Genomic DNA, 288,358 nt, shown 5'->3' on the forward strand with positions numbered 1-288,358 from the left:
CTCGATCATGATGTATTTCCTCTTTACATACTCTTGTATTATATTTGCTAAAATTGTTAAGAATGTTTGCATCTATGTTTGAGAGCAATTAATCTGAAACTTTCTTTTCTTGTTATGTCTTCGTCTGGTTTTCATATCTGAGTAATGCTGCCCACATAGAGTAAGTTGTAAAGAATTCCCAACTTCAATTTTCTGGAAAAGGCTATATAGAATTAGTAATCTTTAATCCTTAAATATTTGGTAAAATTTTTTTTTTAAAGATTTTATTTATTTGACAGAGAGAGACACAGTGAGAGAGGGAACACAAGCAGGGGAAGTGAGAGAGGCAGAAGCAGGCTTCCCGCGGAGCAGGGAGCCCGATGCGGGGCTCGATCCCAGGACCCCAGGATCACGACCTGAGCCGAAGGCAGACGCTTAACGACTGAGCCACCCAGGTGCCCCAATATTTGGTAAAATTTACAGTGCAGCCATTTGGGCCTGGAATTTTCTTTGTGGGAAAGTTATTATGTACAAATTAGTTTCTTTAATTGATATATGGGATAATAGTATACAATACAGTAATCAGGTTATCTGTTTATTATTGAATGAGCTTAAGTTTTTGTATTTCAAGAAAATTTATTTCCGTCTAAGTTGTAAAATTCATTGGCATGAAGTTATTTATAACATTCCCTTATTATCCATTTAATATCTGTAGAATATGTAGTGATGTCATCACTCTCATTCCTAACATTGATTATTTGTGTGTTCTCTTTCTATCCTTTGCTGATCAGTCTAGCTGTTACCAATTTACTGGTCTTCTCAAAAAACCAGTGTTTTGTTTTATTCATTTTCTCTATTGCATTTCTGTTCTCTATTTCTGCTCTGGTCTTTACTATTTCCTTTTTCTTATTTATTTTATTTGCCCTTCTTTCTCTGGTTCCTTAAGGTGAAAACTGGGGTCACTTATTTGTGATCTTTCTTTTCTGATATAGGCATTTGGTGCTATAAATTTCCCTCTATGTACTGTTTTAGCTGAATCCCACAAATATTGTTGTGTTTTCTTTTCATTTAGTTAAAAGTACTTTGATTCCTTTATTTTTTTTTTCTTTGACCCATGGATTATTTAGATATGTATTATATAACTTTGCAATTTTTGGAGATTTCCCAGATATCTGTTATTGATCTCTAATTTAATTCCATTGTGGTCAGAGGACATCATGATCTGAATCATCTTAAAAGTACTGAGACGGGCGCCTGGGTGGCTCAGTTGGTTAAGCGACTGCCTTCGGCTCAGGTCATGATCCCGGAGTCCGGGGATCGAGTCCCACATCAGGCTCCCTGTTCGGCGGGGAATCTGCTTCTCCCTCTAACCCTACCCCCTCTTGCGCTCTCTCTCTCTAATAAATAAATTTTTAAAAAAAGTACTGAGACTTGTTTTGTGACCTAGAATATGGTCAGTCTTAGTAAATGTTACCTGTGCATTTAAAAAAAAAAAGAATGGGTATTCGATTATCGGGTTGAGTGTCCTATAAATGTCAATTACACAAAGTTGGTTAATAGTTGTTCAAGTCTTCTAGAGCCTCACTGACTTTGGGCCTACATAACACTTTGGTCAAGGGAGGCCCCTGGGTCATTAACTCTGACCCAAGCCTGCAACATCTGAGAAGTATCTGGGGCATGAAGCAAGAGCTATCAATGTAAGTCCAAGGATTCTATCAGCTTCTAAGTATATCTATCCCAATTATGTATATTTAGTTACTTCACAAATAAAGAGTGGGGCCACACCCATTATACCCACTGGGATGGACTTTGGTCCATTTATCACTGGGCTTGCATAAAACCAGAGGACCACAATTGTGTTTTGGGTCCTTTGGGATCCATATTAGCTCAGACCTTATATCCAGAAGTCCTTGGTTGCAAAATCTGAGTATTCTTCTTTCTCCACTGCATAGTTACCCTGGTAAATGGCTGCTCCTTTGGAGAAGGATCAAGGTGATGTTTATCATATACACTTGAGGACCCTTCCTCAAGGGATTCTGAGCTTTCCCTTCCATCAGTGCCTGAGATCTGAAAACTAGTTGCTAGGAGTTATACAAGTGGATATACAAGTCAAGTAGCATCCTAATCAGCTGTCCTTCTGTCTTGCCCTTTGGAACATCATGATCTTAAACTCCTTCACAGATCCATGCCTTGGTACCCATTAATTATGTTCACTGGGCATCTCACAGTTAGGTTCCACAACGTGGCCTTCCACCTTTCTGCATCCCATCATCTACACTGATATCAAAGAGCCCAGGATCATGGCAGCATCTGCTACCATCAATTCGAGCCTGTAGAGGTCAGCCACAGGCACGCTTCTCAAAGTTGCCAGTTCACTCTTCACCATTACATTGTTTATTGCCTTACTTATGTCATCTGAGCCTTCCCAGGAAAAACACTCAAGTGGTAGCTTCTCAGGTTTCAAACAACAAATCCACTCTAACACTGCAACTTCCCTGAGCTTTATGACCCCTTCTTCAATACCATGCCAAATAAATTCTAGCATTTCCACCATATCTTCTAGATGCCATCCTAGTAGTATGTTAGGACCAAATCCAGATATCTAAGGTATTAAAACCCAAGTCAGGAGTTTAAGTGCTACCATATTACTCTCTCCTATCAGGCCTTATATTCCATCCCCCTCCAACACCCTTGAGACCTACTCCCATGCATGTTTCCTGGGTTCCTGCCAATACATTTTGACCAGAACCTGCAGTTCATTCAGACTGTAACTTATCCTCCTATAGAAAGGACTGTATTTCCCCACTTAGGGTATGCTGAGACCGGATCCCAGTCTTCGGTATGGAGTTAAGGAGAGGTAGCAGGGGTGAGTCTTGAGGAGGACAAGTATCATCTTACAATGCAAGTGCCCCAGATAAATTCTTTGCAGGGTCTCCAAGCAAGTGAAGGCTGCTCTCCATCAGTGAAGTGAAGGAGGGGAGACCATTTCTGTGGCTCAGAGCATCAAGGAAACATGAGGGTTCAAGATTCTGAGGCTCACCGACACAAATGTTCCCATCCTATGATTCAACATTACAGTCTTTTCCTGTCAGCACGCTGACTGTTGGAAGAGATAATCGAGGCTGCGTCTTCAATTTCCTTTGCACCCTTGCCACCTTTACTATTTGGACTGGACTGTCAGCACATATTGCCAGCATTGACGAGGCAATTTTCCTTAAAAGGTGCTATAGAGGCAGTCTGGCTTTCACAGCATGGCTGGACCTAAACAGCTAACAGGAACCTATGTCATTTTCTTTTTTCAAGGTTGTTAAAGCAGTTAACAATAACTAACCAACACTTTCATCTTTATAATTTCCATTAGTCCCATTCCACCGTAATGCCACAGCTACTATATAATCTAATACTTCACCTTCCGCCCGCACTCTACCCAAATCCAGTACAGTAACCGTGACCCATCCACATGACAGGAGTTATCACTATGCCATTTACCACTAGCTGTGGTCTTTATTGTCATCTGTCCAGTGAATGATCCAGTCACAGAATCGCATCCAGAGGGTTTGCTTCCTAAGGCCATTCCTGGTACCCATCTTGGCCTGGGTTTACCCACCACCCAAAAGCAAAGCCTAAGACAAATACTCACATACAGGTATTTATTTGAGAAGTAATCTGAGAGAACCTGAGGGATCAGAAAGGGAGAAATTAGTGAAAGCTAACGTGGTAAGAATGTATTACAAAGTTGGCCACTGCTATGGGTGACTGGTACTCAATCCCAGGGGATTTTCTGAGGAAACTTATGAAAGGCATCTCAGAATTCTCCTCCTAGCAGATGGGAGAGAGAGCATTTACCCATAAGTCAAGGGTGGTCCCAAGGTCATTAACTCCCCCATATCTTTCATACATCTGTGATGCAGAAAGGCTGCAGTAGGCATCCCAAGCCACACCGTCAGAGGATCCCTGGAGAAAAAAAAGCAAGGGAATCATGAAATGTTCTCAAGATGAAATGCCATCAAATGGCTTCCATGAGAAGCTGTCAGAAGCCTGCCTGGGGCTTTCCCTCTCCCACAATACCTCGCACTCTTCCTTTCCAACCAGGGCCCGGCAGAATGGCTCCCGCAAAGAAGGGTGGCGATAAGAAGGGCCGTTCTGCCATCAACGAGGTAGTGACCAGAGAATACACCATCAACACTCACAAGCGCATCCATGGAGTGGGTTTCAAGAAGCGTGCCCCTCGGGCACTCGAAGAGATCCGGAAATTTGCCATGAAGGAGATGGGAACTCCAGATGTGCACTTTGACACCAGGCTCAACAAAGCTGTCTGGGCCAAAGGAATAAGGAATGTTCCATACCGTATCTGTGTGCGGTTGTCCAGAAAACGTAACGAGGATCAAGATTCACCACTGGTTACCTACGTACCTGTCACCACTTTCTACACACTGGTTACCTACGTACCTGTCACCACTTTCAAAAATCTAGACAGTTAATGTGGATGAGAACTAATCACTGATTGTCAAATAAAGGTATAAAACTGAAAAAAAAAAGAAGCCTGCCTGGAAGTGTTTCACAGCAGTCCTGGAGTAAGAGGTGGGCCAAGAGGTGGCACACAAGAAGTTCAATACAGTTACATACAATGCATAATCAACAAAACAACTTAAAAATCAGTAGACACCACTAGAAAATGATTATATAATTTTTAAATACAGTTTTTTATTTAAAAACATAAATCAAGATTACAACATTTAAAAAATAAAAAATAGGGATTTTAACTTACTATTTTTAAACAACGCTCCTTATATATTTGTTCAAAACCCAAAATAACATACTTAATTTTTTAAATACCCTCAAAAAGTTAAATTATGACAGACTAAAAACAGTTACTGTATTTTCAGGTTTTGACTAATATGAAAATAACCTCATTTGTTAGGAGAGATAAAAAGTATATACAAAATATTAAATCATGAACTTTGATAAAAGTAACCAAGTATTTTCACTTGTTTAAATAAATTAAGGAAAAAACCAAAATGACATTTTTACATAGTAAAAGAAGGAAATAATTTGAGAGAAAGTAAACTGCATTATATTTAAATAAACACAAACAAGACCTATTTGGATTATGGTTTTAATTTTCCCAATAGTCTTCATGAAGGTTTTGTACTTGATGGCAATGATGCTTTTCCTTTCTGCTTAGCGACCTTTTCCATTTTTATCTGTAAAATTAAAATATTTGTTGATAAAATAATTTGTAAAACATTCTAAAGAAAAAAAGGTTGTACACACCTTATTTGATTCATGTCTCATTCATCACAGCCATTTCATACACTTATTTAACAGTGATTAAGCTTCCAAAATCTAAAGCAAAATCTAATAGTCGAAGGGACCAAATTGCATTTTTAAAATATGGTATGATTTCAACTTTACAGAAACATTTTAATAAAAATAACATATAGGGAATATTGTTTTGGAGAAAATTAATAAGTTAACTTAAATGCCACTAAAAAAATTGTTTTATGAAAGCCTAAATATGTAACCTTAATCCAGTCTATGCACATTCCCTAAAGAACACACCTAATGCAGCTGGATAATCTCTGGAACATGGACTGCTTTAAGGATAGTTTCCTATAATTCTGGTTTTTACATTTCCACAGTTACTTCCCTGAAGGTTGCCCTCCAGTGTAACTGAAGCAAAGAAGCAGCTTACATACCCTAAGTAGCGGCCTTCTGACCTTTAGAAACATTGAAATCCTTTCTATGGGAAAAAAGACCGCAGAGAACACAAAGCCCACTTGCCTCTTACAATTCCCAGAGGCAGCACCCACTGCCTTATCCCTGTAAGAGAAAGGGACAGAAAGTATGGGGCATGGTAGGTGGAGGGCCTCCTACCTTCTAAGGTGATAGGAATAATATCAAGAAACCAGAGGGGACCTAGTAAAACCAGTCTATCCAATCTCCTCAAATTGTAAATAATAACTTCCCAATAATAAAATGTATATATCTCACCTCCCTCTCATCCCCATTTTTCCCCCTCTCTCTCCTCTCTGAGTTGGTTGGGACCCTCATTCAAAAACCCTACATTCATATCACTCTTTTATACTATATTAGTCAAAAGGTCATCTGAAGGACCCCCAAAGGAATACCCTATATACTAAGGCAAAGATTATAGGCTTTGGACTCACCAACAGTTTTCTCATTTGGAAAAAAAAAAAAAAAAGGCCACAGTAATAGGTACTTCTCAGGATTGTTCTAAAAGTATAAATGAGGGGCGCCTGGGTGGCTCAGTCGTTAAGCGTCTGCCTTCGGCTCAGGTCATGATCCCAGGGTCCTGGGATCGAGCCCCGCATCAGGGTCCCTGCTCAGTGGGAAGCCTGCTTCTCCCTCTCACACTCCCCAGTGCTTGTGTTCCCTCTCTCTGTCAAATAAATAAATAAAATCTAAAAAAGAGAGAGAGACAAGATGCTAAACAACCAAACAAAGCTAAAGCAGGGCTTCCTCACTTGAAATAGTACTTAGCAATACATGCATCTAATCTAGTGTCTGAAGAGCAAAGATACCTCCTCCTGCTCCTTTGTTTCTTTTTCAATTTCCTGGCACTAACAGCAATAGCACCTTGCACCTACTTCACATTTGATAATTGTTTCCTTAATAAAATCGTCCTTTCTTAGAGATAAGAGAACAAGGGTCATTCACAATGGAAGAAAATAACTTGACCTAATATATAAAAGAAGCAATGAAGCAACTCTTCAGTAATACCTAAAAGTAATTAGTAAACTATGTTACCACAAAGGCTTCAATCATCAAAGCCAACTCACACTTATAGTAGATTTTCCCCACACTAAATGTTACCATTCTACCAGGATGCAAGCAAAACGAGATACAGACATCGCACTGCTTTCTAAAGGGGCCGTGTCCCATCATCAGATTCAGGTTCCTAATTATCCCTTTTCCCTCAACGGTGCATATCTTGTTTTTTCTGGAGTAAAATTCAAGTACTAACAACACATATAGTACATGTCTGCTTAGAGGAAGTTGTTTAGGTTTGAGCTTCTTTGTTTTTTTTTTTTTTAAGATTTTATTTATTTATTTGAGAGAGAGAGAATGAGAGAGAGCACATGAGAGGGGGGAGGGTCAGAGGGAGAAGCAGACTCCCTGCCGAGCAGGGAGCCCGATGAGGGACTCGATCCCGGGACTCCAGGATCATGACCTGAGCCGAAGGCAGTCGCTTAACCAACTGAGCCACCCAGGCGCCCGAGCTTCTTAGTTTTTGTATGCCATTAATCACACAGGCTGGAAAGTTTTTAAGCTGTGTCTCATAAATCCATAAATCACACAGGCTGGAGAGTTATAAACGACATCTTGTAAACCCATAAATTCTAGGTCTATTTAAAATAAGCAGTCTGGATTGGCCAGGTATATCCTCTAAAACAATCCCTCCCCCCATTATCTTCCCACAAGCAAATACCACTGGCATGTTTTCAAGACAGTCAGCACGACCCAGGCTTCTGGAGGAGGGAAGGAAGGAGTTCTAGTACACTGTCCCTCATAAGCCTAAGAAGGAGAAACTAATTCAGCTGTGAACTCGTGTATTCCAAGAATGGAGACTGATGTGATTAAAAGTCTAGCCTTAATGATGCTATAAAAAGAGCATTCTCTTTCCTCACCCTGGCCATTTCATCTCCCTCCCTGAGATCCTACTATCTCCTCTTTCTCTTAGATGAGAGCTCTCCAGTACGGTAGCCACCAGCCACATGTGGCCTACTGAGCACCTGAAATGTGGCTGGTGTGACTGAGGAAAATAATTTTAAGTTTTAATTTATTTAAATTTAGACTTATCCAGCCACACATGATGAATATCTGCAACACAGGTATAGAACATTTTCATCACTGCAAAAAGTTCTATTTCTAGCTCTGCCTTAAATCATATCCAGGACTCTCCCCCTCTACTTCAAAATTCCTCATCAGGGAAACCAAACTGATCTCTCTGTCCCCTACTCCCTTCTCTTCCTCTTGGAAGGTGAATTTATTTAATGGTCTCCTTTCTCCACACCTTCGGCTACTCAACAAGCTACAACAAAAAGTGACAAGAGTGTCTTTACTTTCATGGCACTGATTACCCAGTTGGAGAGATAATAAACACCCACAGAGCAACTATAAAATAATCCTAAGGAAAGCACTTTGAGGAACGTACCATATGGCTGGATACCATCCCCCATACCTCATCAAACCAACATACTTTCATCTGGCAACAAACAAAAACAAAACTCTCAAATATGAACACTGCCATGAAACACATCAAATGTCTAACCATATGACATGTATGAAAGTGAGTATCAATTAATACGTGTTTCCTTTTTCAATTCTCCATGAATATTTATTGAAAACTTATTACGTACAAGGCACTGTAGTTGTTCTGGGGAAAATATAAAGAAGAATAAAATACTGTTTATCCCTAAGGAGTTTATAGTGTGGTAGAGAATGATGCAAATTATCACTACTGAAAGCTGGGAACACATCAATACTACAGTTGTTGAACCCTGGGAATTGCTTAAATACATTTATATTTAGTGTTCAGTTTCTTAAAGGCTAATGGGTAATTTAACTTGAGTCTAGATATACCTTGAATGCACTGAGAAGAAGAAATATTACATATTAAGAATTCAAGATACAGGGCGCCTGGGTGGCTCAGTTGGTTAAGCCACTGCCTTCGGCTCAGGTCATGATCCTGGAGTCCCGGGATCGAGTCCCGCATCGGGCTCCCTGCTCAGCGGGGAGTCTGCTTCTCCCTCTGGCCCTCCCCTCTCTCATGCTCTCTCTCTCTCAAATAAATAAATAAAATCTTAAAAAAAAAAAAAAGAATTCAAGATACAGGGGCACCTGGGTGGCTCAGTCAATTGAGTGTCCAACAAGAGTTGATTTCAGCTGTGGTCATGATCTCAAGGTCTGAGATCTAGCCCCACGTCAGACCCCTCACTCAGCGGGGCCTCTGATTCTCTCCCTGTCCCTCTGTCCCTCCCCCCACTTGTGCATGCATGCTCTCTCTCTAAAATAAATAAATAAATCTTAAAAAAAAAAGAATTCAACGTACATATAATTACAAATCTGCTGATAGCTGGTGTTTATTGTTGATAATTTTATCTATATATTTAGTCAATCCTTATGATCTTCATAAATTAACTAGTATATTATATATCATATTATTCATTCATCCTATTTCTCTCTGAATCATTGTAAGTCTCAAGGCCTAACACCAGCTACAAGTAAAGACTCTATAAATTATTTTTTTTTAAGATTTTATTTATTTATTTGACAGAGAGCGAGACAGCGAGAGAGGGAACACAAGCACGGGGAGTGGGAGAGGGAGAAGCAGGCTTCCCACGCAGCAAGGAACCCCTATGCAGGGCTCGATCCCAGGACCCTGGGATCATGACCTGAGCCGAAGGCAGATGCTTAACGACTGAGGCACCCTTATAAATTATTATTAATGATGATCCACAATCAATATGTAATTCTACTGTGTCTTTGTCACAAGTTAAATGCTTAATATAAGCAGATTTCACCATAGACTTACCCTTTCTTGGTATCGTCTTTCAAAGAAAGCCATATCATCCTCTTCAGGTCTCTTTAAGGAAGAAACTTGACTGCTTGTACCTACTAATAAGGAAAAAAAAAAATTCTAAGTAATATATTTATGGAATTACAAATTCTGCTGAAATTGAAAAAAAAAAAAAAACAGAAAGATAACTTTCCTCTTACCAGTGATTTATTTTTCAAACCAGAATGGTCTAAATGGTAATTGATCCTACTACCTAATTCCCTTGGGGGGAGGGGAAAAGGGACAGGGAGAGAGAGAATCTCAAGCAGACTCTCCTCTGAGCCCGGAGCCTGACATGGGCCTTGATCCCAAGACCCTGAGATCATGACCTGAGCCAAAATCAAGAGTCGGACACTTAACCAGCTGAGCCACCCAGGCGCCCCTACCTAATTCTTTAGAAAGCAGAGCATTGCAAGACAAAGTAACTTTTATTGGCAAACATTCTCCTAATGTGCAACTGGTGCATATTAAATAACAACATATAGCTATTTCACACAAGAGCCCACTTAGCTTTGTTCAACTATATTTTAAATTTTATAACAAAACTAGAAATTCACATAACACCATAACAGATAATGCACAAAAGTAATTACAGAAGACTTGTGCCATGGTCTGAATGTGTTCCCCTCAAATTCATATGTTGAAATCCCAATGCCCAATGTGATGGTGTTAGGAGGTGAGGTCTTGGGAGGTGCTTAAGTTATAAGGGTGGAGTCCTCATGAATGGGACTAGTGCTCTTATAAAAGCGACGCCACAGAGATCCCTCAGCTCTTCCACTATATGAGGACATAATGAGAAGGGGCCAGCTGTGGATCAGGAAGAGGGCCTTCACCAGAATACAACCATGGTGGCACTCTGATCTCGGACTTCCAGCCTCCGGAACTGTGAGAAATAAATTTCAGTTGTGTATACGCTACTCAGTCTATGGTATTTTCTTAGAGCACCTGACTGGACTATGGCAGTTTGTATAAGCAACCAAGATACTACCTGCTTTGAAATTTTTCAAAACTAACTTTAGTCATTTTCCATGGTATTCACTTTTTAAAAACTAAAACAAGCACTAGTTTAAGTTGTGAAAGGAATTTAAAATTGCTTCAGGAAAGAAAATCAAGTTTTCTTTGTAGGTGCACTAAGAGCCCAGTTCCATGGAAAAGTTCACCTTCATTTCAGGTGAATGTGTTGGTTGGGTCCCTTCATATCCAAAACAGAGTATCAACTTGAACACACGTTCTGGTTTTTAAAGTATATAAATTCACCCTCAACCAGCAACACAAAAATCATATCACTCCAGACAATCACCACAGAGTATAACCACACTCTGTCAACTATCTAACAAAAGCCTTGTTGAGAAAAATACGAAAAAATGCTTAGAATATGTGCTATCTATTCATCTCAAAACTCTGGGTCTTTTCCCTGAATCATGTTGGATCATTTGAGCTAAGCTGCTTATAGAATCACCTTCGTTGAGTTGCATTTTAATGGTATATTACCATTTATCTGGTAAAGTGGTATTTTACCATTTTTATCAAAGTGACTATCAGAAATAAGCAACCACGGGCGCCTGGGTGGCTCAGTTGGTTAAGCGACTGCCTTCGGCTCAGGTCATGATCCTGGAGTCCCTGGATCGAGTCCCGCATCAGGCTCCCTGCTCGGCAGGGAGTCTGCTTCTCCCTCTGACCCTCCTCCTTCTCATGCTCTCTGTCTCTCATTCTCTCTGTCTCAAATAAATAAATAAAATCTTTAAAAAAAAATTTAAAAAAAATAAAAAGAAATAAAAAGAAATAAGCAACCACATGCTGCATTTGCTGAAAAAAAGGTTTTTTTAAAATAGAGAAGATTTTACATAGAAAATCACAGCATTTATTCAAGTTAATTCATTTCATTCAATAATCTGCCATATTGTTACAGTCACTGTTAATATTACTGTCATTGCTATTTCTCTTCGAGAGGACCATGCTTTTAAAAAATTTGGGTTGGATTTCCATGATGTTTAACTCTATGACTAAAAACCTTTCCCCTTGGGTGCCTGGGTGACTCAGTTGGTTAAGCAACTGCCTTCGGCTCAGGTCATGATCCTGGAGTCCCGGGATCGAGTCCCACGTCGGGCTCCCTGCTCAGCAGGGAGTCTGCCTCTCTCTCTGACCCTCCCCCCTCTCATGCTCTCTATCTCATTCTCTCTCTCAAATAAATAAATAAAATCTTTAAAAAAAAAAATCTTTTCCCTTACTAAAAGGCAACCCCTTCATCACAAGAGAAACAGGAAAAACTGAGATTTAGTTGTAGAAAGTGATCTCCACCAGAAAGAATTCATAGTCCATAATGTTTCAGGGTTGTACTTTTACTTAGGGCCTCTTTCTGGGGGGAGGAGTTATCGCTCATAGATGTTTGCTTAAAACAGAGAACATGCCCTACTGCATCAAAGAAGGAAAATAAGGTCTAGTTCCTAGAGAACAGGCACATGATCTTCCAAAGGAACCCTAATGGTTCCTAGGTGAGAGAGTCATTCTGCCAAGGTCAGGGGACAGAGTCAGTGACCCTCCTGCCCTGATCAGTCAGCAGTAAAAAGGTCTAACCAGGTGAATGGGACAGGTAGTAAGTAGCTTCCAGTTAGAATCTCTAGCTCAGGAATGTCTGTGTTTGAGTAAGCTGGAGCTGGAGGGAGAGAATACAGAGTCTGGAGAAAGTGACTAAGAATTGGCAAGTGTCAAAAAGATACAGGTTTCCTCCAGGGGACCCACAGAAAGGGGGCACCACCAGTCAAGGGTGGCCCTGTGCTTTTCTTTGAGAAGAGAATACACTGAGTGGGTTCTGCAGTTTTCATAGAACAAGTGGAATGATACTGAACAGTGGAAAGTTAATTCAGAGTTTCTGTCCATGGTTCAGAAAACACTGATAGAACACCTGTGTACAAGGCAAAGGGACAGTGCTGAAAAAAAATCAAGCTGTCTAAGATGTGATCTTGACCAGAAGGAGCCATCTAGCAGTGGCCATCAGACCCCTGCACACCATGGAGTGCTGTGTCCTCGGGGCCACTTGGGAGGGAAGGATGGCTTTCTGGCTGGCACGATCAGGGAAGGCATTCTTGATCCTCTCCTCTTGGTACTCAGCATGTCCTCTGTGCCTCTAGGTTACTGCTTAGCCTGGCCCAGTCCAGGCACTTGCTTATCTTCCTTATCTTTCTTGGTGTGTGAAAATGGAAGTCTGAGAGGATAAGATCCTGCCTCACAGGTGCCTAATGTGTGTGGAATTGATGTGTCCTGGGAGTGTCATTCCGTCTTGGTTCAGAAAGGTGGAAAAAATTGGGGGAAAGGAGAGCTAAGATGGGGTGGTAAGGGTATGGTGTTTTAGTCAGAAGGTGGGAGCAAAGTTACACCAACAAGCAGTTTTAGTACACGGTTTAATCCAGATGATAGAAAGAGCACCAACACTACCTCAAGAAGGTAGGTGGAAGGGGTGCCTGGTAGCTCAGTCATTAAGCGTCTGCCTTTGGCTCAGGTCATGATCACTGGGTCCTGGGATCGAGCCCCGCATCGGGCTCCCTGCTCCACGGGAAGCCTGCTTCTCCCTCTCCCACTCCCCCTGCTTGTGTTCCCTCTCTCGCTGTGTCTCTGTCAAATAAATAAATAAAATCCTAAAAAGAAAAAGGAAGGTAGCTGGAAGCCCTCGGCCAAACAGGTGAGTCTGCAGAATTGGGAAGCTTAAGTCTTTCCCTATTATCTAGTCAAGCTCAACCAGGGCGTATGAAAAAATAATGAATAACTAGAGGGTCTTCACTTTCTGAAATTAGAAAGATCAAGTAAACTCAGCAGCCCCCAGCAGCCCCCTCCCCCACCCCCAAACAGTGAAGTTGAATGTCAAAAACATACAGAAAGCTTTTGGATATCTTCTTTAAGTGTGTCTTTGGCGTTTTGGTCTATAAGCAATCAAGATGGAGAGAGATACTATCCCAAAGAAAAAAGCTTGTAGGAACCACAGTAGTTGAGCCTGACCATCCACGATGCCTTTAGACTTACACAAAACCATGGTTACAAGGATTCTCCCACGTGAATCAGCCAGGCAAGCCAGTGGCCACTGTGTAGGAGGGTGTGATATGGTCCACCAAGTCCTGAGTGAAGAGGCCCAGGGGCCCCAGGCTCTGATAAGGGATACTCTGAGGCCAGAAGACAACCCACAAGAAATAGCCCAGCGCCAGGACAGTGACTAGAGAGAGCAAACGTCTGGCCGGACAGAAATAGGCGGAAGAAGCCTCGGACTTCATCTTCACCATCTTGAAAGATCTACACACTGAGCCTTGGGATGGGGAACCGTCTCTATCCCGCCCCCGCCCCACACCAAGAAGGCCTGGGTAACCGGTTTCTCAGGACCGCAGGGCAGACAAGTGTGCCTGTCTTCTTCTGAAAAAAAGTTCTGACGGACCATGTCTGCCTCAGACCTCATCAGCAGCAATTACATCAACCTTGAAAGTTGACACAACTGTGTCCTTTTTCTTGGTTTTGCTTTCTCCTATCTATATTTTAACATTACTTTGTTGGGTGTTTGTGTAAGCAGCCCTAAAGTCCCTTGTGGATAAAATCAGGGTACATGAAAAGGTTGCACGAAAATACTAATAAAAAGAAAATCCTCATTTAAAAGTATTTGTAAATATTAAATACCTAATGCACCATAAAAACTACTTCTTCAATGTTTTTTTCTTATTTTAATAAAGGAAATGGAATACTAGTGCTTAAAAATGAATAAAATTCAGATATATGTGTAATGCATATGTACAATTTACATGTATATGTATAATTTATAAATGACAAAACCTTTCTAACCTAAACTTATCACCGGATTACATCCTGCTTTTGGGAGAGTCACTAGAGGACTCTCTTATTCAGACATCAAAGTAATAACGTGTAAGGTTTTAAAACTTCAAATTATTGTATTATTAGAACCTCATAATTCTCAGATTTAGCAATTTTCAAAAAAAAAGCTTCTTGCTTTTTCTCAGCCCAAGGCCAATATAAAAATAAAATGATAACCAAACTGTGGTAATACTGAGGAAAAAAAGATCTAGAAAATGAACAATCTACATTCTTATTTACTACATCCAAAAATATTTGTCAGTTTAATTTCATTACCATCTGTCAGTGTTTCTGGAGAAGAACTAGATGATGCTTGAAATGCTTTTAGAAATGGGTGGTCCATGGCTGTAACTGGAGAGTCTAAAAATTCAATTGAAGGTGCACCTAAGAACAAAATATATGAAGAATGAAAATTAAATCTCCATTTGTTGGGATACAAAAAAAAGTTATTTCAATGCAAAATAAATTAGAACCTCAGAAGAATAATTAGAAAAACCTTTCTATAAAAAAGAAATTTTTATTTAGATTTTATCTGCCATATAAAGTAAAGGGAATTAGGTAAAAGTATGTTTGTATTTCTCAGAGAGATTTTTCACAGAAAAAAAAGTTATGCATGAATGTAACTATGGCAAAGAGGTACAAAACCTTAATATAGTCACAAAAATATTATCAAAAGCAAGACATTCATGACAAAGAACCTATAGTTGAAGAGGGCAGAGTAACTGTATTTTTTACTCTGTTCCTCACTGGGAAATCATCTCAAAACAAAGTCTGAAAAATAAAGAAATACTCAGTGAAATGAGGAAATATCCACAACCCCACACCACAAAATTACAAAGACCAATTGCTAAATACACTGACTTTTAGACCAAAAGGAAGGAAGCTATGGAGAAAATTTATAAGTGCTCTATCTTCTTCACAAACCACCACCTCCCCTACATCCCTCTCCCATAGAGCGGATAGAGGGAAGGAAATAAACTTTTAAATCCTATTTGGTTTTTAAAATGAGTCCTTCCTTATAACCTAAACAGTGTGGGACAATTGCTCATTCTTTCAGTTTCCTGCCCCCTCCTTCCCCAGCTCCTCTCTGGTGTGGCTGGACGGAATATAAGAGAAGGCGCTCGGGGCCACCGAGGTCCTTGTGCTATCCTCTGGTTGCTGCATGCACTGCTGATCTCAAACGCTCAAGGCTGCTAAGTGGTGATTTAGTCTCGCAGCTTGGTAGGGCCTCACACTTGTTCTCACTGCAAGTACGGACCCCTTAATACCTGCCACTTCCTCTACGAATCCCCCAGAGCTCAGAGGACCCACCTCTAGCTCTGCTCGGGATCCCCTTGCTATGACAAAAGTCATGGCAGGTCCACTGCCTAACAGCTCAGCTGCCTTCCAACCACCCACCCACTAGGAGCTGAGCATTATGGACTCCTTCTGCATCATAAAGGAACCAAATCAGCAAGTTGTCACCTCTGTCCAGGACTCTACATGGCTGACAGAACAGATGTCCCTCTGCCCCAGGCTCCCCTACAGCAGAAATCAAGACAAAGACATCTTGTTTCCTCTCCTCACTCTCACCTTCCCTCACCCCACCTTCCTTCAGGGGCCAAAAGCGGGAGGTTTTCTCTCTTTGTTATAAAGATGCCTAAGTGATAAAATACTAGAAGGCACAAAAAGGCAAAGACGTGAGCTATCCCCACTATTACTTAGCACTGTTCTGCAAGTACGAGCCCTGGTAATTAGTCAAGCATAAGAGCCAGAAATACTGGAAAAGGCAAAAATATCGTGATTTACAACATCAACCAAACATTTATTTTAAACTCTAAGATTAAGAAATAAAGGACTAGTAACAAAAACAGCATAAAACATTGGGTTTTTTTATAAACAAATAATAATCAGCTAGAAAATATAAAGGAAGGAAAAACCCTACGTATCATAGCTATAAAAAAATGAAATACCCACAAATAAAATTAAGAAAATTAAGAAATAGACTGAGGACTTCCATGAAGATAACTTCAGAATTCCACTCAGCTACACAGAAGACAAATGCAGAGACTCAACATTTTAAAATATCAATTCTTCCTACATTAATCTATACATTCAACATGATATCAACTAAATAATAGAATGTTCTTGTAAAAATAGAATGTTTTGTAATAATAAAATGTTGTCAAAAAATAATGCCAAAGTTCTGAAAAAATTAGTAAGAATAAGGAAAATTCTTTTTTTTTTTTTAAAGATTTTATTTATTTATTTGAGAGAGAGAATGAGATAGAGCATGAGAGGGGGGAGGGTCAGAGGGAGAAGCAGACTCCCTGCCGAGCAGGGAGCCCGATGCGGGACTCGATCCCGGGACTCCAGGATCACGACCTGAGCCGAAGGCAGTCGCTTAACCAACTGAGCCACCCAGGCGCCCAAATAAGGAAAATTCTTAAGTAATGCAATGAACTTATAAATATTAATTTATTATAAAGTTTAGTATTGAAAACAGCATGGTAGGTGCACAGAAATAGACAACAATGAGGCAGACCAATTAGCCCAGAACAATTTCTGGTTTGAACCCAACCCTACCATTTACTAGCTGAATAACAAAGAACAAAATGTTGTACTTCTCTGTGCTGAGTTTCCTTATCTGTAAAATAGGAGTAATAATAGCACCTAACTCAGTTATTGTGAGGACTAAATGAGTTAATAGATGTAAAGAGGCTGGAAAGACTTGCGGAAGTCAAAGTTGCAATTGTCATCAACAACATCATTATTATCATTATTTTTTGCCATTGGGAACTGGATTTTCTGTAACTGTTCCATGAGCTTAATACAATCATGCACCCATGAAAATTGAAAAATGATTTATTTACGAAATTTAACAAGCTAGTCGTAAAATTACCTAGAAGAGGAAATACACAGATACACCAAGGGAATCTTGGGGGGGAAAAAAAAAAACACAAACAGGAGGCATTTACCTGTGTTTATCAAAACACACTATGAAAAATAATAATTAAAAATAAGTAATATTGGCATAAGACAGACAAATAGGCCAATGCCACAAAATAGTGAGTATGACAGAATATGAGAAAGGTAAAGTTTCAAATTATTTGGGGAAGAATGGTGTTTGGATAATTAGCTATCAATTTGGGCAAAAACTGAAGTTATATATACCCCACACTTTGACAAAAATGTATTCCAAATTCATGAAAAAGCTAAACATAAAAACAAAAAAATTAAGTGTTAAAGTGAAATGAATGTGAACATAATTATAAAATTGCCTCCAAAATTTAAAAACTGTATAAAAAATAAAAAACAAGGACAGACTGGAAGAAAATATCTGCAAAAGAAATGACAAAAGAGGGGCGCCTGGGTGGCTCAGTCGGTTGAGCGTCTGCCTTCGGCTCAGGTCATGATCCCAGGATCCTGGGATCAAGCCCCGCATCAGGCTCCCTGCTCAGCAGAGAACCTGCTTCTCCCTCTCTCTCTGCCTGCCGCTCTGCCTACTTGTGCTCTCTATCTCTGTTAAATAAATAAATAAAATATTTAAAAAAAAAGAAATGACAAGATTAGTATACAGAATATATAAGACCGTCTATAAATAAATGAGAAAAGATAAAAACATAAAAGTGAGCAAAGTATATAACAGACAAGTCACAGAAAGTAAAACGGCCAATAAATACCAGAAGACTCTCATCTCACTAATAACCAGGGAAATCAAAATCAGATTGAAACAGTAACATTTTCACATATCAGACTGACAAAAAATTGGGTTTGACAGTATCAAAGATCAGCATAAATGTGAGAAATAGGGAAGCTAAAAAATCTAGAGGAAGTATAAACAAGTACAGCATTTTTGGAAGGCAATTTGACAGATGTATTAACAAAATTTCACACACTTCAACCCAACAATTCTACTTCTCTGTATCTACCTTAGGGTCAGATTTATGTAGCATACAAGGAAGCAAGTTCAAGGACGTTTTTGGCAGGACTAGTTGTAAAGGCAAAAAAGAAAAAAATGGAAACAATCTAAATGCCATGAACAAGGTTTAGAAAAACTGACAGTGTAGCTTAGAAAACCTGATAAATTGACAGTGTGGAATATTATGCAGGGGTTTAAAAGAATTAAATAGATTTGCATGTTCTGATATGACAGGCCTTCAAATCTTTTCCAAGTTAACAACTATAAAAATACAGGCTAAAAAGGAAAATAAATGATTAATTGATGACAGCAAATTACCCTCCGGGAAAGAATCTGGGGTAAAGAGAAATGTGTTCAAGGGGGCCTTACAATACTTCATTTCTATTGTTTGACTCTTTTACAAGAAAATATTCATTTATATTTATGTAATTTTTGTACTGAAAAAAATTGAATACAAAAAAGTGCATACACACAGACGTATTTAAAGTAGATAGGAACAGGGCGCCTGGGTGGCTCAGTTGGTTAAGCCACTGCCTTCGGCTCAGGTCATGATCCTGGAGTCCCGGGATCGAGTCCCGCATCGGGCTCCCTGCTCGGCGGGGCGTCTGCTTCTCCCTCTGACCCTCACGCCTCTCATGTGCTTTCTCTCTCTCATTCTCTCTCTCTCAAATAAATAAAATCTTTAAAAAAAAAAAAAAAGTAGATAGGAACCGTATTCTTCTCCCCAATCCTATTCAACTTCAGAAGAATCCAAAAAAAAAAAAAAAAAAAAGACTCCAGCTACCTTCAATAGTTCAAGATATATCCAACTGAACTTTTCCCTATATTACTTAAAACTTTCATGTGTACAAGCAGTGCGTGCATACATTCTTATAAACGTGATAATATGTAGACACACGCACAGGCATATGCACACACAGACATAAGCCTGTTTCCAAAATGAGATGGCTATCAGAGCAAAAAATTACATACAGTAGGCAAACAGGTAAAGTGCAACATATCAAATAAAAGAAATATTCAGCTATCACAAACAACAGGGTTGTGGGTTGGGATTTGGGTACAAGTATTGCGGTAGGAGTGATCTTTTTTCTTGTTTTCTACAAGGACCATGTATTGTATCATGGCAATAAAACCTTTATTAAAAAAGTAAAAATCCAATGAGAGAATGTTTTCTGGAAAAAAAACTGAAGAATATAAAGTGTGAAACAAATATAGGGCTTCGCTATTGTCAGCACACATAAAACACCACGACAAGCTCACGTTTCATCGGTCGTCACTTACCAATCCCACTGTCATCTAACCGCATGTAGCCTTCCGCCAGTGAGCTGAAACCTGTTAAGCCTCCCATTGCCGCATAAGGAACATCCTGTCCCACTGGCTTGCCCTGAGCCAGTCTTTCTTGCTTAGTTTCCACCACTGTGTCATGAGCATACGCAGGCTGACCACAAGCACAAGTGAAGCAACTATGGAATCCTGAACACCTGGAACCTGAATCAAGATGTAAAGGGAGTTAAAGGTCTTTAAATATAGGTACTACAGTGTCTGCCCTAAAAATGCTCAGCTTGGCCACAATCACCTGGATCTGGATCCCTTATAGGCTGGCCTCTGGCCTCTAAAACTCTAGCCTCCAGCCCCCAAACTCCCTCCCAGCCACCGCTCTTCTGTAAGATGCTGAAGTGAGTAAGGTAAGATAAGGTATGTAGCGCGGGGAAAAAGCATCGGAAAAACCAACCAGGGCTAAAAGAAATTGCGCCAACACGGGAAAGCCAGGAAATGTAGGCCCTCTCCTCAAATACGGAGTTAAAAGCAGGTGTGGACAGCCCAGTGGTAGGACCGGGTGAAGAGATCATGTGGAGGCCTCCCTGTGGATTAAGGCCCCATAAAAGCCTTATAGGAAAGCCAACCCAGGACAGAGAAAGGACACAATGGAATAAATACTGTTTAACAATAAAGAGCAAAGAAGTACCAATACATGTTACAACACAAATGACTCATACAGACTTTATGCAAGTGAAAGCAGCCAGTTACAAAAGGCTACGTATTCTGTGATTCCATTTATATGAAATGTCTAGAATAGGCAAGTCCATATAGACAGGAAGTAATTATTGGTTGCCTAGGGCTGGGGAGAGGAAGGAATCAGGAATGACTACTAATAAATACGGAGTTTCTTTTGGGGGTGATGAAAATGTTCTAAAATTGACTGTGTGATGGTTGCATAATTCTATGAGTATATTAGAAAACCACTAAATTGTACCCCTGAAATGGATGAGTTATTTGGTATGGGAATTACATCTTAATAAAAGTGTTATATATTTGGGTGCCTGGGTGGCTCAGTTGGTTGGGCGACTGCCTTCAGCTCAGGTCATGATCCTGGAGTCCCAGGATCGAGTCCCGCATCGGGTTCCCTGCTCAGTGGGGAGTCTGCTTCTCCCTCTCCCGTTCCCCCTTCTCGTGCTCACTCTCTCTCTCTCTCTCAAATAAATAAATAAAATCTTTAAAAATATATATATATTGAAGTGGAGGCCAGAATACACCATTAACAAAATTTTACATACTCACACTTCTTAAAAAATGTGTATGGGAACAAAGGCACATAATAAGTTTTATCCAACTACTTCCATACTTAGCCAGTGAAATGCATTTATTCCTGCCACTGTCATTAAAAATGTTTTATAACATATTTCAATTCCTTTTGCTTTTCCCATCAGCCTATGTTTTAGGCAATAACATTATAATCTGCCAGCAAATTATAAAAACTTTTTTCAACTTATCAGATCAAAGAATTTAGTTGCTAAAATTCCCATTCAAAAATTTAAATCTGGGTCACCTGGCTGGCTCACTTAGTAGAGCATACAACTGTAAATCTCAAGGTTGTGAGTTCAAGCCCCCTGATGGGCATGGAGCCTATTTAAAAATAAATAAACTAAAATTTAAATCGAATCACGTCTAGGTATTCTTTAAAATCTATTAGTATCATTTAACCTATTTGAGTCACATGAGATTAGGGCTTATGAGTGCAAAACATACAAATAACTCAAGAGTTTTTCCGCGAAAATAACATTTTAGAGTGGTTGTCCCTTTCTGAGTTGTTTAATATTGACTACGCAGCTGAATAAAACTGGCACAAAGACGCATTAAATATCCAATACAGAAAGACAAACATTCTGTCGGTGTGTTTATAACAATGTAACTCACAGGCATTGCATAGAAAGCCGGGGGCAGCGCTGTGCTGATCCGCAAAGTGCTTGCACCTGCAGCGAATGGGCTGGGTGCCGTTCAGAGGGACGTAAAGGTACGCCCTGCACCCGCAGCCGCTCACTCGGCAAGGGAGACTAAGGGGGCGTTGCTGAGGAATCGTTTCAAAGTCAGTTTTATGTTGTTTATACCTAAAAAATAAATAAGATAAAAGAAACAAAAACAATGCAGGGATTGCTGGAAATTACAATCTCTATTCTGTTAAACGCAGAGTATTCTTCTTTATTTTTATTTTGCTGTTCTTGTTAGTAAGGCGAAAATAAACTCCCTTACACTCTTTCTGTCGCTCCGTCACAAATTGCTTTGGTCGGAAAAAACCTTCACTCTTTTAGATTTTTTAGTTATTTAAGAAGAATTTTCACAGCAATATACACAGAAATATAATTCCCTTTAAATACTTACCACTAAAGATTCTTTAATATGGAAGCACAACCTAAGAGTGTGGAAAAATTTCTTTAAAAAAATTATTTTTATCAAAGTACATTACTGAAATTTATTTTCATAGGTTTGCTATTTAAAACTGAAATGAGTTCAATAAACATACATGAATGTAATTTACTTCAATATAATTTAATTTTTAACTTTTAACTTCAAAATAAATTGTCAACATTTTTAAAAGCCAAAGCTCTCTGTTAAAACACTGTAATTTTCGGGGTGCCTGGGTGGCTCAGTTGGTTAAGCAACTGCCTTCGGCTCAGGTCACGATCCTGGAGTCCCGGGATTGAGTCCCGCATCGGGCTCCCTGCTCAGCGGGGAGTCTGCTTCTCCCTCTGACCCTCCTCCCTCTCATGCTCTCTGTCTCTCATTCTCTCTCAAATAAATAAATAAAATCTTTAAAAAAAATGGGTTATAATTAAAAAAAAAACACTGTAATTTTCTTAAATAGACCACTCACTTCCTGCTCTTACGGTGATACTCAATAAAATAATATTAAATTTACTATTCTTAATATTAATCTAGGTAGTACAAGTTAAAATAGCAATGAGATAGCATTTTTCACTTAGCAAAGAGAACCAACATTTTTTTTAAACTATACATAATTCACAATGCTGTCAAGAGTGTTATAGAAGGGGGCGCCTGGGTGGCTCAGTCGTTAAGCGTCTGCCTTCAGCTCAGGTCATGATCCCAGGGTCCTGGGATCGAGCCCCACATCGGGCTCCCTGCTCCGCGGGAAGCCTGCTTCTCCCTCTCCCACTCCCCCTGCTTGTGTTCCCTCTCTCGCTGTGTCTCTCTCTGTCAAATAAATAAATAAAATCTTAAAAAAAAAAAAAGAGTGTTATAGAAGGACCTTTCTCATTTAATGTTTCAAGAAACTTAAAAAGATCCATCCATACCTTCCATGGTTTATATAATTTCACATATAGCATTTCCTAATTTATATAATTGTCAAATCACTGTTACACACCTTAAACTAACATTATATATCAACTATACTTCAATAAAGATAAAAATAAAATCATCAAATTTAATAGTAATAAAAAAAATCCTTTAACCCAGAGTTCATTTTTCAAAAATATACCTCAAGAAAATAATTCTGTGTATAAAGAGTTGTGTGCATAAAGACAGTATCAGCAACAGTACTTACAATAGCAATACACACATACACAACATATTAATAAGGGAATGAATCAGTAAATCAATAGACAAGTTTTTAAAATTTCTAGCAGTGAAATCCCTCCTGCAAATAAAATCTCTTACAGAACTATAATATATAAAACAGTAAAAGCAGAATTGGTTAAAGCAAGGCAAAGAGCCAGAATTAGAGTCTGTCCTTCCTTGAACCTGCCCTTCCGTGGGGTACCACTGAGACTCCCTCACAGCTCTGGGGAACACACAATGAACACCACTGGACTAGCGAGAATATTGAGCAGGTATTAAAAATCTTATTTGTGGGGGCGCCTGGGTGGCTCAGTCAGCTGAGTGTCTGCCTTTGGCTCAGGTCATGATCCCAGGGTCCTAGGATGAGCCCTGCGTTGTCAGGCTCCCTACTGGGAGCCTGCTTCTCCCTCTCCTCCCAGCTTGTGCTCTCTCTCGCTATTTCTGTCTCTGTCTCTCTCTCTCTCTCTCAAATAAATAAATAAATAAAATCCTAAAAAAAAATCTTATTTGTGATTACCACATAACAATGTGGAAACATATTTCTGTGACTCCATCATTAAAAACTTGTTCAATATTTATACACACACATCATTTACAACCAAATGAACTATGTAAAGAAAAAATACATGAATATAGTAAAATGTATTGATAGTAGCTAGTTTTGGGTGGTGAGTTTTCTATTTTTCTATATATTCTTCATTTACCTTAATAATAATTATAATATTTATAATAGGGAAAAAATAATAGTTTAGACAGAGACCTCACTGAGTGACCAGTACTGAAGAACTTTTCCATGGAAGTTGGGTTGGGTTCATTTTGAAAATTAATTTCATGCTACATAACTATACATATATGAGACTGGCACTAAATTTGTACAAGAATAAATGATAAAACCAACACAAATTTACCAAACTCCTTTTGAACTCTGAAAGATCTCAACATAACCCTCATCCTCCATTCCTCCAAAGTGTTTTTAGTTGGGGTTGCTAAATAAGTTTCAAGTCAATCTATATACAACATTACTTATCCTAGCAACTGCTTAACAACCTTTGGCAGATGGCAAGTCTGTATGTAAATAGCAACCATACAAAGAGACTCTCATGAGAGAGCCCCAGAAACTATGAGAACAGGGCGGTTCTCCTTGCATGCTTTGTTTGGAACAGAAAGTTAAAAAGTTGTTACCTGAAAACACATAATAGATTCAGTGATTTTTCCAAGAAGCAGCTTTGTCCTTTTGAGCTTTACAACTGTGACCTGTGACAGCAGTAAAATGTAAAGTAGAACACAACAAACACAGCCAAATGCAAACCTCAGGTACAGGCAATATACATCAGTGACTGGAGCCTCCTGCATCTTCTTCCCTCCACATGCCTTACTTGGAAAAGGACCATTTGTAATAAGCTGTGTGCTTGTATTTTTGTTTGTTTAAAGAAAGGTATCAACACAACACGTTTCTTTTTTTTTTTTTTTAAGATTTTATTTATTTATTTGAGAGAGAGAATGAGATAGAACATGAGAGGGGGGAAGGTCAAAGGGAGAAGCAGACTCCCCGCTGAGCAGGGAGCCCGATGCGGGACCCGATCCCTGGACTCCAGGACCATGACCCAAGCTGAAGGCAGTCGCCTAACCAACTGAGCCACCCAGGTGTCCAACACAACACGTTTCTTAAAGTACAAAGGGAGATTAGTAAATTTAAGGAGAAATGCTTCTATTCGTAGACTGTTAACCTGTTCAGTGTGGGTCAACTCAAGCAACTCTTAAAGCAATTTTGCATTCTGGTGACCCACCCTTTACTAACTTATCCAGCCATGGGAGAAGTCGACCCCTGGCAAAGCTGCAGGGGCAGGCACCAAATGCAAAAGAAGAGATGCTTAGGGTGATGGACTCCATAAAGAGTTGTCATAGGATAGAAGAGAAATTTTTAATTATAGCAAAAAAATAAAACCACTTTAGACAATTTCTAGGGTATTATATAAAAGTCTACTTTTAAATATTTCACAATTATCACAAGTAATGTTATTTATAGAAGGAAGATACACTCTGATACAGTTTTATATTTTCTAATCACCAGAAAACTTAGCAATATCTTACCTATGTGTACAAAAACACAGTGTCTCTGGACCCACAAGCTTACAATCCATTCCAGTTGGTGATCGCCAGCTCACAAATAATCTGTTCTGTAAGCGCATAGGTAATACTTTTTTTTTGTATTCTTCATACTCTTCAGGAGTAAAAAGTTTCCCTCCATCGTCCTCACCGACAATTCTACAACAAAAACTTCTCTTAAGCCTTGAATATTTATTTTCCAGGTCAAAAATACTACACTCTAAAATTAAACTATACTTGTATAGTCAAAAGAAATGTTTCTTCAGATTTGATTTTTTACTTTAGGCTTATGTTAATAGCAAAATTACACACAATAGGAATAAAGCTTTTCTTTCCCAAGTAAAAGAGGATTCTAAATTAAATAAAAGTCAATGAACTCATGACATCTGACTTTATTGATCCAGGTTTACCACTGGACAATTACCACAAATTCAATCTCAGTTTCTCCTTTGATTCTGAAGCAAACATGCTCATTCTTTTCATTAAAAGCTAGAATCTAAACTGCTAAAAATTCTAATATTTTCCTCCTTTAAAAACAGTACTCCCCCCAAAAAACAACAGTGCAAAAAACATCAGTGCAGAAGACATGGGTAATGCGAACCCAAACCCTGGCCAGGAGCTTAAACCCACAAATACCCTTGGATCTGCACAAGCTCAAACCCATATCTATATTGAGTAATCATCCTTTAATTCCAAAACTTTGACTTCAAAGTTTTATGGGAAAAATTAAGCCACCAATATTGCTTAATTTCTGGAGAAATTAAGAATTGGCATCCCTGGAGAAAAGGAAGCACAAGTAAAAGAATTTGTTCAAAACTGAAGAAATTTCTCCTTGAAAATATCGCCCCTTAAAAGCCATGAAAAGATGTTGTTTGTAGACTGCTACTTAATTTTTTGTGCAATCCATACCTTTTTCCATACTTTCAAGCCTTTAGCTGAGATAGATAAATAAAACCAATTCAGAAGCTATGAAACCATCACAACCTTCTTCCTTAATTAAATAATTTAGATACACAATAGTTAAAAAAGGGGGGGGGGCATTTTATTCTGAGAAAAGTTTTGGATCATTTCACATTATAATAGCTACCATGTAGCGTATCAATAGGTACTGGAAAAAAAAAGATCAATGCAGGTCTTTAAAGATAGAGATCATTTATATTTGACTGCTAAACCAGCACAGCTCAAACTTTACAGTAGTTACAAATCCCCAAGGGATCTAGTTCAGATGCAGATTTAGGTTAATAGGTCTGGAGTGGGCCTGAGAGTGTGCATTTCTAACAAGCTCCCAGGTGTTGCCTACACAGCTGGTCCATGATTGCTACACTCTGAATAGCAAGGCTCTAACTTTTATAGTGAACTATTCCAGGTTATTTATATTTGCAAAAATAATTTTCCACCAGTCTTAACATTTCTGGACCAGGCAAGAGACCATAGCTGGAGGCCCACAATCCACATATCTAAATATCTAAAGATCTAAGTTATCAATCAACACCAAGGCCCAGCAACTTGCTCCCAGGGAAAAGCCCTGGAGCCCTGGAGCCTAAAGAAGCCGGCCCAGCCCTGGTGAGCACTGGGTGGAAACTGTTCTGGGCACGGGACTCATGGCCTTACCTGGACCAACCGGACCCGGGGATGAGGCCTGACCCATGAAGCTCCTCATTCTTACTTGTCTGGCTCAGAATTACCAACCATTTCTAGGTGCTCCCCAAAACTACACCACCGAGACAGTCAGAAGGAGTGACGGTCAGCTAAGGAAAACCGTTTGCCCTAACAACCCTGGGTGTTTTGGGGCGACCACCTTTAAGCCGAGCAACCCGTCTCGCTCAGGTTTTCAAGGCCGCTGGGATTTCCCAAGCAGCAGTGATTTACCTTACTTTCCGTGTATGTACACATATTATCCCCTCCCCCACCCCACCCCCGGCCAAACCGGCCCCCCCACCTCCTCCCGGACCCCGCCACCCCTGGCGCCCTCAACCCCACATCCTCCTGCTACAACCTCTTCAGGAATTCCTATTACCCAATCTCCCAACTGCCAAAAACCTTTCTTGGGAGACCGGAAAAAAAAAAAACCAAACACGTTTCCGCAGGTGCATCAGCCTTTGTCAGGGCCCAGGGCAGCGAGTCTCGTCCTCAATCCAAAGGGGCAGCTACGTTTCCATTTCCGTGAGAGGAGTTTCTCCGGAACCACCGAAACTACCCCAGTCTGTCTTTCTCCTAAAACCAGCACCTCGGGGTTGGGAGCATGTTTGGAAGTTCACGACATACCCTACTACTAAACTAACATGCAAATGACGTCCGCTATTTCTTCTAAGGCCCGAGTACTCACGATGTAACTCTCCAATGGCCATTTAGAAAAAACAGTTGGACCTCCACATAAATTTGAGAGTTAATAATCCGTCTTGGAAGGGGTCGAAGCGGGAGACCTCTTAAACAGCCTCGGAAGAGACTTATTAGAACTCCATGTCATTACAATATTTAATTACAAAAAGACGAAACTTAAATCAAGATAAGTAAGCCTCCCCCAGCCGCCCCCAGCCGCCTGGGGACAGATTCCGGGAGCCCCAGCCGGGCCCCTGTCCGCGCCCCCCGCCCCCCAGCCCCCGCACTCCTCCGGCAAGGGGGACGCGGCCCGCCGCAGCCTCACCTCCGATACTCCAGGTACTCGCCCACGGCCGCGGCGCCGCCGGAAGGCAAGGTCAGCCGCTCCATAGCCGCGGGAAACCAGAGGTGCCCGCCCCGCGCGCTGGCGAGCCGACCTCGGAGCAGCGAGACCCGCCCCGCCCCGCCCCGCCCCGCCCCGGCCGGTCGCGCCCCCTCCCGCCCGCCTCCCGATTGGCCGGCCCGGGGACGGCGGCGGACGCGCAGGGCGCGCGCTTCCACCTGGCAGCCGGCTCTGCGCCGGCGAAACCTTGCGTCTCCTAGTGCAGCGCACGCCGCTCGGATTGCTGTTTTCCGCAGGCGCAGACCTGGTGCCGCTTGCCTTTCCCGGGCTTCGCAGGTCTCCTTGAGAGGTAACAAGTGACAAGGGAGTGCAGTGCCTTGCATATCATGGACGCACAGAACATGGCTTATTTCTTTGTGCAGAGCTTTTCGCTGACTTTGTGGCCCGACTCGCCAGATTCCCCAGAAGTGTTTTCAATACTGGCGTTTAGAAGACTGCGTGTAGGGGCGCCTGGGTGGCTCAGTCGGTAAGCGTCTGCCTTCGGCTCAGGTCATGATCCCAGGGTCCTGGGATCGAGCCCCGCATCGGGCTCCCTGCTCAGTGGAAAGCCTGCTTCTCCCCCTCCCACTCCCCCTGCTTGTGTTCCCTCTCTCGCTGTGTCTCTCTCTGTCAAATAAATAAATAAAATCTTTAAAAAAAAAAAAAAAAAGACTGCGTGTAAAATCAGTAGCCCTGAGTGCCTCCAGTTTGGGTGGCACTAAAGCACCATGTTCTTCCAAGGAAGTGAATAGCGGGTTTAAGGGGAAACAAATAGAAACAATTTAGTTAAGATTTTTTACACCTTTGAAAATATTCTCCACAAAAATCTTTTTTAAAGATTTATTTATTTTAGAGAGAGAATACGGGGGAGGGGCAGAGGGAGGGAGAGAGAGAGAGTCTCAAGCAGAGTCCACACTGAAGCGTGGAACCCCATCCCGGTGGATCTCAGGACCCTGAGATCAGGACTTGAGCCAAAACCAAGAATGGAGGCTTAACCGACTGTACCACCCAGGTGCCCCAACATAAAATCTTTTTTAAAGCTGAATTACTATGGGATTGGCTTACCAACCCGGAAAAGGAGTAGGAAATCCATCACTACTCAAGGAGTCCCTAAACTCTGAGGCTCCCTACAGATCACCTTGAGGGCTCTCTACAAACTGTGAGAAATAATGGGCAAACAGTAAGAAAAATAATTCATTGAACTACAATACTTAATTTCAAAGTACTTTCCTGAACACTGTGTTTCAGGTCCCAAAGACAAGATATTATGTAGGCAAATTGTTTACATGCCCCCCCACACACACACTCCTTCCTTTTTAGTGCTCTTTTTTTTTTCCTTTCTAAAGTCGGTCCTCCTACTCAGGGAGGTCCCAGTCCCACTTTCACATCCTCACTAATTTTTGTTAATTACTCTCCACCAGAATGTTATCTCATAACTCAGCTTAACCAATAAAATTTGAAGTCTCCCAAACACTTTAGCATTTTATAGAGACAAAGAGCTTTCAACAGCCAGATAAAGGAGTGATCCTAAAATGGGGTTATTTTAGGAGAAGGAGCCCTACTCTCCCATCACACCTTGTGGGCTGCTGCTGCCAGTTTTATCTCTTTATGAGCACCCACCTCTGCTTTTTTTTTTTTTTTTCAAGTTTTACTTACTTAAGTAATCTTTCTACCCCACGTGGGGCTCGAACTCACAACCTGGAAATCAAGAGTCACATGCTCTTCCAAATGAGCCAGCCAGGCACCTCAACTGCCCCTGCTTTTAAGCAGCAGCTAAGCTAACAAATATAAATAGCAGAAAGTGCCAGGCTATGTAAGCATATAGAAAAGTGGCAGGGGAGTGTCTATGTAGACAAGTACGAGTTAATGAGTCTAGAGGGAAATAGTTAAAATAGACTCTGCAATTGTGGACTCTTCCAGGAAGATGCTGGGGCAGTAAACTCTGACCAAAGAAGTCAATGAAAATATGGAACATGACAAATAAGACTATGGAACAAAATAGAAAATGTTATTCTAAGCTTTTATGAAATTGGCACCTTTGCTAATTAAGATACTATATATGGTTTTGACCTCTGCTTTTAAAAAAAAAAATCATGGAACTATAATTACCTCCCAAAAGTTGCCTTAATTGATCTAGGAAATAAGATGGACAGAGGGACATGAAATAGGGACACTTGCCTTGGTAAGTATTAGATACTTTACAGATACAGTCCTCATAAAATAAGATAGGAATTATCAGCATTTTGCAGTGATGTCTAAGTTAAGGATGTTTTTTCTGCAAATAATAAAATAAACCAACTAACAGTGCTTAATTAAACATAGGGGTTTTTGTCATTGTTGTTAATCTAAAGAAATAAGTAGGCGGTTGCAGGCATTGGTTCAGGGCGTTTTCCCCGTCGTTGCAAGAGATTCTGAAATCATATCCAAATTCAAGAAAGAAAACAGGGGCAACCAACATCAGCTATTCCTTTTTATCAGGTAAGAAAGAGTTTTCTTAGAAGCCCCTCCAAAGCCTTTTCACGTGTGTGTCATTGTCCAGAACTATGTCACATGGCCACTCCTAGTTATATAAAGGAGGCTGGGAAAATGAGTACAGTACTTCGATTTCCCAGGCTTTATGAGAGAGGAGGTCGAGAGGGTTAAAAACATGTATTGGTTAGTTAGACCATAAGATGTCATAACTCACCCCTTGAATTGCTTAATACCCAAGCACACCTTTCTTCCCATGCAGGTATTTTGCACTGAATGCATTCATCAGACCCTGAAGGAAAGCAACCCAAAGTTTCAGCCACCTATTGCATTCACCTTGAAGTTTGGAGTCTCTGCAGTCTGCTCTGCCATTCACTCTTAAATGGTTTGTCCGTTGATAGCTGGAAGACAAGACAGCTGTTTGCTCTGCTCACCTTCCCCAAAATACCCAATATTACAGTAATAACGGTAGAATAGAATAATTACAATAAAAACTCTCATTCAGAAAAGGGGAGAATGGGGGGCGCCTGGGTGGCTCAGATGGTTAAGCGTCTGCCTTCTGCTCAGGTCATGATCCCAGGGTCCTGGGATCGAGTCCCACATCGGGCTCCTGACTCAGCGGGGAGTCTGCTTCCTCTCCCTCTGCCTCTCCCACTGCTCATGCTCTCTCTCTCTCTCTGTATCTCTGTGTCTCAAATGAATAAATAAAATCTTAAAAAAAAAAAAAAAAGAAAGAAAGAAAAGGGGAGAATGGGAAATACACAGAAAACACTAGTCCATCGCAAATACCAAATCCTGCCAGGCAGAATAGTAATGACTCCAAGTTCCAGCAGTGAAGAAAGTTCCTTGCATGACCCATCAGATTGGGCAGACTCTGATTCTGCTCTCTGGAAGGATTTCCCTTATCAATCCCCTGCCCCTCTACCTGCTGTGTTCTCTCTCTCTCTCTCAAATAAATAAATAAAATAAATAAAATCTTTTAAAAAAGGGCTAATACCAGTAAATTTTTGCTAATATTTCCTTTATTTCTTATAGAAAATTTGTTCCTAAATCTCATGTTTAATCTTACATGCTTTTTAACTTTATAGGATTTGTTCTTTTGAAAATTGTTGTTCAGCTTCATGGATGTTGATGTTTGTATTAGATATCCCGTTCATTTCTGAATGGTAATCAAGCAATTATGTAAAATTTACTTATCTATTCTACTGTAATGGACATTAGGTTGTTTCCAGTTTTTTGTTATTATAAACATTGCTATTATGAATGTTCAATGTACATCTCTCTTGGTGCAAGTGTTTTTTTAGGGCATGCTTAAAACAATTTTATGATGTGTAATTATACATCAATAAAGCTGTAAAAAAATATATGTGACCTTAAACAAGTTTCTCTAGGACACTTGTTCTTGAAATTTAATGTATGTTAAAGTCACCTAGAAAGCTTGTAAAACAGATTGTTGGCCCCATCCTCAGAGCTTCTGATTTAGAAGGTCTGGGGTGCTACAGAGAATTTATATTTCTTCTTCTGGTGGGCTGGAAACTCTTCTATGGTATGGATAGATGTGTAGAATTGCTCAGTCATATGATATGTGAGTGTTCTCCTTTCTATATGTCAAATTATTTTCCAAAGTGTGCTCCCAGCAGCAGTATAAAACATATTGTTACCAACATTTCAAATTTTCCACTTCTCATGCTTGCCAACATTGTTGTTTTATTTTTAAGATTTTATTTATTTATTTATTTTAAAGATTTTATTTGTCGGGGAGAGAGAGAGCACAAGTAGGGGAAGTGGCAGGCAGAGGGACACACATGCTTCCTGTTGAGCAGGGAGCCCGATGCGGGACTCAATCCCAGGACCCCGGGGTCATGACCTGAGCTGAAGGCAGACGCCTAACCGACTGAGCCACCCAGGCGTCCCTATTTTTAAGATTTTATTTATTTGAGAGAGTAAGCAAGAGAGAGAGAGAGGGAGAGAGAGCACAAGTCAGGGGAGGCAGAGGGAGAAGCAGACTTCTGCTGAGCAGAGAGCCAAATGTGGGGCTCGATCCCAGGACCCTGGGATTATGACTCGAGCCAAAGGCAGACATCCAACCGACTGAGCCACCCAGGCACCCCAACATTGTTGTTTTAATTGTATCTCCCTAACAATTAATGACACTGAACACTTCTTCATTTTTATTAAGCATCTCTATTCCCTCTCCTGCAAAATGTCTGATCACAAATTTCTCCCATTTTGAGTGCTTCTTTCATTGACCTATAGTTCTTTACATGTTTTGTATAACAGTTTTTCGTTGGTTGTATATGCTATAAATATCTTCTCCAGATGGCAGCATAAATTAACAAAAATTATTTAATGTCAAATGTATCCATCTTTTTGTTTATGGTTTGTGCATTTTGTGTCTTCTTTCAGAAATCATTTCCTACCAACAGTCATAAATATATATACCATATATTTTGTTTTCTGCAATTTATTTCTGTAATCTGTATCTATATTATTTTCTGAAAGGTTTACGTTCAGAATGTTAATCTAGTAGAATTGACTTTTGGATATGGTATAAAGTTAGGGACCTAATGTATGTGTTTTCAATTTTAATATCCAACTGTCCTAGCACCATTGATTGAAAGCTTTCCTTTTTCTACTGATATATCAAGTGTCCAAATATGTATGGATATCATTATAGACTCCTTATCATGTACCATGGTCTATTTGTCTACAATTTACCAAAATCCCCCTATATTATTGCAGCTTCAAAATAAGTACTAATATATGGTAGTCTAAGTACCACAAAGCTTTGAATTTGATATCACATAATATTAGGAATTACTATTAATTGTCTGAGGTCTCATAATGGTACCGTGGTTATATAGAAGAATGTTCTAATTCTCGGGAGATGCATACTGAAGTGTATTTAGGGTCAGGTGTCATAATGTCAAGCAATTTACTTTCAAATTGGCTCAACTGCCATTGAATCTAACTTGTGAGTATACAGGTATTCATCATACTTTACAGTTTCTGTGTGTTTGAAATTTTTCACAATATGATGCAGGAAAATAATGTTAGGAAGGTAATACCCCACAACCTGGTAATGGTTTAATGCTTGTAAGAAGACCGTTTCATTTGTTAAAAACATTTTAGCCAACACTTTGTTGTTTTCAGTAGGAAGACTGGCCCAAATAGCCTAAATAACATGCCATGTTACCAGAAATGGAACTTCTCTTTTATTGTCTTTGGGATTTTCTGTTGTTCTCTTACCTCTTATATTGAATATTTAGCTCAATAGTTTTCAGCATTGATTCTTGTCCAATATATACACTAAAGGCTACAAGTTTCCATCTAATTATTGTTTCATCTGGGGGTGCCTGAGTGCCACAGTCGGTTAAGTGTCCAACTCTTGGTTTCCGTTCAGGGTTGTGATCTCAGTGTTATATGAGACCAAGCCCCACATTGGGCTCCGCGCTCAATGCAGAGTCGGCTTAAGACTCTCTTCCTCTCCCCCTGCCCCTCCCCGCTAAAATAAATCTTAGAAGACAAATGGATTCTCACATCTGCTTCTGTTTAAAAAATAATTATTATTATTGTTTCATCTGTCTCTCACAGTTTTGTTATCTATTACTTCCATTTTCATATATTTCTGACTTGTAATTTCCATTATGATGTTTTGATGTATGACTTATGTAGATGTTTTGAAATTTTCCAAATATATATATTTTTAAACTTACCTTTTGTTACTGACTTAATTGAACTGTGGTCAGAGAATGTGGTCTGAATGATTCCTACCGTTTGAAATGTGTTGAGATATGCGTGATAGCTTAGTACGTGGTCAGTTTTTGGATATGTTCAATATGTGCTTGAAAAGAATACATGTTCTTCAGTTGTTTGGGAAGTATTTTTATATGTCCATTAAAATAAGCTTTTTATTTGTTCAGATCTTCTGTGTTACTGATTGTCTGATTCAGCAGTTGTTGAAAGAGGAATGTTAAAAGCTTTCATTCCGATGATTTTGGCAATTTCTCCTTGTAGTTATATCCATTTTTTCCCATTAATATTTAATATTTGTGTTTTTTAATAATACTTCAGTATGTAGTACCTCTAAAAAATATACTTTTTTTAAATACCACTATACCATTATAATATCTTTAAAAAATAATAATGCTTAATGCCCTCAAATATCCAGTGTTAAATTTCCCCAATTGTCTCAAATACATTGATTCATAATTGGTTGAAGTCAGAATCCACACAAGGTCCACACATCACACTTGGATACCTCTTGTGTACCATTTCAGATCTTGTTATTTTAGACACTGCTGCCCCAGCCATTTGTGTGGGGCCTTCAGCCTGCTCCTCGCGAGTACAACCTGACAGCCCTCAGCCCGCGCTTCATGCCTGTCTCTGCCTGTCCCTGGGGTTCTCTGTTCACAGTGCAGGAAACTGCTTGCTCTTCATACACGCGCAAAAACCCAGAAGTGCTTGTAAATGCTCCGGGGGCAAACTTTGACCAGTGGGGAATGTGAGCCAATAACTGTAACTCCCTTTCTCCCCTACGGATGTTTCTGAGATGCATTTCACATGGCTCCTCAGAGGATCCCACAGGAGCGAGCAGTTTCCTGATCCATAATCTGTCCTTACACGGACTCTTTCCTTCGCTGTTTTACTTCCTGTATCTCTGGATTCACACGCTCACATAAAATATTTGCACTTTCAGGGGAACCCAGGCTAGGACAGTGTCCTCCATCTATTTTAATCTATAGGTTTATCCTTCCCCCCAACCCCCCACTTTAAATAAGGACACTAGGCCCGTTTTCCTATAGAGGTTTCCACTTTCTTAAGTTTCACTGAAGGGCGCCTGGGTGGCTCAGTGGGGTAAGCAGCTGCCTTTGGCTCAGATCATGATCCCAGGATCCCCAGATCGAGTCCCCCGCGGGGCTCTCCGCTCAGCGGGAAGCCTGCTTCTCTCTCTCCTGCTTCCCCCTGCTCGTGTTCTCTGGTGCTCTCTGTCAAATAAGTAAAACCTTTTTTAAAAGTTTCACTGATTATAATCCTTTGGTTATGCTTTGTCTGTTCCTCTGTACTCTATATTTCCTATGAGCTATCTAGAGCCTTGATCAGATTGAGGTACAAATTTTTGGCAAGAATACCTCCTGGGTGTTGTTGATATTCCATCTCGAATATACATATGAGGCTTGCTTGTTTCTTTTCATAAAGCTAAGATTGATCACTGGCTTCAGTTGTTGGCAGCCTGATCTGTAATGTGCCCCTTCCCCTTTCATCAAATCACTTCCTTCACTTTTTGTTTTATACATTTTGAATACTAAACCTGTATTAGGCAATATAAGTTTAGAATTGGAATTGTTATAACCGTTACATATTCTTGGTGCTTTGAACTACATATCAATGTGAAGCAAAGCCATTTCTAGTGTTGTTTTTGGTTTAAAGTCTATTTTACTTGATATTAATAAAACTATACCAACTTTATGTTGATGGTGTATCTTTTCAATCCTTTTATTTTCAACAGTAACAAGCAGCCAACACACATCAAAAACCTGAGATTTGTCCAAACATTTCTCTCCTTGTTATAGTTACATATTCTTGGTCCCGAGACATAGCTGATAATAATTGGACGAACCTCCCACTGTTATCACCAGCCTAGGTCCTCACTGCCTGCCGTCCTAACCCCTCTACTCAGCCAAGTCCATATTTTAGAGTCTCTTACTTTAAGCACCCCATTTATGGAATTGAATTCTCTGGAGACAGGAATGCATTTTACTAAAAATAATAGAAAACTTAAGTGGCTTAAGATTTAGCTGGTTCAGGGGCACCTGGGTGGCTCAGATGGTTAAGCGTCTGCCTTTGGCTCAGGTCATGATCCCAGGGTCCTGGGATCGAGTCCCGCATCAGGCTCCCTGCTAGGGGGGGAGCCTGCTTCTCCCTCTGCCTCTGCCTCTCTCTCTCTCCCTCTGACTCTCATGAATAAATAAATAAAACATTAAAAAAAACAAAGATCTAGCTGGTTCAGCAGCTAAATGACGTCATGGCTGACATCTCTGCAGCATCCGTGGCCTTCATTATCACAAAATGGCTTACACAGCATCAGCCCTCCTCCAGGACATTTCTAGTCATCAAACTCCTGTCCCCAAAACTCAGCTCCAATTTCTCCAGCTCTGGAAAGGAGGGAACTCTGTTTCCCAGCCATGCAGTATTAGACCCTTTAAAAACATTGAAATAGCTAATACTATGAAGACTTTTCATGAATATTCAGATAATTTCAGATTTCTGGGTCTTATTGCTTATGACGGCAATATTTCTGGAACACCCACCAATATCCTCCCTTGTCTGCTATGCAGCATCTAGTCTTCTATGAGATTTTCTTTGATTTCCCCACTCCCAAAGACTGTCCTTTCCCTGAACTTTCTATTATAGAACTTAGCACTTAAACAGTATGACTTGTCTCTTCCCTCTAGATGACAGATAAAGTCCTTCAAAATCTCACAGGTAGCCCCAGTGTTCTTCATGAGAACAAAAGAAGGTGAGCTTTGTATCTATGGCCACAGTAAAAGTCTCAGACTGGTCCACCCATGAGTTACTGGATCTCACTGACCTCTGATCTGAGCCAGCTCCCTGGAGGAAGGAGTCTTTACTAATTAAGAACTGCAGGGGCGCTTGGGTGGCTCAGTTGGCTGAGCGTCTGACTCTTGGTTTCGGCTCAGGTCATGATCTCAGGGTTGTGGAATCAAGCCCGCTATTGGGCTCTGCGCTTGGCGTGGAACCTGCTTGAGATTCTTTGTCTGCTCCTCCCTGCCACTCACGGACATTCTCTTTCTCTCTCAAATAAATAAAATCTTAAAAAAACAAAAAAACAAAAACTCGAGGGGGTGCCTGGGTGGCTTAGTTGGTTAAGTGTCCAACTCTTGATCTCAGCTCAGGTCTTGATATCAGGGTTGTGAGTTCAAGCCCCACATTGGACTCCACACTGGGTGTGGAGCCTACTCAAAAAAAAAAAAAAACAAAAAAATAGCTCCAGGGTGCCTGGAGGCAAGTGGAAAACAGCCTCCAGACAAGCTTCAATCAATATGAACATATTGGAATGTTATTTGGGTTGTAGAGTACCTTTACTTTAAGCATTTTATGGCCTGCAATTTGGAGAACTTCATACTGACATGGTTATTGGGTACCTGAACACTACACTCTTTTTTTTTTTTTTTAAGATTTTATTTATTTATTTGACAGAAAGAGAGACAGCGAGAGAGGGAACACAAGCAGGGGGAGTGGGAGAGGGAGAAGCAGGCTTCCCACGGAGCAGGGAGCCCAATGCAGGGCTCGATCCCAGGACCCTGGGATCGTGACCTGAGCCAAAGGGAAACGCTTAACGACTGAGCCACCCAGGCGCCCAACACTACACTCTTTTTAACCTGACATGTCATGAGTCTCTGATGGCCCATGGCAGCATCACTTCCAAACCAAATGTGGAGAAACAAGTCTTTGAGAGCTCCAAGTAAAGTTCCTGAGCCACTTCTACTCAGCTGAGGGTTCTAAGTTCTATAGTAAAGCCTTCCCTGTCTCCAGTCCATCAGGGACATATCATTTCCTATAATTCCTTGACTACTACGAAGTCCTTCCAAGTTAGGGAAACCCCAGCCATGTTCCACCCAGAGGAGAGGGTAGAATAGAGAGGATTGCCTCAAAGAGGTCACTGAGGGTATCTTAACAAAAAGATCCTGGCTTGGGGCACCTGGCGGGCTCAGTCAGTAAAGCGTGCAACTCTTTATCTTAAGGTTGTGAGTTCGAGCCCCACATTGGGTGTAGAGATTACTTTTAAAAAATCAAAAAGATCCCACTTAACATCTAGCACTTCTGGGATTCCATCTGAGTTCTATTTCCATTCCACTCTGAACCCACTAGCTGTATCTGGCTGGCAGACAGAAATGCTGGAGGAAGATAATGATTCAGGGAGACAGGAGAAATCCAATGAATAGAGAATTTTTCTTTGTTATGGTGTGGGGATATCTCACAGGCTTTTACCAGTGCCTAGGATAAACACTCCATGCCAGTTCCCACCAAACACCTTTCTGATTCAAAATTTAGCTTCTCAAGTATCTTAACACTGAAAAGGTAGGAACTAGGAAACTCTAGCGTCATTAGATAGGAACAAAGTTTATTCTAAATGAACAAAGTAGCATTTCTGTATAAATACCTGTCTCAGGTAATACCAGTATAATACTTACATAGAGCTTTCTATGTGCCAGGCACTGTTCTCAGACCTTTATATGTATTAACTCCTTTTATCTTTATGACAATCCTATGATGAAGTAGGTTTTATTGTTGTTGTTCTCATCTTCTGAATGAAGATACCAAGGCATTCAAATGTTAGATAACTTGGGCGCCTGGGTGGCTCAGTCAGTTAAGCAACTGCCTCAGCTCAGGTCATGATCCCAGGGTCCTGGGATCGAGCCCCACATTGGGCTCCTGCTCAGTGTGGAGCCTGCTTCTCCCTCTGCCTCTGCCGCTCCCCCACTTGTGCTCTCTCTCTCTCTGTCAAATAAATAAATAAAATATTTAAAAATATATTTCTTAAAAAAAAAAAACATTGACTAACTTATCCACGGTCCTATCTGTTGGTAAGAAGTGGCAGAGCTGAGATTTAAACCCAGGCAGTCTGGTACAGAGTTTGTTCTCTTAGGCACTCTGCTATTCAGTGTGGAACCTGTCCCCAAGAGACCTGCAAAGGGAAAGCTCAAGCCCAGGCCATGGGGTTCTCACCAATATGCTGATCCTAACCAACCCTGCCAACACTCCCAGACCTTCATAACAACTCAGATGATCCCTCCTTGTCCCAGCCAGATCTTGGTTTAAATAAGGAAATACAGGATGTGTGGTACATGAGGAATAAATCAAAGGCTTATTAGAAAAGTTTTCACTCATGCTCAGATCATTTCTGATTTCAGTGTCTTTCAATACACTAGCAGTATTTTCCACTCTTGTTCACCATGCGTGCTCCTCCCTGCTTCTCAAATTCAGAACAAGCTTCCTGTTCCATGGAAGGCCTTCCTCATTGCCACCCAACCCCCCAAAGGCAATCCTCCTGTACTGCCTCTGGCAGCAGCTAGCCCTTCATAATATATCCACTATTATTCTCATCTCTCTATAGACGGTGAACTCTTTGAAAGCCTCTGTTTCCCCATTTGTATATTGAGAGTAATAAAATTCACCACCACCCCCTCCATGAGAATTAACTAAAATAATCTCACCAAAGCACTTACTTGACATTCAGTTTTCAGTGGAGGATAGGCAGCTATGAAAATGTCGTTTTGTAACCTTGGGTAGTTGGTACAGTGTTGACACACAATATACACTTAGTAGATGTTTGCTCAATGAGGACACAATAATCCCCCAAATCACTAAGGATATACTTTTAAAGTCTTAGTTAAAGGTCTTTAGTAGAGCGCTAGCCCTGATTTGCCAGTTCTGCCTGTGAAAATGTCACAATCCAAATTGTCATATACCTTGTTGGTGTCAGTTCATTTTTGCAGTTATAGTTGAAAGGATGCTGTGACCAAGACTGTTTGAAATTAAAATAGAGAAGCAAATATATTCAGATAAGGAAAAGGTCTCCTTGCTTTTAAATTATTTCACTACTACACTTAGTCATCTTACATTTTAAGATAAAGACAATAGGCTAAAAATAGTCCTTTTGCATTTTTCCTTTTTTGGGTCCTTTCCCTGCTATGTAGTTTTAGCTTTAAATAAAGAACAATGACTGCCTTCAAGTTATCTTATAAACAGATCAAGTTTTGTTATAATTACCAGTACAACAAAATTTCAATGTACCCAAAAAAATGCCTAAGCTCCTTGGCATGACCTACTTTACCAGATTACCATTAATACAGAAAAAATTCCAGACTAAAAAAAGAATTTGGAAAATGCCTTAGAGAAATGGGATATCTATTGGATAAAAACCATTTCTGACACTCAGTAAGTTTTGGTCTGTATTTTACTTACTTCATTGAATTCATTGTAGGTGTTTCTAAAATCTCTATGTTACTAATCACACAAATATAGAGAAATTGATTAATATTAGCTCCAAGAACAAACTGGTGATTGACAGAGGGGAGAGGGTCGGGGGGGGGGGGGGTTGGGCAAAATAGGTAAAGGGGATTAAGAGGTACAAACTTACAGTTATAAAATAAATAAGTCAGGGCACCTGGATGGCTCAGTCAGTTAAGCATCTGACTTGATTTCGGCTCAGGTCATGATCCCAAGGTTGTGAGATTGAGTCTCAAGTGAGGCTTCATGCAGGGCATGGAGACTGCTTAAAATTCCTTCTCTCGCCCTCCCTCTGCCCCTCCTCCTCTCTAAAAAAATATAAAAATAAAATAAAATAAAAAGTCATGGGGCTGAAAAGTACAGCATAGGGAGTATAGTCAATACATTGTAATAATGTTGTATGGTGACAGATAGTAACTACACTTATAGTAGTAAGCATTTAGTAATATATATAATTATCCAATCACTATGTTGTACACCTGAAACTAATATATTTTATGTCCACATTTTAAAAAATTAATTCGTATAAGGTTATTTATTTTACCTTAATTCTTTTGAAAGGAATAAAACAGCCATCTTATATCATTTTATAAAGCATCTGTTTTCTTATGCAGGGAATATCTTGTAGTTAAAATTACAGTTTAATAATTTTTGTTCTTCATACATTTAGGAAACCTGAACCTTATCTTTGCAGAATTGCGGAAAACAGGGCGCCTGGGTGGCTCAGTTGGTTAGGCGACTGCCTTCGGCTCAGGTCATGATCCTGGAGTCCCGGGATCGAGTCCCACATTGGGCTCCCTGCTCAGCGGAGGGTCTGCTTCTCCCTCTGACCCTCCCCCCTCTCATGCTCTCTGTCTCTCATTCTCTCTCTCTCAAATAAATAAAATCTTCAACAAAAAAAAAAGAATTGCAGAAAACAGTATTGAACTTGACACAATTATTTGCACAATCTATAGACATTCCTTCCAGAAAATGCTACCAAATACCTATGCTGTATAAGCATCATGCTGGATGTTCAGGATACAGGAAGACAAATGAACAAAATCGAAAAAGTAAGTAATGATAAGTATTATAAAGAAAAAGAAAGCAGATTAAAAGGAATGGAGTGAAGGGGATAAGGTGTTATATAGATCAAATAAATATCTTTGAAAACTTAGGTGACTTGAGCAGAATCCTGAAAGAAACAAGTGAGTGAGCCACAGAGACACTGAGAAAGAGTGCTCCAGGCAGGTAGACTAGCAAGTGCAAAGGTCCTGAGGCAGAATGTATTTTGCTTGTTCTTAGCAAAGAGATCAATATGGGTGGAGTGGTGTGAGCAAGGAAGAGGAAAAAAAAGCAGGAGATGAGATCAAAGAGAAAATAGGACCCAGATCATAGAGGGCTTTATGGATCCAATGGAAAGATGACATGAGCCGCAAATGTAATTTTAAATTTCCTTGCAGCCATATTTTAAGAGGTAAAAGAAACAAGTAAAATTAATTTTAGTAATATATTTTATTTGACTCACTATATCTAAAATATTATCATCTCAACATGTAATTAATGTAAGAAAATACTCATGAGTTACTTTACATTTTTTCCTTTCTTCCTAAGTCTTTAAAATCCAGTGTGTATTTTATACTCACAGCACATCTAAATTCAGACTAGCACATTTCAAGTGCTCAAGAGCCACATGGGGCTAGTGGCTACCATATTTTATCTATCAAATATATACAGAAATAAAGAGAAGAGTATAATGAATTTAATGTCGTTATCACCCACTTTCAATAATTAGCAATACATGGCCAGACTTGTTTCACTTATGTCCATCCACTTTCCCCAAACCCAGATATTTGGGGCAGGGAGGGTAGATACCAAATTACTTTATTTGAAGGAATGGCACAAATGAAACAAGTTAAGTAGATATTTTGGTACCCAGATCCAGATATTTTTGAAGGAATATACTGGAGAGTTTTGAACACAGGAATGACTTTTAACAGCTCACTCTGCCAAGTTAAGAATAGTTCATGAAGGAGAAGCATGGGTGGAGACAGGAATACCCGATGAGAGTATTATAATAATCATGGTGAACTGATAGCACCTTAGTCTCGGGGGTGGTGGTGGCAGGGGAGATGGTGAGGCATGGAGGATTGACTGGATCCTCACTATATTTCAAGGGTAAAAGCTGACAGGATAGACTGATGGAACAGTTATGGAATCTGAGAGAGAAGAGTCAGGATGACTCCTAGGTATTTGGCCTAAGGAACATGACAGGGTTGTCATTTACTGAAATAGGGGAGGCTGCAAGAGGCACACCTGGATGGGTATCAAGAGTTCATTTTTGGATATGTGAAATTTAAACTACCTGTTAGATATCCAAGTACAGACAGTGAATGAAAAGTTGGAGATCTAGATCTGCCATTCAGAGAAGAAGTCTAGGCAGGAGATATAAATTTAAGAGTGCTCAGAAAACAAATGATGTTAAAAACCATGGGACAAGATGTGTTCAGTAGGCAGTGAATATATGTAGAGGAGAGGTCCTAGTGCACACCAAGGTTTAAAGCAGGAAGAGGAGGAGAAACCAGGAAAGAAGACTGAATAGAAGCCCCAGATGAGCCAGAAAAATAAATAAATAAAACCCAAGAAAAAGTATTGTCCCAGAAGACAAGTAAAAGAAGTATTTCATGGAGAAGGTAGAAAGCAAAACACAAAACTAAATTGAAAAAGAAAATAAAAACCAATACCAAGAATTTGAAAACAAACTGAAGCAAATGAACCTACTGGTGTACACATTTGGTGACAAAATCACACAAAGAAAAGAATTATTCCATCTGACCTTTGAACAAAATATTTTGACTATAGAGTTCTGAGTGGGACATAATCTTTGGGGCAAAAAAATTAAAAAGGCAAACAATCTTAAATTATCTAGTTTCGGGACACCTGGGTGGCTCAGTCGGTTAAGCGTCTGCCTTCGGCTCAGGTCATGATCCAAGGGTCCTGGGATCGAGTCCCACATCGGGCTCCCTGCTCCGCAGGGAGCCTGCTTCTCCCTCTGCCTCTGTCTCTCTCTCTGTCTCTCATGAATAAATAAATAAAATCTTAAAAAAAAAAATTATCTAGTTTCATTTAGTAGTTTTATTGTTAATAGCAACAATCGTATTATTGTTTGGAAACCAACATATGCATATTTTAATATACTACTACTAAGAAACTTATGTTAAAGCTGTTCAACATTGAAAGACCAGTTAAAAAAAAAAAAAAACCGTTGTGGGGTGCCTGGGCGGCTCAGTCAGTTGAGTGGCCAGCTCTTGATTTTGGCTCAGGTCATGATCTCAGGGTCGTGGGATCAAGCCCCGCATTGGGCGGTGCGCTCAGTGTGGAGTCTGCTTCACATTCCCTCTCCCTCCCACTCACTCGCTCTCTCAAATAACTAAATAAAATCTTTTTTTAAAAAAACCTTGTAATTTTATTTATTTTTTTTTTTAAGATTTTATTTATGTATTCATGAGAGACAGAGAGAGAAAGGCAGAGGGAGAAGCAGGCTCCCAAGGAGCAGGGAGCCCGATGCGGAACTCGATCCCAGGACCCTGGGATCATGACCTGAGCCGAAGGCAGACGCTTAACCATCTGAGCCACCCAGGTGCCCAAAACCTTGTAATTTTAAATTACAGTTATAAATATCAGTATAAACGTGTACTTTTAAATTTTTTCTATAGTTACTTATTTTCTAGGTCTGTCCACTGAAAAGGCCAAGAAGCAAAATAATTAGGTAGCAACAAGAATCCCATATTGTGGGCCGCCTGGGTGGCTCAGTCGTTAAGTGTCTGCCTTTGGCTCAGGTCGTGATCCCAGAGTCCTGGGATCGAGCTCCCTGCTCGGCGGGAAGCGTGCTTCTCCCTCTCCCACTCCCCCTGCTTGTGTTCCCTCTCGCTGTGTCTCTCTCAGTCAAATAAATAAATAAAATCTTTAAAAAAAAAAAAAAAGAATCCCATATTGTCGTCTCAAAATACCATTTCACACTAAAAGGACTCGGGATTTTCCAGACAGTCAATTCCAAGAAATACACCAGCTGAGCTTGGGATGTCTTATTGTACCAGAAAAAGAAGAGGCTATCAAAAGCTAATATTGTCATAGCAAACACATGCAGAAGCTTCAAAAGTTTCCCATTCGTACCCAAAATAGAACAATTTGAGTGTCAACACCTGCAGCTGGCAAAAACACAGCGAATGTGTAAAGCCATGGGTTCAGACTGCTATTCAAAAAGGGAAAAAGAGAAAGACGCTAAGGACATCGTGGAGGTTGCTAGGTAACCAACACATCACTGTAAAATTGGATAATTAAAAGGAAATAACCAAAGATCTGTCCTGCCTTTCTGGTATGAATAGTATTTCAGGATAACCAAATAACCCTCGTGGGTATAAGAAAGCTCTTCTTCTTCTTTTTTTTTTTTTTTTAAGATTTTATTTATTTATTTGACAGAGAGAGACACAGTGAGAGAGAGAGCACAAGCAGGGGGAGTGGGAGAGGGAGAAGCAGGCTTCCCGCCGAGCAGGGAGCCCGATGCGGGGCTCGATCCCAGGACCCTGGGATTATGACCTGAGCCAAAGGCAGACGCTTAAGGACTGAGCCACCCAGCTGCCCCAAGAAAGCTCTTCTATACAGAAGAATTCTAGCTAATAAATGAAGAAGGAATAATTGAACTAGAAAATCACCATCTTTCGACCCCTGTTTATTTTTATTTTTTTTGTCTTAGACTATTTTTTTTATCTTATTATGTTATGTTAATCACCATACATTACATCATTAGTTTTTGATGTAGTGTTCCACGATTCATTGTTTGCGTAAAACACCCAGTGCTCCATTCAATACGTGCCCTCTTTAATACCCATCACGGGGCTACTCCATCCACCCGCCCCCCTCCCCTCTAGATCGACCCCTGTTTATTTTTAAATGAATCAGACAGAGCTAAGCAATAGGTACCAAAATCATTAAGTGAAAGATTGTTGGAAAACTTTACAGTGAAGGAATCAGACTGTCCCCACATAAACAACTTGAGCATTACTAAAAGTGAAGCCATCTGACCCTATGTGGCTCTTGAGGTGATGAAATAATACGGAGTCTGTAACACCACCTATAGCATGTTCTTGTCAAGAATCTAAAATACAATTTAAGCAAGTCTTTAGATCTAACTTCTAGTCTGCAGGAAATACAGATGATGAAAAAGCAAATTAAACACCACAAAGTGGTGTATAACTGAAACATTCTACAGGACTACTGACGCAGTTTCTTCAAGAAGCATATCAAATAAGGGAGGGGGGAATGGAGCACTTCTGCAAATGAAAGTGTAAGAACCATATGTGGACCTTGTTTGGATTCTGGCTTGAAAAAATAATAATTGTAAGAAGACATTCTTTGAGATGATAGGCAAATCTGAATAGTTTGTACTATAACTTAAGAAATGCGTATTTCGATAGATGTAAAACTGGCCTTGTGGTTCTATAAGAAAATTTTTTTTTTTTTTTGTCTTTTAAAGCCTCATAAAGTGGTCAGGATAAAGTATCATGCCTTTTAAAATTTGGTTTTAAATACTCCAGCCAAGGGGCGCCTGCATGGCTCAGTTGGTTAAGCATCTGCCTTCGGCTCAGGTCATGATCCCGGGATCCTGGGGTTGCCTGCTCAGCGGGAAGCCTGCTTCTCCCTGTCCCACTCCCCCTGCTTGTGTTCCCTCTCTCGCTGTGTCTCTCTGTCAAATAACTAAATAAAATCTTTAAGAATAAATAAATACTCCAGCCAAGAAATATAAATAAATTCATTAAATAAATTTACAGTAGAAACAGCTCCAGCTTATCAAGCTACCCCCTTACACCAGCATAGATAAGAGCTACTTGCTCCTCAGTAGCCCCAGGAGCATACTGTCCTTGCTTCAGACACTCAGATGCACATCACGACTCAAGAGTTGGTTGAGTGGCGGCACGGAGGTCAGAAGTGAATCGGGCAAAAGCAGCAACTTCATGATTAAGAGCCAATTCCAGCTTCGTGGCACCTGCCACCTGCTTCATGGCCCTGGTTTGGGCAGCAGATCTGACAAGGGACACAGATGAACCAACACTAATGGTAAGGCAGATAATTTTGTAGAACATTTCTGTTTCCAAGAAGATCTGTCGGTCAGGGATGGAAATGATATTCATTGGATCATAAGTGGACACATCACCTGCTGTGTTTCTATGAGTGGTAAAGCAGTCAAGGAGCCACTACCAAAAGAATCCTTCATTTTGGCTGCTCTCTCCCAACAGATGGGAGTGCAGGTAGAACACATCACCAGGATAGTCTTCACAAGCAGCAGAGATGTGACAATAAGCAACAGACTGTTTGGATAACTCATCATAGGTGAGTGAAGCATGTTTGCCATTATCCTTAAAATATTCTATTGAACAGCCAGAATAAGGAGTCAGGTACTGATGTGGGGCAGAATCAGTAGCAGCAGCTGAAACCACAACGGTGTACTTCATGGCATCTGTAAGTCTCTTCACCACCTGGGCAACAGTGGATCAACAGATATAGTACGGCTTCTTCTTTTCACCAGATCCATCACTGAAACATTTCTGGTTAATGATTATGTCAATCTTTCATGTTTTGCCAGTCCATTGGACACCAATAATCAGCTCAGGTTGACCAGGACGGACCAATTAGCACCAAGCTATCCACAGCCTTAGTGCCAGTCTGCACTGGTTTCTGCACAGAGATTGGAGGAATGATCCCAAGTTGGCGCTTTCAGGCCAACTTGCCTGTGGTTCTGAGAACCAACTACCAATGGCACTTACCACATGACCCAACAGCTTCTCACCAACTAAAACATCCACAATGGCTCCTGTCTTTTTCACAATATCTCCTTCCTTAATTAGTTTTCATTTCCAAATACACCACCACCAACATTATCAGGTTCCAAGTTCAGATACATATGCTTCAAGCTTGGAAGAAAACTCTACCATTTCTTCTGCTTGAACATTCCTCAGCACATGTACTTGAGCAATACCATCACCAATACTTAAAACACATCCAGTCTCTTCAAGGTCAGCAGAGGTATTAGCTCCAAGAATACACTCCTCAGACCCAGAGGACACCCCAGCAGCACCAGTCTTCTGAGGACAGGTGTTAGAGGCATGGAGGTTCCTTGTGACAACTAAGGATGATTGCCAAGCATTTTTGGAGACCAGACCAGCCTTCTGAGAGAGGATGAAAGCCACAGCTCAAGCCCAAGGCCATGTGCACAGACATTTTTTTTTTCTTAAAGTTTATTTAGTTTTTTTTAGTGGGGCTCAAACTCTCAACCAAGATCAAGAGTCACATGCTCTTCCAACTGAGCCAGCCAGGCACCCCCAGATAGCATCTCTAGAGCTCTCCTTAGGTGGTTCCTCTCCAGTTGCAGTCTCTGAACTGACTCCCAAACAAATATTAACCTAAAGAAATTATACTAGTATTCTGAGATAGTATATTAGTATTGAGATAATTACATTAGTATCAGACAAAATACACTTTTAAGAAAAAATTCTTATTATGGATAAGGAAAGTCACAACAATAATTCATTAGAAAGATAAGACAATTTTAGGGGCACCTGGGTGGCTTAGTCATTAGGCGGCTGCCTTTGGCTCAGGTCATGATCCCAGAGTCCTGGGATTGAGCCCCACATTGGGCTCCCCGCTCCAAGGGAGGCCTGCTTCTCCCTCTCCCACTCCCCTTGCTTGTATTCCCTCTCTCGCTGAGTCTCTCCCTGTCAAATAAATAAATAAAATCTTTAAAAAAAAAAGAAAGAAAGATAAGACAATTTTATATATATTTTTTAAAGATTTATTTTATTTGACAGAGAGAGTGCATGTGGGCACATGCATGAGTAGGGAGAGGGGCAGAGGGAGAGAATCTTCAAGCAGACTCCCTGACAAATGCAGAGCCGGATGCAGGGCTTGATCTCATGATCCATGAGACATTGACTTGAGCCAAAATCAAGAGTTGGATGCTCAACCAACTGAGCCACCCAGGTGCCCCTATAATTTTAAATTTTTAACTTTTTTTTTTAAGATTTTATTTATTTATTTATTTGACAGAGAGAGAGAGACACAGCGAGAGAGGGAACACAAGCAGGGGGAGTGGGAGAGGGAGAAGCAGTCTTCCTGTGGAGCAGGGAGCCCGATGCGGGGCTCGATCCCAGGACCCCAGGATCATGACCTGAGCCGAAGGCAGATGCTTAACGACTGAGCCACCCAGGCCCCCCTAAATTTTTAACTTTTTATTATGAAATTTTGAAACATATACAAAGGTAGAAAAAAATGGTACAATGAACACCTCTAAATCCACTACTTAGATTCAACCATCATTAACATTTACATTTTGTCACATTAACTTTATTACTTTATCTATCTATATTTTTTATTAGTATGGTTGAGCTGTTTCAAAGTGTCACACCCTATGACATGTCATGCCAAAATACTTTACATATCTAAAAAAAATGACATTCTCCTATCTAGATACAAGGGTATAATCACAACAACATAAAAATAAATCCTTAATTTCATCTCATATTACCATGTCCTCAAAATGTTACATATAGCTCATTTTTTCATAGCAGGATTCAATCAAAATCATCTATTGTATTTGATTGTTATATTTCTTAAATTTCTTTTAAACTATACTATTACCTTTCCTTCATTTTTAGAAAATCCCATTTCTTTTTTTTTTTAAGATTTTATTTATTTATTTGATAGAGAGAGACACAACAAGAGAGGGAACACAAGCAGGGGGAGTAGAAGAGGGAGAAGCAGGTTTCCTGCAGAGCAGGGAGCCTGATGTGGGGCTCGATCCCAGGATCCTGGGATCATGACCTGAGCCGAAGGCAGACGCTTAACGATTGAGCCACCCAGGCGCCCCGGAAAACCCATTTCTAAGAATCTACCCCAAAGATAACACCAGCAAAATTTTTTTAATTTATTTATTTTTATTGAGGTATAACTGATATACAACATTATACTAGTTTCAGGTATACAACATAATGAATGATTCCACATTTGTATATATTGTGAAATCATCACCACAATAAATCTAGTTAACATCCATCACCATGGGGCGCCTGGGTGGCTCAGTCGTTAAGCGTCTGCCTTCAGCTCAGGTCATGATCCCAGGGTCCTGGGATCGAGCCCCACATCGGGCTCCCTGCTCCACGGGAAGCCTGCTTCTCCCTCTCCCACTCCCCCTGCTTGTGTTCCCTCTCTCGCTGTCTCTCTCTGTCAAATAAATAAATAAAATCTTAAAAAAAAAAAATCCATCACCATTCATAGTTACAGAATTTTTTTCTTGTGAAGTGATTTACTCTCTTAGCAACTTTCATATATGCAATATAGTATTATTAACTGTAGTCACCATGCTGTAAATTACATTGCCATGACTTACTGATCCTATTACTGGAAGTTTGTACTTTTTGATTCCCTTTACCCATTTTGCCCACCCCCTAAACCCTGCCTATGGCAACCACTAGTGTGTTCTCTATATTTATGAATGTGGTTTTGTGTTTTTCTTTGTTTGTTTTGCTTTTTAAATTCCACATGTGAATGAGATCATAACCAACAACAAAAAAATTTTTAAGCACATATGTACAAAGTTATTCCCTTCAGCACTATTTGTTACAGCAAAAAGACTGGAAACAAACCAAACATCCATCTACAGAGGACTAGTTGCATGAACAGCTATATTATGAAGTCCTATGCAGCAGTAAAAAAAAAAAAAAAGAAAGAAAAGAAAGGAAGGAAGGAAGAAAGAAATTAGGAAAATCTCTTGAATGCTGCTATGAAATCATCTCCAGAATATATTGTTAAAATGCATAAATCACGTCACAGACAATGTGTATAGAATCCTACCTTTTAACTAAGAAATAATCAAAGAACAAAACATAAAAAAAGAGCAAAGTAAAAACAAATAAAAATAAAATCATTACAAATCATACTGTATATATTAAAAAAATAATAAGATATTAACAACTTTATGCCAATAAATTTGAAAATTTAAATGAACAAGAAAAATTTAGGGAAAGACCAACTTATTAAAACGAACACAAAAATAAAATCTAAATAGGGCACCTGGCTGGCTCAGTTGGTAGAGCATGTGGGTTGTAAGTTCAAGCCCCACGCTGGGCATAGAGATTACTCAAAAATAAAATCTTTTAAAAAGGGGGCACCTGGGTGGCTCAGTCGTTAAGCGTCTGCCTTCATTTCAGGTCATGATCCCGGGGTCCTGGAATCGAGTCCCGCATCGGGCTCCCTGCTCGGCGGGAGGCCTGCTTCTCCCTCTCCCACTCCCCCTGCTTGTGTTCCCTCTCTCGCTGTGTCTCTCTCTGTCAAATAAATAAATAAATAAATAAATAAATAAAATCTTAAAAAAAAAATCTTTTAAAAAGTAAGTAAATAAGGGGCGCCTGGGTGGCTCAGTTGGTTAAGCGACTGCCTTCGGCTCAGGTCATGATCCTGGAGTCCCGGGATCGAGCCCCGCATCGGGCTCCCTGCTCGGCGGGGAGTCTGCTTCTCCCTCTGACCCTCCCCCTCTCATGCTCTCTGTCTCCCATTCTCTCTCTCAGATAAATAAATAAAACCTTTAAAAAAAAAAAGTAAGTAAATAAAATAAAATAAATAAAATGTAAATAGCTCTATACCTATTAAAGAAAATGAACCCATATTTAAAGACCCTCCCCAAAAGAAATCTCAAGGCCACACCCTTCACTAGCAACTTCTTCAAAGTTAACAAAGAAATAACATCAATCTTATACTCTTACATAGAATACTTCTCAGTTTGTTTTATGACACCAGAATAAACTCAATACCAAAACTAAAGGAGGACTTATAAGGAAGGAAAACTACAGACCAATTTTTCTCATAAATCTCATAAATCTATTGTTTTAAAAATCCCTAAATCAAAATAGTAGCAAATTGAATCTAATAACACATAAAAAGAATAATACAACTTTGAAAGCAAAATTGGTTCATATTTGAAAATCAGTCCGTGTAATTCACCACATTAACAGAATAAAAGAAAACCAGACAAACTGACAGGAATATGAAGTAGAAATTAAAAACTAATTCTTACCAGGTACCTTAGAGTTGTATAATAAACCTATAATACAAGCCAAAAAATACACAATTATTCCCAGGGAACCAGTTAGCAGCTTGGTTTAGAATATTGCCAGGGAACAACTCTCTCCTCTGGGCTAGTAGGCCTTACTTTCTTTAGAAGTAGCGATGAGACGACTTTGGGGACATCAAAAGACAGAGACTGGTCAAGGATCATTCTATGAGTCTCTTTATTCTCTTTCTCAAAGATAATGCTTTTTCATCCCTCCGCTGGTGGGATAATCTTTTTTCCAGTGTATGCATGAGCAGTTCGGGACTCACATTATTTTACAAGTTTGCTCACAATCTACAGTTAAGTTCTCCCAGGAGCACAATGGGGGGGCACAATGGGATGAATGTTTCAAAGGAATGAGGTCCTAGGACCCTTCTATTAGCTATTACCTACCCTGAGCATAAGGCAATGTGGAGACATCCAATCAAAACTCTATCACCAATGAGAATGTAAAATGGCACAACCACTTTAGGAAAAAAAAAGTGTATCTTAATACATATGACCCAGTAATTTTACTCCTAGGTATATATCCAAAAGAAATGAAAACCTATGTTCACAAAAAGACTTCTATTAAGGAAGTTCCAAAAAAAAAAAAAAATTCATAGCAGCTTTATTTATAATAGCTAGAAACAGCCCAGATGTTCATCAATAGGAGAGAGAATATACAAACTGTGTTACATTCATACAATGAAATACTACTCAACAATAAACAAATTACTGACACATGCAACAGCATAACTGAAAATCAAAAACAAGATGATGAGGGAAGGCAGCTAGACACAAGAGTACATACCATATGATTCCATTTATATGAAATTCTCGAATAGGTGAAATTAATCTATGGTGGAAAAATTTGCCTTGGGGGCGGAGTGATGGGGAAAGATTTGATGAAGGAAAGGTATGAGGGGCCTTTGGTGTGATGGTAATGTTCTATATAATAGAGGAGTTTGTGGGGGGCGCCTGGGTGGCTCAGTCGGTTAAGCATCTGCCTTCAGCTCAGGTCATGATCTCAGAGTCCTGCGATTGAGCCCTGAGTCAGGCTCCCCACTCAACAGGGAGTCTGCTTCTCCTTCTCCCTCTCCTCCTCCCCCCAATCCTGCTCACGCTCTCTCTCTCTCCCTCTCTCTCTTAAGTAAATAAATAAATAAAATCTTAAAAAAAATAGGAGTTTGGGTAGCAGGTTAATCCATTTGTTGAAACTCAGCTAATGTACACTTAACATTTGTGCATTTTATTATATATAAATTTTACACCCAATGAAAAAACTTTAAATACTGAACTCTAGCTAATGATATGCATGCTAAAGTACCTCAGGGGAAGTGTGCTGATAACTGTAATTTGTTTCAAAAAGCATAAACAAATAACATGGATTCATAGATAGATGTGGTAAAGTATGACAAAAAATTATAAAATCTAGATGCTGGACATATTATTTCAGCCTTGCTGCAGGTTTGAAATGTTCATAATAAAATGTTAAAAACCAAGTTAAAATTCTGTTGCCTTTTTTGAAGCAGATACAGTGAGGAAGCTTTCTCTAAGTACATATATTAAGAAGCAAGCAAGTGTAATTTGTGGAAAGAAAGGGACTTGTCACAGGAAATTGAAAAACATAAATTTTCATTCCTTATAAGCAATATGTATATTAGTATTCAGGATACAGTTCTTAGTGTGGCTTAAAAATATTAGTTGAGGGGCACCTGGGTGGCTCAGTCTTTAAGTGTCTGTCCAGCTCAGGTCAAGATCCCAGGGTCCTGGGATCGAGCCCCGCATCGGGCTCCCTGCTCCGCGGGAAGCCTGCTTCTCCCTCTCCCTCTCCCCCTGCTTGTGTCTCTCTGTCAAATAAATAAATACAATCTTATTTTTTTAAAAATCAAATTTTCTCAACTTCCACTTTAAAAATCTGAAGTATTTTAAAACAATCAACTTCAAAATAATATTTATTTTCTTTATTAAAATATATAGTGACTTTTTTACATAGAAATAACTAGGATAAAAGGTGTGATAACATCCTACTTAAATTATACCCATCTATCACAATATATTCAATATTTACTACATGCCAGATACTGTCCACTCAACACTTTTGGACTGAATCTCCCAGTTCAGATTTGAAGAAAAGAGCAAAAGGGGATGTTTTCCCCCTTTGCAAATGCATGAAGATGAAAACGTTATCATTCTAGAAATCAAGGGCAGAGCAGCCAGGTGCTGGGGACCGGGCAGTCTCTGAATATACAGAAAAGGCTCCTACTTTAGAAGGGGTGGTGAGGGAAGGCTTCTGTGGAGGTGGTGTTTCAGCTGAGACTTGAAGAATGAGAGGAAGCCACTCATGCAAAGAGCTGAGAGAAGAGCGTTCCAGACAGAGGCAAGAGCATGAATGACTGACTGCTGACACAGAGCCCACAAGCGATATGAGATCCCAGAGAAGAAAGAGCAAGCCTTTGAGGTTGGGAACCAGAAACTTGGAATCCTAAGTAGGGAAAACAAGAGAGCACGTCAGAGAAAAAGACCAGGTATTCCAGGCAAGGAAATGGAAAGGAATACTAGTTATTTTGGTTTTGCAGAAGCAAAGGAAAATACTTTCCTTCTGGCCTGAGTTGTGAAGAAACCAATGCTCCCCACTTTGGCACTGATGTACATGAAGCGAAGACCCCCCGAAGGAGACAGGGATGCAGGTGCAGCTTAAGTCTTCTTGAGGGTAAAAGAAGGATCCAAGGCCATCATTTCCCTGGTGAAGGTACCTGAGTCCTAATCAACAATAAGAACAATTGCCTCCTTTTAGAGTTGTGGCCTGGGCTTCCTTTTTAGCCTCAGGAAAACTTTATCATTCTAGAAACACAGGGCAGAGCGGAAGTGACTTCTGTGGTCTCTCAGCCCCTGAGCTGAGGATCTGTTATCAGAAAAGTCACTTGTTTTAATCAGAGAAAGAGCTACCTTTCTTCTGCTCTTCACCATGGTTACTTAGTACTGTATTAAAACCCAATATTGTTTTTAATACATGATATTTAGGAAAGAATAAAAAGAATTAAGTCATCATGCAGAGAGACAGAAAGTGATTTTTATCTTAAAATTCTCAAGAGTCATACCATTTTCCCTGGGAGACTTTAATTCCAAGCGCCACTTAGTTATTTTCCAGAGCAGAAAATGACAGCAGCCTGAGGAGAAAGAGAACAAACTACACTAATTTATCAAAACCACCCTCCCCCCAACTTCTACCTACCTTCCTCCTACAAGTGATTCTTTGCCTGGAAGCTAAGGGGAGAAGGATATTTGTAGCTAAAAGGCATTCTCAGAGTTAGCAATAAGTAGTCTTTACATTCTTTAAAAAAAGATTTTAGGGCGCCTGGGTGGCTCAGTTGGTTAAGCGACTGCCTTCGGCTCAGGTCATGATCCTGGAGTCCCGGGATTGAGTCCCGCATCAGGCTCCCTGCTTGGCAGGGAGTCTGCTTCTCCCTCTGACCCTCCTCCCTCTCGTGCTCTCTGTCTCTCATTCTCTCTCTCTCAAATAAATAAATAAAATCTTTAAAAAAAAAAAAGATTTTATTCATTTATTTGACAGAGAGAGAGACAGCGACAGAGGGAACCCAAGCAGGGGCATTCTTACATTTTTAAAGACATCCGGTTCAGGGGAAGACCAAACAGCTGCCCTTTTATTACATGGGGCAAGTAACAATGGACAATGCTAAAAACAAGGAGGACTTCCATGTCACTTTTTACCTCACTCTTCTACAGAGATGTCAATTCCAGTCTGACGACCAGTGTGTGGACCAGAAAGAAAAGAGGTGGATCCAGAGCTTCTGCAATTTAAAATGCTATCAAATCTTGGGGTGACTGGGTGGTGCAATAGATTTGAGGGTCCAATTCCTGGTTTCGGCTCAGGTCATGAGCTCAGGGTCTTGAGATGGAGCCTCGCGTCAGGCTCCGCACTCAGCACAGAGTTTGCTTGAGGTTCTCTCTCCCTCTTCCTCTGCCCCTCCCCCCTCAAATAAACAAATAAATATTTTAAAAATAAAATAAAATGCTCTCAAATCAACAGGCAAGCTTTGGAGAAATGGCTAGATGTTTTTAAGGCTTTGTTAATATTTTAGAAAACTCAGGAGATACTATGTGAAACTCTTAAATCAGACACTATCAAGTCATTGAGACCATCTCAGGCTTCTTCCAGAGTCATCAAGTCCATCTGTAAAACCTAAGGAGATTACAAGGAGGAAAATGGACCAAGAGTGGAGTTGACTCCCACTCTGTCTAGCCTCTAGGAACTGGAAAATGATAGAAATATTTTGGCCCCAGAAAAGTCCCTACCCTAAGCCTTGCAAATAAAATCTTAGTACTAGATTTTACCGTGACAGAGAACTGCTGTAGGTGAGTTGATGGTGCCCTGAATCCCACGGTGGGCACAAGAAATGGCCCTGAGGGTAGACTGAGAAGATTCTGTTTGCCCTGGAAGAATCTGCACTAAACCAATCCCTCCCTTCACTTTATTCCAAGATTGGACGTAAGAGACACTACTGTGGCAGGCTCGTTTATAAACTCCCAAATACAATAGCCTGGTGCTCCCAACCAGTTCCCCAGGAATGGGTTCACCTCCTATGATCCCTAAACCCTGGACATCCTGGGCACCAGGATCCTGGGTGGGGGGCTACCATCAATGCCTGGGCACCAAATGCATATTGTGTGATTCCCTGCAGACTGTGCTCGCTGCTGACCCAGGTCTTCAAGAACAAAGTAAGGAGTGGAGAAGCAGATCTCTCTTTTGAATCAAAGGAGAGGAATTCCTATGTCCTAGAAACAAGATGGAGTGTACTGAAGCCAAGATTAGAAGAACAGAGGGTAAGACATGGTGGTCAAGAGCACAAACTCTGGAGACAGACCCTTTTGGGTTTGAATCTCTGCTGTATGGTCTGTAAGATCTGTGACCAGAGCCCCCATATCCAGTTTCTCTGCACCACAGTCCCTTATCTAGAAAACGGGGGTAAGAGAACCTCACAAAGTTGTTTTGAAGATCAAACATAATACTGTACCATGAAGAGCAGAGTATAGGGCACAGTCCTTGGTAGATGCTCAATAATCATTCTGAATGGGGGGCATTATTAAAAACAAATCCTGGGGTACCTGGGTGGCTCAGTCAGTTAAGCGGCTGCCTTCAGCTCAGGTCATGATCCCAGGGTCCTGGGATTGAGCCCCACATTGGGCTCCTTGCTCAGTGGGGAGCCTGCTTCTCCCTCTGCCTGCCGCTCCCCCTGCTTGTGCTCTTTCTCTCTGTAAATAAATAAAATCTTTAAAAATAAATAAAAATTAAAAAACAAATAAAAAATAAAAACAAATCCTCCAAATCCTTCCCTGCTGTAAAGCTTTCCTCCCAGAGCACATTCCAGTTTTGAATAGTTTTAATACAGGAGGTGTAGAGCTTCCCCCAGGAGGCAGGCCAATCACCCTTACCTGGCAGAGGTCCCCTTTCTGTGCCCTCCTGCTTCACTCATCCACTCAAGGCTTTTGGACTGAAACTCCCAGTTCAGATTCAAAGAAAAGAGTAAAAGGGAATTTTTTCTCTCCTTTTCAAACTCATGAAGATGAGAAACAAACAAGCAAACAAAAAAAAACCATTTATCTCGAAACTGAACATAACCTAACGTTATGTGTACATTTCCAAACACCAGTGGCTCAAAATGTTTTGTTCCCTCAAGCCTTGATACCATGTCTACCATGATACCCTCCCACCTAAAAAGACTCCTCAGAACCACAGTTTAATTCTTTGCCTGAAAAATTGGTAAATATTAAAGGGTGGGAAGGTGGATGAATTAAGCACCTGAGGGATAGTTAAATGAAAAATGATTTACTCAAATGAACGATGCTGCTAATCTACAATTAGAAGCAATGTGAAGTTATATTTGATCTAAGGATCTAAGGACTCAAAGGAGGTCCTAAAGTCATTCTGGAAATATGTTTGAAAGATACAGACATTGGTAAAACCTGGAAAGCATTAATTTTTAGAAAAATCTTCATAGCCTAACTTCCTTACTTAAATACAGACTAATATTACTGAGCCAAAAGGTGCAAAATGACAAACTTGATCTGATTAAGCACAAGTCGGACTACTAACCAATCGCCTCCCAGCTCTCTAACCAAATTATGGATTAGCCACTCTACACTGTATTCCCAGTCTTTTCCCTACTCTGCAAAATGCTTCTAGTCTGCTGTTTATGATATAAAACAAGGTCTGAGGATGATCAACCATTTTGGATTTTCCGTCCTTGTAGTTCTATACAAATGGAGATATTTCACCACTTTGTCTCCCCCAAATGGCTATTAATCACATTTTACTGGATCACCCACTACCACCTAAAATAATGACAGCGTGGGATAATGGAAAGAGAACAACCTTTAGACTTGTCCCATACCTAGGTTTCAATCTTTTGTTTGCAAACAAAATATCTGATAATTGAGTGAAAGATGTATCAGCTGTAATATAGCCACGCAATAGAAAAGCCATGAAAGTTACATACTTACTGACCTGGAAAGAAGTTCATACGTTATAAAGAATGTTTGGTATAATTTTTTAAAATATAAATAAAGGTATAGATGCACAAAGCAAAAGGTGTAGAATGGCTTAGTAACTACTTTTTTTTTTTTTTTAAGATTTTATTTATTTATTTGAGAGAGAGAGAGCACGAGAGGGAAGAGGGTCAGAGGGAGAAGCAGACCCCCGCTGAGCAGGGAGCCCGATGCGGGACTCGATCCCGGGACTCCAGGATCATGACCTGAGCCAAAGGCAGTCGCTTAACCAACTGAGCCACCCAGGCGCCCCAGTAACTACTTTTTAACAAGTATTTATCAGGCACCTATTATGGGCCAGACACAGTTGCTTATGCCCAGATTCTATCAGTGAACAAAATGAAGTCCCTGTCTTCATGGAAGAGGCATCAGAAAAAACACAATACATTAATATACAATGCAATGTTAGGTATATCACAACTATGAAGAAAAGTAAAACAGTAAAAAGAGTGCTAGAGGCTGCTAATTTAGGGAGATCGTCAGAGACAACTTTCCTTAAAAAGTAACACCTGAATGTTGGGGGGTGGGGCATGAAGGTATCTGGGAATGAGAGTTGCAAGTAGAGGAATATTGTTTCAAGTTGCTGAGGCAAAAGCATGCATGTATGTCCCAGCAAGAGAAAGTCAATACGGCTGGAGAGGAATTAAGAAGGAGGAGGGTAGTCAGAGATGAAGTTAGGAGGCAGACAGGAGCAAATTAGGGTTTTTCAGGCCACAGTGAGAATGCTGGATTTTAAGTAGAAATGGCAAGACAATAGAGAGTGTGGGCAGGAGAGATGAGATTCACATTTATATACTAGTGTCAATAGCAGTTATCTGTAGGCAGAAAAATTTCAGATTTGTCCCCCCATTTTGGTTTTCTGTATTTATTCTCATTTTCATATTCATTTCTTTCTCTCCCCTCAAGTTCTTTAACTCTCTCAAAAGATGAACTCTATCATTCCCCCAACCAAAAGTTAAGAATCATTCAAGGCTTTCAATTATTTAAAAAATAGTTTCCACTAACTCATTCATTCATTCATTCATTCATGTCTCTTTCATTACATCATGTCCCCTTTTCAAGTAAAGGGGACTTCTCTTAAAAAAAGGAAAATAATATAACTACATCCATAGCTAGTCAGCTGAAAGTGTTTGGTCAAAAACAGAACGCTGTTTGCAATGAAACCAAACATACAAGTCAGAGGTTCCTATGTAAGCTATTAAGCCTTCTGAGACAGAATTAAGTAAGATGAGGCAGATTCTATAAATTCAAAAGAAGGAAGAACATGGTGTCACTAGAAAGGCTGACCTGAGGTGTGCCTAGGTGGCACAGTCCATTGGCTTAGGCTCAGGTCATTATCTCAGGGTGGTGAGATTGATACCCACATTGGGCTCGTGCTTAGGGTGGAGCCTGCTTGGGACGCTCTCTCCCTCTCTGTCAGCACCTCCCTCTCCCCACGTGCGCATGCTTCTCTCTCAAATAAATAAATCTTTAAAAAAAAGAAAAAAAAGAAAAAGGCAGACATGAGCCTCTGTAGTCTACCTAACTCCACAGTCAAGGTCCTAAGTATTTCTTGAAGACAAATGAGACCCAAGTTACCATTAACTATGTGAAATAATGTTTAAATTACTTCTTTTGCCAGTATACTGCTTAAATTTATTCTGAAATAACCCAAAGGAACTCTGAAATAAATTCGAAAGTTTTTAGTATGTTTAGTGATGCCCTCTATGCTGATGTCCTGATTAAGATTACCTGAAAATAGAAATACTATGGAATGACTTTTAAAAGCTCAACAGTAGGGGCACCTGGGTGGCTTAGTAGGTTAAGTATCCGACCCTTGTTCTGAGATCATGCCCCACATCAGCCTCCACGCCCAGTGGGGTGTCGGCTTGAGGGTTCACTCTCTCCCCCTCCCTCTGCACCTTCCCTCCTCAAATACATAAATAAATCTTTTTTTAAAAAAAATGCAAAATTGCCTTGTTCATGATAGGAGAGTCTGAGTTCAGGAATTGATGGGACCAAGTCTGGGGATTATGGTCAGAGGTGGTTCCTAGGTTTGTACCCTCAAGTTGAAGTTTACTGTTGAGTTTTTATTTTTTAAAGATTTACTTATTTATTTTAGAGAGAAAGAGAGCACAAGTGGGAGGGGCCCAATCTCACGACCCTGAAGATCCCAGGACCCCGAGATCATGACCCAAGCCAAAACCAAGAGTCGGCCGCCTAACTGACTGAGCCACCCAGGTGCCCCTTCATTGTGTTCTTTCGAAAAAGTTATCTGCAGTTGATAGAACAAAACCCAAAATTATCTAAGATTCCTTTCAATCATTTACCACTTACAAAATGTACAACCACCATTAAAGAAAAAAACTCATAACACTTGGTAAGTACAAATAATATATTTTATTGCATCCCTGAAAACAAAAATGAAAAACAAAAATGTCCACATCTAATAAGACTGAACAATTATCCCAAACTTCACCTGGCAATGGTATAGAATTAATTTCTTCACATAAAGATAGAGTATACAGAAAAGAGTTTAGAAAGCTACCTTTCATGAAATAATATTTTCTCATACTTATTTTAATAAAGCATTATAATTATTGCTACTATGTGTGGTAGCATATTATAATTACAAACAATACAATATCCAAAACTAAATTCAATATAGCCTAAATCGAAAAGCTACCTGCACTTAAGCAGTTATTATAGAGAATAAATACTATGAAATATAGGGCACCATACGGCAATTAAATTTGCTACAAAGGAAATTTAAATAAAGGTGTACTTTGCTCTATCCTAGAATTATCCAAGATTAGGATCTCTTGTGCTATATACAATAGCTGTTTTCCTGAAAAGAGAATCAATCTTCATAACTTAAATTATATTTTAAATGCTCTTAATTGTTTTTAAGTGGTCATTATATAAAATGAATACCTAATGTATCTGTTACACAAATCCATAATTTCATAAAGCCAGGCACTCTTATATAATGCCAACATTTCCAAGCACTTTAATGCAGCACAAATACCTTTATTATATACACCTGGCTAAAGACCTTAAGCATCCCAGTCTCACAAATATTTCAGTCTCCCCTCCACTGCCAACATAACAAAAGCAAAAATTACCCAAATAAGGAAATAATGTGCTTTCCACAGAACAAAGACACTCAAAGGATTAAACTTTTAAAATTAATATTCACGTATGTGAAAAATCATGAATTAATACTTTACTTATTTTTAATCTCATCATAAAAATATCTTCTATTCTTCAGGATATATGTAAGAAAATGTTATGTATGAGATTAGAGATTACTCTTTTTATGTTACTTAATTGTCTCAATGTTTAGAATAGGTTACGGACAGCGGCCATTAACCATTTCAAGATTATACCCTTACAAATGTAATTTTTCAAAATATACAATAATTAACCTCCAGTTATTCTGAAGGATAGTGCAAATGAAGACATTCTTTGGGTCATGATTTCAAAACCTTATTTCAACATTATACTTCCTTTCTCTGCTATAATCTGAGTAACAAAATATAGTACTGGCAGCACATTTTCTAATACTGTTAGTGTAACAGTTAAGCCTACTGAGAACAAATGACAAAATGATTCAATGACAATATTCTCCACTTGTCTAAAAAACATGTGATATATTTAAATAAATATTTTATAGAAATGAACCCATGTCTTTCAGTGTTTTTGTTTCACCTTGATCTCAAACACAAAAGATTTATACAAAGATCACCTACCGGCTTACTACACCAACCATGTTACCAAATTCCCTTTAAGGATATAGTACAGCATTGAGGAGACTTATCTGAAAGCAAACTAATAACTTTTAAAATTTATGTACAGAATTAAAAGTTCTGTGAATCCAGCATATTCCTCAGAAATGCGTGGGGCTTTTATTGTACAGTATTATTCTATCCTAGCCAGCAACTGAAAAGCTTTCTGCCATAGGATATAATCCACGGTGGGGATGTAGCAGCGCAGCTGATCTTCGACTGCTATCTAATGCTGCCTGATGCATTTATCCTCTTATTTGTGGTGACTGGCACCAAGTTCCCACTAGTGCCGTTGGTAGTGTTGGTTGCCGAGCCGTTCACAACAATATAGTCGACCTTGTTCTCCAGCTTTACCAAACGTTGTAAAATGTCATCTAAAAGGACAGCAATTGTTCTTTTTAGATCCGCTAGGGAAGAAATCAGAATACACTGTATTAAACACTGATAGAACACTTCATATTTGTATTTTCCTAGTTTGGGGGGGAACTGAAACATTACTAAGGCATCCGAGAGAAAATATACTAGAGACAAGGCACTCACACTACGCATTGGAAAAACCTAATTATTTTAATCAATAGCATCACATACAGAGCTTCCTAAAGGAATTTCAGAGTTATAAATGTGAAACTCGCTTTTCTAGTGCAATAAAACACATTTAAAGTCTGGTTCAAAACTGTATTCCCTCTGTAAGGAACCCCATTTACCTTGAGTTTCTTAAGCAGTTTGTAAAGATGACTGTGGGCAAGGCAGGTAAGGTAAAAAACCAGGTGAGCTAAGTAAGAAATTCAATGAAATGCTGAAACAAGAAACCTGGATCCTCCAGAAGCTGAAGTGTGTGTGTGTGAGTGGCGGAGCCTAGGATTCAGGGCAGATGCCAGGAAACTGATCAGTGCAACAGAGATATTAGCCGTGATACTGGCTTAAATTTCTTCCAGAATGACGGGGAAGTTTATACCTCTTTGAGAGGTTAAGGGGTTTCAATAGGATTTACCTGGAAAGAATGAAATTATGACTCTTCCTTAGAATTATTTTTCCAAGCTTCCCCAAGGTACCTATATATATGAGGTGCTCAGTAAATGGCAACTAATACTGTGATTTTTTGCTGATCCCGAACCAAAAAAGCAACTCTAGCTCTAACAAACATCTAACGACAATTGATAAGTTTGCTGATGGTTCCGTTACAAAGAGATAAGAAAAAGCACAAGCAAAATAAAAAACATAAATTGGATTTCATCAAAATTTAAAACTTTTGGGCATCTAAGAACATTATCCAGAAAGTGAAAATAACAAGCAGAATGGAAGACACTATTTGCAAATCATGTATCTGACAAGGGTTTAATCTCAAAAACATCTAAAAAACCCTTGAACAACAAAAGGACCCAAGTTTTTTTTTTTTTTTTTAAGATTTTATTTATTTATTTGAGAGAGAGAGAATGAGAGAGAGAGAACACCTGAGAGGGGATAGAGTCAGAGGACGAAGCAGACTCCCCGCCGAGCAGGAAGCCCAATGCGGGACTCGATCCCGGGACTCCAGGATCATGACCTGAGCCGAAGGCAGTCACTTAACCAACTGAGCCACCCAGGCGCCCTGGACCCAAGTTTTTAAATGAGCAAAGGACTTGAATAGACATTTCCCCAAATAAGATATGCAAATCAATAGTAAGCGCAAGAAAAGATGCCCGACATCACAATGAGATACCACTTCAACCTACCAGGATGGCTATAATCAAAGAAAGGGAAAAACAGTACAGTACTGGAACAAAAATAGAAACACAGCTCAGTGGAAAAGATAGACTCCAGAAATAAACCTGTATTTATATGGTCAATTAATCCACGACAAAGTAGGCAAGAATACACAATAGGAAAAAGACAGTGTCTTCAACAAATGCTGCTGGGAAAACTGGACAGCTTCATGCAAAGGAATGAAATTGAACCATTTTCTAACATCATTCACAAAAATAAACTCAACGTGGATTAAAACCTAAATGTGAGACCTAAATTCCTACAAGAAAACATAAGCAGTACTTTTTTGACATTGGCCATAGAAACATTTTTCTAGATAGGTCTTCTCTGGCAAGGGAAACAAAAGCAAAATTAAAGTATTGGGACTACACCAAAATAAAAAGCTTTTGCACAGGCAAGGAATCCATCAACAAAACAAAAAAGGCAACCTACTGAATGGGAGAAGATATGTGCAAATTATGTATCTGAAAAGGGGTGAATATCCAAAATATATAAAGAACTTGTACAACTCAACACCAAAAAAATAATAATATGATTAAAAATGGGCAGAGGACCATTATAGACATTTTTCCAAAGAACACATACAGATGGCCAACAGATACATGAAAAGATGCTCAACATCACTTATCATCAGGAAATGAATGCAAATCAAAACCACAATGAGGGGCGCCTGGGTGGCTCAGTCGGTTAAGCATCTGCCTTCAGCTCAGGTCATGATCCAGGGGTCCTGGGATGGAGACCCGCGTCGGGATCCCTGCTCAGCGGGGAACCTGCTTCTCCCTCTCCCCACTGCTCATGCTATCTCTCTCTCTCATTCCCTCAAATAAATAAAATCTTTAAAAATTTTTAAATTTAAATAAAAAAAAAAACCCACAATGAGATATCACCTTACACCGTCAGAACAGCTAAAATCAAAGCAAGAAATAACAAGTGTTAGCGAGGAAGTGGAGAAAAAGGAATCCTCATACACTATTAGTGGGAATGCAAATTGGTGCAGCCACTGTGGAAAATAGTATGGAGGTTCCTCAAACCATTAAAAATAGAATTACCATATAATTCAGTTAATTCCACTACTGGGTATTTATCCAAGAAAACAAAAACATTAATTTGAAAAGATACAAGCACCCCTATGTTTACTGCAGCGTTATTTACAATAGCCAAGATACGGAAGCAACCCAAGTGTCCATCCATAGATGAATGGGTAAAGAAGATGTATTATATATACAATGGAATATTACTCAGCCATAAGAAGAATGAAATCTTGCCATCTGCAACGACGTGGATGGAGATAGAGAATATAATGCTAAGTGAAATAAGTCAGACAGAAAAACACAAATACCATCTGATTTCATTCATACGTAGAATTTAAGAAACAAAACAAATGAACAAAGAAAAAAAGAGACCAAAAAAACAGATTCGCAAATACAGAGAACTGGTGGTTGCCAGAGGGGTGGTGTGTAGGGGAGATGGGTAAAATAGATAAAAGAGGATTAAGAGTACACTTATCTTGATACACCTGAAACTAATATAATAACACTGTTAATTATGCTTCAACAACAACAAAAAATTTTTAGAAGAAAATAAGCATTGGTAAGATATGGAGAAACTGGAACTCTCATACACTGCTGGTGTGAATATACAATGGTGCAACCACTGTAGAAAACAGTTTGGCAGTTCCTCAAAAAGCTAAACATAAAACTACCACATGACCCTGGAATTCCACTCCTAGGTTTGTATACATTCCCCCAAATTGAAAAGAGACTCAGAGATACTGGTACACCAATATTCACAATAGCCCAAAGGTGGAAACAACCCAAGTGTCCACCAATAGATGAAGAGATTGACAAAATGTGGTATATGCATGCAATGGAACATTATTTAGTGGAAGATGTTCTCTCTTTTTTAGATGGGGGGAGGGGAAGAGGGAGAGAGAATCTTAGGCAGGCTCCACACCCAGCTTAGAGCCCCATGCAGGGCTCCATTTCACGACCCTGAGATCATGACCTAAGCCAAAATCAAGAGTCAGACGCTTAACTGACTGAGCCACTCAAGTGCTCCAAAAGGGATGATGTTCTGCGACATGCTACAACACGGATGGATTTAAATACATTACACAAAGTGAAATAAGCCACACCAAAAAAGGGACAAATATATGGTTCCACTTATGTGAACTACCTAGAACAGACCAATTCATAAAGACAGAAAGTAGATTAGAGGTTACCAAAGGCCAGGGAAATGGTGAAATGGCAAGTTCTTGCTTAATGGTTAGTTTCATGTTTAGAGTGATGCAAGTTTTTTAAGTTAACAGTAATGGTTGTACAACACTGAGACTATAATTAACACCACTGAACTATATACTTTAAAAATGATTAAAATGTCAAATTTAATGTTATATTTATCATAATGTTTAAAGAGTGAAAAAATATCCAAAAGGAGTAGTGAGAGTAGCGGTGGTGGGTGGTGGTAGAGGGTGATAAGAAAATGCTTATTACAAAATAAAACAAAAAATTAGAAAATACTTATTAAAAACAAAACAAGAAATCAATGTAATATAAAGCGACGTGAAAACTCTATTTGGAGGAAGTCTAAAGCATGGAAGAATGAGACTTTCCAAGAAGTGTATCTTCTGGCATCATTCATCATATTCTAATTTGGTGGAAATGTATAAGAAAAAAAAAGTATAAGAAAAATCCTGTGACAAGAAGCATTTAGGGATGAAATGTCAAACTGTACCCCAAAGAGCATATACATTTGTATAGAGAAGGAAAGATAAAAACAAATGCAGAAAAGTTTTTAGCAAATGGTGAGTATAGATGAAAGATATAGGATGTTTATTATACAATTTGCCCTAATTTTCTGTAAATTGAAAATTTTCAAAATAAAAGATCAGGAAGAAGAGACATTTCTTTATTAAGATCTTCCAATCAAGAGTTACAATAGTATTAGGTAAATAGGAGAGAATTAAATATTTTTTTAAAAATCTTTCAGCAACAAGACTAAAGGATCTGTTTTCCCTGGGGGTTACCTCCTGTATATTTGAAGAGGTAGCAACATAGGCCAGAAAGGTCTAGATAGAATAGACTGGGGTGGGGGTGGGGATTGTCTATCAGCCTGTTAATATAAAATGAAGCTAAAGCCCCAGGATGTTTGACACCAAGCTGAGGTGTGACCTGAATTACAAAGGTACAGCCTAATCATTGATTAGCATTAAGGCTTAATAACAAAGCTAAAGGTAGAACGAATGCAAAACAACTATTTGGTAATTTTACTTCAATAATGTCCTAAATTGTTAAATGAACCCTTCCAAATATTCTAAAATCAACTGGGGCCGTTTTTTGAGAGAGAGAAGGAGAGAGAGTGCACAGGTGCGTGCAGGTGAAGTGGGGAGGGTCAAAGGGAAAGAGAATCTCAAGCAGGCTCCACACCCAGCACAGAGCCCAACACAGGGCTCAATCTCACAACCCTGAGATCATAGCCTGAGCTGAAATCAAGAGTCAGAGGCTTAACCGGCTGAGCCACCGAGGCACCCCTAAAATCAACTGTTTTAATAAAACATTACAAAAAACTAGATTTCAACCATTTTGCTCCATGATATAAAATCAGTTAGTTGACAAAAATAAAACTACTGTTTCCTGAACCTGGGATTCTTTTGAATATACCAAAATTCCCTTTCCTAAATTCACAATATAATTTTATGTTTACATCTGATGGGATTACATATTTACGGGAATTACATGTTTATATTCTATGGGAGTCCACAGTACTTATCCATAAAGCCCTATCATTGAAGGTGCTGGCTTATTAATAACTCCTTTCCTGCCCCTTTTCAGGACCCCTAAAAGCTACCTGAAAGCAGTATCATAGCCATCCTTTTACTCTCAGGTCACGATTTTGATACTTATCACACAGTGGACACTCAACAAATGTTTGAAATAAACATTTGCTGAATGTCTGACTCATGTGTTTGGTAGGTGATATCATTGTTGAGATTGATGTAAAGGACCAGATTTAGGAAATAAAACCCTTTTTTAAAAAAATACTTTATTTATTAGAGAGAGAGAGAGCACAGGCAGGGGAGGGGCAGAGGGCAATGGAGATGCAGACTCCCCACTGAGCATGAAGCCCTATGTGGGACTCGATCCCAGGACCCCAAGATTATGACCTGGAAGTCAGATGCTTAACCAAATGAGCCACCCAGGTGCCCTGGAAATAAAGCCCTTTAAGACTGTTCTATATCTGCTTTAAGCTTCCCTATTCTGGAAGAAGAAATCAAATAGTTTGGGGGAGGGGGGGAGGAAAGAAAGAAAAAAATGAGCTATAACAAAGACATAGATACCATCAAAATTTCACCTAGCCCAATTATTTCACTGTACACAAAAACCAAAAGGAGAATATAATGCTATTAAATATACTAAAAATACTGCATATAAAAAGATTTTAACTACACTAAACATAATCAGGAACTGTGAGGCACAGCAGGAAGCCACTATCATACCAAGGCCTATGGAACACAGGGAGAAAGCAGCCAGGAAACCAGAGCCCAAGCCCCAGGCCACCCAGTGGAAAACAAAGCCAAGGCAGGCAGTCTAGGAGAAGCTGGAGCTAGTAAAGAGAGGGAGGCAGTAAGGGAGGCAGACAGGGAGCGAGAAAAATACCCTAGCCTTTCCCTTCCTCCTACTTTCCAAACTCCTGCCAATGCCCTCCATTGGCTGAATCCAGGCAGAAGCTCGCTGATTTGGGAACCTGGGAAACACTACCTACTCAAATCACCTCCCTTGAGATACAAAAGAGAGAAAACGTAAGTAACAAATCTGAAGACAACCAGGCACAGGACCAGCACAAACAGCAAGTATACATGCCTTCACGAACCCCATACTTATGTCTCTCTGCTTTGATTTATCTCTTATTTATATCTCAGTAGGTTTTGCTGTTGGTATTCTTACGAGCTGCCTCAAATCTGTTATATAGAAGAGAGGCAGATATAAATAAAGATAACCATGTGTGTACACAAAAAAAGGAATAAAATGTAGTAAAATTCAAAATGACTAATGAAAATGAAAGTATTTAATATATCCTATAAGTCAAAAACTTTGCCTTTATTAATATTTTTCAAATTCAGGGGCGCCTGGGTGGCTCAGAAGGTTAAGCGTCTGCCTTCAGCTCAGGTCATGATCCCGGGGTCCTGGGATCGAGCCCCACATCGGGCTCCCTGCTCAGCGGGGAGTCTGCTTCTCCCTCTCCCACTCCCCCTGCTTGTGTTCCTGCTCTCGCTATCTCTCTCTATCAAATAAATAAATAAAATCTTTAAAAATATATATATTTTTTTCCAATTCAAATTGATCTTTTACCACCAGTAACATCAGCTTAATGGTACAAGAAAGCAAGCTTAGAAGTCACTTGTTAATTATCAAAGTGAATTACCTACTATAAAGTTTATTATGAAGCTACTAGCAAAAAAAAAGACTGCTTCCTAAGAAACATGAACTAATTGAAATTGAACAAAGACAGCACTGTTAGGTAAAAGTGGTTTCAAAAACCTCATAAACTCTACAATTAAATGTACATTGTTTAATCTTTTACTTTTCTAATACAGCCACCTTCTCCTGAATAAATTGTGTCATTCAATGAAAATTTTATTACTTCTTTACTTCAGAGTGCAAGACACACTGTTTAGACCTCATGAATGGATCCAGATATGTTCCTGTCAAATTTTAAATACAAATTAAGGGGCACCTGGGTGGCTCAGCAGTTAAACGTCTGCCTTCGGCTCAGGTCATGATCCCGGGGTCCTGGGATCGAGTCCCACATCGGGCTCCCTGCTCGGCGGGAGGCCTGCTTCTCCCTCTCCCTCTCCCCCAGCTTGTGTTCCTGCTTTCGCTATCTCTCTCTGTCAAATAAATAAATAAAATCTTTTAAAATAAATAAATACAAATTAAATGCCAAGGGACATAAAATAAGCCTAATTTTTCTTAAATGAGAAAAGAAAAGCTGGAAAATGAACTTAACTAAATGACATATACCATAAATAAGCTACATTTTAAATAGCCACATCAAAATCACTTCTAACAGGAATTCTGAAATTAACTTTCCTTTAACATATTTAGGATATAAAAACTACTCATTTTATAGGTTTGGTTTGCCTTTTTAATGGCACATAACTTTTTTACTTTGAGATAATTGTAGATTTACATATAGTTGTAAGAAGTAATACAGAAATTCCTGCACTTTTACCCAGTTTCCCCCAATAGTAACATCTTTTTTTTTTTTTTTAACATTTTATTTATTTTTTAGAGAGCGAGCGAGAGAGAAACAGCATGAGAGGGGAGAGGGTCAGAGGGAGAAGCAGGCTCCCCGCTGAGCCGGGAGCCCGATGCGGGGCTCAATCCTAGGATCCTGGGATCATGACCTGAGCCGAAGGCAGACGCTTAACCATCTGAGCCACTCAGGCGCCCCCAATAGTAACATCTTTTAAAACTATATACAACATTACAATCAGAATACTGACATCAATACAGTCAAAATGCAGAATATTTCCATCACCACAAAAATCCCTGTTACCCTTTCATAGTAATACCTACTTGACTGTGTGGAATTGATATTCCTATTTAAACCTCTGTTAGAATTACCTAGCGAAGCCATCTGGGCCTAGAGATTTCTTTTGGGGGAGTTCTTAAGCTATAAATTAAATGTCCCTAATAGTTACAGAGCTCCCACAATTTTTTTTAAAGATTTTATTTATTTATTTGACAGAGAGACAGTGAGAGCAGGAACACAAGCAGGGGGAGTGGGAGAGGGAGAAGCAGGCCTCCCGCTGAGCAGGGAGTCTAATGCAGGGCTCAATCCCAGGACCCTGGGACCATGACCCGAGCCTAAGGCAGACGCTCAACAACCGAGCCACCCAGGCGCCCCAGAGCTCCCACAATTTTTATATTGTATTTTCATTTTCATTTAGTTCAAACTATTTTTTAAATTTCCCTTCAGACTTCTTCTTTGATCCACAGATTTAGAAATGTGTTTAGTTTCCAATTACTTGGAGATTTTCCCTGTTACTGATTTCTAGTTTGAGTTCATTGTGGTCAGAGAACACACTCTGTATAATTTTAATTATTGTAAATGGATTGAGGTTTGTTTTATGGCCCATATGATCTATTTTGGTAACTACTCGATGGACTCAAAAAACAAGTATATTCTGCTGCTGTTGACGGAGCTTCTATATGTATAAGACCCCATTGGTTAGATTGTATTCTTCAGCTCTTCTGTATCTTTGCAGATTTTCTAAGTAGTTCTATCAGTTCCTGAGAGCGGGGTGTTTAAGGTCTCAATTATAATTGTGGATTTACCTATTTCTCCTTTTAATTCTACCACTTTGTAGATACAAATTAGGATTGTTATTTCTTCTGGGTGGTTTGACCCTTTTATGATTATACAATGTCCTTCTCTGACTTTGCTAGTTTTCTTTGCTCTAAGTCTGCTTTATCTGATATTAATGGAACCCCTCCTACTTCCCTTTGATTGTTTGCATGATATATCTTTTTCCATCCTTTTACTTTCAGCCAGCCAATATTATTAAATTTGAAATGAGTTTCTTGCAGAGAGCACATACTTGGGCCACATTTCCTAATCCAGTGTGCCAATGTCTTTTAACTGGTATATTTAGAATATTTATATTTAGGGGTGCCTGGGTGGCTCAGTTGGTTAAGCATCTGCCTTCAGCTCAGGTCATGATCTCAGGGTCCTGGGATCGAGCCCCTCATCAGGCTCCCTGCTCAGTGGTGAGGCTGCTTTTCCCTCTCCCTCTATGATCTCTCTTGCTGTCATGCTCTCTCAAATAAATAAATATCTTTAAAAAAAAAAAAAAAGAACATTTATATTTAGTGTAACTGTTATATATTAGGACTTAAGTCTGCCATTTAATTTTTTGTTTTATTTGTTCTGTTTTTAACTTCCCTGTTTTCTTTTTCCTGCTTTCTTGTAGATTATTTGGAATATTTTTTAGAATTCTTTTTTTGGTTTATCAGTAGTGTTTCTGAATGTATCTTTTTGTAAAGTTTTAGTGGTTGCTCTAGATATTACATCATATACATAATTTATCACAATGATTTTACTTGAGTGAAATACATAAGCTTCACCTCTCTTTACCATCAATGATTCATTTTATGTCAGCTTGGCTAGGCTACAGTGCATAGACAATACACCAATCTACATGTTATTGTGAAGTCATTTTTAAGATGTGATTCACATCACATCTCAATATAATATGAGTGGACCTCATTCAACCAGCTGATGACCTTAAGAAAGAAGACAGAGTTTCCTGGAATAGGAAGGAATTCTAACCTCCAGACTGACTGCCTTCAAACTCAGGACTGTAATGTCAACTCCAGCCAGAATTTTCAGCCTATCAGCCTATCCTGCAGACTTTGACTTTCCAGCCCTCACAGTTGTATAAGCCAATTTCTTAAAGTCCATCAATCTCTCTCTCTGCTCTGGAAAACCCTAATATACCATCCTTTTACCCTATTCCATTTATATTGCCTTAAATATTTCCTTTATATACATTTAGAATCACATCCATGTTATAATTTTGGCTTCAGTCATCATAGTTTAGAAAACTCAAGAAGAAACCTACTGAATTACCCTTATTTTTTTTTTTTAAGATTTTATTTATTTAATAAAAGAGACACAGCGAGAGAGGGAACACAAGCAGGGGGGAGTGGGAGAGGGAAAAGCAGGCTCCCCGCTGAGCAGGGAGCCCGATGTGAGACTCGATCCCAGGACCCCGGGATCATGACCTGAGCTGAAAGCAGACACTTAATGACTGAACCACCCAGGCACCCCTACCCTTATTTTTATTTGCTGTGTTCTGTCTTCCTTCCTGACAGTTCCAAGGTTCCTCCTTTTATTTTTTGTTTAGAGTACTTCCTTTAGCCATCTCTTAGAGTAGGTCTGCTAATCTTTTCCTTCATCTGAGAAGGTCTTTGATATCCCTTTCATTCCTAAAGGATATTTTCACTGGGTATCGAATTCTGTATTTTTTTAAATATTTATTTAAGTAATCTCTACACTCAACCTGGGGCTCGAATTCACCACCCTAAGATTAAGAGTCTCATGCTTTTCTGACTGAGCCAGCCCGGAGTCCCTAGAATTCTATATGGCTAGTTCTTTCCTTTCAGCACCTTAAGAATATTTTGTCACTTCCTTCAGGCCTCAGTGGTTTCTGATGAGAAATGCATTGTTATTTGAATTATTTTTCCACTAGAAGGTGTCATTTTTTTTCCCTCCAATTGCATTTAAGATTTTTTTTTTTTCTAGTTGCTCTGTAAGTTTTCAGAAGCTTAATTATGATATACCTTGACATGGATTTTAGGGGGCTTACCCTACTTAGGGTTCACTCAGCTTCTTAAATCTAAGGTCTATGTCTCAGCAAATTTAGGAAGTTTGCAACCATTATTTTTTTGAGTACTTTTCCAGCTCTGCCCTTATTCTCCCCTCCTTCCAAAACTCCAATGACACAAATGTTACATCTTTTGTTATAGTCCCACAGGTTTCTAAATCTCGGGATTTTTTCCAAGTCTATTTTTTCTCGTGTTCAGATTGGGTAATTATATTGTTCTATATGCCAGTTCACTGATTCTTTCATTTCCATTCTGTTAAGTCAATCTGCTGAGCTTTTTATTTCAATTACTGTACTTTTCAGTTCAAAAACTTCCATTTGGTTTTTCTTTATACGTTCTATTTATATCCTGAGACTTTCTATTCCTTTGTTGAGGCTATTTTTTCATTTGCTCTATGTTCATTAATTCCTCATTGAAGCATTTTTAATGACTGCTTTAAAATCTTTTTCAGATAATTCTAACACCTGCCAATGATTGTCTTCTTTCATTCAGTTAAGAGATTTAACCAATTCTTGGTATGACAAGTAATTTTTATTTGAAACCTGGACACTTACATATTAGTTTATGAGATCCTGGATCTTATTTAAATCTCCTGTATTAGATGGTTTTCTGATACTACTGTGGCAGGGCAGAGGGGTGCCCCCTTACTACTGCCTGGTGGAAGGAGAAGTCTAAGTTCCCCATTTAGCCTCCATTGTCACCCTGAGGGTGGTGAGCTCCTCATCACTGCTGAATGGAGGTAGGAGTTCCAGGTCCCCAAGTACTCTTCATTGATACTGTGGCAGGGATGGCCTCCTTACCTCTGGGCAATAGTGAAAGTCCTGACTCTCCATTAAGACTCCTCTGACATCACCCCAGAGAGTGTGGGATGGGCACCTCACTACTGCCAGGTGGGCATGGAAGTCCTGGCTCCCCATGTGGTCTCCAGTGGTACCATGAGGGAGGGGGATGTTGGATGCCTCATTATAGTATCACCAGGGTAGAAATGTAAGCTCCCCATTTGACCTTTGATCATGCAGGTAGTGGTGCAGCCACAATATTTTCCTGGGATGTCTGGCTGGAGAATTGTTATTGTCTAAAAGTTTTCTGTCTTGTCAGGCTGCCCCTTTCTTGGCTACAAGAACAGGTTTCTATTGGGGAGGTTACTGGCTTCTTCAGCTCTAAGTCTGGAATATATGAGGTTAAAACAAAACAAAACAGGGGGTTCTGGGTGGTTCAGTTGATTAAATGTCTGCCTTTGGCTCAGGTCATGATCCCAGGGTCCTGGGATCAAGCCCCGCATTGGGCTCTCTGCTCAGGGGGGAGCCTGCTTTCCCCCCCCCCCCACTCTTGCACTCTCTCTCGCTCTAATAAATAAATAAAATCTTAAAAAAAAAAAATTGGGATCATACCACTGTATCCTGAGGTCCCTAGCCAGTCTGACTTTTTCTCTTCTAGATCCTTATGCTTGTTTTATATAGAATGTCCAGAGTTGGGGCACCTGGGTGGCTCAGTCGTTAAGCGTCTGCCTTCGGCTCAGGTCATGATCCCAGGATCCTGGGATTGAGCCCCGCATCGGGCTTCCTCCTCCGCGGGAAGCCTGCTTCTCCCTCTCCCACTCCCCCTGCTTGTGTTCCCTCTGTCACTATATCTCTCTGTCAGATAAATAAATAAAATTAAAAAAAAAAATGTCCAGAGTTTTCAGTTGTACTTAAATGGGAATAGGGAAAGATGGATAGCATAGGAACAGGGAAAGGAGGGATCCCCATCTTCTCAAAGTCCCTAATTTAGGGAATTTTTTAAAATTGGTTTTCTTCAACCTTAAAAGATATTCTCTAGGGGTGCCTGGTGGCTCAGTCGCTGGGCGTCTGCCTTCGGCTCAGGTCATGATCCTGGGGTCCGGGATCAAGCCCCCACATCAGGCTCCCTGCTCGGCGGGAAGCCTGCTTCTCCCTCCTCCACTCCCCCTGCTTGTGTTCCCTCTCTCGCTGTCTCTCTCTCTGTCAAGTAAATAAATAAAATTAAAAAAAAAAAAAAAGATATTCTCTAGGGGTGCCTTGGTGGCTCAGTCAGTTAAGCGTCTACCTTCAGCTCAGGTCATCATCTCTGGGTCCTGGGATCCAGCCCTGCATCAGGCTCCATACTCAGTGGAGAGTCTGCTTCTTCTTCTCCCTCTCCCACTACCACCATTTGTATGCTTTCTTGCTCTCTCAAATAAAATCTTTAAAAAAAGGATTCTGTAGCAGCTTGTTTTCTGAAAATGTTTATAGCACTGTTTCCATTCATTACTTATATAATAGCTTACATATTCGAAAAATTGATTCAATTAAGAAAATTTAACCTCCATTTCTTTCTTTTTTTTTAAGATTTTATTTGGGATCATGACCTGAGCTGAAGGCAGACACTTAACCGACTGAGCCACCCAGGCGCCCCTTAACCTCCATTTCTAAAGGGAATTTTTTATAGACTTATATGGAAGAACTATTTGTTAACTTATTTGCAGAAAAGCATTTAAATATCAGTATGAAATTGTTCTCTAATTCTCCCAAAATATTTTTCAAGTCCATCTTTTAAAAATGTTTAGCCACACAGGCAGACAGGAAAACCAAAACTCTTAAAAGAAAATAGGGTCAGTCTCTGGAGGGAAAAAGCCTGTACTGATAAAACATTAGTATTGCTACAGATTCAGGAACAGTATAGGAAACCATACATCAACTGCAAAGTGTCCTCTTAACAGTCACTGTGAAGCTCAGAGCAAGTATCCCCAATTCATTGTTCTAGGCAAAACCCAGAATCCAAAAGAGATGTTACATGGGAAGAAACAAAATTACATCAGAGAAGATTAAGAACATTGAGAAAAAGACATAAAGCAGTTAGAAATGAGTTTATGTTACAGATAAAGCACAAGTTACTGCTCAAAATTTACAGACAGTGATCTATAAAGCTGAACTGATCTGCCTATGACCTTTGCAACAGTAACAATCCACTGAAGACTAGCATTTAAAAAATTACGTTAGGGGTGCCTGGGTGGCTCAGTCGGTTAAGCATCTGCCTAGGGCTCAGGTCATGATCCTGGGGTCCTGGGATCAGGCCCCGAGTCCAGCTCCCTGCTCAGCAGAGACTCTGCATCTCCCTCTCCTTCTCCCTCTGCCCCTCCCCCAACTCGTGCTCACTCGCACTCTCTCTCTCAAATCAATAAAATCTTTTAAAAAAAAGCTTATGCTTATTTTCCCAACCTGGAAAAACAGGTTAAATAGCTCAAGGGCAGACCATTCAATAAATGTTTTTAATTGACTAGCTTTTTTGTATAGCAATGAGAAGCAAATGGTTTCTACAGATGGCTAAAGGTTCAAGTACTCCAGAACTTGTAAAAATCTCATTTTATTGTAACTTACATTGCCATGTCAAATTAATGGAGCAAAAGATGGAATTCAAATAATCAATCTAGACTAACTGGCTACCTAATTTGGAAAAAGGAACCTGCATCTCTTACTGCTTGCATCAGAAATTTCAACTACATTACAGACATAAATGTAAGAACAAAAACAGAAACAAAAAAGCCCCACCATATTAGAGTGTAAGCTTTGGAGGAAAAATTTTAAGCATAAAACTAAACAATAAAAATGATAGACTACAGGGCGCCTGGCTGGCTCAGTCGTTAAGCATCTGCCTTCAGCTCAGGTCATGATCCCAGGGTCCTGGGATCGCCCCGCATTGGGCCTCCTGCTGAGCAGGAAGCCTGCTTCTCCCTCTCCCACTCCCCCTGCTTGTATCCCCTCTCTCACTTCTCTCTCTGTCAAATAAATAAAATCTTAAAAAAAAAAAAAATGATAGACTACATGAATTTTTAAAACAATATACCAAGTTATTAGGCAACTAAAACCAGAGGAAAACATTTGCAACATATAACAGCATTAATGTCTTTATAAAGAATCAGTCAATTAAGAAATTTCCCAGCAGAAAAATTGGCAAAGGATACAAACAATTCATTCACACAAACAAAAAATACAAATAGCCAACAAACAAAATCTTTTAACCACTCCTATAAACAAAGAAATGCAAAAGCAAACAATTAGAGGTCATTTAAAAATTAAATAAAATTGGTATAGTGTGGAGAAACTGGCATTTTCACACTGGTGGGAAAGTGGTCGTAGGAATGTATACTGGTGGGGCCATTCTGAAGGACAATCTCACAAATGTCTATTAAATTTAACATGCATATCCTTGACCAAAAAACTCCACTTCTAGGAAATCGACCCTCCGGAAACATTCACACAAACATGAAATACCCACACACTTATACTCACACATACATTTCACACCATACGTACATACATTGCAGCATTGAATTAAACACAAAAAAGGTTAGCAACAAATTATCCATCATTACAAAATAAGTGGGCAGGGGTGGGGGTGGGAGGGGAAGGTTAAGGAATATTTATAAAATAAAACAATATTAAGTCATTGTAAAGGATATTTAGACCTATATGTAATAACATGGAAAGATATTCACAGTAATTAAGTGAAAACAGATAAGCTGCAAACTAGTATCCACAGTACAATTCCATTTTTGTTCAAAATCAAACAATGTGCTAGGTCATGCGTAGGCAAACTACAGCTGGTTGGCTGTCTTGGTAAATAAAAGTTGCGCTGGAACACAGCCACGCTCATTTATTGCAATGGAGACCATATGACCCACAAATCTGAAAATATTTACTATTTAGCCCTTAAAGGAAAAGCCCCCAGTATGGGCCAAATGAACTGACATTCTCTCTGCCCTACTTTTACTTATCTATGTTGTATATTTCTGCAATATTAGAATGCTTATAATAAACATATATTTATAATCAGAACGAAGTAAAGCAGTATTTCTGGGAATTGGTTAAATACCATGTGGGCATTAAATGATGTAGGTATATATTCACTGACATAGAAATATTTCCACCATATATTAAATTTTAAAATACAGTTTATCAAATACCATATGTAGATACCTCTGATGGTTGCTTTCAAAACCAAGTCGTTATGCGCAGCTGGGCAGCAGAGCACAGATGGCTGCTACCTTTTAAAATATCACAGTTATTTTGCTCAAGTAGAAGGAATTTATTTTCAAGCATTTCTCTTGTTCTAAAAGATTTGCTTCTTCGTTCTTTTTTTTTTTTTTTTTTAAGATTTTATTTATTAATTTGACAGAGACACAGACAGAGGGAACACAAGCAGGAGGAGTGGGAGAGGGAGAAGCAGGCTTCCTGCTGAGCAGGGGGCCCGATGATGGGCTCAATCCCAGGACCCTGGGATCATGACCTGAGCCGAAGGCAGACGCTTAAGGACTGAGCCACCCAGGCGCCCCTGCTTCGTTATTTCTATCAGTGTCCTTAGACTAAGCAGAATGTAAAACAATGTAATTTCTGCATCTCTGTCTGCCACAAGTACCTCCATCTCGTGTATAGCAGCTCCTTCATCTCTAAGTCATCTAAATTTGATCCTCAAGAGCAAATGCAGGCTAACCCTCATCAATTCATAAGAACCGTCATAAAGGGGAGAAGAAAAATAGAAAGTGTCCAGGGTACTCCCAGATAAAGATGGTAAACTGAAAAAAGGCATTTAACCTCTGCTGACTCTGGATGAAAGAGGACTTCAACCACCTCCATTTTGACCTCAGTCTGTACTTTCTAACTGATTAAGTTCTTCTTTCCAGATTATCTCTTAACTCTGGCAAAAGATCTTGTGGACAAAGCATCCCATGATGGGAACCCAAACTACCCCCTCAAGTATAAGGACTGCCCTGAGCCAGCAAGACCCTGCATGATTGACCCCAAGACAATGATCAATTGAACCTTCACTGCCTACCTGCACATACCCACCAATCTTTGTCCCACATTTTCTTTACATAAATCTGGAAGCATTTTCGGCACTTTGGAGACAAGCTTAGGGACACTAGTCCACTGTCTCCCAGTGGTGGCCTCACTGAAATAAATTCCTTTCTTGTTTCACTACCACTCATTGTCTCTGCCTCTGCATTTTGTCAGGGCAAGTGGCAGAACGTGGTCTGTTTCAGCCTCCCAGAGCCAGATGCTCTCACACCCCTGCATCTTGGCTACATGGATACTCCACCAAAACAGTTAAGGGTGCTTTTAGCTCTCTTTTTCTTTCTTTTTTTAAGCATAAAACCACGAAGCCAAGGGGCTCCTGGGTGGCTCAGTTGTTAAGCGTCTGCCTTCAGCTCAGGTCATGATCCCAGGGTCCTGGGATCGAGCCCCGCATCGGGCTCCCTGCTCTGCGGGAAGCCTGCTTCTCCCTCTCCCACTCCCCCTGCTTGTGCTCGCTCTCTCGCTGTGTCTCTGTCAAATAAATAAATAAAATCTTTAAAAAAAAAACTACGAAGCCAAAGATAACAGAAGACAAGACAATAGCAACACAACTCCAGAAACTGGAAAGCAGAGAATGAGTGTTAGCTGACTTAACAGACCTGAAAATGTTGGATCTTAAAAGAGAAGAAAAACCAAGAAGGAATTCGATTACCTCCACAGAACTGTGGGGTTCTTAAAAGGCCCAGGGATTGTTATACTGGGTACCAATGAAAATAGGGGGTGGAGCACCTGGGTGGTGGAGCACCTGGGTGGTGGAGCACCTGGGTGGCTCAGTTGGTTAAGCATCTGACTCTTGATCTCACCTCAGGTCTCAATCTCAGGGTCATGAGTTCAAGCCCCTCGTTGGGCTCCACACTGGGCATGGAGCCTACTTTAAAAAAGAAAAGAAAATAGGGGAAAAGAAAAGACTAAAATAGAAGAATTGGGTGAAAATTTATGTATGATGACATTTGATTCCTAAATTATCTAGAACACTCCCACACTGGGCAATAGTCCCTCACCCACCACAGAAAATATGAGATGCATTTTCTGAAGCCAGTAAAACAGTTGAGGGCCTGGGTACAACACTGAAAACTCAAGGAGTAAATGAAAATTTATATTTACATTTCACTCACTCAGTGAAGCTGAGACTACCCCTCCCCCCGCCCCAGCCTTTTCCTATCATTCAGATCCTAGAACACTTGGAGGCCTACACTCTCCAGCAAGAGACTGGAAGTCCTTCTCTAGGGAATCTGATCAGCTCAAGAGGAAAGGCCTAAATACACTGTTATTTGGGATACCACAAAGAAATAGACACTGATATTATGTAAGAGAGTTCGGCAGGCCTTTGTCCCTAGTTCCTGGAAGGTAGCCTCTAAATGTTTAGAATTTCTTGAGTGATAAGAGTGTCTGTTGTTCACGGTGGGCCTGTGGGGCCCCACCTGATAGTTTATATTAACAAGGTGACTGAGACTAGAACCTTAGATAGTATGTGCTAATGACATGACTCAGGATGGGGGCTGGGCATGCCAGAAAGACCAAACTATATGATTAGAGAGTCAGGACTTTTCAGTAATGTCAGATGAGAGAGAAGGGCTGGAAATCGAATTCAACCATCTGGCCAATAATCTAATCACACCTCTCTCCTCGCTCTGCACGCTCTCTCGCTCTCTCTCTCCAATAAATCAATCTTTATTTTTTAAAATTTATTGGAGAGAGAGCACAAGTCAGGGAGAGGGGTAGGGGGAGAAGGAGAAGCAGACTCCTAGCTGAGCAGGGAGCCTGATGTGGGACTCAATCCCAGGACCCTGGGATCATGACCTGAGCCAAAGGCAGATGCTAACCAACTGAGCCACTCAGGCGTCCCTAAATGAAATCCTTTTAAAAAAAAAAAAAAAAAAAAAATTCACACTTACACAATAAAACCCCAATAAAAATTCTGAACACGAAGTCCAGGTAAGCTTCCCTAATTAACAATACTCTTAATATGGTCACACCCTGGAGTAATGCAAACTGATTCCATGGAGAGAAAACAACAGAAACTTTGCATTTGGAATGCTCTCAGACCCTGCCCTGTGTGTCTCCCTATGGCTGGTTCTGATTTTTCTTTTTGCTATAATAAAACTATAATAGTAAGTACAGTGCTTTCAGAGAGTTCTCTGAGGTGATCTAGTTCATTAGTGAACCTCAGGGGGTAGTGTGAACACTCAAATTTGTAGTCAACTGGTCAGATCTAAGAGTGGTCTTGGGACATCCTAATTTGTGGCTAATGTGTAAAGTGAGGGCAGTATTGTGGAGGATTATGCCCTTAACCTGTGAAATCTGGCCTAACTCCAGGTAGTTGGTATCAGAAGTCATTACAAATATTAAGGATACTACCAAGGCAATGTCCCAGCCAAAACATCCTATAGTGAATACCACCCAACAACTCAACACTTTGTTTTTTGGGGTTTTTTTTTAAGATTTTATTTATTTATTTGACAGAGAGAGACACAGTGAGAGAGGGAACACAAGCAGGAGTGGGAGAGGGAGAAGCAGGCTTCCTGCTGAGCAGGGAGCCCAATGCGGGGCCCGATCCCAGCACCCTGGGATCATGACCTGAGCCGAAGGCAGACGCTTAACGACTGAGCCACCCAGGTGCCCCAACTCAACACTTCCTATCAAACTTTTAGTATGTCGGTCTTCAAAGAAGTTTAAGGGGTACCTGGCTTGCTCAGTAGGTAGAGTGTGGGACTCTTTTTTTTTTTCTTCTTAAGATTTTATTTACTTGACACGGAGAGAGAGAGAGAGAACACAAAGCAGGAGAGAGGGGCAGAGGGAGAAGAGCAAGAAGCAGACTCCCCAGTGAGCAGGAAGTCTGATGCAGAGCTCGATCCCAGGAACCTGGGATCACAACAAGAGCCGAAGGCAGACACTTAACCGACTGAGCCACCCAGGCACCCTAAATGTAGGACTCTTGATCTCAGGGTTGCGAGTTTGAGCCCTGAGTTAGGTGTAGAGATTACTTAAAAAACACAAAATCTTGGGGCGCCTAGAGGGCTCAGTTAGGCATCGAACTCTTGATTTCAGCTCAGGTCATGATCTCAGCATTGTGGGATGAGCCCTGCGAAGGGCTCTGCGCTCAGCACAGAGTCTGCTTGTCCCTCTCCCTCCCACCCTCCCCTTCTTCCCCACTCTCCGCAAGAGCTTGCGCCCACACTCACTTGAACTCTGTAAAATAAGTAAATTATTTAATTAAAAATAAAAAAGTTTCAAAAGACTAAGGATCACCAGATATATTTGGATGAAACATAGAAACACTTCAGAAAACCTATCACTGATAACCTTTGAGACATAAAAAAGCTCTTAGAAATTTAACATATTAGAGAAAATGAAAAACTCCATAGAGTTGAAAATAAGTCGAGTAAATACCTCAAAAAATAAAGCAAAAAGACAAAGAGATAAAAACTAGGAGAGTCAATAAAGGAACTTGAGGACCAGTTCAGAGGCCCAAATACTGAAAAACAGAATTTCAATAAGAAAGGTTAAAGACAATGGTGAGGAAAAAAAATCAAATAATTTAGGATAAATATCCCAAAATCAAAGGACTTAAGTCTCAGGATTTAAAGTACCCACTGAAGCTACTCTCTGCCCATCTCTAAAATCATGGCAGGCAGAACCCGGGACATTCCAAAGATTTTCATCTTCACTACTACCTAGAATAACTGGGGCTGGTGTCGGAACCCTGGGACCAGCCACTGATACACAGCTGTATTAAAATCAACAACTTTTTGGGGGCGCCTGGGTGGCTCAGACCTGCCTTCAGCTCAGGTCATGATCTCAGGGTCCTGGGATTGAGTCCCGCATCGGGTTTCCTGCTCAGTGCAGAGCCTGCTTCTCCCTCTCCCTCTGCCACTCCCTCTGCTTATGCTCTTCTGTCTATCTCTCTGTCAAATAAATAATTAAAATCTTTAAAAAATAATAATAATAATAAAATAAAATCAACAACTTTTTGGATGACAGGAACCAAATGTTCCCTAGGGTGCAGCAATACAACACTGGAATATCCTTTTCCAGCACAACTGATTTTGCTGACACAAAAGATAAAGCGCTGTGTTTTTCAAGCTGTGATCTGAAATAATTACCAATCAGGATCTACATAACAACATTCTTGTTTTATCTATGTTAGAATCACCTATAAATTCCCTTTAACAAGCAAGTAGTAGGCAAGTATTTGTACCAATGTCATTAAAGGATCAGGAATGCAGCACAAATTTTGATCCCAAACTTCAGAATCTTTTGAGTGATCTAGAAAGCAGGGTTGGGAATAGTTCTTGAAAATCAGACACTAACTTATCAAAGTGAAACTTAAGAAGGTAACACATTAGGGGTGCCTGGGTGGCTCAGTCGGTTAAGCGTGTGCCTTCGGCTCAGGTCATGATCCCAGGGTTCAGGGCTCGAGCCCCACATCCAGCTCCCTGCTCAGCACCAAGAGTCTGCTTCTCCCTCTCAAAAAAAGAGAACAAGAGGCAGTACTGACTGCCAGGGACCTAATCAGTATGGATATAAGTAAGATGTCAGAACTAGAGTTCAGAATAACGATTATAAAGACACTAGCTGGGCTTGAAAAAAAGCATAGACAACACTAGAGAGTCCCTTTCTGGAGAAATAAAAGAACTAAAATCCAATAAAGTCAAAATCAAAAAGGCTATTAATGAGATGTGATAAAAAATGGAGGCTCTAACTGCTAGAATAAATGAGGCAGAAGAGAGAATTAGTGATATAGAAGACAAAATGATGGAGAATAAAGACACTGAGAAAGAGATAACTACTGGATCATGAGGGAAGAATTCAAGAGATAAACAATACCATAAAGCAAAACAATATTAGAATAATTGGGATCCCAGAAGAAGAAGGGGGAGGGCAGAACGTATACTGGAGCAAATTATAGTGGAGAATATCCCTAATCTGGGGAAGGAATCAGGCATTCAATTCCAGAAGGCACAGAGGAACCCCTCCTTCAAAATCAATAAAAATAGGTCAACACCTCAACATCTAATAGTGAAGCTTGCAAATCTCAGAGACAAGAGAAAATCCTAAAAGCATCTCGGGACAAGAGGTCCGTAACCTATAAGGACAGAAACGTTAGACTGGCAGCAGACCTATCCACAGAGACCTGGCAGGCCAGAAAGGACTGGCATGATATATTCGGGGTACTAAACAAGAAAAATATGCAGCCAAGAATACTTTACACAGAATGGCTGTCATTCAAAATAGGAGGAGAGAGAAAAAACTTCCAGGACAAACAGACACTAAAAGAATTTTGTGATCAATAAACCAGCCATGCAAGAAATATTAAAGGGGATATTAAAGGGGATCCTTTAAGTTGTTCAAAAGTAAGAGTGCAAAAGTAACACAGACCAGAAAGAACAGAGGCAATATAAAGTAACAGTCACTTTACAGGCAATACAATGGCACTAAATTCAGATCTTTCAATAGTTACTCTGGGGTGCCTGGGTGGCTCAGTTGGTTAGGCCACTGCCTTCAGCTCAGGTCATGATCCTGGAGTCCTGGGATTGAGTCCCACATCGGGCTCCCTGCTCAGCAGGGAGTCTGCTTCTCCCTCTGACCCTCCCCCCTCTCACGCTCTCTCTATCTCATTCTCTCTCTCAAATAAATAAATAATCTTTAAAAAAAAAAATAGTTACTCTGAATATAAATGGGTTAAATACCCCAATCAAAAGACACAAGGTATCAGATTGGACAAAAAAGCAAGACCCATTGATATGCTGTCTGCAAGAGACTCATTTTAGACCCAAAGACACCTCCAGATTGAAAGCAAGGAGGCTGAATACCATTTCTCATGCTAATGGACATCAAAAGAAAGCTTGGGTGGTAATCCTTATATCAGACAAATTAGACTTTAAACCAAAGACTGTAATAAAAGATGAGGAAGGACACTATATCAAACTTAAAGGGTCTATCCAAAAAGAAGATCTAAGAATTGGGGTGCCCGGGTGGCTCAGATGGTTAAGCATCTGCCTTCGGCTAGGGTCATGATCCTAGGGTCCTGGGATCGAGCCCAACATAGGGCTCCTGGCTCAGTGGGGAGTCTGCTTCTCCCTCTCCCTCTGCCTCTCCCCCTGCTCATGCTCTCTCTATCTCTGTGTCTCAAATGAATAAATAAAATCTTTTTAAAAAATTTTAAAAAATAAAATTTAAAGAAAAGAAGACATAAGAATTATAATTATTTACGTCCCTAACATGGGATGAGCCATTATATAAGCCAATTAATAACAAAATTAAAGAAACACATTGATAATAATACAATAATAGTAGGGGACTTTAACACCCCACTCACTACAATGGACAGATCATCTAAGCTGAAGATCAACAAGGAAACAAGGGGTTTGAATGACACACTTGACCAGATGGACTTCACAGATATATACAAAGCATTACATCCTAAAGCAAAAAAATACACATTCTTCTCGAGGGCGCACATGGAACATTCTCCAGAATAGATCACATCCTGGGTCACAAATCCGGTCTCAATAGGTACCAAAAGATTGGGATCATTCATTCCCTGCATATTTTCAGACCATAATGCTTTGAAACTTGAACTCAATCACATGAAGAAATCTGAAAAGAACTCAAATACCTGGAGGTTAAAGAGCATCCTACTAAAGAATAAATGGGTCAACCAGAAAATTAAGGAAGAATTTAAAAAATCCATGGAAACAAGTGAAAATGAAAACACAACTGTTCAGAACCTTTGGGATGTAGCAAAGGTAGTCCAAAGAGGGAAGTATATAGCAATACAAGCCTTTCTCAAGAAACAAGAAATACAACCTAACCTTACACCTAAAGGAGCTGTTGAAAGAACAGCAAATAAAGCCTAAACCCAGTAGGAGAAGAGAAATAATAAAGATCAGAGTAGAAATCAATGAAACAGAAACCAAAAGAAGAGTAGAAGAGGGGCGCCTGGGTGGCTCAGACGGTTAAGTATCTGCCTTCAGCTCAGGTCATGATCCCAGGGTCCTGGGATTGAGCCCCGTATCGGGCTCCCTGCTCAGCGAGGAGCCTGCTTCTCCCTCTCCCTCTGCTGCTTCCCCTGCTTGTACACTCTCTCTCTGTCAAAAATAAATAAAATCTTAAAAAAAAAAAAAAAAAAGAAGAGTAGAACAGATCAATGAAATATGAACTGCTTCTTTGAAAGAATTAATCAGATCAATAAACCCCTGGCCAGGATTATAAAAAGAAAAGAGAAAGGACCCAAATAAATAAAATCATGAATGAAAGAGAACAACCAACACCGGAAGAAATACAAACAATTATTTTTTTTTTTAAAGATTTTATTTATTTATTTGAGAGAGAGAGAATGAGAGACAGAGAGCACGAGAGGGAAGAGGGCAGAGGGAGAAGTAGACCCCCTGCCGAGCAGGGAGCCCAAAGCGGGACTCGATCCCGGGACTCCAGGATCATGACCTGAGCCGAAGGCAGTCGCTTAACCAACTGAGCCACCCAAGTGCCCCGAAATACAAACAATTGTAAGAACATATTATAAGCAACTATATGCCAACAAATTAGGCAATCTGGAAAAAATGGATGCATTCCTAGAGACACATAAACTACCAAAACTGGAACAGTAAGAAACAGAAAACCTAAATAGACCCATAACCAGCAAAGAAATTAAAGCAGTAGTCAAAAATATCCGACAAACAAGAGTCCAGGGCCAGATGGCTTCCCAGGGGGATTCTACCAAACATTTAAAGAAGAATGAATACCTATTCTTCTGAAGCTGTTTCAAAAAATAGAAATGGAAGGAAAACTTCCAAACTCATTTTATGAGGCCAGCATTACCTTGATCCTAAAACCACACAAAGACCCCATCAAAAAGGAGAATTACAGACCAATATCCCTGATGAACATGGATACAAAAATTCTCACCAAGATACTAGCCAACAGGATCCAACAGTACATTAAAAGGATTATTCACCACGACTGAGTGGAATTTATTTCTGGGCTGCAAGGTTGGTTCAACATCTGGAAATCAATGAATGTAATACACAACATAAATAAAAGAAAGGACAAGAACCATATGATCCTCTCAATAGATGCACAAAAAGCATCTGACAAAGTACAGCATCCTTTCTTGATTAAAATTTTTCACAGTGTAGGGATAGAGGGAACATACATCAATATCATAAAAGCCATGTACAAAAAGCCCACAGCAAATATCATTTTCAATGGCGAAAAACTGAGAGCTTTTCCCCTAAGGTCAGGAACATGGTAGCAATGTTCACCATCATCACTGCCCTTCAACAAAGTACTAGAAGTCCTAGCCGCAGCAGACAACAAAAAGAAATAAAAGGCATCTGAATCTGCACAGAAGAAGTCAAACTCTCACTCTTTGCAGATGACATGATACTCTATGTGGAAAACCCAAAAGACCACCCCAAAATTGCTAGAACTCATACAGAAATTCAGCAAAGTGGCAGGATATATAATCAATGGACAAAAATCAGTTGCATTTTTATACACTAACAGTGAGACACAAGGAGGAGAAATTAAGGAGTCAATCCCATTTACAATTGTCCCCAAAAACTATAAGATACCTAGGAATAAGAGGCAAAGGATCTGTACTCAGAAAACTATAGAACACTCATGAAATTGAGGAAGACACAAAGAAATGGGAAAACGTTCCATCCTCATAAATTGGAAGAACAAATATTGTTAAAATGTCTATGCTACCGGGGCACCTGGATGGCTCAGTCGTTAAGCATCTGCCTTTGGCTCAGGTCATAATCCCAGGGTCCTGGGATCGAGCCCCACATCGGGCTCCCTGCTCTGCGGGAAGCCTGCTTCTCCCTCTCCCACTCCCCCTGCTTGTGTTCCCTCTCTCGCTGTGTCTCTCTCTGTCAAATAAATAAATAAAAATAAAATAAAATAAAAATGTCTATGCTACCTAGAGCAATCTATACATTCAATGCAATCCCTATCAAAATACCATTAACTTTTTTCAAACAAATGGAACAAATAATCCTAAAATTTGTATGGAACCAGAAAAGACCCCGAATAGCCAAAGGAATGTTGAAAAAGAAAACCAAAGCTGGTGGCATCACAAACCTGGACTTCAAGCTATATTACAAAGCTGTAATCAGGGGCGCCTATATGGCTCAGTCAGTTAAGCATCTGCCTTTGGCTCAGGTCATGATCCCAGAGTCCTGGGATCAAGCCCAGCATGGGGGGGCTGGAGTCCCCGTTCAGCGGGGAGTCTGCTTCTCCCTCTTCCTTTGCCCCTCCCCACAACTTGTGCGTGCGCTCACTTGCTCTCTCTCTCTCCCCTCTCCCTCAATAAAATAAATAAAATCTTAAAAAAAAAAGCTGTAATCATCAATACAGTATGATACTGGCACAAAAACAGACACATAGACCAATGGAACAGAACAGAGAACCCAGAAATGGACCCTCAACTCTATGGTCAAATAACCTTCAGCAAAGCAGGAAAGAATATCCAATGGAAAAAAAGACAGTCTCTTCAACAAATGGTGTTGGGAAAACTGGACAGCCACATGCAGAATGAAACTGGACCATTTTCTTACACCACACACAAAAATAGACTCAAAAAGGATGAAAGACCTAAATGTGAGACAGGAATCCATCAAAATCCTAGAGAACACAGGCAGCAACCTCTGTGACCTCGGCATCAGCAACTTCTTGTTGCTTTAAAGATACATCTTCAAAGGCAAACGCAAGGGAAACAAAAGCAAAAATCAACTATTGGGACTTTCTCAAGATAAAAAGCGTTTGGACAGCAAAGGAAACAGTCGACAAAACCAAGACAACCAACAGAATGAGAGAAGATATTTGCAAATATCTTATCAGAAAAAAGGCTAGTAGCCAAAATCTATAAAGAACTTATCAAACTCAGCACCCAAAGAACAAATAATCCAATCAAGAAATGGGCTGAAGACAATGAACAGACATTTCTCCAAAGACATACAAATGGTAACTGGGTGATGGGCATTAAGGAGGGCACATCAGAGCATGATCATTATCCTGAGTCATGAATGTTACACCTCTTAGATATCAGGTACTAGTAAAGAAACAGTTTTAAAATTGGGGGGGAAATAAAGTGCCCACTGAGGTCCCAGCATATGTATGAACGAAATCTATACCCAGGAACATCATTTTGAAAAACTTCAGAACAGTACTATGGGACAAAGATCTCACAAACTTCCAAAAAATAAGTCACACATAAAGAATAAAGAATCACAACAGCATTAGATTCTCAAAAAGAACACTGGAAGCCAAGGAGGGAAAAAAAAGAAAAAAAGACTTTAAAAATCTAATGAAAACTATTTACAAACTAGGATTCTATACTCAGTCAAATTATCAATTTAGCATGAGGGTAGGGGGAATAAAAAGATCTTTTCAGATATGCCAGGAGTCAAAACTTTGACCTCTCTTATACCTCTCTGAGGAAACGACAAGGATCTGTTCCCCTAAAATGTGGGAGTCACCAATAAAGAGGAAGCTACAGGATTCTAGGGGATGGGAGATCCAAAAGAAGAGAGGTAAAGGGAGTTCCAGGATGACTGTGGAGTAAGATCCCAAATAATTCATCACCACAAGCCTAGAGAAGAAATAGTCCAAACTAGAGCAGATCAGAAGGCTCTAGGAAAGATTTCAAGATAAAGAATGTGATGAAATAGCTAATATGTCTGAATATACTGGGAGGAGACTTAAACAACTGTGGGAAGTCAGGGTAGAAAACTAGGCAAAGAAACAAAAATCAGTATTTACTAATTCTAGAGGGAAAAATAAAGTTGTACATGAAAGGAAAAGTAATAGTGTACAATAAAGCTCAGTAATGAATACCATTAACACAGTCATAAAAACGCAAACACTGCATATTGTTCTAACAAAATTATATTGGGAAAATGGCAGGACTAAAAGGACATGTATGTGAAATCAGCCTGGGGTGGGTGGGATGCAATTTTGGGTAAAAAAGAAAGCTGAACCCTCACCTTGCACAGTGGGAAGTTAAGAGATAACTCCTATAATTGGAAAAATCAAGAAGAAGCTCATAGAGCATATTATTTAGAGATATGGAGGTAATCACCAAGTAAATCAGATTAAATAATTTTAAATGGCTGGCTTTAAGGAATGGGAAATTTAAGGACTGTTGGAGGTGGGAAGAACTGCCCTTTTTTATTATCAGACTCATAACACATTTTGATTCTTTAAATACATGTATAACTTAAAAAAAAACCAAAATGCTGAAATAGAGAAAATGCCCACACACTCATATACGAAGTGTTCTACCTCTCCTTTCTCTCTTTTTTCTAAGTGTTGAAGGCAAGAGAGAACATGGCATGCATACAAAACTTAAAACAAGCAGGAAGGGGCGCCTGGGTGGCTCAGTTGGTTAAGCATCTGCCTTCGGCTCAGGGTCCTGGGATCAAGTCCTGTGTCAGGGTCCCTGCTCAGCGGGGAGTCTGCTTCTCCCTCTCCCTTTGCCCCTCCCCCCAACCCCACCCCCACTCATGCATGCTCTCTCTCTCTCAAATAAACAAAATCTAAAAAAGTAAAAAACAAAAACAAACAAAACCACAGTAGGAACCCATGATGTGAAAGGGAGAATAGCAATAAACAATATTGGAGATAAAGGCAAATGCTGCTTCTTAGGAATTGATAGATGTTATATAATTGATGGTATACATTGGCACAGATAAATGTAAATATGAACTAGGTATTATTATAATGCAATTATAATTATGTATAAAAACGTCATTTGTTTAGAGATACGTATGGAAATATCTAGCAGTGAAATGTCATAATTTCTACAATTTAACTGGTCTTCAAAAATTAGACAAATTTTTTAACAATTTTTAACAATTGTTAAATCTAGGCAACAGATATATGGGTATTTATCACATTGTTTCTGTTTTTCAGTACATTTGAAATTTTTCACAATAAAAAGTCAAGAAAAATTTGCTTTGGAAAGACCTACACATGAAGTAACGAGTTGGATTTCCTTCCATAACTATCTTGAAATGGGGACAGGTTGAAGAGGAGAAAACCAGGACAAGTCTATGATTATCTTACCATATCCTGCCATAGAAGCGCCATTCTCAACATCCGAGTTCTTATTTTCCTCTGCTAGAGCTTTAACATATCTTTTGCTTAAGTCTAGTATTTGTTCACGTAACTTGACACTGCTTTGATGTCTTGGTTGTTGAAAAGTATAGTGCAGTAACATCAATCCCCAAATGAGTCCAAATACAAGCAACAGTAAACTCAATTTCTGGGACATGGTTTTTCTTGAGATTGTAAAAATCATTTCTGATGAAGTAAATACACTCCACTGAAGGGTGGTGACTAGATGTAAGCCACCAAGCAACCAAGACTTTTGAAAGAAAAAAGAAAAAAAATCTCCTCTAATACTGTATATTCTTCATCTTCAGCAAGGTTGCCTCCCACTCTCAATTAACTCTGTAAAATTGAGAAGAGAAAAGGGGATTAGTCTTAAGCTATACCATTAACAGACTAGACAACGACAAACTTAAGAGATTCTATAAATCGCTGTGATTTGAAACTGTATCATCTTCTTTGACAACTTTCTCTCCACCATGACTAAAGCTTCCAGGTTTCATTTACATTGCTCTTCAAAAATTTAAACCGGGAAAAAAAAAAAAAAATTTAAACCGGACATAAATGTCAATTAACTGAAATGCCACCATGGTCACAAAATTCTCCGAATGACTTCTTGTCATTAGTAACTAAAACTATGGACATATAGTAAGATTTATAGGAGACTATTCAAATATAGTTTTCCAAACTAAATGTCTAAAACCTATTCCTCCTCTTCCTTTAAAAAAAAAAAAAGGCAGATGCCAAAGTGAAAGTGAGAAAATGAGGAAAGGTGAAACAGACTAGAAAGTCATTAAATGCCTGACCAGAAAAAAAAAAAAATCCCACAATTAAATAAGTGTGACAGTACTTGAAAAAGTGACTAGAAAATACTGCTAATGGCAACAAGATCGTCTTAAGCATCCAACGTAAGATGAAAAATAAGTTACAAACTTTTAAGTTTATACTTCTAAATTTATGCCAGACATAATGAGAAGTGCTAAAACAGTTTAGAAAATTTTGCTGTATTTCCAAATCTGCAATTCCAAATTTTAAATGATACAGGAATGTACTTTTATAATTTAAGGGAAAATTATATAAGGAAAAAAAGATTATACTTCAATTAAAAAAAAGATAAAGGTGATGACAATCATGGAATCTAGAAAGACCTGGAAAATAATAATGTATATGAATCACCAAAGTGTCCAGTGAAGAAAACTCTTCAATTATACCTAGTGGAGTAAAATTCTTTACATGGAAATACATCTAGAGTCAAGAAGTATATTTCACAGCTTAATGAAAATAATCCTTAAGAACTTTTTAACTTCCTGCAGTATGGGCAAATAAAACATACCGATTTTAATCCGCTTAATAGGGTATAATCACATAGCCAAACTAATAAAGTTTGAGAATAAGACTAAAAATGAATACAGTAAAGGCTAACTCTGCAGAGCATTTAATCACTTTCCCTAGTGCTAGACACTAGGGAAATTATGGTTCTGCCCTAAAAGTTTGCTTTCTAAAAGCACAGATGCTTTTAAATCTTTTTTTAAATAATAAAAAATAAAGAATATCTGTTATAATCTTATGTAAAAACAATCAAAATACAAAACTTTGTATTCAAAACTTCTCTAGATGTGTGTATGTTGAGATATGTGTAAGCAGGGGATCTTCTACCCTGGCAATTCACCTGTCCAGTTCAGAAAATTCCCACTCTTTCTTCCTCCTACCCGGCCCCCCAGTCCCTGATACACTGCTAATAAATTCTGGGCCTCCAAGGTTTGAAGAACACCCATCTTCTCTTGTTGAAGTGTACCCATCCTGCGAAACCTCACTATAAGCATGATTACCCCACTAACTGGGCATATTAATTAGTATAGCAAAATAATAACTGCATTAAAAATTAAGAATTAACTCCTTTTCAAACTTTCTTCCACTTCTCCTTATTTAGTTACCATACTAAAAAATAAATCTCTTCAGATCTTATTGAAACTCTACTATTGGGCGCCTGGGTGGCTCAGTCGGTTAAGCGACTGCCTTCGGCTCAGGTCATGATCCTGGAGTCCCGGGATCGAGTCCCGCATCGGGCTCCCTGCTAGGCGGGGAGTCTGCTTCTCCCTCTGACCCTCCTCCCTCTCGTGCTCTCTGTCTCTCATTCTCTCTCTCGCAAATAAATAAATAAAATCTTTAAAAAAAAAAAAAAAAAGAAACTCTACTATTAATATCAATACTGGATTACTAAACTTTACTTAACAAAGTCAAGTAAATGAACCTAATATTTTTTCTACAGATTTTACATTTGAGTTCAGAAAGTGCAAGTTCTGGGGCGCCTGGGTGGCTCAGTCGTTAAGCGTCTGCCTTCGGCTCAGGTCATGATCCCAGGGTCCTGGGATCGAGTCCCGCATCGGGCTCCCTGCTCCGCGGGAAGCCTGCTTCTCCCTCTCCCACTCTCCCTGCTTGTGTTCCTTCTCGCGCTGTGTCTCTGTCAAATAAATAAAATCTTAAAAAAAAAAAAAAAAAAAGTGCAAGTTTTGGATGCCCAAGATAATTTTAAAGTAATTTCTTTGGGGTTCCTGGGTGGCTCAGTCGGTTAAGCGTCTGCCTTCAGCTCATAGGTCATGATCCTAGGGTCCTGGGATTGAGCCCCGCGTCGGGCCCCCTGCTCAGTGGGGAGCCTGCTTCTCCCCTCTCCCACTCCCCCTGTTTGTGTTCCCTCTCTCGCTCTCTGTTAAATAAATACCATCTTTAAAAAATAACAAAATAAAATAAAAGAATTTCTTTACACACATATATTAAATATATTCTTCTTTAGAGATCTTTCTTTACTGGCTCCTATGTCTTTTCAAGTCTGACCTGTAGGTGTGTCAACACCCAGTAGAAGGACCAACTGGGTATCTGCTCTGAAGCAGTCACAGCAGGCTTCTAAAGCTGGCATGACAACAAAACCAGAAAAGTGACATCACTGGAGAATTAAGAACATAGACTCCTAGGTGTTTTGGCAAATAAAGGTTAAAATGACAGGTTTTAGGTCGCTATACATATCCAAAGCCAAAACCAGAGGCAAAGAGGGTACTTCAGTTAAATAACAGCCTTACTACAATTACTTACTTCATACCAAATTCTGCTCTAAGCTCCTTATATGATTTAATTCATTATATCTTCACAACTCCCACATTAATAATGTTCTCACTTAACAGGTGAAAAAAACTGAGGCAAAGAGAAGTTAAATAATTTGTCCAAGGTCATACAAATGGATAGTGGTAGAGAGAGGATTCAAAGCTCAGGCCCTGAACCCACGCCACTCTTTTGCAGCAACGGCAATAAAATAGCAACAGCAGAAACTGCAGCCATGAGCAACCACTGAGTTCCTATGGTGGAAGGAAACACTCCACAACAGCTATTTCATTCTTTTTTTGCAATAACCTCAAAAGAAAGATGTTGTTATTCTCACGTTAAAGATGACCACATTAAAAAAAAAAAAAAAAAGACCACATGAAAGCTTAGAGAGGTGGTTAACCTGCCTAAGAGTTTTACCTCGGCCACAGACCTCACTTGCCTGAACTTGGCAAAAGCTACAAGCCTACAAGTTCAGAATCTCTATTTCCATTCAGGGTCTGTCCTTTCTTTTACAAAAGGTCCTTAAACCCAGCCCTACTAGAACTGATAGGTTTTAGAGAACTCCACCAAAGTGACAAATCCCAAGACTATAACGGCATTAGACAGGGAACAGGAGATCCAGGGAGAGAGGTGGGGTTGAGAGTCAAACACAGGGAGTGTAATCTCTAACAGGTAAAGTCCTTCCAACTAGGTACAAGCTGTACAAGTCCCTCCAACTAGGTACAAACTTTTTTTTTTTTTCCAGTTCAGGATTTTATTATTTTGGGTTTAATGGAACTTCATGGTAATGTTGTCTGGGACCAAAGTGCCAGGATCATGTCCAGTGTAAGAAGCAGGTGTGACCACTGCTTCACCTCTCTGAGCTCCTCACCTTCCAGAAAGTGGTCGCTTTTCTGTTCAGAGAGTTGTTGCTATTCTTTTCTTCGATCTCCTGTTGAGTTTGTAGGTGTTCAGAATGGTTTGATCCCTATCCAGCATCCAGCTTTATTCCTGGGACCAGACAAAATCCAGGTCTCCTACTCCTCCGCCATCTTGCTCCTCCTCCGGTACAAACTTAACCATGAACTTTGCTTAAAGAGTGAGCGGCAGTATGAACACCAGACACTGAGAGAAAACACCCTGATAGTGGACAGGGCAGAAACTTAGCTAAGGAGGATATGCCCCCAAAGTAATAAATCCCAAGGAACAAGAAAGCCTAGTTTAAACCTAGTGTTTCTCAGGGTGGGGGCCCAAAGATAAAAAGCCTCTTATTGCTCTATACTGACTGTATACTGGCTAACTATTAAATTCAGAAAACGGGCCTATATGAAGGTCTTCATACAGGCGCCTGGGTGGCTGAGTCGGTTTAGCCTCTGCCTTCCGCTCAGGTCATGATACCAGAGTCCTGGGATCAAGCCCTCCATTGGCTCCCTGATCAGCTTTGAGCGTGCTTCTCCCTCTCCCTCTGCCACGCCCCCTGCTTGTGCTCTCTCCCTCTCTCTCAAATAAGTAAAATCTTTAAAAAAAAAAAAAAAAGGAAAAAAAAAAGAAAAGAAAGGTCTTCATAGCCTTGACTCTCCATGGAATGTGTCTGGCTCACCACTGCCCTCAACTAAAGCAGCCCATCTCAGAGAGAAGTCAGGAAGCTTTATAGGGACTACTATAGTAAAATACTCGTATGCTTTGTAACTTGCTTGTGTTTGTTACACATTTTTCTATAGTAATAAGTCAAAAATTTTTTTAAGATTTGAGTGTACACACACACGCACGCGCGCGCGCACACACACACACAGTGGGAAGGGGCAGGGGAAAGGAATCCTCAAGCAGACTCCCCACTGAGCATGGAGCCTGACCTGGGGCTCCATCTCAAGACCCTGGATTGTGACCTGAGCCGAAATCAAGTTTAACGAACTGAGCCTCCCAGGTGCCCAAAGAAGTTAAACATTTTACATGAAAAGGGTGTCTTTAAGAATAGCAAAGAGGTGAGAAGTTGGGAGCCATTATCCCACTCTACACTAGGAAACTACAAAATGACACCAAGGAATAAAGTGAGTGTGAGAGCTATTAAGGAGAAAAGGCACCCTGGAGCCTTCTCCAAGTTAAAAAGATGGCCTGTGAGAAGTTGGGAGCCATTATCCCACTCTACACTAGGAAACTACAAAATGACACCAAGGAATAAAGTGAGTGTGAGAGCTATTAAGGAGAAAAGGCACCCTGGAGCCTTCTCCAAGTTAAAAAGATGGCCTGGAGCCAGCTAATACCTGACACAGGGCTGAGCAGTTCAAAAGCCCATGAGGGTTCTCTGAAGCAACCCAAGAAGGCCTGAAAACTATTCTAAGGGTTCATTTCTTTTTTCCTTTTTTTTTTAACATGCAAATACTAGATGTTTATAGATGGATAGTCCTTACAAAGTTGAGATCACATATTTGCCACGTATTAACACAGGAAATCTCCCATTAATTGAATGCGTGTATGAGCCATTGACATCAAAGATTCCCTCAAATAATTACTAGGCAGTAGAAATGAAGGTTAATCAACCATTTATAAATGCTGTTTGTTGGTGATGTGCCCCCTCAAGCTGCCTGTGTGTGGGGAGAGGACATTAACAGCCACAATTGGGCTATGGCAGAGGAGGGCTTTCCTTGAGTCTTTTGTTCTACTTGGCAGCAGTGATGGCCGGATCCATCTCCAAACTCTCGGACATTTTGTTGCAGATGATATCCACAAGACGCTCAAATGTCTGCTTGACATTAATGTTATCCTTGGCACTTGTTTCAAAAAATTCAAACCCAAGCTGTTCTCCTAAATGTTGGCTTCTCTCTGTTGAGATGACCCGCTCGTCTTCCATGTCACATTTGTTCCCAACCAGGATAACCTGGGCATTAACCCAAGAGTATGTTTTGATTTGAGTTGACCTTCCAGAAAGTGGTTGCTTTTCTGTTCAGAGTTGCTGCTATTCTTTTCTTCGATCTCCTGTTGAGTTCGTAGGTGTTCAAAATGGTTTGATCCCTATCTAGCTGAATTCCTGGGACGATGAAATTTAGGTCTCCTACCCCTCTGCCATCTTGCTCGCTCCTCCCTCTCTAAGGGTTCATTTCCACAAGTAATTCCAAGCAAGCCCAGTAGAGGTGACTAAGATTCCCAAAAGGATACATTTATGCCTTTGGGTCTCTTCTCATAATGTTTTACATTAAAATCACCTGGACAGTTTTCTACAAATCCCCATGCCAGGTCACACCCCATACCAATTAAATTAAATGTCGATGGGATGGGATGGGTTTGGGTTGGGTTGGATTGGGTTGGGTTGGGTTGGGTTGGGTTGGGGTTGGGTTGGGTTGGGTTGGGTTGGGTTGGGTTTGGGTTGGGTTGGGTTGGGTTGGGTTTTTAAGAGCCCTAGGTTAGGAGCACCTGGGTGGCTCAGTTGGTTAAGCAACAGCCTTCTGCTCAGGTCATGATCCCAGAGTCCTGGGATCACCCTGCTCAGCAGGAAGCCTGTTTCTCCCTCTCCCCCTGCCACTCTCTTAGACTCTCTTGTGCTCTTTCTCTCTCTCAATAAATAAGTAAATATCTTAAAAAAAAAAAAAAAAAGAACCCTAGGTTATTTCAATGTGCAGCAAAGAATGGGAACCACTCTCCAAATCTCAAATTTCTTCATAAAGCAGCAATGAGAGCTCCAAGTAGGACCACTAAATTCAATGTTACAAGTCAGTGCATCAGGTGTGACAGAGGCTTCTTACTTGCACCTACCTATAACGACCCTGAACAGGAAGGGGTAATGGGGAGGAAAAAAACAGGCTACAATTGAGCACAGTATTTATCAGAGTCCTTTCTCAACCAAAATAGTGTACAATCTGAAAACTTTTTTTTTTTAAAGAGGTTATTTATTTATTTGACAGAGAGAGACACAGTGAGAGGGAACACAGACAGTGGAGTGGGAGAGGGAGAAGCAAGCTTCCTGTGGAGCAGGGAGCCTGATGTGGGGCTCAATCCCAGGACCCCGGGATCATGACCTGAGCCGAAGGCAGACACTTAACGACTGAGCCACCCAGGCGCCCTGAAAACTTTTTCATCCCAACTTCTAGGCCACCATATTAACTGTCTACTAATGTCTAAAAAGTCAAACTTCATATTTGGCCCAAGTAGTTTTTAACGGCAAAAACAAGGGGCGCTCTCTCTCTCACTTGCTCTCTCTCAAATAAATAAAATCTCTTAAATAAAGGCAAAAACAAAATTATCATCATTATTTTGACCTAAGATAGACTCATAAATATTTTTAGGATCCCCAGGGGAAAGTTCTTAGGCAACTGCAGAGATTACAAAAGGAATTAAGAGTGTATATGGCCCAAAAGCAGAAGAATGAAGGAGAGGAGACACATTTAAAATGAAGTTGTCTGGGGCGCCTGGGTGGCTCAGTTGGTTGAGTGACTGCCTTCGGCTCAGGTCGTGATCCTGGAGTCCTGGGATCGAGTCCCGCATCGGGCTCCCTGCTCGGCGGGGAGTCTGCTTCTCCCTCTGACCCTCCCCCCTCTCATGTGCTTTCTCTCATTCTCTCTCTCTCAAATAAATAAATAAAATCTTTAAAAAAAAAAAAAATGAAGTTGTCTGTAGAGCACTAGATCTGAAGAGGCAAAGGAGTGTGGTCCAAGTATCATCATCTCCAATTGGATTCCTGCCACTGTTTCTCAAGTAGTTTCCCAGATTCCTCTCCAACCCCACTTCAAGCCACTGTCCTCAGAGCAGCCAAGATGTTCTTTTAAAAACAGGTCACAATCTGAATAGTCACAATTCCAATGGTTCTCAAAGGAGATATGCAAATGAATAATAAGCACATGAAAAGATGCTCAAATTACTAATCATTAGGGAAATGCAAATTAAAACCACCATGAGATACCACTTCATACCCATTTTTAGGATAGGAAGGGCATCCTAAAGTATGCCACTGTGGTATAAAGATTATTTGGAAGTGAAGATGACTAAGAAACATCAGATGCAGGAAGTGTTCCCTGCTTTGCTCTCCAAGAATTTCAAAGCAGAAAGGTGACAACATTCTCATCATGGGAGACAGGGAACTGATGTTGAGACAAATCTGTACAAATAGGGCGCCTGGGTGGCTCAGTCAGTTAAGCGACTGCCTTCGGCTAAGGTCATGATCCCAGGGTCCTGGGATCGAGTCCCACATCGGGCTCCCTGCTCTGCGGGGAGCCTGCTTCTCCCTCTCCCACTCCCCTTGCTTGTGTTCCCTCTCTCACTGTGTCTCTCCGTCAAATAAATAAATAAAATCTTTAAAAAAAAAAAAAATCTGTGCAAATACATCTTAAACAACCCGTACATTCCATTAGTTTCCCCCACATATTACCTTCTCACAATTTACTGCCTCTGGAAGCTAAAACTCCTTTTCCTTTGTCTTGTCAGGTCTTCACGATTTATGGCTCTTTGTCTAAATGATATATAAGCTCTCAGGCCTACCTGCTTCTTCGGGTTTTCGTTTCATGTCTGTAATGACCCTCATTTACATATGAAATAAGCCTTTTCCTCCTGTTAATCTGGCTTTTGTCAGTTTAATTACTGAACCTAAGAAGGTAGAGAAAAAAGATTTTTCTTCCCCTGTAACATTTATAAAAAACAAAACAAAACACAAAAACAAGTGTTAGTAGATGTGGAGACATTGAAACTCTTTACACTGCTGATAGGAATGAGAAATGATGCAGCCACTGTGGAAAACAGTACGTCAGTTCCTCAAAAAATTAAACACAAAATTACCGTTATGATCCAACAATTCCACTTCTGGGTATAATCACTAAAGAATTGAAAGCAGGAACTCAGAGGGGCGCCTAGGTGGCTCAGTTGGTTAAGCGACTGCCTTCGGCTCAGGTCATGATCCTGGCTGGAGTCCCGGGATCGAGTCCCACATCGGGCTCCCTGCTCAGCAGGGGGTCTGCTTCTCCCTCTGCCCTCTTCCCTCTCATGCTCTCTGTCTCTCATTCTCTCTCTCTCTCAAATAAATAAAATCTTTAAAAAAAAAAAAAAAAGAAAGCAGGGACTCAGAGATACCTGTGCACCTATGTTCACTGCAGCATTAGTCAACAATAGCCAAAAGGTGGAAATAACCCAAGTGTCCAAAAAATGAACAGATAAACAAAATGTGGTATATATACACAATGAAACATTATTCAGGCTTAAATGGGAAAAAAATTCTGATGCAAGCTACAACACAGATGCACCTTAAAGACATCATACTAAGGGGCACCTGGCTAGCCAGTCGGTAGAGCACACAACTCTTAATCTCAGGGTCATGAGTTCAAGCCCCATGTCGGGCATGGAACCTACTTTACAAAAAAATATATATATATCATACTAAGTTAATAAATTATACACAAAAAGACAAATATTGTATGATTCCACTTCATACAGGTACTTAGAACAGTGAGATACATCAAGACAGAAAGTAGAATGGTAGTTACCAAGGGGCTGGGGCTGGGGAGACAAGAATGGAGAGCTATGGTTTAAAGTTCAGAGTACAGGGGCATCTGGGTGGCTCAGTCGTTAAGCGTCTGCCTTCAGCTCAGGTCACGATCTCGGGGTCCTGGGATCGAGCCCCGCATCGGGCTCCCTGCTCCGCGGGAGGCCTGTTTCTCCCTCTCCCACTCCCCCTGCTTCTGTTCCTGCTCTCGCGCTCTCTCTCTCTGTTAAATAAATAAAATCTTAAGAAAAAAAAAAAAACCATTAAAGTTTAGGGTACAGAGTTTTACTCTGGGATGATGAAAAAGTTCTGGAGATGTATAATGGTGATGCCTGCACAATCTCATGAACGTACTTAGTGTCACTGAACTGTACGCTTAAATATGGTTCAAATGGTACATTTTATGTGATGTATTTTTTACCACACACAAAGTCATATCACATCACTCCCCTGCTTAAAAACCCTTCAACAGTTTCCCACTGCACTTAAAAAAAATTAGAACTCTTTACCTCAGGCCACAAGGCCCTGCAAAATCTGACTTCTAAACCCTAATCTCTCTTGTCCTAATCTCACACCACTTCTACTAGCTCACTGTGCTACAGCCACACCAGGCAAGACAAACCAAATTCTTTCTGACCTCAGGGTCTGTATACAACTGCTCTTCACCTCCCTGGAATGCTCTCCCCGCAGCTAGTTCCTTTTCATTTTTTAATATCGTTATCTCAAATGTGGCCTCTTCAAAAAGGAGCACTCCCACTCCTGCCCCACCTCCAGCCTCAAGGTACTCCATATGAAATTATATATTCTATCTTTAAAACCTTGAGCAAGTTACTTTATCTCCCTAGACCCCGATGTCCTCATTTATATAATGGGGACAACAGGAGTTACCTAATACTGGTAAAGAGAAGTGACACCTCATACTACTCAATATACACTAACTTTTACTATTAGTGTCAGGTACTAATACAGCAATGACAGTAATTCTTCTTTTTTCTTTTTTAAGACTTTATTTATTGGACAGAGAGAGACACAGCGAGAGAGGGAACACAAGCAGGGGGAGTGGGAGAGGGAGAAGCAGGCTTCCCTCTGAGCAGGGAGCCCGATGCGGGGCTCGATCCCAGGACCCTGGGATCATGACCTAAGCCAAGGCAGACGCTTAACGACTGAGCCACCCAGGCATCCCAATGACAGTAATTCTTGATAATCTGAGTTATCTGAGCTAATACAGGAGATGTTTTACTAGACCTAAATAAAACTCCTCTGATTAGCTCTCACGGCCCTCCGTAATCCAGTCCCCAAAGGCAAATTTATTCCCCATTAGTCACAAAAATATCTCCCCCAATCAAGCCAGTCTTCTCACTGTCTCATGCAATAGTAATGATAACACCTTATGTTTACATGTGTTTTTATTTATGAAGCATGTTTCCTTACATCCTCTCATTCAGTTAGCTAACAGCTATCAGAGAGGCTGCAGGCTTGAACAAGTTTCTACTCAAAATTTGTGGACAGCATGAAATATTTCATTGGTACTAGTTACTGAAGAATTACGCAGTCCTAAAAAATGATATAATGGCATACTGTTGAGAAGACTTCATCTTCCAAATAGCCTAAAATGAGACTAGAGTATCTCTTTAAACGCTACCTTCACCAGAAGGATTTCAAAACCTCATCACATTACCCCAGTCCTTGCTGATCTGCTCTCACAGCACATTACTTTATATCAGCTGATTTCACACATCCCACCTTCTCATCCAGTCATGAGCCTTGTCCCCACAATCCCATGTTCCTGAGGGCAACAGTAACCTGCCCTACGCCGCTGCCACAACACCCACAGAGCCCAGTGAACAATCAGTAGAGATACTTAGAGTTTACTTTAAGCACATCCCTGAGTCTAACCGCACCTTCTTCCAAGCAGCAATGACTTCCCTGCAATGTTGGAAGTTTCGAGATACAATTAAAGTACCTTCAATTATCCATTTTGGGGCTAGATGAACCTGAGAAATCTAATACAATCCCCTGACATTTCAGATGAAATAAAACCTAGGATATCTTGCCTAATGAGACAGTTAATGGCAGAAACTATATTGATCTAGAAGACAGATCCTGACTCACTATTTAGGTTTTTCTCTATACCATACTACTTTCTTTGCCTCCACTAGAAAGGCTAGGTTTGTAAATACTGAATGAACTGTACTGTTTTGCTTTAAAAGAACATAACCAGAGGGTGCCTGGGTGGTTCAGTTAAGCGTTTGTCTGCCTACAGCTTAGGTCGTGATCTCGAGGGTCCTGGTCCCCCCCCCAACGGGTTCAGCAAGGAGTCTGCTTCCCCCCCTCCTTCTGCCCCTCCCCCCAGTCTGTGCTCTCTTCTCTCTCAAATAAATGAATAAAATCTTTAAAAAAAAAGAGAGAACATAACCAGAAAACAGTAATGGCAGTTTAGAGCAATGATCCTAAAATTCCGAAAATATATGCTTGGACTATTCATTAAATTATCAAGTGGGCACATTAAAGTTTCAAATACACTTTATTCCCATAAATCAAACTATTACGAAGTTGCTGCAAGAAGGATTTAAGAAATCTTAGAGCTTAGCTTTTTTTTACATAAGCAAAAAACAACAGAAAAAATATGAAGTAAAGCACAGATAAATACAAGACCTTCTGGATGGAAACACCTTCACAATGACCAGCAGACACTGATAAGAAAAAACACAGTTCCAGAAAAAAGATTTTGGGGGTGGGGAGGGCTGCATAAAGGCCTAGGCTCAACAATCTTTACGAAGTTTCATTTAAAGCATGAACAACTTGGTTTACTCACTCATTTGCTCGCTTATTCATTCACAATATTTACTGCAGTACCTACTATGTACCAGAAACTGGAGATGTGAAAGGTGAAACAAGACAGGATTCCTCTTCTTGTGGAGATTATGTTTCAATTGGAGACAATAAACAAGCAAACACAGAAACAAGTTAATTTCAGCTTGTCATAAACTGCTATGGAGAAAATAAACAAACAGGGTGATGTGAGGATATATGAAGAGTCTACGTGAAGTATCAGGTCAAGTAAGGCCCTCTAGGGAGGTCTGATCTAAAAAAGAAGAGGAAAGGGGCGCCTGGGTGGCTCAGTCGTTAAGCATCTGCCTTTAGCTCAGGTCATGATCCCAGGGTCCTGGGATCCAGCCCCGCATCGGGTTCCCTGCTCAGTGGGAAGCCTGCTTCTCCCTCTCCCACTCCCCCTGCTTTCCCTCTCTTGCTGTCTCTTTCTCTCAAATAAGTAAATAAAATCTTGAAAAAAAATAAAAAAGAAGAGGAAGTAAAGTCTGTTTCCAATTTCCTTCTAACTAAAACCTTTAGAATTCTTTTCTGACCAGAATCTTGGGAGCAGGCAGTAAATTCCTTATTCCTAGTCTCCTCGGTACAAACAAATGAGAATGGGAGGGATTCCCAATCCCCAGCATGGAATGGCCTGGTTTGGAGAAATCGTCCGAAGTGAACAGAAAGAAACTCACAAGCAAATAAAGTTTTGTGTTCCCCTTGCTTAGAAGAATGGCAGTTCCACTGTTCGGTAATATATAGGTATAGTAATAATCTGATATAGTGATTTTGCACAGAAAAATATATAAATATATTCCTATTACCTTTTTCTAATATGAAGGGGGCAGTGCGGTAAGATGGGATATGGAATAAAATCTAGGTAGCAATCTGCCAGCGTGTTAACTTAAAATGGTTATAAAGCAATTTTTTTTAAGTAGACTCCACGCCCAGCATGTACCCCAATGCTTGAACTCACGACCTTGGGATCAAGACCTCAGCTGATATCAAGGGTCATATGCTTAATGGACTGAGCCACCCAGACACCTGGTTACTAAGCATTTTAAATAGAAATTTTCAAACTCTAAAAGATTCCTTGTCAAAGGACAAAAAGGTAGAAAAGGAAAAAAAGGGGGAAACTTTTTTCTTGGTTTTCACATTTATTAAAGGCCTTAACGTCTCCATCCCAATAATCTCCGAAGATCTGTTCAAAGTTCTTTTTTGCCACTTACCAAATAGCAAACAGGCAAACAAACAACTAGGTATTTAAGCAAGATGTTTAGTGGTTTCTCCCTAGCCAGGGACCTAAAGACAAATATATATTAGTTCAACATTATTACTACAGTCAAGACAGAGGATCACCCTCATCTTAAAGAAAAGGAAAATGAAGCACAGAGGATTAATGACTACCCATCGGCAAACAAATGGGGGGAAATTAGGCATCCAAACTCTCAGCACAGGATTCTCGTGGTTTTTTTTCTTTTTTTTTTTTTAAGATTTTATTTATTTATTTGAGAGAGAGAGAGAAACAGCATGAGAGGGGAGAGGGTCAGAGGGAGAAGCAGGCTCCCCGCTGAGCCAGGAGACCGATGTGGGACTCGATCCCAGGACTCCGGGATCATGACCTGAGCCGAAGGCAGTCACTTAACCAACTGAGCCACCCGGGCGCCCAGGATCCTCGTGTTTTTCAAAAGCAAGGAACAAAAATCAACTTAACGGTTTGCAAATAGCACTTTTTAAAAAAACAAGATAAAATAGAAACTATCCAAGTAGACTGTACACACTACAGATTTTATGTCAGTTTTCTTTCAGTTATATACGTATATTTTTTTTCTTACACAGACACATGCATGCACACACACACTTGTGTATCTATGGAGTCTTGACATAAAAAGATCTCTTGCTATGGGTTGCAGTCAAAAATTTTAAAAACACTTCATTTCACACTGCCTGTCTTGAAATACTTGCTTGTATTTTTTATGGAAACATTGCAATAGCAACATTAAAAACATTAATAGATGATAATCCTACCTAAAAAAATCTCCCCTTCAAATCCCATTTTTGCATTTATTTAATGCTCTGCTTTTTGCGCTTGTTTATGACTACAGCTAAAATAACTATCAACTAACTAATTAACAGCAATAACAGCAACTAGCAAGGAGAGAAGCTCTCGCTCAGCCAAAAGTGCTACAAGAATCAGTGCCTACTAGTCTCCCAAGTACTTTACAGTTAGAGAAGCAGATATACTTTACAAAAAGACACAGTATGTTCACCAGAGAACAAAGGTTCAGACAGTTCTCTCCAAAAAAAGACTCAGAAGTAAGTCCTCCACAGACTTGACCTCGGAATGTAATTTCAGGGGGAAACGCCCATTCTTAAAATACTTTTTCTACACAATATTGCCCAAGGCTAATATCTAGGGAAAAAAATTAACAGAAAATACAACCATCTACTCCTAATTAGGTCTAAAATTCTAAATGTGAACTGCTTTGAGAGAAGCTACACTAAAATTCCAGCTAAGATACAGAAACATGTCTCAAGATATCAGATCATTTTTAGATAGCATATTTGGGAGAAAAGAGAGAAGATAATAGCTCTGAAGAGTACAAAGATAAAAGAAAATGGGTAAAGTAATTCAGGGTTAAGAAGAGGACAAAAGGGAAACTACTCAATCACTATGCCACAGTAAAAGTTTAATCCAAAACATATTAGGCTGGGGCACCTGGGTGGCTCAGTCAGTTAAGCATCTGCCTTGGGCTCTGGTCATGATCCCGGAGTCCTGGGATCGAGCCCCTCTCTCTCTGCTGCTCCCCGTGCTCATGCTCACGAGCGTGCACGCGCACACGCGCTCTCTCTCTCTCTCTCTCTCTCTGTCAAATAAATAAGTAAATAAATCTTTTAAAAAATAAATAAAATAAAATATATTAGGCTGTACCAGATATTTCAGTCACCTGCCCGCAGCCTCAACCAATCATGTTTTGTGACACATGAACCCACCTCCCCCTCCACAGCTAACTAGACTAGCAGTGGGCACCTTTGCCTGAGGCCTTGGAAAAAAAGAGCCATCACCAGGATGTTGGGAATAGGAGCAAAAAGGGAAAGAATTCACAAAAAGAAACAATGAAGTTTGGATTAGGGGACTGACAAAGTAGATTCAAAACAGGTAAACAGAGGTTATAAGTAAAATAAGAGATACACAGTAGAGAGAAAGAGAACTAAGCACGTCAAAATGTAGAAAATGTCAAAAATGTAGAAAAAACATGTGCAGTTCATGAAGGAGGAATGCTTGTTTGTGGCAGCTTTCTAGTTCCTACATGTGCATCCCCTTCCTCGAGGTGGGGAATAAAAAACCCCTAAAACACAAATATATGACTAAAAGGGCTTATTTGAATTTGTACCATGTTAAAAAAGAACATCTAAAAACCTTTATCATTGAAAGTCTGAACTAGAAGAGTCCTTGGAACCAGACCAATTCACTATGTTAGGCATGAGGAAAATGAGGACCACAAAGGAACATAAGGTTATACAGATAGGGACAGAGCTAGGACAAAAACCAAGGTCTCCTATTTCCATAGTCCATTACTCTCTGTCCTGTATTGCACTAACACCAACATAGAAACTTTTTTTTTTTTCAAAATGAGTATTTTTGCCACATATTTTTAAGAGAATCAGATTTTAAGAAATCTTTATATGCATAGGTCATCTCCCACAGTTTAAGTAAGTTTTCCCCTTACTTAGTTCCTTGCTCTCTATTATCCTTATGAAATACATTCATCAGATTTCTCCTTTTCTTCTTAAATTTTTTTTAAATGCATCAGTCACTGAAGACATGACATAGAAAATTCATCAGGGCCCTACTGGCTTTTCTTCCACTATAACTGTACACTCAAAAACAGCGTTACTCAGGACTTGTTACTTCACATATTACACAACTGTGTTTGAACCCAAAGTAGTACATAACAGAATTTCCTTTTTTTTTTATTTAAAGATTTTTATTGGGGCGCCTGGGTGGCTCAGATGGTTAAGCGTCTGCCTTCGGCTCAGGTCATGATCCCAGGGTCCTGGGATCGAGTCCCGCATCAGGCTCCCTGCTCCTTGGGAGCCTGCTTCTCCCTGTTTCTCTCTCTCTCTCTCTCTCTCTCTGTCTATCATGAATAAATAAATAAAATCTTAAAAAAAAAAAAGATTTTTATTTATTTCTTTGAGAGAGAGAGAGAGAGAGAACAGAGGGAGGGTGAGAGGGAGAAGCAGACTCCCCGCGGAGCAGAAAGCCTGATGCAGGGCTCGATCACAGGACTCTGAGATCATGACCTGAGCCAAAGGCAGACGCTTAAACGACTTAGCCACCCAGGCACCCCCATAACAAACATTTTCAATGAAAAAAAATCAATGAAGGACCATAAGGATTTCCTTAAAGAAAAACTCATCACCAATGTCAGTAAATATCAGGAGAGAACAGTGCAAGAACCAAAACTATAGAGGAACTAATGTGAAATGTTTCAAATCACTCCTTATAAATTTTATTGCATTCATTCAATTTGTTCTGGGAAAACTACCACTGGCAAACAAAAATCCCAAAGGGGTAAAATTATTAACCAGTGAGAAATTGTACAGAGCGGTGGAAAAAAGTTGACATAAGGTAAAGATAGTGAAGCCCCACGTCAGGATTGCAGAACACCTAGATGCTTACTCTGCCAAAACAAACACTTAAGCTCCTCTAAAGATTCTCCCAAAGGACACAGCTTGGGGGGAGGGGGCAGTGAGAATAAGTCCTTGTATCTCCAGAGCTGATCCACAGAAAAGCAGAGTCATCAATTTCCTAAGAACATTCTCAGCCATCTTAAAACCGTAGAAATTAAGAAGACAGCATACTTTAAAGGAATTCCTTCCTTAGATTTAAAGTGAACAAGGTATTAAGTGAAGAACACACAAACTAGGGTGCTAGTCATTAAACAAAGAAAAGCACAAAACTCATAAATCCAGAGGCCGCTTCAGTATAACTAATAAAAGTATGATATTCAAGGGATTTTTTCATCAAAGGAATTAATGTCACTGTAAGCACATTATTTTTTATTCCAACAACTTAAAGGCGTGTACTGTTATCTCCACTTGATTGATGAGGAAACTCAGGCTTAGAACCTTTAATTAACCAAGGTCATAAAGCCAGGCAGTGCCTCGATTAGGATGGGAACCCAGGCTGCCGGAGCCCCTCTTAGTACCGATTTCAAGTGTGTAAGTCACAGTCGACACAGCAGTTTAAGTTCATCCTTACCAGTCACCCAGGAGCTGAGTTTGAAGAGGGGGTAAAAAAGGGGCCAACTGACTTTCTCCCTCAAAGTAGAACAGAGCTGAGCTGTCAAAAGCAGAAAAAGAAGTGAGCGCGGCTGCCGCGCGGGCGCTCCTCCATCCCTGCACCGGGTCGGTCGCTCCCCGGCGCCAGGGGCCATGGGACCGAGCCCGCCCCGCTCGGATCAAGCAGTCCAAGTCTCGCTCGGTTCTCCGCCCGGGGCCCACCGGGCCACGGCGGTCAGACCCGGAGGGGCAGGGACAAAGAGCCTCCTCGGCCGCGGGCTACTGGCAGATCCCGAGCCGGTTCTCTGAGGACACCTGGGGGCAGCGGCCCGGGTGGGGCGGGCGGCACGAGCGGGACACGGCGGAGGAAGGGCGGCCGCCGGGCCTGAGGGGGATACCGGAGAGGCGCGGGGCGGGCGGGCGGAGTCGCCTCCACCCCCGCTTCGCTCTCGCCCCCTCCCCATTACCTTGCCTGTGGGCTTCTTGTCACTGTCGCCGCCGCCAACGGGCTCCCGAGCCGGGGCGCGCAGCGAAAGTCGATTAGCAGGCGTCAGTTGCGTCCTGCGCTCGCGAAGCAGCCTCCAGGTCGGGATGGAGAAACGCCAAGACTGAGAATCACGGACGAGGTGGTTCCCAGCTCGTGGATATTCTACTCTTCTCGTCCCTCGCAGTCCGCTTCCGCTCCGCCTCCCGGCCCGTCCTGGCCCTTCCCCCACTTCGGAGACCAGCCGATCGCGGCGCGCGGCATTATGGGGGATGTAGTCCGGGAATGAGGAAGAGGCGGCACGTGCTTCTAGCCGGGCTGATCCTACTCCTGGGGCAGGACGACGCCGTTGCGTGGCAACCAGAGGAAGCTGCCGGCTTCTCCTGGATTGGAAAATGAGTTTACGGGAGGCAGACGCTCTGTCTTAACTCCCTGCAGTAGCTAAAGGAGAGTGTGGGCGTCTTACTCCTGACCCTCCAGCAGGCGACTAATAATTCCAAGGCTGTGAGCTGGAGGCAAAAGGACTTAGTGATTAAAAGTGTGCTGCATGCAAGAATGTACGTTATTGCCCCTGAATGCCCTTAGTCAGTGGAGTAAGGCAAGAAAAATAAAAGGACTAACGATTAAATAAGGAGAAACAAATTGTTATTTTTCACTGATGATGTCATTATTATGTATGTGGCAAATCCAAAAGTATCTACAGATAGATTGTTACAATTAATAAAAGTTAAACAGGTTAATTTAAAAGTCGCATTTAAAAAAAACTATGTATTTCTACATTCCAGGGATAAAGAGAATTAATATTAAGATACCACTTACAATAGCTTCAAATTAAATATTGAGTACCTAGGAATAAATCAAAGAAGGGCAAGACCTACATGAAGAAAATATTTTTTAAAAAACACTGAAGAGGGGTCACTGGATGGCTCCCGCTGTTGAGCATCCAACTCTTGATTTCAGCTCGGGTGGTGATCTCTGGGTCTTGGAATTGAGCCCCATGGGGCATGGATCCGCTTGAGATTCTCTCTCTCCCTCACCCTCTTCCCTGGCCCCAAAAGTCCTTGAAGAAGTGCCTGTCTGGCTCAGCTGCTAGAGCATGCAACGCTTGATCTCAGGGTCATGAGTTCAAGCCCCATGCTGGTCATAGAACTTACTTAAAAAAGAAATAAAAAAACAAACACTGAAGAACACTTAAACAAGAGATAATATGTTTGGAGCACCTGGGTGGCTCAGTCAGTTAAGTGTTGCCTTCAGCTCGGGTCATGATCTCAGGATCCTGGGATTGAGCCCCTCATCGGGCTCCCTGCTCAGCAAGGAGCTTGCTTCTCTCTCTCCCTCTGTTTGCTGCTCCCCTTACTTGTGCTTTCTCTCTGTGTCAAATAAATAAATAAAATCTTTTTTAAAAATAAAAAGATAATATGTTCATAGAAATTTCAATACTGAATGATGTCAAGTCTCCCCAAATTTATCTGTAGATACAATGCAATTCCAGATAAAATCTCAATAGTGTGTGTGTGTGTGTGTGTGTGTGTGTGAAACTTAAGCCAATTAGACATGTTATGGAAGAGCAAAGACAAGCATTCATGAGGAAGAGAAGAAAGTAAAAGGAAGAGGAGGAAGAGGAAGACTGTGCTACCAGATAGCAAGTTTTATTACAAAGCCATAGTAATTAAGGCAGTGTGGTATTGGATCAAGAATAGACAAATATACCAATGGAACAGAATAAAGAGCCCAGAAAGTCTCACCCATACATGGGAATTTATATTGTCATGGTGGTGATGCACAGCAATGACTAAGAAATGGTTTTCCATAGGGGCGCCTGGGTGGCTCAGTTGGTTAAGCGACTGCCTTCGGCTCAGGTCATGATCCTGGAGTCCCGGGATCGAGTCCCGCATCAGGCTCCCTGCTCGGTGGGGAACCTGCTTCTCCCTCTGACCCTCCCCCATCTCGTGCTCTCTCTCTCTGTCTCATTCTCTCTCTCAAATAAATAAATAAATAAAATCTTTAAAAAAAAAAAAAAGAAATGGTTTTCCATAATTGGTGCTAAGACAAATAGATTCCCATTTGGAAGAAAAAAAATTAAATTGGCCCTTCACACACAAAAATCAATTCCAGGTGAATAATACACATAAATTTGAATGGCAAAACAATAAAGCTTTTAGAAGATAAAATAAAAGCATATATCCATGATCTCGAGAATAGGGGACAGACTTGGACTGCCTGGCTGGCTCAGTCAGTAGAGCGTGAGACTCTTGATTTTGGGCTTGTGAGTTTGAGCCCCACATTGGGGGTAGAATTTGCTTTAAAAAAGAGAAAGAGAGGGGCGCCTGGGTGGCTCAGTCATTAAGTGTCTGCCTTCGGCTCAGGGCATGATCCCAGGGTCCTGGGATTGAGCCCCGCATCAGGCTCCCTGCTCAGCGGGAAGCCTGCTTCTCCCTCTCCCACTCCCCCTCTGTTTGTGTTCCCTCTCTTGCTGTCTCTCACTCTGTCAAATAAATAAATAAAATCTTTAAAAAAAAGAGAGAGAGAAAGAGTAAGGGACAGACTTTTTAAACTAATCCAAAAAATACTAACTATAATAGAAAAACTGATCGATTTGACTACATTAATATTTAAGATTCAGTTTCATCAAATGACACCATTAAAGTTAAAGAGTAAGCCTCAGAGTCTAATAAACTTACAGCATTATACATCTTAAATTTATACAGAGCTCAATGTCAATTATAGCTCAATAGAACTGAAAAAAAAAAATGTACAGCACGTATAACCAAGAAAAGTGTTGTATCCGGAATATATAAAGAACTACAATCATAAGAAAAAGATTTGAACAGGCACATCACTAAATAAATCCAAATAATCAGTGAAAAAGTGTCAACTTTTTTCATGAAAACAGGGAAATTGAAACCACATTAAGACAATACTACACCACCCACGAGAATGGCTAAAATGAAAAAGACTGAAAATGACAACTGTTGACTAGGAGTGGAGCAATGGGAATTTTCACTTCACTATAGGGAGAGTAAATTAATAGGCCAGTTTGGAAAAATCATCTGGCCCTATCTACTAAAGTTGAATACAGGCCCATATGTGACCCAGCATGCCATTTCCAGGTATATACTCTTAAGAAAGGTATGCTCATGGGCACTGGGATGCATGTCAAAGAACGTTAATAGCAGTACTATTATTATTATTTTTTAAGAGAGGTTTTATTTTTTTATTTTTTTTATTCTTATGTTAATCCCCAATAGCAGTACTATTATTATAGCTAAAAATGATAAATGATCTAATGTCCTTTATCAATAATGGATAATGGATAAATTATGGATAAATTGTGGCATAGTTGTATTAATGAAATATAATATAACAGAAAAATGAACAAACTATATGCAATGATATTTATGAACCTTAAAAATATAATGTTAAGGGATGCCTGGCTGGCTTAGTTGGTAGAGCATGTGACTCTTGATCTCAGGGTTGTGAGTTCCAGCCCCAAATTGGATGTAGAGATCACTTAAAAATAAACCCTTCAAAAATAAATATATATATACATAATGTTAAGAAAAAGAAACCACTGGGGCGCCTGGGTGGCTCAGTTGTTAAGCGTCTGCCTTCGGCTCAGGTCATGATCCCAGGGTCCTGGGATGGAGCCCTGTCTCGGGCTCCCTGCTCAGTGGGGAGCCTGCTTCTCCCTCTCCCACTCCCCCTGCTTGTGTTCCTTCTCTCGCTGTGTTTCTCTCTGTCAAATAAATAAATAAAATCTTCAAAAAAAAAAAAGAAAAGAAAAAGAAACCACTCACAATAGAATATACACTTTATTATTCCATTTTTATAAAGTTCAAAAATATGAATAAAGAATGCATACTTAAGGGGCACCTGAGTGGCTCAGTAGTTGAACACCCGACTCTTGGTTTCCGCTGGGCTCATGATCTCAGGTTCCTTTTGGGCTCTACACTCAGCGGGGAGTCTGCATCTCTCCCTCTGCCCCCCCCCCCACTTGGGCAAGCCCGTAGGTGCGAGCGCGCGCGCTCTCTCGCTCTCTCTCTCTCTCAAATGAATAAATAAATCTTAAAAAAAAAAAAAAAGAATGCATACTAGGTGTTAAAACTGTAAAGAAGAGCAAGGAAATAGGTTAATGGCTACCTCTAAGACAGAAGGAACTTTATGGAGAGGGATTGAGACTGGGAAGAAGCAATGGGTTGGAATTCTACAAAATCTTCTGTTTCTTTTATTATTATTTTTTTTTTATTTTAGAGATGGAGGGTGGTGGGGCACAGGGAGAGGGAGGGAGAGACTCTTAAGCAGGATGCACACCTAGGGCAGAGGTGATATTTAATATCTTAAATATTAGGGCTCGATTTCACAACCCTGAGATCATGACCTGAGCCAAAATCAGCAGTTGGGCACAACCAACTGGGCATCCCCAAATCTTCTGTTTCTTGATATGGGTAGTGGTTACACTGTTGTGGGCTTTATAATAATTAGTTAGACTATATATTTATTTTTATTATTTATCCATTTTTCCACATATGTATTATGTTTCCCAATTTAAAAATAAAAGAGCGGAAGTCTGGAGTCAGATTGCATTCCTTCAATTCTAGGCCCTACAGCTGTCTGATCCTGAGCAGCCTCCATAACCTTTCTAAGCTTAGGTTTCCCCATCTGCAAAATGGCAGTAGTAAAGGTACCTCACAAGGATGTTATGAGAATTAACATGAGAAAATGAGTTAATGTGTATAACGCAGATCACATAGTGCTTAGCACATGGCAAGCCCTCGGGGGAAATGTTGTTTGTTATCACTGTGATCACATTGAAGTATTAAAGACACTGAGGCGAGTAAAATCATGAGATGGTCCCTTATGGTTGGAGGTAGGGAGGAGGAGATAAATATACAAGCAGCCACAACAGAATGTATCTGCTATATGGAGACTTTTCTCCATTTCACTGCTATTTAAGTGGGAAAAATCTGCATGGTAGCCAGGCATAAAGGAAAAGAGACAATACAGATCATATGCATAAAACAGGATAATCTGGGTAGAGATTACCTCAGCTGTCCCATACAGTAAGCAAATGTGGCTTTTCAGAACTTGCAACGTAGCTAGCCTGAATTGAAATGAGCTATAAGTATAATTTACATGCTAAATTCTGAAGATTTAGTACAAAAAAATGTAAAATATCTCTAATAGTTTTTAAATATTGGTTATATGTTAGCATGATAATATTTTCGATACATGCAGTTAAATAAAATACATTATTCAAACTAATTCACTTGTTACCTTTCACTTTTCAAATAAGACTATAAGAAGAAATAAAATTGCATATGTGGCTTGCATTATATTTCTATTGGACAATACTGCTAAGGAGACATATGGAGAAAGAAAAGAAAAAGGTAGGACGGAGCAAGAATTTAGAGGGCCTTAAATGCCAAACTGAAGAACTTTTACTTACTCTGTAAAGTTTTAAGGTGAGGAGATGGTTATGTATTTGTCTATGAGACTCTTTCTTGTTATGTAGTAGTTATATATGCTAAATCAATCTCCTAGATTAGAATGATATTAATAAATAAAAACAGATCATTATCCACTGTTGCCAGACACCGGTAGTAGGCACTCAGTAAATATATGGTGAATGAATGAATCTTCCTGCTGACCTCATACACAAATCTCTATTTATATTTAATCAATGCTGTTTGAGAATGGCTAAAATTAACAAGTCAGGAAATGACAGATGTTGGCAGGGATGCAGAGAAAGGGGAACCCTCCTACACTGTTGGTGGGAATGCAAGCTGGTGCAGCCACTCTGGAAAACAGTATGGAGTTTCCTCAAAAAGTTGAAAATAGAGCTACCATATGATCCAGCAATTGCACTACTGGGTATTTACCCCAAAGATACAAAAGTAGGGATCCGAAGGGGTACGTGCACCCCGATGTTTATAGCAGCAATGTCCACAATAGCCAAACTGTGGAAAGAGCCAAGATGTCCATCGACAGATGAATGGATAAAGAAGAGGTGGTATATATATACAATGGAATATTATGCAGCCATCAAAAGGAATGAGATCTTGCCATTTGCAACGACGTGGATGGAACTGGAGGATATTATGTTGAGTGAAATAAGTCAAAAAGAGAAAGACGTGTATCATATGATCTCACTGATATGAGGAATTCTTAATCGCAGGAAACAAACTGAGGGTTGTTGGAGTGGGGGGTGTGGTGGGAGGGATGGGGTGACTGGGTGATAGACACTGGGGAGGGTATGTGCTCTGGTAAGCGCTGTGAATTGTACAAGACTGTTGAATCTCAGATCTGTACCTCTGAAACGAATAATGCAATCTATGTTAAGAAAAAAGAAAAAGAGAAGAAGAAGGTAGCAGGAGGGGAAGTATGAAGCAGGGGAAATCGGAGGGGTAGACGAACCATGAGAGACGATGGACTCTGAAAAACAAACAGGGTTCTAGAGGGGAGGGGGGTGGGAGGATGGGTTAGGCTGGTGGTGGGTATTGAGGAGGGCACATTCTGCATGGAGCACTGGGTGTTGTGCACAAACAATGAATCATGGAACACTTCATCTAAAACTAATGATGTAATGTATGGGGATTAACATAAGAATAAAAATAAATAAATAAAAAATAAATGCTGTTTGACTCTGTTAGAGAATTCCTTGACCAAAAGATTCATTCAATGCTATTTTCAAGATTTCTTATCACCTCTATTCTATCTCATATCTTGGTGGACAAAGAGGAAATTAATTCGGAAGGTTTGAGAGATTATAATAATAATCATTATCTTTTATAGCACTTTACAACTTAGAAACCATTTCCTTAGATGGAGTGAGATGTATTGCCAAACTCCTCACATTCACCTATCAAGGCGAGACCTCCAAACAAGATTGTAATCAGCTGCTCAAATAAATTTAATCAGAGTTGAAGTCTCAGGGGAAGTGCCTTGTTAGCAACATAGTAGTAAAAAAGGTAGTCTATTACTAAAAGACAAGGCCAGTAATATTATGCTAATAAGAAAAATAGCCTTTCCAGAGGTTAATCATGTTGTCTCACAAAAGAAGAGTTAGAAACTGAACTGAGAGAAAGAATTGGAATTGGAATTGGAAGACCTATTTCTACTCTTACTGATGAGACAGAGCAGTACACAGCTCAGGCTTGAAATATTGTTCAGATTTGCTGAGGCCATAAGAACTCTGGACTAAACCTGTAGGGAGATGTGGCTCTTTCCTGAGAGTTTGAAATGGGGACAATAGGAGGAGGGAGAGAAAGATGAGACATGAACAGAGCCTCTCTGAAAGACGCCACTGTTGATAAGGCCTAAAACTAGAAGGACCTTCCACTGGGTTTTGAGGGGCACATTCAAGTTAATGGAATCTTTGTACCTCCTACATTATGATGTTTCTGTGATTTGCCTGACCCTTCATGGACAGTTCTATTTTTCCACATAGTGTTCCAAAGGGTTTTAACTGGGGGAGTCTCCATGCCAGGAGAGAGAGAACCCTGATCTGTTTTTCTTCTTTGGGGTTTGAGAGAAGCCTGCTAACCACAGGAAAAGCTCCTAATCAAAAGTATAAGAAAGAAGACATACAGATAGCCAATAGACACATGAAAAGATGCTCAACATCACTCACCAGCAGGGAAATGCAAATCAAAACCACAATGAGATATCACTTACACCTGTCAGAAGGCTGAAATCAACAACACAAAACAACAGGTATTGGCGAGGATGTGGAGAAAAAGGAACCCTCTTGCACTGTTGGTGGGAATGCACACTGGTACAGCCACTCTAGAAAACAGTATGGAGGTTCCTCAAAAAGGTAAAAATAGAACTATGCCATGATCCAGTAATCATAATACTATTTACCAAAGAATTAAAAAAAAAACCCACTGATTTGAAAGGATATATGCACCCCCCTATGTTTATTGCAGCATTATTTACAATAGCCAAATTATGGAAGCAGCCCAAGTGTTCACTGATGGATGAATGGATAAAGGAAATATGGTGTACACACACACACACACACACTGGAATATTATTCAGCCGTAATAAAAAAAAAACAATGAAATCTTGCCGTTTGCAATAACAATGGATAGTGCTAGAGAGTATAATGCTAAGCAAAATAACTCAGAGAAGGACAAATACCATATGTTTTCATTCACATGTGAAATTTAAGAAACAAAACAAATGAACAAAGGAAAAAAAAGAGAGAGAGACAAACCAAGAAACAGTCTCCTAACTACAGAGAACAAACTGATGGTTACCAGAGGGGAGGTGGGTGGGGGGATGGGTGAAATAGGTGATGGGGATTAAAGAGCACACTTATCATGATGAGCACTGAGTAATGTATAGACTTGTTGAATCACTATATTGTACACCTGAAGCTAATATAATACTGTATGTTAAATATACTGGAATTAAAACTTAAAAAAACAAACAAACAAAAAGAGTGTAAGAAAGAGTTTAGGCCAAGATAAGTATGTCCCTTATCCTGTCCCTTATGCTTGGAACTCATTATCAAGATCATAATGACCACTATATTTCCTAGCCATCTCAAGGTCATGCTCACATATACTCAGTGGGTTAGATTTTAACCAAACAGAAGATGCAAATATGTATCTTTTTTTGCTAACTTGCCTAACCACAAAATTACGTACATTTTGTTCATTATATTAAAATTCAGAATTATTACCCATGTAAAGTAAACGAGATGATGAATGCTATTGCATTCAAAACTCATTATTATACATTTTTTCCACATTCTAGGGTTAGAAGTTAAATCCTCCAAATATTCTAAATTATACAAAAAGGATTCAATTTTTAATAACTGTGTTGGATAATCCCAAAAATTAAGCTACTTTCCTTGACTATGTCTTAGTTTACCCATTCATTAAAAAATGTATAGTATCAGGTGGGGGGATGGGTGAAATAAGTGATGGGGATTAAGGAGTGTACTTGTTGTGATGAGCACAGGGTGTTGTATGGTATTGCTGAATATTACACTGTATGTTAACTAACTGGAATTAAAATTAAAACTTAAAATATTAAAAAATTTTTAAATTTTTAATGTATAGGTATTTCTACTTCTCAAACAGATTATGAGATTTAGTCAATCAAGATGTATGACACTGTGCATTTAGAAAAAAGATGTTACATAGTGCAGAGTTGTATTAATATTTTGGTCTAAGCATTATCCAGCTTCATTGTATTTAATTTGTATAACCCCAAGAGCTTTGTCTGTCATACATTCCACTTTAACATGTTCTATAAAATTCACACATTCCAATACATTCCCCATTGCACACTACTCAGATCAATCCTTTAGCAGAACAGATAGATGCAGCCCTGAAACTTTTAGTCCCTGTCAGATCCATCTATTCCCACCCACATCCTGTCAGCCATCTCAGATTCCACAAAAAATGAGAGGGAGGGAATGAAGAGAAAAACTGGCAGGTATTAACTATACTCTCTCCTCACTTCCTGCCTCTCTGTTCTTATGGTTGACGATAACAAGCAGGACACATATTCACAGTTATCACACAAATAACTATCAACCCAATTGCTCTATCAACAAGTATTTATGGAGCACCAACTACCCAACTTTATGCCTAGTGCCTTGGAGAACATGTGGCAAGCACAAAACAGGTCCACGCTTATTGATTTTATGAGGAGGTTGGAGAAACAAGCCCAACAAGTAAAGTAATTAAAGAGCAATATAGATATTGCCACATCGTATGATTCCAGTGATAAGTGTTATAGAAATACAAGAAAATAGGGGCGCCTGAGTGGCTCAGTTGGTTGAGCGGCTGCCTTCGGCTCAGGTCATGATCCTGGAGTCCCGGGATCGAGTCCCACGTGGGGCTCCCTGCTCGACAGGGAGTCTGCTTCTCCCTCTGACCCTCCCCCCTCTCGTGCTCTCTCTGTCTCATTCTCTCTCTAAGTAAATAAAAATCTTTAAAAAAAAAAGAAATACAAGAAAATATAATGTTTATGATGCGCTTAACTCAGACCAACTAGTAGATAAGTTCAATCATCAAAGGACGTTGTTAACTTTGAAACCCTATTCTTCTGTTACCAGAACTGTTGGGAACTCAACCAAAATGTTCTTTACAATCTATAGAGACGAGAGCATCTGTGGGGAAAACATAGCGGCTGACATTTGCATAATTTTCAAGGCATTGTTGTGTTAGCTCATCTAATTGTTAAAACACTTTGAGAAGTACACAAAGGAGAAATCATCTCAGTTTTTTTGTTGAGGAAGCTAAGGCTCAGAGGAGGGACATGACTTGCCCAAGAAGACAAGGACAGTTGGTGGCAGAGGCAAGATTAGAAATTAGATCTTTTGAGCCATCAAAAGGAATGAGATCTTGCCATTTGCAACAACGTGGATGGAACTGGAGGGTATTATGTTGAGTGAAATAAGTCAAACAGAGAAAGACATGTATCATATGATCTCACTGATACGAGGAATTCTTAATTGCAGGAAACAAACTGAGGGTTGCTGGAGTGGGGGGTGGGATGGGAGGGATGGGGTGACTGGGTGATAGACACTGGGGAGGGTATGTGCTCTGGTAAGCACTGTGAATTGTGCAAGACTGTTGAATCTCAGATCTGTACCTCTGAAACAAATAATGAAATATATGTTAAGGAAAAAAAAAGAAGAAGAAGAAGGTAGCGGGAGGGGAAGAATGAAGCAGGGGAAATCGGAGGGGTAGATGAACCATGAGAGACGATGGACTCTGAAAAACAAACTGAGGGTTCTAGAGGGGAGGGGGGTGGGAGAATGGGTTAACCTGGTGGTGGGTATTGAGGAGGGCACATTCTGCATGGAGCACTGGGTGTTATGCACGAACAATGAATCATGGAACACTTCATCTAAAACTAATGATGTAATGTATGGGGATTAACATAAGAATAAAAAAAATTAAAAAAAAAAGAAATTAGATCTTTTGACATGCCATCTAGGACTCTACTCTTTCAATAATAGTAGTAGTCCACTTTCTGAATACTTGTGTGATAGGATAAAATTTAAAAGCATTTCCCTCCCTTTTCCTATATATGGGATCAATCATAAGAATGTTGGAGACTGGGGCACCTGGGTGGCTCGGTCGTTAAGCATCTGCCTTCCGCTCAGGTCATGATCCCAGGGTCCTGGGATTGAGCCCCGCATTGGGCTCCCTGCTCAGTGGGGAGCCTGCTTCTCCCTCTCCCACTCCTCCTGCTTGTGCTCCCTCCCTGGCTGTGTCTCTCTCTGTCAAATAAATAAATAAAATCTTCCAAAAAAAAAAAAAAATGTTGGAGACTTTAGTTTTCTTTCCTACAGTTTCCTAACCCCTACACCAGTACCTGTCTCATATTAGGTGTTCTCAATAAACATTTGTTAAAATCAACCCTATATAATATTTTGGGGAAAGACTGATTTGCTTAGGGCAGAGGTTCTCAGAGACCAAACTATAATTCAGTACCTGGATTGCTAAATATGGATTTTAAAACTATTCCAGGGGTGTCTGGATGTGAGCTCAGTCTGCCTTTGGCTCAGGTCATGATCTCAGGGTCCTTGCTCAGCGGGGAGCCTGCTTCTCCTTCTCCCTCTGCAGCTCCCCCTGCTCATGCTCTCTCTCCCTCTCTCTCTCATGAATAAATAAAATCTTTATTTTTTATTTTTAAGATTTTATTTAGGGGCACCTGGGTGGCTCAGTTGGTTAAGCGACTGCCTTCGGCTCAGATCATGATCCTGGAGTCTCTGGATCGAGTCCCGCATCAGGCTCCCTGCTCAGCAGGGAGTCTGCTTCTCCCTCTGACCCTCTTCCCTCTCATGCTCTCTCTCATTCTCTCTCTCAAATAAATAAATAAAATCTTTAAAAAAAAAAGATTTTATTTATTTATTTGACAGAAAGAGAGACAGCATGAGAGGGATCACAAGCAGGGGGAGTGGGAGAGGGAGAAGCAGGTTTCCCGCTGAGCAGGGAGACCGATGCAGGGCTCAGTCCCAGGACCCTGGGATTATGACTCAAGCCAAAGGCAGACACTTAACGACTGAGCCACCCAGGTGCCCAAAATCTTTAAAAAATAGTATATTCCAAAAAAAAATCTATTCCAGAGCCCCATTCATGGAAATTTTTATTCAGGAGCTCTTGAGTGAGGCCCAGGAATCAATGTTTTTAAACTGATCCTGCAATGATTCTAATGAGCGGTATACCAGGATTGGAAACCTCTGGTTTAAAGCATCTTGTTTCTCTTTATTCCTCCCTTCCCTCAGGTTAGTCTGTAAAGAGAAGCAAAAAAGTAGATGGGAAGAGGGGTGCCTGGCTGGCTCAATCGGTAGAGCATGCCACATGTAACTTTTGATCTTGGGGTCATGAGTTCAAGCCCAACGTTGGGTATAGAGTTTACTTTAAAAAAAAAAAAAGGCAAATGGGGAGAGAAAGGTAGAGATAAACACCTGGGCCTAAAGATTAATCCTTAGGAGAGAACCTTGCCCCAGGCCTAGTTGGTTTCCTGTTTTCTTTCTTTCTTTTTTTAAAGATTTTATTTATTTATTTGACAGAGAGAGACACAGCGAGAGAAGGAACACAAGCACGGGGAGTGGGAGAGGGAGAAGCAGGCTTTCTGCTGAGCAGGGAGCTCAATGTGGGGCTCAATCCCAGGACCCTGAGATCATGACCTGAGCCGAAGGCAGACGCTTAACGACTGAGCCATCCAGGCGCCCCTGGTTTCCTGTTTTCAATTCCAGTCCCTTATAAACCTCAATTCTGTGTCCACCTTTGGACTCATTTATTTAAGCATTCCTTCAGCAGTCAGCCACATGCTGGGGAAATACCAGTCCCTGCTTTCCTTCAAGCAATACACAAAGGGATGCTAAGTCAGAAGATGATAAATCCTAGAAGGAACAGTGAATCAAGCTAAGATGGAGAATGGCAAGGGGCATGGTGGCTACTTTATGCAGGGAGGCCTATCTGAAATGAGTTCCATGAGATACCTCTGTATTCCTATAATAAATATGCCCTTGTTGGGCGCCTGGGTGGCTCAGTTGGTTGGGCGACTGCCTTCGGCTCAGGTCATGATCCTGGAGTCCTGGGATCGAGTCCCACATCGGGCTCCCTGCTCGGCGGGGAGTCTGCTTCTCCCTCTCCCACTCCCCGTTTGTGTTCCCTCTCTCGCTGTGTCTTTCTCTGTTAAATAAATAAATAAGTAAGTAAGTAAATAAATAAATAAATAAGCAAGCCCTTGTCTGAAGCCATCTTGACTGAAGGGATCAGTAGGATTTCCTGATTACAGGCAACAGAAACTGATTCTAATTATCTTTTTTTTTTTTTTTTTCAGATTTTATTTATTTATTTGACAGACAGAGAGAGAGAGAGAGCACAACAGGGGGAGCTGCAGGCAGAGGAAGAGGGAGAAGCAGACTTCCTGGGATCATGAACTGAGCTGAAGGCAGACGCTCAACCAACTGAGCCACCCAGGTGCCTCTGATTCTAATTATCTTAAGAAAAAAAAGGAAGTATGTCAGGGGTTCAGTGACTCAATAAGACACAGTAGAACCAAAGTGAGGAGATGGATGGGAATTGAGGCCTCACTGGAGAGTCCAGGGGTCCAATGACTGTCTTTTAACAAGGATAACCTGGTCAGAACACGGCTACCATTGTTATCTGACACGGCCAGCTTCACAGGTACACTTAATGAATCTTAACAGTCCCTTCACCTATGCTCTGTTTGCTCCAGACGTAAAGCCCCAGGTGGGAGAGAATGAAGGGTCAGGCCTAAGGCCACCTGCCAGTGTTCCAGCTGCAAAGAGCGGGAGAGAAAGGAACTCCCCTCTGGGGCAACCAAGGAGGGGAGCACAGCACAGTCTCCCCAAGAGCTTCTATCTTAAGATATTCCCCATACAGGAAGGCCTGGGATACTGGACTACCAAAAAAGGCAAAAATTCTACTATAGTTCCTGTTTCTTGCAACTAAATTAGCCCTGACATAGCCCCCAGAGAAAGGCTATAACCTAAGACCAAGTCAGAACACAGAATGTAAAATTCTGTTCTGTCTCAGGACATTTAATAAGCTTTAACTGGGCACAATGCCAGGGTGTTGAAGACCCAAACGTGAGGCCAAAAAAAAAATTTCTTGGCTTAATGATCCTTATGGTCTAGGTGGGGAGACAAAAAATATAAAAAAGAATTTTCAAAATAAGATAGCATATGCCAGGGGCCAAAAAGTGCTCATGGGAGGGCTCCTGGGTGGCTCAGTCATTAAGCGTCTGCCTTCGGCTCAGGTCATGATCCCTGGTCAGGATCCTGGGATTGAGCCCCGCATCGGGCTCCCTGCTCCGTGGGAAGCCTGCTTCTCCCTCTCCCACTCCCCCTGCTTGTGTTCCCTCTCTCGCTGTGTGTCTCTCTCTCAAATAAATAAAATCTTAAAAAAAAAAAAAGTGCTCATGGGAAACAGATCAATATAGTGCTTAAAACTTTTGCTCTAGAACTAGACTGCCTAAATTTGAATCTTGCCTCCATCCCTTGCTAGGGGCAAAACCCTAGAAACATTAGTTTCTCTGGGCCTCAATTTCCTCATTTGTAAAAATGTGGGTAGTAAACATACCTACGTTGTAGAGTTCCAGTGAAGACTAAACTAAGGTACTCCATGTAAAACCCTTCCTACTATGCCTGGCCAACACATAGTAAGCACTAACACTGGTAGGCTAAGTTAATAGCTACTGTATTTTATCAGTATCAATTGATGCCACCAGTTGTAAAACACGTCATTATTTTATGAATTATAATGAAAGAAAATCACTTCTAATCAAACTCTGATACAATGCTTTTCTCTAAATTAGACTTTTTCTACACAATCTCATCCTCCACTCCATCAGGAATGTTGGTGATACAGCATTGCTTAAAAGAATGGTCCCTGGAGTGCCTGGTTGGCTCAGTCAGGAGAGCATGCCACTCTTGATCTTGGGGTTGTGAGGTCAAGCCCAATGTTGGGTGTAGAGATTCCCTAAAAAAAATAAAATACTTTGGGGTGCCTGGGTGGTGTAGTTGGTTAAGCATCTGACTCTCAGTTTCAGCTCAGGTAGTGATATCAGGGTCGTGAGATCCAGCCCCACATTGGACCCACCAGGAGTCTGCTAGAGACTCTCTGTCTCCCTCTCCTGCCCCTCCCACACCGTGTCCCCAAAATAAATAAATAAGTCTTTTAAAAAATCAAATAAAATATTAAAAAAAAAAAGAGCGCTACCAATTATCTCTGGGATTATCTACCAAATTACTGGCATCCATTTTGTAAATCATTCTAAACATTAATTACACTCAACATATGTGGTACCAATAATGCATTTAACTCAGCTGAACAGCTATGGCCATATTTACAGTTACCCAGATAATTACATCTCTGTCATAACTGCCACCTGACTGATGGTGATTGCAGATACATCCTGATTTTACAGATGTCAACATGTGAAAAAACGTGTCTTATAATTCATAAAATTATTAGGATTTATAAAAATTTTAAGAGATTCCAAAAACTATAAGAGCTCAAACTCCGCAGTTTTATAAAATGAAAGGACAAAAAGGAATAGCTTTGACAGATGTTTGCAATGAATCATCTTTGTTACTGTAAACTTGTAGAAAACTGTTAAAATTGTTACTATAGTGAATACTAAAAGGAAAGTATTTTCAGAACTGCCAGGCCAAACCGATGTGCAAAGTTTTCTCAGAATCCAAGAACTGTAAGAGGGGAAGGGAATCACACAAGACTTGAGTCCATCCCATCTACATCATCCCTGACATCGAAAGGTCACCCAGCTCGTTTTTTTTTAATTCCTGCAGTAATAGTAAACTCACAACTTTCAAAGGAAGTTTATCTCTGGGAAATTCTGCTTAAATTTCTTGCATATATTTAAAAACAACAACAACCACCACCAAAACATACTTCCTGTGCCATCCACTTCTTGGCCTAAGTCCTACCCTTTAGGACTATACTCTCAAACATAATCACTCTTCGTTCCACCTGTGGCCTGCCCCACCCACAGCCCCCACACTGTGCCTTCTCTTTTCCAAGGTCCATCAATTTTGAGGGTCAACAATTTGAGCTGAGCTCAGCTGTATGGCTCTTCTACTGGTCTTACCTGGAATCATTATGCATCATTTGGCAGCTTGACTGTTGCTGGGTGGTCTAAAATGGCCCCACTCACATGTCTAGTGTTTGTCCTGGCTGTCAGCTCCATGTCTCTCCACATGCTCTCTTGTCCCCAAGGAGTCTAGACTACTTTACCACTAGTGTCAGGACAACAAGAGAGTGAGAGCAGATGCTACACGGCCTCTTAAGATCCAGCCTAAGAATTCCCACAATTTTGTTTCGCCACATTCCATTGGCCAAAACGAAAAACAGGCCAGCTCAGATTAGAACTAGATACATAGACTCCACTTCTTGTTGGGAGCCACAATACAAAGTCACAAATACAAAGGGGTGTGCATGCCAGGAGGTGCTTAGCATTTGACTTGCATTATCTCACCTGCTTTCCTCAACAACCTATTGAGTAGGCACTATTATTATGTCGTATGAGATAGGAGTATGGCTGATAGACTGAACAGGTGGGATTCACAAGTTATAATTGGGAAGAAAAAAAAAAACTGTCTTTCTTTTCTCCCCTTTCCTTTCAAACCAGTTCTTCAGGGATGAAATCTTAGGCAAGTCCTGTGACTTTTCTGGTCACTCAGATAATAAAAAGTCTAGGCTTCTAAAACAGTCTTAGTTCAATAATTAAAATGTCCAGTCCCATGTAATAGGTTGACTTCAACTTCCCATTCTACAATTGTCATAGCACTATTGATTCAAGCAAAAATCATCAATGGTTGCTAAACATAATTGGTGGAAGTTTGATGAGGAAAAAGGAAATTTATATTGTCTCAATATATCTTCCTTCAAAACAGTTATTCATTGGGCACCTGGGTGGCTCAGTTGGTTAAGCGACTGCCTTCGGCTCAGGTCATGATCCCAGAGTCCTGGGATCGAGTCCCACATCAGGCTCCCGACTCAGCGGGGAGCCTGCTTCTCCCTCTGACCCTCTCCTCTCTCATGCTATTTCTCTCTCGCTCGCTCTCTAATAAATAAATAAATAAAATCTTAAAAAAAAAATAGTTATTCATTACAAATGGGAAAATTAGGGGCGCCTGGGTGGCTCAGTCGGTTAAGGGTCTGCCTTCAACTCTGGTCATGGTCCTGGGGTCCTGGGATCAAGCCCCGCATCAGGCTTCCTGCTCGGCAGGGAGTCTGCTTCTCCCTCTGCTCCTCCCCCTGCTTGTGCTCTCTCTCATTCTCTCATTCGCATGCTCTCTTTCTCTCTCTCAAATAAATAAAATCTTTTTTTAAAAAAATGGGAAAATTATAACTTTATGGTAGAGAAATCTGGCAGACACCATAATATCCAGGCAATCAAAGCTAACATGAGAGGCTGCTGGCTGACTGAGTTGGTGGAGCATTCAACTCCTGATCTCAGCGTCGTGAGTTCAAGCCCCACATCTGGCCTGAAGCATATTTAAAAAGAAGGAAAAAAAAAGTTAACATGAATAATGGAGCAAACTGACACCATGTAACCTCTTGATGTAAAGCGTTAAGGAGTACACATAGTCAATCATGAAATATTCCCACTAAAAATGCAAAATTTCAATCCAGTCATAGGAAACATCTAATAAACTCATATTAAGAGATGTTCTACAAAATAAATGGCCTATAATCTTAAAAATACCAAAGTCGTAAAGGACAAAAATGGCTGAAGAACTGTCCAGATTAAAGGAGAATAAAGACACATGACACTAAATGTAATCCATGAGGGGGACCCCACTTCAGGGTCAGGACCTCACAGGATACCTAGAGTGACAGTTCTTTCCAAGTATGCTATTCTAATTCCCAGCCTTCCTCTCAGGATAGGGGTGTGGTCAGCTAAGAGTTGGGAAACCAATGTTCAACCACCTCCTCTTCAACTTCTAATTTGATGATCTTACCCATCACTTTGGAATTCGGAATAGTTTATAATCATTTTGGGGGGACTCATTCACAGTGGCAACAAGAAGAGTCCTATTTTAACATTTTATTCCATGAGGAAACTAAGGCTTTAAAAGTTTAAATAACTTGTCCTAGGTCATAGATAATAAAAAGGAGAGTTGAAATTCCAAAATTAGTGTCTTAAATGTATGCGTACAAATTTCACATTGGTAGATTTAACCCGTTGCTCTGGGCAGTTGTGTCTTCTTAGATCCTGATTAGGTTACTTAAGGAATTTGCTCTACTTCTTGTTTATCAAGCACTGACTGTTGATGCGCCTTACATACATTGCCTCAGTTTACTTTTTATAACTATCATTTAACAGATGAGAAAATTAAGGTTCAGAGAAGTTAAATGTCATGCCCAAGATCTGACAGCTAGTAAGGTATAAAGCCCAGATTGAAAGCCACCTGTATCTTAACTCCAAGCCCATGCCCGTAGCCATGATGCTTTCACCTCCCATACTCACTGTATAAATTTTTTTTTTTAAAGATTTTATTTATTTATTTGAGAGAGAGCACATGAGAGGGGGGAGGGTCAGAGGGAGAAGCAGACTCCCTGCTGAGCAGGGAGCCCGATGCGGGACTCGATCCAGGGACTCCAGGATCATGACCTGAGCCGAAGGCAGTCGCTCAACCAACTGAGCCACCCAGGCACCCTCACTGTATAAATTTATTTCCAGCTTTTACCTTGCCTCTTTGACAAAGGATTTGAAACAATATTTAGTTAAATGCAAGGATGCATATCAGCCACAAAGTGCAAAGGAATGAAACACTCAACCCAGAAGTGGGAGGGGCAGTAGCTAATTGAGATGATGATGGAGGTTAAGGAGAGGATGATTACACCAAAACAAAACAAAACTTAATAAAGGGAAGAAACTCAAAATGAGTACAAAAGGTTCTGAGTTTCCTGGAAGTGAAGGCAGGAAGGAAAATCACCATGAATCACACAGTTTTCACGATAAGGAAAAGAAGAAATGGCAACATTCTCACCAGATCATAAGGAAGTATGCCTCTTACTGCATAACAAACTGCCCTAAAACTTAGTGGTTTTAAACAACAACCAGCTAATTATGGCCCACTTATGATCCCATGGGTCAACTGGGCTCATCAGCTAGATGGTTTTGTGTTCCGCATCTGGGAGCTCAAACTGCCTGGAGAGGTTCTAGAGGACACTCACAATTGTGGCACACTGGTAGAGAGTTGGGAGAATTGCTCAGCTGGAATAGGAGGGCTGGGCCTCTCTATCCATGCGGTTTCTGGGCCTCTGTCTCTTCCTCTCCACGTAGCCTTCTCCACTTGGTCTCTTCATATTGCTTCTTCAGCAGGGTAGCTGGACTTCTGACATGAGCTTTGAGCTCCCAAAAGTGAGCATTCCAAGAAAGCAGAAGTGGAAGCTACCAGTCTTTTTAAACAGTAGGCCTAGAATTGACACAATGTCACTTTTGCCACATTTTATTTTTAAAAACAAGTCACAGGCCTGCCAGATTCCTTGTAGGAGGGACTACTACACAAGGGTCTGAATATCAGGAAGCATGATTTATTGGAGTCTTCTTTGGAGAACAGCTACCACAAAAAGAGATCAACTTTTTTCCTAGCACTTTACTATGAAATTATTACATGTATTTTTATAAAAGTGTTATAGAAAATACAAAGGTATGCTACGTTTGACCATGACTTTTTTTTTTTAAGATTTTTTTTTTTATTTATTTGACAGAGAGAGACATAGTGAGAGAGAGAACACAAGCAGGGGGAGTGGGAGAGGGAGAAGCAGGCTTCCCACGGAGCAGGGAGCCCGATGTGGGGCTCGATCCTGGGACCCTGGGATCATGACCTGAGCCGAAGGCAGACGCTTAACGACTGAGCCACCCAGGCGCCCCTTTTTTTTTTTGTAATGTGACAAAGTCAAAATATAATGTAAAATGAGAGAAAAGGTATTTCTGAGGAAACCCAGGGTAATACATTGCAAACATATTGCTTAATGATAACTTGAATTGAAATAGGGGTAAAAAAGAATTTATAGAAATAGAAATAAATAGAAATTTAGAGAAATAAACATTTCTCTTGGGTTATCCCACTTGAATACCTATTGCTTTAGCAGGGAATATTTTTTGCAGGCACAATATATCTAATAACTCAAAACCTAGGATGACTATACCAATGTTCTCCAGCCAAAAGATCATTAGAAACATACCCAATGCTGAACAATATTAAATGAAATCAGGAAACAGAGACAATTACATGATTTGTTATCTTAATAAGCCTTACCTAGATGTAGGAAAGAGGCTAAAGCTAAAATGAGGCTAAAGCTGGAATGCTAAAGAAGCAACTCATATTTTTCCAGGACAGGGAGACGTTTGGTCATTTTCATGATTCTGGACAATGTACTGTATGTGTTTTGTCTGTGTTCAAACAGGTGTCCATCATAATCACAGAGCAGCCTTGTCTGATATGGGGGTTCTGTGAAGTTATTTATGTTAACAGGAGAGCATCAAGGTGTGGCTGTGAGTGCCAGGCCAGGTCATAACATCACCAGCTGATAGTACCAAACCAGCACACAGATATTAGGGGCTCTTTTCCTCTGTCTCAAGTGTGATAGCAAGTAAAAAAGAAAGAGGAAATAATCTTAATTCCTACTTGCAGGGGACTGCTAGAATAAGTTAGGGTATTGTGCATCCATATAATGGAATACTGTGCAACCATTAAAATGATGCAATGGAAAACCGTTTAATCACATATAAAGATGTTCGCAATACACTGTTAAGTGAAAAGACTGATTACAAACCAGTATTTATAGTGTAATTACAGTTTGGTAAGCTATATATACACCTGCATAGAAAAAAGACTAAGAGAATATGAACAGCAATTTTAGAATTGGCGTATCTGGGGGCACCCGGCTGGTTCAATTGTAGGAGCATGAAACTCTTGATCTTGGGGTCATGGGTTTGAGCCCCATGTTGGGTGTAGAGATTACTTAAATAAAACTTAAAAAAAAAATAAGAAGAAATAAATAAAATTGGCATATCTGGTTGCTGAGATTATAGGCAATTTTTTTGCCTGCTAATCTATATTTCCCAAAGTTTCTCAATAGGATGTATTACTTTTACAATGAGAAAGGAGTGGTTTTTTTTTTTTAAAGATTTTATTTATTTTATTTGACAGAGAGAGAGAGAGCACAAGTAGGCAGAGTGGCAGGCAGAGGGAGAGGGAGAAGCAGGCTCTCCACTGAGCAGGGAGCCGGACGTGGGACTCGATCCCAGAATCCCAGGATCATGACCCAAGCTGAAGGCAGCCACTTAACTGACTGAGCCACCCAGGCGCCCCCGTGTTGTTTTTTTAAGTAGGCTCCACACCCAGCATGGAGCCCAATGAACTCATGACCCTGAGATCAAGACCTGAGCTGAGATGAAGAGTTGGATGCTTAACCAACTGAGCCACTCAGGTGCCCCTGTTGCTGTTGTTTTAACAAGGCTCACAACATGAATGAAAACCCAGAAGCAGAGATTCATGAGGAGACTGAAAGGACATTCAAGGGCTTAAGCCACTAGAATATATGGAGTAAGATTTACATTTCAATGTGCAAATTAAGGATACTGACTTGCATTTCTCTGCAGATAAGGGTAAAAGAAAGAAATATCTTTGGATTAACTCGAAAGGATTGGCTCAAAGTCCTAGATTTCTACATCATTAAGCAAAGAATAAGTGATAAATTACTGTCTGCCAAATACTGTTCTAAGCATTTTGCATGTATTAAATCGACCAATCTTCACAATAACCCAAAACATAAGTACTATTATGATTCCCACTTTACAGATGAGAAAACTCAAAGAGATCAGTCAAGTAATTTTCCCAATGTGCTATAGCTAACAAGCAGTAAAGAGAAATTTGAATCCAGACCTTCCGTTTCTCTTTGTGCTCTTTACTTTTGCTTGAAAAATGAAGGCAGACATTTGCAACCATGTGGATGGAACTAGAGGGTATTATGCTAAGTGAAATAAGTCTATCAGAGAAAGACAATTATCATATGATCTCACTGATATGCAGAATTTAAGAAACAAGGCAGAGGATCATAGGGGAAGAGATGGAAAAATGAAACAAGATGAAACCAGAGAGGGAGACAAACCATAAGAGACTCTTAATCTTAGGAAACAAACTGAGGATTGCTGGAGTGGAGGCGGGGGGGATAGGGTGTCTGGGTGATGGACATTGGGGAGGGTATGTGTTGCGGTGAACGGTGGGTGTTGTGTAAGACTGATGAGTCACGGGGCGCCTGGGTGGCTCAGTCGTTAAGCGTCTGCCTTCAGCTTAGGTCATGATCCCAGGGTCCTGGGATCGAGCCCCGCATGAGGCTCCCTGCTCAGCGGGAAGCCTGCTTCTCCCTCTCCCACTCCCTCTGCTTGTGTTCCCTCTCTCTCTGTCAAATAAATAAAAAAAATAAAAAAAGAAGAAGAGTGTGAACAACAAGAACAAAAAAGACTTCCTATTTTAGTAAGCCTGGCTGGCTCTGTCAGCAGAGCATGCTACTCTCAGTCTCAGAGGGTCGTGGGTTCTATCCCCAAGATGGGCATAAAATTTACTTTACAGGAAAAAAAAAGACTTTCTATTTCATTTCTTTTCATTTTTTCTTTTTGAGCTCCACTTTGTATTTTCTATATTTGTGATGACCTTGACTTGTATTTATTCTCAACAATCCAAATTTAAAAATAATCTGTAATATATTCAGATTTTACACAACTTAAATATATTTTCATTTTAAAAGTTAAAATACAGGGGCGCCTGGGTGGTTCAGTCAGTTAAGTGTCTGACTTCAGCTCAGGTCATGATCTCAGGGTCCTGGGATAGAGGCCCAAACCCTGTGTTGTTGTTGAGCCCAGCTCCTTGGTCGGGGAGGAAGTCTGCTTCTCCCTCTTCCTCTGCCCCTCCCCCCCAACTTGTGCTCTCTCTCTCTCTCAAATAAATAAATAAAATCTTTAAAAAGAAAGTTAAAATACATGTAAAAGTAAAAATTAAAATGAAATATCATATACTATTTTCAAAAAAGTCTTTTTTCTTCTAAAGTATCCAAAATTATTTATTATATTAAAATACAACATAAATTATAATTAATAGATATTAGAGTATTCAGCCAAAATTGTTTAAATAAAGCTGAATTTTAAATTCAGTTTTCTGAAAATTTAACTAAACTTTTAACATATTTTTATGAAAGTAAAGCTATTCATAATTCTTTCAGTGTCCAATTTAAAGCATCAGCTTTCCATTTTAATTTTAAGCACACATGTCTAAACCACACGTACACATTTAGTAATATGAATTGTTCATTTTTGCCAAAGTTCCTCAGCTGCTATATTTACCTGTCGCAAACCTCTTACCCAGGTCTAAGGTACTGCCCCTATGTTGCTTCCTGTCCTTTGCTACAAACAAAATTTTTAAAAATATGATAAATATTCTCATTTCTGTCTCCTTAAGGATCAATGAAGAGATACATACTCAGGAGTCAAAAATTTTTTTTAAAGATATTATTTGTTTATTTGAGAGAGAATGAGAGAGAGAGCATGAGGGGGGGAGGGTCAGAGGGAGAAGCAGACTCCCCACCGAGCAGGGAGCCTGATGTGGGACTCGATCCCGGGACTCCAGAATCATGACCTGAGCCGAAGGCAGTCGCTTAACCAACTGAGCCACCCAGGCGCCCTCAGGAGTCAAATTTTTAATTTCACTGAATATTGATTGTTCACTAGAAGAGACATACTAGCCATAAACTCCCTTCTGAAATACATAAAGATTTTCCCGTTATTATTCCACGCAAATATATCATTTTCAAAACCAAATTGGTATTGTGCTTTACCTATTATTTCACAGTTTGAATTTCTCATTTGTCTAGTTTGATATCTATCCATTGGCTGGATCTTTTAGGCAAGACTGTCTAACCAGGGAGAGCCTGGGTGGCTCAGTCGTTGGGCTTCTGCCTTCGGCTCAGGTCATGATCCCAGGGTCCTGGGATTGAGCCCCACATCGGGCTCCCTGCTCGGCGGGAAGCCTGCTTCTCCCTCTCCCACTCCCCCTGCTTGTGTTCCCTCTCTTTGTGTGTCTCTCTGTCAAAATAAATAAATAAAATCTTAAAAATAAAATAAAATTTTTTAAAAAGTTGGAAATGTGATATCAGCAATATTTTTTTTAAAAAATTGTCTAACCAGTAACCACTCAATTGTACCAGCATCTGAGCCATACTTCTGCATCCTTCATTCAATTAATATACTTACTTATCCAGAGCACAGACTATAGCAAACTATTAAGAACTGTTCCTGTAGGCACCTGGGTGGTTCAGTCATTAAGCGTCTGCCTTTGGCTCAGGTCGTGATCCCTGGGGTCCTGGGATCGAGCCCCATATCGGGCTCCCTGCTCCACGGGAAGCCTGCTTCTCCCTCTCCCACTCCCCCTGATTGTGTTCCCTCTCTCGCTGTGTCTCTCCCTGTCAAATAAATAAAATCTTAAAAAAAAAAAGAAAAAGAACTGTTTCAGGCATTAGGGACCCAAAGACAAATGAAGCATAATCCCTTGCACTCGAGGACCTTGGAATCTAGAAGATGTAATAAGGAAACTATTCCAAAACCTTGTAGAAGTCAGGATTTATTTCACTTTTTCACAAATTCATTAATCCTATCAAAAGAAAGAAAGGTTAATCTGAAAATACATGTCCCTAGCAAACTCTCACTTCTAATAATGTGTTTACTTGGTAAGAGCACATAAATGATACTTTGAATAATCCTTTCCTGAATCTTGCCCGGGAGCAAAATCAGGTTTGAGTACTCCACCCTCTTCTTTTTTTCTTTTAATGGATCGGTTATTTAATTAGTTCTCTGAAAAATATTTTATTTATTTATTTTAATTATTTATTTATTTGAGGGGGGGGAGTGCCAGAGGAGGGGGGGCAGAGGGAGAGGGAGAAACAAACTGCTCCCTAAGCACAGAGCCCAACATGGGCCTCCGTTCCAGGACCCTGAGATCATGACCTGAGCCGAAGTCAGACATTTAACGGGTCTGAGCCACCCAGGCACCCAGGCATCCCTTTTTGTAAGAAATTCAGAACACCAATTTGTGAGGGTAAACTCCATTTGTGGGAGAAAACACAGAGGGGAGGTAGCCCTGAAGCTGAGGAACAGCTTTGATTTTTGGCCGAATTTGTGAGTCCATAGCTTTCCCATCAACCTTGCGCTGCTCTGTAATCTCACATTTCTCTTTCTCCATGTTGAAGATCTCACTTTCCTGGTGTCTGGGTTTATGCAGCCTCTTCTTGAAGTAAGCATCAGTGAGGTGTTTTGGGATTTTCACACTGCTGATACCAATTTTGGTGGAGGTGGCAATGACAAATTTCTGGTGTTCTAAGCAAAGCAACCCGAATGAGGGCCAGAGGTCTGGTCGCAACTAGCAAGCCACTGCTCAGTTGCTTCAGGAAAACCACCCTCTTGCCTCTATGGCGCCCAGTGAGGATGATCAAAATGGTGCCAGGAGTGATGCTAGCTCGCAGTTTTCTCACACGCTGACTGCAAGGTTTTTTTTGCCGTGGCTCAACAGCTTTTGAGGCACATCTTCAGTAGGACAATACCTAGACATTTTGCAAAGTTTAACCACTCGGGTACCACCATTCTTGCCACCACCAACTGGTTTTGTGACAGTAGCAAGAACCTTCTTTTTCTTTTCAACCCTGGATTTAGCTGCTGAATACTTCCTCTTGTACATGGCCTTTCTGGAATACACAGCATATTGGGAATATCCACCAATTCCTCTGACTAGGACAGGGCTTGCAGTGGAGCTTCTCCTTCTTTGGTATTTTAGCCTCGCGGTTACCCTTCTTGACCTTGCCACCAGAATCAGCCTTCTTGGCTCCAGATTTTTCTCCTTAGTATCGGGCTTGTCAGCTTTTTCACCCGCCATCTTGCAAGACAGGAAAGAGCTCCATCTTCTTCTTTTGGGAAGTTGCCACTGTATTTGCTGATATCTGAACTTGGTGTCATTCTCCTTGATTTTCTTTTTTTTTTTTTTTAAGATTTTATTTGTTTGACAGAGAGAGAGAGTACAAGCAGGGGGAGCGGCAGGCAGTGGGAGAGGGAGAAGAAGGCTCCTGCTGAGCAGGGAGCCCAATGCGGGACTCCATCTCAGGACCCCGGGATCATGACCTGAGCCGAAGGCCGGCGCTTAACTGACTGAGCCACCCAGGCAACCCTCTTTGATTTTCAAAATAACAAATATTCAACTATTCATTCTGGACTGAGTACACTGGACACAATTCATGCAGTCTAGTTGACTGAAATTATTTAGACCTTCGCACAACTTAGGTACTGCTTTTCTCATTCATCTTGGGCTCCAGTTCCTTCTAGCCCACCATGGTTTTACCTTTTTCAAATATGAAAACATTCCCCTTGACATGGAAGAGAGACTCAAGATTCTGCTTACTCTGCCACTTGTTCACATTACAGAGTCAGCACCAGCATCAGACCTAACTCTTCCGTTATCTTTTTGCTCTAAATATGATTTATGAAACTTTTTTATTTGTCCTCAGCAGATTTACAATTCTCAACTCATTTGGGACTTTAGTGTTTTTACAGATTTATGATATTCTCTCTATTCATCCTTAGTCGTATTTCCTTATTTCCATCATTTGTAAATTTTGTCTTAAAATCTGAACTAATCAGAAAATATCTCATAATATTATACTGCCTTCCTCAGATACCTCCCTCCTTTCTTCTTCATTGAGGTCATTTAAAATTATGTAATCAGAATTGAATATTTAAGGGCAACCCAATCTTCTTAATCATGGTACATCTACCACAGTACAGGGAAAATACATATTTATTTATTTATTTTTATTTTTATTTTTATTTTTATTTTTTTTAAGACTTTATTTTTTTGCAAGAGAGAGAATGAGAGACAGAGAGCATGAGCGGGAGGAGGGTCAGAGGGAGAAGCAGGCTCCCTGCCAAGCAGGGAGCCCGATGTGGGACTCGATCCCGGGACTCCAGAATCATGACCTGAGCCGAAGGCAGTCGCTTAACCAACTGAGCCACCCAGGCGCCCCTATTTTTATTTTTTTAAGATTTTATTTATTTATTTGACAGAGAGATAGAGCCAGAGAGCAAAAGTGGAGAGAATGGCAGAGGGAGAGGGAGAAGCAGGCTCCCCACTTGAGCAGGGAGCCCAATGCGGGGCTCGATCCCAGCACCCTGGGATCATGACCTGAGCCGAAGGCAGACGCTTAACCATCTGAGCCACCCAGGTGTCCCTATGCTTGTTTTTTCTTTGCACTTTATATAATCTGATTTTTTTTTGTAGTTTTCAAGATATAGTTGGATATTCCTATTGTTATAACAATTTATGACTTAGGTAGAGTCACTTTCTCCCTACATTATTGCCATTTTTACTTCAGTTAATTCCAATTTTTAAAGCATCCACATCTTTCTGTGTTTTAACTAGTGAAGATGTTAACTCAGGGCTCTGGGAGCTGCTCAGAAAAACCTTCTTGGGCCTGACACCCCTCACACATACATGTAATGATTTTCTTTTTCATGGTCATCAGAAGGACTAACAGCCAGTGACAACTGCTTTTTTTTTTTTTAAGATTTTATTTATTTATTTGAGAGAGAGAGAAAGCACATGAGAGGGGGGAGGGTCAGAGGGCGAAGCAGACTCCCTGCTGAGCAGGGAGCCAGATGCAGGACTCGATCCTGGGACCCCAGGATCATGACCTGAGCTGAAGGCAGTTGCTTAACCAACTGAGCCACCCAGGCGCCCCAGTGACAACTGCTCTAAAGAAAGATCTGTGCCCTTTGCAAACTGAGAAGGTGATATTCAGAATCTGAAGCATCTTTAAATCCCCTGCTTATGTCCCCTAAGGTTAGAAATTCTTTTTGCTTTTGTTTTTGATATAGTTGTCTATAAAAACTCTTCAAGAGAATCTATTTTCTGTGTATACCAAATAAGATGAAGAAAGATGTGAGTAAGTGTTGCTGTTAACTCACAATGTCTACCTTTGGGAAAGTTATAAAAGGAGGACAAACCCCTCTCCCTGCTTCCCTCAACTGTTGCTGGTAAATGCTCAACTGTTCCCATAAGTGTCAGTGCTGCGGGCTGTGGGCAAAACCCATCAGGGACCAGTTGCAACCAGTCTGGGCCTAAAGCCATGAAGACTACTAAAGAACCCTGCCTTCAGCAGGAGCCTGAATACATGGTAGGTAATGTCTGGATACTGCTTTGCTTTTTCTTTTCTTTTCTTTTTTTAAGATTTTATTTATTTGAGAGAGAGATAGAGATAGGGAGCATGAGGTGGGGGAGGGGTAGAGGGAGAGGGAGAAGCTGAGCAGGGAGCGCGCCTCACCTCGGGGCTCAGTCCCAGGACCCTGAGATCATGACCTTAGATGTTTAACCAACCGAGCCACCCAGGCGCCCCTGCTTTGCTTTTTATTTGCTAAGGAATTAAGGGGACATGAGCCGCATTAATCAGTCTTTATTGCTTCTATCCTTTAGTCTCTATCTCATTGTAATCAAAAGAATTAAGGTGTGTTCCTGTGCAAGAAGTCAGGCAAACCTCATTTGGGTAGTCCCTAAAACTCTGTCATAAAATATTAAGGAGGGGTTGGGGGGATGGGTTAGCCTGGTGATGGGTATTAAAGAGGGCATGTTCTGCATGGAGCACTGGGTGTTATACGCAAACAATGAATCATGGAACACTACATCAAAAACTAATGATGTAATGTATGGTGATTAACATAACATAATAAAAACAAAACAAAACAAAAAGAAATATTAGGGAAAAAATATATTAAGGCAAGTTAGAGTTACTAATTATTTCAAAACTGTATGTTTTTCCCATCCTGTATAAACTCTGATATTTTAGACAGAACATAGCCTTATTTTGGCACCATAGATAAATCTTGCCATTAAAAATATGTGGCACCTGGCTGGCTCCGTCAGTAGAGCATGCAACCCTTGATCTCAGGGTTGTGAGTTCAAGCCCCATGTTGGGCACAGAGCCTACTTAACTGGAAAAAAAAAATGTGCTGCATATTGTATAATTCCATTTATATGAAATGCGCAGCATAGGCGAGTCCAGAGAGACAGAAAGTAGATTAATGGTTGTTAGAAGATGGAGGGAAGGGAGTATAGGGATTGACTACATAGTTGGTACAGGGTTACTTTTTGGAGTAATACAAATATTCTGGAATTAACAATAATAATGGTTGTAGAACATTGTAAATATACTAAAACTCACTCAGTCATGCCGTTTAAAATAGTTTAAATGGTAATTTTTAGGTTATGTGAATTTTATCTCAATAAAAAAAATTTTGGAGGGGGCACCTGGCTGGCCCAGTCAGACGAGCATGCGACTCTTGATCTCGCGGTCGTGAGTTCAAGCCCCACGTTGGGTTCAGAGATTACTTTTAAAAAATGAATAAATTAATTAAAACTTAAAAAAATTTTTTTAATCTGGTTTCTTCTGCTCCAGTATTTTAAATTTAGTATTGTCAAATGTAAGGGGACATATAAACCAAAAACTTATATAAAGCTGCAAAAGACTAATGTTAATAAAAGATGAGTTGGCAAAGGGGGGGAAAATAGAAGGAAAGGTATATCTTTGAGTCACCTACCTGCATTCAGGGACCCATGTGGCCGCGATCCCTGACCTTGGCTTTCTAGCATGCTCATACTGCCACCTGGTGGCATTGAATCCCCAAAGCAGTCTACTCTCCTGCCACCCTGAAACGCTGCTGGATCTCATCTGAATCCCCGAACCAGGTAGGGACCCCCACACTTATGACTGACCATCTCTTACCTATTCTTTCCCCCAAATTGCCCTCTTCTGATTGTAAAGGACATGCAAAATGAATTCCTTGATAAAGCTTGAAAACCCACGTGGGTCAGCATATTAAGATCTACTAAACTCGGGCACCTGGCTGACCCAGTCCATATAGCATGTAACTTTTGATCTCTGGGTTGCGAGTTCGAGCACCACGTTGGGCACAGAGTTTACTTAAAAAAATAATAAAAAGATCTACTAAATTCCCAAATAGCTGATTAACATATTAACTCAGAGAGGTGGCAGAGGTAAAATTTCAGACACACCCCATTTGTTTCATCAAATAAATATGTATTGAGCCTGCTTTGTGCTGGGTATTGCTCCAAGCCCTAGGAATATAGCAGAGAATATAACTGATGGAAATGGAGCTCATGTTCTTGTGGAGTGGGGCAGGACAGTAAAAATGAATGAACTAGAGTTATACATATCCACATGAACGCATCTCATAAACATAAATGTGTGTGTGTATATCTTAAGGTACATTGCATGAATAGGCAAGGAGTACATGTTAACCACAGGTTAACACGAGGAAAAGCACCAATTTGTAGCATTTGCTGATTTCTGTGATATAAATACTCCTGTTGTGGCTAATTCTGAACTATTGGAGGTTTAATATTCCTACGATGTTAACAATCGGCCCTTGTGAGCTGGTATGAGCAGGCAGCACACCCACTGCTGGATTAGTTGACCCTGTCTAAAAGCATGGATGATTCATCCGTAGTAACAAAAGGGAAGAAACAGTAGTTGGTGGAGCTGCTGTTGGGTAAGTAGATAGGGTAGTGGGAGCTTATAGAAATTCTCTTGTTTTCCTAGTGACATAGGAAGCAAGTGAGTTGAAGAGGGAAAAGTGTTGAAAATAAAGAAAAAGGAAAGAGGAAGGAGGGACCAAGATGGTGACATAAGAGGCTCCTGAACTTCCCTCCTCCCATGGATGCATTAGATATACAGCTACATGTGGAGCAATTACCTCTGAGAGAAATTCAGAAATTAGCTGAATGACTTTTACACATCAGGCAAATGAGAAAATACCCACATCAAAATAGGTAGGAAAGACTTAGATACACTCTCACCATAAACTTCACCCCTGGTACCATGCCACACAATCAGGAGGGAATCCCAACTCCATTTCATTAAGATCAGTCCTCACTGAGGAGAACCAGCTTCTCTCCGAGGATCAAAGGATTTGGATCACACATCTAGTGTCCCAACTTTTAAGGCTTCTACCTGAAGGATTGGCCCCCAAAGCACCTAGTTCTGATAGTCAACGGGGCTTGCATTTACAGCAAACAAAGGAGTAGTTTTTAAATAGGCACTGGTGAACTTTACCTGACCCCACTCCTTGAGCCCTACATCTGGGCTCAGCATGGAGGGAACAGATAAAAATGCCCATCTTCCAGTTTCTCTCCAAAAGGGGTTTAACTCCAAACTCTCATACTACTGCCTGAGAGTCCAGCTTCTAATAAGCCTGCATCTAGGTGCTAACTGTGATCCTTCCCTTTGGGACACTGTCAGGTCTTGGCACACCTTCAGTTACTGGGAGTCACTAAGAACAAAAATGGTAATTTGGACAATCACAAAGCTTTGAGAGGCAACCAGGAGCTCAGACCAGGCTGATTGGCAAGGTTCATCTCCTGCACAAGACCAGTCTATCAGATGGGAGATGTGGCTGTCTTTTGTAATGCACAGAAACCAACACAGAGAGTCAAGGATAATGAAGAAAGAGGGGAATATATTCAAACAAAAGAAAAAGATAAATCCCTAGAAATAAATTGTAACGAAATGGAGATAAGTGATTTACCCAAAGAAAGTTCAGTTATAGTGGGGTGCCTGGGGGATCAGTTGATTAAGGGTCTGACTCTTGATTTCGGCTCAGGTCATGATATCGCATTGGGCTCTGCACTGGGTGTGGAGCCTGCTTGAGATTCTCTCTCTCCCTCTCCCTCTCCCTCTGCCCCTCCCCACCCCACTCTCTCTAAAATAAATAAACAAATTGTTAAAAAATAAGTCATAGGTCAGAACAATGCATAAACAAACCAAGAATTTCAACAAAGAGATAGAAAATATAAAAAAGTACCAAACAGGGGCACCTGGGTGGCTCAGTCCGTTAAACGTCCAACTCTTGGTTTTGGCTAGGTTTGTAGTCTTGGGGTCTTGAGATCGAGCCCTGTGTTGGGACTCCACACTCACAGTGGAGTCTGCTTGTCCCTCTCCATCCCCTCTGCTCCTCTCCCCATGCTCTCTCTCTCTCTCAAATGAATAAAATTTAAAAAAAAAAAATTTTTTTTAAGTGCCAAACAGAAATCACAGAGCTGAAGAATACAATAACTGAACTGAAAAATGTAATAGAAAAATCATCAAATCACAAAGGAAGAGAATGAGAGAGGAAGAAAGGAACAAAGTAACCCTGAAACAGCTGGAAAATAATTAACAAAATGGCAGTAGTTCAGTTTGCAAGTGCATACTATCAGTAATTACTTTAAATGTAAATGGAATAAATTCTCCAATCAAAAGACATAGAATGGTTGAATGGATAAAAAAAACAAAACTCAACTATATGCTACCTACAAGAGACTCACTTCAGCTTAAAGGACACACATAGACTGAAAGTGAAGCAATGGAAAAATATATTCCATGCAAATGGAAACTAAAAGAAAGCAGCAGTAGTTATACTTGCATTAGACAAAATAGACTCTAAACCAAAATCTGTAACATTGTATGATATAAGGGTGAATCCATCAAAAGGATATGATAGTTGAAATATTTATGTACTCAATGTCGGAACACCTAAATATATAGAGCAAACATTAACAGACCTGAAGAGAGAAATAGACATCAATACAATAATAGCAGGGAACTTCAATACTGCACTTTCAACAAAGGATAGATCATTCAAACAAAAAAAATTGGACTTAAACTGTGTGGTTGTTTCCACAAAGTAGCAGAAAGGAACACCAGCAAAGAATGGACCCTTCCCGGATAGAATTGCTCACCTGGGAGAGCCAATCAGTCAACCACTGCAGCTAAAAGACATTCCCTGTGGTCATTTGCAAGCGTAGCTCTACCATCCTGTTATTTATATCAATATTTGCTAAGAAAAGCCCTGGTGAACCATGGCTCAACAAAAGACCATAAGAAAAATTGAGATACAGAAGTTGATTATTCACAGGTCCTGGAGAATGTACAGCACACCTTGGACCACACATTTTCTGCTACTTTCCCCTACACTGCAGCATACTGAGGCTTCCCATCCCAAAGCGCAAACTCCAAAAGAAACAACCAGAGTTTTCCTGAACCTCAGAGCATTGCTCATTAAAGCTAATTTGAGGTGCCTCAGATGTTTTTTCAGACTATTAATTGCCCCACAGAGGGTAAATTCTCCCAGTGGGTATTAGATCAGGTATATTTCCTGACCCTAAGCACAGACCCAGCCACTGACTATTAGGACAATTGGCTAAGATTTTCATAAGTCCTGTGCATTAACGACAACCTAGTGTGGGCTCCCAAGGTGCCAGGCACTGCCTTTAGAAGGAGGAGACTTTGCTTCTCTGACCCCTGTGTTTGTGGATGGGCACCGGAACTCAGAGTCCTAACCAGTATGATAGGGGCACCTTCACTCAGGAAGCCATGGCTTCTTGCAAAGGCAGGTATGACTGGGACCATGGTCCTTCTGTCACTGCATACCTTGCTGCTGTCACACCGCATTCTCTGACCTTATGGGATATCACGAGTCTCATCCTTGGCACATGGCACAAGTTCTAATGACCTGATAAATACTCCTGGCTCTATTAGACATAGGAGTCCAAGTCACAGTAATTCCGGGTAACCCTTCTAAATTCCCCAAGGGAACCTCATACAGACTATAATGCGCAGCAGGTAAAACTGTAAAGGGTGTACAAACTAAGCTACATGTGTCTGTTAGCACCATATTTCTAAAACAGTTACCAACGATGATGGCCCCCCCAGCTCTCTTTTCCTACTGTAGTTATGGAAGCCCTCACTCAGCCACAAACCTGGTGGGGTAAACTAAATTTCTGGCCTTTCTTATGGGAGCTGCCAAATGGGAACCTATCCAAATGCTTCCTCCAGTGAAAATAGTAAATACACCACAATATTGGCTGAAGCAAGACAGAGAGGGCTTTTGGCTCATCATTAAAGATATGCTTGACACCAGGGTCATTAGGCCCACCATCTCCCCCCTTTAATACCTCTATCTGGCCAGTTTTAAATCCAGCCACCAATGAATGAAGATTAACAATTGACTATTAAAAACTGACAAGTGGCAGACAGCCTCTCCTTTGCTGTCCTGCATGCCACTCCCTTGCAGTATATTCAATAAGCTTCTATCTCCTTTAAAAAAAAATGAACTCCTCACAATTAAGCCTCCCACTACACTATGGCAGGCACAGCACATATGAGGTCTTTTCATCTTTGGACAACATGTCCCACACTTATCCATGTTACTTAGGCCTATTCATGCCATTATATACAAATCAGTTTTTTTTCTTTTTTTTGTTAAAGATTTTATGTATTTGAGAGAGAGAGAGAGCACACACGCACACAGAAGCTGGGTGAGGGGCAGGGGGGAGAAAAAGGGGGAGGAGCAGGGGGGAGGGAGAGGGACAGGCAGACTCTCCACTGAGCACAGAGCCCAACACAGGACCCCAAGATCTTGATCTGAGCCGAAGGCACACACTTAACCGACTGAGCCCCCCAGGGGCCCCTAAATCAGCTTTTCTCTGTTGGGCAGTACCTCAACAAACTGCATCATGGCTGGGCCAACAAGACATGCAGCAGGCCCTGCCTTAGTGCCTTGAGGCCCAGACTTCTGAATTGAATCACTGGTGATGCTTCATTACACCTCTTGGAGTCTCTGGACTAAACGTGGCTCTACCTGGCTGCCCATGGGGTCCTGGACCAAACATCTGCCCCAAATAGCAGTCAGGTACATGACACAAGCCCCAAATTTGGGTAGCCTGCTGGGCCCTTTCAGAGAAAAACATATTAACAGGCTCGCAGCTTCACACACCCAGTTCCCATCTTGCCTCGGGTTAGTGTTTCAATGCAAAAGAGACTTAGCATGGCCACTGACGCCTCACTGTTAAACAGGAACTCGTACCTTTAGGAAAGTGCTAAACCTGCTATCAAGGGTTTTTCTGAATTACAGGAGGATGTGGCTTTCCCCATGCTTGGCCCCTTGTCCACTGACATTGAGGTGCAGCTAGAGGCACCTTCACTGCCCACCCCTCTAATAGTTTGGGGAGCCCTTTGGGAGCAACTGCCTGATATGGAAAGAGGGTGGGCAGCAACACCATGGTCCACAAGGCCACCTGCTGAAAGGCTGATGCATATCATCTTGCTAGCTGCATATCCTTCGTCCAGGGGAGCTCTCCTGGCTCAGCCTAACTGGCAGAGCTGGTGACAGTGTGCCTGACTCTACCACAGGCCGTAAGAATGAGACTCCCAAGGGCACACATTTTTACTGACTCCTGGACAGTAGCCAATAGGCCCACAGTCTGGTCTGGACAGTAACAAAGGGATAATTTCATGATTCAGGGAAAGCCTATCTGGATTATCTCCACTTGGAAAAAGAGAGCCAACTCACATATGCCAATGATAGTCAGTCTCTGCACACATGCCAACAAACACCAGGACCACATTATAATAACACTGCAGACTCCTTTTTCAGATTACACACCTGTTCCAAGACCCTCCATGAGCCACCTCCCAAACTATCAGACACAGTTCTGGATACAACTATTCCTCCAGAGATGTCATACCCCCTAGCAGAGTGGGCCCATATTCCAACAAACCATAGGGGAGTGACGGCACTCACTGACTGGGCCTATTGTCATTGCGTTCCCCCTCACAATGACAATAAGCCCAATCAGTGAGTGCCCCTCTTTGCTCCCAAAGAAAACTCTGGAAGGCTCTGGAAGACATGTATCTCCTGGGGTAACAGACTCCACTCACAATGGCAAACTGATTTTTTTCAGGCCGCTGCCACCCTCTGCTAAAGCTGGTAAGTACATAACCACCATCACTGATAACTTCACTAGACTCCTGCTGACCACTTCCCAGCACGTCATCTCCTTCCTAACCAGGTATATGATCATCTCCTTTGGCTCACCAGATATCATAGATTCAGATCAAGGAACCCATTTCACCTCCCAAGTTGTTTGGTCACAAGCTTTAGAACATGGAATCTTGTGGAATTTCAACCTAGCTTATTGGCCCCAAGAGGCTAGACTTACAGAGATAGGCACAGTGACCTACTTGCTTCTTAAGCTTTTAAACAATAAGTGGTCCCCAAGTGGATAGAAATTTTATCCCAGGCTATAATATTGCTTAATTCCCAGACCTCGTGTCTCCAAATTTCCCACATCAACTATCAGCCTCCTCCAAGGACTCCCCTGATAGCACTTCCAGGGAACCTCCATATCAGAGAGGACACCACTCATCTGCTCACCAGATGAATGCTCCCTTTACCATGTTGACTTTTCCACCATCTCATCATCTTACACATGCTGGCAACCTGATCAAGGGCAGATTGTGCAATATGACCCTCTTATAATATAGAGCCCAAGGAGAGGCACCTGGGTGGCTCAGTCGTTAAGCATCTCATGATCCCAGAGTCCTGGGATCGAGCCCCGCATCGGGCTCCCTGCTCAGTGAGAAGCCTGCTTCTCCCTCTCCCACTCCCCCTGCTTGTGTTCCCTCTCTCGCTGTGTCTCTCTCTGTCAAATAAATAAATAAAATCTTTAAAAAAAATAGAGAGAGAGAGAGAGAGAGAGAGAGAGAGAGAGCCCAAAGAGACAAACCTCTACCAAACTGCTTAGCGATCACGATTATATAAATATCATTGGCCCAGTCTGGTTGGCTCAGTCAGTAGAGTGTGCAACTCTCAATCCCGAGATCGCAAGTTCAAGCCCCATGTTGGGCATGGAGCCTACTCTATAAATAAACAAACAAACAAACAAAAATCATTGGCCCAGATAATGGCCCAGTACCAGCAGTGAAGCTAAGGCCACCAACTTTGCCAGGCACATTAGGAAACAAATTCAACAGGAATCCTTGGATCTATAGCCACTATCAGTAGACTGAGACAAGGTCCCTACCCCACCTTAGAGGAAGAGGTAAATGACCTCTTGTTCCGAAGTAAGTACACTCCTCCTTTGGTCAGTATCCAGATTGCTCAATAGAAGGAAACCCCACAAGCTAGTCAAATGCAAATGTTCTCTGTTGTGGTTATTACTGCTATTGTGCACAGCCTGGATAACAGGGTTGCTAGTAGACCCCTGGGGCCTAACCTTGTTTCAGATATGCTGGAACAAAATCAGTCAGTTGTACAGTTGCGTGCCAGATGTTGGTGGGCCCTGTTAGAAGGGCTTTATCCAGCATGTTGTGGAGCATAGATCCTGACCCAAAGCTCACTTCCATCCACATTAAATGATGCCAATGAAAGTGATACTTAAATGAGTTACTCCCTCCTTACACTATGTCCCAAATTATTTCCCAGGCAGAATGGCCTTCCCAATGCAGCCAAATCAGACTCATCTGGATGGCAGGTTTGTGCCCTGATGAATTTCCTATAGTTGTAATGCGCTAATCCCTAGACTATAAAGCTGCTATCCACAAAATGTCCCTACAATTAATGTATCAATATGCCCATTATCTATGGAAATTGTGGACACAGTCTCCAAAAATCTTGGTCATGGATATTGCATGCTTCTTGCAAGGTGCACCCTTAATGATCTGATGGAGTTCACTGAGATCCGCTCATCTAACAGCAGAGCCCATACCTGTCATTCCATCCTGAGTCAGGCCTCCAGCATATACACTCGGAATTTTTTTCTAAATTTTTTTAAGTTTATTTATTTAAATGATTTCTACACCCAACATGGGGCTTGAGCTCAGGACCCAGAGATCAAGAGCTGCATGTTCTACTGACTGAGCCAGCCAGGTACCCCTAAAATTTTTTTTAAAGATTTTATTTATTTATTTGACAGAGAGAGAGCACAAGCAGAGGGGGAGTGGGAGAGGGAGAAGCAGGTTCCCCACTGAGCAGGGAGCCCGAAGCCCAGGACCCCGGGGTCATGACGGGAGCTGAAGGCAGATGCTTAACCAACTGAGCCACCCATGGGCCCCTAAAATTTTTATTATTAAGTAATCTCTACACCCAACATGGGGCTTGAACTTACAACCCCAAGATCAAGAGCCACATGCTCTTCTGACTGAGCCAGCCAGGCACCCCAAAATAAGAGTCTTTTTTTTTATACACTTGGAATTTAATACCACCCAGTCACTCTTACCCTTCATGGATCTCCACCTGGGAAGGCCATCTTTCCCCAGTGTTGGCCTCTGCCACCCCAAGCATGCCAACACCTCAGATGACATGGCCCCAGACTGAGTGAGAGCTCACTCTTGGAGACAACTGTAGCTCAGAGGACAATGCCACAATCCAAGAGACAGATGAGGAAGACAAAGCGTTCCAGCCTTGCTGGACATGGGGACTTTCCCATCCTGGATTGTCTCCACACCAGGAGAGAAGTGACTGCGATGACCATCAGCCTCAAGTCCAAGTTGCAAAAATGCCTCAGTTGATGAACTCTTGAGAATCCCCCAGAGTTCTATTTTTCTGGAATAGCTAAATACTTGCCTCGTGAATTTTGCATCTATCAAAATGCTTGCAAAACGTAAGTGCCCCTGGCAGCACCAGCCATTGCTTCATCCTTATGGCAGGCCAGACTTTCTAAACAGCACTAACCAAAGTAAGACATTTGGTTGCAACATCTCTAACTTGACTTGCTTAGATCCCATGGTTAGGGACCCCCTGCTGCTGTGTTCACTGCTCACTGTACCAGACTACAGCTTTTGTTTTCCACCCCATGCATCCATGGCAGACCCTACTCCTCTCATTATTCCTACCACAACCACCAGCACCTTTTGGACACCTGAAATTGCTACCCACATTCCTCTTCACAGCTTATCCATAAACCCTTCCCCGTTGTATGCCACAACCAAGTGAGCCACATCTGACATGACTATATTCATACTAACCTCCAAAATAGCAACCCAGGCCTTGCAAGTAAAATGCTATTAGATCTGGGGGTGCCTGGGTGGCTTAGTTGTTTGAGTGTCTGACTCTTGGTTTCAGCTCAGGTCATGATCTCAGGGTCGTGAGATCAAGCCCTGCATTGGGCTCCATGCTCAGCACAGAGTTTGCCTGGGATTCTTTCCCTCTTCCTCTCCCTCCTCCTTGGCCTCCTCCTCCACCCCCACTCGTGTGCACACATGTGTACACACTCTCACTAAAACAAAATAAATACATAAAATCTTTTTAAAAAATGATTTTGGATCTGTTAGGGTCAGGGTCAGACCTACAGCCCCATTACTAGCTATCCCACTGTTCTTCCTAGTGATCAGTTCCTTGTCCTAAACCCCACCCTCCTGAACACCACGAACCTCATTTTGGCTAAACCAAACCCCTAATCTAGACCCCAAACAGGGCACCCTGTGGGTAAGATCAAAATAATTAACTCCCCATAGTGGTACTTTCTAAAGGCTCCCAACTATATTGAAATACAAAAGGCTGGGGCATCTGGGTGGCTCAGTCATTAAGTGTCTGCCTTCGACTCAGATCATGATTCCAGGGTCCTGGGATCGAGCCCCATGTCAGGCTCCCTGCTCAGCGGGAAGCCTGCTTCTCCCTCTCCCTCTCCCACTCCCCCTGCTTGTGTTCCCTCTCTTGCTGCCTCTCTCTGTCAAATAAATAAATAAAATCTTAAAAAAAAAAAAAAAGAAACACAAAAGGCTGGACCTCACCCCATATATATACTCAGAGCCCCTTAATAATAAATAATATCCCATTCAAATTCAAATTCTACTGTGTACCTAATTCAAGGGGCCAGGACCAAGTCCACTTGACCTTACCCAGGCTACAAGCAGACCACAGAGATGACCCTTATTACTGCAACATTATTACCTCCACTATTCCAACTACTCTTTATTCTCCCTGCACCTCTCCACTACAGATCTGTACCAAGAAAGCCATTCTTATCCCTATCCTGTTGGGACTGGCTATTACCACTGGATGACAGACATAGGAATAGTGCTTCCACCCCAGCCAAATAAGATCAAATATTCAAAACCATTCGGCAATTATCAACTATCCTAACCAACCACATGCAGAAGCTATGTCATACTCTGAGTCTGATGCAGCAGTAATTCTTGCTGGTACAAAACAGTGATGGATAATCAACTGTCATTAGATTTCCTATTGGCTGAATGGTCTGGAATCTTCTTTACAAGGAACTTTTTGCGGCATGTACTTTTAACCAGTCAGGACAGGTACAGGTCAACCTCCAGAAGATGTGTCAGTTTTTACATATCACTCGTCATATATCCAAAATATTGCAACAAATTCCCACACTCCTCAAGTTCCCTGATTTGTTCTCATGGCTTTCACCATCCACCCGAGAGAATAACTAAGAACTGGATTTCAAACGGTAGCAAGTATATTAATCATAGGCTTCATCATCCTTGCCTTCATTAAACGTGCTTTACAATGGCTTCAGAAAACAATACCTATTCTTTGAACGTATCTGCTACACACATGATTGTTATTCCTGATGTTGAGGCATCACAGGATGGATTACTGAGAGTTTAGCTAAGCTACTCCATGGCATTGCTGTCTTGGCATCCATTTTGTTTGGCCAACTGCCCCGCGGGGACTTCAAACTGATGCTAGCCCGTTGTGCAGGTGGGTCTCCTGGATAACAAACAGCCCTCAGAAACACGAGCAAATGTAAATTCCTGATGTGACTCTTCCAGCAGCCTTTGGAATAAACAGTTTCCCCAACTTCCCAGAGCCTTCCCCTTGTGCACACCTTAGATGAGACTTCCCTCCCCCACAGTTTACCAAAACTCCACTCTTTTTTGTAAGAATTGACCAATCCAGCCTCAGCCCAGGAAGCACTCCATTCTCAGACCCTAATAAAGGCATGTGCCCCAGCTTTTGTCACTCTCTCTGCCTATACCCTGCCTTGACCTCCCCATGTGGCCCTGTGAGGCATCATGCGATGTATTCTCTCCAGGATTGTGAGCAATAAGCTTCTGTATCTCAATTTCTCTTGTGGTCCTTTACTGAACCATAGGCACCTCAGGGCTCTACTTAACAAATGTTGATTGAACAAAAGCATAACAAAGCTCTGCACAGCAAAGGAAACCATCAACCAAGTGAAAACGCACCCTATGGAATGGGAGAAAAATTGCAAACCATGTTGTATCTGATAAGAGATTAATATGTAAAACATAACATTTCATGCAAAAAAACAAATAATCCAAATTAAAAATGCGCAAAGAACCTGAAAAGACATTTTTCCAAAGAAGAAATACAAATGGCCAACAGGTACATGAAAAGATGCTCAACATTACTAATCATCAAGGATGCATAATTTATGCAAATCAAAACCACAATGAGATATTACCTCATATGTGTTAGGATGTCTATTATCAAAAAGATAAGAAATAACAAATGCTGGCAAGGATGTGGAAAAATGGAAACCCTTGTGCATTGTTGGTGGGAATAAAAACTGGTAGAGCCACTACAGAAAACAGTAGGGAAGTTCCTCAAAAAATTAAATTAGAACTACTATATGATCCAGCAACCCCACTTCCAGGTATGTATTCCATGTTCACTGCAGCACGATTCACAATAGTCAAGGTTATGGAAACAACCTAAGTCTCCATTGACAGATGAACCGAAAAAGAAAATGTGACATATTTACATAATAGAATATTATTCAGCCGTGAAAAAAAAGGAAATCTTGCCATTTGCGACAACATGGATGAAATTCGAGGGTATCATGCTAAGTGAAAGAAGCCAGACAAAGAAAGACAAATATTACACAGTATCACATTTTTGGAAACTTAAAAAAAAAAAAAAAGGTCAAACTCAGAGAAACAGGATAGAATGGTAGTTGCTAGGGCTGAGGGGTGGGGAAAATAGGGAGAGGCTAGTAAAAGGGTACAAACTTTCAGTTATGAGTAAGATCTGAGGATCTAACGTATAACATGGTAACTATCATTGATAACACTGTATTGTATAATGGAAATTTGCTAAGAGAGAACTTAAGTATTCTCACCAAAAATCAATCAATCAATCAATCAGATGGACTGCTTGAATTGAGATGATGGAGGGGTTGCAATTAGAGTCCATGCCAACCTTCATAATAAGTGAGTGAGTGACTGAGGTAGGGTGGAGAGCAAGAGTCTTGCAGGAAAGGAACACGAGGAACAGAGTCTAGGATGTTGGAAAGTGCATTTACATGGATAGTGAAAGCACCCAGATTTAAGATTGCTGTAGTGTTGAAAAGAACAGAAAAATGAGCTAAGTAGGTAAATGCACTAAGGAGAGGCTGTGAGTGATAAAGTCTGATATGGAATCCAAAACTATTCTAAAAAATAATTTAGGGAAGGAGAATAGTTTGGAAGCAGTGATAAGGAGAAAGGAAGTGCAACCCCACCTCCAAGTTCACTTACGAGACAACACAGACACTATTTGAGAAGGCTCCTGGAAAAGCAGTTCCTTCAGGGTAGAATCAGTGTTGCTCAACCTAGCACTACTGAGGTTTGAGGCCTGAGAATTCTTTACTGTGGGGGCTGCTCTGGGCATTGTAGGATCTTTAGCAGCATCCCTGGCTTCTATCCATGAGTTGTTAGTGGCACCACCTTCAACTGTGACAATCAAAAATATCTTCAGACCTTACAAAATGTCCTCTGAGGAGCAGGGCAGATTACCCCCATTGACAACCAAGGGGCTAGAGCAAGAAGGTGAAGGAAGTATTCAAAGAAGAGATTTAGGACATAGAGGGCTTTGCAGATGATTAACCATGAACCACAGAAGGCATAGTGGAAAAGGTGCAGATAAATTTAAGCTGAAAGTTCTTTTGTGCACCACTCAAATTATATCACTTTGGCAGCTGACAGGTCAAGGTCGGTCCTACTGAGGTGTTTACAGATGCAATGAATTTTCTGTTTTGTGCAAGGGTGTCTCTCTGCTTCTGAAGTTGTGCTCCTTCATATCATCATCATCCTACGAAGGTTGTGTTGATGCTCCCATGTAACAAGGACAAAAAGCTAACAGACTTAGTTATTATTGCAGCTCTTAAGATATAAGCTCTACATCAATGCAGGTCCAACCGACAGTGACAAAATTCCATGGTTACCATGAGGTTGACATATCCAAGAATGTAATCACAGGAAGTTCTGAAACCTGGAAAAGATTTCATAAATTGGGGGTGCCTGAGTGGCTCAGTTGGTGAAGCGTCTGCCTTCAGCTCAGGTCATGATCCCAGGGTCCTGGGATTGAGCCCTGCATCAGGCTTCCTGCTCAGCTGGGAGCCTGCTTCTCCCTCTTCCTCTGCAGCTCCCCCTGCTTGCACTCTCTTACTCTCTCTCTCTCCCTCTCTCTGTCAAATAAATAAATAAAATCTTTAAAAAAAAAGGTTTTAAAAAAAAGATTCCATAAATTGGAATTGTCATCTGACGATCCTGTATAAGTAATGTTGTTGGTTTAAGATATTTTTTGAGTAATCAATACAGTCCCATGGTTCAAAATTCAGAATGTACTGAAAATTTTACAGTAAAAAATACTCCCTTCACCTAAGCCTTTCAGTTTCCCTCCCCCCAGATAAAGAATAATACCAGGGTTGTTTATATCCTTTCAGAGATACTCTGTGTGTATACAAGCTAATATGGATACTAAATAGATTTTTTTAATGTGTTATGTTCTTAGACAAGACCACACCATCATATTCAATTATAAATGATACTGTTGTATGTTACACAGTTTAAAACTTCTTATACTTTACCTGAAACTAATATAACATTGTATGCCATTTATACTTCAACATAAAAATTAAAAATTAAAATTAAAAACTTCTTATATTTTATATAACTGCATTATCAGTTTGTATAATCAATTAAGTATCATTTAATGCCTTATACAGCATCATAACTTTTCTATAGGGTCCTTCTATTACTTGAGCATAACATTTGACTCTTTTTTACTGTTGCAATAAATTGGAAAGGAAAAAAAATAATCATCACCATGGATTCACTGTTGCTTCATTGGGGCAATTTTGTTTGGCATCATTTTGGAATCATTTAAAGAAATTAAGAGCCAACATCATGGTTTTATATTCCAGGTAGATTATTTAGATGCTTTTTTCTCTTCATTGATTTTTCCTTCTTTTCTTATAGCATTCTAAAATTTGAGATATACTTTATGGAACATAAAATTCACTATTTTAAAGTGTACATTTTCAGTAGGTTTTGGTATATTCACTATGTTGTGCAACAACCATTACCGCTATCTAATTTCAGACCATTTCCATCACCCCCCAAAAGAAACCCTGTACCTATTAGCAGTTAGTCCCTATCCCTCCCCACCTCATCTCCTGGATGATCACTAATCTACTTTCTGTCTCCACTGATTCGCCCAAACATGACCTCTCACATGAATAGAATCAGACAATATGTGGCCTTTTGTGTCTGGCTTCTTTCACTTACCACGTTTTCAAGTTTCGTCCACATTGTAGCATATATCGGTATTTCTCTTCTCTTCTCTTCTTTTCTTTTTTTAGGTAGGCTCCCCACACCAGGCTTGAACTTATGACCCTGAGATCAAGACCTGAGCTGAGATCAGGAGTTGGACCCTTAACCAACTGAGCCACCCAGGCACCCCAGTATTTTTTTTTTTTTTATGGCTAAGTAATATTCTATTGTAGGGATATACCACATTTTGTTTATCTACTTCTCAGCTGATGGACATTTGGGTTGTTTCCACTTTTAACTATTAGGAACAGTGCTGCTATAAATATATGTGTACAAGTTTTTACGCAAACATGTTTTCAGTTTTCTTGTGTATACATCTAGAAATGGAATTGCTGAGTCATATAGCAACTCTGTGTTTAACTTTTTGAACTGCCAAACTGTTTTCCACATCAGCTTCACTGTTTTACATCAGCAAGGTATGAGAGTTTCAATATTCTATTTTCCACACTCTTGTCAACAATTATTATTGTTTGGGCTTTTTTTTTTAAAGATTTTATTTATTTATTTATTTATTTGACAGAGAGAGAGATAGCAAGAGAGAGAGCACAAGCAGGGGGAGCGGCAGGCAGAGGGAGAGGGAGAAGCAGGCTCTCCGCCGAGCAAGGAGCCCGATGCTGGACTGGATCCCAGGATCCTGGGATCATGACCTGAGCCGAAGGCAGACCCGTAACCCACTGAGCCACCCAGGCGCCCCTATTATTGTCTGGTTTTAAAAAATTATTATTATAGCCATCCCAGTAGGTGTGAAGTGGTACCTCATTGTGGTTTTGATTTGCATTTCCCTCATGACTCATGGTGTTGGACATATTTTCATGTGCATATTGGTCATTTGTATATTTTCTTTGGAGAAAATCTATTCAAGTCCTTTGCCCATTTTCAAACAGAGCTATTTGGGTTTTTCTGTTGTTGAAATGTAAGAGTTATTTATATATTATAGATATTAGACTCTTATCAAATATGTAATCTGCAAATATTTTTTCCTATTATGTGTTTTTTCACACTGTTGGTAGTGTCCTTTGAAGCACGAAAGTTTTAAATTCTGATGAAGTCTAATTTATCTGTTTATTTCTTTGATATTAATCTCTCTTTTACTTGTCAGTGTTGAAGTTACAGGTTACAGGTGAACTTGGCAGTGACCTGCTACAAGTGCTCTAGGTGATACAACGTATTTAAGTGGAAAAGCACTGTAAGTGGGAATCCCTTTCAGTTCTATCATTGAAAAACTTCATATGCCACCTTTGGAGGTCACTGTTAAACAAATACCTTACTTTGAAATTGACAATTAAAGGGAAAGAATTAAACATTTATCCTTTCTAATAGGAATTATATTTCAGAGTAGGCAATTTCTGGTTGATTAAGAAAGGTCTTTCAAAAAATCTATCATTTTGGCCGAAGATTGCCAGCTGGTGAACATAGGGATAAGACAGAGATAGAAAATCACCATTTTGAATAGAATGATTGATTCCAACAAGGATTTTCAATCGGTACTGAAATAATGAAGAGTTGATGGGAAATTGCGTATTCAGATGGTGTGGAAATATCAATCCCTGATTGCTTGCTGGTGGAATGTAGCTTAGCAGGGGAGGGACCTGGATATTGCAACCTTGACCCAGTGAGTTGTCTTGGCATTAATGCTAGTGTGGTCATCTGACATCATGTAGCTTCTGTTATATAATGTACAGCATCACCCATGAGGTATTCTTGCCAAAAAATATTTAACTTGAATCTAATCAAGCCCTTAAAGTATAGGAAATATAGAGAATACGGGAGCCAGTGAAACGACATCATGAGGAAACAATCAAATATATCTAGAAAGAGGGATGTAATACACCTCTGTTGCCAGGTCTCTCTAACAACTGAATGTCACTTAAAAATAAAAAAATTAAAAAAAAAAAAAAAAAGGAGGAAAGAAAGAATAAAAGAAAAAAGGAGAGAAGAAGAAGGAAAGGAAGAAAGAGAAGAGAGGGGCACCTGGGTGACTCAGTTAAGTGAGTGACTCTTAATTTTGGCTCAGGTCTTGATCTCGCGGTGGTGAAGTCAAGCCCTGGGTAGGGCTCCAAGCTTAGCATGGAATCCGCTCGGGATTTTCTCTCTCCCTCTCCCTTTGCCCCTCCCCCGCCCCGGCTTGCTCAAGCATGGGTGCTCTCTCTCAAATAACTAAATAAATCTTAAAAAAAGAAAGAGGGGAGAGGGCAGAAGGCAAAGAGAAAACTGGAAATATTCTAGATTAAAAGAGATTTAAGAGGCAAAACAAGCAAAAGTAGTTACGATGCTTAATTAGAATCAAATTTCAACAAAAAATTTAAAAGTTTTGGGACAGTAGTGGAAATTTGAATATGAACTATTAGATAGTACTAAGGAATTACTGTTAAATTTTTGGTGTGATAATGGTATTGTAGGAAATAATGTTGCAGTTACGTAAGAAAAGTCATTTTTTAAAAGATGTATATTGAAAGTCATGCAATATCAGGATATTTCAATTTAATTAAAACACTTATACATTATAATAGTCTTTTTTGTATGCATATTTAAAGCAAACACTCAAATTTTAAAAAAAACTATCACTGCGGGCGCCTGGGTGGCTCAGTCATTAGGCGTCTGCCTTTGGCTCAGGTCATGATCCTGGAGTCCTGGGATCGAGTCCCACGTCAGGCTCCCTGCTCGGCAGGAAGCCTGCTTCTCCCTCTCCCACTCCCCCTGCTTGTGTTCCTGCTCTATCTCTCTCCTTGTCAAATAAATAAATAAAATCTTTAAAAAAAAAAGAAAACTATCACTGCAAGATAATGACTTCTTTGGGCAGTCTTGCTGCACTGTCAAATCATTTATATAAACTCTTCTTCTTCTTTTTTTTTTTTTTAAAGATTTTATTTATTTTTTAGAGAGCGAGAGAGAAACAGTATGAGAGGGGCAAGGGTCAGAGGGAGAAGCAGGCTCCCCGCTGAGCCGGGAGCCCGATGTGGGACTCAATCCCAGGACCCTGGGATCATGACCTGGGCTGAAGGCAGACGCTTAACCATCTGAGCCACCCAGGCGCCCTATAAACTCTTCTGTGTATCTGCTTTTACTTTACTTTTGGGAAAGTGTACAATTTCAACACCTCAGTTCCTGATTAACAAGCAAGACTTGAACGATTGATATTAATCTTGGGTCTGCTCACCTGAGCTCTCTATCTACAGTGCTAGAGACTTGCTGGGAGCCCTGGAGCCTAGTGTTTAGGAGTATAAATCTGCCCGTTTATTTATTTTTATTATTATTTTTAAGTAAACTCTACCTCCAATGTGGAGCTCGAACTCATGACCCCAAGATCAAGAGCTGCATGCTCTTCTGACTGATCCAGCCAGATGCCCCTATATCTGCCCAATTTTAAATCCCAGCTCTGCCTTGCACCAGCGGTCTGACTGCCCTTGCACAATCTACTCTTCCTCTTTCAGCCTCAGTTTTCCTACCCATACAATAGAGGCAATAATATGTTTAACTCTTCTTTAGGTGGCTGTGGTAATAAGATAAACTATGCAGAGTACTAAACACAGTGCCTGACACAGGCTGAGGAGCCAAAGGTGTTTTTCATTACTACATGATCTTGGGTGGGTCACTCAAATTCCACCTCTGTAAACCCAAGAAATTGGATTAGGTTTTTCTAAACTATCTCTCTATTGGTGTAAGTGACTTCTCCTTCTTGAGCTTCCATTTCTGCATTTGAAATGAAAGGACTGGGGATACCATCTATTTCTAATATCCCTGATCATGAAGGATCCTACCAAACTTTCACTAACATAGACTAGAACAGGGGAGTTAGCCTCAAATAACCAAAACCTCCTCATGTGCCAGGAGTGAGAAGTTGAGCTCCGGAAAAGGAAACATACTTTACATATTCATATTTTCAACTTCTCCCAAGGTCTGCCTGGATACTGATGCTTTACTGAATAAGAAAATGCATATAAAATGATTCATAATAGATGGTATAGAGAGTACCATGATGGTAGAAATGTTATTATGATGATGATAATGAGGAGAGAATTAGGAGGATGGTTCTTTTCCTTTGTTAGGAAGTCCATAATAAAAAGGTACTATTTTTCCCATAAAATGGATTGTGGCTAGTAAGTTATGAGGCTTACTTAACAATATATAGAAGTGGGGGGAGCACCTGGGTAGTCCAGTCGGTTAAGCATCTGACTCTTGGTTTCAGCTCAGGTCATGATCTTGAGGTCATGGGATTAAGCCCCACATGGGGCTCTGAACTCAGCTCCGAGCCTGCTTGAGAGTCTCTCTCCCTTTCCCTCTGCTGCTGCTGCACCTGCGTGCGTGCTCTCTCTCTCTTTCTCTCTCCCTTTCTTAAATAAATAAAAAGAGAGGGAGAGAAAGAGAGCGCGCTCGAATGGGTGGAGGAGCAGAGGGAGAGGGACAAACAGACTCCGTGCTAAGCACAGAGCCCGACAGGGGGCTTGATTCCAGGACCCTGAGATCATGACCGGAGCCGAAATCAAGAGTCAAATACCCAACTGACTGAGCCACCCAGGCTCCCCAATAAAAAAATCTTTTAAAAAAACACAATAGATAGAAAGGGGATTTGCCCTATCAGATGAAAACTTAAAAGCCTTTATAATTAAGACAGTATAGGGGTGCCTGGGTGGCACAGTTGGTTAAGTGTCAGACTTGATTTAAGCTCAAGTGGTGATCTCAGGGTGGTGAGACCAAGCCCCGCCTCCACTCCGCAAGGGGCTCCACGCCCAGATTCTCTTTCTCTTCCTCTCCTTCTGCCCCTCCCATTTGTGCTCTCTTTCTCTCTAAATAAATCTTAAAAAAAAAAGAGACAGTATAGTACTGGTGCATGAACAAGCAGACCAGGGGAATACAATAAAAAAACCCAGAAACAGATTCAAGTGCATATGGAAATTTGGTATATGATAAAGGTAGCATCTTACCTTACTGGGGCAAAGACGGGCTTTTTAAATAAATGGTACTGAGACAAATGGGTAGCCATTTAGTAAAAGGTAAAATTAGGTCCATACTCCACAACATGATAAGAATAAACTCCAAATGGATCAAGAATCTAAATGTAAAATGTAAAACTACACAATGATTAGAAGAAAACATGAGTGAACTCCTCTTTAACTTCGCTATAGAGAAAGGTTTTCTACCTATGACTCAAAATCCAAGGCAATAAAATAATAAATTTGATTATATTTTTATTTTTTTATTTTTATTTATTTATTTTAAAGTTTTATTTATTTATTTGATGGAGAGAGAGACAGCGAGAGAGGGAACACAAGCAGGGGGAGTGGGAGAGGGAGAAGCAGGCTTTCTGCCGAGCAGGGAGCCCAATGTGGGGCTCGATCCCAGGACCCTGGGATCATGACCTGAGCCGAAGGCAGAAGCTTAACGACCGAGCCACCCAGGCGCCCCTGATTATATTTTTTAAAGTATGCAAAAATACCATAAACAAAATCAAAAGACAATTGACAAATCAGGAAAAAATATTTGCAACATACATCACAAATAAAATTCTAATATTCCTTGTACAGAAAGAACTGTTAAAAATTGGGCACAAATTCAATAGAAAAATGGAAAAAAGACATGAACAGACAATACACAAGCAAGACATAAATATATATGCTTAAACATATAAAAAGATTCAGAGGCACTTGGCTGGTTCAGTCGGTAGAGCATGTGACTCTTGATCTTAGGGTTGTAAGTTCAAGCCTCACATTGGGTATAGAGATTAGTTAAAAATAAAATATTAAAAAAAACAGATTTGGGGTGCCTGGGTGGTTTAGTCGTTAAGCGTCTGCCTTCGGCTCAGGTCATGACCAGGGTCCTGGGATCGAGCCCCGCATTGGGCTCCCTGCTCAGCGGGAAGCCTGCTTCTTCCTCTCCCACTCCCTCTGCTTGGGTTCCCTCTCTCACTATGTCTCTCTCTGTCAAATAAATAAATAAAATCTTAAAAAAAAAAACAGATTCAAATTGACTCATAGATCACTTAGAGACTCTTTACAGCCAAATCTGAGACAATCTGAGCAACAAAATAATAATAGCAATAGATTCTAACCCATAGAATAAAACAAATATCCATGAGTCCATACTGATAGAAATAAATGACTGAATAAGTAAATTGAATGAATGAAAGCATGGGAGAAGAGAGAGCTTTTCCTTAAAGTAGAACCCCAATTAATAAATGTGGAAGGAATGATAGAAATAGAAAACCACTACTTGACAAATACTGTGGTAATAATTGTTGCAAGCAAGAAAGTATTATGAGAAGCAGGATATTTACGAAGTCTCAAAGAATCACCTCACAAAATACTCTTTTATTACAAAGACAAAGAAAGCAATTTTACACTGGAGAAATCCAGCAAATATCACTTGATAAATAGCGATTGAGGTTAATATTGCCAGCAATAAAACATGGAGATCACATACCTTCAGATACCATGCATTGAGAAGAATAAAACATCACTTCTGTGAGACTCTTGCCAAAACATGCAACCTGAATTTAATCAGGAGAAACATCAGACAAACCCAAACTGAAGTAGGTCTACAAAATGCTGGCCAGTACTCTTCAAAAGTTTCAAGGTCGTAAAAGACAAAGACTGAAGATGAAAGACAAAGACTGAGGAACTATTCAGATGAAAGGGAGAGGACAATTAAATGCAGTGTGTAATCCTGCATTATATCCTAGCCCAGAAAGGGAATATTAGTGGAACAATTGATGAAATTGAATAAAGTCAGCAGATTAGTCAATACTATGTCTATTTCCCGGTTTTGACAATTGTACTGAGGTTTTGTAAGACATTAACACTTGGGGAAGCTGAATAAAGAGAATTCTTTGAACTATTTTTATAATTTTTAAAATGAGCTCAAAATGAGGAGAAAAAAATAGAACTTGTCCATTCAAATAATTATTGTCCTTCAAAATACTATCTCTGAAAAAAAATACTATCTCTGAGATGTTATTTATTGTAAAGTTGTGATGAAGTTTTTGACCTTTTGAAAGTGTTTTCATTAGCTGTTTAATACAACGAAAAGAAGTAATTTCTTGCAATATATTTAAAAAAAATCTTTCTGGGGACACCTGGGTGGCTCACTTGGTTAATCGTCTGCCTTTGGCCTGGGTCATGATTCCATTATAAAGTTCAACACCTTTTTAATTTTTAAAAAAATTTTTAAAGATTTTATTGTTTGTCAGAGAGAGAGAAATGAGAACCAAATGGATAGATTTGAGAGGTCTTGCCTACAACTCTGTAAGGAAATGTCTCAGTCAAAGAGTACTAGGGAGCTAAGCATTTTTAAAAAAAAAAGAATGAGGGATGCTTGGGTGGCTCAGTTGGTTAAGGGTCTGCCTTCGGCTCAGGTCATGATCCCAGGGTCTTGGGATCGAGTCCCTTATTGGGTTCCCTGCTCAGTGCGGAGCCTGCTTCTCTTTCTGCCTGCCTCTCCCTCTGCTTGTGCGCTCTCGCTCTCTCTCTCTCTCTCTGACAAATGAATAAATAAAACCTTTATAAATAAATAAATTAATTAATTAAATAAAGCAAATCCCAGATACATCATTTCATGGTAAAACTTTTTTCTTTAAATATATCCACCATACCATTATCACACCTGATAAAATTAATTCCTCAATATCATCACATTTTTAGTCCTTATTCAAATCTTGCTGTCTTAAAACAGCTTTTTTTAAATCAAAATCATGAGGTACTTACTTATGTCTCTTAAAACTCTTTTAGTCATTAATAGTCCACCTTCCCCCCCCTACACCCATGTTTTTAAATTTATTTACTCTGTTGCGGAAATTTGGTTATTTGCTCTGTGGAAACAGACTACTTCCTTCCTACTGATTTTTTTTTAAACTAATTTTTCTATTCCTTGTATTTCCTGTAAATTATTGGTTAGAACTAAGGCTTAATTAGATTTGAGCTCAATTTGGAGGAATCACAGATACTTTATAGAAGGCGCTGTGTATTCACTATCGCATCACATGAAGAGGTACATCAATGTCTGGTCGTCTCTGTTTTAATGGTGCTAAGATGGATTGGGAGGTTCGAATAGTATCAGCCTGATTCCCTCATTATAAAGTTCAACACCTTTTTAATTTTTAAAAATTTTTTTTAAGATTTTATTTGTTTGTCTAAGAGAGAGAATTGAGAACCAAATGGATAGATTTGAGAGGTCTTGCCTACAACTCTGTAAGGAAATGTCTCAAAGAGTACTAGGGAGCTAAGCATTTATTTTTTTTTTTTTAAGATTTTATTTGTTGGCTAACAGACACATGAAAAAATGTTCATCATCATTAGCCATCAGGGAAATCCAAATCAAAACCACATTGAGGGCGCCTGGGTGGCTCAGATGGTTGGGCGTCTGCCTTCGGCTCAGGTCATGATCTCAGGGTCCTGGGATCGGCTCCCGCATCGGGCTCCCTGCTCCTTGGGAGCCTGCTTCTCCCTCTGCCTTTCTCTCTCGCTCTGTCTCTCATGAATAAAAAAAAAAAAAAAAAAATCTAAAACCACATTGAGATACCACCTTACGCCAGTTAGAATGGCAAAACGGACAGGGAAAGAAACAACAAATGTTGGAGAGGTTGTGGAGAAAGGGGAACACTCTTACACTGCTGGTGGGAATGCAAGTGGGTACAGCCACTTTGGAAAACAGTGTGGAGGTTCCTCAAAAATTTAAAAATAGAGCTACCCTATGACCCAGCAATTGCACTACTGGGTATTTACCCCAAAGACACAGATGTAGTGAAAAGAAGGGCCATATGCACCCCAATGTTCATAGCAGCAATGTCCGCAATAGCCAAACTGTGGAAAGAGTCAAGATGCCCTTCAACAGATGAATGGATAAAGAAGATGTGGTCCATATATACAATGGAATATTACTCAGCCATCAGAAAGGATGAATACCCAACTTTTACATCAACATAGATGGGACTGGAGGAGATTATGCTAAGTGAAATAAGTCAAGCAGAGAAAGTCAATTATCATATGGTTTCACTTATTTGTGGAACATAAGGAATAGCATGAAGGACATTAGGAGAAGGAAGGGGAAAATGGGGGGGGGGAATTGGAGGGAGAGATGAACCATGAGAGACTATGGACCTGAGAAACAAACAGGGTTTTAGAGGGGAGGGGGGATGGGGGATTGGTTAGCCCGGTGATGGGTATTAAGGAGGGCATGTACTACATGGAGCACTGGGTGCTATACGAAAACAATGGATCGTGGATCACCACATCAAAAACCAATGATGTATTGTATGGTGACTAACATAACATAAAAAAATTTTAAAAAATTTAAAATAAAAGATTTTATTTGTTTATTTGACAGAGAGAGACATAGCAAGAGAGGGAACACAAGCAGGGGGAATGGGAGCGGGAGAAGCAGGCCTCCCCCTGAGCGGGGAGCCCAATGCAGGCTGGATCCCAGGACCCTGGGATCATGACCTGAGCCAAAGGCAGACGCTTAACAACTGAGCCACCCAGGCGCCCAGGGAGCTAAGCATTTAAATGAGGGATGCCTGGGTGGCTCCGTTGGTTAAGCGTCTGCCTTTGGCTCAGGTCATGATCCCAGGGTCCTGGGATTGAGTCCCATATCATGCTCCTTACTCAGTAGGGACCCTGCTTCTCCCTCTGCCTGCCTCTCTCACTCTCTCTGACAAATAAATAAATAAAATATTTAAAATAAATAAATAAAAGGGGCACCTGGGTGGCTCAGTCAGTTAAGCGGCTGCCTTCGGCTGGGGTCATGATCCCAGGGTCCCAGGATGGAGCCCCACGTCGGGCTCCCTGCTCCGCGGAGAGCCTGCTTCTCCCTCTCCCTCTGCCTGCCGCTCTGCCTACTTGTGCTCTCTATCTCTCTGTCAAGTAAATAAATTTTAAAAATCTTTAAAAAAAATAAATTTTAAAAATGAAATTGATACAGTTGCCTCTGGGTGGAGGGACTGGAGATCGGAGTGAGGCAAGGAACTGTGACTTTTTATTATACATCCCCCTGTTCATGTGTTATGTTGATAGCATTATAAAGGGCAATGGTTGAAGAAAAGTAATAGACTGCTGAAAATACCCAAAAATAAGAACATATTAATTTTATATTTTATATGCTTCCAGTTTTTTCTGTTCCATCAGAATCCATTTGGAAAATATTTAAAGGGGCCAAGGTCAATAAAAGCTCATCTGGTTACTCAAGATCTTCAAAAAGAACTGACGTGTTAGAAAGGGGTCCTAAGTTTGGAGGTCACTCTGCTGGGGATTCTGTTGCAACGCGACGCGACTCCCAACATAGGTCACCCCCCTGCTAGGCCGGGACCACCACAAAGCCCGGCGAGAGGCGGGGCTAGTGACGTCGCAGAGACGTCCCGCCCCCTTACGTCGCGCACTGGGAGGCCAGAAGGTTTCTGGCGGGGCCGGCGCCATTTTGCCGGAGCCTGTGACCGAGTGGGAGTGGAGTGGAGCGGCCGTTGTTGCCGACTCTTTCCTCCTCCCCACGGTCCAGTCAGCGGTTGATTAGGCCATCGGCCCTCAAGCCGAAACTTGCCTCTTATTTAGTTCTGGGGAGCGCCTGGCCGACATGAGTGATGTAGAGGAGAACAACTTCGAGGGCAGAGTGAGTACAAAGCCGCGGGAGCCGTCTTCGGCGGCGGCCCGATGCTCGGGGTTTCACGGGGACGAGCGCGGTCGGGCGGGGTTGCGGGGAGTCCTGCGGGGGCCCGCGGGGAGCAGCCTCTGGAGCCATCGCGGTTGTTTCCTCACATGCCAAGATGGCTTCTGGGTTCCACTCGTTCCCCCAACACCGCGGATAACCCCTCTCCCCCTTTTCTGGAGACTGACTGCTACCTGGACTCCTGGGTCCGATTTCCCCCCGCAGTGCGCCCTCCCTTCTCCCCACCCCTGAGGCTTCCTTACCTCTGTTCCGAGGAGTGGGTCCCCGTCGCGGTGGGGCGGGAGGAGACGGCAGGGAGTTCCCCTCCGGCCGGATAGTGGTAGGTGCTTCCTGCGGTGGCATTTCTGGCGACCCCGAGCATCGTAGAGGGTCTCGGGGTCGAAACTGCGCGGGGCTGTTGTCCGGGCGGGGAGAAGCTGGCGTGGGACTAGCTGGGGCCTGTGTCTCCTTGGCTCTCTATTGCAGTGAGCGGCCGCGTCTCTGTTGGAACCGGCGGCGTTGCGTCTATAAAGGCGAAAGCCTTGAGGTTGAAGGTGGGACGAGCCTAATGAAGTGGTTAGTCAACGACCGCACCGACCCTTAAGCGTTCTTAAGACGAGAGCTGTGAGGGGAAAACTACGCAAGGAGTCCTTTTCCCTTAATGTCCCTTCTACTTTCTTTTCACTTCAAAATGAATGTGGAAATGCTAATAACGCCTGATTTTTCTAATTCCTTGATGTTGGGTTTTTTCTCTCTTTATATCTCAACTTCTGATGCTTTCCTTCCTGTGAGCTTTCATCTAAAAACCACTTCTTTACAGGTTTTTACGGTAAACAAAAAAATCTTAATCTTACGTAACTGAACAAATTTTGTGGCTCAGTATTTTAAAAATAGCTGGTCAGTTTTACACTATTCCGTAACTCAAAACGCTACCTGAAAATTGCAGACCCCCCTCCCATTTCCCTTCTCACCCCATCCCCCTACAGAGAGGGCTCAAGGATTTCCATTATTTGGGGTCAATGAATGTAAAGATCACAAAGATACGTTATCCTTAGCCTAGATGTATTAGAACATTGATAGTTTGAGTTCTACTTCCGAAGTTACCCTCAGTGGTAATTGGTGGAAGTGGGTTAGTGTGAAACCCTGGAAGGAGAATCCCCAGGCAGCGTGTTCTTGCTGTTGTGTTGGTATTCTCGTCACTAGGGGAAACGCATAAAAACACTTAAGGTGTGTGCTAGATGGAATGAATTTTGTCTTTTTTAGAAGCCCATAATATAAGTACTTGGAACCAGACAGTTAAATCAGAAGGTCAATTTAGGCTTTTGTTCTTTGTGAGGAAAAATTTAAATAGGTTAGAAACAAAACTACTTTTTAATGCCTTTAAGATTAGATTTTTAAAATAAAATCTCGATCACAGCTATAAGTGAGTAGTTGAACCTGCTTTATTCTTAGGATGAGATACTGATTGTCCCAACAAAACTTTTTAAAAATCTTGTAATAAAAACATTTGGTGGTAATTGTAAGCTGCTTGTTTTGATCATGTTAGGTAGTTATGGGAAGAAATTTTGCTATCCATTAATCTTTCTGTCCATTGATTTTAGTACAGAAATTTATTTTTTTGCTAATGTTTGTTTTGATTTGGTTTGTGGGAAAGTGAAGAGGACTACTATTTGGGACGTTGTTTTCCTTTAAGTTTTTACCAAGTCGAGGAATGGAACAAGTTCTAGGTAACTGTCACCTTACCCACCTGAGAAAGCCATGTATGTAAGATTCCCACCCAATTTTATGCTAAAATATATGTAGGCATTAACATTCTATGTTAATAGAAGGGTTCTCCATCCCCCCCTTACAGTGGTTACATTCATGACTATATTTTTGACACGTGATACCTAAGTGTATTTTAGTGTAAATGAACTCAACAGATTGAATAATGAATACGCCTACCCTTACCTGTTATATCTTTTTTTTTTCTTTTGTAGGTTGGGGTAATTGTCTTTTTGTAATTGGTTAAAGAATTAGAAGAATGCCAGAAGCTTTTCTGAGGGTGTACTTTTTCTTTTTTTAAATTGTTTCTTAAAACAATTTAATACTCACTAGTGCTTTTGGTTTTTAAACTACTTTGATTTCTTATCTGCTAACCACAAACCAGCAGTTTTTAAAAATTTTTATAGACTACAGTTGTGTTATCTTTGTATCTAAGTGTAATGACCATTTAGAGAGGCTCAAAACAGGATTTTCAAATGATGTTTTTGAGGTTTCATTGACAGGTCAGATTTCATTTGCTTTATCTCTGGAATAAATAGTACATATTAACCCTATCTTACTGTAAAGATACCTAGACTTAGAGGGTAATTTCCTAGAGACTGCAGAACACATCAAAGAAACAGGACTATTACTAATAGTTATTTTTTTTTAGCATTTTAGAATCTTACCACCCTCCCGCCAGATCTGTGACATATTTTCAGATGTACTACTTGTAATCATTTTGCAAGGATTGAAGTACTCATACCTTTGTAGAAATTAAATACTGAGGTCTAGAAGACCATGTAGCCAGGAATCAGATTTACAGGTCCCAGTCCATTGCTCATTGCATACATACACTATGCTGTATATATTTTGATTTAGTTTTTTAAAAAGCACGCTGTACTTCAGTGTCTCAGACACATTATATTAGTTTGCTAAAAACCGTTTATAGCAGCTTAATTTTCCGCTATGGATTAATGTTTCTTTCATTGTAGAGGACTGGAGTAAAAGAACGTTAGGAAAGAAAATATAATTGGCTGAATTTTGTAATAAGTAACCCTAATAGTTAACCCAATCAAAATTCGCTTCTGCCTGAGGTAAAACTGTTAAGCATCTGCTGCCTTTTTAGTAAAGGTTAGGTGTTCTTGAGGGAAAAAGAACTTGGAGTCTAATTTGAGATGACTGACAGCTCAAATCTGGGTAAAAGTAAGTATATAATCAAGTGTCCTGTGATAGAATTAATATGGAATTGAGAAAATGGAGCTGAGTAGTTTTGTGAGCTAGGGGAAAGGGAAAGCTTTATCTAATGTGTAAAACTCACATTGGATTTTATGGTTAGAGAATAGATTGTGTGGATATGACAATGCGGAGGTTGCTGGGGTAGTGAGAGGATAGATTTGACTAGATAGGCAGTCAGATAATGGAAGGTTTTTAATTCTAGGTATAGGGATTTGGACTTAATCCGGTATGCAGTAAGAAGACATGTATGGATTCTTAATTCTGGGAGTGGCATAATGAAAGGAATTTTAGCAAAGAACAGAAGGACTGGTACAAGAAGAGCAAGGCACACTTGACCTATTTAAGGAAGGAAATTATGAAAACTCTGGTCTAAACAGGACAGCAGTGGGATGTAAAGAATGAATGGATCAAGGGATCCAGGAGAAGAGGGGTCCCATTAAAATAAATAGGTTCATTAAAGCAGTTTGTTTGGGACATGTGTATCAACTTAAGTATTTTAATTGGAAATTTGGAGCTGAGAATGAGGCTGGCACTTGAGCTATGAATTTGCTTGTCATCTTCATAAAAAGAGTTGTTGGCTTCACACAGCTTCAACTAAGATTAGGATTTAGGCCTCAAAAAAATTGTAGTCTCCTTCATAGAAATTAAGGGAAATGGAAATTAAGCTTTTCTTACCATTTTACTTATCTTACCTTCTACCCCTAATTTATCTTTTTAACCAATTTTAGAAAAATGTTAAGCCCAATTTTTTCTCATACAGTGGCCCATTGTTTTTAATAGTGGTTAATGATTCTCATGTGGGGGTCCATCTTATAATTCCATAATTGTCTATGCTTTGTAGTACAGTTGAAGAGGAAAGATAATACTTGTCTCCTTTTCAGAGTTAATTCTGGCATCTTGAGTAGCTAGAATATTTTTAAAGGACTCCTAGTGTTCTCCTTCTTAATATATTAGATGGTTTGACTGGATGACAGAAGTGAAAAGCAAAGTACAAATTCCTCTGTACCTGTTTGGAATTAAAATGTGTGTTATTTTGTTAAAGAACAGCAGAAATGTGGGAAGCTTTTTTTCTTCCCTGAAACCTGATTTGTAATAATTGGGGTGATGCTTGTGCCATTCGAGACCCATTTTGGTGACTGGCTTAAAAAAAAACCTTAAACTTTGCTTTAAATTTTTCTGTTGATGAAACTTTAATAAATGTGAGAGTACAAGTGAGGTTTACCCTTTCCCTTCCTTTAAGAAAAAAAACAAAATCTTAAAAAAATTTAAATTAAAAAATAAAAAAATACAAATAAAACAATCTCTCTTTTACAGATAAGAATGTCAGGTCATCAGTTTAGCTTTTAAAAATACTTAGTTTCTTCAGCAATTTAATTTCATATATCTCATCAACCTATTACAAAGGGGTAAGACTTCCTTTCTCATGATACTGACAGTATTAAACCCAAGACATTAATGTCTTGGGTTTAGTTTATTAAAGTTAAGTGCTGTTATTTATCCAATTTTAATGCTTTTTTATTCCTCCTGTCATTTTTTTAAGCAAAGAATTTGTAAACTTAAGGAAACATTTTAATGCTCAAATTTTAATATTTGAGACTCTTTCACTGAAGCGTGCTAATTTGCTCAATTTAAGTAGAAGGTGGGATTTTTAAAAGCAATATAACTAATTGTGCTCCCAGTGCACCGATTTGTCATAGATGCTTAATGGTTTGTGCCATTCCTAAAATGAGCATAAAAAGTCCTGATATCTGAGATTTCAAAGGGATTTAAATATTTAGTAGGAGAGTCGTAAAAAAAAAAACAACAACAGATGAGCTTTGTTTATGGATTTATTTTTGTAAATGAACTGAAGTTATTTACCTATGGTATGTGTAGTGTAAACAAGTGTGAAATGGCCATGGATAATCAACATAATAATTTCCTAAAATCTTCCTGACAGTGTGAAAACCTTTTCTTTGATACTATCAATGGGTGCTCAGGCATCAACTAACTAACCCTGGGACCTTTGTAAAAGGTATATATTTGCATGCTAAATGAGTTAATACGGATTGTTATTTGTTCACCTGTGTAACAGATTTAGCAGGACAGAAGTGCAGGTGAGAAAACAGTAATGATCAGATGGGGAAAAGAATCACTAAACACTGTTTAAAAAAAAGTTGAGAGGGTAATAATGAAAGGAAAAGTGGTTTCCCCTCCCTCCTTTAGATTACTGTCAATATGTAGTTGTGTATAATCCTTATTATCTCATGATTTTCACCAAAAGTATAAGTGACTAGGGCTGCCTGACCAATCTGAAGTAGAAGTTATTTTTCTTAAACTAAGGGCCTGTAGTCTCTTACTCAAGATTCATAAATAGTCCCATGATATTAGAAGATGAGAACCTAAGTAGAAAATTCTATAACAGGTTCTTAGTAAACAATTTGTTTTTAGTTGTTATTTATTGGCTTTTAATATAGCTAAACTTTTTGGACATTACAATTGATCATGACATATAAGCTGGCTGGTTTATGAACCATACTAAAAATTTATACAAAAGATTATATAAATTTTTTTTTTTAAGATTTTATTTATTTATTTGAGAGAGAGAATGAGAGAGCACATGAGAGTGGGGAGGGTCAGAGGGAGAAGCAGACTCCCCGCCGAGCAGGGAGCCCCATGCAGGACTCGATCCAGGGACTCCAGGATCATGACCTGAGCCGAAGGCAGTCGCTTAACCAACTGAGCCACCCAGGCGCCCTAGATTATATAAATTTTACAGGTAATTTCACAGTTGTAGATAGTTTAAATTTGATAATATATGCAAATATATTAAGAGTCTCTTAATATATTTGGTACATAATATATTTGATAATATATAAATAAATTTGATAATAATATGCCAATTCCTATATAATTTCTTTAAGCATTTCCAAAATTATTCCAAACTTTAGAGAATGTAAAGACACAGTGTTAGAATCTGTGAGCCTTTTTAGATGGAAAGACTGCTTTAACCTCACTTAGAATGCAGCATGTAGGTATTTTCTTTTTTAAGGAATTGCTTTAATAGCAGTTATGGGTTAAGAGAGTGGAAGTATTTCTTTTATAAGTTTGAGAGTCCAAGAGAAGCAGCCTATCATACTCAAGAACTGCTATTTATGTAGACAAATTAAAGAATTGGATAAACAAAAGTTTCCCATAAGCTGCAAAGAATGAAGTTCTTAGTACAGTAAATATTATATTGTAGTAATTTAAGTACTCCTCCCCCCTTGGGACATAAAATTTACCTAAATGCACTAATATTTTTATGGAAATAGATCTCCAACTTTCATAAAGTAGTGGGAAAATATATTTTGAGAAAGTTTGTTTTAAAAGTTTATGCTATTACAGACTTGAATTTGTATAAACTTGGCACTATGACTTGGCATAGAATTTGCATTACCATAATATTAGAATGGGTTACAGTTTAGCATTTTTACGTTATGTGTTTATTTTAGTGGGCTTTAAGTACTAAGCATATGTGTTGTTGGAATTTTTTTCTTCCACCTATTATATGATACTAGCTGTATTAAAAAATAAAAGATTGCAATTGCTTACTGTAGGAATTGTTCATGTTCTGCAACAATGTGTGCATATGTTTAATAACCCTTCGCCTTGATTGAAGGAATAGTACGTGGTTGTTGTGGTTGTTTACAGTGTGTAAAATGCAGCTGTATTTTAACACAGATTGCTTGAATTGGATATACTGTGGTACTTTCAGAGTATTCATGGTTAGCTCTCTCTTTTTTATTTTTGGCTGTGTCCTCCAGCTTCCACCCGAGGTACCCTGATAATAAAGAATAGTTAGAAGAACAAAAACACACCGTTTAAGCAGGTTGTACTGTGAAAACTTTCTGCCTGGCTTCTGGTTTATAATAGGTAAGGTAGACTGGAAGCCTGTTTGATTGCTATTAAAAATGTGGATATAGTTTGGTTGAGTCAGTCTGCTCATTTCAACTAGACAGCATATTTTTAAATGGTTGTTGGATCCACATGCAGGTTACTGAGGAATTTGCAGAATTTCTTGATGGGACAGGTTTAAGAGTAGGTTAAGTATAGGGTAGTGAAACAGGACAGATAACGCCCCTTCTCAGTATTTTATTTTTCTGTTGCACTTTCAATTCAGTTTCCAAATTCTGAGTAGTTTTATGTGTTTCTTTGAAAAAAAAAAGTTGAAGTTATCATTTTGTAATGAAGACAAGTCAAAGGTAGAAAAGGATAATCTAGCATTTGTCCATAAAGGGCTTGTTGTACCTTGATATCTAATGCACAGTTTAGTGAAAATGGTACTTGGTACTAGGTTTTGAAAAATAAAGTTACTTAAATATGGCAAATATTTATATGACCATTTTTGCACGCATGAAGAGTTAACTACCAGTTCTTAGAATGGTGGGCCTTTTTTTTTTTTTTTTTTTGGTATTACAATAAAAATAATTCTGAAGAATTAAAAGTTTATTTTATGCTTTGTAGTTTATTCTTCAGGTTAAGTTTACTGACAGTTATTGATTAACCTTTTTAGATGTCTCCAAATTGTTTTTGGAGGTTAAAATGGTAATAACAACTTTGTAACTAGGTGTTACAAGGGAGTTAAGAGGTTTCTTAACCTTGAATGATTCCATGAAGAAATTTATGCAGATTCAGGTTTCTTTGGTATAAAAACTGAAGGATGGCAACAAAGGAGGTGTTAGGTATTTATGACACCTTAGATAATTAAAAAGCAAGACTTTTAAAAAAATCTATCCTAATATCTTTTGAAAAGATACTCTTGTATCTTAATGTTTTGTTACCAAACCAAAAGGAAATTTTCATTTTTTCCAATGAGTTTGCTATGCCAGAACTGAAATTTAAACTTTAAAATTTAGGATGTTACTAAGTTGCCTTTTTACATTAATTCCTAAGAAGTGGCAATTTTCAGCACTGTTGAATAATTTTCAACTGTTTATAAGGGAAGACTTGGACATCGAGTGTACACATATTTGGACCATAATATTTTTATCATGTACTGGAAAGTAAGCATTTAAGAATAAATCTTGGATTTTAATATAAGACTTGGATTTCTATACTTACAAAATTAAAGGTTTAACAGCGTCACAGAACGCAAAGCATTCTAAAATGTATGTATAACATGAGCCATGGTGATATTCATAGATACTGTTCCTCAACTGCTGTTAAACAGTAGCATAAACAAATATTATACCACAGGATCAGTTTTATAGAAGGGAAGGCCAAGAGAGAGGGGAAGATACTCTTTTCAGCTTAACTAGCCTGTGTGATTCTTCAGTTACAAGCAAATTAGCTATTACTTTTTTTTTAAGTACTGAATATGCTGCTTTTACAGTTTCAATGAATGAAAAAGCCTAAATTGCTGTGCCTGCTCCAGGCATTTGTCCAGGAATTTAGAGGGTATCAGAGATGTGGTGAAAGACTTATTGTAGGTAGCTAAATGGAAAAGGTTGATATTGAACAGAAAGGTAGCATATTTCAGTTTTGTTTGCATCTGAAAAATAAATAGGCCTAGGCCTAGAAGCATTAGTACAGTTCTTGATAAATAAGTCTTTTGGCATTAAACTGAAAGTAAAGGGAAAGTCTTAAGGAAGCTGTGTGGTAGGTAGTCTTGTGGCATAAATGAAAATTGGTGTGAAGTTGGGGTGATTATTTACACTAATAATCAAGGCTCAAATGGACAGAGAAACCAAACTGTCCGTCCTACTTTGGTCATAAGTGCCTCATATATCTGTGAAATTTAAAAAGTCTCTTAATCAGTTTTAAATCATTTGATTTGGAGGGTTCTGATTTATATCCAACTTTTTCAGAAGCCAGTTTTCTGATACAGGATATAGTCATTGAAGGAAGTATATGTATGCAGAACTGCATAAAATATGCAAAACTATGAATAAAATTGGTGGGATCAAAAAATAAAGACCATGGTACTAATTTTGTAACTTTTTGTACGTTTTGATACTTCATGGATAATATAGAATATTAAAATGGCACGGTTGCAAAATTACAAGTATTAGTAATTTACAAGCCAAAGGGGAAATTTTAAGAATTTCATGCTCTCTTTTCCCCTTAGTTTTTTCTTTATGTTGCTTTTACATTAGAACATATGTTTCTGATTAAGTTGGAGTTTGCAAAGATAGTGGTCAAACATACTTGGGAGAAGATGTTAGTAATTTCACTAATTTAATTTTTTTACTTCTTTGAACCTCAGCATGTGTCCTGTAATATGTGAGTTTAGGTAGGTGTATACAAATTTTAGCCTAGAATGCTTTGCTTTAACTGTACCTTGGTATCTTAGCATGGCTTAGTGAAAGCTTATTTTAAGATGACTAAGAATCTTCAAGTTATAAGCTAGGTGGGGCGGGGGTGGTTACAGTTAGATTTATGTTGGGTGTTAAGTATTTATATTAAAATTGTTCACGTTTTAGGAACTAGGATGAAACACGAAAGGGGAGGAGGGTGAAGAATATGGTAAAAACATTTAGAGAAATTCAGTAAATTCTCTTTGTTAGAAACTAGACTTGGACAATTTTAAAGATTATAAAATTGTTTTTTAATAAACTAGTTATTTGCACTTTACCTGCTGGCTTTTCCATTTGGTAGATAACATTCTGAACTCCAGCAGAGTTTTATAAACCCCACGTGCTTAAATATACTAAATGTTCTTTTTCCATTAAGGTTAATGTTCGTGAAGAAATTGAAGAGTTTTTTCCAAGAATGTGGAAGATAAATCAAGATAAAAGAAGGCTAATGAAAAGTATTAAAGATCAGAAAATTAAAATTGAATGGGGGAAAAAATTGAACAGAAGATTGGTCAGATAGAAGCACTTGAATATTTTTTTTTAAGGCTATTTTGAATTGTTTGAATTGGGGAAGAATACACGAAGTATGAAAAATGAAAAACTCAATGAAGAATGAAGAGAAGTAGAAAGCAAGAGTGAAGTAGAATTAAAAGAATCTGGAAGAATGAATGGGTCCTAGGTTAAGTAAATGTATGGTTTATGTTCCAGTGTCTGTATGATCAAGTTGTAGATGAATTTGCATGATTTCTTAGTTAATAGAGAATTGGTGATCTGGTTCAAGTAGGGAATTATTGAGGACAGTTAGCAGTATTAACAATGGGTTATTAATGAGCTGAAATTTTTTCTGGAGGGTGTTGCCTAACCATTTGTTTTTCAGGAGCAATCAATATAAATAATTACGGTACTTTAAATGTTAGGTGTTAGGCATCTACGTGACCAGTGCCATTTGTAATACTGTCTTCTTTGTTAGGAGTCTCGCTCTCAGTCAAAATCTCCAACGGGAACTCCTGCTCGTGTAAAATCGGAGAGCAGGTCAGGATCTCGTAGTCCATCAAGGGTTTCCAAACACTCAGAATCCCATTCTCGATCAAGATCAAAATCCAGGTAAGTATGCTTAAAATAATACTTAAGATGCTTTCTTTGGATTTTTCAGAGCAAGGTGGTTTTTACCAAGTCCTTTGTTTTTGCTGCATTTTGTATAGAAATTTCACAAAATCATGAAGTTTTTCTCAAAACGGGGGAGTTAGAAATGAATGTTCTGGGGGCACTTGGGTGGCACAGTCAGTTAAGCATCCAACTCTCGGTTTCAGCTCAGGTCATGATCTCATAGTCTTAAGATTGAGCCCTGCATCAGGCTCTGCCCGCAGGAGGGAGTCTGCTTCTCTTCCTCTCCCACTTATGCTTGTGTGCATGCACTCTGTCTCTTTCTCCCCCCCTAAAATAAATAAATGAATCTTAAAAAAAAAAAAAAAAAAGGAAAAAGAAAAGAAATGAATGTTCTAGATAAAGATTTGATTTTCTAGATAAAGATTTAGATAAGGCAGAGTCGAGTCATTTCTTAGCTCAGTTAACCTATCTAAGCTAGCTATTAATATAAATTAAATGTGTTGATTGATTTAAATGTACTTGGCAATGGGGATTGGAGTTTGATTTTATTTATTTGTGCAACAAAAATGTAATTTTCTCTGTTGGAGACTTGGCATGTAATTTAGTGCAGAGAAGGTTGATGTATCTATGTTGTACTAATTATCGGAATGATTTGAGAAGCTTTTTCAAGATTGACATTCCAGCTACATCCTTTACCTGAAGATTGTGACTCAGTAGGTTCAGGGTGGAACTCTGGCCAGATATAGTTGGGGCAGGGAGTGGGGGAGTCTCTGGATGATTCAGAAGCCTCTGCCACTATCATTTCTACTGAAAACAAAAACACTAGTGAACCACTACAAAGTTCACTGTATCAGATGTCCCACGTGTACAGGGGTGGGTGAAAGAAAGTTTAAAAACAATTTGGACAGGTAATTCAGTAAGTCATAATTTCTTGATTAGAGGCACAATTTGTATAGAGTTTACTTGCCAATGGAGCATGAGACCGAAGAATTGGTTAAAGGACTGTACTTTTCTTGAGTCCACAGCTATGTCTTTATCGTATCCAGAATCCAACTTGATTTACTAACCACTCTAATTAAATCTACATGTCCAGAGTAGCACTGTGTAGAATTTGGGTGTGCAGACAGAAATGAGCATATTTGCATTTTAGGATCTTTGCATTTGCTGCTCTCAGCCTAGAATTCTCTTCCCTCAGATACTCAGTTACTTGATTTATTCTCTGCCTGAGCGTCACTTGAGAATATTTCTTTATTCCCTTACTCTTAATCTTTTTTTTAAGATTTTATTTATTTATTTGACAGAGACACAATGAGAGAGGGAACACAAGCAGGGGGAGTGGGAGAGGGAAAAGCAGGCTTCCCGCTGAACAGGGAACCTGATGTGGGGGCTTGATCCCAGGACCCTGGGACCATGACCTGAGCCGAAGGCAGACGCTTAACGACTGAGCCACCCAGGCGCCCCTCCCTTACTCTTAATTTTTTTTCATAAGACTTACCACTATCTGATTTAGAGGAAAGTTAGGCAGTCCTGAAGGGTTTTTGATTAATGTCTCATTTTTCATTACTATTTAAAAATAACAATTGATGGGGCCCCTGGGTGGCTCAGTAGTTAAGTGTCTTCCTTCAGCTCAGATCATGATCCCAGGGCCTGGGATCGAGTCCCGCATCGGGCTCCCTGCTCCTCGGGAAGCCTGCTTCTCCATCTCCCACTCCCCCTGCTTGTGTTCCCTCTCTCGCTGTGTCTCTTTCTGTCAAATAAATAAAATCTTAAAAAAAAAAAAAAAAAAAATCTTTAAAAAAAACCCAATTGATATGTTAAATGACAGGTTTTCTTGTTAATGTTTATCTTTTACATGGAGGCTATAAATTAGTGCTAAGGAAAATGGAAAGTATCTAAAAGTATCCTAAATCTGCTAGGAACCACATCTCCATGTCTTGCCAAGGAACCTTTGCTCTTGCTATTCCTAAAACACTTTTCCCCTGTCTACCTAGTAAAATTTATGTCTCCCAGGTTTATTGTTAGCCTTCTTTGTTTTGAATAATCTTCCCTCATTAGTTTGATTCCCTTCACCCATGTGCTATCTTTTTAAACTTTCTGGCCCTTAGCATGTATAACATTAAGCATACAAGTTATTTTGTAAGACTGTGATCACTACTAGGGTGCCTGGGTGGCTCGATTGGTTAAGCATCCAACTCTTTTTAAAGATTTTATTTATTCATTCGAGACACAGAGATAGAGCACGAGCAGGGGGAGAGGCAGAGGGAGAAACAGGCTCCCCGCTGAGCCAGGAGCCGGACGTGGGGTCGATCCCAGGACCCTGGGATCATGACCCAAGCTGAAGGCAGACACTTAACCATCTGAGACACCCAGGTGCCCCAGCATCCAACTCTTGATCTCAGGGTCGTGAGTTCAAGCCCCATATTTAAAAAAAAAAAAAAAAGACTGATCACTTCTGATCTGGGTGTTTATTAAGGATGGGTCACATGAATAGTAAATAAATTGTTGCATTAAGGGGCGCTTGAGTGGCTCAGTTGGTTAAGCGTCTGCCTTCAGCTCAGGTCATGATCTCAGGGTCCTGGGATAGAGCCCCACGTTGGGCTTTCCACTCAGCCCACATCTCCTTCTGCCTCTCCCCCCTCTTCTGCTCTTCTTTCTCTCTCAAATAAATAAATAAAATCTTTTTTTAAAAAAAAGAAAGAAATCGTTGCATTCAGTGGCAAAGAGAATCAGAGTGACTGGAAATAGAGATAGATGACCCAGGGAATCAGCAGTGGAGGATGTGAGGTACAGTGGGAAGCTTGAATAAATGAAGACTATTACATGGGCATTTAGGTTGAATTAATTTAGCAGATGCTAGATTGCAGTGGGCTAAAGAAAGATTAGAAAGGAAATGGTATTTAACAGTGAAGGGAATATAGAACTATATTGAGAAGATGGTAAGAATCAAAGGATTTTACTGTGGTGGTAATGGTAGTTGGTGGTTTGTGTTGTCTTTGTTGTAAGATACACATAAAATTTACAATCTTAATCATTTTTAAGTGTACAGTTCACTGGTAGTAAATACATTAACATTGTGCAGCCATCATCACCATCTGTCCCCAGAGCTGTTTTCATCTTGTAAAACTGAAACTCTATACTCATTAAAACAGTGGCTCCTTGTTCTCCCCTCCTCCCAGCCCCTGGCAACCATTTTACTCTCCGTATGATTTTGACTACCCTAAGAACCTCATATAAGTGTAATCACAGTATTTGTCTTTTTGGAGACTGACTTGTTTCACTTAACAAAATGTCTTCTTCCAGTTTCATCCGTGTCGCAGAATATTACAGGATTTCTTTAGTGCTAGTTTGTTTTTTCTTTTTAAAGAAGGTAGAATTGTAACATGCTTGTAATGTAAAGTGAACAGAGTATAAAAGGGATAGACTGAGAACATGTTGTAGTGATTAAGAGAACAAGAGGAAGAATATTCTTTCCTCAGAAGGAAACTCTGGGATACATGTATATAGATCCTTGGCATTAGCCATCTTGTTTCAGTATTTTTACCTAAATGTATTTCTCTCAAAGGTCGAGGTCGAGGAGGCATTCTCATAGACGTTACACTCGATCCAGATCCCATTCTCACTCTCATAGGAGACGATCTCGAAGTAGGTCATATACACCAGAATACCGGCGTCGAAGAAGCCGAAGTCATTCTCCAATGTCTAACCGGAGAAGACATACAGGCAGCAGGGTATGTGGTTTTTAAAAATTAATGAAAACTTATTTTGTCTTTATGTGTTTAGTCAGAGCATAATATCTTGCTTTCATGAGACTAGACCATTGTTTTAAAGTGGTACTCCAGGGGCACCTGGCTGGCTCAGTCAGTGGAGCATGTGACTCTAGATCTCAGGGTTGTGTATTCAAGTTCCTCATTGGGTATAGAGATTACTTAGGAAATAAAAAATAAAGTGGTACTCCAGAAACATCCTTAAGCATATGAATATTGTTTATATACATTTAAATATATTTTCTTGACTTTTGAGTAGTTAAAAGAGATGAAATTTGGGGGAAAAATACATGTTCTAAGAATTAAAATGAAAAGTATAAACTGAGTTGAGAATATTGAGAAGAAAAAGTTTTGGTGGGGATTGGGGGAAGCTGGCAAAGAAATAACATGTAGTAATAATGACAGCTAACACATGGAGCACTGTGCAGCTTTTCAATACATTTAATGGATAAGAGTTTTGGATATGTGACACTGAGGTTTGGTTTTTGGCTAACTGGCAGAGCCCAGGTTTCAGCCAGGCTGCTTGACTCTTAAAGTTCCTGTGCTTAACTGCTGTGCTGTGTTGTGCTTTTCCCCCGTGTGATACTGAGTTATTTAACTGTGATAGAGTCTGCTATTTAATGATATTTTGGAATCTGTACATAGATTTTCAAATCTGGATAGTGGGAAGTTTGAAGGAAATACCCTTGGTAAGAATGAAAATGGAGGAAAGTCTAATCAGCAATTACAGATAAAGTCATTTTAAGTACAAATCTGTAAGCTAGAAAACATTTGAATAAACACAAATATGGCTTTAAACTACGGTAGATTCTTAGGATACATTCTTAAAATTGCTGGGCTAGAAAGTAGGGATGTTTTTATTCGGGCTAAGGTGGAAGTATACTCCAAAGAAGGTCTGAGTGTACTGTGAACTGTAAAATACAACTCATCCGGCTTTTTTCCTCTTAAATTCTTCTTTCCCAAGTGACTTGAAACAGTATAGTCTTTGTGTATTAGATGAAGTATTCTAAGCAAAGTATTTCTGTGTGTACTTTTATTTCAGTTTGGAGCTTGAAATTAAATCACATCTTCATTTAACAGGCAAATCCAGATCCCAACACTTGTCTTGGAGTGTTTGGCCTCAGTTTATACACAACTGAGAGAGATCTTCGTGAAGTATTTTCTCGATACGGACCATTGAGTGGTGTCAATGTGGTTTATGATCAGCGAACTGGACGATCACGAGGATTTGCTTTTGTTTATTTTGAAAGAATAGATGACTCAAAGGAGGTAATTTTGTTTTTATAATTATTTTTCAATATGAAATTTTTCTGATATGCATGATTATATGCTAAAAGTTGACTAATAGTCTCCCAGTTCCATAAGCTGTTCTCTTTCATTCCCTAACCTGAGTTTGGTTCAAGCTCTTCCTTTCGGGGGCACCTTGGTGGCTCAGTCAGTTAAGCATCTGCCTTTGGCTCAGTTCATGATCCCAGGGTCCTGGGATCGAGCCCCATGTCAGGTGCCTTGCTCAGTGGGGAGCCTGCTTCTCCCTCTCCCTGCCACTTCCCCTGCTTGTGCGTGCTCTTTCTCTCTGTCAAATAAATAAGTAAAATCTTTTTTTTTTAAGATTTTATTTATTTGAGAGATTGTGAAAGAGAGCAGGAACAGGGAGGAGAGGAAGAAGCAGGCTCTCCACTGAGCAGGGAACCTGACATGGGGCTCGATCCCAGGACCCTGAGATCATAACCTGAGCTGAAGGCAGACACTTAACCGACTAAGCCACCCAGGAGCCCCTAAATAAAATTTAAAAAAACAACAAACAACTCTTCTTTCATTGTTACAATTGGAAATTACCAGTTCACTTTCCAGCTAATATTTTCTGGGATAGGCATATCCTGATTGAAATCTGGCTTTGTAAAGTGAGGTAATTTGTGTTTGAGTTAATGGAAAAAGTAGTAAGTATATAAATGTTCTCTTTTGACTTAATTAATGTTATATTCTAAGCAGATGATTAAACTAATTTTTTAGAAATTACATGATACTTTGCGGCTCCCACCTAGCTCAGTTGGTGGAGTATGTTCCTCTTGATCTCAGGGTTGTGAGTTCAAGCCCCATATTGGGTGTAGAGATTACTTAAAAATAAAATTAAAAAGAAATTTTGTTCTTTAATCTGTTTAATTTTGTGTGGAGTTAGCTTCCCATGTATAGATACAGAGCTTTGTTTTTCTATTTTCATATTCATCTGTCATTCTGTTCTATAATTAAAATATAATACATAGAATTGGGGTTTTTTTTTTGTTTTTTTTTTTTTTAAGGTTTTATTTGAGAGCATGGGGTGGGATAAGGGGAAAAAGAGAGAGAATCTCAAGCAGACTCTCTGCTGAGCCCCATGTGGGGCTCCATATCACAACCCTGAGATCGTGACCTGAGCCAAAATCAAGAGTCGGACACTTAACTGACCGAGCTACCCAAGCGCCCCTGAAGCTGTGCTACTCTAATGTATTAGATATTGGATTATAAAGGGAGCAGTAGGCTTGCTTTCTCTATACTAATAGTTCATAGTGATTGGGTTAGAAAATTCCATTTAAGGAATTTGAAGCCCATTGTTAAAGTTTTATCAAACCCTTTTTGGGGCACTGGGTGGCTCAGTTGGTTAAAAATCTGAGTCTTGATCTCAGCTCAGGTCTTGATCTCAGGGTCATGAATTCAAGCCCCATATTGGGTCTCCACTACTTCAAGAAGTAAGTGTTGTTGTTTTAATCAAACCTTAATAAATGGCGGGGCACCTGGCTGGCTCAGTTGGTAGAGCATGCAACTCTTGATTTCAGGGTCATGAGTTAGACCCCCACATTGGGTGCAGAGCTTACTTAAAAAAAACAAAAACAAACTTAATAAATGGCAAATGTATCATTTTACATGTGATAGTAGTTGGACACAGGTCATTGCTCTATGCATCAACAGCATTTGCGACATAAACAGTCATAATAAAAGTTAGATGCTATCTGGGACACCTGGGTGGCTCAGTTGTTAAGCTTCTGCCTTCAGCTCAGATCATGATCCTGCTCAGCAGGGGAATCTGCTTCTCCCTCTCCCTCTGCTTGTGTGCTCTCTCTCTTGCTCGCTCTCAAATAAAATCTTTAAAAAAGAATGAATGAATGAATAAATAAAGTTAGCATATCTTTCAAAATTGGTAGATGTTAGTGGCATCTAGTGGATGGAGGCCAGGAATGATGCCAAACCTCTTACAATGCACAGGATAGCCACCCACAATATAGAATTAGCAGGGCGCCTGGGTGGCTCAGTTGGTTAAGCGACTGCCTTCGGCTCAGGTCATGATCCTGGAGTCACAGGATCGAGTCCCGCATCGGGCTCCCTGCTCGGCAGGGGGTCTGCTTCTCCTTCTGACACTCTTCCCTCTCGTGCACTCTGTCTCTCATTCTCTCTCTCTCAAATAAATAAATAAAATCTTTTTTTTTTTTTAAAGATTTTATTTATTTATTTGAGAGAGAGAATGAGAGAGAGAGAGCATGAGAGGGGGAGGGTCAGAGGGAGAAGCAGACTCCCCGCCGAGCAGGGAGCCCGATGCGGGACTCGATCCAGGGACTCCAGGATCATGACCTGAGCCGAAGGCAGTCGCTTAACCAACTGAGCCACCCAGGCGCCCAATAAATAAAATCTTTAATATATATATATAATTAGTCCAAAAATATTAATAGTATGGAGGTTGAAAAACCCCAGATAATTCTAACAAAATAACACTCCAGGTTGTAAGTCATTTATGTAATAGACATTCTAATCAGCATTCTCTTTTTATTTATTTATTTATTTATTTATTTATTTATTTGAGAGAGAGAGAGAGAGTGTGTGCGGGCATGAGCTGGGGGCAGGCAGAGGGAGAGAGAAAAATCTTAAGTAGGCTCCATGCCCAGGGCAGAGCCCAACGTGGAGCTTGATCCCACAACCCCGAGATCATGACCTGAGTCAAAATCAAGGGTTGGGACACTCAACCCACTGAGCCACCCAGGCGCCCCTCTATAATGTTTTGATCTGTCAAGTATTATTATGACTCTTCTTTGGTTACACATTTGTGATTTGCTTATTTCTGTTCTCAAGAGATAAAGGTATAAATTTTAAAAATACTAAGATATCTGACCTTAAGTAAAAGTTGTGAAGTATAAAATAATATCACAATTAAGATTTTTTTTTAATATGAAATTTGTCCTAACTCTTGATTCCTCCCGTAACCACCCTGCCAGGGTTATTTCTTTATACAATAAAATGAAAGTGGCAATTTTACTTTAGTTCCATGGAACTTGCAAATTTGGAAAAGTAGTTGGAATTACTATCCCATTTATTGGTATTAGTGCTGAAGGGCAGAGTGATAGGGAATGTGAGTTCAGATACAAAGACAGGAGCACTTGTTGGCAGGTTTAGAAGTTCTTTTATATTTGGAGTTCACTAGGTGGCGGTGTGTTACCTAAGGAATAGTTTTTGGCTAACCTAGACTTGTCAGCTGAATTGCAATTTCTGCTTGGAGTTGCCTAGACTTGAGTTGCCCAGCTTGGATGGTTCTTTCTCAATATCTGCCCCCAGTCTTCCAGCAGATGTGTACATAAGAAAACTCAGTGCCATTGACATGCATATAGCAAGGATTCATATGTAAAATCCTGGCCCCTGTTGTTTGGGAAAGAAGTTTAGAGAATTTTAATTTAAATTTCAAATGGAAAAGTGTTAAATTTGTTGCAGTTTTAGTAGTTTCTCATTAGTGAATTATGCATGACTTTCTGTGCCTATTCTCCTTTAAAGGCTATGGAAAGGGCAAATGGAATGGAGCTGGATGGTAGAAGAATTCGAGTGGATTATTCTATTACCAAGAGAGCTCACACACCTACACCCGGCATCTACATGGGCCGACCAACTCAGTAAGATTTCAAGTTTTTTAAGCTAAACTAAGAGCCAGAAATTCACCAGAAATGTATGCAAACTTTGGATTAATCAAAAGATAAAATGATTTTTTTTCCTGTAATTAGAATTGAAAGTTATTTAATTTGTGTATATTCTTACATCTGTTTGAGGAGAGGGACGAATTAAAACCATCAAAGTCATTCCTGGCTCTTTCCTTGGTGCCGTACAAATAGAAAAAGTATTAAATACTAGAAAATAGTGTATGCTTTTAAGTTTTTTTTTTTTTTTTAAGATTTTATTTATTTATTTGACAGACACAGCAAGAGGGAACACAAACAGGAGGAGTGGGAGAGGGAGAAGCAGGGCTTCCCACCGATCAGGGAGCCCGATGCAAGGCTCGATCCCAGGACCCTGGGATCATGACCTGAGCTGAAGGCAGACGCTTAACCGACTGAGCCACCCAGGCACCCCTTAAGTATTTTCTTTCTATTCTTATGTGACTTTGGAAGACTTGTGGATAGGGAAGAGTTTTACTGATACTGGTGTGTATTTTTTTTTTTTTAAGCCAGTTTTCACATCGTACAGAAAATAGAGGCTTTTACAAAATTTTTTTTTTTTTTAATATAAAACAACTGAAGAAAGTTCTTAAAAGTGAAAGAAGGAGGGGCGCCTGGGTGGCTCATTCGTTGGGGGCATCTGCCTTCAGCTCAGGTCATGATCCCAGGGTCCTGGGATCATGCCCCACATCGGGCTCTCTGCTCAGCGGGAAGCCTGCTTCTCCCTCTCGCACTGCCCCTGCTTGTGTTCCCTCTCAAGCTGTGTCTCTGTCAAATAAATAAAACCTTACAAAAAAAAAAAGTGAAAGAGGAATATAGGCTTTCAATTACTTTGAAACCTTACTGGGGAAAATGTAGAGTTTGGTAAGGAAAGCCTACAAAAAAAAACTAAAGTGAAAATAGTGTCCCTGTGATTAGGAGTTGGGAAAAACTACAGGAGAAAGTGCTCAGAGTTTAAATTTGCTGCCAAAGATTTAAAAGCCAGACCTTGAAATTATTTTAGGGCCAGACCTCAGCGTAAGGTAGTTAATTCTTTCTGCTGTTCAGGGTCAGTTAACCTTTTTAAATTCTTGATGTTTATTAATTGTTTTTGAATTAATCATAAGGACTTAAATCTTAGCATTTTGGTGCTGTTTCCCGGCACAGTACTTCATTTCAGCTTGTTGAAAAGAAAAGGTCCTGCTGATTTGGGTAGTGCATTAATAAAAACAGTTTATAGTTTGAGAGTTTTGTGAAATCATTCCTGGTTATTTATGTAACAGATAGGAAACCGAAGCAAAATAATACCATGGGAGTCAGCAAAGTGAGACACATGGCGGTCACTGACATGAAAAGGGTTGTTCTTTCTCCCTTATCTTCCCACCTCCCTCCATTTTAGTTAAGTACCGATTGGTATTAAATGATACTGGAAAATCTCATTGATGTAAAATTTTTACATTCTTCTATAGTAGTGGCGGTGGCGGTGGTGGAGGTGGTGGTGGAGGTGGAGGCGGTGGCCGGCGTCGAGACTCTTACTATGATAGAGGATATGATCGTGGGTATGACAGATATGAAGACTATGATTACCGGTACAGGTAATGTTTTAATTTGTAATTTCTGTTCTAAATTAGATGATAGTTATATTATTTGGCACTTTTAATTTATGTTTCATACGTATTAATAAAAATATTTAAAATAGATGATGGTTTCTTGAGAAAGTAGAGGGAGATGATTTTCTCAAGATTGAGAACAAAGGTTAATTATCTGTATTTGCCAGTATTTTGTTGTACCCGTATGCTTGCTGTTCTAGTATTAATTGGCACACAGAGAATGTAATAGTATTTGAATGATGGAGAATTTTTATTTTCACTTGCTTCAGTGGAGTGATTATGTGGTATGCCAATTTTTTATCTTTTATTTCCTACAGAAGAAGATCACCTTCTCCTTACTATAGTCGGTACAGGTCACGATCGAGATCTCGTTCCTACAGCCCAAGTACGTATACTTTTACTTTTGTAGCATTAAGAACCTTTCCTAATCAGTGGTTAATTTTAGAAAATTAGGGTATAGAGATTGTTGATAGTTGGACAAATAATAGGCAAGTCAAACTATAATTGTCATTTTGACTTTTGTGTTTTTTTGCTCTCTTTCAGGACGCTATTGATATACAGAATGGTTGCAGATGAGGACATCTTTTTCTCTGTGTGTGTGTGTGTGTGTGTGTGTGTTGATTTGGGGTTTGTTTGTTTTGGTTTTGGTTTGGTTTTTTTGTTTAATTCTGGATTTCCCCAAGCTTCTAATCCTTCTTACTTCTTAAAAAAAAACCCTTTAAAAAAATCTTCGGTTTATTCACCATCTACACTATGTCAGTTGTATTTCTGTTTCCACCCCTTTTAGTATGCTCTTAAAGATATAATTGTTGTCATTTGAGTAAGCATCTTAAGTAAAAAAAGGAACTCCCAGTGTTAGGCTTTGTAAATGATTTTTTTCTTTTTTCTTTTTTTTTTTAACTTTTTTTCTTTTTTTGCTTTGCTTTGTTTTTACAGAAAATTAACTCCTGGCTAATCAAATGAGGAAAGAAATGATCTTTTTAAAGCTTCTTTTGTGTTAGATATTGTATTAGATATTGTACTAGGGACCTCCATTTATGACAGACTCCTTTTTTAACTTTCTTTTGGGGAAGGTAGTAACACATAAAGTAGTTCAGTCATGTCAAGTTTGTCTGGGGTGGCGTGGAGCAGTCAGATAGTTGAGTGTAGAAAGTTTGAAGCTATAGAAGAAAACACTTGGTCATTTCTTTTGAAGAACGAAATTTTTGAACCCTAAAAATTACATCATTTTTTTAGAGATGAAAAGCTTGTGGACTCCTACAAAATATGTTGTATTTAAAATACATCTGTTAAAACTTAAAGTGTGATTTTTGTGTTGAATTTATTGAAATTTAAGTATTCCCTTAATCAGTGAAGGACAACTCTTATTATTTATTACTTAGAGCAATTATATACTTTCCTGTTAGAAATTTTGGTATTGGGACAATGGTTAAGCAGGCTATTATTGTATAGTATAGAGTCCTTAAAAGATACGTGTGAGGAAAAGTAGTCTCCTTTCAAATAAAAGTTAATTTCTTTGAAAATGGGATTGTCTCTTTATTATGGTAGAATGGGAAAAAATACATAACTGGATTGATTTGGGAACCCGTCCTTTTCCTGACATTTTTGCTTATACCCAATAGTGTAATTGTTTCTCTTCCTCTTTAAAAATCCTTGTTTTGAGGCGCCTGGGTGGCTCATTTGGTTATGTTACCTGTCTTTGGCTTGGGCCCTGGTCCCAGGGTGCTGGGATTGAGCCCTGCCCACATCGGGCTCCCTGATCACTGGGGAGTCTTCTCCCTCTCCCTCTGCCCCTCTCCCATGCTCACGTGCTCTCTCTCAAATAAAATCTTAAAAAAAAAAAAATCATTGTTCTTCCCTTTTCTTTTTCTTTTCTAAGATTTTATTTATTTGAGAGAGATAACACAAGCAGGGGGAGTGGCAGGGAGAGGGAGAAGCAGGCTCCCCGCCGAGCACAGAGCCCGGCACAGGGCTTGATCCCAGGGTCCTGGGATCATGACCTGAGTTGAAGGCAGATGCTCAACCAACTGAGCCACCCAGGCGCCCCTTTCCCTCCCTTTTTCGGTCATCTTAGTTGTCAATATTGAGAATGTTCAGTACCAAGCACTGTGGTGAAGGAAAGATGAATAATACAGTTTATGTCTTTAAGAAGCCCACCCTAATAGAAAACATACTCAGACAACTCTAATGTAAGGTGAGGGTGTTTTAGTAAAGAGGTGGATTATCTTTCGGGTGACTTCTATAAAAAGGTGTAGGAGTGAGAGCTCCTTTGTTTTCTTCCTCAAAGCAACGGGCATAGAATTAAATTATTATAATCTATGTAATAGACTGATGGGATCTATGAGATTGAAGTGCCTCAGGTATCTTTGTTTTTTATTTATTTTTAAAGATACTTATTTAGGGCGCCTGGGTGGCTCAGTTGGTTGAGCGACTGCCTTCGGCTCAGGTCATGATCCTGGAGTCCCAGGATCGAGTCCCACATTGGGCTCCCTGCTCGGCGGGGGGTTGGCTTCTCCCTCTGACTCTCTTCCCTCTCGTGCTCTCTGTCTCTCATTCTCTCTCTCTCTCAAATAAACAAATAAAATCTTAAAAAAAAATAAAAAATAAAAATACTTATTTAGAGAGTGGGGTGAGGGGCCAAGGGAGAGGGAGGAGAGAATCTCAAGCAGACTCCTCACTGATGGCTCAGTTTCACGAGCCTGAGATCATGACCTGAGCCGAAATCAAGAGTGTGATGCTTAACCGACCGAGCTACCCAGGCGCCCCATATTTTTTATTTTTATTTTTTAAAGATTTTATTTCTGGGGCACCTGGGTGGCTCAGCCAGTTAAGCGTCTCCCTTTGGCTCAGGTCATGATCCCAGGGTCTTGGGATCAGGGCTCGAGCTCCGTGCTCAGTGGGGAACCTGCTTCTCCCTCTGTCACTCCCCCTGCTTGTGCACTCTCTGTCAAATAAAATCTTTAAAAAGGAGGGCGCCTGGGTGGCTCAGTTGGTTGGGTGACTGCCTTCGGCTCAGGTCATGATCCTGGAGTCACAGGATCGAGTCCCACATCGGGCTCCCTGCTCAGCGGGGAGCCTGCTTCTCCCTCTGACCCTCCCCCCTCTCATGTGCTCTCATTCTCTCTCTCTCAAATAAATAAAATCTTTAAAAAATAATAATAAAATAAAATCTTTAGAAAGGTAAAAACCTGGGGCACCTGAGTGGCTCAGTCTTTAAGTGTCCAGCTCAGGTCAAGATCCCAGGGTCCTGGGGTCGAGCCCCACATTGAGCTCCCTGCTTGGCAGGAAGCCGCCTTCTCCCTCTCCCACTCCCCCTGCTTGTGTTCCTGCTCTCGCTGCTCTCTCTCTCTATGTCAAATAAATAAAATCTTAAAAATAAAAAAAAATAAATAAAAACCTTAATGATATATCAATAAATAGAAAAATACAGAACAAATTAAGATCATCTGAATCATCCTAATAAAAAAGGGAGAGAGCCTTGTAGATACCTGGAGGAACAGAGAACAGCAAATACAATGGCCTTAAGGCACTAGAATACCTGAAATGTTGGAGAAGATAGGAGGCCCAAGAGGACAAAGATAAGATCCAAGGGCTGGATGTTACTGGGGAGAGGAAGAGGTTGGGAGGTATGGCTTCAACAGTTAAGAGGTAAATTCCTTTATAGAAAGGGGGAACTGCGGGGCGCCTGGGTGGCTCAGTCGTTAAGCATCTGCCTTCGGCTCAGGTCATGATCCCAGCGTCCTGGGATCCAGCACCGCATCGGGCTCCCTGCTCTGCGGGAAGCCTGCTTCTCCCTCCCACTCCCCCTTGCTTGTATTCTCTCTGTCAAATAGGTAAATAGAAAGGTAAGATGAGAAATATACCACCAATGGGAGTCATGAATATAGAAAACAAGAAAACTAAATTCCAAGAAAGCAAATACAAGTGGAATAACAAGCTTTGCCACTTTAACCTCCCACCAACAGTATATGAGAGGGAGGTCTTTTCTTGAAACAAAAAGTGTTAAGATCTTGGGGCGCCTGGGTGGCTTAGTCGTTAAGTGTCTGCCTTTGGCTCAGGTCATGATCCCAGGGTCCTGGGATCAAGCCCCGCGTTGGGCTCCCTGCTCCGCAGCAGGCGTACTTCTCCCTCTCCCACTCCCCTTGCTTGTGTTCCCTCTCTTGCTGTCTCTGTCAAATAAATAAAAATCTTTTTAAAAAGTGTTAAGATCTTACTAAAGGAAAATAAGCTATACTCTTAATTATTTACAGCACAAATTGTTTCAAAATGAAATTAAGGTAACACTTCACAAAAACAATATGACAAGATAAAAAGAAGAATGGAGCAACTCCTGGCTGACTCGGTAGAATATGTGACTCCAGATCTCAGGGCTGTGAGTTCGACCCCAATGTTGGGTGTAGTTTACTTTGAAAAAGGCTAAGGGAACTAGGGGTAAAGTAAGATTACAAGATGTTAGTACAAAGATGGATACTATGGAATCCTGTATACTTTAAATGATTAGCTAATTCTTGTGTATATGGGTAATTGATCCCCAAAAGGCTGTCCACTTAAGAAACCCATGAGTGGTAGTCATAAAAAGAAAGCTGTTGCTTAACGCAGTCATGAGTCCCCATGATATACTATGCTGTGCAATCTAACTTAATCCAGGGATAAATTTTCATGGCATAATTTTCAGACTTCTACAAATACTGTTTCTTTGTAAATTTGAGAGGATACTCCCTGATGCAGGAAGTGTAACTGGCATAATTTTACTGAGTTGGGGATAAAATTTACAGATTTGGGGAAAACGAGACTATCAAAAAGACCTAGGGGCACCTGGCTGGCTCAGTTCGTGGAGCATGTGACTCTTGATCTCCGGATTGTCAGTTCAAGCCCCATGTTAGGCGTGGAGCCTATTTTTTAAAAATTGTATAAAAAGAGGGCCCAAGTAGACTATCGTATTATCCCCTCAGAGGTGAGTATGGGTACAGGTGCCAAATTATGTAAAACACAGTTGGGCCCTTTTCACTTTTTTTTAGATTTTATTTGCAAGAAGGAGGGGAAGAAACAGGCTCTCCGCTGAGCCAGGAACCCACCACAGGGCTCCATCCCAGGATCCTGAGATCATGACCTGAACTGAAGGCAGACGCTTAACTGACAGCCACCCAGGTGCCCCTCTGATCACTCTAAATTTGAGAAAGTTCAAAGTGTGTATAGAGGAGAGAATGGGGTGTTCGTTGGAGATGGATGGTAGTGAAGTTTGCAGAATGTGAATGCACTTAATGCCACACAAATAGTAAATATGTGTAGTTTACTACACACAAAGACATAGTAAAAAATCAAACTCCCTAAAATAAAGATCCATACATACCTAATTTGGTATTATTTCTGGTATATCCTGTCATTTGATAGTTACCAAGTGATTAGGTAACCAATGAAGTAACTTGCTTCATGACTTGCTGTATCATTGGTGCCTAGAACAGTGCCTGGCAACAGTGCCTGGCATGGGTTAAATGCCCAATAAATGTTTGTACGAATGAATGAATGAATGAATGAATAGGGATAATAACAGGAGAAAGATTGGTAGGGTCCATAAACTAAATTCCCAATCAGAAAGTTCCATCAGGTTAAACTAAAAAGCTAAAATATAAAAGGAGTAACAGAAGGGGGGTATAGGATGAAAGTATATTCAATCATGCTGATCCTGTAAAAGGGTTAAAACTCACCTTTGTTACAAACCCCTCTAATAAAGGAAGAGTAGTGACAATATAACAATTATAAAAGGATTGGTGCTTAAGTCACCTTGAAAGTTCATTTATATGGAACACTGAGATCCCTGATGTCAGATAAGTGAAGCATTCTGATATTTACAAAATCAAGTGTAGAGAAGTCACAGTGGAAAATGTTCTTTTTTTGAAAGACATGAACTTTGTTTTCTGAGTACTGTACATTAAAAATTATTTTCGAGGGGGCGCCTGGCTGACTCAGTTGGTAAAGCATGCAACTCTTGATCTCTGGTTTGTGAGTTTGAACCCCACATTGGGTGTAGAGATTACTTAAATAATCTTTTATTTTTTATTTTATTTTTTTAAAGATTTTATTTATTTGAGTGAGAGAATGAGAGCACGAGAGGGAAGAGAGTCAGAGGGAGAAGCAGACTCCCTGCTGAGCAGGGAGCCCGATGTGGGACTCGATCCTGTGACTCCAGGATCATGACCTGAGCAGAAGGCAGTCGCTTAACGAACTGAGCCACCCAGGCACCCTTAAATAATCTTTTAAAAAATCATTATTTTCAGGGCACCTGGCTAGCCCAGTAGGTAGAGCATAGGATTCTTTTTTTTTTTTTTTTTTTAAGGTTTTACTTATTTGACAGAAAGACAGCCAGAGAGGGAACACAAGCAAGGGGAGTGGTAGAGGGAGAAGCAGGCTTCCCGCAGAGAAGGGAACCTGATGCGGGGCTCGATCCCAGGACCCTGGGATCATGACCTGAGCCGAAGGCAGACACTTAACGCCTGAGCCACCCAGGCGCCCCCTTTTTTTTTTTTTAGATTTTATTTACTTACTTGAGAGAGAGCACGAGCATGCAGGGGAGGCAGGCAGAGGGAGAAGGAGATACAGACTCCCTGCTAAGCAGGGAGCCTGACACAGTGCTCGATCCCAGGACCCTGAGATCATGACCAAGCCGAAGGCAGACGGTTAACTGAGCCACCCAGGTGCCCCAGCAGAGCATGGGATTCTTTTTTTCTTTTTTTTTTTTTAAGATTTTATTTATTTGAGAGAGAGAGAATGAGGCACAGAGAGAGCATGAGAGGGGGAGGGTCAGAGGGAGAAGCAGACCCCCTGCCGAGCAGGGAGCCCGATGTGGGACTCGATCCCGGGACTCCAGGATCATGACCCGAGCTGAAGGCAGTCGCTTAACCAACTGAGCCACCCAGGCACCCGAGCATGGGATTCTTGATTGTGGGGTTGTTTGTTCAAGACCCACACTGGGTGTAGAGATTACTTTAAAAAAATGTTTTTAAAGTTATTTTCAGGGATGCATGGGTGGCTCAGTCAGTTAAGCATCTGCCTTCGGCTCAGGTCATGATCCCAGGGTCCTGGGATCGAGTTCCACATGGAGCTCCCTGCTCAGTGGGGAGCCTGCTTCTCCCTCTGCCTGCCACTCCCCCTGCTTGTGCTCGCGCGCGCGCTCTCTCTCTCTCTCTCTCTCTCTCGGTTAAATAAATAAATAAATAGTTTAAAAAATTGGAAAAGAGAATATTTATAAAAAGTTATTTTCAGGGTGCCTGGGTGGCTCAGTTGGTTAAGCATCTGCCTTTGGCTCAGGTCATGATCCCAAGGGTCCTGGGATTGAGCCCTGCATCAGACTCTGCTCGTTGGGAAGCCCGCTTCTCCCTCTTCCACTCCCCCTGCTCATGTTCCCTCTCTCGCTGTCTCTCTGTCAAATAAATAAATAAAGTCTTTTTAAAAAATTTAAAAAAAAATAGAGGTGGACCTTTTAAAGAGCCACTTCTTTTTTTTTTTTTTTTTAAAGATTTTATTTATTCATGACAGACAGAGAGAGAGGCAGAGGGAGAAGCAGGCTCCCAAGGAGCAGGGAGCCTGATGCGGGACTCAATCCCAGGATTCTGGGATCATGACCTGAGCTGAAGGCAGACGCTTAACCATCTGAGCCACCCAGGTGCCCTTAAAGAGCCACTTCTTCCCTCTTCCTCTCCCTCTGCCTGTTCCTCTACCTAGTTGTGACCTCCCTCTCTCTCTGTCAAATAAACAAAATCTAAAAAAAAAAAAAAAAAAAAAAACTTATTTTCACTAATCTCTGTAAAGGTACAAATGTAATTTAAACTTTTAATACAATTTAAAAATTTAAATTATTGTTTATATGTTCTGGTTCCTCAGGATTATTTAGGGTTGTTCACACTTACTTTTTTGTTACGTTTTAAGTAAACCCTATGCCCATTGTGGGGCTCGAACTCACGACCCTGAGATCAAGAGTTGAATTCTGACTGAGCCAGCCAGGCACCCCCATTAATACCATGAATTTAAATACAAGACTTGAAGAAAACATATTTGTTGTCTTGTATACATGGATCCTGAATCCATTTGTACACTACTGAATGGGAAGCCTAATATAAATATTCCAATCCTTACCCCATCTTTATATATACATTTCAATGGAGTTTCAGAATGCTCTGCTACATCGATCAAGGTGTCTTCTTAAATTCCAGCAAACAGGAGCACCTGGGTGGCTCAGTCAGTTAAGCAGCAGGCTGGATTTCGGCTCAGGTAGTGATCTCAGGGTCCTGGGATTGAGCCCCACGTCGGGCTCTGTGCTCAGTGGGAAGTCTGTTGCTCTCTCTCCCTCTGCTCCACCCCCCACTCATTCTCTCTCTCAAATAAATAAAAATTTTTTTTTAATTCCAGCAAACTTTCAGGGGTGCCTGGGTGGTGCATTCAGTTAAGCTCAGGTAGTGATCTCATGAGTGGTAGGATCACACCCTGCATCGGGCTCCACACTTCGCTAGAGTGTACTTGAGACTCTCCTCTCCCTCTGGCCCTCTCACGTGCTTTCTCTCTCTCTCCCTCTCTCTCAAATCTTTTTTAAAAAATTCTAGCAAACATTCAGACAAAGAAAATTATGTTAGTTCACATATGGCATCATATTCACTTAGGAAACTATAGGATGGGAAACAGCATGCAGTAGGGCAGGGTCAGACATTCCACAAGTTGGTGTAGTAGTCCTCACAGCAGTACATCTTGTGCAAGATGATGAAATCTACAGCATGCAAGTGCAGGATTCTTCTGGCTTTTGAAAGTTTTATGTTTCAGCACCCAGTATCTCTTTTAACAACTCCATAGTATAACTTCCTAAGCTCCTGGAAGACCTGTCTAGTTATGTTACTGCACTTGGAAGCTTCCAAGTACGGTGTCCCCATCAGATACAGTTTCTTCTGGTTCAGATGCATTTTATCAATCAGGTCATTTTTACCATAAGCAAATGTAACAGAGTTGACATACTCTAGTTACCAGGGTGCCAGAGAATTTGACCTTTTATTAATTTTAATCTGCGTCAACAGTTACAGAAAGCTGTACAGAATCTTTCACAAATTCTCATGCAGAAAGGGGCAGGGTTTTGTTAAAGAGAGTCCAGAATAGATGGAAGTACCTGTTAGTATTTATATGATAAATATGACATTTCATTTTGGTAGAAAAAGGACAAAAGATAGTACAATTGACTCTTTGGAAGGAATTAAATTCACACCCTTACCTCATACTACATTAATATAAATTACAAGTGGATTAAATATGTACAAGTAAAAAATAAAGCTATAAATTAACCATTTGACAACCATGATAGTAATAAGACAAGCAAGAGTCTTCAATGGCTGCTAAAACTAGTAGACATATAAGTTTTAAGGAATGACGAGAAACACAGAGTCTGAACATCTCTCCCTGCAAGCTGCTTGCTAATTACAAAGGGAAAAAGTCTGTAGTTTTACATTGGGGAAACCTGACAGACACCCCTTACCTAAGTGTTCAAAATGTGCATCACCACCAGTGAGATTAATGGGCATTATATGCTTCCTGATAGATTGAGCTAAAGGCAATATCACTTGTGCATTGTATAAAAATATATAATGGCTCTAATCATAAGGAAAACCAGATAACCTCTAGTCAAGAGACATTCTATAAAGTAACTGATCTGTATGCTTCAAAAATTCCAATGTCATGAAAGAAGAAAGATTGAGGAATATTCCAGATTTAAGGAGACTGAAAAGACATGAATGCAAGCCATGATCCGGGTTGTCTTGCTGTTTTTGTTTTTTAAATGTTTCTTATTTTGGGGACACCTGGGTGGCTCAGATGGTTAAGCCTCTGCCTTCGGCTCACATCATGATCTCAGGGTCCTCCCTGCTGAGCAGGGAGCCTGCTTCTCCCTCTCCCTCTGCCTGCCGCTCCCCCTGCTTGTGCTCTCTCTCTCTCTCTCTGACAAATAAATAAAATCTTTTTTTTTTTTTAAGATTTTATTTATTTGACAGAGCACAAGCAGAGGGAGAGAGAGGCAGAAGCAGGTTCCCTACTGAGCAAGGAGCCCGATATGGGACTCGATCCCAGGACCCTGGGATCATGACCTGGGCCGAAGGCAGCCACTCAACTGACTGAGCCACCCAGGCGTCCCTAAATAAAATCTTTTTAAATATTATTAAAAAATAAAATATTTCTTATTTTAATTTTTTAAAGATATTATTTATTCATTTTTAGAGAAAGAAAGAGTGTGGGGAGGGGCTAAGGGGAGGGAGAAAGACAAGCCGACTCCCTGCTGAGCGCGGAGCCTCACCTGGGCTCGATCCCTATGACCCTGAGATTATGACCTGAACTGATATCAGGAGTCAGATGATTAACTGACTGAGCCAGCCAGGTGCCCCTTAAAAATATTTTTAGGGCGCCTGGGTGACTCAGATGGTTAAGCGTCTGCCTTCGGCTCAGGTCATGATCCCAGGGTCCTGGGATCGAGTCCCGCATCGGGCTCCCTGCTCCTTGGGAGCCTGCTTCTCCCTCTGCCTCTCTCTCTCTCTCTCTGTCTCTCATGAATAAATAAATAAAATCTTTAAAAAAAAATTTTTTTTAAATGCTTTGTTTTCACTTAAAGGATTCATACTATCAATCGTTCTTCTAGCCCTTTTTAAAATCAGCTTTATTGAGGTATAGTTTACATAAAATTAACCATTTTAAGTGTACAGTATGATTTTTGATTTTTGAAATGTATGCAGTTGGGGTTTACATTAATTTTAATCTACTTCAACAGTTACAGAAAGCTGTACAGAATCTTTCTCATATCATCAATTATGCTTAGTCCCTCTTTAGTATTTATCCTATTAATTCTGTGAATTGACTTTCCAGATTTTAAGTAAAAGTTAAAAGTAAATTAAAGTTTAAATTAGGGGGCGCCTCGGTGGCTCAGTCATTAGGCATCTGCCTTCAGCTCAGGTCATGATCCCAGGGTCCCGGGATAGAGCCCCACATCGGGCTCCCTGCTGAGCAGGGAGTCTGTTTCTCCCTCTGCCACTTCCCCTGCTTGTGCGCTCTCTCTCTCTGTGTCAAATAAATAAAATATTAAAAAAAAAAATCCTTGGTAAACTAAGACTTACTCTACTTTTAGGTAACAGATGTATCATAACAAAACAAAATGATAACCAAAATTTTATTTAGTTCAATAATTTTCATTCTATGGCCTTTTTATCTGTAGAGATTTAATAAAGGTCCTTCAATTTCCATAGTAAATTACAATTAGACTTAATTTTAAGGTATGTAAAGATTGCTAAACTTTGTTTATTCGATTAGAAGTTGGAAGCTAGGGGTGCCAGGGTGGCTCAGTCAGTTAAGCATCTGCCTTCAGCTCAGTTCATGATCCCAGCGTCCTGGGATAGAGCCCCACATGGGGCTCTCTGCTCAGCGGAAATCTGCTTCTCCCTCTGCCTGTTCCTCCCCCAGCTTGCTCTCTCTCTCTGTCTCTCTCTATCTCTCTGTCAAGTAAATAAATAAAATCTTTAAAAAAAAAAGAGTTGGAAGCTAACAGATTTTAAAACTTAACTTTAAGAGTTGAAATAAAGGACTTTCTGACCAAAAGTCAATTGATAGAATTTAATTAACCAGATCAGTCCAACAGATGATCAAAACTTTACTAAATCTTAACATGAATATTCATAGAAATGGGCCTAAATTTGAGTTAAATTTATGTTGATACTATATAGTACTCCAAATCTGAATTGGACATTTAGATTTAGAATTCTCAGTCCTCTCTTGAACAACAGAACACTGATACATTTAAAAACCTAATTGACAGTTTAGATTGTTTTTCTCTCTTAGAATATGCCCAAAGACATACCACTTATTTTTACTTAATAATTGCCAAACTAGTAGGAAAATCATGGTCTTAAATTTAAATAACCACTTCTAGGAATATACCTTAGGTATACATGAACGTGGGCACAAATATTCATGTATAAAATTCCTTATTAGGGTGCCTGGGTGGCTCAGTTGGTTAAGCAACTGCCTTCGGCTCAGGTCATGATCCTGGAGTCCTTGGATCGAGTCCCGCATCGGGCTCCCTGCTCGGCAGGGAGTCTGCTTCTCCCTCTGACCCTCCCCCTCTCATGTGCTCTCTCTCATTCTCTCTCAAATAAACAAATAAATATCTTTAAAAAAAATTCCTTATGGATATAACTTAGAAGTCCATCAACAAGAGACTAGTTAAATTATATAATGGCAATCCAACGGAATTCTGTTTAGGTATTAAAACTTGTAGAAGAAAAACATTAAAAAATGAAACAATCTGGGGCACCTGGCTGACTCAGTCATCTCAGGGTCGTGAATTCAAGCCCCACACTGTGCATGGATCCTAGTTAAAAACAAAACAAAACAGGGCACCTGCGTGGCTCAGTCCATTAAGCATCTGCCTACAGCTCAGGTCATGATTACAGCGTCCTGGGAAGGAGCCCCAAGTTGGGCTCCCTGCTCAGCGGGGAGTCAGCTTCTCCTTCTCCCTCTGCCTGCCTCTTCCCCTTAAAAAAAAAATCTCCAAGATATATTGGTAAAGTGAAAACACAAGGTGTATAGTAGTATGTATTCTATGCTGCCATTTATGTATTTATGTGTGGTGTGTATATATATATGTACATGCCTAAAATGGAAATATGTACATATTGCTGTAAATACTTAAGAAATACATGTAAGCGGTGCCTGGGTGGCTCAAGTCGGTTGAATGACCCACTCTTGGTTTCGGCTCAGGTCATGATATGGGATTGAGCCCCATGTAGGGCTCCACGCTCTGTGGGAGTCTGCTCCAGATTCTCTCCCTCTCCCTTTGCCCCTCCCCCCACTTGTGCTCTCTTTCTCTCTAAAAATAAATAAATCTCAAAAAAAAATAAAATACATGTGAAATGGACATGGTAGTTTCCTTTGGGGAAGGAAATTAGTTTACTGCAGGTTGCATATTGAAGGGAGACTTAATTTTCACAGTCCATTCATTAGCACCATTTGAATTTTTAAAAAATCATATATGTTTATTGTCTATTTAAAATAATTTAGGGGGAGCCTGGATGGCTCAGATGGTTGGGCATCTGTCTTTGGCTCAGGTCATGATCCTGGGGTCCCCACATCTGACTCCTGGCTCAGCAGGGAGCCTGCTTCTGCCTCTCCCCCTGCTCATGCTCTCTCTGTATCCCTCTGTCTCAAATGAATAAAAAAATCTTTAAGAAAAATAAAATAAAAATAAAATAAAATAATTTAGGAGTGCCTGGGTGACCCAGTTGGTTGAGCATTCAACTCTTGGTTTCAGTTCAGGTCATGATCTCGGGGTTCTGGGAATGAGCCCCATGTCCGGCTCTGTGCTATGCAGGGTCTGCTTGAGACTCCAACTGCCCATCCCCTACCTCTCTCTCTCTCTCTCAAATAAATAAATCTTTTAAAAAATTTAATGAAATAAACAAATTGTGATTTTTTTTTTAATTTCCAAAGATAAAATGTATAATTTTAAAACATGGAGTGATATTCATCACCTGATTTACTGGAAAATGTTTCACAATGTATGAAAAAAAAAAACACTGAAATTCTTGGAAAGAATTATTTTAAAAAAAACAAGAAGGGGCGCCTGGGTGGCTTAGTCGTTAAGCGTCTCCCTTCAGCTCAGGTCATGATCCCAGGGTCCTGGGATCGAGCCCCATGTCTGGCTCCCTGCCAGGCAGGGAACCTGATTCTCCCTCTGCCTTGCAGCTCCCCTGGCTTGTGCTCTCTCATGCTGTCGAATAAATAAATAAAATCTTAAAAACAACAACAACAAGAAGAAACTCTTACCTGGAAGAATCTCTTAGTTATCATTCTAAATTCATATAGCCCTTTTAAAATTGACTACCTGCATAAGTGGTCCATCTTTTATGCTCATTTCTTCATCTTTTTTTTTTATTTTAAAGATTTGATTTATTTATTTGACAGAGAGAGAGACAGCTAGAGAGGGAACACAGGCAGAGCGAGTGGGAGAGGGAGAAGCAGGCTTCCTGCTGATCAGGGAGCCCGATGCGGGGCTCGATCCCAGGACCCTGGGACCATGACCTGAGCCAAAGGCAGACGCTTAACCGACTTAGCCACCCAGGCGCCCCTCTTCTTCTTCTTTTTTAACCGTTTAGCTAGACATTCTAGATTGAAATCTCAGGATTAAGTAAAATTCTATACTTATTTAATCCAACTCTCCATCTAATGATGGAATCCCCTCTAGAACAAGTTACAACTTAGATTATGTAGTTTAAGGCAATGAGTCTTAAGCTAGGGTCCATGGCTAGGAGTAATGAACTTTAAAGAGACCATGAACCTTTGAATATACATTCAGAACTAGATGTGTTTGTATTTGTATGTATTTTCTCTAAATACCGTAATCCTCCTATCAGATTCCAAAAATTGTTCCAAATACTCCCCAGATAAAAAATCATGGTCTTTTAGGTTAACAGGATTGAAGCCATGTTTTGGTTTGAAAATCATGAGTGGAAATATGGATGTTGGGAACCCATATTTTTCATTGTGAGGAAAGAAAGCTGGAATAAGAAGGTGAGGAAGAGGGCGCCTGGGTGGCTCAGTCGGTTAAGCGACTGCCTTCGGCTCAGGTCATGATCCTGGAATCTCGGGATCGAGTCCCGCATCGGGCTCCCTGCTCGGCAGGGAGTCTGCTTCTGCCTCTGACCCTCCCCCCTCTCATGCTCTCTGTCTCTCATTCTCTCTGTCTCAAATAAATAAATAAAATCTTAAAAAAAAAAAAAAAAAGAAGGTAAGGAAGATCTCCGTCGTGTAGGATTTGAACTGGAGGTATTGGCATGCGTTTACTCATATTAAATATGTTTCCTTTGATCAGTATTACCCTCCCTCCATAAAGATAGAAAGTTTAGACAGACCAATTTCTAGAAAAAAATAAATTTACTAAAGAACTAACCCAGGAAAATACATTTATTCTTTTTAATAGTCTTTCAAATCATCAGTAAGTATAAATTCATTTAAACAAAACTAAAATGGGGACACCTGGCTGGCTCAGTTGGCAGAGCATGTGACTCTTGATCTTGGGATCATGAGTTTGAACCCCATGTTGGGGATAGAGTTTACTCGAAAGAAAGAAACAGAGAGAGACTAAAATGTTAAAGTGTTTCAAACCTATCATTTGAAAGGGGAGACAACTGTGGTTAAAGCATACTCAATTATAATAAACAAAAAACTGGAAAAAAATCCTACCTTTAAAATAAGAATGATCCTGGGTTTCGGCACCAAAAAATTCACGGAGGCACATGTGTTGTTCTACTATTGATGATGTTAGATTTGATCACTTTGTTCAAGTGGTGACTGCCAGACCTCTCCAATGTAAAAGGAAATTTCCGTTTTCTTTTAAAGAAAGAAATGAATGGTCCAATCTCCAAAAACATTTCTTTTTTTTTTTTTTTTAACTGGGCATGGAGCCCAATGCGTGTTTGAATTCACGACCCTGAGATCAAGCCCTGGGCTGAGATCAAGAGTTGGATGCTTTAAAAAAACAAAACAACCAAAAAAGGGGGGGGGGGGGTTGGACACTTAACCGACTGAGCCCCCATGTGCCCCCCAGAAACATTTCTTAAATGGGGTGGCTGGCTGGCTCAGTCAGTAGAGCATGCGACTCTTGATCTTGGGGTTGTAAGTTCAAGCTGCCTGTTGGGTGTGGAGCCTACTTAAACAAAAAACATTTCTACAATGTATATGGTATGAATTACTACTCCTGGGCTTGTTGGCACAGGGAATTTCACTTCGCTAACTACACTGCAAGTAGGCTTAGAATATTTTTCGGCAGATTAATCCTTTGGAAAACAAATCCAGGCCTCATATTGTGAGAAAAATGCAACTAGTGGAATATTGTGTAGTACATAAACAGAGAAGTTAAAAAGACTTTGAGGGGCATCTGGGTGGTGTAGTTGGTTAAGCCTCTGATTCTTGGTTTCGGCTCAGGTCATGCATGATCTCAGGGTCCTGATCTCAGGGTTGTGAGCTCGAGCCCTTGGGCTCCGCGCTCAGCCAGGAGTCTTCTTGAGATTCTCTCTCCTCCCACTTGTGCTATTTCTCTCTCTCTTTAAAATAAATAAATAAATCTAAAAAAAAAAAAAACCAAACAACCAGGATTTTGAAAGATCACCCATAAGATAAAGGCATAAGATACTAGACAAAAATACACTGACCTTTGATAGCACTGTGTGTCATTATTTAAAAGCCCAGGTATTCTCAAGGTACTAGTTTCATTGGTTTTGACTTATTGAATCTTTGACTAGAATTCTTGTTTTGTTTTGTTTTTTTAAAGATTTTATTTATTTATTTGATAGAGACATAGAGAGAGAGGGAACACAAGCAGGACAGTTGGCAGAGCATGTGACTCTTGATCTTGATCCCGCTGAACAGGGAGCCCAATGTGGGGCTCAATCCCAGGACCCACGGGATCATGACCCGAGCCGAAGGCAGACGCTTAACCACTGAGCTACCCAGGCGCCCCTAGAATTCATGTTTCATTCTATAGGTAGTAAAACCAGAAGAGTAAATGATGTCCAAGGGTCCATGAAATATGTTTGCTCTCTCTCTCCTTAAAAGTGATGCTTAGGGGCACCTGGGTGGCCCAGATGGTTAAGCGACTGCCTTCGGCTCAGGTCATGATCCCAGGGTCCTGGGATGGAGTCCCACATAGGGCTCCTGGCTCAGCAGGGAGCCTGCTTCTCCCTCTCCCTCTGCCTCTCCCCCTCCTCATGCTCTCTCTCTCTCTTTCTCTGTATCTCTGTGTCTCAAATGAATAAATAAAAAATTTTTTTAAATGCTTAAAAAAAAGTGATGCTTAGATAGGATTTCTTCTTGGGATAATGAAAATGTTCAGGATGGGGTGCCTGGGTGGCTCAGTCGTTAAGCGTCTGCCTTCGGTTCAGGTCATGATCTCAGGGTCCTGGGATCGAGCCCCGCATTGGGCTCTCTCTCCGTGGGAAGGCTGCTTCTCCCTCTCCCACTCCCCCTGCTTGTGTTCCCTCTATTGCTGTCTCTCTCTGTCAAATAAGCAAATAAAATCTTAAAAAAAAAAAAGAAAGAAAATGTTCTGGAACTAGTTAGTGGTGATAGTCACAGAACATAGTGGATATACTAGGGTGCCTGGATGGTTCAGTTGGTTAAGCGACTACCTTCAGTTCAGGTCATGATCCTGGAGTCCCTGGATCGAGTCCCGCATCCGGCTCCTTGCTTGGCAGGGAGTCTGCTTCTCCCTCTGACCCTCCCCCCTCTCATGTGCTCTCTCTCTCAAATAAATAAATAAAATCTTAAAAAAACAAAACATAGTGGATATACTAAATACTATTGTGTTGTATATTTTATTTTATTTTATTTTTATTTATTTATTTTTATTTGACAGAGAAGGAGAGAGAGAGCACACGAGCAGGGGGAGGGGCAAAAGGAGAGGGAGAAGCAGGCTTCCCGTGGAGCAGGGAGCCTGACGCGGGGCTTGATCCAGGACCCTGGGACCATGACCTGAGCCGAAGGCAGAGGCTTAACCGACTGAGCCACCCAGGCGCCCTGTGTTGTACATTTTAATATGTACATTTTATTTCTTTTTTAAAGAGTTTATTTTTAAGTAATTTCTACACCCAGTGTGGGGCTCAAACTCACAGCCCTGAGATCAAGAGTCTCATGCTCTACTGACTAAGCCAGCCAGGTACCCCTAATATGTACATTTTAGTATGACCAAAATGGTGAATTTTTTTTTTTTTAGATTTTATTTATTTATTTGAAAGAGAGAGAGAGAACAAGCAGGGAAGAGGGGCAGAGGGAGAAGGAGAAGCAGGCTCCCCGTGGAGCAGGGAGTCCTAGGTGGGGCTCGATCCCAGGACCCTGGGATCATGACCTGAGCTGAAGGCAGATGCCAATCACCCAGGTGCTCCCCCAAATGATGAATTTTTGAGAAGTAATTCTTCTAAAAGAATTTTTAAGATTTTTTTTTTTTTTTTAATTTATTTGAGAGAGAATGAGAGACAGAGAGCATGAGAGGGAGGAGGGTCAGAGGGAGAAGCAGACTCCCCGCCGAGCAGGGAACCCGATGCGGGACTCGATCCCGGGACTCCAGGATCATGACCCGAGCCGAAGGCAGTCGCTTAACCGACTGAGCCACCCAGGCACCCCTAAAAGAATTTTTAAAGACTGGTGCCTAAGGACAAAAGCCCACTCACCCCTCCTCTCACCCTTATAAGTGAGGTTTTTAAAAATGAATTCTGCCACAATTATAACTTTAAATGGAAATGAATTATCCTCTACCATATTCTGCATTTCTTCCTAACAGAATAATCTAATTATGATCTATATCTCCATGTTAGCTGTGACATATGTTTCTTCAAACAGTATTTAAATAGTAATGGTAAAAAGTAAGCTGTAGAGAAAATCATCCCTGGGTAGCAGTTTCCTGTTTCACAAGAATCAGTAAAATTTCACAGCTGGAAAGGGCTTTAAAGATCACTTAGTCCAGGGCGCCTGGGTGGCTCAGTCAGCTAAGCGTCTGCCTTTGGCTCAGGTCATGATCTCAGGGTCCTGGGGTCGAGTCCCGCATCGGGCTCCCCCCTGGGGGGGGCGGTAGGCTGCTTTCTCCCTCTCCCACTCCCCCTGCTTGTGTTCCCTCTCTCACTGTGTCTCTCTCTGTCAAATAAATAAATAAAATCTTAAAAAAAAATCATTTAGTACAGCCTACTCATTTTCAAAGTAGGGAACAGCCAGATAAAATGTATAAGGCTAAACATCATTTAGGTGAGTCTATTTGTTAATTATTAGTAGGCAAGAGTATCCTACATCTGGGAATATGACAGTGCGCTGATATAATAATAATTTCTGCTTATTTAACACACTGGTCAACAATTATCTATTCTTTTCTCCATCCATTTGCTGAAGAACATGAAGAGTGCAAAATAAGCTTCAGCCTAGGTAAGGGTGAAGGGGAAAATGAGGGGCTCTGCTCTGAGCCAATAACCACTACCCTCGAGAGACATTGAGGAGTTATCATGTATAGTCACATTTAAAGAGCAGCCTGAGGGCGCCTGGGTGGCTCAGTCATTAAGCGTCTGCCTTCAGCTCAGGTCATGATCCCAGGGTCCTGGGATCGAGTCCCACATCGGGCTCCCTCCTCGGGGGGAAGCCTGCTTCTCTCTCTCCCCCTCCCGCTGCTTGTGTTCCTGCTCTCGCTATCTCTGTCTCTGTCAAATAAATAAATAAAATCTTTAAAAAAATAAAAAATAAAGAGCAGCCTGAAATGGGGGTTCAAGAAGCCTAAAATTTACCCACCCTGGATGATACTCACAAATTACTGAAAAACTTTAGGAAACAGAGCTTTTACTTTCACAAAATCATCGTGAATCCATGCCTGGATGTTGAATATTGCTCCAAAAACAATGAAAGAAAGACAGGAGTCTGGAAGAAGGCAATAAATGATCAAGGGCATCTATCAATGAATATTTTAAGACACAAGACTGGGAGAACCAGGATACCGTAATCTAGAAAGTCACAATAAGAGGATATATGATTGAGTTTCAAAAATTGCTGAAAGGGGTGCCTGGCTGGCTCAGTCAGAAGAGCATGTGACTCTTGATCTCGAGGTGGTGAGTTTGAGCCCCGCGTTGGGTATAGAGATTACTTAAATAAATAAACTTTAAAAAAACTCAGGATCATGACCTGAGCCCAAGGCAGACACTTAACCGATTGAGACACCTAGGTGTCCCTCACCAATTTTTTTTTTTTTTAAGATTTTATTTATGTGAGAGAGAGAGAATGAGAGAGAGAGCACATGAGAGGGGGGAGGGTCAGAGGGAGAAACAGACTCCCTGCGGAGCAGGGAGCCCGATGCAGGACTCGATCCTGGGACTCCAGGATCATGACCTGAGCCGAAGGCAGTCGCTCAACCAACTGAGCCACCCAGGCGCCCTAACCAAATGTTTTCTGATGACACTTCTTAAACAGAGAATTGCAGATGAACAAATCCAGTTCAAAGTGTTCCCAGTACATAGAAGTCTTTACAGAAAAATCTATCTGCTATATACATCATTTTCAGAATCTAGGGGTTACATATATGATTATTTTTTAGCTAGCCAAACCATGAAACCTTATAACATTATACTACTACATTTTGGATGATGCTATTTGCTATTGTCCATCATAAAATAAAAAATGTAAAAATTGGGGCACCTGGCTGTCTCAGTCGATAGAGTATGCAACTCTTGATCTTGGGGTCGTGAGTTTGATCCTCATGTTGGGTGAAGAGATTACTTAAAAAAAAAAGAGGGGCGCCTGGGGGGCTCAGTTGTTAAGCATTTGCTTTCAGCTCGGGTCATGATCCCAGGGTCCTGGAATCGAGCCCCACATCGGGCTCCCTGCTCGGTGGGAAGCCTGCTTCTCCCTCTCCCACTCCCCCTGCTTGTGTTCCTGCTTTCGCTCTCTCTCTCTCTGTCAAATAAATAAATAAAATCTTTTAAAAAAATGTAAAAATTAAGGATTCCATTAAAATCAAAGCATATGGGGCACCTGGGTGGCTCAGTTGGTTAAGCATCTGCCTTCCGCTCAGGTCATGATCTCAGGGAACTGGGATTGAGTCCAGCATCTGGCTCCCTGCTCAGCGGGGAGTCTGCTTCTCCCTCTGCCTTTGCCCCTCCCCCCTGCTCATGCTCTCTCCCTCTCAAATAAATAAGCAAAATCTTTAAAAGAAAATCAAAGCATATATTTCACTATCTGAAAATTATAGCTATTTTATTTTATTTTTTTTATTTTTATTTTTAAAAGATTTTATTTATTTATTTGAGAGAGAGAGAATGAGAGAGCACATGAGAGGGGGGAGGGTCAGAGGGAGAAGCAGGCTCCCCGCCGAGCAGGGAGCCCGATGTGGGACTCGATCCCGGGACTCCAGGATCACGACCTGAGCCGAAGGCAGTCGTTTAACCAACTGAGCCACCCAGGCGCCCTGAAAATTATAGCTATTTTAAAGTGGAAGTTACCATGAGTTTACTGTAACTTCCTAGAACCCCATTTGATAATTTATATGAAGTTCTCAGCAGGTTTACTTTTTTCACCCAAGAATTATTGTTTAAGGAGTTTAGATCAGATTAGCTCTTTTTCCAGACATTTTGCCATTTCTTCTTTTCAAACAGGACTATATCATAGGGCTATATCATTAGGACTAAATCATAAAAATTTTATGTTTACTCAGTATATTTTGTCAAATGTGACAAAAATTGTTCATAGTAAGCCTTAAAAGTTTTCTTTGAATTTAAGTCTCTTATTTTTTAGAAGTTTATGTATGAATAAAAGTTCATGATACTCTATCTGACATGACTGTACTGATAATGAATTATGAGCAAAGATTTTCCATCACCCTTACAAAACTGAAAACTGTAGACCTCCAACATATTTTGGTTCAGAATTAGTTTTTAGTCTCAATCCCGAAGTGGCTAGTTTTTCTTTGAAACTGGGTCACCACATGCCTTTTATGTTTTTATTATTTTTAGGATTTTTAATTTTTATTTTATTTTTTTATTTTTTAAGAGATTTATCTTATTTTAGAGAGAGAGAGAGAACATGCAGGCACCAGAAGGAAGGGTCAGAGGGAGAGGGAAGAATCTCAGGCAGACTCCCCGCTGAGCATGGAGCCTGAGTCGCAAGGCTCTATCCCACAGCCCTGAGATCGTGACCTGAGCCGAAATCAAGTCAGATGCTTAACTGACTGAGCCACCCAGGCGCCCCTAAGATTTTTTTATTTTTAAGTAATCTCTACACCCAACGTGGGGCTCAAACTCAAAACCTCGAGACCAAGACTTGCATGTTCCACTGACTGGGCCAGCCAGATGCCCCACCACATGCCTTTTAGAGCGTGAGTGGGGTATGTATTTGCACAGACATCCTAGCATTTGTATGTTCAACAACTCTAATTGAGGACTTGCTTCATAGAAGACTGAACGTTAGATAGTATCATGCATTCATTCAACAAATATTTATTGAGTATACATTACATGCCGGACAAAATTTTAAGCATTGGGAAATTAGCTGTTAGCAACATAGACGTAATTAAAAAAAAAAAAATCCCTGCCCTCATGGAGTTTACTTACATACAAAGATAAAGCAGACCTCGCCAATCAGTTGACACTCTAATAGAGGAGAAAAGTGTAAATTTTTTTTAATTTTTATTTTTTCAAGGATTTTTATTTTTTAATTTATTTAAAAGATTTATTTGTTTTAGAGAGCATGATCAGGGGCAGGGAAGAAGAGAGGGAGAGAGAGAACTTTTAAGCAGACTCCCTGCTGAGTGTAGAGCCTAGTGCGGTTCTCCATCCCAGGACCCTGAGCTTATGACCTGAGCTGAAACCAAGAGTCAGCCACTCTACCAGCTGAGCCACCCAGGCGCCCCCACTTTTTAAAGTAATCTCTACACCCAACCTGGGGCTTGAATTTACAACCCTAAGTTCAAGAGTTGAATACTCCACTGACTGAGACAACCAGGCGCCCCTAAAATTTTTTTTAAAATGATAAATGTCTTGCAATATATAGACAAAGTGCTATGTCAATTACAGACTTTAGGGGCGCCTGGGTGGCTCAGTCATTAAGTGTCTGCCTTCGGCTCAGGTCATGATCCCAGGGTCCTGGGATCGAGCCCCACATCGGGCTCCCTGCTCAGCAGGAAGCCTGCTTCTCCCTCTCCCACTCCCCCTGCTTGTGTTCCCTCTCTTGCTGTGTCTCTCTCTGTCATATAAATAAATAAAATCTTAAGGAAAAAATCAGACTTTGTTTTTATTTTTGCTTATTTTTAAGTAACCTCTATGCCCAACATGGGGTTCAAACTCATGACCCCAAAATCAAGAGTAACCCATTCCACTAACTGAACCAGCCAGGCACCCCCAAATTCATACTTTAAAATTCTGCTATCAGAGGAGAGAGAGATTGTTTCTAGTTTCAAGGATCAGGGACTGTCTTCATGGAAAATAGTTCCAGTTGAGGCCAACCTACAAATGTCTAAGCTATGAATAACTGATACATAATTATTTTAAGTTCATTATATTACAAAATAAAAAGAGCAAAAAAAAAGGAGGTAAGTTTAAAATATAAAGTGCACAATGTGTCTACCTTTGAATGTGTCATGGACATGAAACATTTTTAACCTGAAAAAATAACAGCTTAGGAATTGAAAGGAAAAATAAATGCAAATTTGATTGCCTTGTTTCTCAAAGAACTGTTAGTTCTGATTTTAGACCATAATGACTTTTCTCATTAAAAATATATTAAAATTTTTCAGTGGAATAAAAGTTTTATCAAATAAAAATCTTATCTTATATTGCATTATTAATAACTCCAAGGTAGCAGAACCAGATTAAAAGGCTTTTATTTATTTTTTTTAAAGGCTTTTATTTTTATAAGCCTGGGAGCTATAAACTAAATAAATAATCTTTTCTACTAGGTTATCATTGAAAGTCTTCATTTATTTTCACATTATAAAATTTGTGTTAACGAAATATCCTTTCAATTTGCCTAGACTCTGAAAATTTTAGTCTCTGCAAAAATTTGAAATATCTTAGGTGAAAGCACCACCCAAATCTCTTTCAATAAATTCCAATGAACTGCCTTTTTTTTTTTTTTTGGCATTAAGTTTTATTATTTTAAGTAAGTGAGAAATAAGAAATGTCTTCTGAATCACTCAGTTTGCTTCATCAAGCTTCTTCATTTTACAAGAATGACTTAAACAGATAAAATGCACAGGGATACTCACATCACAGAGTATTAAAGTCTGAGTCCTATAACTGTGTTTATTTTAAATATTTAAAATGAAGATTCATTGGCAGATTTTTTTTTTCTTAGAGCCCTGCTATTCCCATTATTTTTGCTAGTTTTTCAAGTTCACCACTGCTAAAACTATTTTGCAAGGAGCAACTATGCTGAAGTTCTTTAATTCTATGGAAAAGTTCCTTTTGAATGTTGCTCAAATGAATGTTTCAACTCTAGAGGGGAAAACCCCAAGCCAGAGATATTCACTGCAGCTCAAATGAGGATTTTATGTCTGTCTTTTTTCTAAATTATTCTTACAGAATTTTTCAAGAAACCATCAAGAATAGAAGTAAACATGTATATTTAAACTGAGCACTTTAAATTCTTTAAATTCAGTATATATGAGTTAAATCTAATGACACTTTGTTTCCCTTTAGTTTGATCTAAAATATCTTCCAGTTGGTCTCAAGAGGCTCCCGGGTTTTTTTTTTTTAATTTCAGGTTTTGTTTTGTTTTTTTTTTGTAATTTTTACACACAATGTGGAGCTCAAACTCATGGCACTGAGATCAAGAGTCACATGAGGCTTCAGTGTTTGTTCTAATTATCTCTAATTTGTTTCTATAAAATTAAAATATCTAAATTGGTATATTCTTCAGAAATCTAAGGGAAGCAGTTAGAAAACTAATTTAAAGACAAATTGTAATTATTAATAACCATTCACACTGATTGATCATCTACTAATTTGACATTTGACTCATCTGTTTTTAAATTTTTAACATTTTTGTTCTGCTTTTATATTCTCTTTAGCCCATAAATTCTGTATAATGGTAATAATTTCTTACCTAAGTACATATGAAGCATGAGGATCCAATTCTAACAGAAGGAAACCTTTGATAAAAATAAATTGTGGGGGCACCTGGCTAGCTCAGTCATCCAATGTGGGGCTTGAACTCACAGCCCAGAGATCAAGAGTCACAGTCTCCACCGAATGAGCCAGCTGGATACCCCAAACATAAAATCTTTAAAAAATCATTTTGTAGAGTAGAGATAAATTTCTTATGTTTTGGGTTTTTTTTTTTTTCTTAATTCTTATAATTTTTGATCAGGACATTGGCTTGTGTTAGTTGTTGGAATCAATAAGGGATTCCTTTATAGAGGAGATTTTTGTTTTTATTCTTTTCCCACTTTTACTGATCTGTGGTATTTAAATAAGCTTTCTTTTCTCGGAAACTGGTTATATGTACACAAACTATCCCTCCTTTCATTATTTTTCGGTTTCAAGCAGTAATCTCTTCCCCTCTTGCTTTTTATAGAACTTTCTGAAGTGGTCCAATAATTTCACTGATATTCCTAGTCTTCTTCCTTTTTCTGAAACTAAATTCCACAAATATTTGTAGAAAGCCTACTCGCTGCTCTGTTGTGAAAAAGGTAAAGGATGGTGTAAATAGTTTAAACTCTCTTTACAGCTGTGGAAACAAAGGCCAAGGAGGTTGAAAGAAAAAAATAAAACAAAACCCCAACTGACCCAGGGTGACAGGAGGGTCAGCTGCAGACATAGGCAATGGGTGCTGTCGTGGCGTCCACAGATTATGAAGACCAACAGATCTCCAGGTAAACAACATTATGTAAGGGCAGCTTTTAATTCAAAGGTACAGCCAAGGACTTTGAGCTCTGAGGTTCATGTAACTAGTTAGGGGTGGGAAGCCAGAAGGATTTATGGCCAGTGACCACCACTCCATACTGGTATGAGCAAACAAAAGCTGGTGGCATGTGAGCCTCTGCCAACGGTTCAACAATCCAATGGATAGAAGAGGAGGGAAGAGTTTGAGTTACTCCATGGGGAGATGTGTGTGTGTGTGTGTGTGTGTGTAGTAACACACAGCTCCTCTACCCCTGAAATTTCACTAAAGCAAAAAGAAAACCCAAGCCCACTGTTAAACTGTTGTTATATGGAGTAAACGTGAACATCCCATTTTTGAAGTTTGATATGAGGAGGAACTTCTTAGCTTACCACTAAGAGTCTGTCAGGTGGTTATTAATGCAGATTTCTTGGCCCCTAGAGGGCCTGATTGTAGCTGGGCCTTGAATCAAGTTTTTGAGAATATACAAAAGATATCATTGGATCTTCTTCTATACCAGCCTTTTCCATTGAACTGATTTTATGTTTGGGATAGTTTAAATGAGATTCTGGGCAGAGTTAGTGAAATGAACCATCACTCCCCGCCGCCCCCCCCCCCGCCCCCCACCGGGCTCTTCTACCTCAAGGCTTTTGCCTTTAGCTTTTAACGACTCACAGAACCATGCATCAGGATAATTGTAGGTTTTGTTTTGTTTTGTTTTGTTTTTTTAAGTAATGGTATGGAGTCTGGGCAAACCTCACCTTGGGGCTGTTTTCTTATCACCAAAAATAGGAAAAAAAGTATTTGTTATATCTCCCACTCAGGACTGGCACATGGTTTCATTCAGTGATAAGCACATCTCAGCCTTGCCACTGAACCTGCATTGGACCTTCCCTGACCTCAATTTCCTCAACTGTAAGATGGGAAACTAACAGATCCCTAACAATCCTTCCAGCCTGCAAATTATAGAATTGTTTCATTATGAAACAGGTTCTACTAAAAGTCATATGAAAGGGAAGACACTCTGTACAATTCCCTACTGAAACAGAAAAAATCCAAACTTATTTATACAAGGTATCCAAGAATTTGGAATATATATATATAAAAAGGGGGAGATGTTTTCCTACATTGAGTCTTTTAGTGGGAGTCTCTAAATATTTTGCCTCAATCTCTTTCTCTTTCCATTAAACAAAAAGTGCTAACAGTATATGCCTCCAGAGACAAAATATTAACTACCGAAATTACATTTTAGAGAAATTTTAACTATTTACTCTAGTGAGTCTAGATATCTTCCGGTTCACACAGTCTTTTCCTGTTACAAGTGCCTTAAACACTTTGACTTCCCTTTACACCACAGACTCTGCTTTCTTAACTTTATCCACTCGAATCTAGGTTTTTGAAAACAATAATCTATTTGCATACTTATATTAGTATGTCCATAGCTGAATTCAAAATCCAGAGTCTATAACTTCATATTACATTGCATAATCACTTTGATAATACCACTCTGTGACAAGTTGCTTGAATTGTACTGCTTTCAAAATGAATTTCTTTGAATATTCAACTTCTAATCAGTTATATATACATAAAATCAAATTCTCTGATATCCTTAATTTACCTGTAAGATTTTTTAAAAAAAATCAGCAAAACCTGTTTTATGAACTTATAAATGCCATTAAGTCTGTTAGTTTTTAGTAGATTTTGTTTCAAGCTTTCATGGAAAAATTAGAAGGAAAAGAACAATACCTTAACCCACAGATAATAGATTTTAACTAAATAATTAACAGTCTTTAGATTAACCCTTGGGTTTTTTAATTTTCTGCAAGGAAACATGAAAAAAACCTTTAAAAAACAAAGTAATGTTTTTATATCACATATAAAGTTACATTAAATGAAACTACAAACTCTTAAAGAGATTCTTCCCAAGTTAATTAGTAATATCTGCATACTAACCATACATTCAAGTTTATTAACTATTAACAATAAAAACTAGGAACCTGATCACTAGATTTGGTTGTGGGAAGATAGTTTCTTTTTTGGCTTAATCAAGAGTTCCACAAGAAAAAACAAAAACAAAAACAAACAAAAAAGAGTTCCACAAACATGATTTTAATCTTTTTTCTTGCTTATACATCTTCTCTGTGCTTGGCCGTAATATATTTTTCCATTAGCTGCCACATCTGAGAGTAATTCAGCTTATTATTATATTAGCAAAACAATGGTATAGATAAGATAAGTGCAATACTTATTGTAAACTAAATAATAAACTTTTATTTAAAAACCAGTGGTCATTCTTCATCTGTTTAAAAACTCAAAGTGTTAAAACATTTGGCTATTCTAATATAACATGATCCCATCCCACCTCCTTGGTAATGAAATAATTTAGGGATATTTAATAATCAGGGAAAGAGAATATTTTACACAAATAGTAATAGGAAGGGACTATCATTGGTTGAAACAACATTATTCATTTATAGCCACTAAAAACTTTATTGGTGGTCAGCTCTGAAGCAACATTAGAGTTTAATCCATTTCCTTATCCTTCAATAAATATCAAAAAGGCAGTAAATAACAGGACCCAGCTTTCACTTAAAATCTGAGTTTCCTTTCCACTGTCATTTGGATGACTCCAAATTTAGGTTTCAAAACACATTGTTTCAAAATAGCAAGAGACCATATCTTTGGTTCTTTTTTTTATAGAGACATTTTCTCAAACAATGCTACTTACTTTGATTAAAACAAATTACCAACGTCTGGACCATGTGCACAAATAGAAGTGGTAGAACAATCCAACAGGAAGGATTTGTGGTAACTTCGTATTTTGTAAATAAATTCAAAACCATTTTCAAAATAGGTGATCATGTTATTCTGTAACTTTTTAAATTGATCACATGTATGTTTTATTAATGCCATTGGATATTTTATGGGTATAATAAGTCTTTTACAAATAGAAAACAAGGCACAGAAAGAGAAAAATAAAACACTTTGAATTACTTAATTTCTAAGTTGATGTACTAATAGCATCCTAATTCCAGTTCAGTCTGTTTGTTACTCTTCTCTCCCCAGCTTTAAAAACACCATATTGAAGAATTCTGATGGTGAAGAAAAAAACTTAAAAAAAAAATTGTGCCGACCTTGCCTGTCTTAACCTGCAAACTCAGAATTTGAACACAAGTTCTATCTTGCTTTATTCCTTTACAAATCTCCACAAAAGGCTTCTCAACAGGACTATGTGTGTATATTCTCACATCCAATTGCACACACTGACTGCATTCCATACCCAACAAAACTGCCCTCAACCACATTTGTTGCTGTTGAGGAGAAAGACTAATATTACCTGTAACTCTATTATCTATTTTACTAGATGGAAACACTCAATTTTTTGTTGTTTATTAATATTTAAAACAAAATTCAATTTAATCTGTTTTTAAAAGTTCACAGTTTTGGCTCCAAATTAAAATAAAATTTGAATATAACTATGGTTGCCATGGGTAAGCACCAATAATGCATCACACCAAAATTTTAGATTTTTTAGTTTTTCTATTTGGCTTTTTATGGATGGCCATTCACTTAAATCAAAACCAAAAATGTCTTTTTATTCTTGGTAGTAAAGAACTATAAGAGGAAAGAAATAACTGTTAAGAGATATGATAATAGGATTAAGGAGCAAAATCCAGGCAATTTTCAACAAACGAAAACAAAACATGGCGACATCATTCTGGAGTTAATTGTCCCAGAACAAAATGTTATCAACATAACAGAGACCATACCTATTTCTGATGCAACAGAACTGGTATTTTTTTCTTGTTTTTTTTAATGACCTTTGTTAGTGTCCTTTTATGAATTAGATTTTTAATAGCTGGATTAGAATTAGGATGTGTTAGAATTAGAAGGAAGGATCATATAGTTATGTTAGTTTAATGGAAAATATTCAATATGTTTCCTATTGTTTGTAGGAAATTATACACATTTTAAAAAGTCTTGACTAATATTTTGGGGGGTAAGATATAGTTACTTTTAAATTATTCTCCAAGTCTTGGAGAGTGCTAGGAAAAACATTTTTAGATTACAAATAAGATATGAATAGTTTACAAAGAAAAATAACTTAAAAATAGAAAAGTTACACAATGACTGACACAGGACACCCTCCCTGCCAAAACTAAATAAGGGGAAACTATCAAACAGGTTTAATTATTGATATTAAACCTCAGTTCAAATAAAACTTTGCCTTAGAGAAGGCACCAGCACTGTCATTTTAAAAATAATTGATCAGTAATTTGTCATTTGAGAAAAGCAACAAAAATTACCACCAACTTTTATGTTTTTAAGCAATCTACCACAAAAAAGAGGTAAATATTTCAAAAGAATTGTTAGGCACAAATTCTAGGACAGATCTTTATAGTGTCAATTTTGATAAAGATTTCAGATTTAGTTTAGTTTTCTTTTCTGCTATGTCTTATGTTCTCAGATTCTTATGAACTTCAGCTGAGATGTTTTGAAATAATAATAATCCTCACCTAGCCTGCTGCTTCCATCTTTAAAACTGGGATCATTATACTAAGAGAAGCTCAGGACTAAAATGTAAACTGAACTCAAGGAGGAATGAATTTTAATGAGCCAAAGTGGAAATGGTAATGGTCCACCATTATTCCTGCAAGTAAGGAATTTACAAATATACTCTGCCTTATTAAAATCTAAAAATACACTTTCTTTTTATAGACAGCATGTGGAATTCCTCAATTTGTCACTAAAATCACCTAGGAGCTGATTTGTTTTTATCTACTTATGTCACAAAATCTGCTGTTTCATGAAGGGGACTTTAGTTCCTGAGTTTTTTGTAATGGGATTCTGGAAAAGAAATGGTCAGGAAAAGAAAGGGTCCTAATAAGAAAATAGTACCTTAAAATGTGTCTTTTAAATGCACGTGTTAGAAAATGCTAAAAACTTGCTATGACCTCAGCATGTGCTTTGCTTTCCGATTATCTGAGTGAGGAGAGCAGGTTCTTACTGCTCTTTCCAGTGGGATTTCATGCCTGGATTACTGTCCCATTTTACTCCATTAGGTAATACATTCTCTCTACCACCTTCCTTCCACCTTTAGCAAGGAAACCTGCAGAGTTACAACCAAGAAACAAGTTTAAATGCCCAACTCTTCTCAGCCTCTCCACATCCCTCCCCCCACAGACAAATGCCTATCTTCTTTGTTTTCTGTGGCCCCGTCAGCAAATAGTTATGTACACACACCAATTACCAAAGACTCCACTAAAGGTCTCATTCCTCCCTCCTCCCAGAAGAATAGTAATAATAAATGAATATTTTTAAAGTTTCACTCAAGTGAAGCAATAAAGGATATAACTGCAATAAAAGGAATCATGTTTATCTACTACTTTAACAATCATGTATAAAGTTTACCAGATAGATTAAAATTCGTAATCCTGACTTAGTTGAAAATTTAATGAATCAATTTCTCCCAAACAGAACAAATCTTTTTTTTAAAGAAAAATATTGGTTATATAAATCTGTGAATTTGAGAAAACGTTTGAAAATATCTCAGGTTTTAGAGTTTTGGCTTGTTCAGATTAATTTTGGAACTTTCTTTTTCAATTGAAATTTACTCTAAAAATTCTTTATTTTTTCTACTATATCATTTTCAAAATATAAAAATTACAGATCATGTAAGTCCCAACTTAGAATCACTTTACAAATAATCATCTTCACATTTAAAAATTTTTAGGTGTTTAAGGGTTATCTAAATTATTAACTCTATAATCTTCAGCATTACACTATAAATTTAGTTTCTAAGGTTTAATTTGTTCAACTCTAAATCATTTGTAAGTTACTCTGATGTTTCTGAGAAATAATTTTACACGAAACTTCAAAAATAGGTATTAACCACATTAGTAAAACGTAGTTGGAATATATATACAAAATGTAAACAAAATCTGTATTTAAAAAGTTTTTCCTTACTAATTCAGTCAGTGTTTAAAATGTGTTTTAAAGAGCTGCTCAAATAGCTTTTAGTATTATGGTAGGTGGTAATTTACCTTACTTCAATTAGTTGGCTTTTAGAGATTAAAACGAAAAAACTAAATAGTTTTTCCAAAAGAACTTAGGAGGATGATGTAACATCATTACTAGCTAAGAGTTAACAATATAGAAAAAATTTTGAACTCACAGATTTAAGCCGATTCTCTGAAGGTTTTTTAATATTTACTAGGCAATTTTTGTTTTTAGTGGTTTTTAACCAAACCAGGTATTTTGTCAAGACTTGAAAAATGAACAATATTATCTGTGAACAATTTATTAAGTTGTATTTCTAATTGGTACATTTCATTTTCTTCAGATAATGAAAGAATTTGAGTCTGTTATGAAATTAGATATTCCAAACAAATTTACACTTCCCTCTTTTCTGTTATGGCCAGAGTTCTGATCTTTATTTTTGAGAACAATAGCAATGTATGTATATAAATACAAACCCACCAAAGACACCACTGCCTAGAATACAGCACTACAGCTGTTAGCTTTTTCAGTTAACCAAATTAAATATGGTTATTCGTTTGTTTTGTCCTTTTCCAAGCCAAACTCTTACTTATTTTTTCTCACCGTCTCCACCAAACGTCAGTAAAATTAGAATATTTCAGTTACAGAAATCGCTAATCCTTCAAGGTCGGTCTCGGCTTCTTTGGTCTTAGGGCAGCTTCAACGAAAACGTGGTCTCGGCATAGTTGATTTTACCCGGAATTTTTCGTTTGCTTTTTTTGGAGGGGTTGTTTGGTTTTGCTTAAAACAACCCTGTGGACCACAAAAGGGGGTTAGAAAGGGAGGGGGCAGAATGAGTCGGTTTCTCTGGAAGCCCAGGAAAATTCAGGCATCTGAAACCCTATTTTGTTGTTTTAAATAAAAAGAGGTATAAATTCTAAGATGTTGGAAACGGGCAGGGAAACGATGGGACTCCAGCTGCTGAGCATGGCGCAAACCGAGGACCTCCGGGTGCTGGACGTTGGGGGAAGGGAGGGGACTCTGCGGGCACCACGCGGTCAGCCCAAGGGGCGGGCTCCACACGCACTCCCAACTATTTTCTACCCTTCCTCCCTCTTTCCTCCTTGGGGGTTGGGGCGGGGGGCTCGCAGTTAAAGGGCAGGAAAAACGAGGCGAAGAGAAGAATTCAATCCCACCCCTCAACAACAAAACCAATGAGAGGGAGCAAAGGGTTATTTTCGCGCCACAAAAAATGGAAATCCAGGGGCGGCTCGGGGTCCAATGAATGGAAACCAGCAAACGGCTCCGGCGGCGGTAGCCGACGGTGATAGGCTCCCTCCGTCCACCAATCGGGTGAGAGAAGAAGCTCCCCCCGCCCCCTCCCCAGCCAGGGGCGGTGTCTCTCTCCACGCCGGTTGCTCAACTTGGTCTCCGCGAGTCGGCCCCGCGGAGCGCGAAACCCCGCCCCGGGGCCGCGTTTGCGCGCCGTACGCCCGTCTCGTGGCCCCGCCCCGCCCCGGACTGAGGCGCCTGGCTCAGCCTGCGCTCCTTGCGGTCTTTCTCCGTGGGTACCAAACATCCCCCAGCGCCATGTAGCCCCCTCGCACAGTCGAAATAGGCCTGAAGTGCGGGAGGGTCGCCAAACACACGCTGCCTGGTCCGTCCCCGCCGCCCGCGGGCGGGCGCGCGCTGGAGAAAGAGAACCTCAGGTGGTGCCGTGCGCCGAGGGGAACCGTAGCGGTTCTCCCGACCCCTGCATTTAACTCGTCCACAGCTCCGCGCGGAGGGACAACCTGCGGCCGAGCCAGAAAGCGCCTGTCCCGCGGCCGGGCCAGGACGGCCCGGTGGTCGAGGGCCTCCGAGGCGAGCAAGCGAGGAACGAAGGATCTTCCCCAGTGGGAGCTGCAAGAATCCCGCCCTCTTTTTTCCGGGCAGAACCAGGGGAAAAAGGAAACCACCCCATCTTCTCATCTCCTGGGGCCCTATTTTTGATTTTAAACAAAAATTACTGAAGGCAGATTCCGGAGAGGGCAGAGCCAAGTTACCACTTATCACGCATCTGGTTTCAACAAACGAGTCCAGGAGAGCTGCTGGAAGGAGCAAGAGTATGATAAAAATATCTCCTATGGGGCCCAGGCGTCGCGGCGGGCATTGCGTGCCCACCCGCGGTAAGGACTTCGGCTCTCGGGTGCTCTCAGAAGTGGACGGGGTTTAGGGGTAGCAGCAAGAATGCCCTTTCCTTCGCTTCTACCTGCTCAGCCTTCGCTCATAACCTGTGGATACAGCAACGGTAATCGACCTTCTAAACATAGTTTTTCTTCTTTAATATTACACTGACCAATAAAGAAACATTTTTATTGCCCTCAGGAGATAAGGAGTAGGTGCAGCTGTCCAAAGCGTAAACAGGCTGCAGTGGGTGACACTCAGCAGCATCAGAGCACACACAATGGGTGGGATTCTTTAGTGGGGTTAACATTCATTAGGAGCTGCAACTGCTTCGGGAAGAACTCGGAAGTAGCCCATGTGCACGGTTAATTTCCTGTGAGACTCATGTAAGACTGGAAGTTAGACTGACCTTATATTCATTTTTGAAAATCCACCAAAGATATTTTTGCACTTGGAATGCCAGGAAAAAGACAATTACCCGTGCTCTTTTTACTCAGACAGTGAGTATGTACTTGGCCCTCAAATGGCTGGAAGATTGGAAGTGAGTGGACTGTATCTACCACCCTTTAATGTCTGAGCTTATACAACTCCTGTCTGTTTTTAAGGTCCTAGACGGAGTATCCAGTTTGTTACAATAATACACAGATTAAGTTCACGAGTCCCAGTAACATATTTCATCAAAACAGCACACACTTGTCTTAAATTCCAGGTGTTAGGTGTGTTTGACAGTGACAGACAAGCATTTACGGTCCAGTATTTACGGAAAATAAACAATTTATCCCGTGTTTTAGAAGTAGCTACTTCCTTAGGTCTCAGTTTTAATAAGAGCAAATACAGTGAACAATCCAGAAGGCACCATTCAAGTGACTTTGGAAGCAAGCTGAATATATAAAATTTGTTCTTAATGAAAATTACTAAAAGTTAAATGATCAAAAGACTAATTTTTATAAATTACAGAGTTAGAAAAGCAAATATTACTAAATGAATGAAAAGCACATTTCTCCAAGTAGTTTTGGATTACATGCAACAGGTACATGAAAAATTCATAATTTTTTATATTTACATTTTGAATACCACAAAAGTTACTTGTCTTTTTTAGAACCAAGATTCTTTTTCAAAACATGAAAAGGAAAAATAAGTAAGCTCTTTTTAAAAAGTTACACCTAACCATAAACTTAAAATCTCACCACCCAAATGTTCTTTATAGAGCTCATAATTACTGAACATTACACAAGAGCACATTTGTCTCCTCGATCTCATAAAGTAAAAACATTTCACCAAATTAAATGTCAATGAAAATATTGTGAAAGTGAGTTTACATTTAAAAAGTTGGATTTGCTTAGCAGAAAAAGAAAAACCTGTTAGAACAGTTGCATTTAAAATGGATGATCTGACACCTTCCGGTTCAACACAAAATTATAAAATAAGTTCCTTTTAAAAGATAAAATGTAAATATATCCTGCAATAGTTCCCACATGTAGGAAAAATAATGTCATTCACCTTTTAATTGGAAAATATACACTTTTAAATGCTATATACGGATTTGACAAAGAGAAACGAACTCTATCAATTTTAATTACTGAAAATGTTTCAATGTAAACCGTAATATTTTCTCTATCGCACAATACACTTTCTACTACTAGGAGTACCAGGTCATTAAAGATTCCTGTTTTTATTTCCATGCTACATAGAATTTCATTTACTTTAAAAATAAGCATTTTTTCATCTTTTCCATGGAATACCTGTTAAAAATATGCCACAAGTAACTGATGCAAATGAAGCTTTTGAGTGGAGTACACAATCATTAAACGACACTTGCAGATTTCCACAAGAACCCCAGCACTATGTTCATTTCCGTATTCCTCTTCTCCAGTCTACATTCTGTTGGCCCAGTAAAGGCTTCACCGGGCCCAGACCCTCCCCCACACACCCACCATTGTACTCGTTACATACAGGGGAAATTATGAATGGTTCTCATGGCCGAACGCAGGCAGAAAAGAGGCAGAAAGGGACTCGAACAATTTTTCAAGTGCGAGTATCACCTAGGGGTAACGCAGAACGGTCTTCCTGTTTCAAGAGTCCCAAGTTCTCCAACTAAAATTCTTTAAATAAAAGTACCAGCCTACCCCACTCCTCCTCCTCTGAAAACTACAGGAAGAATTGGTTTCCGTTTAGATACCGACTTTTCCCACTCTGACTTCTCTCCTCCGGCCCCCGAGCTCCGGCCGCCCCCATCCCCACGCCAAATACCTCCGCCCCTGCGCTCCCCTCCCCCACCGGTGGCCAAGCCCGCCCCCGGCCTCATTTATCTCTGAGCCTTTTCTGAATCGGGCAACCAATCGCAAACGCGAAGCCGAGAGCCAACGCGAGCGCAGGCGGAGGAGGTGTCGCCCAGACACCCGCCCAGGACGCCGCGGGCTCCCATCCCCCACCGCCCCTGGCTCGGGGCCGCCCCACTTCCCCGGTGCCAGGGCCCGTGAAGGGTGCGTGGGGTGGGGCGCGTCTGCCCGACTCTCCCGCCCCCTCCCACCCCACCCCCTTGCTGCGTTTCCGCCCCTGCCAGCCCTGGAAACGTGCTTGCGGCTTTGCCGGGGTTACACTTCAAATGTCATCAAAGCCACAAGGCGAGTTCGAAATTGGGACTCTTTGGTTTTGTTAATTACCTATTTTTAAAAATCGAATATTTAAAACTCCGGTAACTAGAGCTGAGAAATTGCCTAGTTAGCACCTCCACCCGTATCTCATTAAAAAAAAAAATCTTCCCTTTTTCCTCCCCTCCCCCTCAGGATCCGCCCCGACCAGATAACCCTTTCTAAACTCTGTTGTGACAATCAGCGCCGCCAGCCGCGCTCCCCTCAGTGCCCCGGCTGAGGCTCCTTTAGTATTTTCCCCCTTCTTCCTCCTCCCGCCTCTCAGGGTCTCTCTCTCAAGCTCATTTCCCCTCCCCCTCTTCCTCCTCTCTCTCGCTCTTTTTTCCCCCCGAAACCCACTCTAATTGAGGCGCTGGGATTCCTCACGTGAGACGTTGATTTGTAGTTTGAACACGTGGCTCATTCAAAAAGCCGGACACTCGGAGCGGATTTTTTCCGCCTCCTGCGCCTTCCTCCCTCCACCCCTTCCCCCTCCACCCCTTCCCCCCTCCCTCCTGCCAGTCACCCTTCTGGGTTTTTTTATGGGGAGGCGGCGCCTGCCCTCACGTAGTGTGATATTTTCACAGTCCGCCGGCCGATGCCAAAGGGGTTGGGGAGGAAGAGACAAAAAGTAGTTCTTCCCCCCTCCTCCTCCTCTCCTTTCTCTCGCTAATCCCGCCTCCTCCTCAGAGTTAGGAAGACTCGTCGATACGTTTGGGTTGCAGCAAGGCTTTTTCTTTTCTTTTTTTTTTAATACCCAGAAAAGGAAAAACAAGAACCTTCGGATTTGATTTTTCGCTCCTCGTTCTTGTCCTTGGTTCTTACTGTGTTTGTGTGTTTTAACGGCGAGAAGACGAGGGGAACAAAACCCGCCGGAGCCCTCCATCACTGTGGGTGGTTTTAATTTTTCGTTTTTCTCCGAATTTTTTAAAAAGCAACCACTCTTCACAATGAACAAACTGTATATCGGAAACCTCAGCGAGAATGCCGTCCCTTCGGACCTGGAAAGTATCTTCAAGGACGCCAAGATCCCGGTGTCGGGACCCTTCCTGGTGAAGACGGGCTACGCGTTCGTGGACTGTCCGGACGACAGCTGGGCCCTCAAGGCCATCGAGGCGCTTTCAGGTGGGCCCGCCCCGGCCCCGCCGGCGCGCCGCCCCAGCCCTGCGCCGCCCGCCGGGGCCTGCCGGGGTCGGGGACCGGGAGCCAGGCCCGCGGCTGCCGCCGGGGCGTCCACGCAGGGCCCCAGGCCCGGGGGAGGGAGGGCGGGGAGGTGGGGCGAGGCCCGGGCGCCCGTACGCGTGAGGTCCGGGGTGCTTTCCTCAGCTAGGGCTCCAACCCGGCCCCCCGCGGCTCCCCTCCTCCCGCCGGGGCTTTGCAGGCGGACGGCGGACGCGCTGTCAGAAAGCCGCGGCGCGGGCTCCGAGGGGAGCGGGGCTGGGGGAGGCGCGACCGCGAGCGCCGGACCCTGAGCGCTCGCCCCGCCCGGGCCCAGGCGCGGGCTCCAGTCTCCGGCACGCCGGGCCTTAGGGGCCGAGCGCGCTCGCCCGCTTTTCTCTCCCTCCCTCCTTCCTTCCTTCCTCTGTCTGCACGTTATTTATGGTGTTGGTTTCGCAGTTCCCCCGGCTCGCCCCAGACCCCAGGCGTGGGAGAATGCAAATGGCCTCGACCCTGCTGCGGAGTGAGGCCTCGGGCTGGTGCCTAGCACAGGCGGCCCGGCGCTTCCTCTAGATCCTGCGGGACGCAGGCTAGTGCGACCTGGGTGCCACGCTCCACCTCCCCCGCGTCCGACGAGCCAGAGGGGCAGGTGGGCGAGAGCGGCTAGGGGTCGCTGGCAAGGGAGCCCCAGCCGCCGCGCCGGGCCCCCCGTCGCTCTCCTCGTCCCGGCCGCGGCCTCCGGGGGTGGTGGGGCAAGCTCGAGTGCCGGCCCCCCACCCCACCCCCGGAGCCCGTGTGGCGGGCGCCGCGCAGTCCTTCGCGCCTTGTTCGTTCTGTGCTGAGATGCCTGTCTGGCCGTGCACTCGGTCTGTGCCGACCCTGCCGTTCTCGAACCTCTCCAGCTACTCCCGTTTCTGGAGGGCCTGGGCTTGAAGCCGGGAGAAGGGCTCAGCGTCCCCTCCCGAATAAAAGCCAGCGTAGCCCACTCCGCAGAGTTTGTCTTGTGCGAGTGCCCGGGGAGGTGGGCGGAAGGGCCGCGTCAGTCCTGCGGCTGTCGTGGAGTTGGGCGACCCCTGAGGTGGGCGTTGGAGGCCTGGGGTAGACTGTTACCCAAGTAGTGGGCCAGCGAATGGGCGCTCCTCCCCACCCATCTGTAAGTTCTAGTCAGCCCTGAGGGGTCAGATTTCCCCCGCGCGTGGCCGGGCTTCCCTCCCGGCCTTGAGACAGCTCCGGGTGCCTTGGCTGGGGGTGGGGGGTGTCTCAGGAAGTCACTTGTGTCACCACTTGGGCTCTGCGGGTCCTTCGTGCGGGAAGAGCCGCTAAACCCGGCCAACGGTCTTGCACCTCTTGTGTGTCCGCAGGTAAAGTGGAACTGCACGGGAAATTAATGGAAGTCGAGCACTCTGTCCCAAAAAGACAAAGGTGAGCTTATTTATCCCATTTTCATTAATTCTGTTCTCCCTTGTTGGGAGGAAAGACTCAACACAGCTGAAAACAACTTCTCTGACGCTTTTTGGATTGCTGTATGCTGTATGGCTTGGCTTTTCCGTCTTTTATTCCTTGCATTTAAGTTTATGGCAGGTGTGTGTGCGTGCGCTGGTAAGGAATAAAGGTCTTGTCCGTCGCTCCTGCCAGTGGATTATTGGTATAGAAGTCTCTCAAGGAAGCTCTCACAGCTGTATGTTCTCCAAGTTGCTATAATAGGAAATCAAAGTCTTGAAGGGCAGTTTTGGGATCTGTAAGAATTAGGAAGCAGTGGGTGACCCTCCCCCACTCCCCACCTATAAGTACGGGATAGAGGAAAGCAGGTGCAGACACGCGTGGGTATGGAGTGTCTTTCCTTCTCTGTCCCGAGTTGGCGGCGATGAGTCTGAGAGGCCTGGGAGGCCGTCTGTGTATCTGAGAAGAGAGGAATTTGCTGATTGGAACACGTGAGTGAACGCCTGGGCTTCTCCTGCCCAGAAGCGCCTTTCAGTCACTTAAGAGTTACACAGGTTGCTGCAAACCAGCCTTTGTCTTCCACCCCCTCCCTCCCCCCCCCGCCCCGCGTCCCCCACCCCGCCAATATTTTTGCTTACAAATAACCACCAAGAGGTCGTGAAGATTAAAGATTTGTACTAAAGCAAGGGAATTGCACTTTTTGGAGAGCAAGTGTAGTGTGTCACTTTACAGAATGTTTGCAGACTGTTTTAACCTCTGGTGTATTGTGAAGAAATGGCTCCTTCAAGAGCAGGCCAGATCCCCGCTCTGTAACTAACTGGAAAGGCGCTGCTCCCTTACTGTGGTGCTAGGTTTAGTTTGTGCTTTTCTGGGTTGTGCCAGGTGGGGTTAGGATTTCTTTCTGCCTTTCTCTCTTCCCATCCCCCCACTCCTAACTTGGGCTAAGAATAAGCTGAAAGTTAATCTAAACTAGGGCTGTATGTGTCTGGTTAGGTATTGGTGAGTGGTGTGTTAGAGGGCAGGAGAGGTTTGCTATGCATTTCCCTGGTGCTCTGCAGAGAGGTGGCTACACGAAGTGTCACCATGTGCCTATTTCTATACTGAGCTCCCTTTCAGGTAAAGCGTTTTCACAAACCTTGTTTTTGTTAGAGAGCTGGATTTTTGTGGATTTCTCTTGTTCATGTACTTAATTTTTATTAGGATAGTTGAAAAAGGATTTGTGTGATGAGATAGATTTAGTTCTAGTTGGGAATTTTGGTGAGGTCAAGTTATTTTACATAGTAGAAGGGGATTATTTTTTTGAGAGCTTCTAAAATAATAGAACATGTACTGAAAGGTATCTAAACTGATCTCTGTTTAATAGGAAGTGAAAAATTGAGGGAAAAGGCACATCTTAAACATTTAAAGGCATAGTCTGAATTGTATAACTAGGGTGGGGAAAATGTAGGTGCATTCTGCAAATTCTTATTGGCTTCATGTTTAGCCCGTGTGTCCTAATTTTCTTCAAATGTTGGATAAAAAAGAGGCAAATGGTTGTGTCAAAGGACTGGCATTTTAACATTTGAGAGTTTCTAAAGTTAAACATTAAATGTCTGGCATTTTTCAGATACAATTTATGGACCTGCATGGAAATGTAGATTATTTTGCTTTGCTTTCCTGATTTTGTTTTCCATCCTGGTGTGAATTTCCCCCCATGTGTAGGGAATGAAATTAAACACATCTGGTAACAGACTGTTTTACTCTTAAAGGCTTTTGCCCAACCTAAAAACATACTAACTTGTTACTTTATAACGAACAGGAGTTTGTTTTAGGAAAGCATATAAGGTATGATGCCACCAGGGGCAGCAGATATTTATCAGTGGAAGCTTTTTCATTTTAACAATGTAGATTAAAATTTCAGGCTGATTTCGCTTACATTAAAATGCTCAGGATTTTAAATGAGATATTATTAGCAAATAGAATGAGGATATTGGAGACAACTTTTTTTTTTAAAGATTTTATTTATTTTGACACAGAGACACAGAGAGGGAACACAAGCAGGGGGGAGTGGGAGAGGGAGAAGCAGGCTTCCTGTGGAGCAGGGAGCCCGATGTGGGGCTCAATCCCAGGACACTGGGATCATGACCTGAGGCGAAGGCAGATGTTTAACGACTGAGCCACCCAGGCGCCCCTGGGACAACTTTCTACCTATAGGGAGAACAATTAAGTAAGTCATTTTCTAGGATTGAAATGGCAAAAAAGAAAAGTAGAGGTTTCTTTTCTCTGCCCAGGGAAATTTGCTAGAAATCTAATTATAATACAGTTTTGTTTTAACTGAAGGTTGGAACTGTGATGCAGTTTCCCTTATCTGGACTGTTACACTGTCTGAATAGGCTTTGGGAGGGGGCTGAGAAGACACGTTGGTGGATCCATGCCTAGCTCCTATAGATAGGTCAAGAAGTGGCATTGGTGGGGCGCCTGGGTGGCTCAGTCGTGAAGCGTCTGCCTTCGGCTCAGGTCATGATCCCACGGTCCTGGGATGGAGCCCCGCATTGGGCTCCCTGCTCCGTGGGAAGCCTGCTTCTCCCTCTCCCACTCCCCCTGCTTGTGTTTCCTCTCTCACCATGTCTCTGTCAAATAAAATCTTAAAAAAAAAAAAAGTGGTATTGGTGACAGTTGGTATTGGTGAATGCTGGCAGACCAGTCTTTACCAAGTGAGCCTGCTGGACTTCTGCATGGAGTTTTTTGTGCTTAGCAGTCATTGCATTCCATCCCATCATCATGTGGGCATCTGAGGCAGGCACACCCACATGTGCAGCAGTGACCTTTATACCTGCTGTGCAAGGCATGTTGGGAGCCTGGTGCTGAAGAATGCTTATGGCAGCACTCTGAGATGGATGAATGGGCTTGCAGCAACTAAATAGGGGAGCAGGCCCAGGAGGCGATTTGATGGCCCAACTGTGACTGGGAGCTGAGCTGGGCACAGAACCTTTCAGGAAGGGGCACTGTGGAGTTTGGTTCTGACCAAGCTTGGCTCTTGATTGCCGAAGTCTCAGGGGAATGTGGAAGGAATGTTGCTTTTCTGCATTCAGGTACCCCTCAGTTGGGGAAGATGATAGCACTATTTTACAGAGCTTGAGATCCCCTGGGTCCAGAATGAAGAGAAGATTGTGTTGAATATCTGTGATAGTGTTGCGCTTTCTGTTCGAAGGTAAAGGATACAGCACATGAATACTTGGCTTCACTCTGAAGTATAAGCTTGAACACTCACCCCACTCCCCACCCTGCCTTGGGGGCAAGGGTGGCTGTGAAAATTGTTGTGACTTTAGAAGACTGTAGCTCAGTTTGATTGGAAGAGCCACTGGTATCTTGTGGGACTGCATATGTGCCCCTATGTGATTATGTAAATAGGACCGATTTCCTTTTTTGTTATGTTGTGGGCTGTTGGGCACGGGAGAGGGAATGGGAAAGTCGCTGACACTGGGGAACTGACAGGATGGTGGTTTTAGTTTGTTTTCCATGACTTTTTTAAGTTATGAAAAATTTTCACATTTTTGGTTTTTTATGGCTTAAACTTGCTCATGATTTAGCTGTCAGCATTGATTAAGATTATATGAAGCCAAAATATATTTCAGTGAAGGATAAACAAAATGGTAGGATATTGTAGTTAAATATTTTTCCAGGAAGGATCCATTAAAACTGACTGGTGTCTGAGCTCACATGATTTTGTTCTTTGTTTCCTTAAAAAAAGAAAATTAAGTGAACAACTTATTTCTATATTAGAATCTTGTGTTTAGTATGTAAATTAGGTAGACATAGCATGTATAAAAGTTATTGGGGTTTTAAATGTATCTTACTCTATTTATTTATTTATTTATTTATTTATTTATTAAAAGATTGTATTTGTTTGACAGAGACACAGCGAGAGCGGGAACACAAGCAGGGGGAGTGGGAAAGGGAGAAGTAGGTTTCCCGCCAAGCAGGGAGCCTGACGTGGGGCTCGATCCTGGGACTCTGGGATCATGACCTGAGCTGAAGGCAGACGCTTAATGACTGAGCCACCGAGGCACCCCTGTATCTTACTTTAAATGTCTATTTAAAAGTGCTGCATTTTAACAGCTGTATGTATGGAATAGCATGGTGCCATAACCAGCAATTTGTCCATTAGCCAGGGCATATGATCCTGTTGTCTCAGGCCAATAAAAGCTGTTTTTGATGCTGAAGATCTAAACATAGGCACGAATAGCTGTGCTGCTCCTTGCTTATCAGTTTGGGACAGGTGAATCTTGTGAATTGGAGAGGTTTCTCACACATACAGAGACTTGAGGTTCTGACTGTTAGGAAACTTTCATGGCTGGTAAAGAATCATAAGCAGTGTCTTTGGAGTGCTCAGTTTAAGGTCAGTAATGCATGACTGCTTAAGTGTAGCCAACAAGATTTTTTTTGATTTCATGTTTTCTTAGTACAGCTTGAGAAAGAGTAAAAGATTTCTTAACTTCGGCGTTATTAGAATTAAAAAAAAAATATATATATATATAAATGAACGTTGATGAGTCGCTTCTGTGGGGCTGTCCACAGTAACAAGGAAGACCTTATGGAAACATGATATGTGCCTTGAGCCAGTGGGAATTGAGAATCTTGGCTTCTGTTTCTGGCTTTCCTTTTGATTTGTGTGATCACTTACATTCTCTGTTCATGCCAGATGCCACTATAATAAACTAATGGGGCATATTTTGTTCTGAGTTTTGCCATTCTGCTTGAAATGAGTTACCAGCTAAGGCTTAAAAATACCTTTTGGAATGAGACGTAGGGTCTTCCCTGTACAAAACTTGTATTTTCTGCAGTATGGCAGCTCAGTTGCTTTTGCACGTGTACCTTTTTCGGGCAGTCAGCAAGAGGGAAATGATCTTTGTTGTACTTTGAAACCCTTTTATGAGTCATACCATTGCAGTTAATGTGTTGTCATATAGGTGTTGGATTTTCTATTAAAGTGAAGCTGTCGAGCCACCTGGATGTATATATTTAAAGCAGCTCTATTTTAATTGTCTTCAGTGCCTCAGATGTCAACTTTCCTAGCAGTAACTAATTTTTGACTTATATGATTTATCCATTTATTGTAGATTTATTTATCCACCAACTTTGGTGGTTGGTTTGCTCTGGGAGGATGGAGAACAGCTGTGCTATTCTTAGCCAAGTTTCCTTTATTGACTGTTGCCTCTGATTCCAGCTTCTAGAGTCACAAGACAGGAGGTGGCAGTGTGGTAGCGGTGACCAACGGATGGGATGGGTGTTTTTAGTTAGGAACTCTGCCCTGTAAATCTGATGTTTAAAAAACTGGCTTGGTCTTGCAGGGTTTTGCTTGAAAGCTGGTTGCAAATGCAATTTTCAGTGCTCCATTAAAACTGAGGGTGTGGGGCGCCTGGGTGGCTCAGTCACTAAGCATCTGCCTTCGGCCCGGGTCATGGTCCTGGGATCGAGCCCCGCATCGGGCTGCCTGCTCCACGGGAAGCCTGCTTCTCTCTCTCTCACTCCCCCTGCTTGTGGTCCCTCTCTGTCTCTCTGTCAAAAGAAAAAAAAAAAAAAATCTTAAAAAAAAAATAAAACTGAAGGTGTAATTTATCATGGTCTGAAATTGCTGTATTGGCTGTATTTGGCAAGTATTGGTAAATAAAACACAGTTATAAATATTAATATAGTATGCGGATTTTGTTGCCCTGAAGGGGAATACATAGTACATAAATTATGCATTTTAGAGGAATTATCCCGAGGCCATTTAACTTGATTAGAAAGTAGTTTGAAATTATTATAGATGTATTCTTTGAGGAATCTAGTGGAACTGTAATTTTTTTTTGTTTGGTTTTTAAAGATTTTATTAAGTAATCCCAGCGTGGGGCTCAGACTCACAACTCTGAGATCAAGAGTTTCATGCTCCACTAGCTGAGCCAGCCAGGCTCCCCCACGTGGAGCTGTAAGTTGAGAGAGCTCGAAGTCTTTAGAATAGCTGGCATTATCACTTAGTTGTTTAGAAGTTGAGTGCATTGCTAACATGGTGTTTCAGTTATCTCTTGCTTCATAATAAACTACCCCAAAACCTAGTCGCTCAAAACAACTTATTCCTCATGATTCTGTGGGTCTGCTTGGTGTGGTTGGTTCTGTTCCACATGTTGTCATTCTGGGTCCTTTGCTGAGCTGGTCTAAAAGGTCCAAGAAGGCTTCATTCACATGGCTGGCCTCTTCATGCTGGTCCACATGACTTTTCTCCACATGGTATCTCAGTGCTCTGTAGTAGCCCTTGGCTACCAAGTGAGAGTAAGTAGAAGTGGATAGACCTCTTAAAGGCTAGGCCCAGAATTGGCACATTATCCTATGCATTCTGTCGATCAGGGCAAGTCACAAGGCCAGCACAGATCTCTTGATGGTAGAGTGGCATGAATGTACAGAGAGGAAGGAATTGGTAGTGACCATCTTTGTAGATTCTCTTCCATAAATTGAAGGAGGGGAGGAGTAGTTCTTCAAAGTGATTGAAACCTAAAATATCTGAAAGCTACATTTCCTCTACCAGGAAGGTAGAGGAAAGCAAGCAGAGTGATCTGCTTCTGGGAGACTCATGAAAAAAGCCCGTGGATAAGGAAGGTGTAGTCAACTGGATGAAATACCCCTGAAAGTTTGTGATTTAGATGGATGAATGTGAGTGGGGATGGTGGTAGGTCCCAGCCTTTTGGCTGGGCAGTAGATAGATGGAGAGTGATGAATTTTGGAACAACCTGGAATAAAGCCTTTCTTTCAGAATTCATTTATTAGTATCTAATCTTTTTTTCTTTCCAGAAATATCTCTGAGCATGTTCTATTTATAACCTGCTAGAGATGGAAGAGTCCTAAGTTGAGTAGAGCCTCTTGCCACTGGACAAGACTTCTTTGTTTCAGTTGACCCACTCTGGCATCTGTTTCAACACTTCTGGTGACTGAGCCTACTTTCTAGATTACCCATTCTACTTTTTATTATACATTGGGAAAATCCTTTGAAGCTGTCTTAGGTTTCAAGGCAGTGTAGACCCAGGTCCAGTGCTTCTCTCTGGTTATCTAAAGACTTGATTTGGGGTGCCTGGGTGGCTCAGTCCCTAAGCATCTGCCTTTGGCTCAGGTCGTGATCCCATGGTCCTGGGATCAAGCCCCGCGTTGGGCTCCCTGCTCCGCAGCAGGCGTACTTCTCCCTCTCCCACTCCCCCTGCTTGTGTTCCCTCTCTCGCTGTCTCTCTCTCTGTCAAATAAATAAATAAAATCTTTAAAAAAAAAAAAAAAGACTTGATTTGAGGGGCGCCTCGGTGGCTCAGTCAGTTAAGCGTCTACCTTTGGCTTGGGTCATGATCCTGGGGACCTGGGATCAAGTCCCACATTGGACTCCCTGCTCAGCAGGGAACCTGCTGCTCCCCTCTGCTTGTGCACTCTCTCTCAAAAAAAAGGGGGGAGGGCGCCTGGGTGGCTCAGTCAGTTAAGCGTCTGCCTTTGGTTCAGGTCATGATCCCGGGTCCTGGGTTGGAGTCCTGCCTTGGGCTCCCTGCTCACTGGGGAGTCTGCTTTTCCCTCCCCGCTGCTTGTGCTTGCTTGCTTGCTCTCTCTCAAATAAATAAAATATTTATTTTATTTATTGTTTTAAAGATTTTATTTGACACAGAGAGACAGTGAGAGAGGGAACACAGGGGGAGTGAGAGAGGGAGAAGCAGGCTTCCTGTGGAGCAGGGAGCCCGAGGTGGGGCTCGATCCCAGGACTCTGGGATCATGACCTGAGCCGAAGGCAACGACTGAGCCACCCAGGCGCCCCTAAGTAAAATATTTAAAACAACAACAACAACAACAAAGACTTGATTTGAGTATGTTAACTAACTGGAATTAAAAACTTAAAGACTTCATTTGACAAGCAAGATTGGAACTATTGTCCAAAACATTTGTGGATATCATGGGCTAAGTTTAAAATACTTCAATCACTTTGTTATTTTAGGATCCTGGAATAAGTAAAGCATTCCTTCCATTTTATTCATAAAAATTTAGCTATAAGAAATACAAGAAACCTTTTGTAAGTACACTAAATTCTCTCATTTTTGCATATTTAAAAATCTGGTCCTTGGTAAAGTAGCTTTCTCCTCAAATTATAATCCTGGTTTTGGCCTCCATAGTCACCAAAACTAGGTGATGTGTTCGATCGGTTGATTGGAGACTGATGACTGGATCTCAGTGTATGTGGGGCGCCTGGGTGGCTTATTCGTTAGGCATCTGCCTTCAGCTCTGGTCATGGTCCCAGGATCCTGGGTCCCAGGTGCAGCGGGAAGCCTGCTTCTCCCTCTCCCACTCCCCTGCTTGTGTTCCCTCTCTTGCCGTGTGTCTCTCTCTCTCAAATAAAATCTTTAGGAAAAAAAGACTTGGTTTATGCAAATCCTCTGATTAGTCGAGTACTACTTTCAGAATGTGTTAAATATCTCCTATTTAAAGAAAAGAAAACCAGTAAAAATGAGATAGCGTAATAGATTTTAGTGGCATTAGTAGTTCTACCAAAGGGTTCTCCATAAAGGCCTGAGAGAAGTGACTTGCCCAGGGCACTGCAGGTAATTAGTGGAACCCATTTTCCCCTTCCTTTGACTCTGCCCTGCCTTCGTTCCTCTCATTTAAGTTGTCAAATCCTGAAAGTCGCTTACACAGCAGCCTGATCATGTTTGCAGTGGCAAGTTGGAGCAGAGATGTCCTGTTTCGTGCTTTCTCTGAAGAAAAAAAATCTTGTTTGGCTTCTTTGAAGGTTGATTTATTGTCCTCCGGTAGGAAAAAGACGAGTACAGATAGCCTGGAATCTGGGGCTTACTATAGAATAAAAATATCTGGACATCCTGTTTTAAGATGGAAAGGGGAACGGCTTCCTACTTGAAGGTATTTTTTTTTAGCAGCTTCATATTAATATAAATGAATTGTAGAAAAGCTGGAGGGGGGCCTAAGGAGGTAGGAGAGTAGAACAGAGGGCACGAGGAAGTAGATGCCATGGCTTTATCTCAGGCATGTGATTGTGACTCACGGGATATGTTTTAGATTGCAAAAGAGGTAGAAGTGTTCGGAGTGGAGTCCACGGTGCCTGCTTGTCCCAGCTCCTTAGCAAGTTTAGTAGGATCCGGGCTTGCAGAAGGAACGCTTTTAAACTTGGAATATTGTTAAGGATTGGGAGAGAATAGGAGGGAGAAATTGTGCTGGAACTTCTTTTTTTTTTTTTTTTAAGATTTTATTTAGTTATTTGACGGAGACACAGTGAGAGAGGGAACACAAGCAGGGGGAAGTGGGAGAGGGAGAAGCAGGCCTCCTGCCAAGCCGGGAGACCAATGTGGGGCTCGATCCCAGGACCCTGGGATCAGGACCTGAGCCGAAGGCAGCCGCTTAATGACTGAGCCACCCAGGCCTGTGCTGGAACTTCTTGATGAGGAGCTCTGATGCTTGTGCTATGGGCCCTTGTTGAACTGAAGGGTATTGCCAGAAGAATGTGGGATATGAGGTCTGAGATCTGGGTTGAATCCCAGCTCCATTTTCTAAATGCATGGAAATTGAGGTCTGGGGAGGTTAGAATGGTAAATAATGCCTGATAGGATCCTGGGGACAACGTGTGTCAAGCATCACTACGGTACTTTTCCGTAGTAACTTCAGTGGCCGCTGTTGTCTTTTTGCCCTTGAGATTTAAGTATGACGGCTGGATGTAGATTATATTTGATGATAAGAGAAATATGGAAAACTTTTGTTCTGGTTCTGGATGTGGACTCCTGTAGGTAGAAATCTGGGTGGTGTGTTTTTATTTTCATTGAGCTTGTAATAACTTTTTACAAAATACGGTATAGCCTATATACAATAGAGTATATAAATATTAAACAACTTGAATTTTTATGTATGTGTGCATTCAGATTAATTCAAAACACAAATAAAATGTGAAAAACTTGCTTTTTATTCCTCTTTATGTATTTCCCTGGTCTTATACCTGGTAATTTGGTATATTCCAGAAATTCTTCTATGCATGTATCAATAAACTTTTTTTTTTTAAGATTTTATTTGATTTTATTTTTATTTATTTTTTAAAAAGATTTTATTTATTTGACAGAGATAGCGAGAGCAGGAACACAAATGGGGAATGGGAGAGGGAGAAGCAGGCCTCCTGCCGAGCAGGGAGCCTGATGTGGGGACTGGATCCCAGGATCCTGGGATCATGACCTGAGCCGAAGGCAGATGCTTAACTGACCCACCCAGGTGCCCCTCAATAAACATTTTTTAAATTTAATAATCAAATTATATTGTTTATAATTTGTGTTTTTACTGAATAATGTATCCTGAAGAATCTTCAGTGTAGGTACAAACAGCTCATTTTTTAAAAACTCACCCTATTGTTCAACATAGGTGTACAGCAGTTTAACCATTCTTTTCATAGTAGTTGCACTTGAGTGTATTTTAATGTCATAAGACTCTTGGTTGAGGGCAGCTGGGTGGCTCAGTCGGTTAAGCGGCTGCCTTTGGCTCAGGTCATGATCCCAGGATCCTAGGATTGAGCCCCGCATCGGGCTCCTTGCTCAACAGGGAGCCTGCTTCTCCCCTGCCTGCCATTCCCCCTGCTTGTGCTTGCTCTCTGTGTCTCTCTCGCTTGCTCTCTCTGTGTCAAAAAAAAAAACTTAAAAAAAAAAAAAAAAAAAAAACCCTTGGTTGGATATTTTTATAAGGTAAATTCTTAGATTGGGAATTGCTATGTCAGAAGACACGCACATTTAAATTTGTAAGTGCTCTGCCAAAAACACTTAACTTATATTGACATGGTTAGTTGTAAGACAACCAAGAGAGCAGTTTTCTTTTTCTGCTTTTTTTTTCTTTTAATATGGAACTCTTTATGAATTTATGTGTCATCCGTATGCAGGGGCCATACTAATCTCCGTATTGTTCCAGTTTTAATGTACGTGCTGCCAAAATGAGCTCAAGAGAGCCATTTTCAATGAAGTATACAGTAAGACAGTTCGGTTAAAAACTGTCTTTTCAAGCATGGAGGACTGTATGAATCTAGGAATAGCCTTATTCTTTATACCATGGATATGGCTGACAAGTCTAGTCCTTATTCCTTTGTGCCTTTTGTATGTAAAAATTAAGTTAAAAACTATGACGATTAAGTTCTGACAACTTGTAGCTCGAATACATAAGGTTTATGTTCTCCTGTTCTTAGCACCTTAGCACCTTGAAGTTTGGATTTTACCTCAGGGACTAATAATTTCTTGCAGTGAGAACTTTACTAAGTCATATTTTGAGGAAAAATTTCCTTTAAAAATTAGTTTCCAAAACAGAGTGCTCCTCAGCTTCCCACTCTAGCTGGGCAGATGATGATTGGGGAGCTTAATTAAAAGCACCTGTGATTCCAGTTATGGAATAAGTCGTGGGGATGAAAGGAGGTCATAGGGAGTATAGTCCATGGTATTCTAATAGCCTTATGTGGTGAGAGATGATGGCTACACTTGTGAGCAGAGTGTAACACACAAGCTCGTTGAATTGCTGTGTTGGACACCTGAAACTAATGTGACATTGCACATCAACAATACGTCATTTAAAACCAAAGGAACCGGGGTGCCTGGGTGGCTTAGTCGTTAAACGTCTGCCTTCGGCTCAGGTCATGATCCCAGGGTCCTGGGATCAAGACCCGCATCGGGCTCCTTGCTCAGCGGGAAGCCTGCTTCTCCCTCTCCCTCTGCCTGCCGCTCTGCCTACTTGTGCTCTCTCTCTCTGTCAAATAAATAAATGAAATCTTAAACAAAACAAAACAAACAAAAAACCAAAGGAACCTATGATGGTAAAGCTGTTTGAAAAATGATTGTGTTCTTCCCCGTGATGCCCAAATGTCTGTTGTAGGGGCACCTGGGTGGCTCAGTTAAGTGCCGGGCTCTTCATCTCAGCTCTGGTCTTGATCTCAGGGTGGTGAGTTCAAGCCCAGCATTGGGTACCACACTGGGTGTGGAGCCCATTTAAAAAAAAAAATGATTACCAAATGTTTGGCTTATTTTTAAAGATTTTATTTATTTATTTGACAGAGAGACAGCTGGAGAGGGAACACAAGTAGGGGGAGCGGGAGCGGGAGCGGGAGTGGGAGAAGCAGGCTTCCCGCTGAGCAGGGAGCCCGATGCAGGACTCGACCCCAGGACCCTGAGATCATGACCTGAGCTGAAGGCAGACGCTTAATGACTAAGCCACCCAGGTGCCCCCCAAATGTTTGTTATAACTCTTGGAAAAGCTCTTGGAAAAATGGAGAAGCTCTTGTGTGTTTTTGGCTTTTTTTTTTTTTTTTTTGAGAGAGAAGTATGGATGAAAATTTTAATTTTAAAGTAATCTTAAACTTTTTTGGGTGCTAATTTACCAATTTCTGCATTTTTGAGTTTCAGAAATGAGTTTATTTCCCATGGCTGATGTAAATTTTTAGTTTAATAAGCATAAATTGGGCACTGGTGCTCAAGGTCAGTTTAATGCTTGGTTTCAGAAAGGGGCTAGAAAGAAGAATAAGATACTTGTTCTGAAGAAAAGTACGTGGCGTATAGTGGCTTTCACTTTGTTCTCTTTCAATGCCTGGGTGATATTTTTATCTTGAACACCAGCAGTGGCTCACTGTGGCATTGATCCAGAAGGTGGATGAATATCTCTGCAGGTAAAGAGAAAGTGTAAATATGTCATGGGGTATGTATGGTATGCCCCAGAAACGTGGGTTGGGGGGCATTAGGCTTAAGTGGGTATTGGTACAGCCAGCCAGGAAGGGATGTGAAGGTAGATGGAGGCTGTGTGCAGTGGGGATGGAGAAGGCAGGAGGGACAGCAGGAGCCAAGGCATGTGAGTGTGAAATATCCTGGTGTGTGCCGGGGAACTACAGGCTGTTTGGGATTAGAGAGGCTCAAGTGTGAGGCTGGATACTGGTTGAGGCTGAGCCTAGAGGGGGTGCTGAGAGCAGCCTGTGTGCTTGAGGAGGGTCTGTTACTTGGATTCTTGGATGTGTTTAACTTTCAGGGCTCAGTCAGTTTAGTTAATGCCATTTAGCAGATGGTTATTTGGGATCACCATGCAAGACTTGATGCCTAGATTAATTTGGGGTTCTGCTTACCAGAGATCATCTTGAAATGCTTTTACCTTTGAAGTACTTTGTGGGAATGACTGTGCCCCAATAAACTCCATGGGATTTAGGGCTGTTCTCAGGACACCCTCTGACAGGGTAATTAGGGTAAATTGTAATATGACGAGGAACCCTATAGGAAGACTGACTGAGCCTGGGTTGTTCTGTTACCTTTTTTAGGTTGTTAGTGACAAGACAATCATCAGTGATGATTAAAACACCTGGTACTCTGTGATTTTTATTAAGGCATTTCAAATGATATAATGAACCGTTGGAGCAAAATGAGACACTTCTGTGTGCACACATGATTGAGCAAAATTAGGGGTGGCAGTAAAGCACAGCAGTAGGGAGGGCCAGTGACATCTTGCTTGGAATCACCTAGACCTCAGTTAAAATCCTTGTTCAGCTCAGTGATCCTGGGCACAGTGATGAAACTCTGCACCCCTTAGTTTATCTAGAAATAGGGGCAATAAAACTTATTTGCACAAGGTTGTCAGGAATTAAATGATGTTTGTAAAGGATTCCTTGGAATATCTGACACCTAAGTGGTATTGTCTCATATTAATAAGTTTGTGTATTTACATGTGGCAATTGAAAATAAAAGATAATTATTCCGGGGCTCTTGGGTGGCTCAGTCAGTTAAGCGTCTGCCTTTGGCTCAGATCATGATCTCAGGGTCCTGGGATCGAGCCCCGCATTGGGCTCCCTGCTCAGTGGGGAGCCAGCTTCTCCCTCCCCCTCTGCCTGCTGTTCCCCCTGCTTGTGCTCTCTCTCTGTCAAATAAATAAATCTTAAAAAAAAAATTATTCCTGCATAATCTCATGGTTTGTGCCTCATATGTACATAGAAAGTTTCCACATTTCTTTGTAGAATGTGAGTGTGCTGTGAATAAGACTTTTTTTTTTTTTAATATTTTATTTATTTATTCATGAGAGTCAGAAAGAGAGAGAGTGAGACGCAGAGGCAGAGGGAGAAGCAGGCTCCCCGCCTAGCAGGGAGCCCGATGCGGGACTCCATCCCAGGACCCTGGGATCATGACCTGAGCCGAAGGCAGACGCTTAACCATCTGAGCCATCCAGGCGCCCATGAATAAGACTTTTTACTTTGTGTCTAGATTTGTAGCTTTTAGGATCCCTAAAATCTATCTAGTTGTGAAATTGTCTTAAGATACTGTTAAAAAAAAAATAGGAGGGGCGCCTAGGTGGCTGAGGTAGTTAAGCGTCTGCCTTCGGCTCAGGTTATGATCCCAGAGTCCTGGGATCGAGCCCCACGTCGGGCTCCCTGCTCAGTGTGGAGTCTGCTTCTCCCGCTGACCCCCCCCCCCACCTCGAGTGCACTATGCTCCCTCTCACAAAAATAAAATCTTCAGAAAAACAGATTAGGAGATAAATAACTGCTGTTAATTTCAAAGAGAGACAACATAGTACAAAAATGTACAAAAAAATAAAACGTACAAAAAAGTGAGAGTTCAGAAGGAAGTATCTGAAAAGCCAATGTACTTAGGAAAAGAGACCTAATCTTATTAGTTATTAGGTAAATGACAATTGTAAGAGCAATTTTTGCCAATCAGGTTGGGAAAAATGAATAAGATTGATAATACCTGGTGTTGGCAAGAGTGTGAAGGAATGGGCACTCATAAGCTAGAGTAAATTGGCAGACTTCTTGGTAGGTCATTTGGCAGTATCTGTTAGAACTTAAAATGTAACTATCCCTCAACCAAGTATATGAAGTATATAGAGAAAATCCACCCTCACACAGATGTATAGTTGGAAAAGGAAAGGGATATTTTAATCATCTTTTTATTTTTTTATTATTTTTTTTAGGATTTTATTCCATTTTTTGACAGAGACAGCAAGAGAGGGAACACAAGCAGGGGGTGTGGGAGAGGAAGAAGCAGGCTTCCCCCTGAGCAGGGAGCCTGATGCAGGGCTCCCTCCCTGGACCCTGAGATCGTGACCTGAGCAGAAGGCAGATGCCCAATGACTGAGCCACCCAGGCGCCCCTTAATCATCTTTTTAGATAACTGTGGATATTCTTTGTTCCTACACCAAAACTCAACAAGTGGTAGTTTTTTTAAGGCTAGTTGAAATGTGGGATTTTTTTTTTTTTTTTTAAGATATTTATTTATTTGACAGAGAGCGACATACCGAGAGAGGGAACACAAGCAGGGGGAGAGGGAGAAGCAGACTCCCTGCTGAGCAGGGAGCCCGATGCGGGGCTCGATCCCAGGACCCTGGGATCATGACCTGAGCCGAAGGCAGACGCTTAACGACTGAGCCACCCAGGTGCCCCGAAATGTGGGATATTATCAATGTGAAATCGTATCAGTGAATTTTATACTTTTAGATTAAAATCCATTCGTCTCTCTTGCACTTTGAATGGCTCCTTTATCCTTAAATATTGGGAAACTGTCAAAGCTCATGGCCAAAATTTTGATTTTTTTTTTTAACTTAAAAGCTCAAATTTAGTCATTGGCAACAAATACTGTTAGTTTTTCTTGAAGTGACTGGCTGACTTTATTCTCTTTTGAGAAAATGTCCGCCAGATACTCAACCTTAAATAAACATAGTTTGTCTATAGCTCTTTCAAGTAAAAATGGTGCTCCGTGAAAAAAAAGTGGCTGATTCAGTCTTGCAACTCAAACAACTGCACGGTGCTTTTTCTCCAGAAAAAGCCATGATAGATAGCAGGAGTACTTTATGCCTACTGTCCTTTTCTTCATAGTTATTGACAAGATGTGTATCCAAGGGTAATTGAAGAAAATCAGTAGTTTTTACTGCTTCATCAAGGACATTTAAAAATGAAACTTGGATTGTATTTTGCTGTGAGTGCCTGTGAAGAACGTAGTGACAACTATAGTTGAGTACTACTGCTTTGATTCATGCTAAGGTGCCAACAGTTTACCCACCATTGTCTTTGCCCGTTTGCTTCAGTGCAAATGTCAACACAATGAAAAAGGCAAATAACATCTTAGTGTTATAAAAATATTAAAAAAAAAAAAGTTTGACTTCTCGCCCTCTTGACAGTGTCTCATGGACCCTCTAGGAGTCCACATACTCTCTACAGTGAGAATTGCTGCTCTACACGAACGTGATATTTGAAATTATTTGGATTAGGTTCTCCTGTGAATATGTATTTACATCATCACACAACAGATGGCAAGAACAAGTGAGGATTTTCTACAACTCCGTGGCATGTTAGGCTCAATAGGGAGTTTTACAGAAGTCAGTTTGTGAAAAGCAGGTGTGGGAAGAGGAAAAAAACAAAACAAAAAAACAAAAGAAAATAAGCACAAAGGAAAAATCTAGGTGTATGAAGGATAAGATAATGAGAATAAATAGCTGGGGAGCACTTAAATGCACGTGAGTGAAATGAAAGGAGTTTGGAGATTTCACAGCCCACAGTCACGCTTGAAGTTCCTTAAACCAAAGTGAACCCCACATGTTGTTGGCTACTGGTCTTGCCTCAGGAAATGAAAAGTCTTCAGAACCTTTGTTCTTCCTGGGACATTGAAATCTAATCAGAATCTCAGGGCATCATCAAAGTTGAGGTGTGTTGAGGCTGGAAGTTTGTGATGACTCATTGTGTTTGCAATGGTGACCAAGTGAAGAGTCCTGCCTCTGACCTATATCAGCCAGCTTTCCTTGCCCTAAGTAACTGTTGGTTAAATATAGACAATAACTACCTTTGTTCCTATCACAGGAGAGGTTCTTTTCTTGTCTTCGACAATTTTTTTCTTTAAGAATTCTAAATATGGGCACCTGGGTGGCTCAGTAGTTAAGTGGCCGCCTTCGGCTCAGGTCGTGATCCCACAGTCGTGGGATTGAGCCCCACAGTGGGCTCCCTGCTCGGCGGGAGACCTGCTTCTCCCTCTCCCTCTGCTCCTCCCCCTGCTTGTGTTCCCTATCTCACTGTGTCTCTCTCTGTCAAATAAATAAATAAAATCTTAAAAAAAAATTCTAAATACAACGAATGACCTTTCGAGTCTTTTCCATTCTGTGTATTTTTTCTGGTTTGAGAAAGCTTGGTAGCTTGCCATTGTGTTATCTTTTTGCAAATGGTTCTGTTTTGCTGATCTTGGATCTTAGGAGTTTTTTATTATTATTTTCTTAAGATTTATTTTGAGAGCGAGCCTGTGTGAATGCATGCATGTGTGTGAGTTTGGGGAGGGGCAGAGGGAGAGAATCTCAAGCAGACTCCCCGCTGAGCATGGATCTGTGGTGGGGCTCCATCCCACAGCCTGTGAAATAGATCATGACTGGAGCCAAAAATCACGAGTCGGACACTTAATCAAATGAGCCAGCCAGGCGCTCCTCATCTTGTCGGTTTTTAAATGACTGATTTAACAAGTTTTTTGGGTTTTTTTTGTTGGTGGGGGGGGAGCACAAGCAGGGGGAGCGGCAGGCAGAGGGAGAAGCAGGCTCCCCCCCCCCCCCAATGCGGGGCTCAATCCCAGGATCCTGGGACGATGACCTGAGCTGGGGCAGACGCTTAACCGACTGAGTCACCAGGCACTCCTGATATAACAAATTTTTGAGTGTTTACTACTAGGGAGTGCTTTAGGTTCTTGGGAGAGAGAATTAAATGGAAGTTAGGAACTTACTCATGAAGCATGGGATGTAGAGCGATGCTGCCCATTAGGGCAGCCCCAAGAAGCTCTCTAAGCAATGGAAATGTGGCTAGTCCAAATTCAGTTGTTGGGTACGTATAAAATACACACTGGATTTTGAAGACTCTTGAAAAAGAGAATATAAAATATCTCAGATAATTTTTATGTTGATTTCACCTATTTTTACTTGAATGTGGCTACAGGAAAAATTAATATATATGTAGCTTGCATTTGCAGCTTGTGTTATTTCTGTTGGGCAGCACAGATTTAGAGAGGAGATATGGACAAAATAAATATATAATGTGAGGCACGTTGAAGACTACAGAGAAAAATAGGGTGAGGAAGAATGAGACAACTGGCAAGGGGTTGGTTTTGATTTTTTCATAGTGGATGATAAGGGAAATCCTCACCAATACGGTGCTGCATGAGCAGAGGCTTATAGGAGGTTAAGGGAATGAGATGAGCAGGCAGGTAGGTGCCAAGTGGGGAAGAGTGACCCACGCAGAGGGGACAGCCAAAGCCCATGCATGCTCACTGCCTTTCTTTTTTTTTTTTTTTTTGAAGATTTTATTTATTTATTTGAGAGAGAGAGAATGAGAGACAGAAAGCATGAGAGGGAGGAGGGTCACAGGGAGAAGCAGACTCCCTGCCGAGCAGGGAGCCCGATGTGGGACTTGATCCCGCGACTCCAGGATCATGACCTGAGCCGAAGGCAGTTGCTTAACCAACTGAGCCACCCAGGCACCCCCCCCCCCCACTGCCTTTCTAGTCATTAAGGAGGCCATCATGACTGGATTAGAGCAGAAGGAGAACCATAGGAGAGGAGCATGCATGTTGGTAGATAAGGAAGGGAATGAGCGGAAGCCATGGATGAGTTTTTATTTTTATTTTTTTAAAAGATTTTACTTATTTGAGAGACAACATGCATGCGCGCACAAGCCTGGGAGAAGCAGAGGGAGAGGGACAAGCAGACACTGTGCTGAGCGCAGAGCCCAATGTGGAGCTTGATCTCACGACCCTGAGATCACGACCTGAGCCGAAGAGTTGGATGCTCAACCAACTGAGCCACCCAGGTGCCCCTGGAAGGGTTTTTAGAAGGGGCAGTTGTGATGGGATTTATCTTTGAAAGGGAACTCTCTCAGAATAGACCATGGTGGGCTGGTGGGCCGGTGGAATGGGATCAGGGAGACTAGTTAGAAGATTATAATTGTAGAGGCCAGAGCTAGTGTTATTGGGACCAGAGCTATTGAGGTGTTGTGGTAGTGGTGTTGAATGGTTAGAATCTTTTTTTTTTTTTTTTTAAGATTTATTTATTAGAGAGAGAGACAGTGACAGGGATGGCGTGAGTGGGGGAGCAGGAAGGGCGCAGAGGAAGAGAATCTTTCAAGGAGACTCCACACTGAGTATGGAGCCCAGCATGGGGCTCGATCCTACCACCCATGAGATCATGACCTTAGCTGAAACCAAGAGTCAGAGGCTTAACCAGCTGAGCCATCCAGGTACCCCTAGAATCTTCTGTTTCGTTTTTGTTTTTTTTAAAGATTTTATTTATTGACAGAGACAGCGAGAGAGGGAACACAAGCAGGGGGAGTGGGAGAGGGAGAAGTAGGTTTCCCGAGGAGCAGGGAGCCCGATGCGGGGCTTGATCCCAGGACCCTGGGATCATGACCTGAGCTGAAGGCAGATGCTTAACTGACTGAGCCACCCAGGTGCCCCTAGAATCTTCTATTTTGAGCAAAGGTGGAAGAACTGGATGAAGGAGTGATGCCAAGGATACCTTGACAGTTTATATAGCAAAAGCACCTGGAAAAATGAAATTTCCACTAATTGTGATGAGCAAGATTGTGGAAGTGGTATGATAAGGGATAGGGGAGACAATGAGTTCAGTTTGTCTGGGTTAAGTTTGAGATACCTGTTAAGACATGTGGAGATAGGACAGTGAATGGATAGTAAACGGAGGAGAACTGGTGATGGAGCCCAAGGACAGGCCCATTAAGGTAGGAGGAGAATCTTGAAAAGTACCCGGAGGTCAAAAACTTGATGACAGTGTTTAGTAGGAAGAGTCATCAGCTGTGACAAATAATGTAGAAGAGGGTGAGAATGGAGTTGGCAACATTATCGTCATTGGTGTCGTGATAGGTGGAGTTTAATGGAATAGTAGGACTGAAACCCTGAATTGTGTGGGTTTGTGAACGGATAGATGGAGAAGAGGTAGAGACAGTGAGTATGGATAGGCTTTCACGTAGATTGCTATGAAGACATGTGAGAAATGGGATGGTAGTTGGAGGGGTTGTGGTCTAAAGGGAGAGCTTTAAAAGCTTTTTACTTCAATTTACAGGAAAGTTGCAAAAACAGTACAGATGATCCATACACCCTCTTTCTAGTTGTCCCACGTTAGCTTTGACTACTCAAAATTTTCTGGAAAATTTGAGAGTGAGTTGCAGAACTACTGCCATTCTCCTCTAAATACTTCAGTATGTGTTTCCTAAAAACAAGAACATTCTATTACATGACCATAGTAAAATTACCAAAATAAAAAGGTTAACATTGTTACAATAGTGTTTAATCTATGGATGTTTAGATTTCGCCTATTGTCCCACTGTCTTTTTTTTTTTTTTTTAAATCCTGGATTGAATCCAAGATTATATACTGCGTTTAGTTGTGATGTTTCTTTGGTTTCTTTTATTTTTATTTTATTTTTTTAAAGATTTTATTTATTTGACAGAGAGACACAGCGAGAGTGGGAACACAAGCAGGGGGAGTGGGAGAGGGAGAAGCAGGCTTCCTGCTGAGCAGCGAGCCCAACGCGGGGCTCCATCGCAGGATCCTGGGATCATGACCTGAGCCGAAGGCAGACGCTTAACGACTGAGCCACCCAGGCGCCCCTCTTTGGTTTCTTTTAATCTGGAACAATTCCTTCGTCTTTTGTCTTTGCTGTCCCTTGTGATTATTTGTTGTTGTTGTTGTTGTTTTCTATGACCTTCATGTTTGTGAGGAGTATAAGCTAGTTACTTTGTAGAATGTTCCTCAGTATTGGTTGGTCTGATGTCTCCCCACTGTTAGAATCAGGTCATGTGTTTTTGATGGAATACCACAAAAGTAATGATGTCCTTAGTGTACCACATCAGGAAGTATGAGATGTTGATTTTTGTTCTAGTAATGGAGATATGTTAACTTAGATTTTTTTTTTTTTTTTTTAAGATTTTATTTTATTTGACAGAGAGCAGGGGCTGGGGGAGAAGAAGAGGGAGAGAGAAGCAGACTCCCAACTGAGCAGGGAGCCTGTGGCGGGCCCCAGGACCTTGGGATCATGACCTGCGCTGAAGGTAGACACTTAACTGAGCCATCCAGGTGCCCCTAGACTGATTTGTTAGAGTGGTATCTGCCAGTATTCTCTAGTATAAAATTACTATTTTCTCCTTTGTATTAAGAATCTTGCGAGGGATATTTTAAGACCGTGAAAAGATCCTATTTCTCATCATACTTTCACTAGTTTTAGCATTCATTGATAATTCTTATCTGAAACCATTATTACTCTAATGGCTGCGATAGGGTGACTTTCTAATCCCGTTATTTTTCCTGCATTTGTTAGTTGGTATTTAACTTAAGGAAGAGTTTTCCTCTTGATTTCGCCTCAGGTCACGATCTCAGGGTCCTGGCTGGGATCAATGCCCCGCGTCAGGCTACATGCTTGGCACAGCGTCTGCTTGTCCCTCTGCCTCCGCTCCTCCTCCCCACTCTGTCTCTAAAATTAAAAAAAAAAAAAAATTTTTTTTTTTTTTGCTTCATTTCATTTGTTAATAGCAATATGGACTCATTGATATTTCAGATTATAGCATGTTAGCTATTACTTTCTTGCTCTGTTGAAGTAAGGGTTTTAATTTTAAGGTTACGAGATATTAGCATGGTGGTGGTAGGCTAAAGGCATGATTCAGCGCAGATGGAGAAATGATTATGATAACCAAATGTCCAAAATACTGGATGAAATCTTGCATGATAGTGTTTCATTTTAGATGAGCAGCTTTGTACTTAATTTGAAAACGTAACTGCCTAAATGCAATAAATCTTCTATCTTTGACTCTTCTGGGGGTGTCTTATAACTAGTGAAAATCATGGCCTTCTTCATGTATCGGATACATTAAGTCTAAATTCAGATACTGTGTCCTGTACCTGAAAATGTATATACTAGACAATAGTTATTACACATCACTTACAAAAACTGTTATTCAGATGTAGGTTATTTTGTTCCATACTGCCTTACTTAATTGTAGCTCCTAATCGTGCATTTTTCCCAGGCTGTTGGATTTTGATGCACTAATTCAGTACTGTGAAATTGGTAGAGCATGGTCATATTTCTTCAGTGTTTAATCTTCTGTCTCTTGGTGAGTGGTGTGCACACTGAACCAAATCAAAGTAATCTTTTTTTTAAGATTTTATTTTTAAGGGGCACTTGGGTGCCACAGTTGGTTAAGCTTCTGACTCTTGGTTTTGGCTCGGCTTGTGATCTCAGGGTCATGAGATCCATCCTCGCATCAGGTTCCATGCTGAGCACACGGATACTGCTTCATATTCTCTCTTCCTCTCCCCCTCCTGCTCATGCTCTCTCTCTCTCATGTAAATAAATCTTAAAAAAAAAAAAACTAAAAAAAAAAAAAGATTTTATTTTTAAGTAATCTCTACACCCAGTATGGGGCTTGAACTCATGACCCCAGGATCAAGTGCCACGGGTTCCACTGATTGAGCCAGCCAGGCGCCCCTCAAATGTAATCTTAAACTATTTTTTTGAGATAATATACTATATACAGAACACCCACAGGAATTAGGCAAAACTATATTTTTCTATGGTAATTAAAAACGTTGGAAGATTGAAGGCGTGCCTGGCTGGTGCAGTTGGTAGAGCATGCGACTCTTGATCTCAGGGTTGTGAGTTTGAGCCCCACATTGGGCATAGAACTTAATACAATTAAAAAAAATTATTTTAAGATTTTATTCATTTGAGAGAAAGAGCACAAGCAGTGGGAAAGGCAGAGGGAGAGGGAGAAGCAGACTCCCCACTGAGCTGGGAGCCCGATGCAGGGGCTCCATCCCAGGATCTTGGGATCATGATCTGAGCCAAAGGCAGATGCTTAACCATCTGAGCCACCCAGGCACCCCTTGATAAAATTTTTAAAAAAGTTATAAAATCTTTATTAATTTTTTTTTTCAAGATTTATTTGAGAAAGGGGGGAGAGAGACAAAACGAGCAGGAGGGAGGAACAGAGGGAGGAGGAGAAGCAGACTTCCGACTGAGCAGGAGCCCTACCCGGGGCTTGATCCAGGACACCAGGACCACGAACTAAGCCAGAGGCACATGTTCAACCGACGGAGCCACCCAAGTGCCCCAGCCCCCTTAGTGTTTTTAGAGGTTTTAAAAAGTAGGTTTTTTTTTTTAAGATTTTTTTTTTTAAAGTAATCTCTACACTTAAAGTGGGGCTTGAACTCATAACCCTGAGATCAAGAGTTGCAGGGTGTATTGACTGAGCCATACAGGTGCCTCTTAAAAAGCACTTTTAAGAGTGCCTTGGGGGGGGCGCCTGGGTGGCTCTGTCGGTTAAGTGCCTGCCTTGGGCTTAGGTCATGATCCCAGGATCCTGGGATCAAGCCCCCCATCGGGCTCCCTGCTCAGCTGGAGCCTGCTTCTCCCTCTGCCCCTCCCCCTGCTCATGCTGTCTCTCGTTCTCTCATGCTCTTTCAAATAAAAAAAAATTTTTTTTTAAGATTTTATTTTTTTGACAGTGCACAGCTGGGTGAGCAGTAGGCAGAAGGAGAGGGAGAAGCAGGCTCCCCATTGAGCAGGGAGCCCGATGTGGGGCTCGATCCCAAGACCCTGCAATCATGACCTGAGCTGAAGGCAGACACTTAACTGACTGAGCCACCCAGGTACCCCTCAAATAAAATCTGTAAAAAAAAAAAAAAAGTGCCTTGGAAGCTGGGAAGGGGGGGGAAATTGTGGTAATATAGTATGTTCAGTACTATTAAAAAAAGTGGGTTTTTTTTGTTTTTTTAAGTAAACTATGTCCAGTGTGGACTCACAATGCTGAGATCCAAGAGTCACATGATTCATGGACTGAGCCAGCCAGGTGCCTCCAAAATATTGGAGTCTTGATTGAGGAGTAAAGTATGTTTACCTATATCTGGGCTGATAATATGTTAAAACTTATTTTTTTTAATTTTTTATTTATTTATTTTTTTAAATAATTTATTTGAGGGGCGCCTGGGTGCCTCAGTCGTTAAGTGTCTGCCTTCGGCTCAGGTCACCCCACATCGGGCTCCCTGCTAGGCGGGAAGCCTGCTTCTCCCTATCCCACTCCCCCCCTGCTTGTGTTCCCTCTCTTGCTGTATCTCTCTCTATCAAATAAATAAAATCTTTAAAAAATACTTTTTATTTATTTGAGAGAGAGCATGAACAGGAGAGAGGGGCAAAGGGAGAGGGAGAAGCAGACTTCTTGCTGAGCAGGTAGCCTGATCCCAGGGCTGGATCTCAGGACCCCAGGATCATAAATGTCTTTGTTATTAGTAGGATATTGACAATGTTACATTATTTCCTTATTAGTACTTGTTATAGATTATTAAAATTTTCTGAAAATTTTAGCATGTGGTTTATTCCCATCATCAATTATGGAAACAAGAAAGGTGTTTGTGCAATTTTTTTTTTTTTTTTAAAGATTTTCCTTATTTATTTGAGAGAGAGAGAATGAGAGAGAGCACATGAGAGGGGGGAGGGTCAGAGGGAGAAGCAGACTCCCCGCCGAGCAGGGAGCCCGATGCGGGACTCGATCCCGGGACTCCAGGATCATGACCTGAGCCGAAGGCAGTCGCTTAACCAACTGAGCCACCCAGGCGCCCCAACTTCTTTGTTTTTAAGATTTTATTTTTAAGCAAATCTCTACACCCAATGTGGGGCTTGAACTCAGAACCCTGAGATCAAGAGATGCATGCTCTACTGACTGAGCTAGCTGGGTGCCCCTCAACTTCTTTGTTTAAAAAAATTTTTTAAATTTTTTTCAATTTAATTTTTTAAAATTAAGTAGACTCCACGCCCAGCATGGAGAGAGAGCATGAGCAGGAGAGAGGGGTGTCTTGATCTGAGATCAAGAACTGAGCTCAGATCACGAGCTGGGTGCCCAACTGAGTGAGCCACCCAGACACCCCTTTTTAAAAATATATATACTTTTCTTTTAGAAGGGGGCCGGCAGAAGGAGAGTGAGAATCCCAAGCAGACTCCATGCCCAGCACGTGAGCCTGATGCAGGGCTTGATCTCACAACCCTGAGATGACCTGAGCCAAAATCAAGAGTTGGAGGCTTAACCAACTGAACCACCCAGGCACCCCTAAAAATACTTAAGATATTTTACTTTTAATGTTTTTTTTTTTTTTTTTCTCCTAATGGTGTTCTTAAACTGCTTCTTTGGGTTCCCAACCTGTTTTATTTTTAAAATTAGAATTTTTGTTGAAAAATCTTATTAAAGTGTTCTGGAAAAGACTGAAATTTGATTTGTAAACTTAAAACAAATATTTCAGGATTTTAAAGAAGGAAATTATTTTTAGTTCTTAGTTTTTTGTTTTGTTAAGATTTTATTGATTTGAGAGAGAGCACGAGCACAAGTGGGGTAGAGGAGGAGAGGGAGAAGCAGACTCCCTGCTGAGCACGGAGCCTGGGGATCCATCCCAGCACCCTGAGGTCATGACCTGAGCCCAAGGCAAACGCTTAACCAACTGAGCCACCCAGGTGCCCCTTTTTCCTTTTTTTTTTTAAAGATTTTATTTTAAGTGATCTCTACACCTAACATGGGGCTTGAACTCACAGCCCCCACATCAAGAGTCAACACTGAATGAGCCAGCTGGGCAGCCCTATTTTTAGCTTTTAAGCTGTTAACATAAATGATGTAAAGTGAAATTTACATTAATGAATTTTTAACAAATGAAATACTGGTGTGTTTTAGTTCTAGGTGGAAATTTAAAACATTTAGTGTACATCAGTCTAGCTGATTCTGAATTTATGGACTTGTTTAAAGTAAGAGCTTTTATACAAACTACATAATTAAATGTTATTAAATATAATGAAATTATAGCTAGTAATTTGATACTGTGTAATATATCTGATTAGTTATGTGTCTTCAATCTAAACAAGTTTATTTTAAAAATAACACTGTTTATACTTTCTAAATATGTAGATCTGACATTTGAGTTTTGGTCATCTTAGATTTGTGTATCTGTGAATGTTTAACTTTTTCGGAATAAGTTCTAAATTTTATAATAGCGCAGGGCACCTGGCTGGGTTAGTGAGTAGAGTGTGCAGCTCTTGATCCTTGGGGTCGTGAGTTGGAGCCCCCACATTGGGGGTGGAGATTACATGAAAAAAATTTCTGGGGTTGTCCGGGTGGCTCAGTCAGGCCTCTGGCACTTAATTTCGGCTCATGATCTTAGGGTTGAGGGATACAGCCCCGCGTTGGGCTCCATACTCAAGGGGGAGTCTACTTAGGATTCTTTCTCTCCCTCTGCCCCTCCCCCCTAAAAACAAATCTTTCAAAAAAAGGTTTTTTATAATGCTATTAATTTAAAAATTAAAATTTCACTAAAATGCTTTCTAATGGCTTGGTTAATCATAAAATTCTGGTAACTAGTTTTATTGTAATTTTTAATTTGGTTTAAATACTGCTATCCTAAATCTCTAAAATTTGTCAGTGGGCTAGGTGGATGTTTTAGTAAAATAACCTCAAAATTCCTAAAACAATTTTTTTTTAAGATTTTATTCTTAAGTAATCTCTATACCAACATGGTGTTCAAATTTAGAACCCCGAGATCGAGAATCACATGCTCTTCTGACTGAGCCAGCCAGGCACCCCAGTACTGAAACTTTTTGATTAACTTTGAAACATAACTTCTTGAAATCTGGGGATTGGTCTCAGCAAAGATTGAGTATGTATTAATTTTGTTATTCCAATAATGAAGCAAACACAGAAATGCTGAATTAAAATTTTTGAAAATAATAGTTCTTCATTGTTTGAACAAAATTTTAAAATTCCCAGGATGACATGAATCCGTAGCCAACTGATAATCTATTTCAAGAGATTGTTTTAAAGCTATTGGTATTTGCAGTTTGACCTCTTGGCTTATTTGCAGTTCAGTTTTTCTTTACTCTTACCTGTTGAGCCCTGCTAGTGATCACCTGTGTGCCCAGGTGGTAGGGAGACAGAAAAGCATTTTCTCTTTTGAAGGAGAAAAACTAGCATTTTATGGTAATTTTATTCAGTTAGAACAAATTTATATGAAACGTGCGTTAACATCTTTTTAGCCATTGTCGTAATTGGCAGTAACTTTAAATGCATAGCTGGACTTAATCTTTCAGACTGATAATTTGTACTTTCTGGAGGAGGTGGGAGCTGTTAAGATTCTGGAAGTCTCTTCTGTCTACAGAATTTTAAGATGTGTGTGTTATAACTAAATCAGATTTGGTTGTTTGGTTTTTTTGATGCTATTTGTTTGGTCTCCTAACTGTCATGACTCTGAATTTACAGGCTCTTGAAGAGATAAACCAAATTGCACATATAGCATTTTTCCTGTTGCTTTTTCTGCTTGTATCACAGTGAGGATAGAATTGTAATAGTTTTTTAGTTCCCCAGTCTCTATATTTAAAGCCTTCCCAGGTCCTGAAATACTTAAAGTTCTAAACATAGGGGTAAATAAATAGAGGCTATCCCAACAGTTAAATCTATAGGGAAAGGAATTAGAATCCCAAATATTTGTAAATGACATTGTAGTCTTAAATTTAAGATGTATTCTGATTTTAATCATCAGTAGCATATGCTAAATGTAAGTGTATGTAAGACCTTTTAGAAAAAAAAGTTAAAACTTTGACCTAGGTCCTTTCCCAGCCCTTCTCAAGCCTGGGTAAAAATTAAAATGACCTGATAAGTGGACAAATGGTGGTTAGGGGGTGTGTTTGTGTGCTGCCCCCTGGTGGATGGTCTGTCTTGATAGCTTACATTCTGTATTTGTTTCTACAAGTCAGTCTTCAGGCAATTAATTAACGGCTTGGCCGTTTAACACGTTCTTAAGTGTTTTGAAAATGCATAAGCTTTTATTTCAACATTTTTACAAGGTGTTAAAGTCTAAAGCCCAGCCCACTAAAATTTTAATGCCTTGTACAGATTGTTAACGACAGATTTAGTTTGTGATAGTTTTTCTAATAGTAAAGCTTTCAAAAGGGTTAGAACATTTAGGAAAGGGCTGGACAGGCCGGGTGGAAAGGGCCATTTTAAACTCTTGGTGTCAGTATTACAGAGAAAGCCTGAGGGCAGGTAGATGTGTTGTGGGTACACCTGAGGGAATGTACTGTATGTATTGTGCAAAGGTGAGAGCCTTGTATGCTTGTATACCTTTGGTGCTCGATGCCCCGTCTCCTTTTGGCTTATGCTAAACTTTTTGGCCAGTTACATTAACATGGTAAAGAAGACCAAGAGTTTGTTCCTTTGAGAGACTGTCCTTCATGGGTTTGGAGATGTGAGTCATAGATAGTGTTTAGGTATAATCACACTGATTATTTTTTTAATTATTACTATTCTAAGTAATCTTTATGCCTAACTTGGGGCTTGAACTCACGACCTCGGGATCAAGAGTTGCATGCTCCACCACCTGAGCCAACCAGGTGCCCCTACTCACAATGATTATAAGCATGATACTACATTTTATTTATTTTATTTTATTTATTTTTTTAAAGATTTTATTTAGTTATTTGACAGAGAGAGAGGCAGTGAGAGAGGGAACATAAGCAGGGGGAGTGGGAGAGGGAGAAGCAGGCTTCCCGCGGAGCAGGGAGCCCGATGCGGGGCTCGATTCCAGGACCCTGGGATCGTGACCTGAGCTGAAGGCAGATGCTTAACAACTGAGCCACCCAGGTGCCACCGATGATACAACATTTTAGATTGTCTTGACTGAGCCAGCCAGGCAGCCATGATAGGCAGTTTTAACATGTCACCTTCTAAACATGGCAGAAAGTGGAGCTGTTGAATTTTCTAGCATCTGGGGTTTTTAGGTTTATTTAGATTTTACCATCACTGCTCTTGGAAATTTGTCATTTTTTTTTTTTCGGAATGTAATTGGAAGTAAGAATATAATTTGGAAATGTGAAATATAGTTACTGAAGTTCTAAAGAAAAAACACAAATACATTATCATAAAGCTGCTTTTTTTTTTTTTTTTAAGTTTTATTTACTTAAGTAACACAGCTCTTCACCCACAGTGGAGCTCGAACTCACAACTTGGAGATCAGGAGTCACATGCTCTCCAACTGAGCCAGCCAGTGCCCCTTTTGCAAAGCTTTCTTAATTAAAAGACTAATGCCTAATACTTTTAAGATTATTTTATCAAACAGCTATTACATCTAAGCATGTTGGGCCCTTGAAAGGACTTCCCAGAAGGGAACTTCTTGAAATATCCTGTGCATTGGATATGTTATTGTCAGTAGAGTTATTTGTCTTATTCATGTCTCATATTAGCTGCTGGGTGAAGCTGGATATTTTGGTTACTTTGAAATGATCTACTGTTTTGATGTGACCTCATTGATCATCCTCTGAAATGTGGGTATAAACTAGGTAATTTCTAGAATTTTCTGCAGGAGGTTGGGATTGATAGTATTATGATTATATTGGACAGTTTTCTTGAAGATCTGTGGGAGCGGTTTTTTTCTTACATAAAAGTCAAATAGTAGACACCTAAAATTAAGGTAGAAATCGCATGGAAATTGGAGTGAGAAGTTTCAGTTTGGCTTTTCATTTACCTGCTTTTTACCTTGGTTAAAAGAACCTCTTGAGACTGTTTCCTTAATCTATAGAGTGGGACTGTTAATGCCTACTGGACTTGGTTGTTGGTGTAAGGACACACTGAAAATGTATTTCAAGTGCCTGGCATGATCTTTTGCCCTTTAGAAGTCACTGAATAAATGGTATCTCTTCTTTTAATTCTCAATATTGAAATTTAAAAATTGATTCTTAAATTGTAATTGTGGCAGAAATAATCTGGAGATGATTACTCTCCCTGGGTGTTGCTGACTTTAATCTTGCTAGCAGTAGAAAATGCAACTTTTCATCTGCTGCGTCTTTTGTTTGTATCAGAATTGGCATAAATGCAAATTGTGTAGAATTGTTGGACCGTGTAACAAAGAGTTCTTTCTATTTTTTATATATTTTTAAAGATTTTATTTTAGAAAGACAGCTTGCAAGTGCGCATGAACAGGGGGAAGGGCAGAGAAGCAGACTCCCTGCTGAGCAGGGAGCCTGATGCAGGACTTGATCCCAGGACCCCCGATCATGACCTGAGCCGAAGGCAGATGCTTAACGACTGAGCCACCCAGGCGCCCCCAAAGAATTCTTTTTAAATGAATGACACAGATAATGTCACTAATATACATTGTTACAAGATAGTTTTTTGTGAATATTCTATATTTGAAGTTACACTGTAGTTATTAAAACGAAAGGAATCTTGTACTTTCCACCTTAGGCAAGAGGAGACTGTCATCTAAAGCAGTCTTAGGGGGCGCCTGGATGGCTCAGTCGTTAAGCCTTTGGCTCAGGTCATGATCCCGGAGTCCTGGGATCCAGCCCCACTCCGGCTTCCTGCTCAGTGGGGAGTCTGCTTCTCCCTCTGCCCTTCACCCTGCTCTTGTTCATTCTTACTCTGTCTCTCAAATGAATAGATACAATCTTTTTAAAAAAGATTTTATTTATTTATTTGACAGAGAGCAAGATAGCTAGAGCAGGAACATAAGCCTGGGGAGAAGTAGGCTTCCTGCCAAGCAGGGAGCCGGACACGGGGCTCGATCCCGGGACCCTGGGATCATGACCTGAGCCCAAGGCAGACGCTTAAGGACTGAGCCACCCAGGCGCCCCGAATAGGTACAATCTTTAAAAAAAGGGAGGGGGGGCAATCTTAGGACCTTTTAGTGTTTCTGCAGTATGGGAAATGCTAATGTGGTTGAAGGTTATGTGAGTGAAAAGTACTTAGGCTTCTTCACTATCAGACAATTATACAAACTTAAATCATATTTTTCTTCTAAAACTTTTTTTATGTTACAAGTACTACCAAGCCTTGGGCTTGATTTTGGTGGGATTTATCATTTGTGAAGATGGCAACTTCTAGAGACTAGAGAGCAAAAAAAAAAAGGAAATTTCAGAAGTACTACAGTAGAGACAATAATGTAATAAATCCTCTTCACCCATCACCTAGCTTCAAGAATCACCAGCTGATGACCAGCCTGGTAACCAGCCGGTTGGATATCCATGCCCCAATGTCGTACATCCCCTGATTATTTCTGAAGCAAATTCAAGGCAGCCAAGTATATTATATTCCAAGTTCTTTACATTGCTTCTCTAAAAGACAAGAACTTACAGACTATCATTATTACTTATAAAAAACACTGGCACTAATTCATGATAATAGTCCAATTTTTCCCAGTTATCTAATTGTTTTGGCCGTTTATTTGAATTAAGATTTATGTAAGTTCCATACATTTGTGATTGGTTGATATGTCTTAAGGCTTTATTTATTTATTTTTTGAAAAGATTTTATTTTTGAGAGAGTCTGAGTGAGCATAAGCAGTGCAGAGAGGCAAAGGCAGAGGGAGAAGACTCCCATTGAGCAGGGAGCCCAATGTGGGGCCTGATCCCAGGGCCCTGAGATCATGACCTGAGCCGAAGGCAGATGCTTAACGACTGAGCCACCCAGGCGCCCCTTTCTTTCTCTCTCTCTTTTTAATGTCTAGGTTCCCCATCTTTTTTCTTTGATACTTATTAGAAAACTTAGATATTTGTCCTGGAGAGTTTCCCAGGGTCTGGATTTTGCTGATGTGGTGTCATTTAACATGTAACTCTGTCCCCAGAGGACACCATAGGTCTAGAGAATTTATGATATTCAGTGATGCTTTATTATTATTCTTATTATTTTTAAAGATTTTATTTATTTATTTGATAGAGACAGTGAGAGAGGGAACACAAGCAGGGGGAGTGGGAGAGGGAGAAGCAGGCTTCCTGCCGAGCAGGGAGCCTGATGAGGAGCTTGATCCCAGGACTCTGGGACCATGACCTGAGCCGAAGGCAGACGCTTAATGACTGAGCCACCCAGGTGCCCTTATTATTATTTTTTTAATTGGCAAACATGTTTTAGGCAAGACATGAGAATGTTTTGATGTCTTGGCCAAGTTGTATTTGTATAAAGGAATAACAGATTCAAGTGGTTTTTTTCATGTGAGTTCAAGTCTATAGATGAGGAAGCATGTTGCATTGAAGCATAGATTCTTCAACCTATTCTTCCTTAAGTAGTGTAGACATACCTGGTTTTGTTTTTTCACCTCACCAGAAAGTATTTTTTTTTTTTTTAAAGATTTTATTTATTTATTTGATAGAGTACAGGCAGAGAGAGATGGAGAAGCAGGCTCCCCGATGAGCGGGAGCCCAATGAGGGGCTTGATCCCAGGGCCCTGAGATCATGATCTGAACTGCAGGCAGATGCTCAACTGACTGAGCCACCCAGGCACCCCCTCACCAGAAAGTTAAGTAGCTTATTAAGCAGGAAAAAATTGGCTGCTGTAAACCTGGTAAGGTTGCATTGCATTTATATTATTATTTATGCTCCTTGCTGGGAGAAGGATTATCTACAAAGTGGTATATGGTTATATCTTGGGAGAAAAGCTAGAGTTGGGTTGCCTTGGTACAAAGTATGTCAGACCAAGATGTTTGGATCAAACTTATATACCTTCTTTGCTTTCTTGATACATAAGAATTATTAAAGACCTAATTATTTTAAAAAATTTATTGTAGAGGCAGATTGTGTGAGTTGGGGGAGGGTCAGAGGAAGAGGAAGAAAAGTAGATTCCTGGCTGAGTGTGGAGCCTGACTGAGGGCTCGATGTCATGACCAATCATGACCTGAGCTGAAATTAAGAGTTGGACGCTTAATTGACTGAGCCACCCAGGTGCCCCAAGAATTCTTGACTTACATGAAACTGAGAATTTTCATACTGATTGTCTTGTGAGCAATTAACAGTTGTTTGCTTATTTTATTTGCTTGATTATATAAAACATTAAAATTGGAAATATAAACCTTGTGGGTTGTATAATTCTACTTCTTAGAAACAAGGAAGGCATCTACACTCTTCCTTCTTCAGACTCTTAGATAGTGGGATAATTGTAGTGTCTAAAGTTCATGAGTAGGTGATAGAATTTAATAGTAAACGTCGACTTCTCCACTTAAAAAAAACCAACAAACTAAAAACCCCCAAAACCAACAAAACCAAAATCCAAGGATTTAGGATTGGTCTTAGATAAGAACAACATCCAGTTAGTAGTAACATAAAATAAAAAGCGTTAATGTAGAGATACCCCTATATTCAAAATACAGCACTTTTAAAAGTTTAGTCACCTTGGCTCAGTCAGTGGAGCTTGTGACCCTTTATCTGGAGTCTTGAGTTTGAGTCCCATATTGAGAGTAGAGTTTACTTAAAAAAGTTTAGTCACCTTAAAACACCTCTTCTTGCAGGTACAAGTACAGTTTACTTAGTGAAGGTGAATTTTAAGTGAGACATAATTCCCTATGAAACTTTTTTTCTTGATCCTGAAATTCCATTGACGAACAGAAATAAAATTTGATCAATTGGTTTTTTCCTTTGAGTGTCAAGTATACCAAATTTTAAGCAGCTCTGTCCAACTGAAAAATGTGAATTATGTATGCAATTTTAACTTTTCTAGTAGCCACAGTAAGAAGTAAAAAGTAACAGGTAAAATTAATACTAGTATTTTATACAATTCAGTATATCTAAAATTTTAATCTTTTAACATGTGGTCAGTATTAAAAATTGTTGAGAAATCTATTTTTAAAATTATTTATTTTAGGGAAAGTGAGCATGAGCACGGGGAGGAGCAGAGGGAGAGTGACAAGTGGACTCTGTGCTGAGCGCAGAGCCTGACATGGGGCTTGATCCCATGACCCCAGGATCATGACCTGAGCTGAAATTGAGTAGGATGCTTAACTAAGCCACCCAGGCACCCCTTTTGAGAAATTAAAAATTTTTTTTGTACTAAGTCTTCAAAATCTGTTATACTTTATACTTACAGAATACATCAAGTCAAACTGGATTAGCTACATTTCCAGCCTCGTGCAGCTAGTTGCTATTCCATTGGACAGAGTTGTTTTAATACAGACAGCTTTTAAAATCACTTTTTAAAAATAAGTCTTGCTGGGGGCGCCTGGGTGGCTCAGCCGGTTAAGCGTCTGCCTTCGGCTCAGGTCATGATCCCAGGGTCCTGGGATCGAGCCCTGCATCGGGCTCCCCGCTCAGCGGGAAGCCTGCTTCTCCCTCTCCCACTCCCTCTGCTTGTGTTCCCTCTCTCGCTGTGTCTCGCTGTCAAATAAATAAAAAATCTTAAAAAAAAGTCTTGCTGGAAAAAATGTATTGGTATTTATAAAATTAATTTAACTGGAAAAACATGGGAATGAGTAATTTTCTTTGCTTTTTTTTTTTAGGGAATGATTAATTTTCAATGTGACTCAAACATTATTAGAGATTTTGTATCTGAATATTCCCTTGTGATCACCCTAATTTTCAAGGAAGATACATGTAATTTGCTATATTGTGTTAATGTTGTACTTTTGAGTTATACGGGCAGTGAGCTTTTTATTTAAATAGTAACTCCCTAATGTTCAACTGCATGTGTTTCGGTGGTTGGTTGAAATACTGGTGGTGACTTTTTTGTTTAAAGACCCAGTTTCAGGGCCACCTGGGTGGCTCAGTTGTTAAGCGTCTGCCTTTGGCTCAGGTCATGATGCCAGGGTTCTGGGATCGAGCCCTGCATCGGGCTCCTTGCTCCGCAGGAAGCCTGCTTCTCCCTCTCCCACTCCCCCTGCTTGTGTTCCCTCTCTCGCTGTGTCTCTCTCTGTCAAATAAATAATTAAAAATCTTAAAAAAAAAACAACAAACCCAGTTTCAGATTCAGATTGAAGACTACAGAAATCTTTAGCTATTCAGGAATTAAGGATCAGTTTGTACTGTATTAACTCAACTATTTTAGAACACTGTTCTGTTGTATTGCCTTGCACATGTCCTAAGGAAGTGTAAGAACTTTGACTGTATTTCTCCATTGATGGGACATTTCTCCTACAAGAGAGATAGGAGTGTGTACTGCAAACATTAGTAATAGGAACAGCACACAGAAGAACATTTAGCCTTTCTTGGACTCTGCCAGCCTATACTATACCCTTGGCTTTGGTCAAGTTTTCATCCATACACTTAGGGCTGTAGACTGTTCTACATAGATGAAGATAAGGTGTGCAACTTTAAAACATATATACACTTGTTTTATTTAAAGGGACTAAAACACGGATGTGGTTCCCATGGTGATCTGGGAGTTAGGGGATGACAGAAGAATCACTTCAGATTTTCATTTCCAACTTTTTTTCATTCATTCCTTGTTTAAGCAATGTTGCTTAAATCGCTCATAATGAGCCAGGCAATTTGCTAAGCACTTGAATATGCAACAGTGAATAAGACAGAAATAATTTAGCCCTCATGGGATTTGCCCTGATAAATGAATATCAGTGGTCCCCAGACTTAAGTGTATGTAAATCTACATTTCTCCAGCCCACCTCAGAGATTCTGATTTAGGAGGTCTGCATTGGGGCCCTGAAATTCTCATTTTAAGAAACCCTCTTGGTTCTAATGTAGATGGTCCCATAGACCACACTTGGAATAACATCTCTTTATCTGTATGGTTGAGGGGACATCATACTTTGTCCTCTTTTCCTTTCTTCCATCCAGTATTCAGTTCACTAGGACCTGGCATCCTCCTTAACTGTTGGAACAAATATGTGTTTTTTTTGTTTTGTTTTTTAAAGATTTCATTAATTTATCTACAGAGCAAATGAGAGAGCACAAGTAGCGGGGAGAAGGAGAGAGAGAGAAGCAGGTTCCCCACTGAGCAGGGAGCCTGATGTGGGGCTGGATCCCAGGGCCCTGAGATCATGATCTGAGCAGACATTTAACTGACTGAGCCACCCAGGCGCCCCTTTAACAGAGATTCTTAACTTGAGGTTAAGATTTACTGATTTACGGATTTACTCCATGTTGCTCCCTCCTTCTTGTTTTTACTGACACTTTTTTAAGACTGCCCTAAAATGTCTGATTTCTTCTAGGCTGTAAAATCTTTGGGGGAGAAAGCACTGATGTTACAGAGTTAGTTAGAACTGTTGAAATCTAGAACTGGTTTCTCTTGCTTTATCTTAGGTTATACTACAGGTTGGAAATAAGGCTGATGTCCCCCTTAACAATAAGTAAGGTTTATTTTATAAAACAAAACCAAAAAAATCTAAAGCCATCCATGATTCTCCCAGCTGGAGTGTGTAATGGTCCCTTTTACTGGGTCTCTGGGTGCTTCGTAGTTTTCTCTACAAATTTAAGGCTAGGTCTTTGAGCATGCTACAGCTTTATATGAGAAAATAACATAAGAGAATCCTTGAGTCAGAGGCTTTGATAAGAGACTATCAAGTCAGTGATGAGGCAAGGTTATGCCAGTTGCTACTTTTCACCAGCAAAGTGTATTAAACTTTTTTAAAAATTGAGGTGGACCAGGGCACCTGCGGGGGGAGTGGGGGGGCGCTCAGTCGTTAAGTGTCTGCCTTCGGCTCAGGTCATGATCCCAGGATCCTGGGATCGAGCCCCACATTGGGCTCCCTCCTCAGCGGGAAGCCTGCTTCTCCCTCTTCCACTCCCCCTGCTTGTGTTTCCTCTCTCGCGGTCTCTCTGTCAAATAAATAAATAAAATCTTAAAAAAAAAAAAAATAGAGGTGGACCTTTTATAGAGCCACTTCTTAAAAAATCAGAAATGATATATATACATATATAAAATATTGAATGCTATTACTAATATAAGTAATTAGCAATACTGAATTTGGCCGGGTTGAACAAGTTCCTTTTTGGGTATAGATTGAATTGGTTGGTACAGCTGGAATTAAAGTGTGCAGCTGGTACAGAGTGCCTCCAAGTGGTGGGTCAAAGAGGCCACACTATACTGCTCTAAATCCACAGGTTTGGCTTTTTTTTGGAAAATGACTGGTCGAAATGTGGACCATGTGTCCTATTTCTTTGCCTAAGAAAACAAGGCAGAGAGAAACCTGTTACAAGTTAGATTTGGTTTTCTTTTCCTGCCTTCTGCTGGTGTTAGCCTGTTAGATTGTGATTAGAGCCTCAGTCTTTGTTATGAGGAAATCAGTGATTTCCTTGATTTGTATAAGTGTTGGTAGAAAGAAAGGGGTGCAACAGAGCCTTATGTGGGAAATAAGGTGAAGAAAATGTACACTCAGGATGTGTAGGTAATTTGGACAGAAGGTTGCAAGTCTAATACATTTTTGTTTCTTGCATTAGGACTTACCTGTGAAATGACTGGCTTCCTAAGCTCCTGGGTGCCTGTGTATGCAGTTGAGTTAGCCAAGTTTTCAGCATTGTTGCCTTCCTTTCTTGTTATTAATATGTAACTTTGTCCATTTAATGTCACTATTGAGTCTTGATATGTAAATGATCATTTTTTGGTTTAAAGCTGTGGGATAAAGTGAAAATTTTGCATAGGATTAGCCTATATTTGACCTTGAGGGTGTAATAAAAATTACAGCCTGTAATCTTTCTGAAGTCATTTGATGTGGTTACATTGTTGGTTGGATTATAAGTGAAATCAGTGATTGAATATATAACGTAGTTAAGAGAGTAAACTCTGGAGCCAGAATGCCCGGAGATGGATGCTGACCCTGCTACACATGAGCAGTGTCTATTTGGACAGGTTAAACTTATGCTTTGTTTCCTAATCCATAAAATGCTGCCTGAGAGGGTTGAATGAGGTAACAGACACTGTCTTAGGCAGTGTGGCTGCTATTACAAAATACCACAGACCGGGTGGCTTAAACAACAGACATTTATTTATCACCTTTCTAGAGGTTGGGAAGTCCAAGATCAAGGTGCAGGCAGATGCTTTCTGTTCTTGGTAAGAGCCCTCTCTTCCTGGCCTGTGGAGAGACGCCTTCTTGCCTTGCCTTCTTGCTGTGGCTCACATGGCCTCTCTTCAGCATGTGCCAGGGAAGGAGCACTGGTCTCTCTTCTTGCAAAGATAGGGATCCTGGGGCGGCCGGCGGGCTTAGAAGAGCATGCAACTCTTGATCTTGGGGTTGTGAGTTGGAGCTCCATGTTCAGTGTAGAGATGACTTAAAAAAAAAAAATCTTAGAGAAAAAAGGGAGTAATTCTCCATCCTCATGACGTCATCCAACTAAGCCTGAGTACTTTCCCAAAGGCCCAGCTTCCTAATACCATCATGTTGGAGGTTAGGGCCGCAGCATAGGAATTTTGGGAGGTGAGGGGACACAAACGTTCCATCCACAACAGCATTTCCTTGTTTATATTCTTATCTGCTGTCAAACTTTACAGTGAAGAAACGATGCAAATAAGAAAGACACGTGGCAACAACCTAGTAATCTAAAATTTGAATTGGAAGTAATCCACATGAATACATGGTTTATTTCTCTTTCAAACAAATTGTCTGTTTTCCAGCTGTGGCCTAGGAGCAATGACCAATGACCACCCTAATAATAATGAGCACTCTATTTTTTAATTTTATTTTGAAGATTTTATTTATTTGAGACAGAGAGAATAAGAGAGACAGAGAGCACATGAGAGGGGGGAGGGTCAGAGGGAGAAGCAGGCTCCCTGCCGAGCAGGGAGCCTGATGCGGGACTCGATCCAGGGACTCCAGGATCCTGACCTGAGCCGAAGGCAGTCGCTTAACCAACTGAGCCACCCAGGCGCCCAATAATGAGCACTCTAGTGACTAGAGTGTGTCTCACTGTATTATTTCTGACTAATAGGGACTAGCAGTTTATGTAGAAAAAGCTGATTGTAGAGGGGCTAGGAAGTATACCAGTTGAACGTAGATTCTCACGTCATAATAGAAAGCAAAGGAGCTCTCAGAGACTGTTGGAGTCCTGTCACAAGATGCAGGAGTGAATATGAAGAAGCTTGCACTGACTGGCCAAAGATGGGGCAATTTGAGCATCAGAAGGAATTAATGCAATGGATTTATGCACCCAAAATACCTATGACTCTGAATTTATGATGATACTGAAAAGAAATAAACATTTGGTTATCTTAGGACAATGCCAGAGCATCAGCTCATCATTCTGAAAAGTATGAAATAGCAGTGTCTCCTGAAAGAAGAAATGGAGATGAGGATTTGCATGAAACTGATTTATTTTGGACATGATTTCAGGAAGCAAGAGTTGAGGGAATGGGGAGAGGTAATGGGGAATTCAGAAAAGCCAACGAAAGGTGCTTTATTGAGATTGCCATAAGGACATGGGACCTTAGAGAAATGTATAGAATGCCTCCCAGATGAAGATGGGCATTTATCTCCTGGCTAGTTCCCTTCCCTTGTAAACTGTGGATTGTCCTGAGGGTTTCATCTCTCCTTTGCTTCCAGACTCTTCCTGTACTCTTCGGAGGCTTTGGAGAAAGCCCTGAGGTAAAACAGAGATGCGTAAGGTGTGTGCTTAGGGGTGGAAGGAGGCAGGGCAGCCTCACTGTGCATGGGCCTGTCTACCACAGCTGTGGATGCAATCGGAGGTGAGTGAGGGGATGTGAGAAGGAGCACAACACCATCTGCAGAAGGGAAAGAATCAAGTATTTTTTCTGTCTTCACTCTACTGGCTGTACTTTAGAGTATCCAGATATTTAACAAGGGGAAGTTGTTCTTCATGGAAGAACTGGAGCTGAATAAAAAAAATTCAGAAGACATGGTAAAATGAGAAAACTACTTTCAATCTTGAATGAAATAATGGAATTAGGCAGTGATCGTTGGTGATTGCAACATCACAGGGAGACAGTTAGAAACCGACATCTCCTGGAAATACAAGTCCCTTTTTCTTTCTTTCTTTTTTTTTTTTTAAAAATATTTATTTATTTGACAGACAGAGAGCACAAGCAGGGGAAGTGGCAGGCAGAGGGAGAAGCAGGCTTCCCGCTGAGCAAGGAGCCCAACGCGGGGCTCGATCCCAGGACCCTGGGATCATGACCCGAGCCGAAGGCAGCCACTTAACTGGCTGAGCCACCCAGGCGCCCCTTTCTTTTTTTTTTTTTTTAAGTTTCATTTATTTAATCTTTACCAACGTGGGTCTTGAACTCAGGACCCTGAGTTCAAGAGTTGGCTGCTCCTCCGACTGAGCCAGCCAGGTGCCCCCAGTACAAGACACTTACTTGTGATATATTGTCTTTCCCCAAACAAGCGACAACAACAAAAAACAAATTGAATCTTCAGATCTAATTACAGAGGGACAGAGGAGAATATTAAACACCATCATGGGGCTATAATTAGCAAAATCTGGGCAGTGAGAAACTATAGGACAAATGACAGGTTTGGGTCACCCCCCTCCCCAAGTTGCAAGGTAAAAAAAGGGAAACAAGTGTGGATTATGAGACTAGAATCATAATCAACCAAATGCAATATATGGCTCTTCTGGGATACTGATTGAACAAACTTAATTTTTTTTTTTAATTGGAGAACTTGACTAGATAATATGAAATTTTTGTTCATTTTTAAGGGCTGATAATAGTATTTTGCCTACTTAAAATCTATTTCATTTATTTAGATTTTTTAAAGATTGTATTTTTGAGAGCACGAGCACAAGCAGGAGGGGGGAGGGGAGAGGCATAGGGAGAAGCAGACTCCCCGATCAGCAGGGAGACTCGATCCCAGGACCCTGAGACCATGACCTGAGCCGAAGGCAGACGTTTAACCGACTGAGCCACCCAGGTGCCCCTAGATTATAACAAATTTTAATTTAACTATCAGTTGCATGCTTTTCAGGTGCCAAGCACTGTTCCAGGTTCTAAACACAACAGAGAATGAGATGGCCTAATTAATTAGTTTCTGTTCTAAGGCATGTATATCCTATTGTTATTTAGGTGTGCTTTAGGTGGAGGTAGAACACCAACTCACTTTGCCGATAGTTAAACTGAACTTGAGTGATTAGGTAATCATATGGTAGAAACATATCTGTATCTATTTTCTTGACTCTTAACTATTTAGAATCAAACCTAAATATAACCTAATTTTAAAAGCTGGGATGGGAGATCAGTGAAGCAGTTGATGGTCCTTTTTTCTTTTTTTAAATATGAACGAACTTGATTTACTTGTATAATTTTTTTAATAGAATTTAAATTTGTTTTGTTTGTTTAAAATAATCTCTACACACAATGTGGGGCTCAAACTCATGACCTTGGGATGAAGAGTTGCATGCTCTACCACCTGAGCCAGCCAGGCACCCCTGGATTTACTTGCATAGCTAGGGAAAATCTAAAACATAATACTGAGCAAAAAAAAATGACTTGCGAAATTTATATGCAGTAAATTTATCTATAAAAATAAGGAATGCAGGATGCCTGGGTGGCTCGGTTGATTGAACATCCAAGTCTTGATTTCTGCTCAGCTCGTGATCTCGGGGTGGTGGGGTTGAGCCCCAAATCAGACTCTGCTCTCAATGAGGAGTCTGCTGGAGATGCTCGCGCTCTCTCTCTCTCTCTGCCCCCCCCGCCCCTCCTCCCACTCACACATGCGCATGTGCACGTGCTCTCTCTCTCTCTCTCTCTTGCTTTCTCAAATAAATTCTAAGAAAAAATTTCACGAATTTGCGTGTCATCCTTGCTCAGGCCAGGTTAATCTTCTCTGTATCACTTCAATTTTAGTGTATGTGCTGCCGAACAGAGCACGCAGGTTGTGCATAGCCAACTCGTTAAGTGCAGCAGAGGGATGGATGTTCTCAAGGACTTCCCACATCAGAAGTTTGTGTTTATGTGCTGGATGGTTAGAATTCATGCCTTTTCTTGGTCTCTTTTAATGCTGAGCCTTTTGGGTCTTGTACTGTTGAGAAGGGAGCATGGGGTTAGGAGCAGGGGAGAAACTGCAGAGGTTAAGATAAGTTACTGGTAAGTGGGAAAGAACAACTCTAGATGTGAAAACACTAACTATATGAAAATAATCTGATGTTTGTCTAAAATGAAACTTGAGAGAATCAGATAATGGAAATTGGACAGCCATTTAAGGGAAATAATTAGTTTGGAGCGACTTTCAATAAGTAAATGGGTGTTGGATATACATTTTGAAGAATGTGTTGGGAAAACATGACTAATGGATTACTTCTAATGTACAAAAGATGGTATTCTATTTAAAGAATTTCTTGGGAGCCCTGTGAAGTGGTATTTATTTTTGAGATATGAATAATCTGCTAGTTGACCTAAACTCTGTATGTACCCTTGTATGTGTACTTTTGAGGGAAAATTTTGATAATATATATACTGAGGAAAGAGTCAAAGGGGATGAATACTTAGTTTCTTTTTTTTTTTTTACATTTTTTATTCTTATGTTAATCCCCATACATTACATCATTAGTTTTAGATGAAGTGTTCCATGATTCATTGTTTGTGCATAACACCCAGTGCTCCATGCAGAATGTGCCCTCCTCAATACCCACCACCAGGCTAACCCATCCTCCCACCCCCCTCCCCTCTAGAACCCTCAGTTTGTTTTTCAGAGTCCGTCGTCTCTCATGGTTCGTCTACCCCTCCGATTTCCCCCGCTTCATTCTTCCCCTCCTGCTACCTTCTTCTTTTTTTTTCTTAACATGTATTGCATTATTTGTTTCAGAGGTACAGATCTGAGATTCAACAGTCTTGCACAATTCACAGTGCTTACGAGAGCACATACCCTCCCCAGTGTCTATCACCCAGTCACCCCATCCCTCCCACCGCACCCCCCACTCCAGCAACCCTCAGTTTGTTTCCTGCGATTAAGAATTCCTCATATCAGTGAGATCATATGATACATGAATACTTAGTTTCTTAACACTGCGCTGCTAATCCCTACTGACGGGTGCTTGAATAAAACTTAGTACTTGCAGGGGTGCCTGAGTAGCTCAGGTCATGATCTCGGGGTCCTGGGATTGAGCCTCCAGTTGGGCTCCCTGCTCAGCGGGGAGCCTGATTCTCCCTCTCCCTTTGATGCCCGCCCGCCCCCGACTTGTGCTCTCTCTTGCTCTGTTCTCTTTCTCTGCTCTCTCTGCTCTGCTCTGTCTTGCTCTGCTCTCTCTGTCTCTCGGCTCTGCTCTCTCGCTCTGCTCTCTCTCTCTCTTTGCTTTGCTCTGTCTCTCTCGCTCTGCTCTCTCTCTCTTGCTCTGCTTTGCTCTGTCCCTCTCTCTTGCTCTGCTTTGCTGTCGCTCTCTTGCTCTGCTTTGCTCTGTCCCTCTCTCTCGCTCTGCTTTGCTCTGTCTCTTGCTCTGCTCTCTCGCTCTCTCAAATAAAATCTTAAAAAAAAAAAACCACAAAACCTTAGTACTTGCATATGTGTACTTGCATGCGTGTGGTAAATCTTATTCCTTGGTTACCCAGGGTAAATATTACACAATGTTGAGTAACTTTTCTGCTAGCTAAAGCAATATATAGCGATTGTGTAATTTGTATATTAGACCTCTTAGTAGAGTGTGTTTGTGTGTATATGTACTTTTTTTTTCTTAATTTGGGTATGGAGCACAATTCGTGGCCCAAACTCATGACCCCGAAATCAAGACCTCAGCTGAGCTCGAGAGTCTGATGCCTAACTCACTGAGCCACCCAGATACCCCAGTAGAGTATATTTTTAAAGGCTTTTATGGGAAATATAACATTATCCAAAAGCAGAGATACAGTATGTGCCCTGCACTTTAGTATTTGTTAGCACATGAGTTATTTTCAAACAGATCTCAGACTTAGCATTTCTTGTGTAAATTCTGATACTGAGGTGGTAGTTGAAATTTTTTTTCTTAAATTGACATTCTTACCATCTCTTTGGTGTATTGTCCCTGATGATTGGGCTTTGTTTTACTGTCCCATAAAAATAATGTAAAACTGCTTTTTCCTTCCTCCTTAGTTTATGCTTACAAACAGGATGTACCTGAGTTTGGTTAATCTACATGGTCTTTATAGTTCCCTAAGGGATAGGTGGTATCTGACCTGTATTTCTCATGCTTTGAGGGGAATGCAAGAGAGAAAGGACTAGGTTATGAATGTGGTCTAAGTTGTGTTTTGCTGTGGTACTTCAAAATAAGTGGATTATTTGACCAGGAAAGGGAGATTTCTAGTTTTAGAAGTTAAGTAATTTAATTATTTCACTTGATATGTTAAGCCCAATTGCTAATATATATATATTTTTTAAATAGCTAGTTGACTATTAATTCCTTTACCTTCTAAGGGGGTGATTTTGTGTGTGGCCTCCATATTACAATCTCACATAATCTCTTCCTCCCTTTCTCCCTCTGACAGTGTTGAACAAGGGATAGAAAAAGAGGATAAATGCATTATATTAAATATTATTGTATATAATTGATATTATGTAACTATATATATGGACATTTGAACTAAGGTCGGATTTTTTGGGGGGGTATTGAGATATGAAAGCTTAATGAATCAGAATGGTTAATAATTACACATACAACGAGTTAGGCAATATCCAGATAATTTATACACATAGATACAATACCAAAGAGCTGAATGTATGACACAAAGATTCGTCCATGTAGGATGCTGAGACATTTAGAATTATATTAGGTGTCAGTAAAACCAATAAAACCATCATAGTAATGAAGTGTTTTGTATATATAACAAGTGATTATAAAGAATGCTAAATAACTTGAATAGCAAGTTTGAGTAGGTAAAAGAGACAAATTGACAGCGTTTTTGACCAGTAAAGAGAGGATGCACATTTCCAAATGCCAACCAGAATTATTTCCACTGGAAAGGTTTTAGGCCTAACAAAAATTCCATAAACTTAATGAAAGCAGAAATCTTCGATAACATATATATATATATATATATATATATATATTTTTTTTTTTTTTAAAGATTTTGTTTGTTTGACAGAGAGAGACACAGCAAGAGAGGGAACACAAGCAGGGGGAGTGGGAGAGGGAGAAGCAGACTCCCCCCTGAGCAGGGAGCCCGACGTGGGACCCTGGGATCATGACCTGAGCTGAAGGCAGATGCTTAATGACTGAGCCACCCAGGCACCCAGATAACATATTTTTGAGCATTATGCAATGACAGTAGAAATCATCAGTTTAGGTGTACTCAGTAAGTAATACCTAGCTAAATACATATTTCATTAAAGATCTTTTATATAACAACTAGTTAGAAATTCTCCTTCAAATAAATAAATAAGATCTTAAAAAAAAAGAAACTTCAAACTATTTTTTTAAAGTTTTTGAGTGAGTTAACATACAGTGTTAGGTTGGTCAGGGATTTTTTTTTTTTTAAGATTTTATTTATTTATTTGAGAGAGAGAGAGAATGAGAGGGAGGAGGGTCAGAGGGAGAAGCAGACTCCCCGCCAAGCAGGGAGCCCGATGCGGGACTCGACCCCGGGACTCCAGGATCATGACCTGAGTCGAAGGCAGTCGCTTAACCAACTGAGCCACCCAGGCGCCCGGGTCAGGGATTTTTAATGTTACCTGTACTTGGTAGCCTGAAATTTACGGACCTCATGGGATGTTTTTCAGTGCATAACATAAAATACATAGGATTATGAAGGAAATGACTGATTTTGAAATACAGTTAGCAAAATGTTAAAACTCATAGTAAATATGTACTGCTTAACATAATTTCTGGCAACACCTCTGAATCTCACAGTAATGGGTGTAGATGATAAAAATCTGCAGCAAGTTAATGCGTTATAAAAACACCTGCTGTATATTAATGTCAGAATTACAAGTAGTGTGATTCTACTGTGGTTTAATGCCAACATTCACAATTAAAGGAGGTACTAAATTTCAGTTAGGGGATAGTGAAAATAAATAGGTGATTTTTATCCCCCTATCTAGGTTCCCTGAATCTATGGACCCCTTGGCTGTGATCTTAGATTAAGAACATCTGTAGTATGGATTTGTTTGTGTCCTGGTATGCTTAATTTGAGGCTTGAGGGCTTGAATTTAGAATATAGTCACCAGAGGAAATGTTTCTCAAATACTGTAATTTAAAAAAGCCAATTTTAGGGGCTCCTGGCTTGGCTCAGTCAGTAAAGTATGGAACTCTTGATCTTGGGGTTGTAAGTTTGAGCCTCACATTGGTTGTAGAGATTACTTAAAAAAAAAAAAATCTCAGAAACTAATTTTAGTGGCTTTTAAAATAAACTGTAATAATCCAATGATGCTGGATCTCCAAATGGTCTTAATATAATCCTGTGATCAACTTGGTCTCCTTTTTCCTTCTTGGGCTGCAATTTCTTATTATACATTGGTTTGTACGTAGTTAATAAAAAGTTAATATGTTAAATAACTTCAGGGCGCCTGGGTGGCTCAGTTGCTTAAGCGACTGCCTTCGGCTCAGGTCATGATCCTGGAGTCCCGGGATCGAGTCCCGCATCGGGCTCCCTGCTCAGCAGGGAGTCTGCTTCTCCCTCTGACCCTCCCCCCGTCTCATGTGCTCTCTCTCTCTCTCAAATAAATAAAATCTTAAAAAAAAAAAAAAAAAGTTAAATAACTTCAAAGCATCCATGTTGGCTATTAATGTCTTTTGTTTTCATATATTTTTTTCTTTTATAAAACATTTTAATTCTTCTGCAGGATCCGGAAACTTCAGATACGGAATATCCCGCCTCACTTACAGTGGGAGGTAAGAATTTACATATTTAATAAAATCAAGATTTCTGTATCTAAGCTTACTGTTAGTTTTTTCTAAGCATATTTCTCCTTCCCCCCAACTCCGGGTTGTGCTAGAACACAAAATTCTTATGTATTATCTTGCTGTGGGGTTTTCTTTGCAGGGGCATATAGTATCTCTGTTAAAAATCTGCTCTTTGATATACTTTAACTGGGTAATTTTCCTCATTCAGTCCCATCCTAATAGAATCTTGTTTGAGATCTTTCTGATGAGTTCACCAGTTATATTTAAATATGAATTTCTCTCCTTAGCAGAATTTTTAAAGACACATACCTGCTACTTGTGCTTTATTTTAAAATGTTAACTCTGCTTTCTTTTGCTCAGATGGTGGCACTGTACTCACTATGTATAAACAAACTATTTAGCACAATTGAATCCCATTGTCAGTAACTTCCAAAGCATAATAATGATGTCATGGTGAGAATTTGAGACACCAGTGGTTGAAGAGATTTACAAAAAATGTCTGTTGAATCTTCCTGATGATGGAACCTGAAAATTCTTAAAACCTACCTTGGAGAAGTGGTGCCGGGAAAACTGCTCAGCTTTTTATATATTTTCTAATATAAAAATCAAGAGTAGCTAGCTTGGTGTGTTTCACCTTAGTCTTCTGAAATGACATTTGATGAGTCAGTCACTAAACCCAAAACCTTCACCAAAATGAAAAGTATGGTTGAAAGGTTTCTTTGGCAGTGAATTAAGGCAGGTTGGTCTGAGGTGTGATTCTCCCAAGGTCCCATTTGGTAACAAATCATTTATGCTCGTAATATTCTAGAGCATTTATTTTCAGAACAATATTATTGAGTTTAATCTTTGCTGGAGGAGTTGTTTCTTCGGTGTATGCTAAACATTTTCCAAGTTATATGATGTATAGAAAGTATGTTTTTGTAGATGGAAACAGTGACTTTAAAGATTAAACCTAAGGCATTTTCCTGTTTTAGATTAATACTTGTTTAGGAAATTCAGTAGCTTGGAGGATGGGTACTCCAAGTGTTGTGCTAATCAAGGTTACTGATTTGGTTCCCCTATTTTATTTTTATTTATTGATATATTTCTTTGACCCCCCTATTTTAACATGGGCCATGTTAAACATGATTTTTTGTTTGAGAATCAAATCTCATATAATGTAGCTTTCAATGAAATAATCAAATGGTAGCAGCCAATTTTAAGATAAGAGTCCTAGCACATCAGCTATAGGCAAGTGGCGGTTCTCTTCATTCACTCATAGTAGCTCTTCAGATTTAGGTTGTACTAGCTTTGAAGCATTTATTTTATTGTATTTTTGGTGGCTTTTCAAGGTTTTAGTTTACTGTATTCTTTCTCATTCTGGGTGAGATTTAATTCATGAGAATAAATATTTATTTGCTGTGTTCAACTTTTTCTTAACTTTTTTATATTTCATTTTGCCCTCCTAGTCCTTTGAGGTAAGGTGAAATTGGGGGTGCTATCTCCATTTTCAGGTGGGCAAATAAGAGCACACAGGATTCAAAAAAATAACTGAATTGTAATTATATATATGTGTATATATATATATATATATATATAATACTGCATTGTAAGACACTTAGGACTAGACTTTGAAACTCTTGACCTTTGATCTTAAATTTTTTTAAAATATTTGAAATACTGATAAAAAATTACTGAGGGCTTGTCAGGAGTAGAATGAACTATTGGGATGTTTCCTTTTACTTGAAGACTTGAGTGAATACCATCTGTTACTTCCTTTTTGAGATGAGTCACTTTTGTTTTTGTTTTTGTTTTTTAAAGATTTTATTTATTTATTAGAGAGCACATGGGAGGGGGGAGGGTCAGAGGGAGAAGCAGACTCCCTGCTGAGAAGGGAGCCTGATGCGGGACTCGATCCCGGGACTCCAGGATCATGACCTGAGCCGAAGGCAGTCGCTTAACCGACTGAGCCACCCACGCACCCGAGATGAGTCACTTTGTATAATGTTGTTTTTTTTTTTTTATTTGACAGAGAGAAACACAGCGAGAGAGGGAACACAAGCAGGGGGAGTGAGAAAGGGAGAAGCAGGCTTCCCGCTGAGCAGGGAGCCCGATGCGGGGCTGGATCCCAGAACCCTGGGATCATGACCTGAGCCGAAGGCAGACGCTTAACAACTGAGCCACCCAGGCGCCCCACTTTGTATAACATTTTATTTGTACACTCGGAGTATGCCGGCTGTCTTGTGCCAAAGCCGTATAGACAGTGATAATTTTGGATTTAAAGGTCCAGATTCCCTTTATAATGGAGGGATTAAACTTTGAATCCACTGGTTAATCTTTGATTCACTGACAATGGAATGGCCAAACATTTGTGCCTCCTGATTGGATGCAGTGAGGAAATACAGAGAAACACGGGTGAAATAGTCTAACCTTATTAAAAAAAAAAAAAAAAGACTTGACTGGTTTCAGTTTCAGTCTAACTTTGAATCACCAAAAATATAGACAATAGAGGCACAACTTTAAATGATGCCATGAAGAAATAACTGGTCAAGTCCAGAATATGAGACATTCCACAGGACATATGATACTGTTCTAGTCAAACAAGGGCATGTTAAAAGGGAGAAGAACTGTTAGGGACTAGGACCTAAAAGGATAACAAACAAACATATACTTAAAGTAAGTTTTTTGTGAATCATGTCAATAGTCCTTCGAAGCAGCATGAAGTATCTAGAAAAGCCTTAGTGGCTTTTGGGGTCAGTATCTAGAAAAGCAGGTGGCTTTGGGGTTCAGACTTGGAATTGTATCCCAGCTCCACTACTTTCTAGTTGTGTGATCTCTGAGCAGGTTTTAAAACTCTTCTGAGCCTCATTTTCTTCATTTATAACATGAGGATGAGGATCGCAGCTACCTCATTGGGTTGCTGTGAACATTGATAGAATGGTGTATGCTGAAGTCCTTAAAAATGCGTGGTACATAGAAGTGCACTACATTTTAGCTAGGACATGAGCAACAAATTCACCTCCTCTTTTTTTTTTTAATATTTTTTCTTAAAAAAATGTTTTTTAAAGATTTATTTGACAGAGAGCACAAGTGGGGGAGCGGCAGAGGGAGAAGCGGGCTCCCTGTGGGGCTCAATCCCAGGACCCTGATCATGACCTGAGCCGAAGGCAGACGCTTAACCGACTGAGCCACCCAGGTGCCCCCAAATTCATCTCCTCTTAACCTTACGTTCTGGTGCTTGTCTTAGGTCCAGCCTGGAGCCCAGAAAACACTATGTTTTTCACCAGGGGAAATCGAGTGTAAAGGATTACACAGGTGCTGGAGGACTGAAAGGGGGAATCCAGAGGTGGTGACTGCAGGGAATGGCTACCATCTGAAGGCTGAGGGGTCAGACTAAGAGGTTGAGATGATCAGATCTTCGAAACTTGGAGAGAGAGCCCTGAGTATTTGAGACTCTGAGCAAGGGTTGTGGCTGGTGCCTGGGATGGGGGGGAAGGAGGTGATGAACCTGGCTCTAGGCATGCCAGAGCCATGCCTTGGCAGCTAGAGACTGAAACGCACTGCTGTTAGGGACAGCTGATAAATGGGAAAGAGCCTGTCCTGTGTCCTCATTCCTGTCTTCCAGTCTCTGAAACTACCAGGGAACTGGGGTCAAAGGAGTGATACAGGGTGTAGAGTCCTAGCATTGAAAAGCTGAAAGGTAGATCTGGAACCAAGAGCTTAATATTCACTCAGAGTTCTTTTTTTTAATTTTAATTTTATTTATTTATTCATTCATTCATTTGCAAGAGAGCATGAGCTGGGGGGAAGGGCAGAGGGAGAGGGAGAAGCAGACTCCCACTCAGCAGGGAGCCTGACTCGGGGCTTGATCGCAGAACCCTGGGATCATGACCTGAGCTGAAGGCAGATGCTTAACTAACTGAGCCACCCAGGTGCCCTTCAGTCAGAGTTCTAACCCAGAAGTGAAAATTCCTGCCCTGTTCTGCCAGTCAAGCCATTTTCTTTGAGGTCACTGAAGAGCTGACAGAATCTGGAACCAGGGCAGAAACACTGAATATGCAGATCTGTAGCTGGATTGTTAATTACTTCATTCCACTATGATATTTTTTATTTTATGTTTGCATTCATTTATTGTTTGTATTTTCTTTATACCGTCATATACTAAATGATCAGAAGGGGATTCCTTTCGGGTTCTCTGTGTAGTACATCTTGCATGCTGTGTGTGCCAAGCAGGGGTTAAACAGATTCTAACCGTGTAGTTTTGGACGATGATAAAGCACTTAGGGGCACTGGATTGGCCAACTGTTTCACTACTTAAGCATTTGTTTTTTGGCAGATAAAAATATGAGGAAACTAACTTTTTGAAGGACCTGTTGCTGGAGAATTAGGTAGTTTTGTTTTTCTCCAAGTATGTGGAATGTAGAAGGGGAATAGGAGAAATTGTTGCTTTTCTACCTCCTATCCCCTTGCCTAAGATACTTGAAGAGTAGATTTTTGGTGTGACCAGAATGATAGAAGGGCCACATCTACAGTCCTGATGGCCAGCAGACCTGGGTCCTCAGATGCCCTGAAGGAGGTGAGCATGTGTGCTAAGGATTTGAGTGGGTACCTTCTTGGACAAACAACACAGAGGTGGGGGAGTGACAGAGTCCCAGCAGTACACTTCACTTTCAACACCTTTGAGAACATGGTTTCTTCTATTTTTTTTTTTTCTTTATCCATTCATCTGTTATTATTATTTTTTATTGTTATGTTAATCCCCATACATTACATCACTAGTTTTAGATGTAGTGTTCCATGATTCATTGTTTGTGCATAACACCCAGTGCTCCATGCAGAACGTGCCCTCCTCAATACCCATCACCAGGCTAACCCATCCTCCCACCCCCCTCCCCTCTAGAACCCTCAGTTTGTTTTTCAGAGTCCATCATCTCTCATGGTTCATCTACCCCTCCGATTTCCCCCCCTTCATTCTTCCCCTCCTGCTATCTTCTTCTTTTTTTTTTTCCTTAACATATATTGCATTATTTGTTTCAGAGGTACAGATCTGAGATTCAACAGTCTTGCATAATTCACAGCGCTTACGAGAGCACATACCCTCCCCAGTGTCTATCACCCAGTCACCCCATCCCTCCCACCCCACCCCCCACTCCAGCAACCCTCAGAAATGTAAGACTCATTAGTTATGTAAATGAAATGTTGTAAAGAGTAAGTTAGGTTCTCATTTTGGGGTTGGGCGATAAAAGTAGAATGATGTTTCCCAAAGTTCACTGTCTGGGAGAATAGTCTGAGCTAGTTAGTCCTCTTCATCTGAGAGGTTCTACATGACAAGGCCCTGACATTGCCCAAGACTGAAGCCACCATATTTTCTTTCTCTCTCTTTTTTTGAAGATTTTATTTATTTATTTGAGAGTGAGAGAGCATGAGAGAAGCATGAGCTGGGGGGAGGGATAGAGGGAGAGGGAGAAGCACACTCCCTGCTGAGCACGGAGCCTGTGACGGGGTTTGATCCCAGCACCCTGAGATTATGACCTGAGCCAAAGGCAGACGCTTAACCAACTGAGCCACCTAGACGCCCCACCACTATATTTTCTAAGGCAAAGATTTGAATATGTGGTCTGACAAATACTTAGGATTGCATACTTTGATATCACAGTCTTGGTAGAAAATCCAGAATGTATGTTGGCTTTACCTCAAGGATTGAATATCCAGTTTTTCCTGGACTTAACTGAGCTGGGAAGACAAGTATCTTGGGAAGAAACTCTGAAGAGATTTCCACAGTGTAAGGTCTGTTTCTGCCATGTGTGTAGTCTGGTGTGATTGAGTAGAGGAAGCAGAAGCGGTATCATGGGCTGAATGTAGGGGGGGGTAAAGGGATTTTCTGTATAACTAAGGCATTCCCTGTTTGTATCCAGCCTTCGGACATAGATGAGTTGGGTCTCTGGTTCTGGACAGGGAAAGCAAGTAACCAATGTACTAAAAATGAAAAACCAAAGCTATAAGTTGGAAATAGCAACATAAAATACTGTTCAGGTTTCTTCTCAGCAGAGTTACCTTAATGATTTCTTTCTTTTTTTCTTTCATTTATCCATTTTAGAGAGAGTGAGAGAGCATGCAAGCCAATGAGTGGGGGGAGGGGCAGAGAGTGAGACTCTTCAAACAGAGTCTGCTGAACTCAGAGCCTGACCTGTGGCTCAGTCCCATGACCCGTGAGATCACAGCCTGAGCCAAAACCAAGAGTCGGACGCTCAACCAACTGAGCCACCCAGGGGCCCCTTAATGATTTCTTCTAAAGGTCTTTTTGGTGCTTCCATATGTGCTTGAAGCAATTTTTGGAAGTATATCTTGTAGGAAATTTTAGGAGGCTCTTCTTTCGCAGGGCTATAGTACTGCTTTAACAACACTGTATTTAGTGTTTGGCTAGTTTGTTTTGAACCTAGTTCCTAGTAACCAGCTTGGAGAAAGTTGACTTCTAGGGGATAGGGAATGTTAGAACTTTCTTGGCTTCCTCCATGATTAAAAGTTTATTCCTTTATAGTTTGCTGGTGGGGAGTGTTGTTGATAGTAAGACCTAATAGGGGGTGGTAGCAGAACTTCCCTATAAATTACATTCGTGTTAGTCCTGTCCACTGTCTGGTAGAAGGGCTAAAGCTTTTGAGAGATGGCCACATTTCAGACTGCAATGGAAGACCTACTGTAATAAATAAGGTAGAAACCTCAGAAAATGGATATTTTGTGAGATGAGGCAAGTACTCAGAATGGAGAAATTATATTATCCACATTGCACTGAGAAGAATGCTTAATGGAAGCAGTTGTAGAGGTCAGAAATACGGGTAAGATTAGTAATAGTTTCTTAAAGCTGGTAACGTCCCATGTCTGTTACTTTGTTTCCATATGGACTCTGAATATAGTAAGAAAGATTGATTACAGGAGAAGCACCCTGGCTGTACTACTAGTAAATAGAAATAACAATGTTGTTATACTAGGCTCTGGCAGAAGGGAAACCAAAGGAGTCTTTATTTAGAAAGAAATAGGGAAGTATGCAAGAAAGTAGTGATGCCGCATTATCCAATCTGGAAGGGGGAGAGCAAAACTGTAGCATAGTTACCTAAAGTAGTTCTCAGAGAGCCCTCGAAGTAAGCCTTGGATGAGTGTGTGCTGAGAATTAGAAGACTGTGTTGGAGACTGGGGGAGGGGGGATGACTTCCCAGTAAAGAGATTTAGGCCAGGGCCATGGAGTCAGTTAGGTGACGTCCCTGGTGGATGTGTTCAGTGGCAGAAACTCATTCATCTTCATCTGTGCAAGTGCTGATTACTGTTTGGTGCTCTGGTCAGATGCTTTTTGGCCCAGGGTGAATGCATGAATTAATGATGAACAGAAGTTGGGTGAGACTGAACCATTTAAGTATAATTGATGATGAGAAGCTAACAAGATGAGGTACTCAGTCAAACAGAAAAAGACATCATCTCTAGACATAGTGGGGTTGACGTTAACCATGAACTGAATGAGAAGTCACAAGAGGCATTGATGTTGAATATTACAAATAACCCATTTAAAGGTTGGCTTTTGCAGCAGGTATCTTTGAGTTGTAAATAAAGTAGTAACGGATAAACAGTGTTCTTGGTAGGTGATTTTCTGACTTTTCTCTTCAAGGGACTTGGTATGGCAGAACCCTGGTATATGAATATAAATGCAGAGCTGTTGAAAGCTGGCATAGGACCTTGTCTGCTGGTTCCCTCTTTCGCCCCTGGGGAAGTTTTGTGGGCCTCTTTGAAAATCACTATGACATCAGTTGTTAGAGCTAGTTGATCTCTGCCAAATAAATCTGAAGGACCGGAACAGGCAAGTTGAGGAAACCATTGACACACATAGGTGATCTTTCTTCACTGTGACCTGACTCTGAGCACTGTCCCGTAAATACCTGACACTTACTGAGCACTTATGTGGTAGGCGCTGAATTAACCCATTTTATCTTCACAACAGTCCCATGTCCCCACTTTACAGATGAGGCAGCTGAGGTACAGAGAGGTGAAGTAACTTGCCCAGGGTCACGCAACTGGAAAGTGGTAGAGTTTCTGCTCTTAATCAGGTTACTCAAACAGAAAACTTCCCCCAAAGGTAAGTTTCTCTTTCTTATAATTATCATCATTTATTTGCTTTCAAGATGCCCCTAAAATTTTGACAGTGAACCCAATAGAGAAGGGATTCTCTCCAGGTTTGGAGGAAATGCATGGTTATGAGTGATGAATGGGGTTGAACAGATTATTTGGGTAAGTTACTGGTAAACCCTTCCTTTTAGAGAACCGTGGACAATGGCGTTCTTTATGCATCATTGCTCTGGGATGGGTTGGACGTGGTCTCATTAGAAATGATTTGGTGAAAAGACATGCAGGGGAATTAAATACCAGAGTTATCCTATGACCTATATAGAAACGGTATATACGGCAAGTATTTCTGGTCCCAAGCTGCTACCTCCATGTGTTTACAATGCCCTTGCACCATGATCCTGGACTTATGCCCTGTACTTCTGTTGTTCTTCTGAGATGGTTATCTCAAAGGTCTCCAGGCCCTTCATTTAAACCTTTTTTTTTTTTTTTTTAAGATTTTTTATTTATTTCTTTGACCGAGAGAGAGACTGCGAGAAAGGGAACACAAGCAGGGCGAGTGGGAGAGGGAGAAGCAGGCCTCCTGCTGAGCAGCAAGCCTGATGCAGGGCTCGATCCCAGGACCCTGGGATCATGACCTGAGCCGAAGGCAGACGCTTAATGACTGAGCCATCCAGGCGCCCCTAAACCTTTTATTACAAAAAATATCAAAGATAAAAATAGGTTAATATAATGATACCCAGTTTCAACCATTATAAATATATGGTGAGCCAGTCTTGTTTATAGCTCTACTCTCTTACCCTTTTCCAGATTATTTTGAAGCAAATTCTAGACTTCCTATTAATTTCATTTAGTAAATAACTGCAATATGTATCTCTAAAAGATAATGTCTCTATTAGTTTGCTAGGGCTGCTGTAACAAAATACCACAGGGTGGGTGGCTTAAACAACAGAAACTTTATAATCTCATAGTTCTGGAGGCTAATAGTCTGATAACAAGCTGTCAGTGCATTTGTATTCTCCTGAAGGCTGTGAGGGAAGCATCTGTTCAAGACTTCTCTCTTCTGGTAGGTCCCTGGCTTGTGGCAGCAAAACTCCAGTCTTCATGTGCTGTTCTTGCTGTGTGTATGTCTGTGTCCAAATTTCTCCTTTTTATAAGGACATCCATTCTATTGCATTAGGATCGACCCTAATGACTTTTTTTTTTTTTTATAAGCTCTATGTGCAACGTGGGGCTTGAACTCATGATCCCAAGATCAAGAGTCACATGCTCTACTGATTGAGCCAGCCAGGTGCCCCATAATGACTTCATTTTAACTTGATCTCTGTAAAGTCCTGATCACCAAATATGGTTACAATCTAAGGGACTGGGAGTTAACACTTCATGATATGAATCTTGAGGATACACATTTCAATCTATAACCATCTCTTTTAAAAATTCACCACTGGGTGGCTCAGTTGGTTAAGCATCTGACTCTTGATTTCAGCTCAGGTCTCCATCTCAGGGTCCTGAGTTCAAGCCCTGCATTGGGCTCCACACTGGGTGTGGAGCCTACTTTAAAAAAAAATACATATTAAATTGATTAACTCAAATATCTAATCATTTGTGTTTCCTTGATTATCTCAATGTATAAAAGTTTTTGTTTGAATCAGGATCTAAGCAAGATCTTTTTTAAGACAGTTAATCAGTAGGACCCCCCCATCCTCTTTTTTGGTGCTATGTATTTCTTTTTATTTTTTATTCTTTATTTTTTTAAAGATTTTATTTAGTTATTTGACAGAGATAGCGAGAGCAGGAACACAAGCAGGGGGAGTGGGAGAGGGAGAAGCAGGCTTCCCGCGGAGCAGGGAGCCCAATGAGGGGGCTCAGTCGCAGGACCCTGGGATCATGACCTGAGCCGAAGGCAGACGCTTAATGACTGAGCCACCCAGGTGCCCCTGGTGCTATGTATTTCTTGAAGTTGGTTTATTCTGTAGAATGTTCTACATTCTTACTTTGCTGAACTATATCCATGTGTTACCCCTTAACATGTTCCTCTAACCCTTGTGGACTTGCATTAGATATAAGTTCAGTTTTTTGTTTGGACAAAACAAAGTAATAGGTGGTTATGCATTCTTCCAATAGGAGGTACATAATGTCTGTCTGTATGATGTGAAATGCCACTGATCGCTGCTTAGATTCGTAGTTGTGTAGTTGTAAGATGGTCATATTTTAATTCTATAATTTCTTCATTATTTGTAAACTTGTTCTCATCAGTTATTTGATCACCCTGAGGTAAAGTCTGTAAGACAGACAGGAAAAGTGCTCAATCTTTCATTTTCTACCTTATAAATATGGGTGCCTTGGCATCCTACAAGAGTGACCACTGAGGGTTTTGTTTTTACCAATGAGTTTTTATGTATATAATTGTGAGCTCATGGATTTACACAACTTTGGGTTTCAAAGTTATTGGAATCATTCATATTAATACTCAAATTCTCCTAATCCTGAGAGACTTGTGAAAACTTCAAGACCGTGCCAGTGTCCTTTTTTTTTTTTTTTTTTTAAGATTTTATATGTTTGTTAAAGAGCGTGCGTGTGCATGTACAAGCAGGGGGAACGGCAGGCAGAGGAAGAGGGAGAAGAAGAAGCGGCTCCCTGCCGAGCAAGGAGCCTGACACGGGACTCGATCCCAGGACCCTAGGATCATGACCTGAGCCAAAGGCAGACACTTAACTGACTGAGCCACCTAGGTGTCCCACCAGTGTCCTTTGGATGCTACCTCTGTAGTTGAGATCTTCCTTGATTTGGGTTCCAAGAAGTCCCAGGTTCATCTTGTATGTTTTCTGCTCCAAGGACTGGAATCAGCCCTTTCTCTCAGGAGCCTGGCTCCTTGGGAAATGGGGTTGAGAGATCACAGAGTGTCATGCCCCTCTTGGGACCAAATCCATTGGCCTTTTCTTGGTTGTTCATTTTGTTTGCAACAGTTATGTTCTCAGCTCCTCCAATGGTTTTAGTCATGGCCATTCTTCTGTGCCCTGACATGTGCTTTTCCATTCCTAAATGTGAACATTTCTCTATTATTCACTCCTTTGCTTTTTCTCTTAGAAATTCCACTTGTTGCTGCCTGTGTTTTGCTTCTTGCTTGGAAGCAAATGTTCTCTGGAATATTCTTTGAATTTAAGGTTTAAAACAGAGTTTCTTTCCTTCTCATATCATTTCTTTGCTTTCCCTGTGAATTTTAATAGTGCTTAGGTCACATGGGCTTGGCCTTGAGGTCACCCTTGATTCTCCTGTTTGCTTTTTGGCCACACATGTGTGCCCCCCCCCCCCCCATGCTTCCTTTGGTGTATTTCCCTGTACCCTGTGGCCACCACCCTGTAGAAAATTCAGTCCTAAGGCAACTGTTTTAAGCATCTTACCATGTGTAAATGGAGAAAACATTGTGGGCACAACCACCCTCTGAGGGCTGACCCTGAGGGCTCCTGCTTTGTATTCTCAAGCTTTAAAACTATCTTTAGAAGGGCCTGAGCACTAATTTTAGGATTCTGCTTTAGTGCCAAGTTGTGAAATTGCTCTTTCAGTTTCATAATCTTCAAATGAGTCCTGTAACTCTTCAGATGAAAACAATTGGTCTTTTCTGTTCGAGTTATATTAAGCTACCAACAACCACAAACAGATCGTTCATAGTTGTAAACAGGAAAGGTCGTAAAGAGAGTCTTTGGTTTCAGTACTATTCACTTGCAGTCCTGGCAGATCCAAGAAGAAATAATTAGTAAATAAATCTCTTTCATTTGTGTTTCAGGCAGAGCTTTCTAGAGGATTCCCATACTGCTTCCCAGTTCAAATTGGCGATTTAGGAATAAGTGTGATCCTATGAATAAAGACTGAGAGGAAAGGAAGTTAAATGCTTGGGGTGGGAAATAAGACAATAGTTATGCAGACTTTAATGCTTCATGACCAAACAGCCAAATAACAAAGTAACTTTTACAAAGCCTATTTAAAAACTGATCTCTCTTCTGCATGGGATTGATGGATCTTTATGTTCTAAAGTCTCAGGAACCCTCAAAACACCCATAACTTAATGTTTTCTGTGTGAGGTAAGAGGTTTGTTGGCTTGATTGAGAATGTTGAGGGGCCTGATCTGTGTCATTATCACTTAGAACACTTCTTATACCAAGTGCATGGTATCTCTTCCAATACCATTCTCCCAACTCTTCAACACCAACAAAGTGTCCTACAACTCAATTCATTTCTGACACTAACTATTGGATTTAATATCAGACTCCAGGTTAAGGGCTCCATCTCGCAAGACTGTCTGGATCTCAGATGCCATGTGCAGTGGGATGCCCAGGTTTCTCACGCTTAGGCCTGATTATAAATTTGGAGGGTCCCACAGTAGCATGTCCCTCCCTTCTCCCCTCTCACCAGTAATTCACTAGAATGGCTCACAGAACTCAGGAAAGCACTTAACTTACTATTACCAATTTAGTATAAGTGATATAACTCAGGAACAGCCAGATGGAAGAAATGCACAGGACAAGGTAAGGGGAAAGGATTGCAGAGCTTCCATGTCCTCTCAAGGTACAACATTCTTGCCACATCTCCATGTGTTCACCAATCTGGAAGTTCTCCGAACCCATTCTTTCGGGATTTTATGAAGGCTTCATCACATAAGCATTATTAATTGAATCACTGGCCTTGGTGATTAATTCAATCTCCAGCGTTCCTCCTCTTCCCAGAGTTTGGGGAGTGGGGTGTAAGTTCTAAGTCTCCAATCGTGCCTTGGTCTCTCTGGTGATCAGCCTCCATTCTGAAGCTGTCTAGGACCCACCAAGAGTTGGCTCATCAGAACAGAAGACATTCCTATCACCCTGAGCATTCAGGAAACTCTAAGCGATTTAGGAGCTCTGTATCAGGAATCAGGGACAAGGACCAAATACGTATTTCTTCTTATGCTGCAGGAGACTCTCGTATTCTCAGTGCCTGGCATTGCTTGACAAAAACTTTTGAAAGAAGGAATGGTAGAATAATAAGTCTAATTATAACCATATACTTTATTTTAGAAGGGCATTCAGGTAATGTGGAAGGAAGCATACATAAACCAAATAGATTACCAGGTAGCAAATATGTTTAAACAAAACAACTTAAGTTTTAATTTAAGTAACTTACCACATGTAAGTTTTTACTTCTTGTAAAGCTAGTAAGCAGACAGCAGTTGAACTGAATCAAAGGTGAATTTGGTTCTGTTAACACCATGATGTAAACAGTGGTGGATCAGGGGCTTCTGGCTGGCTCAGTCAGTAGAGCATGTGACTCTTGATCTCAGGGTGGTGAGTTTGCGCCTCATGTTGGGAGTAGAGTTTACTTTAAAAAAAAAAAAAAAAATCATATCCACTGGTTGTCAAATGAGGTTTGGGAGTTAGCCTATAAATTATGGGACATTTGTGTATCTAACTTTTGTTTTTTTAATACAGTGAGCAGTACATAACACCTGTGAAAACTTTAAGGAGAAAATGAGTATTTAAAAATGTTGGGAAAGTTTAGAATGTTCAGTTTACTCATATAAACCATTTAAGAAGACATGAAAAGGGACAAGCCCAGAAGACCAAAAGTCAAAACACTAACAGTGGTGGTAGGCTTGTTATTTTTGTACCTTATTCAGAGGATTACATGTTTTCACCACTGAATTCCTTTATCTTGTTTGTAAGGGCATTTAACCTAAATACTCAGATTGAGTATATTTTAGGGATGAGTATGGGGCCTTTTTTTTTTTTTTAAAGTAGGCTTCATGCCCAACATAAGGCTTGAATTCATAACCTTGTGATCAGGAGTCCCATTCTGTACCAACTGAGCCAGCCAGGTGCCCCTCATTTGATAGGGAACCAAAATATGTATAAGTTACTGAGTCTGAGAAGAAAAAGGAGGGAAATATACCTGATTTTAAAGAAGAAAATAGGGGTGCCTGGGTGGCTCAGTCCTTAAGCATCTGCCTTCGGCTTAGGTCAGAATCCCGGGGTCCTGGGATCACGCCCCACATTGGGCTCCCTGCTCAGCAGGAGTCTGCTTCTCCCTTTCCTTCCTGCTTGTGTTCTCTCTCATTATCTCTGTCTCTCTCAAATAAGTAAGTAAAATACTTAAAACAAAACAAAACAAAACAAAAACACTTGTGAAGATTGGTGATCAGGAAAGCTTATAGTATTCTGTTGGATAAAATAAATTATTAAACAAAAAAATACCTCTTAACATCCTTCAAAATAAATGAGTATTGAAATCCATTGAAGGTGGCATGTCATTCACATAAACTAGGGGCTCCTAGATTGTTCATCCTAGAAAAGGGAATCTTTAGGACTCCAGCAGGAGAGCATGTGACAAAGGCTGGGGGCAGGAGTGGGAGAAGATGTTAGTCTCATTGACTTGATGACTCTGTGTTGTTCTTGATGTCTTCCTGCCTGCTCACTTGTTAATAAAATACAGGAGTAAATTTGCTTGAAATTAACCTACATTAAAACTGACCTTTTCCTGGCATTACAGTTCTTTGCATTTGAACATGTATATATTTGTGTGATACAGTTGCAGTCAGGATATAGGATCTGTCACGACAAAAAGATACCCTAATGATACTCTTGTGTAGTCCTATTCCCCTTACCAACCTCTAACAACTAAAGATTTTTGTGTCATATGGTAAATATGTTTATAAGAAACTGACCAACTGATCTACAAAGTGTCTGTGCCATTTTTGCTTTCCCACCAGTAATTTATGAGTGATCCCATTGGTCACCATCCTCATCAATCAGCATTTGGTATTGTCAATATTTTTTATTTTAGCTATTCTAATATATGTGTAGTGGTATCTCATTTGGGCTTTATTTACATTTCTCGGTTGGGTAATGATGTTGAGCATCTTTTCGTGTACCTAATTACCTTCTGTATATTCTCTTTGAAGTGTCTGGTTAGTCTTCTATTTAATTGGGTTGTTTTTTTACCACTGGGTTTTCAGAGTTCTTCATATATTATGGATACAAATCCTTAGACAAATATGTGATGTGCAGATATTTTCTCCTAGTGAGTAAGTGTCTTTGCATTCTCTCACAATTGTTTTATCAACAAAAGTTTAAAATTTTAGTGAAGTCTAATTTATTGATTTCACCACCCCCCTTTATGGATAGTACTTTTGGTGTCTTTTCTTAAATCCAGGTTTTGAAGGTTTTCTCCTGTGGTAGTTTTATAGTCTTTAAGTTTTACATTTAGATCTATGATGCATTTTGAGTTACCTTTTGTATCATGTGTAAGGCTTAGGCAGAGACTTTTTTTTTTTTTTTAACTTCTTAAGAAGTTAAGCTTTTTAAATTTTATTTGAGAGAGGGAGAGAGTGCGCACGTGCACACACACACACACGAGGCGGGAGAGGGAGAAGCAGACTCCTTGCTGAGCAGGAAGCCCCACTAGAGTTCATCCCAGGACCCTGAGATAATGACCTAAGCTGAAGGCAGGCGCTTAACTGACTGAGCCACCCAGGTGCCCTGAGGCTTATTTTTTTTGTGTATAGATGTCCAATTAATCCAACACGATGTGTTGAAAAGACTGTTATTTCTCCATTGAATTGCCTTTTCATCTTTGTCACAAATTGGCCATATATGTGTGGGTCTATTTCTGGATTATATTCTATTCCATTGATTGATATGTCTATAGCTTTGCCAATACTGTACTTTCTTGGCTACCATGGCTTTATATAGTAAGTCTTAAAATTGGCTAGTACTGTTTCTCTAACTTTATTCTTTTTCAAAATGGTTGTGGCTATGCTAGTTACTTGGCCTTTACATATGTACTTTTTTTTTTTTTTTTTTAAAGATTTTATTTATTTATTTGACAGAGACAGCGAGAGAGGGAACACAAGCAGGGGGAGCAGGAGAGGGAGAAGCAGGCTTCCCGCCGACGGGGAGCCTGATGCGGGGCTCTATCCCAGGACCCCTGGATCATGATCTGAGCCGAAGGCAGACACTTAACAACTGAACCACCCAGGCACCCCTACATATGTATTTTTATTTTTTAATTTAGATTTTATTTGAGTGAGAGAGCAAACACGCATAGGGGGAGGAACAGAGAGGGTGAGGGATAGGTAGACTCTGCATGGAGCGTGGGGCCCAGTGCAGGGCTTGATCTCATGACCCAGAGATCACAACCTGAGTCAAAACCAGGAGTCGGACACTTAACCACTGAGCCACCCAGGCAACCCCTACGTAAATATTTTAGAACAAGGACATCTATTTATCTACACAAAATCCTGCTGGGAGCAAATAGGTCCTATGTGTTTTGTGAGAGTCATAAATATTTAAATTTTGGAGGGAGGGGTTGTGCTGTTATAAACGGTTTTTAATTTTTAATTGTAGTAAAATACACAGATTTATATTAACCATTTTTAAGTATATGGTTGAGTAGTTTTAGGTATATTTACATTGTTGTGCAACCAATCTCCAGAGCTTTTTCATCTTGGAAAACTGAAATTGTATACCCATTAAACAACAACTCCCAATTTTCCCCTTCCCTTAGCCCCTGGCAATCGCCTTTCTTTCTCTTTGTGTGAATTTGACTATTTTAGATACATGAGTGGAACCATACAGTATTTATCCTCTTGTGACTGGCTTATTTTACTTAGCATACTTTCAGGGTTCATCCAGGTTGTAGAATTTGTCAGAATTTCCTTTTGAAGTCTAAGAGAAAGACAAAGACCATATGATTTCACTCATATATGGAATTTAAGAAACAAAACAGATGAACATTGGGGAAAGGAAGGAAAAATAAAATAAAAACAGGGAGGCAAACCATAAGAGACTCTAAATCATAGCAAACAAACTGAGGGTTGCTGGAGGGAAGGGGGTGGGAGATGGGTTAAATGGGTGGTGGGCATTAAGGAGGGCACTAGATGTAATGAGCACTGGGTGTTATATGCAAGTGAGGAATCACTAAATTCTACCCCCTGAAACTAATACACTGTATGTTAGCTAACTAGAAATTAAATTTAAAAATTTTATTTATTTGACAGAGAAGGAGGATGAGCAGGGAGGAGGGGCAGAGGGAGAAGCAGACTCCCCTCTGAGCAGGGAGACTGATACAGCGCTCGATCCCAGGACTCTGGGATCATGACCTGAGCTGAAGGCAGACACTTAACTGACTGAGCCACCCAGGGGCTCCTTAAATGAAATTTTGAAAGAAAAAAAAAATTTCCTTTTGAAGTTTTTAAATAACGTTCTATTGTCTATATATACCACATTTTATTTATTCCTTCATCTGTTGATGGATACTTGGGTTGCTTCCACTTTCTGGCTATTTTGAATAATGCTGCTGTGGGTATACAAATAATGTCTTTGAGACCATGCTTTCATTTTGTGTGTGTGTGTGTGTGTACCCTTAAGTAGAATTGCTGGATGATAAAGCAATTCTATTTTTAATTTTTTGAGGAACTGCCATACTGTATTCCATAGCAGCTGTACCATTTTACATTTCTACCAACATTGCTCAAGTGTTGTACATCCTTGCCAACACTTGTTATTTATTGATTTTTTTTTTTTAAATGGTTCCTCCTTCACTGGGATTTCCATTTTATTTAAGCAGTTTCCACATCCAGCGAAGGGCTTGAACTCACAACCCCAAGATCAAGAGTTGCATGCTCTACCAACTGAGCCAGCCAGGCATGCCTAAATTTTACCCTTTAAGTTTTGGGTTTCTCTTTAGTTGTTTTTAGATGTAGAAATGTGTTTAAATTTTGGGTATTGACCTTATATTTTGTAACACTGCTAAATTACTAGTTCTAAAAGTATTTTTTTTTTTAATAGATTGCTTGGGATTTAGCACTTAACCAATCATGTCATTTCAAAATGCATAGTTATACTTCTTTTCCAATTTTATGCCTTTTATTTCCTTTTCATGCCTGTTATATTGCTCAGGACTTTGAATGAAAATAGACATCCTTTGCTTTTTCTCAGTCTTTGTGAGAAAATACTCACGTTTTGACCATTAAGTTAAATGTTAGCTGTAGGTGTTTGTAGATGGTCTTTGTTAGGTTGA

The 288,358-nt window shown here is 40.5% G+C and overlaps 4 protein-coding genes, 2 non-coding genes and 3 pseudogenes across 19 annotated transcripts in view; 3 read left to right on the forward strand and 6 right to left on the reverse strand.

The window, feature by feature from the left end:
- Nucleotides 1-4,081: 4,081 nt before the first annotated feature.
- Nucleotides 4,082-4,476, forward strand: LOC123835968 (large ribosomal subunit protein eL31-like; annotated as a pseudogene).
- A 265-nt stretch (nt 4,477-4,741) lies between these two features.
- On the reverse strand, nt 4,742-109,271 carry FAM221A (family with sequence similarity 221 member A). 2 transcript variants are annotated; one of them, XM_064575161.1, is made up of 7 exons: nt 109,130-109,271; nt 25,254-25,427; nt 21,504-21,694; nt 19,590-19,796; nt 14,684-14,791; nt 9,539-9,621; nt 4,742-5,183 (listed from the first exon to the last, which is right to left on the reverse strand). In XM_064575161.1, exons 2-7 carry the CDS (start codon nt 25,349-25,351, stop codon nt 5,115-5,117), a joined length of 756 nt encoding a protein of 251 aa, XP_064431231.1. In that variant the 5' UTR covers nt 25,352-25,427; nt 109,130-109,271; the 3' UTR covers nt 4,742-5,114. The 2 variants fall into 2 exon arrangements, with proteins under 2 accessions (XP_064431231.1, XP_045720517.2); XM_045864561.3 differs by lacking the exon at nt 109,130-109,271 and adding an exon at nt 27,913-28,023.
- Nucleotides 46,275-51,775, reverse strand: LOC123836152 (ATP synthase subunit alpha, mitochondrial-like; annotated as a pseudogene).
- On the reverse strand, nt 60,529-164,658 carry CCDC126 (coiled-coil domain containing 126). Of its 3 annotated transcripts, none has more exons than XM_064575167.1 (3): nt 164,525-164,658; nt 90,983-91,369; nt 60,529-62,333 (listed from the first exon to the last, which is right to left on the reverse strand). In XM_064575167.1, the coding sequence occupies exons 2-3, from the start codon at nt 91,215-91,217 to the stop codon at nt 62,149-62,151; spliced, it is 420 nt and encodes a 139-aa protein (XP_064431237.1). In that variant the 5' UTR covers nt 91,218-91,369; nt 164,525-164,658; the 3' UTR covers nt 60,529-62,148. The 3 variants fall into 3 exon arrangements, with proteins under 3 accessions (XP_064431237.1, XP_045720518.1, XP_064431236.1); XM_045864562.3 differs by lacking the exon at nt 164,525-164,658 and adding an exon at nt 109,130-109,269; XM_064575166.1 differs by lacking the exon at nt 60,529-62,333 and adding an exon at nt 109,135-109,529 and having other exon boundaries at nt 91,215-91,369; nt 164,525-164,643.
- On the reverse strand, nt 134,252-135,103 carry LOC123835969 (large ribosomal subunit protein eL6-like; annotated as a pseudogene).
- Nucleotides 164,011-186,486, forward strand: TRA2A (transformer 2 alpha homolog). 9 transcript variants are annotated; one of them, XM_045864564.3, is made up of 9 exons: nt 164,011-164,225; nt 164,748-164,837; nt 173,937-174,664; nt 178,230-178,395; nt 179,512-179,700; nt 183,220-183,335; nt 184,823-184,948; nt 185,281-185,348; nt 185,507-186,486. In XM_045864564.3, exons 4-9 carry the CDS (start codon nt 178,363-178,365, stop codon nt 185,515-185,517), a joined length of 543 nt encoding a protein of 180 aa, XP_045720520.1. In that variant the 5' UTR covers nt 164,011-164,225; nt 164,748-164,837; nt 173,937-174,664; nt 178,230-178,362; the 3' UTR covers nt 185,518-186,486. The 9 variants fall into 9 exon arrangements, with proteins under 9 accessions (XP_045720520.1, XP_054361231.1, XP_054361230.1 ...); XM_054505256.2 differs by having other exon boundaries at nt 174,531-174,664; XM_054505255.2 differs by having other exon boundaries at nt 164,748-164,815.
- Nucleotides 186,487-221,727: 35,241 nt separating this feature from the next.
- Nucleotides 221,728-288,358, forward strand: part of IGF2BP3 (insulin like growth factor 2 mRNA binding protein 3) — a 154,647-nt gene continuing 88,016 nt past the window's right edge. For all 3 annotated transcript variants that reach the window (XM_064575168.1, XM_064575169.1, XM_064575170.1), the window contains exons 1-3: nt 221,728-222,267; nt 223,662-223,722; nt 270,169-270,217. In XM_064575168.1, the coding sequence (XP_064431238.1) occupies nt 222,093-222,267; nt 223,662-223,722; nt 270,169-270,217 (285 nt within the window). In that variant the 5' untranslated portion in view covers nt 221,728-222,092. The remainder of the gene's footprint in view (nt 222,268-223,661; nt 223,723-270,168; nt 270,218-288,358) is intronic.
- Nucleotides 234,593-234,696, reverse strand: LOC123836178 (U6 spliceosomal RNA). The gene has a single exon (XR_006788879.1). It is a non-coding gene; the product is annotated as a U6 spliceosomal RNA (small nuclear RNA).
- LOC123836171 (U6 spliceosomal RNA) lies at nt 265,182-265,292 on the reverse strand. The gene has a single exon (XR_006788872.1). It is a non-coding gene; the product is annotated as a U6 spliceosomal RNA (small nuclear RNA).

This window comes from Mirounga angustirostris, unplaced genomic scaffold (assembly GCF_029215605.1).
Source record: "Mirounga angustirostris isolate CCGP_5_RB_7025 unplaced genomic scaffold, mMirAng1.0.hap1 SCAF_12, whole genome shotgun sequence".
In the NCBI taxonomy this organism is placed as follows: Eukaryota; Metazoa; Chordata; class Mammalia; order Carnivora; family Phocidae; genus Mirounga; species Mirounga angustirostris.

Bases quoted from the DNA above. Each gene is read 5' to 3' on its own strand.
- CCDC126 (XM_064575166.1), bottom strand. From the start codon at position 164,643: ATGCTCGGGGTCGCCAGAAATGCCACCGCAGGAAGCACCTACCACTAT. The intron at 109,530-164,524 runs GTAAGGAAGCCT...TTTCCAATCCAG, and splicing joins ACCCACTCCTCGGAACAGAG to GAGAAGCCGGCAGCTTCCTC. The intron at 91,370-109,134 runs GCAAGGTAATGG...TCAATTTTACAG, and splicing joins CAGTGACAAGAAGCCCACAG to AGTTAATTGAGAGTGGGAGG.
- FAM221A (XM_045864561.3), bottom strand. From the start codon at position 27,977: ATGGAGCGGCTGACCTTGCCTTCCGGCGGCGCCGCGGCCGTGGGCGAG. The intron at 14,792-19,589 runs GTAAGTGACGAC...TTTTGTTCTTAG, and splicing joins GTTAGATGACAGTGGGATTG to GTGCACCTTCAATTGAATTT. The intron at 5,184-9,538 runs GTAAGTCTATGG...TTAATTTTACAG, and splicing joins AAAGACGATACCAAGAAAGG to ATAAAAATGGAAAAGGTCGC.
- TRA2A (XM_045864563.3), top strand. From the start codon at position 164,190: ATGAGTGATGTAGAGGAGAACAACTTCGAGGGCAGA. The intron at 164,226-174,530 runs GTGAGTACAAAG...CTTCTTTGTTAG, and splicing joins AGAACAACTTCGAGGGCAGA to GAGTCTCGCTCTCAGTCAAA. The intron at 179,701-183,219 runs GTAATTTTGTTT...TCTCCTTTAAAG, and splicing joins GAATAGATGACTCAAAGGAG to GCTATGGAAAGGGCAAATGG.